The sequence below is a fragment of the Athene noctua genome, chromosome 4 (assembly GCF_965140245.1).
Source record: "Athene noctua chromosome 4, bAthNoc1.hap1.1, whole genome shotgun sequence".
Classification (NCBI taxonomy): Eukaryota; Metazoa; Chordata; class Aves; order Strigiformes; family Strigidae; genus Athene; species Athene noctua.
The window spans coordinates 43752625-44040982 of record NC_134040.1 but is presented as its reverse complement, the minus strand read 5'-3'; the positions used below and the strand labels follow the sequence as shown (position 1 = coordinate 44040982).

Genomic DNA, 288358 nt, shown 5'->3' with positions numbered 1-288358 from the left:
AGGTTTGTTTATGATAAATTATTTTAAATCCAAACTTGTTTAGTTGCTAGAACACTGAGTTATAATAACAACTATTTATTTACAAATTTTTACAGACACTTCTATTTCATCATTTCATTGATTCCTCTTTCACAAAGAAAGATATTAATATACTGTAACTGTAAAGAATTTCCTTGACTTTATCTTTTCCTTTTCTAACAAAATCAATCCAGCATTAGAGAATTTGTTATCATCAGGACAAATTTTCAAGTACCACTAAATGTAGGCGTGAAACAGAGCATTTGGGCAGAGGTCCCTGAAACAAAGTAAAGCAGCTGCTGGCCTGTCAGTATAAAACATCCTACAAATGCATAAATGTGTGACATATGTTCACTGGAACATTTCTGACATGATTTTGGCTCAACATGCTGTGTATATCTTTCCCTAAATGCTATATATAAACTCTTGTTTAATATTCACAGAATTGTGTATCTTTTCCCAAAAGCATAAATTAAAGAGACAATATTTCTCTGTCATTAAATGTTTATGTCCTAAAATAAAAATTTGAGGTTAAAACACTTTTTCTAATTGCCGCACTAAAAAGAAAACATCACAGAAAATATACATGCATGGATATTTTAAAAGTCAATTAAATGGTATATGTTGAAGTGGCAGAAGAGAATTAATCACTTTTGTAGCAACTGAGACACCTTGGTGCTCAGTTTTCAGCTGTTGTAGAAGCTGAGGGAAATCTGGCTGTTATTTCTCTTAAATGATTAATTGAGTGGCATTGCCAGCATTACATCTAGTGCATAATGCTTTCTGAAGAAGCTTTGAAATTCACTTCTTCCTGCAGCAAAACTCTATCATTGAATAATTTATCCCCTTCTCTCCAAGATCCAGTTTGCCCATTCAAAACAGAAAAATGGTCTCAACAACCAGACATTTCCACCTGGCAATATGCTTCTTCCAGACACTGACTGAGTCACAGCCATCCTCTAAGAAACCTAAAGAACTCCCCGAAGTACCAGGCAGCCTACAAGCTGCCAGTACTCCAAGGAGCAGGGTGATAGCAGTGGGGGAGTGGATGGGAATTGGGATGGGATCCCAATAACCTGGAGCAGAGCATGCTAGAAAAGCTTTTCTGAGGTGAGCACCCTGTGCCTGGCAGAAGGGGCCAGCGCTGCTCATGTCCATCACAAGGAGAGTCCCCAGATTCATATTGTCACTTCTAGCTCAGCTTTGAACAGAGTTTGGTGTTATCACCTAAACCATGAGCATCTTCTTTCTACTGGCATTTACAATAGGCTTGCTCATGGGAGGAAAATGGCTGGTGGAGGCCAAGGCGTGCTTGGCAGCAGGATGTGGGGTCCCACTGGCACCCTGCTCTACACTGGGGCATAGAGGCATAATCTTTATCTGATGGCTGCGCTTGACCGGGTCCAAAAAGCCACTGCTCCAAGGTCTGCTGGCAACATTTTCTTCTGGCTGGTACCCAGGGCTCCATCCATCCCGTGCTGTGCTCTCCCTCTGCCACCACCATGGGGTTGGGGCTCTCGGGCTGTTCACCACTTGCCCTTGACAGGGCATAAATAATGCATTATTTACATAAGGAGAAAATTGTTTTCATGCTACATTACAGACTTTATTTCTTTACCTTTCCAGACTCAAGCTGAGTGCTAGAAGTCCATTTCACTTGGCATTAGGAAGCCTTGCCAGAAAAGTAGCAAGATACATAACGTGTGTCTTCAGAGTGAAGAAATGTAAATTTTGCTTGACATTTTTTATGTTCTAAAGTTTTTAATGTTTTACAAAGTTAAAAGTTCCATACTATTAATTTTTATATGATCTGTGTACTGGTGAATAAATCTATATCCAAAAAGTATTTCTGATTCTACTGTTATTTATCTAGTATAAAGTTATTTCAGTCAGGAGCAAAGCCTTGACAGTAAAACATTGAAAATATGCTTCCAAGTCAGGTTTCAGAAACTGTACTTCCCGTTGCATTTTTTTTTGTGGGCGTTTTGGTAGAAATCCCACCTGCAGAAACAGTGGCAACAACTTGTGAGAGCCAAAAGGTGTGTCAGATCCATCCTGTAGGTTTTGTTTCTGCCCTTACTATCAAGCCACATCTGGGACACGGGAGAGTGACATTTGCCACAGTGAGAAACATCCCAGAGCATCAACACCTGCATTAAGCTGAGCAAAAATATAGCATTATCCAGGTGGAAAGAACAAAATGAAACCCTTAATTCAAACAATAAATGGCTTGTTCAATCAGGCCACACAATTACATTTGTGATTTAATTTGATACAGTTGCAAAGTTCTCCTGCCATTTATTGGTTGTGGAACATTTGAAAATGCATAGAATGAGAAAGATACTGAAAATTGCTTGCAGCTAGCAGAAATACAATTTTATTTTGTATTGGTATAGGATGTATGTGTCATTCAGTGGCAATGTAAAATTTTATATCTTTTCCTTTTACGCTTATTGTTAAGAAAAGTCAGACAAGAGACATTATTCACAAAGTCTCATCAGCTCATACTACCATGAAAAGCAAGATGACAGCAATTAAATCAGGTTGATGCTGTACGTCCCCTTCTGCTCACTGAATGAACAACCAGCCAGCCAGTCATTCCTGAACACCAAGTGTTCCTGAGGGTGAATCTGGAGAAGGACAGCTACACCAGAAATATCTTGTTTAAGGAAATGAAACAAAATAAAAAAAGCAAACAAACAAACAAAATTAAACCCTCCTAAAGCCCTCCAAAAACAAGAAAGCAAAATTACTCTGGAAGACACTTTCAACCATTTTGGAAAGAACAAGAAGGAAGGTGAAGTCCTCTGCCAACTTCATTTGGTCAGCATTTATTTACCTTGACATTTATACCTTGACATTTATTTGAGAGCAGGATATAAACTGACTAGTAGCATTTCTATATAGCAGACTCCAGACAAACTGCAGCCTTTATTGTTCTCAGTGCAGCAGGAAGAGTTGGTGGCAATCTCTGCCCATTCATAGAAAATAACATGGTTGAAGGGTGGGGGTTTTTTTAAACTTACGAATTTGAGAATTACTTTTTCCTTAACAATAAGCTTTCTTCACAGCAGGTGATATGCTATATGCTGGAAGCATCTGCGAATTAATTTCTCAGTTTCCATAATATTTAGAATTACACTTATTATGCTAAACAGTTGACTATTAATAATAAAAAGTAACTAAAATCTCTTGGTGTGAGCAGAGAGCTAAACCTAATAAGACACCAGAAATCCTACTCAGATTTAAAGGAAAAATGAGTGGCCATTTTTCTCAAGGAAAGAGCTAAAAGATGTATGATCTCTTCTTTTTTGCAAAAGGAATGAGATAAATTCTGACTTTTGAAGATTGCCTAAATACCTATGAAGGCCTCTCCGTTCTTTTCTTAAGATTTACTTTCATAGAAAAACTTCCTTTTAAGGACAAGGACTTGTTGCAGAAATTACAGGGTGCAAGCAGATAGTCCATGTTATGTAGCAGGACAAATTCTGTGATCATCATGGTTCTTTCTGCTACTAAAATAAAGCAACTAAATATTCTTAGATTTAGCTAACAGTTTATTAAGCACTTTGACAGCCTAATGTAGCAAAAGATTATCAGATATTATCTTAACAGGGACAGACAGTGATATGGCCACATCTACACTGAGAGGTGAGAGTGCGTAGCCCACAAATCAGCATTAATGAGGGTCCTCAGGCTTCCTTCACCCTTTGCCTTCTCAGTTCCCCAGCATTTCTCCTTCTCGTTCCTGAAAAACTCAAGACCAAGGGGAACCGTGTCCTAATTGAAAGCAAAGCCCCATTGAGTAAGAGGATCAGTACATTTTACTCAATTAGAGTCTATGTTTGACACTGTGAGCTGTAATTTATCCAGGAAAAATGTGCCCGTAGTTATATATCGGCCCTCAAACTGACCTACATCCTTGGGGAATTAATTTTATTCTTGCATTCCTTTGAATCTATATCTACTGAACATTGCTGATGGCATGAAGGAGAGGTTTGGGGATTGCATCTCTTAATTTGTCTCGATGTTGTCTGCCATAAATACAGTTGCCTATGTGATGGCTGTGAGGCTGCTAACCGTGAAGGAGAACAGACCATAACAGTAACTGTTAAGGAGCTGACTTCTCAGCGTCTGTGAGCAATAAGGTCAATTTAACAGGAAAAAAAGGGATCAGCAAAACGTTCCATGGTACCTAAATATAGATTTGTTATTTGAGTTCAGTTCTTTGTCAAAGCACCACTTTGTTAAGTCACCACTTAATCTTTTGACTGATGAACATCTTCAGGACCTCTTTCTGAAGTTATTGCTTTCTCTGGTCCTACTCTTTAAAGTATTTAACACCCTTAAATCTCTAAAACAACACCCTTAAATCTCTAAAACCACACTTAGGATATCTGCTGGTTTTCTATCAATATTGTGTCTCGGTGGTTGCTCGGAACCAGACACCTTTGGGCTTCTGGCCTTTATACAGTTTTATCAGTCACAGAGGGAGACCTGTGCCTGACATTGGCTTACAAATCATGCAGCAACACCTCTAGAAGATGACCTGTCAAGCTCCTTGGTGCCTGAGGGATATCATCTATACCACCTGCACAGGAGCTGAATGTATAGGTGTTCATTCTTAGCAGCTGAATTAAAGGCATTTCACCAGTTAAATGACAACAATGTGTGGACAGAAGCTTCAGGATCAGTACAAAAGAAAATTTCATCCTCAAGATCCTGGTAAATGGCAGAAGTGTACATGGTTATCGGGGAGGGAGGTATGAAGATTTACATTTTTGCTTTGTAAAGAAATTTTGAAGAGTCTTCAATGTCTTTAAAAATACAGCTGTATCTTAGAAACTACAGCTTGAATTAATTCATGAACAGTCATGCTCGTCAGCTATTTGTGAATATAAAACTCTTCACAAGAACATACATATCCAGTATGGGATAAAGATCAGAGGCGAAAGTTATGTTCAGGTGGCAGAAAGCAAAAGGTTAACCATTTCTTAACTTGTCACAGGTGTGGCACGGAGGCTTACAAAGCTCTGCCACATCACTGTTTTGGTTTTCATCTCATGTTCATTTTTTCTGTTTTTTTCTTTTTTTTCCTCTAACTGCTTTATCTAGATGGGGGTGATAGTCTGCCATTTAGTCTGCACATTGCTTCCATTGATGTCCTACTTATCAGGGACACTCTATTTAAGAGTTAAAAATCTGACCTAACTGTTATTCACATATCCTTCCTGTGTGTTGGCTACCTCCACACCCATACACAATCCCCCTGCCTGTACCTTTCCCCCCACCTCTTCCTTTCTCCCCAGTTTTCCTGTTTGATTCTCGTAATAGTCCCATTTTCCAGTTCTAGCTCACTCTCAGATTTGTTTTGTGTCAATGAACAGCAAAACCCCATTTGCTCCTCACACTATCATCTTCAGAGTCCTTCACCAGTGGAAAAAGAGACTTCTGGTGTAAGAAGCTGCCAAGCCATCGTAACCAAACCAGTACTCAGCCCACATGGCCATCTGTATCGAGACAGATTCAGGCTTATATTTTAATGAAGTACTTTACTTTAGAGGATTTGATGTTTTGCTGGGCTGGGAGTTCTGGGAGGGTGAGAAGACTTCGGTTAGCAGGGAGAGCCTCACAGAACATATTCATACAACCTCATTATGCTCCTTGGGGCTGGCTACAGTCACTGGGAATTATCTCCATGTGCCCTAACTACTATAGCAGTTATTTCTTCACTGTGTCATGGAGAATAGACAGCTCTAATTTATACACCAACAATTCTGAGGATTTAAGTCATGGAGCTTAGAACAAGGGATGAATTGTTAAGGTCAAGCATTTTTAGCAAAAAAAACCAGACAGCTGTAGCCACAGAAAAATACTACGTGACCTTGTAATTGATATATGTGTTCCTTCAAAAAGAAAGACAAAAACTCCCAAAACTTGGAATAAATGAAGTTTCACTTTAAATATAGTATCACCACACCTGTATGCCTTTCACATTTTAGTTAGTAAACATTGAAAAATTTCTTATGTTTCTTTTTAAAAGTTGTCCTTTATATGACATGTGGGGTGTGACTACTGATAGCACTGGTGGCAGGAATCACAAGTGTGGCTTACTCAGAAGAAAAGTGAAGCAGCTTTATTCATTGCAAAGGTTATGGCAACCACCAACATCCTACTGCCACTATCCATGCAATGTGTTTATCTGCCTTTTCAAGGAAGGATTTATTTTCCTGTTCTCATCCATTACCGGGTACATCAGCTGTTGCTTATTGTAATCCTCTTCTGTGAACTCATACCACAAAAAGAAGCTTGCATATCCCTTCAAGAATTTCTGCCAGACTTTACCTCCTTCACCTGGGACACTCATCCTGTTCACTCCCTTCCCTTCCTTTCTCTAGACAATGTTATTCCGTGAACTGAATGAGCTCTGAACTTTGTTTTGCACCAATAGATGTAAAACTAGCTAACATCCAGCAAAGAGAAATAAACACTAGAAAGGACCCACACTACCACAGATGCTTTTGGTGCTCCACCAGTCTGTAGGGTCACTCCTGGGATTCAGTCACAAAAAGCAAAGGTCAGTGGCTGGTGTGTGTAGATCATTAGGTCTAGACCTGGAATTCATAAACCTACCAGTAAAGAAAAATTGTCTGAAGATGCCTTGTTTTCTTTTCCTGCCTATGAGTCTGCTGTGGTCTTGTTGGAAAACCTCTGGACATGTGAATCCTCAAGGGGACTTGCTCCCCGGTGGAGTTTAGTGGGCTGATAGAGAAGTTGACTCCCCTGCTACGCTGCCTGACAAAGACTGAGGTAGAGAGTCAGGTGAAATGCTTGCCATTGGATGAACAGAAGATAAATGTGCTCTATCACTCCATTGTGTTTATTGATCACACTCAGGTTGTGCTAGCTGGAAAACAAACAGCCCAGAAATCTAAGACAAGAACAATCTTTATACATCTCTGTATATATGAAATATAGTTTTGGAAACTTCATCAATATAATGAAAACTTTACACAGGTTGGACAGTATTATTCCTACTCGTGTGGAAGGCTCTTGTACTGTAAACATCTGCATCCGTTGCTGCATCTCTGCGAATAAATCACACAACGCTCCAGATTTCGTATTTTAACAATCCTCTTTTCCTATTGTATGGCTGGGAGGGACTTCCTACATTTCATGTAATCAACATACAAATGTGAGAGCTTCCCATAAAATCCTGCAGTAAACAAGATATCTTTGCTCTAAACAGATTTCATCCAGTAACAATTCACTATAAATGCAGCTAGCATCAACAAACTGTTATTTTCACTCATGTTCCTCTAACATCTTTTTCCTCGTATAGAACAACACCAGAAGATTGCTGTTATTTGTCCCCAGATTGAGGTATTTAAGTAAAGCTAAAGACACTGTCTGCCAATAATGACAGCACTCTGGGAGTCAACTATATTCTTTTTCACAGTAAATGTAAAGAAGTAAATGGAATTACAATTGGAATCAATTGGATTCATTAAGAGTAGTTCACAAGTATTGCAGAAAACTGAAATTGGGATAGGTTATTAGAAGTTTACTACATGAGATAAAAAGAAATTTTACAGAAGCTATGTTTCCTGAAGTGTACTAACAGAGTATAGATAATACAGATTTTTAGCATGTTATTTAAACAGTTGTCCCAAAGATTGACCCAGCCACCATGTTAGAAAGGAAGAACAAATTACAGGGGAACTTCCAATTTTAAGAGTGCAGAAATTCCTACTTGCTAGTTGTCAGTGCTGAAGATAGGGATAATAACATGATAAAGAAGCTATAAAAGCAGTAAAAAAAAAATAAATCTTCACCCGACAGATTTAAGCTGTGTAAGACTGGGTTATGGCAATGAATCTCACTAGGCATTTACACAATGCAGATTAAAATATATACTGACCTGATTCATAAGATGCTGTTTTGAGAGTAATACTTTCAGAAACAGGTTTTTTAGTTTCTAAGTGTTCTTACCAAGGGATAAAAGAACAAAGTAGATGCTCAGAGACAAATGTCAATGGTAACTTGGGCTCCAAGCTGGCACAAAATTAGAATGGTTTAAGACTGGAATCAACAGTTGGCAGAGCAATAAGAGGGTGACAAAATAGGTTGATTTATTTTAAAGGGAACCTAAATGTGTTAATGCTGACAGTTGACAGTGAAAATACTGCTGAAAATTCAGTGTGAGACAGAGGTTTTCTCGATAGCCACAGGATGTCCTTGGAACAGAGTCTGCATCTCAATGAGTTGGATGCCACTTGCAGTACATTAGAAAGAAATTAGTTAGGGTTGAACATAATTATAATGTCAGGGTCGTTTCTAGTCTGAGATCCATCGTTCCAGTTAGGAACCAAGTCGTCCTGAGGAAAAATTAGCTTACTTACAAATGCACAGCAGATCATTTCCAGACCAAACATGATGCTTCTCTCCACCTTTCTTCTTCCTCCCACTGTTTCTTTTTGTTTAAAGCACAGCTATAAGGACTCACATCTCATCTCAGCTGCTTTTGTCAGGACGCTAATGAGCTGGGGTGGGATGAAAAAAAACCACAGTGGAAATGGGGTCACGGAGAGGTTAAACTTCATGAATTTATTCATTGGGATTCAGCTCACGCCCTCCTGAAATGAGATGTCATCATTAAAATTGTGGATGACACTTTTGCACAATGATGCTTCGTGACAAGCTGTTAGAACAACATGAAGGAAATAGTTTTCATTTAGACTTTAATACATCACTGTGATAGGAAAAGAAGCCCAAATTGAACACACTGTCAGAAAAGTCCTGAAAACAATCTAAGATGTTTGTAAGGGAGAAATGCTCCAATTTAATTGAAAAAAAATAATCTTGACATTATTTTATTTTCTATTATTTTGGAATTACAGTTGTGAGACATGAATAGCATGAGTATCTTGGAAATAAAAATATTGTTCATTTCATCCAAGCACTTTTGATATAGCAGAAATATTGGCCAGTTTTTTGGGTTTTTTTTTTCAACAGGAGCAAAGAACCTAATTGTTTGAAAAGGAGAAAAAGAAGAATTGCAATCAGTTGTGATGGAGTCTGAAAGGTACAGACTAATCAGAGGTGTGACCTGGAGCTGAGCTAGCCTGTGTCAGTGCAAGAGCTCACAGTGGTGGAAGGTGTCAAAGGGCCATCTTTTTCCCTGACCCAGGGCAGAAATCAGCCATATCTGGGTCAGTCATGACTGGTGCTATTCTGGCTTCTTCATAAAGGCTTGTCATCCTCTCCCAAAAGTCTGATTTAATGCATTATTATCTTCTACTATTAGGTGCTTTTCAAGAGGCTAAAAGAAATCTTTTCTGCTGTAACCTTTCTGAGACGATTACTTCATGTCTTATCCACCATAAATCCTTTCATCTTTGCCCTCTGTATATTTAAAAACTGTTGTCTTATCCCATCCTCATTTTTCTGTCCCTTTAACTAGGAACACTTATCTCAGGCACATTTTGGGGTCTCTCCTGGCTCCTGTTCCCCTCTGAATTCCCTCTTGGTTCCCATCTATCTCAAAGCAACCACTACAGGCAAAGTGGTTTCTAGCTGAGACCTCACCAGAGGAGAGGAAAGATTACCTGTACTCCTATTTATGCAACCCAGTATAGTGTTTGCACCTCGTGAAACAACATGCCATTCACCTTCTGGTTTGCCATCAGACACAAACCATTTATGCCTAGCTGATGCCTGCCAGCGTGTTCCTCTCTTGCATGTGCACAGTTGGCCACTACCTTGCTTAAGTGCATTGACTACCACTTGTCCCTGTCAAACATCCCCTTATTTGCTGCAAACCATACCTACAGTTCAGAAATAACAGTTTGAATTTTAATACCATCGCCTAAAACACCTCCAGCCTGGCTCAGTGTAGTCTGCAAATCTAACAAGCCTCCCCTCTATTTGTATATCCAGCTTATTATAACTAGATATCTCAGTTATGAATGGTATTTCTGCGACTATCCTTGAAGGCTGCCTTTTCTTTAAAGAATTTATGGAACTCCGAAGCTACCCAAGTTGCCCACAGAAAGGTTGCTGGCTCACCAGTGAGATTTACAATCTGCTAACTGTTCCATAACAGGGTAAATACAAAACTGCTGGGTCATCAGGGACTCCAGCACAGAAAAAAACTGACAGCAATTTCTGTTCCTTTCCAAAGCCCCTTTTCTCCTGATGTGAAAAAAAACTTCACCCAGAATGGTCTGTGGTTTAAAAAGAGAGTTAAGTTTTAATAAAATGAAACATTCCATTTTAAGATATAGCTTGAGCTACTAGTGCTGCACTTTATAAGTAGTTGGTGAGATTAAAGGAAGTCAGGTCTGACTAAATACTGTGGAACAGTGAAACAGGATTTCTATCAAACAATAACAAAATGCCCTACAGAAGAAAGCCCGCTCGCTGATTGTTCTCCAGTGCTTTGTAATTCCTGTCTGTTTTATCATAACTCTCCAATTTGGAACAACCTTGATTTTTACAACTGAGAAAACAACATATAGGAGAAGTCAAAGTCCCATGACATACTGATTTTATTGGCAGAGAAAGGGAGCATGCTCATTTCCAGTAGATAAACTAAACTGTAAATTAATTTTAATGGAATTGAGATTTCCTGGGGAAAAAAAAAAAAATAAAATCTAGCAGAACCTATGGCGCTTTTTCTGCTCTGCATTGACAATATCTCTGTTTCCATTTTGCATTGCTCTGGAATAGATTGACTTTCTGCATAGTACTTGTCATCACATTTCATTGTGTTCAGCATTTTTGTCCTTCTAATCTTTCCAAGACTTTGCTGTACACCTACTGCAGGATCTTTTATCTTCTAATCAGCTACCCAGGGAAAGCTATAGTCTGTAAACAAATTCTTCTTTTCTCTTCTTAGAGTCAAAACATAAATCTTAATATAATGAAAATAAATCATATTTCTCTGTGATATAAGTTACTGAGTGATAATGTATCTGAATACAAGAAACTTTTAAATCAGAGCCCGTATTAGTAGAGCTCCAACACTAAGTACCTGAAGGATCACTCCTGCCTTTGGAAAAAGCATCTCACACATAGAAAAGAAGTTATTTTCTCTCACCTCAGCACATTTACTGACTATAACTGCGTAACCTTAAGTAAGGCAGCCACAAAACTCAGATTCTTTTAGTAGTACTTTGGCTTAGGTGACTTTTTCAGAATACTGTACAAGCTAGGGTTTTTAGGCTCATGTAAACAGATCTAAAAATTGGTGCAGAGAGACAGAAGTAAAAACTGACCTAGATTATCACAGAAATGGAACTGCAAACACTGATCTTAGCAAAAACCTAGAGGAAAATGCCAGCCAGAATTACACATCACCCTGAAAAGAACAAAGCAAATATTTTTTCCTAGAGCTACTGAAGTATTTATTCTGGGTTTACAAGAATATAGTGTGTTTTATATTCCAGGTGTCCTCAGTTCACTCACTCACTCCTGAACTTAAGATATTCAATCTGCAATTTGTTCCATACAGGTGGACAAGTGCAAGCAACAGAGTTATGCTGATCATGACAAATTAGTTCATTTGCTTGCAATTGCTGTCAAGTATTACATGGAGGCTGAGGCAGTTGGAAAGTGGAAGAGCAAAGACTTTCCAAGTAAATGGCAAAAAATTGAAGATATAAACATGCAAAAACTCAACTGCAAGATGGTAGTAAGGCACAAACTGCTATCCACAATACTGAAAACAGTTAGGGCATGAAAAGGGTCATGTGTCAAAAAGAACATCTGGGGGAAAGTTAAGGCTGAGATTCTCCTGGAAGACCTAGTTCTGCCAAGGGGTCTGTTTGAAGTGGGCAGCTGGTAAGTAGTGCTTGAAGTAAGGTACAGAAATGTCACAAAATCACTTATTTATTTTGAGTAATTACGCTTTCCCCACAAAAATGATGATGGTTTTAATGTATTGGGAACTCCTACATGCCAGACCAGAGCAAGCCAAAATCAGGAAAAGCCCATACGCCATTTCTTCTGAGAAAGGTAAGATACGATTTTCATAACCTCGTTGTCATCATCTGGTCTCTCTGAAGTAATTCCTTATTTCTTTTGTTTTTGAAACCCCATTCTCATTTCAGGTACAGCCTGTAGGGACAGAATGAAGGTACTGTCCTATGTGGCCATGGTGTGATGCCAAGGTGCTGCTTTCTGTTCTGCTGCTTGATTGGGGCCCAAGAAAGCTGGTTAATATTCAAAGATCACCCCTCCAAGCTCAGAAGCAATGCATCCTGAGAAAGAGGAAGTGAAGTGAGAATGCCAGGAGGCCTGCATGTATGAACAAGAGGCTCCTGGGTAAGCTCAAACACAAAAAGGAAGCCTGCAGAGGGTGGAAGCAAGGGGAGGTAGCCTGGAAGGAATACAGAGAATGTCTGGATAGCCAGGGATCAGGTTAGGAAGGCCAAACTCCTGATAGAGTTAAATCTGGCTGGGGTATCAATGGCAATGAGAAAACCATCTATAGGTATGTCAGTGATAAAAGAAAGACTAGGAAAAATGTTGGCCCTCTCTGGAAGGAAGCAGGAGACCTAGTGACATGGGATATGGAGAAGGCTGAGCTACTTGATGACTTTTTTCCTGCAGTCTTCACCAGCAAGGGCTTCAGCCACATTGCCCAAGGAACAGAAGGCAAAGGAAGGGACTAGAAGAATGGAGAACCTCCCACTGTAGGAAAAGATCAGGTTCAAGACCATCTAAGGAACCTGAAGGTGCACAAGTCCATGAGATTTGATGAGATGCATCCATGGGTCCTGAGAAAACTGGCAGATGAAGTGTCTAATCCATCATATTTAAGAAGTTGTGGCAGTCCAGTGAAGTTCCCGCTGACTGGAAAAGGGGAAACACAACCCCCATTTTTAAAAAGGAAAAAAAGAAGACTCAGGGAACTACAGGCCAGTCAGTCCCATCTCTGTGCTGGGCAAGATCATAGAGCAGATCCTCTTGGAAAATGTGCTGGGGCACATGGAAAATAAGAAGGTGATTTGGTGACAGAGATGGCTTCACTAAGGGAAAATTATGCCTGACCAATTTGATGGCCTTCTATGATGGGATTACAGTGTTGGTCGATAAGGGAAGAACAACTGACATCATCCACCTGGGCTTGTGCAAAGCATTTGACAGTGTCCTGCATGTTATCTTTGTCTCTAAATTGAAGAGATATGGATTTAATGGTTGGACCACATGGTGGATAAGGAACTGGCTAGATGGTCACACTCACAGAATTGTGGTCAATGGCTTGATATCCAAGTGGAGAGCAGTGATGAGTGCTGTTTCTCAGGGGTTGGTATTGGGACCGGCACTGTTAAGCATCTTTGTTAGTGACACGGACAGTAGGATTGAGTGCACCCTCAGCAAGTTTGCTGATAACGCCAAGCTGTCAGGTGAGTTGACACACTAGAGGGAAGGGATGTCATCCAGAGGGACCTGGACAGGCTGGAGAGATGGGGCCGTGCAAACCTCATGAAGATCAACAAGGCCAAATGCAAGGTCCTGCACAGGGGTCTGGGCAATCCCAAGCACAAGTACAGACTGGGCCATGAGTGCACTGAGAGCAGCCCTGCAGAGAAGGACTTGGGGGTATTAGTGGATAGAAAACTGACTATGAGCCAGCAGTGTGCACTCATAGCCCAGAAAGCCAACCACATCCTGGGCTGCATCCAGAGCAGTGTGGCCAGCAGGTCGAGGGAGGTGATTCTCCCTCTCTGCTCCGCTCTTGTGAGACCCCACCTGCAGTGCTGTGCCAGCTCTGGGGCCCAACAGAAGAAGGACATGGACCTGCTCGAGCGGGTCCAGAGGAGGCCATGAGGATGATCGGTGCTGGAGCACCTCCCTTATGAGGACAGGCTGAGAGCTTTGGGGTTGTTCAGCCTGGAGAAGAGAAGGCTCTGGGGAGACCTTATAGTGGCCTCCCAGTGCTGAAAGGGGCTACAGGAAAGATGGGGAGGGACTCTTTATCTGGGGGTGTAGGAATAGGATGAGGGGTAACCGTTTTAAAATGAAAGAGGGTAGATTTATATGAGATATAAGGAAGAAATTCTTTACTGTGAGGGTGGAGAGACACAAGAGACACACCACAGGCTGTGGCTGCCCCCTCCCTGGCAGTGTTCCAGGGCAGGTTGGACGGGGCTTTGGGCAACCTGGTCTAGTGGAAGGTGTCCCTGCTGTCAGCGGGGTTGGAACTAGATGATCTTTAAGATCCCTTCCAACCCAAACCATTCTGTGATTTTGTGACTGTTCAGTCCCTTGCTTCTGTACACTGATATTAGGTACAGAACATGTATATTGATTGTTAAGTGTCTTACAACGATGTCTTTCATACATTGGTAGAAATTACATCTGTGCTAAAGCTCCTAACCCAAATCCCTAATCCTGATCTGAGTTTCTTCCAAGAGGAAAAGAATGTTTGCATAATAAAGATATGCCTGACCTCAGATATTACTTTGGAGAGACAAGAATCAGAAAGCAGGACTCTGGGATAACAAGAACTAGCTTATAGTCTCATTTCTTGCAAGAGCTCACCCTGTGATGTAATATTGTCCCTATGTATCCTGCTTTCTCCATGTAAATAGATGTAATAATGCTTAACCCTCATAAAGGTAATTTGAGGTCTATCACCAAAGGCTGCTATACACATTTATAACTGCCTGGGAAAGACTGTGTTTTGTTTCCTAGAGAATAACCAGGATATATAGCTTCTACATAGTTCTGAGATGTTTACATGTGGCTGTCCAAATCAGCCCATTGTTAATACAAATCTCACAAGATCTTTGGAAACCTCCATATATTTATTTTCCTTTGGCATGCATTGTAAATTAGCTGCAAATACAGCAAGAAGCTTCTGTTTGGAGCTCTGTTTCTCTTACAGGTGAATTTCTACACCATTTGCCCTGTTGCAGCATAACAGACAATACTGGGGAAAGAGGAGGAAGGAAAGAGATCTGAGCAAAGACACAAATTCTTAGAGCTCTGCTACTTCTCTCTGGGAACTGGGCTCCTTGGGCAGACCCTTCTCTTCACGCCCTGCTATCCTAAAGGAATCTGAGATCCTTGTGGACTGCATGGTGCCTGTTCATGGTGCCACCTGGGTACAGGCTTGCTGTCACTGCTACCCACTCCTCAGTTCAGCTTTGCTCTCTACTGAATGAATCTGACCTTTTTATCTCAAAGAAAAGCCTACATGTCTTTATCCAGGGGATTATTCACCTAGCAGGGAAGTGGGCTGATGTCTGTGGCAGCCCTTTGTGGGTTGGCTACTAGTTCCTGTCTCCGCTGTTGCAGTGTGTTAGTACAGCTAGCCCCATCTGAATCACTGACCCCAGGCTGATATACAGGATGCAAACCCTTTATTACAGGAACTTTGTCATCTAGATACATGGTCTTTCTTCTTGCTCGAACTTTGAAGTGGTTTTGTGGTCATACAAAATCTCTTTAGTCAGCACAGCTTCTCTGTCAGGCAGCAAAGTAGTTATTGGGATCAAGGATGAAGTGTCAAGAAAGACAGAAATTGCACTTTTGCATTCATTTGGAAATTATATGTTCATATGTTTGTATTCCTGCAAGGTGGGAAGCATGTCAAAATTCACTTAGAAGAGCCACCATCTTCAGCTGTTCCCATCTTGGACTTTGAGTGTTGCACTGGCCCCAGTGTCTGTGCCCACCGCTGTAAGGCAGAGTCAAGCCAGGGAGCTGCAGCTGGGGGTATGGGATGCCACCACACACAGCAGAGACTGCTCCCACATTGCTCTTCTCTGCAGTAGAAAAGACCCCACACTCCAGTTTCCCATGCCCTAAAATTGGTTCTGCCTGTGGAAATAATCTCGTCCTACGTCTCGCTAAATTATGGAACCCATTGCTTCCCATTTGGGGGCTATCTGACAACACAAGCAAATAGGACAGACTCTGTAAGAGGCTTTGCTCCATACAGACACTTCTATCAAAATCACAAAGTGTATGCAGATTAGCAAAAAGTAACAAAGCTTGCCTGGAAAAGCATTTTACTAACCCTAAACATCCATTGAGTTTAGAGCAGTCATTTCAGGGGATCCATTTCGTAGATCGCCTTACTCAGTCTTTGCCTTTTGTCTACCTCTTAAATTGAGATAGATTCCTTCCTTCTAAATTTGCAGTGCCTTTCATCAAACAGGGCACAGTCACTTCAAGTCCCTTCAAGGCATCCAGACCTTGGTTGCTTGGGAGAAAAAAAAAAAAAAGAAAAAGAAAATGAAAAGCTTTCTTGGATAGATGTGTTGAGCAATACTGGTGCATTTGAATATGTGGTCTTACAGGGTCATAACTCTTGATCTCACACTGCACTTTTGTAAATGTTTGTGAGAAGTCTAGTCCAGCGAGAAAAAAGAAAAAAAAAAGAAAAGCAATAGACCTACATAATCAACATACTCTTTGCAGAGCAAGATGGAGCTTTCAACCTCAGGAAAGTCTCCAATTTTCTGGCTCTTCATCTAAACATAAAGTACCACCTCTATCTATAAGATTATTTATTTGTATTATTACTTAAGGATTGATTCAAGGACCAAAAATGCTATGTAGTTCCTTAGCAAATACATGCAGAACTAGAGCTGGTTGTTGTTGCAAAGATCTGATTTTAAAGGCTCAGAGAAAAAGATGAAACTGCAAAAGCTTTATTCACAGTCTAAGTCTAACTCCATCATTTTTCTAGTTTTAAGCTTTCAAGAAATAGTCTAGTTTCATGTAGCTGATTAGTCAGTGTTTCTGCCACATTATAATCTGTGATTTGATATAGATTTATGCATGAGAAAGCTGTACTTCGTCTTTGTGAGGTCTGCATGTATGAAAGCTTTGAGTAGATTCATTTACCTCCAGAAAGGATCTAACAAGTACACACCGACAAGAAATGAATTCCACTTGATTTTCAGGACAGTCAGATTTTTACGCCTAATTTTTTTCTTCTTGGTTTGGCTTTCTCTGCTCTTTTTGCTTCTTTTCTCCCCTGGTTCATCAGTCTTATATCCTCAGTCTCCTTGTCCTTCCCCAGTACATGCTAATCTCTCAGGTTTTCCTATTTGATGGCTGAAATATAACAGGGAGCAGCTACTTTTACTGCTACTTCTGACAGTACAAGTATAAGCAGAAGGGTGATGAGGTGTCAAATAACAGCCACAAGTGCCTGTAAATTGGTATTTTTTTTCCCCATTTCTCCTGATTTGGAATTAAACAGCCCAATACTAAGTCCCATGCTGAGCAAGGCTCCATGGTATGCAAGGGTATGTCCCTTATTATGGAGCTGCACAAGTGTCCTGAGGGTTGGACAAGACCTGACCAGGTTCCCACTTCCTGTCCAAGCAGAGGGCTCTGCTCTCATCTCACCGGCACCCTCCCAGCTTTAGAGTTATAAATAAAACCTCTGCTGAAAAGCAGATAGGAGTCACAAACAGGTTTTCAAAGCCAGAGGCTGGGAGGTATGATAGGCTACTGTGCCGTCCGATACCTGCAGGATACTGAGCAGAGCCATGGTGGGCCAGCTGGTGAGAGAGTGCTCACTAGCTTAAAAAGTTTAAACTGTCTTCTTCATTTTGGAAGTTCTCTTATGAGACATATGTCTTCTTAGAAATATCATCTCTTCTGCTACGAAATGCAATTATTATTACTCCTCCTTCTCTGATTTGAATGGATTTACACTAAAGAATAAAATCCCTTAAAGTCTTAAAGCACTAAACATAGTAAAAGACAAAAAACTTCCTAAACAGATGAGAATGTTATCCTTTGAATATTTTTTCATGCCATACAAAAGAACATAGCAATTGTTAAAATTCAACATCCTGGAGGTTAAAGCCTTCTGCTTGCCAACTGCAAGATGTGGCAGCCTAGAAAGTCTCTCACATGGCTCCACCAGTGCTCTTGGCCTTCAGCAAGAAGGGGATACCTTCAAAGACAGCAAAGCTAGACGACAAGATGACCCAGCACAGCTAGAGCTGTCTTCAAACAGAAGCAGGCCTAAACCGGTGCTCTGGTTGAGAGCCAAGGTCCATCTGGTCAAGAGCTGAGGCCCATTTTTATAGGGCAGAGTCCAGTACCTCTGTCTTCCTATGGCAGCCAGCCGCTTGGTGCCAGCTGTCCTGGCACAGCTGTGGGGAATTATTTCATATAAAACTGCACTTTGGAAAAGCACTAGATGCATTCTTTTCAAGACAAGGAGACTACTCTCCTTCAAACAGGACTTTGAGTTGTAAATAATGTTACGTCTTTGTAGTAAAAGACGTCACTCAGTTAATACGATGGCAAAGTTCATATGCTACCTTATAATTAAAAAACAAGGGGAAAGACAGACCACTTAAAAAGGTTTCAAACTGTGATAAATTCTGTGGATAATAACATTTTCCCACTGCTGTAAAAAGCTATTACGATGGCTGTAAATTCTCCAGCAACAGTAATGAGTTGTATAGTTAGCCTCTCATTTGTTTTGTAGTCTGATGCCCAATCTTTTCTGAAAATAAAAGCACAATGCTTGAATCGCTTGATCAATTGATCCAAATATATCTTAAAGACACAGCTTTGCTTCTCCTCCAGTACGTAATTTTGGTTGTCTAACTAAAGCAATATCATTTACATTTCTGAGGTATATGACCTTTGGTCTGCACAAATAAATATCATGTTCGTGATTTCATTCTAGTCTTTTTCATCTAGTGACTTACTTTTCATATTTTTCTACACATTGGCTTAATTTTATTTTATTTTTTATATTATTTTTATTTTTGAGTCTCTCAAACACTCCCATCCCCTCTTTCCATCATAAATTTTTGTGTCAGGGACCAACTTCTTTCCTCACTTCCCAGCAGTCTCTTAGCATAAAACCCTAGGTGAATCCCACTTCATATTAGATGACATTTCAAATCTTAATGGGCTTCACCTTTAAATTTCTTTTGCACCTTTGTTAACCTCAGAATATAGCAAGTTCACAGCATTTTTTTTTTTTTGTCTAAAGTATAACGAGAGACTCCTCCTCCCATCCTCCCATTTCCTCCTGAGATTAATTGAAATGCAGCACTCTAAACCTCCACTAATTTGTTTTGAAGCTGGCAATTTCCTCAAACAGTTGCAGAAGATGAAAGCTGTTGATAGGAGCTGCAATTTTTGTTTTCTGTTCCATTGCTACATGACACTTAAATCCCTGGCTTTGCTTCCATATCTCTTGAGACGTGTATCTGTGCTAAAAAGGATAAATCCCACAATGCTCAAATACACATTCATTTGACCTGCAAGAGGCTTGGTTTGCTTTCTCTTAACAGTTCGGTGGGATGTGAATGCAGCAACAGGGGAGGTGGGAGGAAGAAGCAAGGGTTTTAGCATTTAAGGTTATCACTTCACATGCCACTTCTGGGGTCAGATTTTTCCACCCTTTCCCAGCCTGAGCTCTTGGAAAGCACACAGCTGCTGAGCCCGCTTCAATTTGCAAAAAGCACTCTACTATATAACATTTTTATTTGAGTACTGGAATTCTAGGCAGCATAGGGAATAAGTCTTCCAAGTCATTGGGACATTAAAATTTGCCTGTGCGTGGTAGTACTAGCAAAAGCTATTCTCCTCCTGAAGGCTACACATGACTGGATTGTTTGGACAAAGCTCTTGTTCCTTTTTTCTGGTCCCTGCAGTTAGCTTGATTTCATCTGAGTCATTCTTATTCTTCGCATGACATGCTCCGCGTATGCTTGCTGCCAAATTTACATCCTAAGTTGGTTGTGTCAGAACCTTCTATACAATTATTGTTTCTCCTTCTCAAATTTAGACGTTTTCTTTCTGGGATTGAATGCCAGTTTCCTTCTATTTATTGTTGCCCTTAGCTTTCGCCTTGTTTGGGATGGGGGGGTTTCCATCACCCCATTGATGCTGGGGGAAGCTGAGCTCCAATAGAACTAGTACTTGACTGGTGTGCTATGTTTCTGTTTCATCAGCTTTCCACACAACCAACCATAAAATTAAACCTTCATTTCTAAAGCCTTTCAGAGAGCTGTAAAATTTACCCATTATGCTCATTTATTTGCTGTACGGGTGGTGTGTGTGTGTTGGGTTTTTTTTTTTTGTGTGTGTGTGTTGGTCTAGTATTTTGCATCTCAATGTTCCCATTAGTAAAAGATAAAAGGGACATCTAAGGGCCACATAAGAAGGGAGACATGTAGCCACCAGGCTCTGAATCATGGGTTTTTTTTTCTGGCTTTTGTTTCCACTGGCATTGGCAGTGTTCATAGCCCGATAGAGTCTGTAAGAAAATGTCTTCAAAGCGCAATTCTGTTGCTGCTTGACTGCGCTTGTCTATGGGGTTTTTGGCTGTCATTGAAGCACTGACTTAAGAATCACTGAAAACTACCATCAATTTGTAATGTGTAAGACTTTACCAAGCAGGTATTTAAACAAAGAACAACAAAACCTACTTTTCTCTCCACCCCAGCTGCTTTCGATCTCATTGAATACTGGCAAATGGGTTAGAGTCATGTGTGAAGTTTGTCACTTCTGAGTTGCTGACAGAACCTACCTCAACGAACTACATGCTATGAATTTTAAATGATTTTATTGAAATAAAGCAGAATTTATTGAAGTATTTCCATCTGTCATGTAGTACTATTCTTCCCACTGGCAGTTGTGAAAAACAAGACCAAGTGGCTGCATCCTTCCATTAGAGTTTTTATTTCTGGGAACTACATTTCAGTTGCTGAATAAAAGTAGTCAGTATACTCTATTCAGCCTATCTATTATAGCAAATTTTAGTTTGATGCTAAAATACAACTTCCTTCTTAGGGCTGGCTGTGCTTTTACATAAATAAATATGTGAGTAAGGTTGACTTAGTGCTTAGGGATCTGGTGTAGTTGGGAACTGTCAGTGTTAGGTCAGTGGTTGGACTGGATGATCTTCAAGGTCTTTTCCAACCTAGATGATTCTGTGATTCCGTGAATAAATTTTCTGCAGCTTCATCATGATATAATAACTACATAGCAGAAAAAAATGGCTTACTTGTCTTCCAGATTTCTGAAGGACACTCTTCATTGTACACGTGCCCTCTTTGTTTCTCAGCATGTTTTCATCAATACTGAAGAAGGACCATGCACATTGACTGTTGCACATCAGACAATCCATCACTGCCCCATCCATGGGTCCACATGACAGGAGGTATAATGTCTCATTCAGGGATTACTTCAGTATCCAAAAGGCTTCTCAGGATGATATTTAGAGTTGTGCTGAAGACTTTTTCTGAGATATCTTTTCCATAGAAGAGAATAATCAAGCAAAATACTAGATCTCTTGGCAAAAATCAAGTTTGAATATCAGAAATTTCTTTACCCCTTACTGTGAAGAACACTTCTTATAAAATAACCATCCTAAACCCCACAGTATCATTATTTTATCATATGTTTTAGACTGTTTTTCCGAGAGCCATAAATAAGAAAATGTACTCATTGGGAATGTCATTACTGTGATAGTTACTTTTTGTTTTGTTTTTAACCTTCAAACCACTACAAATTAGGGCATAATATTAAGTGGTGAAATGGAGAAGATCCTTTTTAATTTAATCTCTCTGCCTGATCCACTCTAGAAAGCAGAGTTATTTTCTTAGAAGACCAGTTCTTTGATAAGATCGGTCTGTACCTAGCTATCTGATAAACTGGGAACTATAGATCCAGTGTTACCTTTTATTTTCTTTATTTATTTATCTATCAGTGGTGCAGAGATCTGGGGATACAGTCGTTCCAAAGTTTTCAAAATTTTTTCTTAGCTATAATTCATAAATCAAATCCCCAAATAACTTTTTTTTTTTTTTTAAATCACAAATGAAATACAATTTTTTTTGGGGAAAAAAAAAAGTTTTAAAATGTTTAAAAGGTTTAAAAGCTGTAAATCCTATATCCTAAGTATATCATCTCTTGATATTTTAGTCCAGATCATAACATTTTGCCATTACTATTCAGAGGCCACCTGTGTTGTACTGGCCTAGCGTTTTGACTAGATTAATATTAAATTGGTTTTATTGCTAAAACATTAACCAGGCTAACAAGCACTTCTTAATTCCATATAAATTGGTAGTTACCTTTTTTGCTTGTAACAAAACTTTTTGAGAAACACCTTGGACTAGGATTTTGAGATGCACTTGTTTCCAGGCTTTGTATTTTGATCTGTCTACCTGACTATATTTTAAAGTTTAATGCTCTGGTTTGAAATTCAGGCTTGCTACTTCAAAAGAAAATGGCCTCGAAAGATTATTTAAATAAATATTCATTTATTATTATTCAAGGGACACTCCAACATAATGTATATTTTAACACCAATGGGGTTTATATAATTAAATTATTGTAACAGTAATGTAATTATGACAAAACCACAGTTGGGGGCTATTTGTTTTTGTGACTGTGTATGTATATAACTCAAGACTTTCCACAAATCTTCTGTGTGGCTTTTTTATGCTTTGATTTGAATACATCTTGCTTTCCCTGATTAATGCACATTGATTTGCAACTTTGGCTACCATATTTAAGCTTTAACTTTAAAAAGGTTTCCTAGCGTCTCTGTGAGCATGCCCACTTCATGCCTTTTTATCACACAAAATCATCGAGAAGGAGACATTTCAGGAATCCCACCCTGGGCTCTGCTGGCCATTAAAGCTTGACCTGTGACTCTGCGGCATACCTCACATCTCCTGTGCCATCATTCCTTTGCTGCTACAGAAACTCCCAGTTATTGCTGGTAACAATGGCCAGCTGTTTGATCACCTGCCTTGCAGGGCACACGTGCTATAGAGGAAAATTATGTACACTGTGCCAGCACAGCTACAAAAGCTAAACTTAGTGTTTTCCTCAGATTCCTCCTAAACCAATAGTCCCTAAAATAAAAATACAAGAATTTTAGGCATTATTTTGTCTGTGTATGCATGGTGAGGAAGATGCTCAGCTTGTAGAATTGCTTTAGAGTCATGATGACTGTGAGCAAAATGAGGATCTGCCTCATCCCTTCTTGCTGGGGATTTCCTGACCTGTGTTACTACTACAGTTTAGTTAATCATGGGAAAGGTGGCAATTATTTCTTTTTCCTTAAACACTTAAATTAAAAATCTTTATTCCTGAACTAACACCTTCTAGTGAATATATCAGTGGCAATCCAAAGTCTTATCCCCAAGCTTGTTCCTTATCTTGTGGTAGACTTTTCATGTACTTTATTCTTTTCATATCCTTTATATAGCTGCATGGAGATCTACATAACCATAAAACAAGGGATTTTTTGTATGCATTTTGTTTTCATTAATTTTTTTAAGTTGCTCCAGTACTTCATTTCATGAACACAATCTTATAAATGCTACTGAGAAATAAACCAAAACAAATTATATAAGGAACAGAGTGCCAAGATTTTCTTTTCTGCATTGCACACAAAACGTTTTTCTAGTTAATTAAGACCAAACACACACACAGCACAGCTAGCTCCTACAACATAAATTTCATTTCCTTGAAGCTAAATAAAGACCAAACAAAACCATTCTTGTTACAATTCCAATCTTCAAAGGAGTTTATTTATTTCCTTTTATAGGTCTGGACAGCCTTGAGCTATCTGTTTAGATTAAATCAGCTCCAGAATCCTCCTGTCCCTCTTAGCTGTAAACAATGCTGAAATGGGAATGATACCTCAGGATTAAAACTGAAGTCAGTGGGATTAAGTGGAAAGAGGTTGCCAAGAAGCAAGAGTAGCCCTGGCCTAGACTCCCATGGTCTGAAGCCCCTGCAGGTCTCCAGCACTGGGCAAACAGCTGGGAACAATGCCAGAGTTCCCTGTTTATTTACTGGAAAGGGGATCTCTTCAAAACACACTAACCAGTGTATTAGAAGAAACACTTTAACAAACATGAATGTTGGTGAATCTGTATGATGCATTCAATAACCTTCTTCATTTTCTATTTTTTTGTCTTAAAACTGAAAGATATGCCTCCAAATAACAAAATTTAAACTATTGTTGTCCACCACATTCTCATGTGTAAAGGGTTTACATCCTCTGCAGATTACTAACACACAAATCGTGGCATCAAGTCTAAATTTTTGACTAGCCTCAAATATTCCTAATTTTTTCTTCACAGTATTAAAAAAAAATAATTAGTCGAAACCTGTAAACTGCCCATGGCGATAGACAATATTGTCACTTCTTTTCCCTAAAAGCTCTGTTTTGTTATGTTGATCAGGAAGCTATATATGAGAAATGAAGCCAGCCCAGGAGTGATGAATGCTGGATAGCTAGTGGAGCTGTGCTGGAGCATGCTGGTGTAAGGACACTGGAGGCAGCGCAGGAGGGGGACTACAGTCTCAGAGGTCACCTGCCATGTATTTCTTTTATGAGCATAGCAAAGATGTGTTCAGGATATTTTGCATGCAGAAATTTTTCCTCTTATAGGTCACGTGAAGACAGGCAATTTTATGACAGCTAGAATTGAAGGAGTATGGGAAAATTTATTTCATAGCATGTTTCTTCCTGTTGTCTACTGGAATTGTTTAATCATTTTTGATGCACATTTTCAAATAGCATGGTATGTGAGAAGTTCAGTTTACATTGCAATGTATAGTCTGTACAGAATGTACTTCAGTTCAGACAGAGGGTCCCTGGAACTTAACAGCCTTGGCCTTCTGTCCTACAGCTTCTGGGTAGCACCAGAGTGATCATTTCTACCACCACTAAAAGTTCAACTGTTCACCTAAAGCAGACCATCTGGCTAGACTGCTTGTAAACTCAATTTTCATGATTGGATAGAAAACATTACTCAAAATAATGCTGTTTAAAAGCCCTCTATGTTCTGGTTGTTTCTGTACTGTCACTTGAGAGACTAGCTGAGATTGATGGATGAGCAGTGGATTAAAATCCCTCTCAGGTTTGAAAATGCTGGTAGTGAAATCTCCCTGGAATCCTGTGAAGCCAACACAGATAAATATTAGAAAGGAAATTACAGCATAATACAATATTTCAATATAATACAATATTGCAATAACCTCCCATTACCACTGCTTATTCCTAGCATGCTGCCATTGCTGTTTATTCCCGTGAGGAGCAATTGTATGGATCAAGCTGCTGCCTCGTCTCAGGTATAAAACACCAACCGTGAGATCTCCCTTGCCTCATCCAAGAGTTTTCCAGCTTGCTCCCTGGCTTTTTCATTGAACAATTCCCCAGTAAAGCTGAATTGTTGAATACTTATAGAAAGCAATCACTGTAGGGGTGTGAGCAGAACTGAGAGAAAATAGCTATCTTGGAGTGAACTAATGAAAAGAGGAATTTATGCCTGTGTCCATTGTCAGGACTGTGCATAGTATTCAGACTGACATGGCATGTGTGCACCATATCTTGGCTCATCGGGAAAACCTACCCTACACATGAAAGAAATGTTGTGTTGGGGGGCAAATGAAGACCTACTGACTGCCCAGACCTGGGGCCAGCTGGGGGAAAAGGTGCCATTTTGGGGTCTTGTGTCCTTGTCCTCCTCATGACTGTGCTGCTTTGGACAAGGAGATGCAATGGCAGCCCACTTTCCCCCACCATGCAGCTATCTATGAGGGAAGTTTTTGACCTTGGACATCCCTGTCCTGCTCCCCTCCCCCCCCCCCCCCCGAGAACACAAGGAAGCCAGCTGCCACCATTTCCCACCCAAGGTGCAGGTGAGTTTGCTGGCATGAGTGCCTGTGGCATTGCTGCCATCAAGCCTTAAAAGCACGGTTACAGTTCCCAGGTGTAGGCACGGGTGAAGGCTGCATGGGAAGGGATGTCACCACAGCCTGCTGTCACACTGCATGGCCTGCTGCCAACAGCATTTCTGCTGACAAGGGTTATGCCAGCAAATAACCAGGCACCACAGAAGGTGTCAAAAATATGTTGTTGACTTGGATCTTGATTTAAGTCTGACTCTAAGAACTGGGGACTACTCCATGCTATGTGATCTCCTTTAAGGCTCTGCACATCATCAAAGATGCTTTCCATGATCCCATCCCAACCTTGTAAACCTTCTCAGAAGTCCTGAGCTCAGCATTACTCAGGAGGTCAAACACCATGATCACAGTGGTCTCTCCTGGCCCTTTAATTGACAGGTCAACGGAACTGGTCGTGGGAGCACTCAGATGGGTAAAAATAGCAATTTTGAGTATTTGAGCAACATTAATTCTTAAAATTAAACCCACTTCAGCATTCCTGCAGTGGTGCTGAACCAGCGTGTGAGCAACTGCTGCCTTCGCATGAGGTGAGGCTTAGAATTTTCTCCTTTTACAGTAACAGCAAGAAAATGATCTAGTTTAAATAATTCCCTGACAGAACACAGGTCGTGCACAATGACCTGCTGGCATATTTCCATTAAACTGATTTTTACACAATTAAAATAAATGAATAATAAATACATTGGATTACTAGCAGTAAACAGAAAGTAAAACAATTTTGATCAAGAAAATTATGATGTATTATTCTCTGAACGCTGGTTAGGAGGAAGATCCCTGTGAAGAAGTAAATTATAATTTTATTTGAAATTAAGCTTGGCTAAAAATGTATTTTAATATTTTTTGAACTGGTTCTGGTAAACACAAGATTGCCTGCATTAACTTATGTTGGATAACTTTTCAATTGTTAAAAAAACCCATTCCAAGTAAAATAATATGAATTATGGTGGAAACATGTTATACCTAAACTGTATATAGAGCTGAATAACTTTTTTTCCTCCCGTTGAACAGGGAACTATGTCTGCCATTGCTCAGTAATGAACTCTGGTCAGAAGAAACACAAAACTCGCATCAGGACGGTGCCATGCTGAGAGTGCTTCACTTAAAAGAACAGGAGGTTAATGAGATCCTTGAAGATGTTTCAGTACCTGAGAAGAGCGTGCTACTCATGAAAAGCTTTTTAAGTTATTTATAAAGTATGTTAAAAAGGGACTAATTCTCCTCAGACTACACTGATGTGCGAGGAATTCTGTTCTGTTAAAGCCAAAAGCCATTTCTTTTAATGAAAGGGATGCTTAATTTATATAGATAGAATAATTTAAAATACTTTCATTTCCATTTATCATTATTATTACCCCAAGTAGCTGATCTTCTGTAGTACTGAAAAGCTAGTTAAAGGTGAACATCTCTACCAAGCTTGTCACTAATTTATATCATCATACTGGGCATGTTTTGCAGGTTGTCTGCCTCTTAATCTCTTCTTATAATTGCAGAAATAATTGTACTTGCCCTCTTTTGCACAGTACTTTTAGATCCAGAGGTGAAAGTACTATAAAAGCATTAAATGTTATCTTACCAGTGGCAAGTATATTAAAAATTACTTCAAATCTTGCATAGAGAAAATGTTGCCAAACCTGAATGTAATTTTTATTGCATCCTTTTCATATTAAATGGGCAATAATGTATCCATAATAAAGCTGAAACACATTACATTTTTTTTTTTTAGATGTAATTTTGCAATTAGTTCCACAGTATAGCTCAGGAGACAAATGAGACTGATAAAAGTATTTAGCTGTTTAGTCTTCAGCATGCATGATGGTTCAGACATTATTAAACAGAATTTGCAACCATCCTCTAGGATTGCAGACTGTCCACAAGCTGCTGGTGTGGTGCACCTTCCCCGAAGAAGTCATTCCTGTTATGCTCTGAGCTGCCAACCCCCCTACTATCACCAGCCTGCTCCACTCTGGGGGCTGTGAAAGCCACATAGCCCACTGGTGAAACGGGCTGCTTATTTTGATACCGCTGAAAAGCAGGAAAAGTCGGATGTGGACGGGAAACATTTCCAAAAGACAAAGTTAGTCACAAGGAAGGTTTCAGCATGATAACCCCGAGGAGGAAATCCTATCAGTGTGAGCAAGAGCTTGAATAAACAAGTCACTACAAATACTTCTTTCCCCTTTAATAAATATTTGACTGAGGTCATCAGCCTTGCCCGAACTGAACCTGTAATTGATAATGCAGACCATTCCTCTGTTTTATAGCTGAAAAGTGGGTTTGCTTGTTTTGGAAGTCAGAGCTTGCAAATCTGTTTGCACCACAGGCTTTTCTGCCCTGTAAATCAGCAAGCAATCAAGAACAGTTATTACTCAAGTATATGATAAAAATCTAATGACACGGTATCTATTCTTTTTAATTAAAGCTAGTTAGTGAATACTTATTCTTTGACTGTTTGTCCCAGCCCACCACTCAGAATTATTTCTGAAAACTGATGCTAATCACAACACGCAGAGCCCATGAGATAGACAAACAAAACTTGGCAGTTTACAGCCATGCCACTAAGACATACTTGTCAATAATGATTCAAAAGACTTTAGGTGACATATCCTTCTCCTTTATTTGTCTCAAAGACACCATTTGGTCTATAGAGAAGAAAGAATTCAAGTATTCCTCTGGTCCAAATTTCTCATTTTGTGTTTAGGGACATCCAGCTTTATCATGCTTAGGTACGGAGGATGAAGAATGGGGACAAACCTGTGAAGCCCTGAAAATGCTTATTACCAGATGCAATGTATTCCCATTCATCCTTGCTTTCTGAGTTTTCTACCTAAATATTAGACCCCATCCTATGGGATTCTAATTAACTGCAAAAGCTCTCTGGCCAACAGAAAGCACTGGGATCTTTCCAACCTGCACTTGGCTTTAGACTATTTTCACAGATATAAGCTTCTTTGGCATTTGCTGAAAGATTATTTTCTTGTACCACATATCTCTAATTACACGGTCTCACCGTACAAATATACAAGTTATCAAAATATTTGAAGTCCCAGAGAGACAGCAGCCATCACCTTGAGTTTGGAGGAAGATCCGTTTCATTACAAAACCAAGCATGGCAATTCTTTCTCACATACTGCAAGCTGACATCGTAATTGCGTAGAACATGTTTCTCTTTGGTCTCTAAAACACAAAGCAGCTGACAGCTTTCAAGGAAACTGCCTGGTAACCAGAAACTACAACAGCCTCATTTTCCCTACACTGATGCTGCTGGAGCACTGACTTCTAAAAAAGGTAGTGCTCCTATCTGTAATGCAGTGCTTCACATAGCCAAATATTTTACAGAAAATGTGGCAAAGATGCTGTAACTCCATGTGATAGATTCAGTAAAATACGTTATGTCCTAAAGGCTAAAGAAAACATGCCTCAAATTGCCTAGCTGTCTGAGAGCCAAGGTGTTTAGTAATTTTCTTATCTCAAACTGTGTCCTGTAAGTTGGGCATAAAAAGGACTCAGACATCAGCAGAGTTTGCAGCTTAAAATGCCACCACCTTTTATTGTAGCTGAGAAAAGGGCGTTACAGGCTGGTGTTTCATAGGGAACCTGAGGGGGAAATTCTCAGGTCCCAAAACTTTGTGTTTGCTGTCACATCTGCTACCTCACCACATGCAGCAATTCCCAAAGTCTTTGGCTTTGCTACGGGTGTCAATATTCACAAATCCCCATCTCTCTTGAACTAGTCATGGGAGCAGAGTACGCAAAGTGGAAGAGTACCTGCAAAGACACAACTGCAACCTTACACTAAGTCATGCATACCCCAACCACTGACATATTATCCCTAAGGTCTGGCCTCCTCCAAGCCATGGCAGGATGCCCATGACTGTGCTGTTTTACTACTTGACCCACCAGTAATAAAAATACTGAAAAACAAATACTTGTATGTTCCTACAGAGACACAAAGGTATGGACCTAGCTTTCTTTTTATTAAGCTCAAAATACACATCAGGTTTGCCTTCCACATCCTGTGGCACACGTGTAGATCTGGATGTTTAAAAAGAACTCACATTCTCAAGAATTTTTCCACTGCTCTATTTCTTTTAATATTATTTTGATCTGTTTCTTAGTGTGTTCCCAGTACAACCAAAGAACAAAAACAAAGTCTTTCTGTGGTTAATCTAGTGACCATAAATTCTCAGACCATAGTGAAAGTTTGTGTGACCTCATGGATAAAGTGTTTGCTTCATATTTTGGAGGTCATAAATTCAAATCCTGTTAAGAGTCTCCTTTTATTAAATATCTCATAGCTTATTTTCAGCAGTATAATTACACATTAAGTCAGTTAATTATTACTGAATTCCTCCAGCAACAACAAAAAGGGTAAACTACCCACTAAAAACAACTTAGAATGTAATACTTACAAAATTATTAGCAATTTAAACAGTCCAATTAAATGAAACATTAAGTTTAAGTAGATTTTCGTTAGAATAATTTTCTGTACTCATAACTGTACAAAAGTCTTATAAGGCTTTTTGTGAACTGGGAAGCTTGATGTATTTCTATGAATGTAAGCATGCCATGAGTAAGGCTCATGTGTATATATCTGATGAAAGAATTTGGCTGGAGGAATTTATAAACACACGTATGGGAGCTCTTGGTTGGAGAGATCTATTTTCTTTAATAGAATCTTGTTCAACTTATGGAAAGACATACCACAGGCCTTTCATGAGTTTATTGGGAAGGATGGCCCTATTCCATACTATAAGAGCAAATGACACCTTGTTTTGAACCTGTAGTTCTTGGAGACAGGAGAATATAATACAAATAAAAACAGCCTTCTTGTGGAACATTATGGTTGTACATCAAAATTAATGTGCTGCTTCATTAAGTGGCTGTAATGTTTTGCATGGAAACACCTTGCCTTTCCTGACTTGGGAGAACATACATTTGTTTCTCAGGGCTCAGTGGCAATGCTTTTGTTTACACTGAATAACACTTGACAGAATAAATAATAAGCCAGGGAAAATGCTTGTGATATAAAGTACAGACATGTGTTAGAAAGTCAGTCTGCCTCTTTGAGTCATGTTTTAGGGTGTTAAAGAGATTTCTGATTTTCAGTTGTGTTTTATTTCCCGATACCCTCTTTCTTTATAAGCACTGGATAAATGCAGTGATGCCAGACAACATGGAAATGACAAATTATTCAAGCCACTCTTTGGGCAAGCTTGCTCGGGGAAGGCAAGCCTGACATGTCTACCGCCGGCTGTGATTTTTGGGAGACACAGATGAGACTGTAAGAGCTTTGTGTTCACTTTCAGGAGCATGCCAAGAGAGGAGCACAAAGCTGGGGAGAAAAATGTCTCATTGTTGCAGAGGACTGCAGCTCTGCTGGTAAGATGCAAGGCGGGAGGGCTAAGGCACTCCTCGCTGAAGGAAGGGAGCTTTTGATGGCTGCAAACCAGACCTAAAGGAGTTTTTATACATGTATAACAGTGTAGAGTTTTGTATTTAAAGAGTAGGTTTTGATGTGCCAATTTTATCTTAATGTGTCAGAATTCAAAAAGAAATAAAAAGTGGCATGAATAAGAAAACAAATGCATTCTTTCCAGAGGTGACTTTCAAACTAAAGCCAGGACCATTTGTCTTGAAGCTCATTTTACATTAGGACATCTTTCTTACAATATGTTAAGCCCTAAGGGGATGCTAAGATGAAAAATGTCTTTTAATTGTTTTGTATGGGTTAAACAAAGAGATTTGAAACTTTATCTCTGCTTTACACAGCCATCCATGCATGAAATGAAGAGAATTGTATAATGCACAACAAGAGAAACAGACTACCAGCAGTACAATCAGGTTCAAATCCATCACAGACCTCAGCACTGAGGGAAGAGGGCAGCCACTTTTCTGTGTAGTAATAATCCACAAAATTCCCTGGTAAGGTTAGTGTGCATAAGACATACGTGTACCTTTGCAGACAGGTTGTCTTGTAAATTAAAGATGTAATTAATTGTCAATAGCAGGTATGAATCTATGAGGGCAAGTGGAATTTATCAGTGGTAACACACAATGTTATTGATTGTTCCACAGATGAGAATGAAAATATTTAGTTATTCCCATCATGTGGAACATAATGTCTGAGAAAAAAGCTGCTATGAGGTAGCCTCATGTATGCTTTCCTTCTCTGGGGCAAAAATGAACCACTGTTTTAGTCTAAGTTTATCCTCCTACAGGAGGCTGAAGCCAAAGTAACTAAATATTTCCTTCTTCCAAACTGCTGGCCAGTTTGGCAGTCGGGATTGGCCTTATGCATACAGCAGAGAATGCAGTAATACTTGAAAAGCATTCAGTGAAGAAGAATTCATCATGCTGAGCTGTGCTATGTAGACTCTGAGGTCTTGATTTGAGATCTAGAGATAATAATAAAGAAATACCGATGAGCTGAGGATAGCAAATGACACTTCAGAGGGCCTCTTGGAAGAGAAGAGCTATTTTTGCACATGTCTACGCTGCCATACTCAAATCTGCAATCAGTAAAAGTAACCTTAATGCTATATTTTCATTGCAAATTTAAAAACACCTGTTATATCCCAGAGGTATAGGACACAACCTGTGTATTTGATGAAGATTAATTTAGCTTGTGCACTAACATGCTTTCTGATCTTTTCAACTTAATTAAAATGTAGATTTATCAATGACTAACTTATTCACAAAATCTGTCACAAATTTTAGCTTACAGCATGCTACTTAAAGAAATTTTCTTTATTGCTTACATGATTGAATGCCAAGTGATTGCTCTTTAGTTCCCAGAAGTTTTTGGTTTTTAATGGAAGAAATTAGAGATAATAGTGAAATAGCTAAATAGTGCTCATGAGCAACAAGAAATCAGAACTGTGCATTAGAATACAAGCTGGGAAAATTATTTATCTAGCTTTTTTGTTGGACATTCAAATAAGAAAACTATATGATAATTTTAATTTTTGTTCCTGTGTTTTGTTTCTCATTTATTTATTTTTGTTCCCTAAATCACAATTTGAAAAGGCTGAAGGGAATAAAGTTTAGTAAAATAGGTACACAAGCATTTTATATAGACAGAAACATTTTTAAACTCATCTAGGTTTCTTTCGTCTTGGCTTGGATGATCTTGACTGAGGTTATAGAATATATTAACCATTGTCAAAATAGAATCCTAAACGCTGTAAACTGAAAAAAAAAATGGCATTCTGCCCTTCTCCCAGCTCCAGAAAAGCCAAGTAAAATCTAGAGCAGCCATATTGTCTTGCAAAGCAAAAGTCTGAATATTAATTCTGTCAAAATCAATGACGATACTCCTCTGTCAAACTGTGGCCATGATTATGTCTCCCTGAGAATAAATTTATTTGCAGTTTTGACTACTCTGTGTTTGTTTTTTCATTCTGTTTGAATTTGACAAATGGTTTCAAAGAAAAGAAAAAATAATGAAAAGTTAATTAGCTCAAGCTGTGGAAAAAAAGCAATTAGTACTCCATGGCTCCTTGCAAAAAGACAGTGCACCTTTGGAAAATATAGAAAAATAGCAGCAAATTGGGGTTTCTAGGATATTTACCATATAAGAAAGCATACTAAAAAAAAATTAATGTTGCAATTTAAATAATCATTGCTTTAGACTTTCAAACAGTAGCTCTTCTTTATTGTAGATGGTATTTACTCTGTTTGCACTAGTGCTTTTGCCATCCATAAAAATCTCTCATCTGCCATCCCCAAAGAACAAATAGCGCAGCAAAGTAAATATGTAACATGAGAGGGAAAATATAAAACTGGGAGAGGCCACAGATGTATTTGATATGACAAAAAAGGTATCATGAGCCGAATTTCAGTTCAGCAAGAGCGCTACTTGCCTAGTAATTAGCTTTGACCTACTGCATCAGATTTTCATTCTGAAAGCTGCCACACTTCAGATAATCCAACCTTAAAATGTACCACTGAGCAGTCATGCAATGCAAAAGTGAATTATATGAGAAAAGTTAAGAGTTTGCCTCAAATAACAAATGAAAAAGTAAGACTGAAGTGTGTAAAACAAGCAAGAGGCACACAGAAATAGAAAAACTAAGTTGTTGCATGTACTGAGTCAGGGCTGCGTGCTGGACTGACAACTGCAGATGCAGGTTTTGGAAACAGCCAGAGGCTTTTGGGGGGGATTTGTACAGTGTCAGCTAAGGCTCCCCACATGGACGCCTGTTCCCCAAACCCTCCCTGTTATCAAAACTCCCAGCAGTTTCTATAGATGTTTCATCAGTAAGGAAACAACAGGCTCAGCTGCTCGGGAAATGAGAAATCTTCGTTGTCAGGAAAATGCCTCAGGATGCCAGACTGGATGATACTGAGCACATGCTTTTTGCTAGCCTCAGAGGTGAAGTGTGCCTGCTGATAAAAAAACCCACAATAAAGCAGGCAAAGCACTCACATAAATGCACCCTAGGAATAGGATAAAACCCTGTTCCCGCTGAAATCAATGGTCATGGGGCCACTGACTGCAGTTTGGACAGGACTCTGCTACTGGGACAAGGGGGTCAATCCACTTACTGACATAACAAATTATTTTAATCTTCAAGGGATTACTTATAGAAATAAGGGATTTCAGATAGTTTTAATTAATGTAATTCATAACCACTGTGTCCTAAAGCTGCCTAGAAACTCACAGTCCTGACTATTTAAATCAACAGGATTCTTTAATTGCAAGAGTTCTCCATGGCTTCCAGGTAGGGAAGATGGAAGTTTGTAGCAGAAAACAGTATTGACATTTCATAGTCACTGCTTTAAAACATTCAGTAATGGGCAAATAAAACATAAATTAGGGTAAACAGAAGAGTGTGCATTTGTAGAGGTATGTATGATATGCCTCAGGAGCACTGTGAGCACAGAAACAAATTCAAAGTGACTCAACATCCAAGACAAGCACATTTATCGTTGAGACTGTCACAATGACATATTATATTAAGAATATAGTATTAAGGTAGAAATATTTACATGATATTAATGTATGCAGCCCTTTTGTGTAATAAGTATTTGTTTTCATGTCAATGGCATACACGACTACTCTGTTCAGAGTTTCAGTGTACATCTCATACCGTGACTGCAGTCAGAAGCATAACCAGCTTCTTGATGACTCCTTCATTAGCTTTTAACCTTCAGTTTCTTATTTCCTCTGTAACTGTCACAAAGTAAATACCAACTGCATGGCCACTTGAATGCAGTCATCCTGTAACCCTTTGGTGTGCAATACTATAGGAAAAAGGAAACGGGTTTTTAACTCCTTGAGAACTGAATCATCACCAGCTTATGAAAATGTAAACAGTGGTAAGCATAAAGGAAGAGTGAAAATGAAAAACACATTTGTGGAGACAGAGGAAAAGCAACAAACCCACTCCAGAGATGACAGAGTCTAGGAAGAATCACATGTCTGGAGGTGGTGTTAAAACAACAGCATAAATGGAAAGGAAAATCAAAACAAACCAATTAAACTCAGGGATTTTTTATATTTTGACCTTCCTTTAATCCGGTAACATGCCAATTATGGGCAACATTGTTTTTAAAAGACTGCTTTACTCAGGAAAACTTTAAAACCTGATGTGCTTTGATAAGCAACGTTCTTTTAAAGTAAACCTGAACAGTTTAAAGCTAAATAGTGTAGAGGCCTTAATTAACGTTCTGGAAAGGTTGTAGGTTAGGTCAATGAGCTTACTGGCACCTAGAAAATAAATACTGCTTTCAGATATGTATTGCAACAGAATAAACATGACCATAGCTTATGATGGGATATTCTAGGAGAATGAAAAGGAGGCTTCCGGCCCCTCCTCCACAAGGTTTCAGATGTTCTATTTAGTGATGATTTCTTACAATGTGGGTGAATAATCTTTTGAAGAACAGATTTTCCTCTCTAAGGGCTGGAACCTAGACACCAACATAAAAAGTCATCTTCCTATTGGCTTCCTTTCTAGACAAAGAAGTCCTGAGGATACAGCAAGGGAAGGGGCCGTTGCTGCTACTAGGGCGTTCTTACCTTTATTATAACGGCTTTGACAAGAAGAGTAGCACTCTTCTGAAGTTTTTGAAGTCTTCAGTACTTTCTCCCATAGTCCTGGTTCTTCACATCAGCCTAAAATCTTTGAGAAAATTTAGAACCTGCTCTAAACATAGGAGGGACCTGAACCCAAGTTTCTAACAAAGAATATTCTAATCACAGCATCTGATTGCCTGCCTGCAGGTACCAGGGACTGCTTCTAGGTCCTTGATACCTTTTCCTGCAGACACATCTTGCCCCAGAGGCCAGCTGTAGCTAAAACAGAAAATGCTTATCTGTAATGAGAAAGTCAAGCAAAGCCCTCTACACCAGACTTGTTGGTTTGTTTTGTTTTGTTTTTTTTTTTTTTATTAAAGTATCCCAAATGCTATCAAATATAAACAAGAGAGAATCTTTGTCAGATACAAGACTATTAAACGCAGGGAACTAATATAGCCCCAGTACTTAGTAGATTCCTCACCAGCCACTAACAATAATCACCCACCCCAAAAAAATCCCCACACAAAATCCTAAAAATTCTTTCTGCTCTGAACTCTCTCCTTTTAGGGATTTTAACTCCCTTAGGCTCCACCCACCACCCTAGGTGAAGGGCATAAGTTCTGGAGTCACAAGGTAGGTGTTGTGAGATATAGAGAGTGCATATGGGGCAAATAGGAGAAAGCTAGTACTTCTGTCTGAAGGTGAGTTGTTGGTAGAGAAGATGAACTCTTGTGTTTGACACTGGATGAAAGGGAGTAGGTGAGTTTATTTTGCTTTAGTAAGAAAGAAGGAGAAAATAGAGAATATATAAAATTGATTATTCTAAACTATTTTTTCTTGTGAGAACAAATTCTAGTACTAGGAGGAATTTATATTTCTTGATGGAATATAGCAACAAGTATTTCATGAGACTGAAGGCTGTTTTATATACTGAGATGTTTTTGAGGAAAAAGGAAGATGAGGTAAGGAATGTCGTGGTAGAAGGGGAGGTGAATAACTTATGTAACTCTCCAAGCTTTTTTTTTTATAGATTTGTGTTAAGAATCAAGGATGGTCTGGTATAGGGTCTGAAGTCTATGTTCTGCAGATCCATTCAACATTTACTTTATCCACCATAATGATTCTTAGGCTTATGCAATAACTTTTAAGATTGCCACAAAAATATAAAAAAAACCAAACAAACCAGAATTTCACTGATACAGCAAAATATGTATTGCTTCTTCATTATCTTGCTGCTGATTCCAGTATCTCTTGACCTTATTATATTAAGTAATGAAACAGTTTATGTAAGCTATGATATAGGCTTCAAGAAATGCAACAAAGCTCTTACTGTAAATGTAAATCTCTGAGGCTTAAGTTCTGTGCATAAATGGTATTTTTCTTATGATCCAAAAGACACATAAAAGACAGTTCTGAGAAGGTACTAGGCTATTAAAGCTATATTTCTGCAATAAAATATTTGCATAAACATGCTAGAAATTCAGTGGAGTTCAAATACAGTATGATCAGTGTAATTAAATTACCATTTAAAATATGTGAACCATCTGCACTGCAATGTGAATCATAGTGTTACACTGGGAATATTGATGATGAGATTCGTATTATGTAGTAAAATAGCATCTACCAAAGCTCTGCCTATTTTCCAGTCCCTTCAATATTTGCTGTTAGTAGAGCATTCCCCTTGGCCTTGTCTAACCTGTTACTGAGTGTTACATTTTTATGGCTCCATAATTTACTCAAAGACCTTGCAAAAGCTGAATCTAATGTGTTTTATCTTGTGTATGCCTTCTGTATGTTCATAGTCAGAAGGAACAGGAACGACAGAAAGACAGCTAGGTGAACTTACGGGAGAAAACTTCAAGTGAAGAAACTAAAGCAGGCTTGAGAGCATTTAAAATAAAAATAAAAGGTTTTGATGGATTGCTGTTTTTAAGCTAGTAGCAAATATATGAAAGAGTAGTAGCTGAACTTAATTTAGAAATCTGTTGGAGACATGAGTTTGTCTCTACTTTGACTTCTGATGTGGTTTTGACTTTGAGAGAAGGCCCTAGGAAACACAGCAGTAGCTGACCTACTAAGCCAACAGGTATTGTTCAGCTCCTGAAGAACACTGGTTTGGTTTAATGTAATTCTTTATCAAAAGCAATATACAGGAATAATTCTGTTGCCTCTGGCTTCGAGACTGAAATCCCTGTGACAAATAATGAGATTGTGAGGGAATGTCTGGAGGTTATGGTGTGTGCTGCAGACAGCCCTCTTCCTAAAGGCTGCTTCCCAGGGGTGACTAGGAAAGACCACCTCCTCCCACTGTGTAGGAGCCTGAGCCCTTTGTCCCCAGCCTTCCCACACCTGCATCAAGCACTTCTGCAAGGGAGCAGGTGGTACTGAGGAACTGCTTGTCTTCAGCTTCTCTAATGGGCTGCAAAACTTCAGTATCAGATGAAAGACCTTTCTCTGATTTGCTGCTTTGTTAGCTAATAGCATGCTTCCCTTCCTGGTTTTGAGTGCTAGAATAGAGGACTGAAATGTGATGTAACGGGAGTCCAGCAGCATGTTGCCAGGCAATGCTATATTGTCAGATACTCCTGCTACCACCTGATCCTGCTGCATTTTCCACAGCTGCTGGCTTGAGTGGGATTTCAGGTTGATTTGTGTGTTGTGAAAAATGGTCTGGTTTAGTCCTGCACCAGACAAAGGTAAAGGGAAACCCATCCACAGGATTGCTTTTGCTCAAGGACCTAGGTGCACCTGGTGGGTGATGCAGGAGGATGGAGAGGTCCGATGCGTACCACAGGGGGACTTGATTCTGGGTGAGAACACACCGTGAATTATACTGTACCTTGGTTAATTGTTTTTTTGTTATTGTTAACTGCTAAATGGCAGCTGGACATGACACAGATGGTAGAGAATAAAGGGGTGGATTAAATCCTGGTTCAATTAGGATAGGGTTGTTTCCCCAGCAGTGGGGAGGGAGCTCTAGCTGGGTGATTCAATACCATGCTGATGTCAGGTCCGGGCACCCAAGCACAGGAAGAACAGCAACAGCTTTTGTTTGTCACTGCTCCCCTTCACTGCTCTATCCTTGTGGTATATCTCTGTATGCCTCTTGTCCTGCTCATTTTTATTACTGTTTGTTGTTACTGCTATTGTTGTTGTTTGGTTTGTTATTTGTTACACTGTTGTATTCAATTTTTCCTCATCTCAACCTGGGGGTTTGTATCTCACCCCCTGCCCCGTCCAGTCCGAGGGTGGGGGAGGGACAACGGCAGCGTGGTCTCCGGTCCCGGCAGGGCCTAAACCACCATAATTTGAAAAGGCTGGGGTGGAGGGAAGGCAAGCAAAAGGATTGTTAGGGGCTCTGTTAGAAATGGAGAAGAAATTAAATGGGAGCACACTCTGAAGGGAATGATCAAGAAGTGGTGGGAGACAAGTATTCTGAGAGAGTTAGAAGGCAGTAGAAGTAATTGGTTAAGCAGACTGGGCTATAAAGTTGGGCATCCTGTTAAATCAGATGTGTGAACTAAAGTGGTACTTTGTAGGGCAGTTCAATGCAATTTCTGTATCATACATTTTCCCTTTAAGAATGGCCATAGGAAGATTTTGCTTATTTACTGACCAAGGTAAAGGGAGTAAAACTATTAACTGCTTCATATCCTATATATTTTGGTGAGGTAGAGTTACTTCCTGGACTGTGACATGACCTACTTGTCTGTTTTGTCTTTCAGATTCCTCAAAATCTGAGTATTTTTAGGACTGGATTTGCCATCCCATGCTCTTGCAGACTTAAACGAGGGCAAGGATTAAAAGCTGAGAAGAGGGGGCAAGGACAGATGGTTTTCACAGAGAAAAAAGTTTTTGTAAGGAAACAAAAAGCAAGGGTGAAGAGTTGACTTTATTTGGATATTAGATGCAACATAATTTTAAAAATAAAGATAATAAAGGGTCAGGACTCCAGAGAACATTTCACAGCAAAGCACAATAGGAAAGTCAACTAGGTTTACACAGGAGTGAGAATTTTTTGTCCCATATTGTGTAGATGTGTTAGTAAACTTGTTTTTTTTCAGGCCTAAGTTACCTTATAGATGCAAGGGAAATTTGAACCATGCTGTATGAACATACAAACTTTCCCAGTCACTCCCATCCAAAAGACACCAAAATTATCCTGGAGACATCCCTACTGCCATGTCCAACAGGACTCCCCTTCCTGATTCTTCTCAAAAGGGAGAAAGGAAAGAGTTTTTACAGACAAGCTCCACTCATAAAACTGTATAAGTGAGGTAATGAAAATGGTGCATAATTGATGCTGCATCAGATATCTGTATATGTTATGCAATAATGTTAGAGAAGTTTTGGTGAATTAAGAAATTTATCACCAAAGCTGTGACAGCAGTCCTAGATGACTGATTCTCACAGCTGTGGAGACTGCATCTGGTTCAAAAATCTATTTCAATTCAAAATCTGTGCCAAAGTTAAATGATAGACTAGCCAACATTCTTCCAGTAAGTTTTGAGTATAGTGAGTAAAATTAGTCATCAGTAGAATCTTGCTAAAGCAAGAAAATTGCGTTAAAATGCTGCAGGTCTATAAAATCGATTTAACAGTGATACATTTCTAGTCTAGTTCCTGCAGCACATTACTTATAATTGGCAGCTCCAGTATTGCTCACTCTGAGGGGATTCCTGTTATCTATATTAGCTGGGGACTGTGATCCTCTGTGGCCAGATAGCTGTGGTGCTTCTTAAGCTAAGGATGTTCATGAAGAGTACTTTGGACTGGATCTGTAAAACACTCACATGCTTTACAAAGGAAGTCTAAAATATAGTTGTCTTGAAAATTCCAGGTAGATAACTTCCTTTTTATGTCTACTTATGTAATCTATTTTGATTAAAAGTTGTTAAAAGGAATATAATAGCTATTGCTTCCTACTTCCTGTAGAGTTGTATACTGGCATGAGAGTGTGGTTTTGGTAGATTATTTTTATTCAGTTAATTCCACCTGATGTTTCATCCTTTCGTATGTATGTAGAAATATTTAAGTGACAATTTCCTTACACTTAAGTGATCCTATTTTGGATAAATAAATACTATTTCCTAGGATTAGGGATGTAAATACCATTTAATGTAATTTCTTTTGCTAAAACAAACCTAAATCTGTTTTATCAATTCTTAAATTTAAGTCACAGGCTATTTATTGTTCTTAACTTGAGAACATTTAAAAAAAAAAACCAAAACACCCCCAAACATTGAACTGGTTGCTCTAAATACTACTTCCTATTTTACATGAAGAATAAGAAAACTTAATGTATTCAATGTGAAATATGGAGATGTTAGACTAATTTTTAGTCAAATGTATTGTTTGTCTGGAACAATTACACTTTCCATAGCTCACTGAGATTATCATGCATGATTTGCATGTCTAATAAATAATGCATATTCCAGCTAGTGTCTGTTGAAACCCACAGAACAAAGGTATGAACTCCCAAAGGACTGCTGGCAGATAGAAATTTAACATAAAATATATATAAATATCTTACCCAATTAAAGCCTAAAGGAGTTATGTGAACAAGGTCCCTACATGTTGTACTACCTATTGTTCAGGTCTTGACTTTAAATAGTTCTCTGCGCTGAAGTAGCAATGCAGTATAATGTGGCATACTGAAAGGGCTCCACTTGATACAAGCCATCTTTCAAAATGAGGAATCTGGTTTTGCTACATCTAATATTCAGCATTATATTAAATCATGTAATAAAGTAATTACTAGTCTGGTAAAAATAAAAATGGAGGGGAAGAGAGCTGGCATGGGACAGTCCTATGAACTGTATTCCACCTACAACCTCTTGTTTTTCAGCTCTGGGATATGAACCTCCAAAAACCACAAAAGTAGGCAATTGTAAATACCTGGCCTCCTGGGTAGGTCTAAAAGTATTCTCCATATCCTGGCTAGGTTTTCATATGCACATTCATGTCATGTCTTCCTGCAGAGCCCAATCAGAGCTGGACCATTCTGCTACAATGCAGTGCTCCTATATAATTTTTTTTGACCAAGGCTGTTTTTGCACCTGCATAGGGAGGTTGTGACATCAAAGGAAGCACATGAAAGGGAGAAAGAAAACCCCAGTAAATTTAAGGATTTGATTATTTCTGTAAATCATTACAGATACAGCATCTTTCTTTGATGTAGCCAGCACAGCCAAAGGTTGGAAGGTCATACTTAACCCTAAACTGCTTTCTAGCTTCTGCATTGGTCCTTCTCCAGAGCAAGATTTTGGTGCAAATATAGTTTTGCCCTTTCATTCTCACCCCTTCATGGTTTCAATAGAGAGTGATTGCTCATTCATTACATATGCAACTGCTGGAGAGAGCAGTACCAAAAGATGTTGATGTATAGCCCAGTCTCCCTTCTGGTGTACTGAGTTCTTCAAACTAGCCTCAATGAAGCTGAAATCAGCCTGCTGAAATCTCCTGGAAAGTGCGTTAGCAGCACCACAATAAAGTGATGGTTCTTGCAAAACCAGGCTCCTGCTGGAGACATCAAGTCAGGAAGGTGTTTGTAACCTGGGAGATGCAAACTGGGCTCTTCTCTGCTGAGAAGTAGCTGAATTCTGAATGTCATTGGGGTTCCTCTGATCCCCAATCTTGCCCGTATCACAGTGGGAATACTGGTTTTGCATCAGTAAAGGGCGAATTTAAAAGCTTACTAATGTTCAGAATCTTATAGAAAAAGCATTTGCTGTTTTAATCATACTTGATCAAGATAACTAGCTCATTTGCTTAAATTAATCATCTGGGAGACTGTTATCAGTATCTGTCAAATAGCATGGAGTTTTATACAGACAAAGGTCTCCATTAAAGGAACTGAGTAAAATCTCACATCATTGGTCCATGCCAAAATAGCATTGCCTGACTTAGTAAGTTTGGTACAACTATGTTTACACTAGTTGCAATACTTCTCTCTGATGTCATGCATGGCATGCAATCCACAAGGCAGGTTTACTATGGGAACCCTAGCAAGCAGTGATTTAAATTACAACTTGAGCATACTTTGGACTCACTCCTGCAAAATCCCACTCATGAAAGAAATCTCAGTAAAGTTAGGAGGATTGCTTTAGTGAAACACAGACTTTTAACATTAGTATTTTTAAGGTCTGATCCTGTTCTTGCATCAGAGTAATTTCTTATACCACAAGACAACAGTTTTCCTGTGCTTTTAACTAAAAAGAGTCTTTCAAATACAGAATTTCAAAGCCATTTCTCTCCTTGGTATAATGAGGAAAGGATTTTAGCACTGTGAACCTGAAGGAATAAAGATGTTCTTAAAATGGAACATTTTAGCCGCTTTGGTGTCATTATTCTATAGGTATTGGTGAAGTACCAATAATCACTTCGGGGAGGCAGTATGTGCAAGCTCAAGTCAAAGTTTCTGTGAATTGGGCAGACAATTGGAAAAATGCATAGATGTACTGGAAAATTAACCCACAGGATATCAGTGATCTTTCCCATGGGGCTGTTGAGTGGATTAATTAGTAATGCTTGGTGAAATAGTCACAATCAATGTATTTTATTAGCTTGATTTTTTTTTTCCTTTTACTTTTCCCCATGAAATTTCCTACAAGAAGCCTATGGATTTTTAAAAATGCATGTAATTGGGATAACAGTCCATCTGGATTTCAAATGCTTATACAGCAGAACAACCTTCCTGTCTGCTCTGTCATAGAGATCGTGCAGAGTGCAGTCCCAAAACAATGCTGAAAAATATATCCCTCCTGTTTCTGCATCTGTCTTCTGAATCAGAGGGCCAATGGGGGGGTGGGGGCTAGCTCTTGCCTATCTGAGGCTATAACATCTCCAGTTCTGCCTAGCTCTAGGACTTACAGTGAGTATGAGTCTTGCTATGACAGAGGATGGTTGTTCACTCACCCTGCAGAGTTTCTTGTATAGTACCCCTCTCCAAAATTTTTTGCCATCAAGCAACAGTGATGTCCTTCAATAGCTTGTGCATCAGAGACTGAATTTCCCCTTTAACATATCAGTGATAAGCTGCTGCAGGCAGCATCTACCCACTTAATGAAGATGACTTGAAGAAAAAGATACCACTGGTGATTACTTCATTTAAAAAAAATCCCTCACATTGTTGGGGTAGTTCTTAAGTCTATACTATTGAGGGAAACAGGTATCTTTCAGATCAGACTAGTAGCAACTTAAAGATACTCTAGTGTTTCAGTCCAGAATTCCAGACAGCTCAGAGAGGAAACTGCCATTTCCTATCCCATAGTAATACATTATCACCTTAAAAATACTTCAAATGCATCCTGAAGCACAGAAAATTATCCTACATTTTGAATACAGATTATGCACAGAGTGCATAGGATAAAACAGGAAAAATGTTCTTTGGAAAACATGCTTCATATACATTTGTTTCACTGAAAAAAAAATATTTTCTGCTCTTCTATATCAATTTTAATTGTGTTGATCAAAACAAACTGGAAGGCAATGGAAGTGACTAGTGAGGTAGAGAAATACATTATATTTTCTTTATATGCATGTGACATTCTAAAGCACAATAATAAGAAAGCAAGCAATTATATCTACATCACAGATTTCGTATTTCCTAGCAGCAAATTGCACTTTAAGTCTCAGGTGGTGGAGCAATGGATTAAATAATATGCATGAAAGCAGAACCGTCACTATCATTTCAAAGAAAACATCCCTTGATGATTTCAGAAGGAAACAGGCTCCTTAACACCTATGGGCAGGCGGTGTGTTGGGGAGGGGGATTAAAGTTCTCATGAGTCAGTTGTTCAGGATTGACTTTTAAATTCCCTGAAAATTACATCTAGGTAAAATATGATACGGCATGTTTGGTTTTCATTTCTGGCAAAGCCATTTATTCTGATGTGAACATCTCATTAAAGGTAAGATCCAGGTATAATTCCCAGAGGACTGAAATTGGAATCCAGCAGCAAGTAAACTGCCTCTCACTCACACTCCTCCCCGACCATGGGAAACAGCAACAGGGTGTTGAGCATACACGTTTGAAATCCTTCTTGTTTCATCAAAAAACATCTGATTAGATTAATCATGGGATTAAGAGAACACGTTAAGAAACCCTATCATAATATTATATGAAAGTGATGAAGTCTTTCTCTGAACATCTGTATGTATAGTGAGAGCATCATTTTTCAGTGGCAGTCATGTAGAAGGGAAGGGGAGCTAACCTCTCTGATCACAGCTGTGGCATTTATTTTAGCATAGACTTTGCACTTCTGTACAGGGATCTCAGCATGGTTTAATTTAGCAGTGCTAATTGCAACAAGGTCCCCAAACCTTGGAGGGGGAGGGGGGATGCTGCTCCAGTGGATGGGGCTCCAAGCACTCCTGGAGAAAGCACTGGCTTTGAGATTGCTGGTCTGCTGCTGTTCTACAGCACCCTGTTTGCACTGATTGGTTTTGATGGATGAATTGCTTTGGAAATAGTATTATACATGCGCTCAAAGTGAGTCTTTCATTCCCTTACGGATGTGATTATCCTCCTCTTCCTTTTGACAGCGTTTTGTTGGAGAGGAGAAAGGCAGCTTCCATGGAAGGGCAGGAGGGGGGAAGTTGGATGCTCAGCCCTCATGAGCCGGCATGGTTGGAGCTGCTGCTGTTCCCCATATTGTGCAAATCCGAGGGGGCTGACAACATCAAATAGAAGTATTGCAAATTGCATTAACAGTACTCCAGGTAGCAGCTTTTGAAATATCTGGTGACTGATGCATATGAATGACTAAAACCATTAGCTTTGCCTACTAATATTTCCACTAATGGTTTCCAATTGGTTTCTCTAACAAGAAAAGTCACACAAGGGAAGTGACAGCAAAACCATTTGTCCTGTACTAGGTAAAGCTCTTAAATTGGAGAAAATGGTACATTTTTAATAATTGGATCCTTTTTCTTTCCTTTGTACCCCAAAAGCATACAGGAAAATTGACAAAAGAACCCAACTAATAATTGGCTTTATGTCAGTGTTCCGTATGTAGCACTGAAGAGACAAAGTCCTTGAAAGCCCTAAGGCAAGCTGCAGGGATGGAGCATGGCCACTTTGTGTCTGCTCCTTCAGCCCCTGGGCTGGCACAGCAGCTGTTACCTTCTGCATCTCTGAAGAAGCCTTTCCCAGCTAATTGTTTTGCATAAACACAAAGGGTCTTTTCCCTCAAATCTCCCCTCAAAGGCAGCCTTTTAAAAGCTGGCAAGAAGCCTACCTCTCCACTGAGCTTGGCTTTTTGTGGGACCCCTTTCAGCTCTGCTGCAGACTTGCTTTTACAGCCCTACCACCTTGTGTCGGTTCTCTGTGTGGGGTAAATTCAGTTGGGTAGCTCAGATGTGACATCTTTGTGTGTGTGTGTGTGTGTGTACGTGCGCAACTCTGCCGGCTTCAGCAAAATGGCTTGTTTTTAGATAGGTCTGTATGTGATAGCTATCATCCAGATTTTTAGCTGTCTGACAGCCCTTCTCAAGCGTCTGCCCACCTTTGGGTGAACCCCTGCAGTCTGCTCCGCTGTGGCAGCTTCTAGGTACACAAACAGTTTCAGCAATATCTGTGGACATACTTATGTCCAAAATGCTGTTCTTCTAGGGACTGTTTTATATTTGTGCTTAACAGTATCAACCAAGCCTTCTATTTATGCCTTGTGTATATTTATATACAATAAAGCTGTATCCAATTCCTTTCTTCTTACATATAACAGAAAACTCAATTAGGATTTAATCTGCCTGGTGCAATGCCTGCTTTTTGAGATAGCAGGCATCAAGTTATTTTTAAGTGACTGCAACGCTCTCTTGAACCTGCATTTTCCCTGGAGAAGCCTCTGGCTTGTCTGAGGTACACCATGGGTTACACTGTGGCCTGTGCTGCTGCCTCAAACATCTGTGCCATCATGTTAACTGGGTGCTCTTTCCAAGAGATGCTATTTTTCCACAGCTCTCCTCCCAGTTTGCTAGTTCCCCCAGCTTTGCTAGGGGTCCTTGGGGGACAGCTCTGTGATGGTCTCCTGCAGACCCTCTTCTGGGCAGGGCCTCTGTCATCACAAATGCAAAAAGGAAATGTATTGATTACAATTTTTATTTTTTTTTTTTTAGCTCTTCATTGCAAAGAAGCCCAATCCCCGTTAGTGCATATCTTGAAATGCTGTTGTTTTCAACAGAGCTGCAGTTTAGATTTTTCTACCAGCTGTACAGCATTGACTGTATTGCCACCTCTTTCTAATCAATACACTGAATTCTAAACTCTGTGTCTCCTTGATCAGACCCTGTATCATTCTGAGCTTTATGGATTTGCTTCCCTGTGGTTCCTGCACAGATGTTGTAGCCAGATCTGTTAGCCACACACAGCAAAAATGAAGGTCCTCCCATTTATGCCATAAAGCAAGGATGTTCAGCAATTGGAAAAAGGTGTCCAAATGGTGAAAGATTAAAATGGGTGGGCTAGAACCAGTGTCCTGTTGGGGTGGTGGTGGTCTGTGTGTATGACAGGCATGCAGGTCAGCAGGGTGGGAACATGGGTTTTCCATCTCACTGATGGCTTCTGGCTTTGCCCTTGAACAAGGCTGTGATCAGGAGAGGGGAGGAGTGCTGCACCTTCTTCACTCTGCCATACACAGGTAACAACCAATCTCCAGTGGTTTCACTGCTCCTGTAGGCCCCTTCTTCTCTCAGCCTATTTAGCAGGTCGTTTAGTTTTGCCTCACAAGCCGAAATCTGGCCTCTGTGCTCTCACTTGAACCCTATAATAAAGGAGTTTGTGGTATTTCTCTTAGGACCAGGAGATGGTTAGCCAAAATTTGCCAAATGTACTCTAGCTTGAGAAGTCACATCCACCTATATGTATGTGAAACTGTCTCCAGCCCTGGAAATGGGTGACTATATGTTTCTGGTGTTCCTAAAGGTGCTATGCAGTGCTCCTGGCTCAGGTCAGCTGCCTCATCAAGACTGAGGAGGTTGAACATAACCATTGCTCCGGTACTTTACAGCTGGTAATGCACTCTAATAACTACAAAATTATTTGCAAATCTGTGTAACGGGTTTAATTATCAGACTTTATCACTGAGCCCAGTAGAGGGAGGTTGTTTTAAAGTTACAACTTATCAGATTTGAAAGGAAACTTGGGAAAGACATTGATTCAGCCAAGAAACAAGTGTGGAAATGCTGAAAGCCAGACCCAGGGAGCACATGGCCCTCCAAGTTGTGTCAGTGCCATGTGGTGCCCTGAGGCTGGGAAGGTGAGGGAGAGGCAGCACTGACCCAGGCTGCATCGACTGTTACTGCTCTGTTGCCCAGATCTGGCCCCAAACGTACCCAGAGTCTGCACTCAGGAGCTCCAGCCAAAAGGACCACTGGCACCCCTGGCCCCGCTCGAGAGACTAGGTCCTGGCTCCCAGGGGCAGCCACTTCACCCTGGAACGAGCCACTGGCTTCTCAAGTTATGTTATTTATGATTACGTCTCAGAGCCGTAATTTAAAAAAAACCTCAAGTAGACATATCCAATTAATCTGATAAAATGTCAAAATACTTCTGTGTACAAGATAATCATCTGTAGGCTTCCTACAAGTGCTCTCTGAGAATAATGGCAGCCTTGTTAGGAGAAAATACCTGGATAAAACAGCACTTTTTGAGGCAGGTAATCATCAGGAAGATATTCTGATAAGACAACCTATGTACTAGAAATGAGCTGTAGCTCTTGCTGCAGAAGAACTCCCCACCAGCAAATACTTGCATACCAAAACCACCAAAATTAAATGAACATCCCTCTGTTGTATGTAAAACCTGTAGATCCCCTTGCCTACAGTGCAGCTACGTCTCCTTTCACCAGATGAGGTTGTGAACTGATGTAATTAGAAACTATGTCTTGAGAAGCAGTTTCAGGCGGGGAAAAAAAAGATGATGGATGGCTGGGACCACCTCTTCTTATATTTGCCAAGTGCCTCTATGCTTATGGTTTTCATTTCTTATAAGAATCTCAAACTTAAATACTGAGCTGAAATTTTCCCTGCTGGAGGTCAGCTTTCTGGTGGTTTTTTTTTACTATTTATTCCAGTAGAAATAGTTTGGTAATTCTGAGCAGGAGAAAATAGAGTATTTTACCTTATTAGATAATGCCGGCCATCCTCTTAAAAATAAACAAATGGAAGGACTAACTGTTCTCAGCTCCCAGGCAGAGCATTTATATTTAAGAAAGGAGTGATCTCTGTATCATAAGAGTTTCCTGACATGGTAAACTTTTCTTTTGACATGACAGCATCAATATTATTATACTATTTTTCACATAACAGTGCAATAAATAGTATCACTTCATTTCCATTCAGACTGTTTCTCTTCTCTTGTTTCAGAATCTTAGGGACAAAGAGATACAAGGCAACAAGGCATGTAAAAATTTTAAGTTAGAAGTGAGTCCTTGCTGTAAGGCATAGCTTCAAATGTGACTTCCTCCATTTCAACCTTAGACTAGGTTTTCATCCCACTTCTTCCCTATGCAAATTGTTACAGTGCAACAATAGTAAGGATTTAAAAACAAACAAACAAACCAAAACAAAACAAAAAAAACACACCAAAAGCAAGAATTTCAAAAAAGACATGAGTATTTTGCTCCAGGAACTCTCTCTAAACCAGAGACTGCCTTGCAGGTAGTTGCTGTTTTAAGCTTTCCTGCATCTCTGTCTCCCATCAGAGACAGGGTATGACTGATCAGAACCAGGAGGATGTCCAAGTTAACTTCATTTGGAAGTTCCTTTTGAGTTGAAAGGGGAAACTTGAGGCAATCTTTGTGTTACTGAGAAACTAGGAAGAGTCGCTTTATAAAACTCTGAATTGAATTTAAACTCTGGTCTCTTTTTTTTTTTTTTTTTTTTAAATTGTGGTTTTTCTCCACCACCTCCTCTTTTTTTTTTTTTTTTTTTTTTTTTTATGAACAAAAGCTTGTAAGGTGATCACTTTTAGTATACCGTAATGATTCGGGAAGGAAGATATTTTAGTGTCAAATGTACCACTCAGAAGCAAAAAGCATACTCCAGTGAACAAGCTCATTTTCAAATTAAAACAACCTTTTCCCTAGGTGCTTGGGGAGTAATGGTTCAATTCCTCACACAGAAGAATAGCATCTATTTAGTGTTTTAGCAGTAATTATTAACAATAGATTATAAGCCTAAATCCTGTATGATTCTCTCATCTGTGTCATTAAAGATGAAATGTCTCAGACCAGAGGCAGCAAATGAAATGTCTCAGACCAGAGGCAGCAAATTAAGACTATTTTATATTTCTTGTGCACTGGAACTTTTGGACAGTCTGGCTCAGATGCAGTTTATTCTTTTTCTTTGCAAAAACAGGTTTCAGCTTATGGCGGGCGGGGTGGGGTGGGGGGGCTGGTGGTGGTGAAGTTTTACATCTTTCCCATGTTGGTTTGAATTTTCTGTTTCCTTTTCATTGCAACGGTCACCTAATGACTCCCTGTCCATGTGTGTTTCCTCTTCGCACACACCCCCCCCCCCCCCCCAATATCTCTGCTGCATCCTTTCTGGTTTTCCCCTTCCATTTGTTTTCTGCTTTAGCCCCACTTCTGGGCCTACTGATCTCTATGTCCTTGTCCTAATTTCTTTTCCAGACTGAACTCATTTCCTTTCTTGGCCATATTTCTCCCAACCCAGTCCAAGCTTCCTTTACACCTGCCCAGAGCTATTTTCTTGCCAAACCCAAATACAGTAATTGTGCTATGAAAGCCTCTTAAAAAGGCCAAACACTGGAAGATGCAGAAAATAGTTATGTTTTATGCTATGTTTCTCTGCACATGTAGAGCTTCTGGAGATGCAAGCCAGTGATGGTGCCAGATATGGGGTAGCATGCATCCCAAAAACATTTCTGAATGTTTTCAGTAAACATTTCAGTAAATTCCTGTCTCTCAGTTGTGATAATAAAATGATACTTTATACCAGATGTGGATATGATCCCTGAAGGAGAAAGATATTGGAGATTATGAAATAAAGCACACTGGGCTTGCTGGTTTGTTTGTTTTCAGTGCAATAAACTTCTAGCGTTTTGTTTTGCATTACAATGACATTTCTGGCACATCTGTACTTTATCCTGCAGAAAAAAATTTATCCCAGACTGTTCTGTTTTGTTCTGAGCAAGAACTTCTCATTTGCACTGACCTTTTCTGTTTCCTGTCTCGCACTTGGAACATTGGTTTCTTTACTCTGATTTAAAAGTCCCCTAAAGGCTAGTCAAGTACTGAGCATTAACCTTGTTAAGATCTAGGTTTGACCAAAACTTGTAAAGTTGCATTCCTCATAGCCTCCCTTGCTTTAAAATTAGCTAGTGCAGTGTTTCCAATATTAGCTCTACAAAAAAAGCATCATAGGAAGCAAGTTACTATCGGAAGTTACTTCATAGTATTCAAATCGTGAAAGGAGTCTGTAGTCAAAGATCACCTTTTGTTTTAAGTTTGGCTGAACTAACAGGAAAGACATACAGAAAATGGCCCCCTACACCCCCACATACTATACTGTGTAAGTAATCTAAGTAGTGGCCATGGCTACAGATGGTAATGTATGTTGCAGCCATAGTGTCTCAGGCTATGATCTTGACACATCTTAATGTAGCTTTCAGAGCTGGTTTGTCATTGGGAAACTTCCAAAGAAAACTTAAGTGTTGTAATAAGTGACACTAGTGATTTAAAAGGTGGCACTTTCAATTCTGTATTAATCTTAGGCCAATGTCCCAGCATGATGCTAAAAAGAATTATGTTTCTAGAGGTGTTATGCTTTGGAAGAGATGCAAAATGGTGATGCATTGCTCATGTCTTTATTTTCTGTAGTTCCATGATACCCTATGTGGAAGTTTTGCATAATAAAAGGCAGCTTCAAGACAATTGTATTTCTGCAGTCATTTGTTTCACACTTGTGTTAGGTCCTTGAAGTGCATTAGTGCAATGTTATTTTCTTATATGTCATATGTAATAAACATGGACTGTGGCCACTGCTTCTTGGTGTCCTTCAATGAAATAGGGAGAAAAATGCATAAGACTAACTTACAGAATGCAGCCAAGTGCTCTTGCTAAACCTACATTTTATATAACAAGCTGAAGTTTCAAACCTTAATTCTTCTATCATTTTCTCAAGTTATTCCTATACACAAACCATGCTTCTGAATGCAGATAGGTACTTCCTTGTGCAAGGAGGATGCACTTAAATGGTCTTTTTTGCTCAGCTGTTTCAAGATGCATTTGATGGCTCTGGGAATGTATCCTAGCACACAGTTGAAAAAAACACAGTCACTTGCATAAGGGTCTAATAACTTCTCCCTGTTGGTGATATCCATAAGATACAGACATGGGAAACAGCAAGAGGTCCTAATTGGTTGTGGTAGAGGAATATGGACAATGAGAGAAAAAAAGGTCGTTACAAGACAAATATTTTTTCCTTATCTGAAAGAATGGCTGTACTACTGGAAAATACTAAATGGCAAAGTCAGGTAAACACTGATTTCACATTTATTTCCTGCTGTTACGTAAAATCTAACAGGGTCATGTTTTCAGTATTCCCTCTCTCCCCCAAATGAATGCTGAATTTGATAGAGTATCTCCTGTTGGACTACACGTTGTCCTGTATATTCCCTCTACTATGTCAGCACCTCTCTGTGATGAAGATCAGCTGTACCATATCCCAGAAGGTTATAGAGTAGTCAACATCTCGGTCAAAACTCATGTTTCTTCTTGGCACTTGAAGGTCAGGGATGTTTTTTAAATTGCTTTCTCTCCCTCCAATTATAAATGACCAATTCTCTTGAAGTCCTTGGAAATCATCAGTTCCTCTGGGCTGCGAGTCCAAAAAGCTCTAGTGAAGAAAACCTTAAGGTATAAAACCACTGTGGAAAGGGGGATTTGTTTGCTTCATATTGCAGAGACTTCACCCAGCTTCAGGGTTTCTCGGGGTTATGGGCATTTGGGGAGGTCCTATACAAGGACAGAGCAAGTCAGGTCAGGATGACAAGCACTTGCAGAGACAGCTGCAAGATTTTTTTTTTTTTAATTTTTTTTTTTTTAAAAAAAGAAAAAAAAAGTAGTGCTTGAGCAAAGATTAATCAATCAGCAGGCAGCAATCACAACTGTTACATATAAATGCAGTCTGTGTAAAATGGAGCCATGGCAATTAAGCTTGCAACTTCTTTTTTTTTTTATGTGGCTGAAGGAGAGGTTTTAAATCATGGTGTTCCAAAAAAAACCCACCCTCCTTCTGTTTTTAACACATTTTCTTTCTGAAACTTTTACTTCTTCTTCCAAAAATTGAATTTGCTTCCATATGTCATAGTCATTCCTCAGGAAAGATGTCTGATAGTATTAAAACATGTACATGAAGCATTTAGGCTGCTATACACATTTTAATATCATAGGGTTTAACGTCCTCAGTCACCATGCCAAACTGTGATGATATTTTGAGATGTATGTATGGCATCAGATGTGGCTTTGCCAGAAATCCAAGGTGCAAACATCACTTTAGTACACTGCCCCAGGAGCAGATGACATATCCTGATGTAATTTCTTGGTAAACTCAGTTGACTCTGCAGCTAGGATGTGCTATGGTATGCTGTTACGGGTCCACTTTCTGGTGCACTTGCTGGAGGGGAGTAAAGGTCCTACCTTAGCCTGTTGTACTCACCCATCTCCTCACCATCCTTATTTCTCTCACAATACAAGAAGGAAATACAGGGTAAAAAATTCAGTCTGTGAGACTACTATGATAGCAGATGGACAGGCCGCTGTTAGACACTAAAATAGACATAGAACATGTTATACTTAATAACTAAAAATGTTATGACACCTTTTTGCCTTGCCACTTCAATCTTCTAGTTCACAAAAGCCTTTATGCAATGAACATGCTGAGTTCCAACCAGCTAAAAAAGCAACATTAAGAGTTAATATAAACCAAAATGTGATATAAAGCATTTTATTGCTTCCAGGATAACATAATAGCTGTATTTGTAATGAAAGAAAAAAAAATAACATAACAAAAGGAAAAGAATCCTACTTATAAACTCATGGCTAAACCCAAGAAAATTCTTGATCACTGTTAAGGCAATTCCAGATATTCATATGTCAACCTCCATTATCCTGTTTCTTAGGCTGTAGGAATTTCCACTTACATCACTGACTTCCTGCTGCTGTGGAAAATAGGTTTTGGTAATGGTTTAGAGTTAGAATTAGCCCTCATCTGCCTTCTTCTCCAGTTCTCAGCCATGCCAGCTTAATTACCCAGAAATTATTAGTGCAGTCTTCTTCTTTTTCCTCCTTTCATTCCACAGCATTTCCCCTCTATTAAACTAAATCAAGATTTTGCAAGCCAGAGCAAAAGTAGGATTTAAAGCAGTTAATGCTGCTTAAAGCAAAAATCTCCCTCAGTCTAAAAGCTATACTGGACACAGGGCATCCCAAAACTGGAGGGAAAATGGCTGGTTCCTACCATCAAGAAGAACTGTGATGCTCATTTGCAGAGCTTTAAGGGACAGTAATGATGCTTGAATTACTTGAGCAGTGGGAAAGCTGCTATTTCTCACAACTTAATCCAAAATGCAGCCATTAATGTTAGATTAGGATTGCTGCTGCTGCATGTCAGAGGTGCCTGATAGGAGCTGCCCTTTTCGCTGGCTGCTTTTTGACAGTTTCCAGAGGTATCAAGTAGCTGATACACCAGTGGGAAGTTCCTGCTTGTTAAGGATGTGGCAATGACCTTCACTGAACTAGTTGAGGAAGGTTTTTTACTTACTGGAGGACACATGTGACTGAGGCATTGGGGTGACTGAAGTATAATGAATCAATACAAGTCGGTTTAGGTCTTGTGCTTCATCCCCTTTTCTCAGTTTCAATGTGCATGACAACATATATTTGTTGCTCATATCTGGCAAGCACAAGAAACAGAGAAAAGAAGATTATCCTGATGGTACCAGCAGCAATTTGTGGTTTTTGCTGTAGTTCATATATTTATAACCTTAAGGCAACACAATGGCAAGGGCAGCTTACCTTCTTATCCCCTTGACTGCTGAGAAGAGATTTGGAACCTAAAATGGCAAACATTGTCTTTCCTTGACTGGTTTTACATTCATACCCCTGATGATGTATTTCAGGAAGTTAATGTCTCCTTAACTTAGCTCTGGAATAAATATTTGTGGGGTTTTTTTAAATGAGCATTTTACAACTCCCTCCCCATTCCCAAGTGAGGGCACTTCCACACGAGGAGCAGAAGGAGGTCTCACACTGATCCATTCCCAACCCTCCTTTTGGGTTTATTTTTCATCTGACATGCTTGCCAGAAGCTCATTCCAAGGGGAGAGATTTCCAGCCCAGGGTAGATTCTTGTTTACGCAGATTATTTTGCTGAGAGAAATGCCTTGCTGTGATATCAAATGAGAAGAAAACAAAGTGGGAGATTCGATTAATGAGCTGCCTGTTGACGTGGGGTTGCGTGGGCAGATTAAGCACAAGGGCAAAATTACCCAGTTAAACCTGGGTGCTGAGAGGGCTTCTCAAAGCGTTAAGATATTTACATGTGTTTCATTCTCTAGACTGGCATCTTAATTCAAGCTCTTGGATGCAGCTTATTAATAGTGAAACTGGGAGGCTTCACCATTTGTCAGTTTACATGGGTAGTAATTAGCCATTAGAGCGCAGTCCTATTTTTTGTAATTAACTCCGTGCCAAAATTTCTCTGTTCATTATCTGTGGAAAACACTCACAAAACAATCAACATCCATTTTACTAGAAGTAGTGTTGAATGCCCTTGTTTTCTTCAAGCTATTCCCTTCTGATAATACCACAAATTCCTCTACTTCTTGCTATCTCCTCCACCTTAACATGCTTTGGAGGGACTGAATGAGGATGGTATAAGTTTGAGGGCTTTCTTTTTTTATCACCTCTATGAACATGCCTGAATACTTAGCAAATCTCATTCAGCACAAGTAAAAAATACATAAGTTTAATATTTGTGTTTATAGTCATACCTAGAGGCTTAGCATATATCTGTCGATAATTCAGTAGTATTATTTACTGCAAAGCAAGGGAAATGCTTTAAACTAGCTATCTGGTATAGCCCTACCTAGATGCAAAGTTTGTTAGTGGTCATGTATAATTCTTTGGAGCCTGATATAACATGCCCCGTTGATGCTACCCTAGCAAATGTTCAACAGTTGCCACCTTCAGAATGTGAACTGAGAAGATGGTCTGTTCATCATGTGTTGATCCAGACCACTCACCTTGTTTAATTACAGGGGAAGTAGCTTTGGTTGCAAGTCAGTGCTGAGGCTGATGCACTGAATGTATTTTTTTTTTTTTTCCATACCCTTTGACTCTCATGGGAAAAGAACACACTAAATTCAGCTTTTCAGACTGTTCTCTAAAAACAAAGGAGGAAGCATGGTATGTTAGATAGGATAATCACAGGCAAATGTTCATGGGAGACGTCTCCTTCCAGTGAAGCCTTTTCTCACCCTCAGGCATCATGTAGGTATTACATGCATTCAGGAATTCAAAAGACAACAAAACCTATGCCTCTCCCAAACATTATTCTTTTCACTCCACTCTCACCAGCTGGAAATAGGCAGATTGCTAGCTTTGATGTCTAGGTGGTAGAAAAATATCCATCTCTGCAAATATAGACAGGGATGTATTGTCATAGCAATAGACAGACATTCCCTCCCCCACCAGACAAGCCTGTCCTCTGAATGACCACTTTATTTCTAGAAAGCAGGAATTTTACCAGAAAAGGGACTTAGTGATGAACAAGGCAGAAATGCACTAAGGGAAGGTCTGACTGATCTAAAGTACATTCTTTTCCCCCAACCTGCTTCTGTGCGGAAAGATGGGTGCTGGCAGCCAGGAGAAGGACACGCGCCCCAAGGATTCACAGTGGTTATAAAACCTTCCCCCACGTATTCAGGATCATGTGCCACTGCTAAGCAGTGCTTGGAGAAAAAGTGTATATAGAGAGAATTTTTGTATTTTTAACAGACCCATCTCCAAGGCTTAAGGCATACTTCAGGGTTTCTTAAGAAACCTGAGGTGTACAGACTCTTAAGCCACCTACAGAGAGGAACAGAGAGTCCCTCCATTACCTTGCCCTGCCTCTTGTTCTTTCTGTCCCCACCCTTGCAAGTCACCTGCTGAGCCCAGAGATGGTCCCCAAATGCCATATAAGAAAGCTACCAACAAACTTGAAGCTGCTGCTGTGCAAGTCCTCGTGAACTGTGACTTAGCCTAGTGTTCTGGTTTTTCAGCTTTCCTCATAGCCTCCTATTTTCCCTTTTCATCCTAAGAGCAATTGAAAAAGGCAGAATATAGGGTGTTTTTTTTCTTGCAGGCAAATACATCACCTCTTTATGAAATCAAACCAGATTTTTAATAGGTCTCATCCTCCTTCATTTAAATTACAGGCAGCTACCAGGTACGGCATTACTACTGTCCATAATTGTAAAAAAGCTTGCACAGTATAATATAAATTGACTCCTAGGAGTCATAGGGACTAAACATAATGGTCCATCAACTCTAATTTTCTTAAAAGTGGTTGGTATGAACTACATTAGAGGAGTTAAAAAACCTGCATCTTTGTTTGGTACTTGTTTGAACTGCTGTCCCAAAGAACAACTTTTTCCTTGGTTTACACTCTAAAATGCAACAGTTCCCTTCAATATCTGTTTTTTTTTTTTGATAGGGGGATGCCTTTTTAAAAAAAGTTCTGGCCTTTTTTTCAATAAAAACAAATGGTATTTTTAAAATCATTCTAGACCTCAAAATGTCTTGAGACAAGTTCTACCAGTCACTGGGTGAACGTGTATCTCCTTTAAAACACGGCAAACTTAAACCCCCCATCCACTGAATACCCCATGTCATTGTTTTTGTGCATGTAAGAATGGGCTAGTCCAGCTTGTCTCCTTTATTTCCTTCTTTATTCTGCTGAGTTGCATGTTTTCTTTTATTCATCTCCTCCCTTAAGTGAGGGGGGGACAACCTCTTCTGTCACTCAGTGCAGCTGTCCCTAACCCGCTGTGCCCACGAAAGGGCCATTTGTGGGCTGACCTGAAGGCACTTGTCCTGCTGCAAGATACGTTCCCATCTCCTTCTGCCCCAAACATGCAACTGCTTTAAAATAAGAGTATCGCATTTGCTCCCTTCAAAGCAGCAGCTTCTTGGCTTTCTCCTTTCTAACACTGCTCTCCCAGCCAGCCTGGCGTTTGAAAAGAGAAGAATCACTTCACTTTAATTGTGGCTTTCTGAGGTGAGTAACATATATGGTATTTTGTAAAATAGCACAGAAGACCATAAAGCTTTAGAAAAGGTTTCCTATTTATTGCAGAACACCTTGTTTTCCTGTTAGTGCAAAGACTGAAAGACACAAAGACCCTCTTTCCCTCTAATCAGGTTACAGCATCACAATATGGCTCTCTTTATAGGGGTCATTAGACCTTTTCTTTGGGGAAGAGAGTTCTTTCCATAGATTTGGTGAATTAACTCTTTTGTCTGTAACAGAAGGTACTTCCCTCAAGCAAGCTTTTCTAGGCTCTACAAAGCAATCTCAACTGCAGGGAAGCTGCATGTTTATTTTACTCCCTTTGTTTGCAGAAATACTTACTTTCGGGGGAAAACACTACACAAACTTCAGGCTAGCTACCTCGAGTGCCTTTCTTTACATACTGGCTTGTTGTTTATATGCCATTAGGTCTCTGAAGAAACTTGGAATAACTGTCAAACTACATAAAACTTTCCAGTAAGGCTGTCAATGAAAATTCTCTGGTGATCATTACCTAACTTGAATTCTGGACAGAAAATGCAATGTGTTTGAATTTCTATCTGCTAAACCATCAATTTTAAAAAGGAACACTTTTCAAAGTAAAAATTTGTCTTCATTCAGTTGAGTGGTGTATGTATTGGTTAGTATCACATGGGTTTGTTTCTGATTTGCAACTTCTCACATCAAACTAGTTGCCCCCAACCTTAGCTTCCACCTGAGACCTCAGCACCCTGCTGGCAGCACTCCACAAACGAGGTTAAGCTCTAAAGCAGATAAATATAGAGATATATAGAGATAGATATAGGGATAGATACATACAGGTTAGAAAAGCCCTTTACTACAGCTTTCCATTACTGAAATCCATGACAGAAAGTTACTATTACCAGACTCTTATTTGCTAGTTTTTCATGTCTGAAGAACTTCTCTACAAAAAACATTGTTGCATTGAATAAAGCTAAATGTTCTACTGAGTTTATGTTTACATATCTGCTACAATTAACAGTAGAAAAATAAAATCTCTCCATGCTTTTTATCTTGGGGCTCATTCATTACTGAAACGATGTTTCCCTGTGAACCAGTCTCACAATGAAGCAGCTCCTTTCAGAAAAGAGGGGAAAAAATGATATGATTAAGCAAGCAGAGGAGGCGTTTTGAGAAAACTGCAGTGACCTTAGATTAGGCATCAGTCTCCAGGAGGGAAGCAACCGAATCACCTTGCTAGCACATGACTCTATGACAATTTACAGGTTTTACCATAGCTTCAGATGTTATCTACAAGGGGAATAATATGTCATTGTATTATACCTAGAGAGTATAAAACTAGCTCATGCCATCCATGTATATTCACTAGAACAAATAAAGAGAGATCCAAGCTGTTAAATTCTTTGTGCTCTGCTGCTGCAGAACTGGTGGGCAAACCTGGATGACTGCAGATGCTGCAGAAAGTGGATGGCTGGTGGGATGCGGGTGAGGGAGATAGTTCCTCGGTCACTCTGCCAGCCCCCCTCACTGACTGTACAAGGGTCTGAAGAGGAAGCCAAGCAGTGCTGAGCAGGGCCAGTGACGGGGGAATGGTCCCAGTGTAAATGCAGTAAGCCAGTTCCCATCCTGGAAATGTGGGGTAGGAGGGAGCAGGCCAGCTCTGCCCCCCAGGGTGCCCGAGACGGCTCCCTATCGCACATCCCCTCCCTCTGCAGTGATAGCCCCAGCCATGCTTTGGTCGAGGAAATCGAAGGATCATTGCTCAGAAACACTACTCTCCTCATTCCCTTCCTTCTTCCCCTCTGTCTGAAGGAAACCCTACAGCTGTCAGTCCCTGACTGTAACATTTTACCTGCTGGCCTTTGCTGGTTCCAAAAGTACCAAATGGTCTCCTTGCTGTGAAAGACCAGATCTGGATTGCAGATGTCAGTCAAAAATCGACCAGCTCCTATTAGATACATTACACTGTGCAGTGGACATTAAAAATGTCCAAAAGCAGATGGGAAAGAAAATTGAAGAAACTACCTATTTATGTTTTATTTTATAGGGAAAAAAAAAAAAAAAAGGTATTAAATGTGCCCTTCTAAGTATTTTCCACAAAGCCAGAGTAAGATTATGGCATATAAGTCTGAAACATCCAGTCAAAAAAATACGTCACAAAATCTTAGATGACCATGGTACGTTACCATGCACGGGGCTCCCATTGACCACAGTCCACACACGATCTGGGAGAGCAGCCTGGAGGGGGAAGACCTTCAACCTCCAGGCTCGGTAGGTTAAGATTTTGTGACACCCCCCCACTACTTTTTCAGATAACTTTGGGTTTATCTGCCTCTGCTATTTTATTTGTGTTAGACTTTTTTTTTTTTTTTTTTTTTAATGTGGCTTTAGAAGTCAGTCACCGTTTTCTGTCCAAATCAAACTTATTTTGGAAATTAGAAGAACAAGGATAATTAGAATCTACAGAATCCTCTATTTTTGCTAGCAGTACTTAGCACAATGAAATCTGTCCTTTCCCTCTCTGTCACTCTTTTTTGCCTATAAAATATCTAACATATTACCCCCCCAAAATCATAATTTTAATAATACTTTGAAAAATCAAATAATAGTACAAATGTTACTTGAAAATTACTTCTGAGACACCATGAAATTCCAAACATGTTTTAACTTTATGAAAATTATCAGCTGCTACTCAATATTCTGCTCAACTTTGTTATCACAAGCAGAAATGCATGATTTCTCTTCCTTGAAGTTACTCTAATTCTCCTTACATGTTGTAGGGCCTTCTTCCTCCAGGAAATTAATCTTTGTTCCACTTGTGAAGGAAATTTTCTCCTTCTTGGATCATATTGAAACATTTTAGTAGAGTTTTTAAGTCTCCTGTTTATGCACTTTAACTAAAATTCCAGCAATTCTATTGGCTTTTCTTCTTTTTTTGTCAAAAAGCTTCAATGGCTTTCCTCATTTTTTCCTTTAAACTTGCTTAATTGAAATCTTGAAAACATTCTTTTAAGGATCATCAGGAAACCATTTTTGTTACTTTACCTTCAATTGCACGTACCTTCAGTACACATCTTACTATTTCCTCTATTCTTCCAGATTGGTGAGCTGCTTCAACCTTAATCATCTTGTTCCACTTAATCTATTTCCCACATACATGAATTTGCTAAATAGTCTACACAGCTTTGTCTTAATTATCAGTTTCTGGGCCAAGCAGTCATATAATTTAATTTATTATTCCATATACTTCAGGATTTTTATTCCTGCCTTTGTGTGACATCTGAGCTCTGACTCTGCTGTCCACCTTTAAAATAGGGACAGGAATGCTGTCAGGATCACATTAAGAGAAGTAACAATGGTAACACCCAGAAACTCCAGCTGAAACTGGGACTCAATGTAGGTGTTGCTCACCATCTCCGAGATGTCTTCTGTGAAAAGTTTAGTAGACAAATCAGATGAGGGAACCACTGTAAAAAGAGGTGATGTGATCAGGCTTTATTATTATCTCTGCAATGAAGAAGATGCTGTTCTCCAGACTCCTAATCTGGTACCAACCTTTTGATCGTGCTTCCTCTTGATAATGTGTTTTGCTAGCAAACAATATTAATTATTATGTCATAAAATGACCCAAAGCAAACAGATCAAATCCAGACTGGCGGCAGAAAATAAACAAGGAAGCCATGGCAACACAACTAAAAAAGTAGTGGACTGCTCTTCAGAAGTCTTTTCAAAACTGATATTGCCATGTTGTGTTCATTCAGTAACATTTTAAAGAACATTCTTTTGCCAAATATTACTTTGGCAGGAAAACTTAGGGAATAAGTTAATATATCTAGCAACATCTAAGAGCCTTTTGAAGATTATTTGCTTCCACTCACATCTCTCCTCCTCACCCCACTCTCTCAGTTTACACTCCTGGCTTTTGTTTGTTTCACATAATAAATAACAGGGTTAGATGGTAGCATGCTAGAAGTCAGAATCTGATGCAGCACCAGGCTCATGTGAGATGCCAACTCCCAACGTCTGTTGGATGGAGATTGACCTGCTTGATTGGTGGAAGCCCATCAAAGCCTGTATGGTGTGTCCCCTCTGCAGTGTGGGTGTGGTGGTTGATGGAGGATCCTGCAGCACACGCAGTGCAAAAATAAGACTGTACATTGATCTCTTTTCCCCCCTTCAGCATGATTACCACTGTAGTGGTTTTTCGTCCATGAAGATATACCTGTATCATTTATTTATGGTACACTTACATATTGAAATATGTCAAACACGAGATGCTGCATTTGGAGTCATCCAAGGACTTGTACTTGAGTGTGTAACTGAGAATGCAACAAATCAGCCAACACAGAGAAATTGCACAAGCACCAGCACAGAGAGAGTAAGGGTCCATTCTAGGTTCTGAATTAAGTCAAAACCCATGTGTTTTCCATTCATAAACCCGTTGATCTTCACAATGGTTAAAAATACAGCTGCAGACACGACGATGTACTGCTAACCTTTGTAAAATACACGAGGATAACTGAATACCTTTCCTGTAAATGTAACAACTACAACAAAAATCTACTTTAAATCTGTTTTTGCACTTACAGATATTTGGCCTATGTTTGCACTGATGTCAATGACAATATCCATGAGTGAGGCCTGTTAGCGATAGACTGTGACAAAGCATGTGTTTATTGGGGCAATAGCCAGTTATAAAAGCAGGAATGCAGGTGGATATTTCTAGACCTGAGCCTGATGGTGAAGGGAAGTCGAGGAGGATACGTCCGCCTGGCTCATCCTGGGTGTCATTTTAACGTGAGAATTATTGAACAGCACCAAGCTGAACAGATCTGCTCCCACCTTGGTTCTGGTTGATAGTCATTGTTTTTTTATGTTCTGCAATTTCATACCATAGTTATTTGAAGACAGAAATTATTATCTCAAGATTAATAGGTCTTCTTTCCACAGTCCTAATTCTGCTTGACTCTTGGTAAGAAAATGGAGTATATTCTACTTCTTAACCAGAAAAAAAATCAATTCAAACCAAAGGGAAATGAACACTTTTTCCTTTACAGCTGCTGCCCTCTTTCTTGGTGAGACAGCTTTACTGTTCCAGTCTGTTGGGTTTATTATATTTGCTTTTTTCCTCAGATTCATTCATTATCACAGGTAACCTCAGATTTACCTCTTGATGGTCTAAAAACAAGCTATCAGAATACCTGGGGAAAATGAATGCTCTGAGATACCTTCGGGTAAAATAGTTTCTGGTGCTGTCTTTACTGTTTGGGTTGGTTTTGTTTTTGGTTTTGGTTTTGTTTTTTTTGGGGGGGGCATAGATAAAGCAAACCACTCATACAAATCTTTATCCATCATTTGAGTTGCAGTAATAAAAATGAAATTATGATAGTGTTTAATGGTGGTGAACCAATCTTTTAGCTGATGTGAATAGTCATAGATTTTGACTTCTCTATAGCTCTCCCCTTCTAAACTAACAAATTCATGTGTCGAAGTCAAAGGGTGGGGTAGACTACTTGGGAACTCACATTTTTGTCCTGACTTAATGTTGTCTGTCATACCCTTGAACTCAGTTAAAACACCTAGGAAGAAGGAAATTCATCACTACCACATCAAAACTTCGGATTCTGTAATGTACCCTATCAGTATTTATTTTTCTACGCTACTCATCTTCATACATCAGGCTTGCTCTTTTTTTTTTTTCCTTCTTCTGTATGCAAGCCTAGAAGCAAACATTTCTTTCTCAGGCCCAGGACAGTTGATTTTCCTTTTCTGGGGGAACTACCAAAGTTGGTGACCTGAATTATGACAGAATAGCTGTACGTACAAAAATGACAATTTCTGGTAATGGATCCTTTATTATCTCGTGTTCTGCAGCATGAATACAAGATCCATGGCTTCTGTTACAATAAGAGGTATGAACGCTGATAGGCAAACAAAAGAATATCCTTAGCCTGGAAATAATATAATCTACTAGCAATTCAACAAAATGTTACACTGAGGACAGACAAATAATCAATGCTTTGTCTATGATTTGAAAAACAAAGCAGTTGTTTTAAAATAAGAACTATATTTATTCGGCTACTTTTGTTTTTCACATGTTCCTTCAATATTTGGAGCCATGTACTTTAAAAAAGAAAAAGAAAAAAAAAAAAAAGTAAACTGGAAATCTGTAAGCTTGCCAACAACTTCCCAGACCTCAACTTTAAAATCAGCTCTCTGCAACCAGGTGACAAATAATTTATTGTCTTCCTGGATTATGCAGATGTTGAAAATATCATGAGGTTTTTTGGTTCCACTGAGGTCTGCTAGGCTGCTTGGGCTCAACTCCACAGTACTGGGATTTGGCCAGCCTGGCTTTCTTGAACTCTTTGATGTTCATATGCTCTGTTGGGCTTCCTGGGATTTGCTCCTTCCTGATTAGAAAAAAAGTAAGTACTTTCCCAAGCCCATCAATTCCTGGCACTTCTCTGAGCCATAAGTCACGGGAGGCTAATTGAATCAGTGGTGCTCAATTCCCTCCATCCTGAGACCTGCCCCCAGCTCCCAGCAGCCCGCACCGATGTCAGGGAATTGCAGCTGGGAGCTGCTGATATGCCAGATACATATAGAACAAAACAAAAAAACAAAAAAAAACAAAACAAACAAACAAAAAAAACCAACAAACAAACAAACAAACAAAAAAAACCCAAAAAGGATTCTGTGTAAGGAGGAGTGAAACAGTGATGTTTAAGTGGTACCCGAGTAAATGCTGACTGCAGAGAAGGGAATAATGCTCATTTATGAGGGCTACTCTTTGGAATTTTTTTCAGACTAAGACAGATGTCACACTTCCCTGTGTATATTTTCTTTGCCATCTATGCCTGAGCTTGCTATGCCTCCTGTACCTTGCCCTGTCATCCCTTGTTTCGAACTAGAGAGGCAGGTTCAGCCATGCCCCACAACAGTGAGTCCAGCCAGAGCAGCCTCAGATGGGCCACTGGGAAGAGTGACCAGAGGACTAAGCTCCAGAGATGCTCAGGGCTGTAAAAAGCAGGTGAGGTAATACTCCCAAAAAGAGAGTTGTCAGCATCTGTCCATGCAGGTCACTTTTTACAGCTCCTGTGGTAGCTGGTACACTTCTCAAAAGAGGCTAGAAAACGCCTCGGTCTGGAGATGGAGCCGTGCAGAGCCTGTGAGCCAGAGCTCGGGCCACAAGTCTCCACCTGCCAGGCAGCGCTGCAACCACGAGGGCAGGCCGTCATGTTCCTTCTTGCAAGCTCCCACTGAAGAGGGGAAGTGCAGGCAGATTTTGCAACACCTTTGATTACAGTTTCTAAAGTTTACAGAGGAGCCAAAGCACACAAATGATACAAAACAATGAGAGAAGCTGGATCTTCATGTTTAGCCTGAGGTTTGGACTGGAGTCCTGTGTCTGGAAGGCAAATGAGACCTTCTGCAGGGGTTTGCTGGGACGGGTCCTTTTAGCACGTGTCCTGTTTCTCCTAGAAGGCCAGATTGCAGACACTCACTACTTCTCAGGTAGTGCCACAATTTCTTTATACTGAAAAGCCGAGAGGAGAAAAATATGCCAGCTGTGACTATCTGAAGAAAAGCCCTATTGATTTACATTTAAATGCAGCTGTCACTCGCCAGTTATAGCCAGTAAAGCAAAGGCAATAGGACAGGGTACTAAAACACTGCAGGGCGCTGTACTTTTATGTGCTCGCAAAGCACCTCGCTCTGCTGCTGCTATCTGAATAGCACAAGGTGGCAGGGAAAGAACGGGTGGCAATGAATGCCAACGAATGTCAACGTACGGGAGTGAACACGCAGCCCTGCCCTTCCAGCTTCATGTGCTGTTGGTGAGGGGCATGAGCAAAACCCACACGGCTCTGGGGGTGGATTTGGGGGCTCCATTTGCTTGCAGGGAATGGACAGAATCGGCAGCGGAGAAGAGAGGGAGGAATCGGGCTGCACAGCAGGAGCGGCAGCTGCTCTCCTCTCTGGCTCCCTTCTCCCCATGTTGTACGCCAGCGCTCACATGCATAAAGCGCTATTGTTTGCAGCTGAAAACCTGCCAGGGGAGCACCGGCCACTATCACCACCTTACGGCATCGGGAATCACACGTGTTCCCTCTCCCACCCACACAAGCACACACGCAAGCGGTGACCCCGAGCGCCCTGCCGGCAGGCATGGAGAGGGGTATCCAGACGCACCGCTGGCGTCAGGGCTGCCCCTTAGCAAGCTCCCAGGGACTGTTCAGGAGCTCGAAGGGGTGAGAAGAAATGGATGTCCCCACCGGGTGTGCATTTAGGTACTCCAGCTGGCACAGCCGAGCTCAGCGGTGGCCGTGAAGAAATCCTGTGCTATAGCTCAATGAATAACTGGTATTAAACCGAAAAGCTAATTTGCTACTTTTTTGTATCTCACTTGGGATGGAATATTTGATTTTTACATGTGATTCTGGGGTTTTTCAAGCCCTCTGAAACACTTTTGAGTGTAGAGTGACATGTACCAACGATAAAAGGGAATACTTCCCCAGTGCTAGTTTTTAATTCTGTATATAACAGACACTTCTTTCTTTAGTATTTCTTTCAACTCTATTTTTGAATTGATTTATATCTGCCTCCTGTTTTGCTCCAGTTTCAATCTTCTGGCAGCATTCCTTGCCAAGCCACCCTAATGCCCACATGAGCCCCATTAAGCCACATGCTTCTGTATAGGCAGAAGTACATGTTTTTTTCTGGGCTGAGCTTTGTTTGCCAAATCTGGCCCTGTTTTCACAGATAATGACGTCCTTTTTGTCTCTTTCTCCTTCTGTGTGCTTTTTTTTCCACACACAGTCTTTTCAAAATGTAATGTGACCCTCATACATCATTTTTATCAGCCTTATAAACCCAGCATAGTACAGTGTATGATGCATGTAAATTCATGCACATAAATGCAGTGAGGAAAAAAATCTTTTAGTTCTCTGTCAGGAACAGAGGATACTCCGTGTCATTCAGAGCCAAGTTTTTTTTCTGCCTGAAATTATTAGTTACCACAGTCCTATATTTAGGATAAAAAATAGGAGTACCTTCTTTTCAAGATGTCATCAGTCATTTCTGCATTTTTTTAAATGCTAAAATTCTGAAATTCTCTAAGTCACTTTTCATTTTAAACTGTATTTTTATGCAGTACTATAAACCCCTTTAAATCAAAATTTGTAAAAAGTGACTGACCAAATAAAATTTCACAATTTTATTTCACAAAATACTTGGAATCTTTAGCCTGTTTTTCTCACTGGCAATGACAAAATATTCTGGAGAAATGAAAAAATATACTGTTGGAGTAGTATTCGTCATGGTCATATTTGTAGAGTTGCATCTGTGTGCTAGACACAGAATCATTACCAACAAGGTCTTGGTGAATGGACCTTGGCCACTGAATCATAGAATAGTCTGGGCTGCAAGAGACCTTAATGATCATCTAGTTCCAACCCCAAAGCACTCAGTTTTGCTGTGTTAGCCAACTGCAGCTTAAAGTTGAAAAATAATTGTGCAAGAAGAGAGTTAGTTTAGTTAGGGGCATCCTGAGAACACTGGGGAAGTTTTACCAAGTGTAAAAAAACTTCCTCAGTGTGCTCTGAGAAATCCCACACCAGCCACCAACACTGCTGAAGAGCAATCTGTAGGACACTGCATGCCAGCAAAGGATCTCCCATTGCTGGTGGGTCCTACAGTGCTGCACAGAGAAAAATTCAGCTCTCGGTGTTACAAAAGCTCATGGGGCTATGAAGTTTCAGTTTGTTATGTTATACCCCTGTCTATTGATACTGTCTGATAGCATCTGGGATTTCTGAGCACTACAGGGACTTCTGTATATGAAGTCGGTTCAATGATGTTTGTCCTAGACTGAATATGCTGAGGCAGACAACTGATAAGGGACCTACAAGCTTGACATCAATACACAGTTGCGCTGTCATAACAATGCAACCTCAGCCTCTAGGTTACAGCTCCTCAGAAATAAGGAATGCTCATTAAGATAATTGGGAGCGGTTTCCTCGAAAGGAAAGCCACTCCAGGCAGCGGCAGTGTTGAGGGCAGGCCTTCACAACAGTGGCATTGTTTAGAAGCCATTGGCGTCTGCAAACAAAAATGTATTTAACTCGGTTTTACAGTCTAAGAAAAAAAATATCACAAATCTGTTATCCTTCCTCTCCAAACAGAGTCAACGGAGATTCAACAAAGCTACCTACATCTGTATAAAAACCAGGGTTATAGTTCTGAAAGTGCTAATATGAATGCTGCAAATTTCCTATGAGGTATTTTCTCCTCATGACTAGGCTATCTTGGCAAATATTAGAAGTCATGTAGGGCCAGAGCAGTAGAAATATTTTCCAGCAATGACTGTAATGAAGAATAGCATGATGCTTTTCACTTCAAAATATTTAGATATAGATTTAAATGAAAACATTTCTTTGAAATCTCCTAATCATTGTGTCTCTCAAATTCTTCAAATTTTACAGGCACAAGATGAAGACATTTTTTTAAAGAAGATCTACCTACGACTGAATAAAAAGTGTTTAACGTACAGACAAGTACCTCTAATAAACAGACACAGAGTGGGGTAATCTTTACCCTAGAGCTCTTTATTTTAAATCTAAAAAGCAGAGTCTGGAAGACCTGCAAATCAAGCAAAAATATCTCAGATCCATCAGTTTTATCAAAAATTATTCTTTCCAGTGTTACAGTGGAAACTGCAGCCATGTTCTTTGGGCCATATCCCGCACTTGCTTAATGTCTAGTTAATTCCTCTTTGTTGACTTTTACACCAGCCAGTATTTTAGATCCTTCATTATGTGGAAGGTAGACAACAATTTATATTTGATGATTAGAAATTTTATTGACGGAATGTGTGACAGACAGAACCTGTCTACAGCATGTCCTGCATTCTTATAGACTGGATGAATCAAGGCATTTGTGGTGATATACTAAATCTGTGCCCTTTTGTGTCACAGCCTGGGTCAATACCTCTGAGGGAAGGTTCCACCAAGAGAGCAATTACAGGGACAACCCTCCCTCACTGAAGGCCCTCTCAAGAACCTGGATAAAACCTATTTGTGAGACCATGCGTTAACTTTTTCAACGGCATTACTTACAGTGTATGCCATCTGTGACCACACAGACTGTCCAGTGCAAGGCAGCCTTCATACCAATGAATTAATTTCCTCCACCATCCCTGCTGTTTTGGAAGAGGATCTTGCCTTTATTTCTCACCCCATGTCTGTGGAATTCCCATTGAAATCAAAATTTGATCACGATTTTGTATGTATGCTAAACAAAATTCCTTGTGAAGAAATACCAAGACAAACAAAAGCTCTTCACATGCAGAGGAGAGACTACAACTTGAGTTATGACAGCAGTACATCTAACTACGTACACAGAGCATCCATCTATGTAGGTCTACTTCATCCTTTTTAAGTTAAGGTGAAGTTGAATTTTCTTATTAAATGAAAAAAAAAAAAAAGGTGGGGGTGGGGGTGGTGTTAAATAGACCCAGTTATGTCCATATTTGTTCTAAATCCTTTTTCCCCTCTTTCTTTCCCCTAACTGCAAAAGTCCCCACCCTTACTCCCTCCCTCTCCCTCTCTCTTTGTAACATGCACCTATGCACATACATTATGGCTAAAAATTAGAAGTGAAAGAAACATTAGGAAACTTCTGCGTGTTTCAAATTGCAAAGTGAAGACAATTTAGTACCTTTTTGGTACCAACACCTTTTTCAGTTTTAAAATTATGAGATTTGCAGGTATGTACGTTTCCTTGTCAGAAAAAAAATAAAACCTGTAGCTGGAAAAGAATCCTTGATAGCCACCAGCTGCACACCAGTAGCTCCACTATGCTTAACACCTGATGAACAGAGGTAGAAGTGAGGTATATGTTGTTTTGTTTTTATGACAAATGACCATAATTATGAGAAGAAAAGGCATAATGATATTCAGACAGTTCTTTCCTTTTCTGTCCCTGGGGCATTTTTCAATGGCTGCTTCTGAAGTGAGAAACAAACACAAAAAAGAGAAAACAAAAAGGAAATCCTTTAATCCCATCTTTTACTTTTAATCCAATCTCTGTGATGTAGGATAAATTATTTAGAGAAGAAGTTCTTATCTGAGATGGCACTTTTCAGTTCTTGCTTGAATAGGTGCTGCCTGTGCTGACTAGGGGAGACATTTTCCTCTGCAGTTACTGGGCATATGCCGTGTCACTGCCTTGCAAAGCCAGCCAGAACAGTCAAACTGTATTCAGGGATAGGTAGGTCTGTGCCTGGAAAAAGCATATTTTTTGCATTCCTTCATCTTCCTTTCTATTAATTATTTATGGACTGCCATAGACAAATTATGCTCCCTTTTATGAAAATTTAGATTTTATCTTATTTTTTTCCTTCTTGGGGAGTGTTAATGGGTACAAAATGGATGGATTGCTGTGATGGTAACACCACACTGGGAAACCCTCACAGCATAGTTTCTGAGCCAATCTGGATATTAAAGCAGCCCCTATCTCCTGCTATTTCAACCTTGCCAGATTTATAACACGCTCCTCGGCCGACTATACATTATTGAAGAGTTCTCTGGGTAAACACAGGCTACTGTAGTCTCCAGCTGTACAAGAGGAATTACCAAACTGAAACTGTTGTGACAGAATCCCACTCCTTTCATTTCCATTTCCGACTCCTGCCTGAATCCAAAGGAAGTGCCTTTACCATCACTGCCACAGTTATGGAGAATGTACCCTGAAACTCCAAGTCTTTTGGCAGGTCCAGGGTTTCCCATCTTTAATGATGGCTTTTATCTATCTTCACTAGCCATAAATAAGTCTAAGCTTGACATTACAATACTCTCACATTCTTAAATGAGAGCAGAGAATTTCTTAAATCACCTTTTAGCCAGAGAAAACGAGGTAAGGATGTGGAGCCCAGGACCTTCTAGAGTACCTGTGACTGATAGATAGAGGTGATAAGAGAAGCTCTTTAAGCATTAGGTAGCCTGCTCTTTAGCCTCAAAGCATGGCTTAGTGATAGAACAAAATCACTGCATTTTGTTTGGCTTTTGAACAAGCAGTCAATGTTTGGGCACTGGAGAAATCAATGTACCTGACTGACAGGCACAGAACAAAACCACCACATCTGAACCTGTGAAGGAAAAAGGGCACGTAGATATGTCTGGCTAACCAGTTGGAACCAGGAGAGGAAACGAAGAGTACAAATACAAATAAGCATGGATTTGTCTTTGCAAGACTGATAAAAATGGCTTAATTTTATCATTATCTATTGCTATCTTGTCACAGACAGTGGGAAAATCATCACGGAACGTATGTGGTTGAAGGTGTCAGATGATATGAACAGCTCAAAAGATCAGGGCAACTCTAATTACAAGTGCTTGATCCCATCTAAAGATAATTCTTTCTTTCAGTCCCCCCACTCAGGAGGCAGAGCAATACACACTCATCTCTCTTCTACATATCTCACTACATCTCTCTTCTACATATGGCACACAAGCTAAGATACCACCAGTTTTGTCTAGTATTTGCATGAAACAAAGAGTAAAGCATGCTGCCTCCTTATTAATTGGCACAGAAATTTAATACTGACTGGTTTATTGGCTTACAAATATATTCTGACAATTACAAGAACCTACTGGATACACCCACAGGATGAAATCCTGGGAATTTTTCCATTAATTTAAATAAAGCCAAGATTGACCTTGATTCAGTAGAAGAAAGATGAATATTTTACTTTCTTAGGTATCTTTCAGTATTTTGAAACCTTTCCTCTTATGTGCAGTATTTCACATATGAATCTATACATCCTCTTATGGTTTAAAATGTTGTATAGATTCATATGTGAAATACTTGTCTTGTTTAATCTACATTTTTTAAAAATTTACAATAACTGTACTTATAGAAATGCTTGGAAATAGATAAATTTGTATAAGGTCAGTGTTTATTCAAATTTTCTTCACTTAGAAATAATAGTAAGTATGCCAGTGAAGCTCATGCTCAAATGATGACTGGTATTCTACTACATTTGAAAAATCCAGTACTCCTGTTCTTCTCTGTTCACAGTGCAGACATTGATTTCATGTTATCCTTACAGCCTTTATTACCAAATATAATTTGTGTTCCAGATTCTGATGCCAGACCCTATTATCTTGGACATCATTTGATATACGTAACAGCCGATTCTATAAAACATTTCATGGCTTCCCATGTTCCCATGCAGCACTGACAACATTTTGTTAATTAGGGAAATGAGGTTTGCGCAAGGAGGGGGAAAAGGTCATCAGTATTACTAATGCCAAGATCTTTCTCATCATCTGAATCACAGATTTCATAATAAGAATCACAAAATTATGTTCTTTGGAGGATAAAAAGATAATCAGTTTTGCCAGGCATCCATTGAACAAGGATGAAGAGGTGCTCTGCAGACTGTGATGAGCAAAGTATTTGGTGTCTGAAGAGGACATATGGCAGCACAAGCTTTCAGACACAATTTCAGGCTCTAAGAGGAATGATGAGAAAGCTCTGCTCTAAAATACTGGTTAACATGGACCTAGCAGTGAATATAACGGGGCCTTTCATTTCTGTGATGCAGCATTCCCAAGAATATCAGAATCCAAGATGAAATTTGGATCATCAGGATTAACTTTACATGTGAAATGAAGATGTGGATGTCCAATTAGCAGACATGCAGAGGAGAGAGCTCTGTAAAAGAATTGAAGCACGGCTGCCCCACTGGCACCAAAGTGATGCCAGGAAGAATGGGGCATACGAGCAGGGTGCTCCGCTGCAGCTCTAACATGTGCCATGCAGAGTCCATGGGGCATGTGATGATCATTGATGTCTTTTTTTTAAAGACAAGGGTTATCAGATGATATTGGCAAGTCTCTAAGGAAATGCGCTGACTTGGAAAACAGAAGGGAAACAAGATGTATTGAGAGTACTCAGCACTGCCTTTACAAACGTAGGAAATGAGTGAATAGCGCAAGCGTATGATAAACAGGAGGAACCTTAGTGGACCTTAGCAATTCATACAGTATTTGCTCAGTAGCACAGGTTTTCACAGAATCAGAATCATCTAGGTTGGAAAGGACCTTGAAGATCATCTAGTCCAACCGTTCACCTAGCACTGACAGTTCCCAATTACAGCATATCCCTAAGTGCTAAGCTGACCCTACTCCTAAACCCCTCCAGGGATGGGGACTCCACCACCTCCCTGGGCAGCCCATTCCAACGCCCAGCAACCCCTTCTGGAAAGAAATACTTCCTAATATCCAGTCTAAACCTTCCCTGGCACAACTTGAGGCCATTACCTCTTGTCCTGTCACTTACTACTTGGTTGAAGAGACTCATCCCCAGCTCTCTGCACCCTCCTTTCAGGGAGCTGTAGGGGGCGATGAGGTCTCCCCTCAGCCTCCTCTTCTCCAGACTAAACACCCCCAGTTCCCTCAGCTGCTCCTCGTGGGACCTGTGCTCCAGACCCTGCACCAGCTTAAATTTTGAAACCGATGTTGATAACAGAGAAAGGATCTGTGTTTTTTTTTCCTTTCAGACTTCTTTGTTGGGGAACAAAGGGATGCGGACCAGCCAGGCAGCATGAGGTCTCAGTGGTACCTCCTGGAGCTGCAGAGGGGGTAAGCCTTGGCAGCCTTCCCCAAACTACAGGCACCTGCTTCAGTGCAGGAGGTGACAAGTCCACCCAGTACATGCAAATCCACCTGCAGCAACTGTTGCTGAGCAAAACACCCTTTCAGTTTGCAGCATGTCACATTTATGCCACAGATTTACTTCGTGCATGTGGACTAAAGCACCACTTCCTAGTAAAACAGCGGTCAGTTTGCTCTACAGGAAACTACTGTAATCCAGAGATAATGGGAAAATCTTAATCAAGGATTGTAAACTATTGTTCTAGTAATCAGTTATGAATTATTACTTTTCTATATTTAGTTGTTCTGCATCTATTACATATCCTCCAGAATATCCCATTTGACAGTGGTGAGAAAGCTGGTGTACGTGATTTTTCCTTGCTGCACAATTAAATTGTGCCTTATGGGGTTTCCCTTCTGCCAATGATTAGTAGGATATTGATCCACATAATAGGAGGGCCTTTTTATTTTTTATTTTTTTAAAAATAATTGATCTATAAGCAGCCATTTGAAGGAAAACACACTAGGCAATGAGAGCTTTCATCTTTCAAAATTCTGCCAGCAAAAAGCCTAATAAAAATCTGTAGGTATTTTGAACCATGTCCTTTGTTGATGGAGAAAATTGAATATTATTTCAGGGAATGAACTGGAGTCAGAGAGGTTGTTTGGGATTTTTTATTATTTTATAAGGCATCCCATTATTTTTGTGGTGCACAACAGGTGCAGGGAAGATTATTCAGCCGAGGGCAGAAAGACCTAATCATAGGACTGCTGTTTAGACAGTACCACCTTGATTATCCAAATGTCATGGGGACACCGAATGTGTTTAATAATTAAGGTCTTGGCTAATGGTAGTGCTTTTAAATGTAATTAATAGCTTTCTGGGGATATGATTATTTTGAAAAACAAGGAGTCTGTGGTAATTGAGGTTCAGATAACTGTGGTAGAGCTAACAAGAGCTAGCATGAAATGAGTGAAGAATTACGTGAAAGATTAATTAACGAAGAAATATGAAGTTATCATTAATTTTTGAGGATACTATCAAAACGTATTAGCAGATAACTTCCAGTCACAACATGTATTAAATTTAAAAGAAAGAATGAAAGTGAAATTACATTTACAAAATTAAAAAAAAAAAAAAAAAGCTATATTAGATTTAGAAAGGCAACTGAGAAATTAATTTTATCATTTAATTAACAGTTTTCTTTCATTCTTATTTGAGAGGCAGTCATTCTCACTGGTCGTTTCCTTCCTGTAATTGTAACAGAAATAAGATATTTTCTTTCAGCACAATTTGCATTTTAAAAAATGATGGATGCAATTCAAGCAAGCTTTTATTGCCTATTTAAAAAGAAAAAAAAAAAAAAAAGTCTAGTAAATTGAAGAATGATCCGCAAACATCATGCAAATACGCAAAATGCAGCCCCACGCTCAGAAAAACAAGACTACACCGGCAGCAAAGGCAAAATCTTTGCACTGGGTGGACAGGGGCAGCCCCCAGTGCGGCAGCCTGGAGCCCCCGGAGCCTCCAGGGCTGGGATCGGGCTAGGGCTGGGGAGGGCTGGGGACAGGGAGCATGGGGCACCCCCATGCAGAAAGATGGCTTTGTGTCAGCACCATTTGGAGATATAGTCCATCTTTTCATATGCTCAGAGCCAGGCAGAGACAGCGAAAAGGGGTTTGCATAGATGATCCAAGAAAATACTAAGGGTATTAGTTTTCACAAAATCTTTAACTTTTTTTCCCCCCTTTTAAAAAATAACAGAGAGCTACTGTACCCTGCTGAGACCAACATCTGTGCAGACAATTAAACCCTTTTAGACTCCAAGAGAGGCGGGGGGGGGGGGGGGGGGGGGGGAGGGGGGGGGGGAACTCAGAGGAACTGGCCCTTTTCTACTACATCCTCTGAAGGATTACAGATAAAGAAAAGATTTTGCAAACAGCTAGGCACATACATAATTACAAAGAGGTCCCGCTGATTTGTTTTTAAATAAATTTGGTTAACAATGAAGTTTTATGTTCTGAAAAATACTTACTGATATTGGCACTGGGATCCAAAATGCAGCACTAACATCTTTGTTGTGTATCCTCCTTTGGTAGGAAGCCAGATCTAAGATGACAGAATACACACCTGAACAAGTCCTTGGGTTTTATTCTTCAAATTTCACAGGGAATTATTTATCAAAACTTGATTCATGATGATACGACACCAAAAGCTCATTATACAGCATTCTGGTTTTCTTCTTTAAGGGTCTTTTATTTTCCTTAACATTTTCTGACATTTAGCGAGGGTTGGGCAAGAGATGCAGAATATTTCTGCAAGGTATTTTCTCTAATTAAAGTTTATACCTGGGTTTATAATTAAGAAAGGGACTCCAAACAAGGAGGGATACCACTGTGGTGTGGCTGGTTTAAACGCCGAGCGAGTTCAGTCCCTGTTCTGAAGGGCTTAAAATCTAAATGAACAAGGTGAGTGGTGAGAGAGGAAACTGAAATGAAGAGTTGTGTTAAAGGAGGATGAATGAAAAAGACACAATTGCAGATACCATTTTAATGGCACTTTCTGCTGCAAAACGCTTCCACTGAAATTATTCTTCCCCAGGGCTGTGCATTAACAGCTCTCAGCACTAATCATTGTACATGCTTCCTAGTGCACATACTGTTCTGTAGAAAGAGAAGTCCATATATATATCAAATTACATTTCGTTCTGGGAAACACCCACCAACAATTTCTGATTTCCAGGCAAACAGGCAGATTAGGTGTGGTTGTCCTTCCCTGCACCCACCCTGTGCCCTGCCTTGTGCCGCAGGGGGCAAATCCACAGAACAGGTGGGGTTTTAAAATGGCTTTTCACACAGTGATTTTGGAAGCGCTTTGGGTCACTTTTATATGTAGAGGTAACACCAAGAAAAACTATGCTGTGAGAAATATATACTGCCTTCAGCTTGAGATGACAATGTGTGACACTTCCTATCATAGAGATGATGCCTTAGCAAAATCTGACCTGTCAAGGTTTAACCCCTTGGCATATATACAGTGCAAGATGAAGAACGTTGCCTCTTATGACACCATGGGTTTTTTTTTTTAAAAAATCTACTATAATGGCACAATATCATAAAATGAGTTTTACGCTGTTTCTAAGTTGTCAAACCCAGTGCAATTCCTTACATACATCTTCAGGTTTGTAACAGCTCAAGAAACTCCGACTGCACAGATTGCATGCAGGAACGATTTGCCTCCTGCGCTCCAAGCAGAGACTTTACATAAACATAGCAGTTGGCTCTAACACCAACAAAGCAAAATTACTCCTGCAGACTTCCAACAGAAAATGGAAAATGACAGACATTAGGACAAGTCAGGCTCTTTTTTCTGAATTTTAAGAAAACATGACCTACAGCAGGAACAGTTCAACAGAGAGAAACTCCAGGGCAAGGAAAGGAGCTATCTCATTGCTACAGCACTGCGTCTGGCTCTCTGCCCCAGCAGCCTTTCATCCCTCTTCCCAGCACCCACATTTCCATGCTACAGAAATCTGGAGGCAGAAGCCAGGCAAGGGCCATGCTGCTCCTTGGCCAGGGGCTGGGTGACTGCCGCAGCAAGGCCACCAGGCCCACAGCACACCAGTCTCCTCCTCCAGGCACATCTGGCAAGAGCAAGGAACGTGCATCTATCCACAGGCTTCTCTGGCTTCACGTGTCTTCTGCATCCCTTCGAGGCTTTGCCTTCTATTTTGTCATTGCTCCATCAGGGAAGTTATAAAGTACATTTGAAGGCAGAAGATAAGATGTTTGGGTACATCCACCATATAGCCTGCACTGTCACCTGCACAGCATATATGCTGGGGTACAGCTGGCTACAAACCTGGTTGTCTGCAAACCTGAGCTGGCTAGCAGGAGCAACCCCAGACAGAATAAAAGCCCGCATAGGAGGAAAGGTTTGCTTATAAACATAGAGACAAACCTTCCTTTCTGTAAGCATGATTATGCTTCATATTTAAACATACATGTCAAATGCAGCCTGGTGCACAGTAACCCTATGACATAAACAGTGATGGTTTCAAGAGGCACCAAAACTGCAGCAATGAAAATGTTTATTTCGGTGTGAAAATATGAGCTTTCCTAATATTTAGTGTGTATTTAAATATTTGCTTTCAAATGCGACTCAGATTATAAAGACAAATATTTTAAGAACAAATAATTGTTTAATTAAGTTTGCATACCAGGTTAACTTCATAACAAGATTTATAGAACATCTAATTATGAGTGTTCATCTAATAAATGATCACAAGATGAAAGCACACTCCTGCCAAAGCAGAAATAGTCAAAACTTAAATACCTGCAGTGCCTCCCCATGGTTAAGCATATGCTGTCCCTGCTCTGGGAGCAAACTCTGCTGGCCAAGGGACCTTCTGCTTTCAGGTGCACTGTGTACGAAGGAATAAGTTATGGTCGTTTTCATGACAGGACTGAAACTTGTTGTCCCTCTTTCCTACTGCGCCTTGAAATAGTGACTCTTAAATCAAGCACAAGCTTTCGGGTGATGGGCACATTAGAAAGGGGGTTCTGGTAGGTTTGGTTTGTAAGGAAGCCAATCCTTTTGGTTCCTCCACTGAAGTCCAAGCTTTGAGAGGCCAAATGAAAATGAAAACATGCCTGTATGGCTTCAAGTGCCACACACAGGCCATCCATTGCTGTTGAAGTGCCAGCTTTTATTATCTTTTGCCAGCACTTCACGGGAATGGAGGTAATTTTAATCTTTTTTTTCTCTTCAGTGTGAGTTTTGCATTACAATTCCTACCGATTCCTGAGCCTGACATGTTCAGGAAGCATAATGAGGTGTAATGGAAAAAAATTACAATAACTGAAAAGTCAACAGAAATATTTTAAGTGGGGATTTTCATTCTCATTACCTCAAAATTAAATGGAAGCCATCAAGTGTAAAACAAAGGATGAGTCAAATGTAACTAACGGTCAGTGGCTCTTCCATATGGATAGTGATTCTTCAAGAAAGTGAAGTAATTTAGCCTCAAATACAGCTTGTATACAAATAAATTTTAAAAACCACCCTTGCTAATATAGGTGATCCTGTACTACAGTAGAAACTTCAAGACAGCACTTATTCTGAAATAATGCAAAAAGTGTATACTGCACTCTGTCAATAAAGTATTCCCTAAGGAAAATCAAGGCAGAAATTTTAGTTATTACCACTCCAAGAGCATTTCAAATAATGAAGAGGTGTAAAAGAAATACTTGCTGAGCTCATTCTCCCTCTTCTGGTTTTCTGTTTCTGTTGCTATTTCATTCCTTGAGAGAGACACATATATACATATACATACGTCTGTGTGAAGTTGTGCATACCAGAGAGGTTTCTAACAACCTAAAACCTGGGATGTCAAAGAGCATTGGATGGACTTTGCCCTCTGTTCAGGGGGGTTCAAGGGGAGGGTTCAACTTGCTGCATTTGACAGCTATGCAAGAACATGTGCTCTCTCTGTGTGGATGTGTAACGAGAAGCAGGCACTAGGGAAGGCATTAAGACAGAGGTACCTGAATGCATGAAATCAGTTTGGGTATAATTTGGTTATTCTTGACTGTATCTGTGGTGTAAGAGACGCAGAATAAAAGATTCTTTTATATTTTATAAGAATGAAAGTATCTTAATTTGTAATTTAGAAGACTCATCATAACTTCCATGTAATCTATTTTTTATCTTCCCTTGATTTTTTTTTTTTAGTAATGATGCACATTTCCACATTAAAATAGTTAGCAGTTTTACAGAACTTCGTAGAAAAAAAAAGATAAATACTTTATAACCAGTGTTGTAGTTACCAACAACCCCTAGATACGTTTTCTCTGATAAGTACCATCTGCTGATTTTACATAAGGCATTTGATAAAGCTTTCTCTTTTAGTGAACATCATTAACCTTCCTATGAAATATATTTCTGTCTCATACTGAATTTTATAACATTGCACATTGAAATGATTTGTTACAGATCTTATGTGAAGGTTAGTTAGTCAGGTCCAAGTCAATAAGTAAACAATTTTGTAAATGTTATTGGATAGGCTTTACATGTCCCATAGACCAGTCACTGAGAAGGAGAGGTAAGCAGTTTCTGATTAATCATTTGCCTAATTGTGTCTCTATAGCCGAAGAGGTATGATTTAATGAAAAGCTACTTCTCTATTTGAGGTCCTGTAAGTTAAAGCAAGACTAACCCAAGTACATGAAGTAATGGTAAGACTCACTTTCCATTGAATTTCATGTTATATTGTGTTTACTGGAGTGCTCATATGTGTCTCCAGACATGCATATGAGCATCTTGAACAAATTTCAAGAGAAAGTTCTTATTTTGCCCAACTCCAGGTTAACCATCATCTTGGTACTATAAAATTCCTCTTATGCTTCAAGGGGCAGTTCTGTACAGAGAAGTTAGTGCAATATTCTGTTAATCAGTTTACTTATTTCTTCTCGGACAACTGCTCGCAGGAGTGACTGTTGGCATTTACCATGTAGTAATGTGTCTGCTGTGACCAGGGTGGGACTTGTAGGAGAAAGCAGCTCTCCACCACCCTTTGCTCTGGACTTGGCCACCCTTTTAAGGAAATATTTCTTACCTTTTGCTTTTTGGTGAAGCTAACCCTGAGAATGTGAGTGAAAAGGCTGTTGTGTGGCTCTTCCTCAGGAAGCCCACTATTGTTTCAGGGATGTGAGCTGCCCTGGTATCCCCAGCAGACATCATCTCCCTGTAACAGTGCTATTACAAAGTTCAAAGCATTGCTCCTGAAATCCTGCGCTGTTTTTCCTTGGGAGAGAAGTTTGCAGCCCTGCATGGATACAAGGCAGCTGGCACAGCAGGGGCGGTGGGGCGGCGGTGCTGCCAGCAGCATCACCAGGGCTTCCTTCTCAGGTCTGCATCGCTGCCTTGTCCATGGGGACATGAAATCATGGGGTGCCACAGAGGCATTACAGCTGCTCCTCCAGCGATAAGAAACCATTCCTCAGTTATTGCCACCTGATGGAATTTCTGGCTTCCATTTACAATTTCCTTTCAGCACTTCTTTTGTTATATTTTACCTGAGAGTAATGAAGGTAGTTTTTAGGATGACATTAAGTAGCAATATAAAGTGACTATGCCTTACCCTTAGGGTCCTTTTGTAATATGTTAGCATTTTAATATTATTGGCATTCTTTGTAAAAATAAAATTCTACCTTAGTTAATCAGTGAAAGATGAAATGTTTAATTAACGTAAAACATGATGTATATTGCCTCTGTACAGCCTAAAGGCTCCAAGGTTTTTCCTTTTAGTATAAAAAAGCCTTCATAGTAAAACACCCTGTAGTACTAGAAATGAAGACATAAAAGTCTTTTTCTGTCTTATTCCAAGCCTGATTTAATTCCAAGATTTTTATTTTTTTTTTAATCAAGTGTGAAACATAGTAATCTGCTTTAAAGCAACATAGGATAAGGCCTATGCATCACTTACATCTCACACAACTCAGTACAGAGCCTGCATGCTGTTTGCACTTGAATGCTCTACAGTTTCTCGAATATATTTTTTTTTATAAAATTGAGGGAGGTGTTTTTACCCCTATAAAGAATGCACATTTCTGAATGTTATGCAGATACTGTCTCTTACTTAAATTTAGTTCCTGCTGTTTCTTCACAGATTATTACCTATTAGCAATTTGGATTGAGCAACAAAGTATCCCAGTGATGGGTTTGAGGAGATAATCAGCAGGGGCTGAGCCTTGTTAGCTGTCACTGCATCAACAGCTGAATATGAGCTCATTTAATATTTGGGTTTATAAGCAGCTGGAAGTAAAGTTCTCTAGAAAGGACTGAGGTAGAGGTTTAGGTTGCTTTAGTGACAGTATCTGACTGGGTGTTGTAGGATGCTGTTGTTTTATTCTCTAGTTACAAGTGGCATTGTGACAAGAGAGTTAGTAAAGCACAACTGAGAATCAGGAAGACTATCAGTAAAGCTGTTGGACTCCAAAGAACAGATTTAACTTTCAGATTTGTAGCTTTGCAGAGCTGTTTTGCTGGGTAATAGACTGTATTTCTGACTTAGAGACAGGGGTTTTTTAAATGAAGGCTGAGTAAAATCCCAGCAGCTCCACGGTAACTGGTGTACTAAGCTGTATTACAGATTTACTGGATTCAAGACAAATAGTCTGTTTTCTCAGTGTCTCACTGTCAGTAGTTGCATCCTATTCCTAAACACATCAGATGAGAGAATGCCATCCAAAGAGTATGGTGTACTGATGCTTGAAGGAGTAATGAGATGCATGCATTTACTTTCCTTCAAATAGATAACAAAGGCTACCCAAGCAAGGAAAAGCTCTTGGAATGTTTATATGTGTTATATATAAAAAAAAAAAAGGTTGAAATTGAGCTTCTGGAGCATTAGCAAAGTAAATTAGCAATTAGTTAACAGTGTTATATGTTCATGGTCCAGGCAATAGCAGCTCGGTGTAGATTATGCTATATGCTACTACTCAGCTGAACTATACCATCTTGTGGGTTCCCAGGAAATTACAGTTTCAGTATCGAAATCATCTTTAATAAGCTTGACAGTCTAAAATTGTTGAAAGCGTTGCTTTTATTATGACTAAGTGGCATAGTATGAACAGAACAGTATTAAAGCTTTACTGTAATTTGCACTTTCCATTTGTGACTTTCCAAGCCATAATGCTGTTTATACATCCCACTTATTCCAGTATTTTCCAGTTATTTTACAAGCTTCTAACTTGATCTGTGGAAGTTTTAAAGTGCAAATAGAAAAAGAGAATGTTGCAAACCTTCTGTTGCTATTTAGGCTTTTAAATCTTGTGACAAGGGAATCAGAACAACAAAAGTTGAAAGAAAGAAGTGAACAAAAAAGAAGCATTATCAATAACTTTAAGAATCCCTTTCTTTCTCCTGTGCAGCTAAGGTGTCCTAAATATGTGTCAGGCAGAGATCCAGTACAGTTTTGTCTGGGAACTGTAGGATTTCTACTTGGGCGGGGGGGGGGTGGTGGTGGTGATGGTGGTGCTGGGGTTGTCTGGTGTTTTCTGTTGTTGCTTTTGCTTTTCTGTTTCAGAAGCAATGTAATCTTCTGTTCATTTGATGAGAATCTGACTTTGAGTGGGATAATGCTGAATTTAGCACCTGACTTGTAGAGGATGTCTTTAAAAATGGGTCAACAACAGCCAGGCCACAAGCTATTAAAAAAACCCCAACCCCACTTAATTTAAAACCAAAAATGCCACAGCCACAATACACAGTTAAGAGCACTGCTGAGTACTCTGTTAAAGGAAAAAGAAAACATACTGTTGCAGACAGGTCTTGAAAAATAAAGCTAGCATGTTCAGACCAGTATATTTCTAGGCTATAAAACATGGCTGGAAAAATATTTTAATGTTTTTTTTCCAAGCACAGCGAGTCTATTAAGTGCTAAATATCAAAAGACCAATTCAGCTTTCATTAGTGTGACTGGGAAGGCAACAAAGAATTGAATCAGACTTGAAAGAGCTGACGCTTCTGTCCCTACCTGTGATGACATGATCCTCAGTAACACATTGCAACTATCTCAATTTAAATTCTTTCGTGTCAAAGCAAGTAAAACTTTAATGTTATGAGGACTAAACATGGCATATCAATAACAGGGCTCCATGATGTGTTACCTGTTTTGCTTTTTTTATTGACACGCTCTGCTTAGAGTGACACGTGAGCCCTAGCGAGCTCCTGTGCAGCCTTGGTAGACGACAAGTGCACAGCTGCATCAAGGGAAAGAAAAAATAACTGACTTCTGTGCCAGCTCTTTCTGTAACCAATTAAAAGTGGGTGTGCATGTTGAAAACAATAACGCTGCTCATGTCTGCAGATAGTATTTCCCATATCCTATCAATTTCCAGAAAGGTTTCCTGCACTGAGATCATAGCTCTGAGCCACGTGACAGTGTTTATCAGAAGGTCCTGAGCAGGGCTGATTATGATGATGTGAGTCCCAGGTAGCCAACTCGCCCTCTCTTTTCCAGGAATAGTAACAATCACATATCTTCACATTTACAGACTTAAAAATATGTCCTTCAACTGATGACACATGACCCTTCAGAGATACATGAGTGATTCCTGAAAGTCTCCATGAAAGCCAATTGTGGAAAAGCAACCCTCTTGTCAGGAGATTGAAATTATTTGTGGTTATACTGCTGCCTTGCTTGCTCTTGGCTACAGGCTGACTTTTGCTATTTCTAACTCACCTGTCACCCTACAGTTGGTGACCTGTACTCAGACCTCTGGTTTTATGCAGAATAATAATGAAAAGGTTAGGTTCAGTACCTACTGAATTAAATCAACTTTTTTCTGCCTTGGTGACTGCATGCTGAGAAAAATGTATTCTTATTTAATTCCTATAACATCAAAAGAGGAAACAATGGAGCAAATGTGGTTTCCACTGTATCTGTCCCTAACTGAAACACAGTGTTACAAACTTGAATGCAGTTAGTAAAAGGAGTCAGTGGAGAAAAAGCTTAGTAAAAAAACTAAGGAGGATTAGATTTACTCATTTATCAAGCAGATGCTGCACTCTCAAGAAAGAAATGTCTTGGATGAGGCAGAGGAATAAGACAAATAAATCAATTTTCAGATAAAAAGCTAGGAAAATATTTGAGGAAATCAAGAAACTGAATGAGAAGCTGTTAAGTAAATGTGGGAAATTCTTTTCATTTACCACTGTATATTCAACAGAATACAATTAATAAAACCCACATTCGCCATCAAGTTTTGTAGTGGGAAATTCAGAATTTTATTAAAAGACTTAAAATTTCCAATTACTGTGCTAGCCTAGGGCCTGAAATAACATTTCGGGGGGGGGGGGGGGGGGGGAAGCAGGTTCCAAAATGTGCCTGTGATAAACCAGTCTGAAGCTTGCTCTCTTGGGCTGCTTTGAGGATGTTCACAATTCTCAAGCAATTTGGTCGTCATAGCACCTCCAATAAAGTCCTGCCAGAACATAGAAATATCACCTTGGAGGGGTTTTATAGGCCAATAAAACAAGCTGGCTTGGTCTGGCATTGAGACATGGAATATAGGATTTAACAACAAATACAGAATTATCAAATGTTGCTTTATGCGAGTAATGACAGGACTGGTCCCATGGTAAAAGCTCCTGGAAAAAATCACACTAGACCACTGATGAGGAAAACATTTGTTTTCTTCGAACACCAAAAAGAGAGAAATATAACAAAAAGCAATATTTAATATACAAGTCAAGAATTGTAGCTCTCATCTTGGCTGCTGTAAAATGATACAGCTATACGAAACACATGAAACTCTAGTGAGCTACATAACTGGAAATTTATTCTGTCCTGCCTGAAATCATTCCCTCCCCAAAACTGATGAATAAAGTGAAGTTAATGCCCCCAAACAAAAGGAGTATAGACAATCGACCCCAAATGTGGACACCTATAAATGCAACTTGAAGCCTAACCTCAGTATCGTGCTAGTTTAGATGCCTATATTCTATTTTGAGATCATAAAATTAGGTTTATTGACTTTCTACTTAACACTAAGCCTATAAGGCAGTATATCTTGAAGAAATGACTGATACGTGCTGATATAAGCATTTGCTTTAAATTTTGACTGAAGTATAATTCTGCCAGGAAAACAAACACTGCTTTCAATGATCTGAAAGATCTCCTCAATTCTTGGCAGCTGCTGTGGACTCACTGTATAATTTGTCTCTCTTCCTGGCATCTGATAGCTGGGTACAATAATGTCAGCAAAGCAGCAATTCTGGATTCTGTGCATTTAAAAAAAAAAAAAAAAAAAAAAAAAAAAAGGAAAGAACAATATTAGAATAATTCTTGGCTTCTAGGAACTGGAAAGCTCATTTTAAACAAATCATTGAATACATCAATAAAATACTAAAAGTCAGTCAAATATTAATACTCTACACTTACAGAGGCTGGAGAGAACAAACTGATTAGTCTGTTGTCCATCATACAATCTCAGAAGGCTTCTGTGGTGTGCAAACACAGAATTAAAGCAATGAATGCCGAGCTGGTTTGTAACATACTTAAAAATAGGATTTATCTAAGAAATCTAATAAAACAAATGTAATAAAAATTGAGTTTGATGTTGGTTTTGTGAGCAGTGATACTAGTGTTCTTTACAGTATTTAACTTAATCCCATCTGAATCCTGATAAAATATCACCGCTCGGAGAGCAGTCTGTATTCAATACAAACAAGTGGGCTGATAGACCTAAAAAAATGAGTTAATTAGTTACGCTCATTCTGCTGAGGTGTTTTTAGTGGCTCTGCCAGGAACCATGTAGTCTTGGTCAAATACCAATCCAGATCTTTATCAACGGTCTAGAAGAGAATAAAATTAATTCTGATAAAAACATCAGCTGACAGCAAAATGTGTGGTGTAACAAAACAATAAGTCAGTTTTTCAGAGCAACTTGGAATGCTTTTTGCCTGAGATACAGCACACACCATATGAAAACATAAAAATGAGTGGTAATGTCCCCAGACAAGCTGCATTATTGGTTATCTTTACCTACTGGGAAGCTGAACTCAGACCAAAATGCATTTTAATATAGCATAAAGTTGTGTATATAGGAACAAGGAGCATATCTCACATGGAGAGGGTAGCTGTTGGTATATCTCTGGGACACACTAAGATTTTTAAAAGATATCTGCCTCATTTCCTGACTACAAAGTTCCCCAGTGCAGTGCTGATGAGAAGTAAATGGATTCGATTGCTGCACGTAGGAGTACAGGAATATCTTCCTGGAGCCGTGTGGTGACATTTCCTTTATATATCATCTTAGTGAAACTAGAAACTAGAACAGCTTCCAGCTCCACCACATGCCCTTGCAGGAAAGATATTAGGCAGGTGAGAAGATCAAGTCCATCCTAAAAGGATTCTGACATCTCTTACCATAAATGAAGCTGGGGTCTGTAGATGAGCATAGAATCGTTTAGGTTAGAAAGACCGTTAAGATCAAATCCAACTGTAATGATGTAAGTGTGGGCAGGATTCCAGCTGCCTGCAAGGAATAATGAAAATGCCCAGTGCCAAGTCCCACCATTACTCAGGACTGTGGTGCATCGAACAGGGCTTTTGTCGTCTCACCTTCAGCTCATCAAATACAAAACACGGAAACTTACTCACCAGATCTACAGAGTTCGTAACCAGTTCCTGTTCTGGCTGCAGAAAAAACTCCCTGCCTGTCATAATACCTGATTACAAGCCTCAGACTTCTTAGGACTGTGTGAGGTAACAGGTACAAATCCAATTTTTGTTTAGCTTATACAGGAAAAAAATGCGCTCAATTTTTTTTTTTTTTCTTCTCTGTAAGGCTTTTAATTTCATTTCATTCCTCAGCCCTCCACTTCTCTACTTTCTGTGCCTTCCAGCACAACATTTCAGCAGCATCATTGGCCACTTTAGACAAAGCAGAGTTGGAAGCACATTAAACATGACAGCCAGATGTGTTGATCTGTTGACACTGGACACTATGAGCTCACTACTAAGACTCTGCAGTGGAGTGAGAGCTGGATCATGCTGGGATTAGATTGCTTTTTTTTTGTATCTGGAGGTGAAAGCCTGGTGAAGTGTTGGGCTGTGTTATCAACACAGCTGTAGGCAAGATGAAAAGTGCAAAATGACTTTTTCTTCACTTTATTTCTGTTCTTACAAGTTATGAGTGGTGGAACACTTCTTAACATAGCCTTAACTGTGTCTAAATTTATTTGTGATAAACTAAAAGGGGTCAAAACTCTACCCACATTTACCCTGATGTACCACCAGAGTAATTCAACTGACATGAGCAGAGCTTACTCTGGACTGAAGCTAATGCAATGTGAAGTCGAAACTGGCTTAGGATGTCTGTCACAGTTTACTCATAGGCTCTAAGAACTGCAAAGAGGAAAGAGATCTACATGTAAAGTTTCCAGTGGGCTTCAGGGAAGAATTTGGAGAGTTTCCCTGAGTTTTAAGACCACTCTTCTTTTTCTTCTCTCTCTTTATTACCCTCACGCTAAGAAAAAAACAAAAAAAAACCCCAAAAACCCCACAACAAACAAAAAACCCCAAACACTTTATTAAAGTGCCCAGAATTTTAGTTTTTTGAAGCAACTCAGGCAGCACTTCCACTGGAGATGGTCACGGTTTCCACAAGCTTTAGTTCTCTAGCACCTTTCCTATGCCAGCAAAATCACAGGGTGGTTTTAGTTTCAGTCAGAATAACAGGGGCAAACTCTGCTGGGGGTGATGAATGATTTCTCTCCTGCTTCCTACCCCAGCAAGTTCCTCATAACTACTCTTTCTCAAGGCAAGACAGGGAGTCCTCACTGCAGCCACCACTATTGTCATTCAAGCTGCTCAGCGAGACCCGGCCCCAGGGGAAACACTGACCGTGACCCTGTGGCTGGCAAACAAGCTTTCCTTATTGCATTTTTTTTTCTTCTGTCCTGGCCTTTTTTATCACTGATACGTAGAAATAGCGCAGTGCCTGTGAGAGTCACATCCAAATCTTTATATTAACAAATTGCTCATCTTTCAGGAAGCAAAATTAGGGGCAGTGACAGAATAGAATGGATCCAAAGGATTTATCACACTGTTCCACCAACTTGTTTGAAACATATCTTGATGACAGTACCAGTGACAGCACAGGGAGGTTTGTGTTGCTTTATATCTACCATAGCTGCTTCAATTTTAATGGATTTTTTTTTCTTAGCCATTAAAATAACTTTTTTCAAAAATAAAAGAGAATGAAGTAGAATTTTTTATCTTAAAACATCCCCTAACTTTGGCTAAGTTTCAAATAGAAGCTCACATTAAAAATATAACACAGCTGCAATAAGAATGTGGGGGCTTTTTTACCCAAAATTCTTTTGGTAACTGAAAATTTGCTGTAAAATTTTATATCATTTTCTGTAAAAGTTTTTATTAAAAAAACCCTTTCTGAATCCTATGAAATGGAATTTTGATATACTGAAACACTTCAGGAGTTTAAGAGTTGTTTTTTTCTTTTGTGCGTGTCCTGTGTCTAGGAATACATCTAGGATAGCTTTCCATTTTTGGATACAAAAGGCTTAAGCAAATTCTGTCCCTGAAACAACTTGCTGATATTTACAGTCATCATATTAGATCAGAGATATAATTCAAAATATTAAATTACAAGGCCTGTAAACCGACACATAGGTATTACTTGATATATTATCACATGTGAGTTGCAAAATTTTGCAATGTATCATTTGTGTTAATATAATGCAAGGGGAACATCATAATTCTGGCATCTGATATTGAGAGGCATTATTTGTGAGTGTCTAGAATAGCATAAACCTGGTGCTTTAAAACCTATTGTCTAGATATTCTTCTGTTTTCGAGATATTATCTTTTCCAGAATTTTATGCAATTTGCTTACCTGAGATGTACAGCGCTTAAAAGGCTGGTGTTGAGTTTTCGTATACCTGAATTTGCATATTTTTGTAGTGACGTTTTAAATTTTGACATCTGAGGAAGAGAGAAGAGCCCAGAGGAAAGTGCAAACTGTGGGCACAGAATATCTGGAACAACGCTAAAACAAGATTATGTTGGTTCCACACATAAAACACTTCGTTAATGATTCATTCTGACCTATTCCTTAGTAAATGGACCCAAGTCCTTTCAGGGGGTGTTAGAATGTTCACCATGTTTCTCAGTGCTGTGTTTGCAACTTGGAGTTCAAATTTAGGTGGCAGATGTGAAAAATCCCATGTAGTGAGAAAAACATCTATTGGTTCAGCCATGGCAAATGCTTGAAGAGTTTTTCTAGCTGAGGCTGATCTTAATTTACGTCGGTAATCCTCCACCTCCACCCCATATCTTTTTTCTTTGTGAATACAGTATTACTGTTGTTTTCTGCTGATTCTAAACCCCTCATCTAAATGGGGGGCATTTTTGTGATACAGATAAAGCAGACACCTAGATACGCAGCGCTCCTTTCCCGACCAGCAAATTGCTCACTGCAGGCAAGGGTCGATACACGCCTGTAGATGGAGTTAAATATCAAAGAACTGGTGCAGACCTTAACAGCTTTATGTGATCCAGGCAGTCAGACAGGACCGATGATCCCGTCTTAGTTGTTGCATCCGTTTACTGTCCAGCTCCTTGCAAGGGGGAAGGAGGTGTTGCCACTAAAAATAGTGTGTAGATAAATTTGCTGTCTCCTACTGAACCAGCTAGTGCAGGCCCTTTCTGGCACAAGTGTCCTACTCCAGGTCGGTAGCAGATACTGAAAAGCGCAGAACTAAACCCAGGCTGAGGGCAGGTGTGTCAGAGAGGACAGGTGCCCTGTGACAGCCGCGCTGGCGCGGGGTGGCCGTGCAGGGAGGCGTGCTGGGCACCAGGCTCCCCAACCGCGCCGGCCCCCCCAGCCGGCTGCGGTGCCCACGGGGCTGGGGCCGGGGCTGGCCGTGGGTGTGAGGTTCCATCGCCTGAAGGCAACGGGGGTTTGCCGGAGTTAATGGCCTGAAACACCTCTTTGAGTTAGATGACAATACCAGGGACAGGAACCCCCGCTTCTTCCTTACTAATCGCTTCCCGTCCAGACTCCATCTAATGTTTAGTTGATATCCCTTTTTTCATCTTGTCCGGGAGAACAGGGGGAACAAACTGCCTTTTAACACCTTATCGTCACAGTTCTCCCAACTCCACGTTACTCATATGCTCTCATTTCTTTTCGCCTACCTTCTCTCTTTTCTTACTTTTCCATGTTGGAAAATCCACTGCCAGGTTCATTAAGCCCCTCACAGGGGTAAATAAACTCTGTATTTGCCGATTTGTTACGTGGCTACACTGGATTTACCTTGTCAGCTTAATGGCTGCCTGCCGGTTGGTCGACCGCCGTGTTTATATCCGTGCTTTCATCGAAACAAACTCAAAATTAGACTTTTGCTTCCCCCGGCCCCGCCGGCCCGGGGGCCGTCCCTGCCCTCACGCCTGCCGGTGACGGCAGGCAGGCTTTCGGGGCCACCTGACCGCTCTGCCTTTTCGGGACGAAGGAAGGGGGGGCTTTGGGGCGGGCGGACATCTCGCCCGGACCCAGGCCCAGAGCCCGTGCGACGCTCCTGCGCCCGTGCGGTGCTTCCCCTTGGCCGCCCCGCCCGGGGCACCGGGGAGCCCCCAGACCCGGGGGCCGGCACGGGCGGCGGCGGGACAGCAGGGGGCGCTGCCGGCCCGCGCGTGGAGCGGCGGCGGGGCCGGGGGGGTTCGGGGAGGGGGGGCGGCGGGGACGGGGTCCCGTCCAGCAGCACCGCGCTGCCGCCGGCGCTGCCCGCACTTGGGAAGTTTATCGCCGCAGAGCGCAGCATCTTCCTTCCCGGGGAATAACCTGTGTCGTCCGCCGCGCAGCCCTGGAGTACCGTACAGAGCTGCTTTAAAAATACGGCGCAGAGCAGCGCAGCGCCCGCCGCCACGTCCCTCGGTGCGCGGGGCAGGAGGCGCCGCCGCTCCGCTCCAGCCCGACCGGGGGTGTCCCCGCCGCGCTCCGGGCAAGAGCCGGGGCTTTTCGGCGGGGAGCTAAGCCTGCCCTCCCAGGGCGGCCCGACGGGCACCCCCCCTCCCCCGGTGGCCGGGGGAGCCCCCCCAGGTGCGCGGGCGGCGGGGCCCCGCCGGGGCGGGGCGGTGGGCGGGGCGGCGGTGGGCGGGGCGGCCAATGGGAGGCCGTGGGGGGAGCCGGCCCCGGGCGTCAAGAGGGAAGGGATCAATGAGCGCCGGGCAAAGTTGGGGCCGGGCGGTGGCGAGCGCCGCGGCCCTGGATTACAAACCCGTCGGCGCCCCGCATCGCCGGTGAGCGCCCGCGCCCGGGCATGGTGGCGGGGCGGCGGCCGCCGAGGAGCGGCGGAGCGCGGGGCCCCCGGCGGTAGCGGCTGCTGAGCGGCGATGCGGCGCGGCGCCCCCGGCCGCCCCCCAGCCCCGGAGCGGCGGCGGGAGGAGCGGCGGCGGCGGCAGGAGCGGAGCGCCCCGTGAGCGCGGCGCGCCGGCGGGCCTGCCCTCCTCCGCGGCGGGACAGGGCGAGCGGAGCCTCCGCGGGTGAGGAGAGAGAGCGGGAGGGAGGGAAGGAAGCGGGAGCGGTCGGGGCGGCTGCGGGGGGAGGTGGAGCCCCGGGGGGCGCCGCCGAGAGCAGCGGCGCCGGGCCCCCGCCTCGGGGCGCTGCCCCCCCGGGGCGCCATGGGCCGCCCCCCCGCCGTCCGCGGGGACCTGCCGCTGCTGCTGCTGTTGCTGCTGCTGCCGCCGCCGCTGGGCGCCGCCGCGGAGCCCCGCCAGGTCTTCCAGGTGCTGGAGGAGCAGCCGCCCGGCACCTGGGTGGGCACCATCGCCACCCGCCCCGGCTTCACCTACCGCCTGAGCGAGCAGCACGCCCTCTTCTCCATCAACGCCACCTCGGGCGCCCTGCACACCCGCGCCACCATCGACCGCGAGAGCCTGGCCAGCGACGTGGTGGACCTGGTGGTGCTCTCCAGCCAGCCCACCTACCCCAGCGAGGTGCGGGTCCTGGTGCTTGACCTCAACGACAATGCGCCCGTCTTCCCCGACCCCTCCATCGTGGTGACTTTCAAGGAGGACACGGGTAGCGGGCGCCAGCTCATCCTGGACACGGCCACCGACGCCGACAGTGGCACTAACGGTGTGGACCACAGCTCATATCGCATTGTGGCCGGCAACGAGGAGGGGCGTTTCCGTCTCAACATCACCCTCAACCCCAGCGGTGAAGGAGCTTTCTTGCACCTGGTTTCTCGGGGCGGGCTGGACCGGGAGGCCACCCCCACCTACCAGCTCTTGGTGCAAGTGGAGGACAAGGGCGAGCCCCGTCGGCGGGGGTACCTTCAGGTCAATGTCACCGTCCAGGACATCAATGACAACCCACCCATCTTCAGCCAGACTCTTTACCAGGCACGAGTGCCTGAGGATGCGCCTGTTGGGGCCAGCGTTCTCCAGGTGGCCGCAGCTGATGCTGATGAAGGCACCAATGCTGACATCCGCTACCGCCTAGAAGGAGGTGATGGTGGCGGTGGTGGGGAGGGGGCTGGCAGCCTCCCGTTTGAGGTGGACCCTGAGAGCGGGGTGATCCGCATCCGGGAGCACTTGGACTACGAGATGCGGCAGCAGTACTCGCTGACGGTGCAGGCCATGGACCGAGGGGTGCCGGCGCTGAGCGGCCGGGCTGAGGCCCTCATCCGCCTGCTCGATGTCAATGACAATGAGCCCCGTGTGAAGTTTCGCTATTTCCCGGCCACCTCCCGCTTTGCCTCAGTGGATGAGAATGCAGCTCCTGGCACGGTGGTGGCCCTGCTGACGGTGAGCGATGCAGACTCCCCCGCGGCCAACGGGAACATCTCTGTGTCGATCCTGGCGGGAAACGAGCAGCGGCACTTTGAGGTGCACAGCAGTAAGGTACCCAATCTCAGCCTTATAAAAGTAGCAGCCGCGTTGGACCGGGAGCGCATCCCAGCCTATAACCTTACGGTGGCAGTGGCGGATAACTATGGGGCCCCACCACTGCCCCCAGGCTCCCCTCCACCTGCCCTTTCCCCCGATGGGACGGTGGTGGCTCCCGTGAGCCGCTCGTCAGTAGCTAGCCTGGTGATCTTTGTGAATGACATTAACGACCACCCCCCGGTCTTTGGGCAGTCGGTCTACAGGGTGAACATCAGTGAGGAGGTGCCCCTGGGCAGCTATGTGCGGGGCCTGAGTGCCACGGACCGTGACTCGGGCCTCAATGCCAACCTCAAATACAGCATCGTCTCGGGCAACGAGCTTGGCTGGTTTCGCATCAGCGAGCACAGCGGGCTGGTCACTACGGCTGGCCCCGAGGGTGGCACCGCCGGGCGTGCTGCGGGCACGTCCATCTCCAGCGGGCTGGACCGTGAGACTGCTTCTCAGGTGGTGCTCAACATCAGTGCCCGTGACCAGGGGGTGCAGCCCAAGTTCTCCTATGCACAGCTGGTGGTGACCATCCTGGATGTCAACGACAATAAACCTCGCTTCACTCAACCTGAGGGCTACCAGGTGTCCCTGGCTGAAAACTCCCCGTCAGGAACTGAGCTGCTGGTCCTGAGTGCCACAGATGGGGACCTGGGGGACAATGGGACTGTCCGCTTCTCCTTGCAGGAAGCTGATCCGGCGCTGGCAGTGGCTGGTCCTTCCTCGGTGACCCCTCGCCAGCTCTTTCGCTTGGATCCCGTGTCAGGCAAGCTCAGCACCATCTTGCAGCTGGACCGGGAGGAGCAGGCTCACTTCTCCTTGCAGGTCCTGGCCACTGATTTAGGCTCTCCTCCCCTTTCTTCAATAGCCCGAGTTAACGTGAGTCTCCTTGATGTGAATGACAATAGTCCTGTGTTTTACCCCATTCAGTATTTTGCCCATATCCAAGAGAATGAGCCAGCCGGAACCTATGTGACCACAGTGTCTGCCACGGACCCTGATCTGGGACCCAATGGGACAGTCAAGTACAGTATCTCAGCTGGAGACACCTCCAGGTTTCAGGTCCATGGCCAGACAGGGGTCATTACAACAAAAATAGCCCTTGACAGGGAGGAGAAAACTGCTTACCAGTTGCAGATTGTGGCCACTGATGGTGGCCATCTTCAGTCACAGAACCAAGCCATTGTCACCATCACTGTCCTGGATACCCAGGACAATCCACCTGTTTTCAGCCAGGGCATGTACAGTTTTGTTGTCTTTGAAAATGTTGCTTTAGGTTACCACGTAGGTACTGTTTTTGCTTCCACCATGGACCTCAACACCAACATCAGTTACCTTATCACAACAGGTGACCAAAGGGGCATGTTTGCCATCAACAGAGTGACGGGGCAGATCACCACAGCCAGTATTATTGACAGGGAGGAGCAAGCATTTTACCAGCTGAAGGTGGTTGCTAGTGGTGGGGCGATAACTGGAGACGCTATGGTCAATATAACTGTCAAAGATTTAAATGACAATTCTCCACACTTTATTCATGCAGTGGAAAGTGTAAATGTGGTTGAAAACTGGAAAGCTGGGCATACCATATTCCAGGCCAAAGCTCTTGATCCTGATGAAGGTGTTAATGGTGTGGTCCTTTACAGCCTTAAGCAAAACCCAAAGGGCTTGTTTTCAATCAATGAACAAACAGGTGCCATAAGTTTAATAGGGCCCCTTGACATAAATGCTGGGTCGTACCAGGTTGAAATCCTGGCCTCGGATATGGGAGTGCCGCAGCTGTCCTCTAACTTCATACTGACTGTCTCTGTCCATGATGTAAATGATAACCCGCCTGTATTTGACCAGCTTTCCTATGAAATTACTATCTTGGAGTCAGAGCCTGTGAATTCTAGGTTCTTTAAGGTGCAGGCTTCTGACAAAGACTCAGGAGTGAACGGTGAAATAGCTTATAGCATAATTGAAGGGAATACTGGGGATGCCTTTGGCATATTCCCAGATGGTCAGCTGTATATAAAGAGTGAACTGGACCGTGAACTTCAGGAAAGATATATTTTACTGGTTGTTGCCTCTGATAGAGCAGTAGAACCGCTGAATGCTACTGTGAATGTTACCGTAATTCTGGAGGATGTAAATGATAATAGGCCCCTGTTCAACAGTACCAACTATGTATTTTATTTTGAAGAAGAGCAGAGAGGTGGATCGTTTGTAGGTAAAATAAATGCTGTAGATAAAGACTTCGGGCCAAACGGTGATGTCAGGTATTCATTTGAGCATATGCAGCCAGATTTTGAGCTGAACACGTTAACTGGGGAAATAAGAAGCACTCATCAGTTTGACAGAGAAGCTCTTATGAGACAAAGGGGAGCTGCAGTATTTAGTCTCACAGTAATAGCAACAGATCAAGGGTTGCCAAAGCCTCTAAAGGATCAGGCAACTGTACAAATCTACATGAAAGACATCAATGATAATGCCCCCAAATTTCTGAAAGATCTTTACCAAGCTACTATATCAGAATTGGCAGCAAATCTGACACAGGTTCTGAGAGTTTCTGCCTCAGATGTTGATGAAGGGGCTAATGGATTGATTCACTACTCTGTCATCAAAGGAAATGAAGAAAACCAGTTTGCAATAGATAGTAGCACAGGACAAGTGACTTTAGTGGGCAAACTAGATCACGAAGCTACTGCGTCATATTCGCTTGTCATCCAAGCAGTAGACTCTGGAGCAGTTGCCCTAAGTTCATCTTGCATGTTGAGCATTGATGTATTGGATGAAAATGACAACAGTCCTTCCTTCCCTAAATCAACATTGTTAGTGGATGTCTTGGAAAATATGAGAGTTGGTGAACTTGTGTCCTCTGTCACTGCCACTGATTCTGATTCAGGTGACAATGCTGACCTCCACTATAGCATTACAGGGACAAACAATCACGGGACCTTTAGCATCAGTCCCAACACTGGTAGTATTTTTCTTGCAAAGAAACTGGATTTTGAAACACAATCTCTGTATAAGCTAAATATAACAGCAAAAGACCAAGGAAGGCCACCACGGTCATCTACAATGTCAGTGGTAATACATGTTAGGGATTTTAATGACAACCCTCCTCATTTTCCTCCAGGGGACATCTTTAAATCTATTGTTGAGAACGTTCCTGTTGGTAGCTCTGTTGTTTCTGTGACTGCTCAGGATCCAGATGCAGATATTAATGGGCAGCTAACATATGCAATAATTCAACAGATGCCAAGGGGTAATCATTTCCGTATAGATGAAGTGAGAGGTACAATATTTACCAATGCTGAAATAGATCGTGAGTTTGCTAATCTCTTTGAGTTAACAGTCAAAGCCACTGATCAGGCTGTTCCTGTGGAGTCCAGACGATTTGCTTTGAAAAATGTGACCATTTTGGTGACGGATCAAAATGACAATGTTCCCGTGTTCGTATCGCAAAATGCTCTCGCAGCTGACCCCTCGGTTGTGATCGGCTCGATCCTAACAACAATTATTGCTGCAGATCCTGACGAGGGTGCCAACGGAGAAGTGGAATATGAAATAGTTAATGGAGATACCGAAACCTTCATTGTGGATCGCTATAGTGGAGATTTAAGAGTAGCATCAGCTTTGGTGCCTTCTCAGCTTGTATACAATCTCATAGTTTCTGCCACAGATCTTGGCCCTGAAAGGAGAAAATCCACCACCGAGATGACTATAATTCTGCAAGGGATTGACGGGCCTGTTTTCACTCAGCCGAAATACATAACCATCTTAAAAGAAGGTGAACCTATCGGGACAAATGTGATATCTATCGAAGCAGCGAGTCCGCGGGGCTCTGAAGCTCAGGTGGAATATTACATCGTGTCTGTCCGATGTGAAGATAAGAGTCTCGGGCGCCTCTTCACCATCGGGCGCCATACTGGTGTCATCCAGACTGCTGCCATTTTGGACAGGGAGCAAGGAGCACGTCTCTACTTGGTGGATGTTTATGCCATTGAAAAGTCATCTGTTTTGCCCCGCACACAACGAGCAGAGGTAAAGCTTTTATTCAGTAATTATTTACCTGTTTGCTTTCTATACGAGGCATTTTGTGTATTTGTTGTTAGCTGTTTTACAGGTAATAGTGCACGGCAGAAGACCTGAAAGCTAATTCAGATCTTCTGCTGGACAGAATTCTGCTGATTCATTAGTTGAACATAACCTTTCAGTTAGTATAGCTCAAACTGTTTTCCTCAAAGCCACCTCGAGAAATTTGAGAGAAATTTGTGCTTAAATTTGTCTATTGTAGGCACAATGTTGGTCAGATAAATTTCAGGTACTACATACTTCAGGTGCTAAAAGCTTTAATCATCAGCGTTTTTGAGTTTTGCATGTCTTCTCATTTTAGTACTCATTAATTATTTTAAGTCTTTTTATTCCCGTGTGAAATATAACTGAACTTCTTTCACTACAGTCATCATGTCAGTATTTGTCTGAGAACAGGCCAGAAAGGGATTGTTCTCTGAACAGCTCATCTTGTGTCTCAAGTCTTGGATGTGCTTGGTGTCCCTGCATGGTTAAGTCCCTCAGACAGGTCTCCTCATGCATCTCTAATTTAGGTTACTTCTTTACTCTCACTGATAAGTATGAAAATGGTCTTGCTTCTGTTCTTGAATGTGACAGACAATACAAGTGTAACATTTTAGCTGGCAACCTTCCATATCACAGAAGCATTTGGCTTGACTGAAGGTCTGTAAATGTTCTCTGCATGACTAGCCTGACTACGTGGAAAACAGCTTTGAAACATCCAGATTTGCTCTGTCTGGTAACTGAGCCTCAGAGCTGATTGTTCACACCATTCTTGCTGTCTTCTTCAGGAATACTGAGAAGCCTGGTGTGAAAGGGAGCCTTGTGTTTGTTTTAAGTTTCACCATCTTCTGGAGCTGCCTTCTGCACTTCACTGTGAGCCATTTAACTTGCTGTTCCTGGAAGTTTGGGGCTGGCACTTCTAACTGGGTCAACCAGCAAGGGATGCTGGTAGTGTGTAGTGGTTCAACCATTTCCCTTGCCCGCTGAACTTATTACCTCAATACTGCATAACCTTATGCATCCCATGCATTACCCCCAGCTATAATTCTTCTTGGGAATTATGTCTTAGTGGATACTGTAGTGGTTTGGGTTTTTTCTTTTTGATTTTAGCAGATGTGGTATTTCTAATTCTTACTTGACAGATGTAATTTTTTTTTCTTCATAGCCACTTTTGTTGTTGTTCTACTGTAGTTTAAGTATGATGTGTTAGGTATATAACCTCATTCTACTGGCAGTGACTGATGCTCCACGAAATAATTCAGGCAGGGAGTTTGAGCACTGTTCAGACTCAAAGATTCTTAACATGTATGAGAGAGCTCATCTTGGTGTATATGCGAAGTGCTGTTGATTATCCTGTTGTGAAGAGCAGTAGGGTATTGGAAAATGACCAGTTCTAGTAGTGTTGCTGGTTGAAATAATGCATACTATTTTTATGGGAAGATTCCTGTTATATTGGTCTTTGTACCCCTGCTAGTAATTTGTAAAAGATAGAGGCTTAATCTTTTTTAAAAATTATTATTACATCATATTTTTTTTCTAGATGGACAGTTGTTTTGAGGGTTAAGCCTTTGTCAGTGGGTATTTGGATCTCAATCCTTTAACTTTGAGTCCGCCCGCATGACCGAAGTTTCCTGACTGGAGAAGAACTCATAGGAGACCCTATGGTTGCAGTAGTCTCACATGTTGTGAAAGTATTTAATACAAATATTTGGTGAGCAGGGAAGAGAACAACCATTGAAATTTTAAACAAATTTTACATTGTTGAATACAAACCAATCTTGAAATCAAAAGCAAATGTTTTGTTCTGTAATGAACATTGAAAGTAATAGTTGGGAGCTAGGATTTCATATTATTGGTTGTATCTTTATAGCTTCTAAAATGCTTCTTGTCCTAAATATAATTAGCTTACTGTGCTTCTTTAGAAATATATTACAAATTATAATCAGCTATCAACTTTAAAAACCATAACCATATGCAGTCTTTCTCTTGACTGATTAAATTTCTCTGGAATGGCTTTTGTTGTCCCACACTTGAACAAGAATTACTGCAGTGACATTCTTTTTGCAAGCTGACTGTCAGTGAGTGCTTTTTTTCATGTTTCTTTTGGATGGCAATTCTTTTTGGTTTCAGTTTGATGTATGCAGTGCACACATTTTGGTCTTAGAGTTTGCTGCCAATCTTCTTTCATAAAAAAAACCCAGCCAGTACCTGAGTAAGTGAACGCTATCTCTTATCTTTGGAAACCCACATCAAAGCACACTCATGCTAAAGTCTTTGTGTATTAAGTTAGGAAGGTTTAATGTTTTATTCTAGTCCTGTCTTTTAAGGTGATGGTTTGAGTGGTGGTATAACTGGAACACTGATGAGGGACAGTGAATGTCCACGAACCTGCAGAATATCTAAAGCCACAAAACTTGAGTGTTCTTTTGCCCATAATGTCTTCAACTTTTTTTGGTGTATGCATGGCAAGATGAAGACTGACTGATTTTAGATTCCCTCTTGAGAAGTAAGTTCTAAAGCATTGATACAGGTGTGCAGACAAAGCCAAATAGGTCTGGTACCAATATACATGATAGTTTTCTGATTGGAGAAGCTGGATATATTTTGTTTGGTTTTAGATTGGTTTGGGTTGGTTTTTGTGAGGAAAAAGCTTGAGCGTTGTGTGTTTTCTTACTTCTCTTATGAAGAGTATGTTGGGTTTTGTTTCTGAATATGGTTAAAGAAAAGGGAAAAACTGCAATAGGATATGCTTAACAACTTCTACATTCTTCTTCACTGCTTGCTATGCCTTCTGCCCTGCTGCCAGACATCGTCTTAATTGTTCCATGGCATGCGAGTGAACCACTGAGCACTCAGAGCCACCCAGTGTTAAAACTGCTGGCTGAGATTGATGAAGAGAGCAGCAGCAGCAAGAAAGTTAACAGATCTTTTGTCTAAGGTAGACTTTAGTCATAGTTTGGGGTGGCAGTTACCTGATGTGAAATAGAGGTATTTACAGCTTCAGAACAGTGACTAGGCTTTGTCTAGCCACCAGGCAGTATAAAAGAAGAGCAGGCTTGTATGAAACCACTAACTTCAGAAGTGAATCAATCCTTGTCCTTGGGAAATGGTGTGATATTTTTTTTTTTTCTTCCTAACTTTTGTCACTAAGATCTACTTTTTACTTTTTCTTTTCTTTTCTTTTTCTTTTTTAAGAGCAACTGTATTGAAAAGATCCACTCAGTGCTCCAGCTGAAAAAGTCTCTTTCCAGTCTTTCTCAGCCAACTTTGGTGTTTGCCCTGTAGGATCAGACTACAGATCCACTGATTGTGTAGCTACCCAGGTTGTATGCTAGCCCTGAGTCCAAAGCAGCTGACATGCCTTGAAACTGGAGGGTTACGTTATGTTTTCAGTAAAGCAACAGTGTTTAAAAAACAAAGAACAGTTTATTTACAGTTTGTGGATTTTTTTTTTTTAGCACCAGGTTTCATATTTGTGTATATTTCTGGGCTTGTTATTAGTATATGGAGAGAAAAGGGGGGGGGGGGGAGTCTGAAAAGTACAAGTTGTGAGGTTTATGATTAAAGTACCAAATTCTTTGAAATCTGCAAAGAAAACCCAAGTGCTTCTTCCATTGTATTTTATAACTAAGTGGTGTGATTTGGAAGTCATTACTGAATTTGAAAGCTTTTTTTTTTTACTTTGGACTTTTAGCCTGTTTCTGTGTAATCTGCAGTGACAAGCCAGATGATTTGACATTGTGTGAACGTGTTCTGTGATCAGTCTTTGTTTTTTCCCTCTTGTATTAGTCATTAGGTGTTGCACTGTTCTCAGATAAGAAAAAAATAATGTAGGTGTCCTTGAAGGCAGCAGCCTTCTGTTTGCCATTTTGCACCTCTTTATGTATTTCTTCTGAGAGAAAAATCTCAGCAATTGCTTAGCTCCTTTCTCTTGTCTCTTTTAATCTCTTAAGGCAGGGCTGAGGGTTTCACCGTCATGATTTTATATTTAATACAGAATGACTAATGCATGTTGGCATCACTTGAAAACCATGTGACTTTTATTCAGTCCTCCCTCTCCAAACAATGATCGTATGCTGTGGTATATTTTGGGTGGTCGTATGTTGTACCCTGATTCTCGGCTGGCAATAATAATAGGAACCCAGGGACAATACCTCATCTTCTGTGCTGTTACTAGGGATTAAATGGAATTAGAAGGGATCTCTAGTTTGCATGTTTAACCCTTCAGTGGATGGCTTCCTTGAAAGGAGCAGTGGATTTGCTAGATATCAGTAGTGCTAACATATATATTATGTTTGACAAATGAGGTTTGTTTGGGAGGTGAACTGCTCGTTCAGTTAATCATCTTTTACATACTTTAAGTAGATTCATAGTTTCCAAGGAAGGGAGAGAAGGGTATAAATGAGGAAAGATTTAGTGATGGTATTGATTTGAAAATGGAAATAGGCAGGTCAGTTATCCTACTAGCACTTTTTACCTGTGGATGTTAAAATGCTCTCAGAAGAGGAGTTATTGTCTTCATTTTCAGACAGGGAAACATGAGGCACTGAGTTTTCTTTTGCATTTGTACGTTCATAGCTGCTTCTTGTGCTACATTTCATGACTGCCACTACTGGGAGGGAAGCTTGGACTTCCAAGTTGGGGGGACTTTTATCTCCCAAATCCATAGTCTAGGGAAAAAAGTGTTCTTTCCTTAATCAGGCAAGATACAGGTATTTTAGACAATGCTTACTGCTCGCATAGTAAAGATCTGGAAATTAATAAAGACGGGCAGAATGAATGGTCCTCTCTTCCTGGAAAGAAAATCATAGGACACTTCACCTTGGCTCAGTGGGAACTGCAGCCATGGCCATAAAACCATGATCACAAGATGTAACTAGTTAATGTGGAGCTTTTGACTCAGCCTAGCCTAGGTCTGGTAGCTTAGCTAGCTCTGTGTCACTCCTGCACTCCACAGGTCCTCTCTGGACCTAGGAGTGAGATGGAGGTACTCAAAGACCGCCTCCTCCATTGCACATATCTGGTGCAGAGCTCCAGAAACCCGGACTAAGGAAGGGAAGATGCTGCTAAGCAGGAATGACAGAATACATTGCAGGAGAGGCTGCCTGAGCCATAGGAGCACGATGCATCCCTTGTGCTTTTTCGGCTGGATACCGCTTCAGGGATGTGGGGACAGACCTAACATCCCTTTGAGAGAAGGAGAGGGGTGGATTGGTGGGACAAAGCATTGAAAGTGTTACTTTCCTAACGAAGCTGGCTAACGGTGAAAGGCTTTAAATTTAGTAAGAGAATTTGAAACCCGCTTCAGAGAAGTCTTATCTGCATGTCTTGTATTTACCAGTACAAATAAGAACAATGGGGTACTCCTTGTATTCATACTATTTATAAATTGGTTTATTCTTTAATGATACATGGTGCATTAATTGTTGCTTGACAAAGGAAACTACTTACGAAACAGTTGAATAAACAATGAAAATCTGCTGTCTTGTCTCAGCTCCAAAGCCAGTTTTTTTCTTCCTAGTGCTGATATTGCTGATTCTGAGAAACGTGTAATTATTTAAGTTATTGCTGTCATATGCACTGATCTGAAAAGAGATCTCAAAGTTCTCCTTGAGCTAGAGTGGGAGATGAATGTGCCTTACGTCAACAACTGTTCCAAACCTTTTTGTGGGTTTAGGTTCAAAGTTGTCCTTTTTTTCATCCTCTCCAATTTCTTTAATGATTCTGCCTTGCTACATTTTCTTAATATCTAGAATTTCTCATTTCTTTGCTATTTTAGCAGCCTCTGGGCATTTTTGCATGTGAGGTCATTTCATAATTTTTATGTTAAAAATCACTAGACTTTAAAAACAACATTCTTTATTATGGAAAATATTATTTTTCATGTGTCTCTAATGCAAACACTAGAAATAATAGCCAAAAACCAGAGCAAAATTTTCATGTGCTTGTTTTTGCTAAGTGTTAAATTCTTCATACAAATCTCTAAATGATTCTTGGGTTCTATTGATGTTAATAAGCAAGTCCTTTTCCATGTAAAATGATACCCCCCAGAGCTGCTGGAGTACAGGTTTCTTTCCACGTGTTAGTGTTAGGTAAAGCAGTTGGTGGCTGTTCATTTAGGAGAACTGCAGAAGTTGGTCACCAAAGCCTGCCTGCCCTCTTGGTGTCTCCAGCTGTCACCACTGGCTTTACTGGGGTAGGACTACGTTGTCATTGCCTCCTAAATCTTTGCTGTTGTCTTTTCCCATCTCCTGTGCATATCTTGAACCTCAAGACTACATCTCATCGGAGTATGTTTGTACCCTTTTGACTGATGAAGGAGACTCCAGACATTTCCATGGTCTCTTCTGAGTCTTTTTAGAGGTTGGATTTTGTTGAACCACCACTCCAAGAGCCACTTCCCACCCCTCCAATAATAAGGTGCCCATTTAATTTATATCAAAGCAACCCCTTAGCATGACAGTTCTACTGGTATAGTTTGTTTTAACTGTGTCTAGACTAGGGAGTAGCATTGCTGTTAAGTCAGTTTGGTTTCTTACCCATATAATTGTGTCTGTGCAAAACCTGTGTGTAGACAAGCCCTAATACTCTTGGGGTTTAATTAGAAAGTAAATTTATGGTGACTAAAATTGAAGTGAAACAAAGAGTTTTCCTAACATATTTTTGTAGTCAAGAAATGTGATGCCAGATCAGTGTGGTACATCAGTACCATACTGATTTGTTTCAGTAAATTTATAGCCTTACTTCACTTTGCCAAGAATAATACCAGATATGTTAGAGAACTCTGTCTTTGTTTTACTACGATGTTTCTTTCTATTCTCATAAATCTTATTTTTAATTGGACACTTAGTCTAGACTGTCACCCAGGTTTGTGTTTGTAGTGATCTATTTTTGTTTACTTCCTGAGAGCAGTAACATACCAAAAAGACAGTAGAACAGATGGAAACTGATAGCTATGATTGCACTCTAAAAATACATATAGTCGCATTAGTTAATGCAAGAGAATTTCAAAGAGCCTATTATGAAGTGGTAATTTATGTGCCAACAGCTATGCAAAAAGTAATGAAAACAAGCGTTTGCCTCAGCATTTCATATTCCGCACATACGCACTGTTGATAGGCTGTTGCTTGTATTGATATAATGATCTTCAATTAGCGTATAAGGGTTCTACTATATTTAACGCAGCCATCCAGACATCCAGCTCTACAGACAGAAAGGTGTGCTCGTGGTGAAAACATTCAGCAGCCTCTGAGGCTTAGATGGAAGGAGCTTTGGGGACTCCTTTTGACAAGAGCATCTTTTCATAGTGTATCATCTTCCCCCTCTACCTTGCGGCCTGGAGGTGGCATCCCCTGGCCAAGTTTGTGTTCCTTGCAGTGGCCAGGTGAGGGAAGGTAACTCCTAAGGGCCCCATGACATTGATGTGGATCCTCTAATAGAGCTGAAACACAAAGAAAGGATTTTTCTCATAGATTTTCAAGTGAAACAAATGGGAATAGCTTTGAGATGTGCCACGTGGCCAGTATGTGAAGTATTGTTAGCGTTAACACAAAATTGTAGCTTTCTTGATTTCATGTATCTGCATTTTCCAGCCTCGTGGCTCTTCTAAATACGCATGTACATGCACTTGTCAAAATAATTATCTCTCCAGCCCCTCACTTGGATGTGCTTGGAAAACAACCAACTGGATCAAGCAACTCTAGTTTATCTGTAGGATCAGCCTGTACTGTTTTAATTTCTTACCCGGTACCTATCTGGACTGCTTCTAAGCAGGAGTCAAGCCCCAACTTGCCATTACAAGCAAAGAAGTGTGTAAAAGGCAAGGAAGCATGGCACTGTGACTGTTTGTGTTAGTTTTTAGGAGATTCAGAAGGTAAATAAGGAGGACACACTTGTATCACAGGTACCATGGAAGAAACAAGGTAGGTGATGGAAGGTTCAGAGCAAAGTCATCACGTTTTGTGTTTGGTGTGGCACACATGTGCCTGTGCTGCGTTGCAGTTGGCTGTTTCAATAAACAATAAGGGCATAAGAGAACACTAAAGCTGTTATTTCAAGGGTTGATATTGGTAGGTGTCTTCTGGGCCTCTGCTGCAGCATGGTAAGAGGTCGGGTGCTCCTGCCTCCCCTGAGAGATGGCATTTTGTACTGGAGCTGTACTGGGGCGCCCAGCCTGCCATGCCCTGAGTCTGCTTGCATGTCATATACTTGTTTTTTAATTCTGCACTGATAAACCTGTTATGATGGAGACTTTGTGCCTTACAAGTAACTTTTGATTGATTTCCAGGCCCTTAGTTGGATATATCTTCTTATGGGGCAGCTTATTAGTACAGAGCATAATGGTCACTGTCGCTGATGGGAACGCAGAGTGGATTTACGAGCTGTGCTATGAGAGTGACTGCTTTTGGAGGTCTCCATCATAGCTTCGTGATCCATGCCTGTCCCCTCTCCTGGAGAACGGAGCTCAACCAGCACTGCAACACCCATGGGAACGTCCTGCCTTTGGGAGCAGGGTCTGCAGTCCTGCCAGCAGCTTGCTGCCACATCTCCGATGTGAAGCCTCTCAGAGCTGATTCATAGCTCTGCTCTGGTATTGCCGCTGATTTGAGCTTAACATCTACTATGAAGCGAACAATGAAGAAAAGATAACTTTTCACCCAGTGAGTTATGCTAGTGTGTGTTAGTTTTAGTTATAATTGATTTTTTTTCCTTAAGGATTCCTTTGGAGGTATATTCAATTTTAATGTTTTTGAAACCTTTTTAAGATGTGTTTTTGTCTAGAATATGAGTAAAATACTAACTTACAATTTTAAGCAAGCACTTCATATCTTAGTCCTCTTTGGGGTTTGGGGCAAAAATTTTATTTTTGGTAGCTGCAACATTTCCTGAAAATATAATCCAGAAGACTATTAATTCTAAGAATGTGTATGTGATATTTCACCTACCCAAGTTGGTAGTCGTCTTTTTAAGCTATGTTCAGATTTTATATCCTGCTTGGACCAAATTAATTTAAATAGCATCCAACAACATTTTTACTGAAATAAAATCAACAGTAGCAATTGGCTATCAAAACAAGAATTTTATGTGTAGCATCCTGAAGCAGCTAAGGAGAGAAGAAACCAAGTTCACATCATGGAGCATATATGTATGTTAATATAGAAAAAGCACTACTTAAAGCTTTAAGCTAGAGGTGTGGGTTTGCTACAGGCACTGTGTATGGGGAGATATGTGATTATGTTTCCCTTGCAGTATACTAAGAGATAAATTGTTCCTTGGAGAGCTAGAGAGAGAACTGAGTTGAGGGCTTTTCATGTCAACTCCTTTTTGCATCATTTTTTGATAAATTAAGAGAACTCTACTGAAAATAGTTCAGAGGAATAAATAAGATGCCTGAGCTATGGTACACATCTGTAGTATATCTGCTTAAAGCTTGTATTTTCCATAGGGGTTTCCTTCTATCATGTTGCACTTCAGGTTTCCTGGTGCTTTTTCCCATTCTACATTCTTTATTCTTTTCAATACAACAAATCTTTTTAATCCATCAAAATATCATGCTGTCTGAAATACGAAGACATGCTGCAATTACAAAGCTGTTTAGAAACAGAAGGTGAACTCAGTAGTTTATTGCACTCCTATTCTTTGGAGACTTGCATTTTTGTTTGTGTGTATTTGAATGACTTTTTTTTTGAGCATGATTCTATTCCCTTTGAAAGTTGCTTAATAAAGTTTTTATGCCTGTCTGCTTTGAGAAAAGAATTTGAACCTTTATGATTTCAGTGAACAAATCAATGAAAATCCAGATTTTAACCCCAGTAGGGTCATGTCAGATTGTCTGGAAACTGATTTATGGCAGTGCTGATCTTATATGAAGTAGAGTTTTTCTTTCCACTGTTTTCTCTCTCCAACAGCACTCTTAACTCCTGTGTTTCTAGCTTAAGAGAAGTCAGCTTGTTTTATTTTATTTTTACGTATAAATTTCTTAACTCCAAATAATTCCTATGGTCAGCACTGAAAGTTGCATGGGGTTTTATCATCTGTTTATTTCTTCATGCCGTGTTATCAAGTGGGGTTGCAGTTACTCAGAATAAGGTTAAGTGATCGGGTTGAGATTGTAATTAATTAAACCTAAGCACTGATACTTTATTATTTCAAGTCCTGCAACGGACAGACTGAGAACGCCGCTTGACCCGCATGCTGGTGGAGAGGGGAGGAAGTGGGAGTGGACTTTTTCTTGCAGAGCAGGATGATATTGGGTAGGAGCAAGCTGTGCACATGCCTGCCAAAATACTTGGATCAGACTAAAGGAACACAGATGGCTGAGGCTGATAAAGGTGTCTCTTATTGTTGTTGGGTTTTTTTCTGCTCGGTACTGTTTTGAGTTTGTGTGTGAGAGGGGTAAGGGGAGAGGAAGATGACTACATGAATATGTTTATTTTAATACATTTTACAGTGTAGGAAAGGAGTTGTATAAATTCAATACTCCTGCTCAGTAGGACGCCAAAGGCTGGAGTTAAGCCCTCCTTTTAGGTTTCTGTAGCAAATGAACAATAATGTGTCCTCAGGGATTTTTGTCATGCTGTCCGACCTTCAGTTCTTATCTCCTAATAGAAAAATTCTGATGCATTGCTGAAAGTAATTGTAAAAATTGGACTAAGAAGCCTTAAAAGCATGTGGCTGCCCCTGCACATAACCAGCCTCAGTGCTAGCTCTCCTCCTGTGTTGCCACTTTGTGTCTCTGTGTTCCTCAGGTGGTTTCTTACCATGATTATTTGTTTATTACCATGCTTTGTGACGTGTGTGTGTGTATATAAGCATGTGTATATGATACATATTAATAATATCTTGTCCTCCGTAGAGGTAGTGCCTAAGTCTGTCTGGAGTTTGACAGAAGAGGACGCCAAGCCATCACAGGACAGGGACATATAAGGGAGCTCGTAAGGGAAGAGTGAGTCCCACAGACTCTTAATCTGAGAAAAGTCCAGTTCTTCTTAGCATTTGTTATTTATTGTTGTAGAAATTAAGTGGTTGCTGCTATCTAAAAATGGTATGTCTGAACTTTAAAATTGCTTGCAGAAATAAATCATTGTCACCAGACATAGTGGTTGTTCCAAGTCTGTCGGATCTGTTACACCCATGAGGAACACCATCTATCAGGGCAGGGCTGAGGAGAAGGGAGTAGAAGCAAGACTTTTTTTCCTCCATCTATTTAAAGCAAAGTCTTAAACAGGCATTTTCATTAGAAGGCCTTAAGAAAGATTCATGTTTTGTAAATGATGGCAGTAATGTTCTCCTGCTCATGACAGCTGGAAATTCGCAGGATGTTCTTGCTGCTGAGCAGGGATATCTTTTTCAATTCCCGGTCATTAAGTTGAGATATTGTAGTTGTTTTTCATAAAAACGAATATATTAAAAATAATTGCAAAGCCATACTCCTAATGGTATAGTGTAAATAACTAAGACCAAACTTCAGCCAAAACAGTGCTGTTGTGGTCTTCTAAATACTCTTTCTCTTGTTCCTTGATCACCCTATATGTATATGTTTTTGAAACAGACATTGAAATACTTTTTTTTGAGGCGGCAAAGCTGCCCGAAACTGATGGAGAAAGACAATGTTTCATTCTGAGATTCAGTGCTAAAAAAACGCATGTGCTTTTTTGATGCCTTGAGGTCTCTCATGTGCAAACAGTCTCGTCTATAAATATACCATAATATGATTATTAATTGTGGCTACTACTATACAAATAAAAAAATAAATGCAACCCAGCTACATTCCCTCTGAAAAAAAGCGCCCTTTGTGTAAGCAGGAAAATGCTACTTTTTTTCCATGAAAATGTATCATTGTTATTACAGCTTTGGCTCTGCAAAGGACATATGAGCAAGAGAATCTGGAATTTATAAAAGAAATTATTACTAACAGTGGACTGGCTTTTCTTTGAGTTATGCTGATTTTCCATCACTGTAACTATATTTTATTTAATTAAATTACAATTTACATTGGTATAACCAAGCAGAAAATGAGGCCCCGAGTAAATAAGAAAGACCTTCTATTTGTGTAAATTAAAATCTATATTGAAAGTGACACAGGGTAAACACTAAACATCTAACAAAAAACTTGCCTTTGCCAAGGAAATAAGGAAATCAAGACATTCTGCAATCTATAATTAGGTACTTTACATGGATGTAGCTCCGTAAAAAGGAATATAAGACAATGGCATTAGCACAGTAAGCCAAGGAAAAGAACTAGCGATAAGTTATAGCGCCAAGTGAGCTACAGGACAACTTAACAGAGAGCAGTTTTGTAGGAGCCTATGTTGAAGAAGTCAGTTAAACTCTAGAAATTAATTTGTGAATATATGCATTGCTCATTGTTCTTATAATTTATAAATGAAGGTGAGCTTTATCTAGGATTAATTTTGACTGCTTTCTGTTGGGGCGTAGTTTCCAAAAGACAAAAATAAGCTGCTTTATCTAACTTAAGTCAAGGGGTAGGTACTTGATCTTTACTAGGCTGGTAAAAAGAATGCAGAAGCCATCTAATTACTTTGATGGGGGCATGTAAACAGCTTAAAAATTGTACACATTGATAGCTGCTTGCACTTAGGAGAATAAAAGAACAGGAATTGCGTTGATATGCCCACCTACATAATCTTATGGGGTTTTTCTTAATGAAAATATTAAAGTAATATTTCCTGGGAAGAAGAATGGCTCTTTATGGGGGATGATGTAGGCTTCGAAAATGTAGTTGGTGAGAAACTTGAGTGTGTGCATGCATAAAGACCTAGCTACCCAATCCTATTGTCTTCACTCCTCTGGTTAGTTCTTTGGAGACCAGAAGGACTGCTAGTGTAAGACTAACAGAATTTGACTTTCTGATGGCACCTCCTGATTTACTGGAAAACAGTATTTCCTATGTAAGATAAAATGGGCTGCTCACTAAAATGGGAAAACCCTGAGAAATGTTTAAGTGTACACTGTGGGGAGGGACTTCACCTAAAGCAGTGTGAATTGAGCTATTCTCCTTTACTGCTGCCAGGACCAGCAGTCCTTTTAGTTGAAATGGTGATGAGTTTTGGAGTCACCTGCAAGCTCTTCTCCCCTGCAAGTTTTCTCTCTCAGTATTTGATTAATGAAGGGACTGTAACGTTGTGATTGAGGTATTTCTTCATTTGGCTATCTAGATGCACCTGGCACTTATGGTTGAATTCAGAGCACCTAACTTTAGCTTTGTAAGACTAAGGCACTTGTTGAGGCTTCCATTATCTCTCAGGGAAGGACAATAGGTTCCCCCAGAGGCTGTCTTTCAGAAGGAATCCAGGAGGGGAATGTGCCCATCTATCATGGGGTGGGAGACTTGCCTTCCCCAAGTGTCCACACTGGGACCTGTGTGTGCCTTGCTTAAAGTAAGCCACTGTGTTTGAGATTTGGCTAGATTTGGGTAGTGAATCCCACAGTAGATGCAGGTTTCTGTCTATAACAGGAATTGTGACCAGCAAAGGCTTATAGCATGCTTGAGAGGGGGTTGGTGCTAAGAGGTCTGCCTTCATATGGTCCCTAAGTTCACCTGCAGATGGAAGGGTAGGAAATAGACTGTGTAGTCAGTGGTTCATAAATGTTTAACCAAGTTTACATGGCAATCTTCTCTTTAGAAGAAATTCACTTTAATGGTATTTTAATTTTAATTCAAGAAACTTGTGTTCAAAAAGAAGAATTACTTTTAGTAGGCTGAAATATACTGTGTTTCACCATCACTTCAAAATGTATTTTAATATAACAGATGCCTAAGAAATGTTATTTCTTCATTTAAAAATCAGAAGTTCGATATTTAGAATACAGGATACTGAAACAGAAACGGTGCATTAGATTTCCTTTGCAATTCCCACAGACGTTGATTAATTGGGACAGTCAGCATGGGAAGGAAAAAGCTTAATGATTAACTAAGTTCTTTTCTGTCCCCCCCACCGAGCATATAAAATGCCTATAAAAGAATGAAGAAATGAGGCAGTTGGAGTTGTTGTTGTTGTGCACAATTGAAACACAGCCGTATGTTTCAGAATATACTATATATAGCCAGAAACATTAATTTCCATGTGATAGCTGTCAAGATCTGAATATAATAATGTATGCTTCGAGTCATTCGGTGGCTTTTTGGAGAGAAAAGCTGCCATTCTCCCTGGGTTGTAGGTAAAGTAACACCTATAGTGAATGATTTAGCAACACTTGTTTTCATGTGTGTTGCAACACCAGAATTGAAAACCAGGGGCTTGATAAGTTATTACCAGTTCTAAGCCAAATAACGTTCTGGCTTGATGTTTCTAAATGTATAGTGAAAAGTAATGAGACTAGAGATGTGCCCTCTGTGAATGTGTGAATTTTTTCATTGGTGTCATCTGGGGAAATGATAAATTTGTCCTATAAATAAGGGAATAGTAAGGCACCCTGTCTAATGTAGTTGGCAATGACTGTCATGTTCCACTTGTAATTCCATGTTTTTGGTGACTGCCAGCAATGATTGCAGCATGCTGAAATGTGTAGTTAAGCATCTCTTGAATGAAGCCTACGTAATATGCAGTATTTCTTTTACCTGGATCAAATTCAACTCTGTTAAGATTACATTTTCAAACTAGAGTAATGTATAAAATTTGGGCATATGCTTTTGCCAATCATGTTCTTGAGATCTGTTATACTGACATATTTATCTTGTTTCTCTAAACTGGGATTTGATTTTTATCTAACGAGATAGTGGGACAACAGCTGATCTTCTGTTGTTCTTTAGGAAATTATTTGCTTTTACATCAAACAAATCTTCCAAATCATTTAAGAATGCCTCCTTTGCATAGGGGAGCCTGTAGAGGAGAGGTGCACTCAGGGGGGAGCAGGACAGTAAGGGGGTTGATGGATCTTGTATGAATTAGATTCAGCAGGAACAGCCCAACGTGTGTAATAGATGCAAAGCTTTTGGAGATACCAAGACTTGTGGGTCATCATGTTTTTTGCTTCTCTTCAGTAACATTAGTTGTATTTCTCTGTTCTTAACCTCTATCAAGACTCCTGTTTTATTCTTCTGGAAACTGCTCTTTTGGGGAACAGTTTTTCTTGTAGTAGCTTTCTAAACTGTTGTGTGGTTTGTTGTTTTTGTTTGTTTTTTTTTTTTTTCCTCCCCCCACCCCCCTATCATGTCAAGAAGAATAGTAGGATATAGCTATATGATTCACCACAACTTTTAAAATACAGAAGTTTATGTAATGTTGTGGTACTCTTGAATCCTTTTAACAGATGTTATGTATAGACTTATGTGACAGTTACAGCAGGATAATTTCAATGTGGTGACTTTAATTTATGTATTTTGAAAGATACACCCTTTGTAAAACTACTTTATAAATACGGGTTTACAGACTCAATGCCTGTCAGTAGCTTCCAGCTCCATGTTCTTATCTGAGTCCCCTAAAAGTCATTTTCCCTCTAAGTTATTAAACTCAAACCAAGTTTCCTAAATGCCAGCTTGCACGCACTGAAGCATTTGAAATTTAGTTTTATTTTGATGTATGCCGGAATTAGGTATCTTACAGAATGTTAGTAATGTCATCAGAAAAATTTACAACTTCAAGTCTAAGCCTAACTTACAGTGTTTGTGTTACAGGCTGATAGGTTTTTGTCTGGCTTCCCAGACTTTATAAAACATTGGTGGGATGATGGCATGGTGGTGTGATGGTCTGGTGGTCTCTCATCTCCAGGATTTACTTTCTTTTGAGGAACGTAAATTCTACGCTAGGCTGGTTTGTGTTAATTTTTATCATGACAGTGGCTTTATTTTCTGAAAGTGGCCTGCATTGGACATTAATATCAAAGCTTTCAATGGGTTTGGAGCATCCAGGCATTTCCTAGGATTTGGTTCCTTTCTGGTATGCCAGTTTGGGGTGGGAAGGTGTACCTCTGTAAGGCTGGACTTTACTTTGCATGGGAAGGTCCACCTTACTGTATCCTTGACATAGCTGGAGCCACAGAATAACCCCACTTTCTAAAGAAACTTCTCTGTACTGAGCATCTATTTTTTTAGCTTTCTATAAAACTCTGTTATCTGTCCTTACATCTTTTTTTAATAGATACTTATGTTTTTCTTTATCAAACTGATAACCATGTTCTTAATTTTTAAAAATGTAAGTTTTGTGTTTAATAGCTATTGTTTTGAAGCCAGAAATGTTGTAGTCAGGTTTTAACTGTGTCTTGCAACAAATCTGCCAAAAAATAAGAAAGTTATCTAAGGATTTAATTAGTAGTGCAACTGTTCCCTCGTTTCAAATGCAGAGCAGCCTGGGTGGATAATGGGATACAAGAATGAGTGGAATAAAGAAATGCGGCTGGATTCCACAGCTCTGGGGGAAGTCAGGGTTATCCACAGCCAGGGCTCAGTGGTCACTGCAGATGAGCACTTGGCCGATTGCAAAGTGGTCTTCCCCAGTCACAGAGAGCTCCTGGTTATTGAATGCCCTGGTAGGGGAGGTGGGACACCCACGTCCCGCTTGCAGAGTGTAGAGAAGCTTCGCTACATCATGTAGGAGAGCTGGAGAGGGGTGGTCAGGGCAAGGTGTGAGAAAGTGGGATGATATGTCACCTTCCCTAGGGCGAGAGGTGAAGTGGAGTCTCTCATCCAACTAACCATCATCACTCTATTTTTTTTGTTTTTATTTTTTTCCACCGCCTTTGCCCTGGCTTCAAATCCTGTAGTCCACATCTCCAAAGCATCATCCTGGGAGGAAGGTCAGGCAGGCCATGTACTTACTCACTGCATGTCTGTGCAGTGATGCTTTCCCCAAGGGCTCCCACTATTGCTTGAGTCTTGCTCTGAGTTTTGTGAACTGCTTACTAGAGGCTTGCCCAAAGTGAAGTCACTGCAAGGTAGTTCCTTGCCTAAGAACTCAGGCCTTGACTCAAGAGGATCACTTAAAAATAAAGTAACATACCTTTACTTTAGAAGACAGATGCTGTGTTTTTCTTGCTATTGTATTCTAGTTTTCTCTGTCACTGATGGCACCCATGAGTACTTTTCTGTTAATTTCCAAATGCTAATTACGTGTGTGTGTTTATTTTACTGTGTAGTCATTTGTATTTATTGTTTTTATTTAACATGTCTTCCTGCTCTGTTACTAGCAGCAGTTTTTGATTTATTTCTGTGATTAATTCTTATCCCTTTGAAATCCATGGAGCCTTTAAAAAAAAGAAAGAAATCCTAACAATAATAGTAGCATTCAAGCCCCTTTATCTTCATTTTGTTCCAGTGCAGTGGTGGATATTCCAAATTCTCCATGGTAATAGAGAAGTATTTCAGAAGCAAATATCTTGCCAGATCTTTGCATTTTCATTACAATTATTGCTAAGCAGAGAGTACTTTATCAGCCATAGGCTTTGTAGCACCAGAACATGGATGTTTAAAGCTGATGCAAATGAGCGTTTTCTTTTCATTGTGAGTTTACTGCTGAAGTAGTGCAATTTTTTAAGAACCAAAGATCTTTTCTTAGAAAAACTACACTGGCATCTCCTTGGTGAGCAAGCAGCGCAAGGCATCCCTGTGGTTTCTTACAGGCAGAACAGAAAGATCTCCTTTACTCGGCCTGTTTTGTTACTCATGGATTATGTGCATTAGCTGTTATCCCATTATATGGTACATTCATAACTGTTCTGTTCAAGGTCTTAAGTAACCAGGTTGGGACTGTGTATAGTCCCGCTGACATGAAAAGAGCACAGACAAAAAAGACCTGAGTGTTTGGCTACTGCAAGGACAAGTAATTAACCAAAGATTTTTAGTTATTTTAATAAGTTCAACGTTTCTTTCTTTGTATCTGCTTACCTGCCCGACTGCAAGTCTCAGACAGGCATCTCCCATGTTTGGTGTCATGTATCACGTCTGGCCTCAGCTGAAAATGGGGAAATCATTTGTTGCTTCTGAAGGTTCCGCCTGATCTTACAGTGGCGCAAATAAGGTTTTCTTCCTATGCTGTAAATCATATGGAAAAAAAAAAAGGTGGGAAGCTGCAGAGCTTCTCTGCCTTACTACAACTTGACTGCATCTTTGATTAACAGGAGCATTCCTTTTCCTAGAATAATGTATTTTTGTTTTGTTCTCTTATTTTAATACCATAACTGAGGTCCTACTTTGAATTTAGAATTAGCACTTGTAGCACTAAACCATTTTAATATCCATTTATTCTGCTTTGAGAATTTATGGGACAAACACACTACCTGTTGAAAAAAAAAAAAAGTTGTTTTAATCTAAGTTTTCTTAGAGCAAAAATAGTTCTTGATGACTAAAGGGTAGGAATGAATGCAGCACTGTCCTTGACCAGAATAATTACTGAATACTTCAAATTAAGGATATTCATCAAGTAAACTCACAAAATAAATGAGCTAATAAAAAATAGTATTTAAAGAGCTTTCATCTCCAGTGCGACTGCTTGTATGAGTCAGCTGAAAAACATTCACCTTTGTTCACTGACATTTAGGAAATTAAGTAGCTTGGAGCTACTCGTTATGTTGTAGTTACTTAATACTTAACTACCAGAGGATTAATTCAGGAGAAACTATATATGATAGCTAATTTGATATTTAAGACTTCCTTAATTGTTAAGCTAAATGATTATTAACAGAAACTTAAAAAAATTAATAGTAATGATTAGTGTAGTAAACCTCATCTTCCTTCCCTTTATGAATATGGTATATCATCTTACTAAAAATTTGTACACCCACCAGGTTTTGCCTGCAAGGCAATGGAGGTTTCTGAGATTTGGGCAGAAACTGAATCCAGACACTCAGTTATGACTGGGAAAAGTATAATAATGCAAGGCAGAGTGCATGGAATTATCTGCATTTGGATTAATTTAAGTACTTTTTTTTTTTGACTGCTTTCTTCTCCAGGGTTTGATGCGCATTCCTAGCGGCATAGGCATATGAATAATAGTGGGAAGAAGAAAATAATAAACTATCTAATGCAATTGTGAGAGTTGAGCCTAGATGAGAACATTGCAGTCAGGTCTGTCGTGTTGATGTGTCCCTGTATCTGTGAACTATATGCAATAATATATAAGGAAAAGGAATTGTTTCTCTCCTTGGGGGCTTCATACGCTCTCAAATTTTCATGTTGATGGATTATTTTTTAAGACATCCTTTTTATGTAGATAAACATTTCAATCCAAATGGTAGTATCAGCTGCGGAAGATCTTGGACATAGCAGCACACATGTATTTTGTAGAGGACAGCCAAGAAATGGATGTGATTGTCCTATCATCGCCTTTGAGAGGATTTGTATGGCTCTGCTGCTGGAGCTTATGTCGCTACTATGCTTCTGAAGAGGATGATGTGTTCCTGTGGATAACATACTGGTAACTCTTGAAGGTGGTATTGCTGTCTATTCCTTATAATATTATACTGATAGCTTTCTGTCATAGCTCAGGAAAATTAACAAAGAAGCAGAAAAAGTCTACTACAGGAAAGGATAAACTTCTGGTTAAGGTCTGCAATACTGGGCATCGATCCCAACACAGACACTAAGGAGATTACTCAGTCTGTGCCTTGACAGTTTACCCAGAATGTGTTGGAAATATTAATCACTTGTTATTTTAGTTTAATGAACTTTACAAATTTGTATTTGGCAGGTTTGGATAGATGTTGCTAATTTTTTTCCCGTATTTTGAGGTAAGACACACAGAAGTACACCCCATGGGGTGATTATCTATACCAGTACTTGAAACCTCTGCATCTGCCATGTTAGCTGGGGCCTGGTCACTAAAGGTCAGAGAGCCCCAGTGTTGCCCATGGTCTAAAGGCAGTTTTTTCCTCTCTGACTTTTAAACTGCTTTTCCCTGGTCCTTGTTAATGCTGGAGCACCTCCCTTTCATTTTCACAAATTCTGCCTTGCAGGTTCTCCACTTGTCTTTGTTCACAGGCTCTCTTGGCAGTAGGAAAACTAACAGTTCTTACTAATTTCAATTCTTAATTTTGATTGATTCTGATTGTTATGAATTTTAACTGAGGGAAATATTAGTACTAAAGGATCCCTAAAGATTAGAGCTCTATCAGTTATATAATGTTGTGCTACTTTGCTGCTTGGTATAGTTAAAGAGCTCACATCACTAGAATATAATCTCTTTACTGAAAAGGAAAGTATTGGTGTGGTTAATCTGTGCCATGCTACTTTTGAAGCATAATGAAGGCTTTTGAATAAACAAACTAAATTGTGGATACCTTTTACATCATTTTACTCAGTATTAAAAGCTACCTGCTTGTTACTGATACATATTGTTAACTTTTAAAAGTGTTAAATCCATATTACAGGATACTGTGCTATTACTAGACATCATTTATGACACATCGTTCCTACACCCAACAGGCTATAAACAGGTATGAAATACAGCAAACAAAAGCAAAAGTCAGTAACATGAATCAATGCTAACATGGTAAGTGTCATCAGCTGTAATGCCAGGGCTCTGTAACACCTGGAGCTTAGAGACCTTTTGAGAAGAAATCTTTGAGAAAGATGTAGTCCTATAGTAGTGTTCACAGATTTTTATGTAGGTTTTTCCAGCAGCAGCAAGGTTTTATTTGCCAAAAGCAAAATGGTATTTGTCAGATGATTTTTGTGAAGGGGGAAGTTCAGTTAGAGCAGGTATTTGTGGGTGCACAGCAGATAGAGTTAGGTTCTGAGTTACGTCCAAAATAGTGTGGAGTAATAGATGAAAGTATTAAAGTATATATAGGTATATTCCTGTAATGCTGAATGCAGCTAGATAGGTAACAGTGAAGTTAGTTCTTGCAGTGAAGACATGTAACTGCATCAGCTTCTGCATATCACAAGCATCAGTCTAGTGGGATCTTAGCATGTGCTTATCAAAAGGAGATGCCCATCTTCTCTTGTTTTCTGCACTGCCGGAGTTCAAGTGTTCAAACAGGTATGTTCTCTAGTGATACAGCTTTATTTTGGTATGCAGAGTTTTTTTCTAAGGTAGAAAAGTTTACTTCAGTAAAAAAAAAAAAAAAAACAACAAAAAAAAAACCCAAACCAAAAATCCAACTGAGAAACAGTAGCAAAAATATTTCACTAGAAGCATTTAGAAGGACTTGAATAAACAAACTGGAAGGAAGGTACAGTAGCTAAGATTCAAAAGGATTGTGTTCTTGAGAAGAATCCTTGCTATATGAACTGAGAGAACTGACCAGAGGTGCCGGGAGTTGTATTGAGAGGAGAAGCAAGTTTTAAGCATGGAGCATCTGGTATAACTGGAGATAAAACTGAATCAAAGATGATGCCTGCCTGATAGGAGTGGTGCTGCCCCAGGTGAATGACTGTATTCAATGAGCTGTGATTCAGATAACTTTCTGATTAATGGCAAGAGATGTCATGTGGATGTAACTTATGTTTAGTGATTTGTCAATGGCTACCTGTGCCCTGGAACTGCTGATATGGATAAACAGTATACCTTAATGAAACTTCTTAGATATTTGTTTCATTAAATGTGGAGGTTAACTTCAAATTAATAGTTCATATATTTCATTTAAAGTTCATCTTAAACTGTCAGAAATAAAAGCAAGTGCTTGGTTGTCCTTGTAGTATAATACATTAAAGTTTTGGAGTTTTTTGTCTTACATGAGCCGTATCTTCCTGTTTCCAGAGACGTAGTTCAGCTGTGTTCTTGTGAGCTGCATGGGAAATTACTCATTTCTTAGAGGCAATCAAGTTTTTCTTATTTAACTTGCTGTCGACAAGTGTTTTTTTTTAAAAAGTAATGCTCTTAGAAGGTCATTTGACTTCTGAGGGTTATTCACTTTGTTAGCCCAAACACTAAAACCTTGTGTCCTTGGGTTCTGATTAGTGACACTTTAATAAAGTCATCTGAAGTTCAGTAGACTGAATTTTCCACCTTTTCTAATGTTTCTATGGTCACAGGGAAGCGACCTGTATTCAATCTTTTAAATGCAAATCTCTTAAAAGTTACTGTGCCATACTGTGTACCAGACTTCTTCGTGGGTTACAAAAAGTGCCTCTTTTTTAAAAAAACAGAAAAAAAAAAGCTACAGCAGTGTCTTTTTCTTTTCTGTTTTCCTCCTCTCTTTTTCTTTCTGGTGATGTGACAGCAATTGACTAAACTCTTGGGTCTTTTGGGATAACAAAGGATTGAGAAAAATCTTAAAGGTTTTTACTGCTGCACTTTTTTTTTTTTTTTTGGCTGGGCCAGGACAGACAAAGGCCTTTCCACTTGATTAGATAATAAGGCTAACGTGGGCTCTGAGTGAAAAATATCTTCGCATTCTGCTCTTCTTTTTCCTCCAACCAAAAAAAAAAAAAAAGAGGGGGGTGGGGAAAGAAAAAACTATGCCTAATCAGCCACAATTAAATCTTTCATGGTGAACTCACTTTGGAGGAATTAATGCATTTTGTATTGCCTAACAACTCGAGTGAACATTAACAACACGTGAGAACTGAGGGGAAGAAAAATTATGGCTGTCTCTTTGGTTCTCAAGGAACAGGGAAGGGCAGGTCATTGACTTGATTTTCATGGGAAGATTGACTCTGGGGCGCTCGCATATCCAGGAGCCGAGCGAGGGGGTATTGACAGCTGGGGTTTAGGGAGGGAAGTGTGTGGGATCTGTGATTGCGCCATGGCTTGTTGGGGAAAAACAAGGGAAGATGGAAAACAAAGCCTAGAGAGGAACAGTAGCTGCAGTGTCCCAGGGCTGAGGGGCTGCTTCTCCTTGGTGGTTGGATAAGTGATGTGCTTAAACTCAAGTGGTTGTGGTAGAGAAATATTAGTATAATGAAAAGGGCTGCCCTTAAGTGAGAAATAGTTTGCTCTTAATGAAGCTGAAGAAGTTGTACCATACTCCTTCATGCATACTATGAAAGGGTACAGAAGATGCTCATTCAGCCCTTTCATCCTTCTCACTGCTGAAGAATGGGTCATGCAAAAGAAATTTGGGAATCCAGATGTGTTTTCCTAAGTAGTACTACAGTCTAAGAACAATAAGTGGTTTTAATTATTATTTTAAAGATTTATTTATTTATTCTTTCTTCTGACGCCTTTTTCTTCTTATTCTGTGATCAAAAATAATCTGAACACTGAGGTGTGCTCACATGGATCATCAGTTCACTTATGTCCCTTTTAGTCCTGGACTTTGTCTGATGTAGTCATCCAGACAGACCTTATGCATGTCTGCGAATATGGATATTCATACGGTCTTCTCACCTCTTCCCCTCTAGGAAACATGCATGCCCCATCCTCTTCTCATTGTGCAACCCTACTGCCTCTGCCATGCACGTCCCAGACCTTTTCCTCCTCCCCTCTCCACTCATGCATGCTCATTCCCAAAATGGTCACAGCCCTATTCACTTGCCTGCAAGACCTCAAATCGTCATTTGTCTCCTTTTACCCGATTAATCTCTTGTCTTTCTCATTCCTCTCTCAACTATCATTTCCCACTCTCACTGGATGCCAGCAGCTCTACCCCCAGCCAAGTTTCCTTCTATTGCAGTGGTATTTCCCACTTCTTCCCCAGGAAGATTTTGAGCATCACGTGCAGGATACGAGACTTATTCAAAGTAAAGAATTTTTTCCTTTAAGGAGCTGACACTTGAAGTTGCAATATGTTCGGGCCTAATCTTGTGAGCTCTTAAAATAAACCAAAAATGCATATTGTATGTGGTTTTACAGGTAAAGGAAACATGACAAGAGCCAAAACAAATGAGTTTGGCCCTTAAATGCTACCTGAGAGAAGGCTCTTGCCAGTCCTTAAGACTTTAACCTTGGTGTCCAGGCTCTCATCTGTTCTCCAAGAGGTGGATACCCCCCATAGCAGCCAAGTTAACACCTCTCCTTGCTCAAGGTCTCACACCTGGTTGTGCAGCCCAATCCTGAAGGTTTCACCACTGCATGAGGAAAAATCACCACCCAGAAGCTCAATAACTTTTTTTTTTTTAGTACTCAACCAGGTTTTGGCAGCAAAAGCCTTTTCTGCTATGTCAAAAGTTTCTTCAGTTCCTTCAACTAATTCAGGTCCTTTAGAACTGTGAAACTGATTGGAAGCTGGAAAAAATTGGGAAAGCTCACTTTCCTTATCCAAAAATAATGATGAGACTGTAAGAGAATGAGATCTGCTAATTACGGGTTTCTGGAGAGCAGGATGACAAGAGATGGTGGCTGAGTTTCTTTCTAGTCTCTGAGGCCAGAGGAAGGGTGAGGAGGTAGCTAGTTCACACAGTCTGTGTTATAAGCTTTTGTCTGACTAGCAAATGGGGAATGTTTTTTTTTTTTTTTATTTCTCTGTATTTATCAGACCCTTTCTTAATGTGCATTGTGAGATTGCCACAGTGTCAGCAGCTGTGGCTTCACAGGTGACAACACAGGTAAGTATATCTTGATAGTCTTATTTTATAGCCAAATTTTTATTAATTCTTTTGAATTGCCCACAGTGGGCTTGTTGGATATATATCAAGATATGCAAACATAAGAAAGCTATTTGTTTTATTTAGGTGTATATATGATGTTCCTCTGGGATGTGCTACCTTATTTTTCTCTCATTGCAATACTTATTACTGTTTCATTTTTTTAAACTGTTTTTTCATGAATTGCTTAGCTGGCCTTGTGCAAGTACTTTCTAAAATTTGTTTTAAAATTTTCTGAAATTAATCAGCTGAATTTTCCTTTTTAGAAAGCTAGAGTTACTATTCACGGGTGTAGCTCTTAAAACGATTTACACAGTTGCTCTGAATTGGAACTGTTCTCTGCAGTGGCATATAACAGCTATCCAGAGCAAAGTCCACAGTTTTTGATGCCGACTGAAAGCAAACCAACCCACGCTCCCCAGCATCCAAAAAACCCTGGGGTTAGTGCTGCACAAAGATCACTATAGGAAGTGGCTGAGGGTTTTTTTACCACTGGCTTTTATCTGAATCCCTGCTTTGCTTGAGCTTTAGAAGTCAAATGAGCAGAAGAAATGCAATAGATGATTTGAGATGTGTGTGGGAAGAATGGAAGCTGAAAGATTGGCTTTCTGAAGGCTTCGCTCAGTTCCTGCCTTCCCAAAGAGACGGCGGGGAGGTTATTCTTCCTGACTGCATCTACAGCAAAATAATTGCCTTGAGGATGGCGCTGTGGAAAAACACTTATTTCAGATGATCTTTGTTTTAATGGAGGTTAAAAAAAAAGAAAAAAATTAGAGGTAGGGAATTGTTTTGGATAAATTTAAATGTTTTCTGGATTATTTAATAATCATGAATGGCATCATTAAAATCAAACAGAAATGCAGATTCCGAGATATGATGGCTTTAACTAACACGCTGTGTTTCACACAGTGGCAGTTTTGAGTGCTAGAACATAGCTGTGCTTTGCGAACTCCTCAGACCAGATGGAAATGGGGGTCTCTTTATGCATTTATGTGGTGGGGGGTGAAATGATGCAAATAGTGGAGGAAGATTGGGTATCAGGAAGTCTCGGTGTGCTGGAAGCTCAAGGCAACCTTGTGGGCACCACAAAAATGGGGACTGGAACGCAGACTATGGCAGCAGGTGACTTCTGCTTGCCTGAGATAGCTCTGACTGGGTATCTGCCGGGGTCTGCTTGAACAACCTGGGGGCACATTGTGCTCTCCCTAGCACCTGCCAGATCAAATGCTGTCCTCAGTTTAGCCCGACAGTGTCTTAATCAATTAGTCCTGGGAATCACTTCCAGCTGTAATTCATCTGATCTGTAATCTTATTACCTCACCCGGCAGATTATCCATTTTTAGCTGATTTGTGGGCCAGCAACCTGCACATCCCAGCAAGCTGATGCTTTCAGGTCACTCCTGCTTGCAGTATTTCTATAGCTGCCTCTTTCCTTTCTGGCAGCTCCGTGCCCCTCTAAACCAGGGAAAAGAATTGACTGAAAAAGGAACATCAGGTCAGGAAAAGATGGCATTTGAATGTTCAGAGAAAGTTACGTGTTATTGCTACTCACTCAAGTGAAAAAAAAAAAAAAAAAAAATCTGCTTTCACTGAATTCAGAGCTAGTGTATTAAGATGTCAAATCATGGTGCTATATATGTTGTAGATGAATAAATGTAATGTAGTGACATTGCATTAAATACAGCAATAGCTATAAAGAAGTGAAGGCACAGAAAATTAAAAATCCATTCTTACTAATTAGTGTTTCTGCAGGCAACTGCCATTTTAATTCCAAAGCTGTTTCAGAGCATTTGGGCTGTTACCCAGTGTATTTCCTAAGTTGTAGCCCCTGTGAAGGTAAATGAAAAATTTCAGGTCTGACCCATTGTGCATATTTTAATGAAATTATTCCAGCAGGAGAACAGTGTGAAAAGTCATTTCCAGACATCTGTCTTTACTTGTCAAGATGTCAATATGACTTCCAGTTATTTGCCAAAACCTTCATTTCTGTCCCAATACAAAAAGCAAGAGTGAATGCATTTTCATTGCCAGCCCCCAGGCTCTAGACCGTACTGCTGGCCTTTCTGCACCCCATGCTTTCTGACTGTTTGGAAAGCCTGGGGTTTTTGTATTTCTACCCCTTTCTAACCTCTCAGGCCCTGAAAGGGTGGAATCTCTGATTTATTGCTTCCATTGTTTGAATTAATCTAAGCCTTGAGTAGATCTATTCTCTATCTTCAGCTTTTATTACTGATAATTTTCCCAAGTTGCTTGGAACTTTTTTTTTTTAGTGGCTGTGTGGTTGGATATTGTAGAAATGTGGTGTATTTTTAATTTTTTTGAGGTTAGTAAAAATCCCATTGCCATTGGTTGCAGTATGACTTCATGATCTTGAAAAGCAAGCTGATTCTCTGTGTAGTTTCTCAATTTTTTTCTCTGTGCATTATTAGAATAAAGGCACATATTTCTACTTGCAATTTGGGATAGACACATTAGATGATGTAGTTGTAAGTTAGCTTTTATTTAAAATGCTCAAAACTGATTAAGTGGCTTGGCAACCAGTCAGAATGATTGCTTAAGTACTGCAACTTCACAGTAACTTTAAAATGGAAAACGAGCCAGTAATTTAGTGATATCATTGAGAAACATAACATTCTTTCAAAGCAAGCAAAGACGTTATACACAAAGGATGGACATCATCCCTGCTTTGGGACATTGCTGGCTCATACATTCCTGTACACTGCTTTGCTCCATGTTAAGCAAAAATGAATGTTGAGTGTTTTTAATCCAGCTCAACCTTTCCTTTTGCTAATGCCATACAAGACATTAGAGTACATCCACCCTAGAATTGCAAACTCTTGCTTTGTGCTGTGTTAATTGGATTAAATTGTTACTGTTACCTCTTCAAGAAGAAGAGACAAGCTCTCTCTGGTAGTGTTAGTCTGGGACAGCTTGTTTATACGGAGTGGCTGTGCTTTGTTGTAATCATAAGGAAGCTAACAAGCAGTGCTGGCTTTCCAGTGAGGATGTATCTTTCCACCTGTAGAAAACAGTACAGATTATGATCCATAAATCCCTACCGTTCACAAGATGAACAGTAGTATGGGAAGATACAGGCACAGAGAAGTGAGTCACAAGTCTCACACCGATGATGTCCACTATGTTTGTATCATTTTTAATTTCTACTAACTTTTTTACTAAAGGCACTGTTGCAGTCTGGTGGAGTTGGGTCCACTATGAATTGGACAATTTCTGTTACAGTTGCAAAAGCCACCTCATAGTTCTGCAGTGTTGCTCTAATTGCCTACTGTTCATATTCAAGACTAAAATGAATCAGTCAGGCTTGCACATAATTCCATGTTTGGTCCTAATGCAGTGGTTGCAGAGCTTGCCTATAAACCACACACACATTTATATCATGGGAAATGTATTTGCTTAGAATGGGAAGCTAGAACAATAGCTTGCTCCAATTTTCTTTGCAGAAAGGCTTGGTTACGTAAATTGTCTCTTAGAAGCTGCTGTCTGGAGGCACACATCAGTGTATACCTGAAGTGGCTTTTGGGTCTTGCCCAGCATAATTCTCAGGTCTCCTTATTCCCGTGAAGGTAAACTTGTATAAAATTGGCACGAGCAACCAGACAAGAGTCAGGCTGCTTTGTCAAAAAGCTGCCTGTGTTGCAGCTGCATCCTGTGATTGACGCTGTTGCATCCGGAGAGGATCAGTCCTACTGCTGGGATCATCTTCTGTTTTCTGTCCACGGCATGTCTCACACGCTCTCCTCAGTGGGTGCCGTAGACCCTGAGTTGATGAAAGGTCTTCTTGTCACCATGTCTGTCTTTAAATTATTTGGGAGATGAGTCTCCCACCAGCGTGCATGGTGGTCTTGTTTCCTTGCCCTCTCCTCCCCCCTACAGTGGTGCACATCTCTAACTCACATCTCCACTGGCCACTTTATCCAACAATGACTGGAAATACCAATTACTGGATAATTTGACTTCACTTAAGGGAATAACAGATGAGACTTGTGTGTGTTAGGTTTAGCAATGCCACAGCTTTAGGGGAAGGAACGCTGATAGTTAGATGATCCATTTTAATGTGATTTCAGGTCATGCTTGTTTTCGGATCAGGGCTTGCTTTCTCTGCATGACTTACAACTCCATCCTTGCATGGGGCAAGTGTTTTCAGAGTCAGGGCGTGTCCTTGCCCTCCCTGCCCAGTGGCCATGGAGGTGGCCACTGGTGGGGAGGCTTGCTGAATCCCCGGGAGTGGTATCCACCCTGGGAGCACTGTGCCTGCGGCTGAGGGCAGAGAGGAGCAACTGACCCCAAGAGGTTTGAAAAATCCCACCCAGGAGTTCCTGTAAGTCAAGCAGCTCTTCATGGTCCCAAGAGCAGGAGTCAGCCTGAATTCAGGAGCAAGCCTGGTGTTTAACATACTGGTATAATCCAACCCTCAAGCATTACTAAATGCCACTCACTGTGGTTTTGGTCTGTGTGATGTGATGTGCGCTTCCTTAAGTTACATGTAGCAAGGGCATTAAGATAACTTTTTTTTTTTGTCCCTGTAAACGAAGGTGTTTCCTGAGAGAGTGCCAAAAAAAATCCCATTTGTTTGATAGGAAGTGTTTGTGATGTTAGAGAAATTACAGCTTTAAGCATTCAATGCTTGTCAAGAACAGTTTGCTCTTGACATTTCTTAATAGTATAAACTGTTAAGACACACAAATGCCCTCAGTAATTACAAATTAAGAAAAAATGCCCAAATCCTGTAACTAGAAGACAATTTAGGCAGGAATCTGTTTCTTAAGACCAGTTCTTGCAGCTAATGATTTGCCTGTAGTCAGAGATATCAGGCAACCGCTACCAGGTGACAACATCCTGAGAGCTAAAACTCTGTGGAAAGTTTTTTTCCATAGAATGGCAGATTCTGTCTGCACACTGCACTGCTAATGTATCAGTGTTGAACTGAGCCATGATGTAATTTGTTCTGAAGAAAGATCTACCATGTCACTGAGACAGAAATGGGGAAAAAAGCTAGTTTAACAAACGACTTTTCATTGTCTCACAGGTCAAAAGCACTAACAGAATAATTGATTAAATATGGAGGTAAAAGATATTTTATAGTCACTTATATTGCAGAAAAAAATGTGATCATACAATCTTTTTATTAATTTGCATTTAAAAAAACCCAAAACAACAAACAACAACTTGCTTTCAGTCCTGAGCAGCACTGCAGCACTAACTGTCATTCTTCTTTCCATTAGCAAAATTAAATCTTTTGACCCTTCCCCCAGCTAATGTTATTCCTCACATGGCGACATTCAAAAACCCATTGACAAGCTGCAAATGATGTGTGAAGCAAACTCCAGGATTAAGTTTATAATCTTTCCCCTTGGGGGAAGAATTTGGAGTCAGGAATGAATTTGGGATAGTAAAACAAAAGGGCACAATTGAGATGGATCAGGAAAACTCATATTCATATTTAGCTAAATGAAAAATACCAGCCAGTCCTCGTTTATGTGGTATCCCAGGGGTTTTCCACGCAGGTATGTAGAACGTTATTTTATAGCTCTTTCTCACAGGTTTTACTGCTCTCGCTAATGAGAAACTGCATCTCTCTCTCTCTCTTCAGCTTTGCAGCTGGGATTTGAAAGCGTGATAAATAAAATATAAATGGTAGAAGGTGGAGGGCTTATGTCCTGTGGATATGTTTGCATCTTGGGTTTCAAAAGGCATGTACCTTCCTCCTGGGGGGTTGTCATTTACTACTGAGTTTGTTGTCCGATGGGTGTGAATAGGCTTTGGGGGCCTTTAGACACTGTTAAATTGCAGATGTTAATGAAGTGATGGAGCTAGGGACCTCCTTCCCCACAGTAATCAAAGAAACTGCTAGTTCCTTCACATATCTATAAGATTATTTCCTTTCATCTGCCAGTATTAGCTTCTTTTGAAGTCGTTTAATCTTTGCTCCATATAAATTGAGAAAAGTTATTTTAAGCAGCTCAGTGGGCAAAAGGGAGTCTTGTGACCAAGCATTCACAAAAAGAAGTCCGACTACAGGAGTTAACCCCTGTCACCCTAGCATCTGGTGCTCACTGAGGACGCTTCTAGCTGGTTGGCCCCTGCTGTCAGCTGGATGCCAGGGTGAGCTGTGCCCAGATAGAAATGTGGCTTTACTGGAAGTAGATAGAAAAAACCTACCAGAGAACCACAATATAAAGTGGTTTAGGACTTGCCAATTCTGCCACTTTAAAAAAAGAAGCAAAAACCAAACCAAAAAAACCCTCCAAAACCCCAACTTGAGTTATAAATTCCATAACAGGTATAAACTGGGCCTTGGGTAATTCCTAGGAAAGGTGACAGATACTCTGAAGTAAAGTAAGCTTTACTTTAAGTAAAGCTTTAACTAAAGCTGGTGGCGTTAAAATGAAGTTCAGCCATGCCCATAGTGAGCAGTGCACTTCAGTCATAGAATCATAGAATGGTTTGGGTTGGAAGGGATGTTTGAAAGTCATCTAGTCCAACCTTCTTGTAATGAGCAGGGACATCTTCAACGAGATCAGGTTGCTCAGAGCCTCATCAGCGTGACCTTGACTGTTTCCAGGGATAGGGCATCTACAGCCTCTCTGGGCAACCTGCTCCAGTTGTCACCACCCTCATTGTAAATAATGTCTTCCTAGACTAGATATAATCTGAATTTACCCTTCTTTAGTTTAGAACGATTACCCCTTGTCCTATCACAACAGGCCCTACTAAGTCTGTCCCCATCTTTCTTATAAGCCCCCTTTTAAGTACTGAAAGGCCACAATAAGGTGCAGTGGTCTGACCAGAGCTGGTTTTCCAGTGCTGTTCTATACACATACATTACTCAACAAAGGTTGACGCTTGGGCTTTTGTCTTGTTTTTGTTTCCTGACAGCATACTTATGAGAACACAGAATCATGATGACTTGTTAACAGTTGCCAAAAATGCAGAGAATTTCTGTATAAAGCTGAGCTTCATCAGCAGGGCAATATAATAGGACAAATTCCTCTTGCCAAATTAAGATATATGCTTGGAACGAGAGGTCAGGGTCATTACTCCGTCTGATGCTGAATGATCACCAATACAATAAATAACTGTCCTCTTTATGCTTAGCTATGGAGCAGCAGTGCTCTCCCTTCTAGATTTCAGAGTCATGGATAGTGTTTTGTGTGTCTTAATTTTTAAGGAAAATATTTATTTTTTTTCTCTTTGGGTCGGTCACTGCATGCTTTTGGCGTTTCTGCTCCTTCTGTGTGGGTCACTTTTTTTAAAGAGAAACCATAGTTTGGAAAGACCAGAAATATGCTCTTTCAGGAATTCAAGAACAGAAAATATTTGGCAAGGATTTTTGCTAGTTATCCTTTGGAAATATGATAGTTCAAAAGTAAATATTGAGAAATAAACTCAGGATGAGGGAAAAACTTTTTGGTAATAACCAGTCTTTTGCATATAAGAATGAAGTTGTTGGTATCATCTATCTTTTTAATTATAAAGCATGAGTTTGTCTTTGTGCTTCCACCCCTTATCGCAACTCTCAGCACTCACAGCCTAGATCACAGGCATTCCTTCTGTGTCCACATCAGGGATGATGGAAGGAGGCAAGAGATCTACAGAAACTAGTCAACTGAATTATGGAAAATATGCAATCACACATTGTCTTCTGCCTTTCCCCCAAGAACAGTAGAGTTCCTTGTAGCTGTCATGCCCCTCAGAAGATAAGGACTGGTCTCCATCCCTGTGAAGCCCAGCTGGCACCTTTGGAGCTGTTTGCTGCAGGCTGTGCGAAGAGGGTCTTTCCTCCCCCTTGTCTCCAGAGGGTCCAGCCCTCTCTTCTTGCCTGCCCTCTTGTAGAAATGTGGGGCTGAGTGTTTCTGTGACCAACAGAGGCTTTTACAGTGTGAGGTCTTAGGATGATGTCTTACAATCTTTCCCTTAACTTGTCATGTGTAAACAGTTTTACTTGCTGCCTTTCAGAGAAAGGAGCTTATATTTGAGTATCTGCTTTCATGAATGCTACATCCTGAAACAAAACTGAATTATTGCAGAGCCTGGGTTTTTCCTCCCAAAAGAATTGAAGTATCCTCAGTTTTGGTTCCTGAAGTGCTCCTTAAAAAAGTCAAGATATGCATGTGGAATCTTTCAACACTATTATATTTGAAAATATGCTTTTCATAGAATCCTAGAATGGTTTGGGTTGGAAGGAACCTTAAAGATCACCTCATTCCAACCCCTTCATGGGCAGGGACACCTTCCACTAGATCAGGTTGCTTGAAGCCTCATTCAGCCTGGCCTTGAACACTTTGGGGGGGGGGGGGGGGGGGGGCACATCTATAACTTCTGGAGTTTTTTTGTTCCTTTTTTTATCATTGTGGTTTGTAAGCACTCTTCATGGCTGAGATTTATTTTGTTAAATATTAAAATGTCTTCAGCAGTTGCAGGTAGTTCAGCATCTGTCTTTCTCAGTCCTTGACCCCTGGTGTGTTGTGGCTGACTCCTGTCCTCAGGTGTCAGAGCGTGGTGGTTTCCAGTGACCTGATACCTGCCTGGTATCTCCAGGTCGTAATCTGAAGGTGAAAGGCTGTGGGCTCCTCCCCGGCTGCCTGCTCTGTCTTGTCTTCTGTCAGGGATTCTCTTCTGTAGGGAGAAAGTGGTGACAACAGGTGATACTTTAAAGAACTGAAACAAAACTGGACAGGAGACAAACTACCCCAAAGTGGAATAACCTGAAGTGGGAAACCAGCTGAAAACTGTGGTTTTTATGTAGTAGTCTGGAGCAGCCTGGTGCTACAACCCAAATATTTTTCCTGTAGTTAGTATCAAGCCCTGAATATGTTTTGGCCATGTTTACCAAACACCATGGTCAAAAAGTCTTGCTCCTGTAGAATAATGTAGTTTTTGTTTGTATGTACTGCTGTGTTGGAAGTTGCGTGTTATCCTGTGGCTTTGAGCTGCGATATCCATCAAGAACTTCCCTATTATTACTTAACTCTTACACCAGAAAACATGCACATTCCTAGGCTCTTTCATTCGCGTTTTGGTGATGTTGCACCTGCTGCTATTGTCTAAGCCAGAAGATGGAGATGATGGTAAAAGCAGATGGAAGCTGTGGTCATCCGGAGACATGGCAGCGGCCAGCTGTGAGATTCCCTCAAGCCTGTCCAAGAAACTCACACTGGATGTCTGGCCTTCTTGTTTTCAAAGAGCCTTTGTTTTTCCTTGTTGGTCCTTTTTTATAGTAGAAATAAAAGAGCAGATTACTGTTCTCTGTTGGGAGAAAGGAAAGGAAGAGGAGACCTTTGTGCTGATCTTCTTCGGAGGTTATCTCAGATGGTTTTCAGATGATCATAGAAGGGGAGTGTGCCAAAAAGTTGAATCATTGCTACAGTGTCATACCAGAGGCTTGAGTTTTCCAGAATACTTTTGTGTTGCACATAATGCCCACATCTTGGATGCTGAGTTCTGAAATGTTTCCTCGGTGATCCTGTGGTGCTTTGATGAGAAAAAGTCTCTTTGAATTACAGGGATTGGTTAGCTGTCTTTTAGAAAAATAAATTCCAAGTGGTCTTTGTTAACCACTGAATGATAGGTTATTGTGGCATAAAATAGAAGTTCACTTAGACTGCACATTTTTGTTCTGTAATCGGCAGGAGGAGGAAATGCTGATATGGGTGTATACATGGGAGAAAGATTTATCAAAGAAGCATACGTTCACACACCCTCTCTTTTTTAAAGTTATGGTCAGTAAATGATAGGCTTCCTTCCCTTGTTTTTCAATGCCAAATAGATTTCTAACGAAATTATTTATATACACATCCCTTTTAAAAATATAAAGCATCAGCAGGTCAGTGCAAGGCCTCAGCATACAGTTTAAAGTGAGAGATTAGGAAACTTCAGAAAAAAACCTCCAGCCTTTCTTGTCATAACGTTTTCTCTCCAGAAGGGAAGATGGATAACGTGAATTTAACATTTTATTATCAGTAGTCTGCATATCACTTTCTTAGTGATTATTTTAATGCGTACTGATTGCAACAGACACTCCTTGTGGTTGGCTGGCTTAAATCTTACTGCTGCAACTTTGAGCATCCTTATGGCTTTTTTTGCTGCTTCTGTGTTGAGTAAGGCTCATGGTGTCAATAGCAGCAGAGTCAGGTGTGTACAAGTGCGGCAGCGAGGCCGGTGCCCCAGCAGCTCAGTGCTGGTGGGGGGAGCGGGTGCTGTGGCACTGGCTGGTACCCACTCCCTTGCAGCACAAACAGGACTTCTCCTGCCTCCTCCATCATCATGGCACCTTGTGAGTTATAAGGTACCTTAGAGTTACTTTTTAAAATAATGCAAGCAAACACAGAAAAAGGAAAATTTCAATCTGCAGTCTTACATATAGAAAGTTTGTGCTTCATTGCTAGACCTACTAGATGGATTCTATTTATATTGCTGAACTTGCTGAAACAGTCAGGATGTAGGTTTCAAAGCAAATGAATGTGTATGTGTGCTTGCATAGCCTTCCTTCTTCAGGGACATTCTTCCTGTTTCCTTTTCAGTGTTTCTCCTAAAATTAGTTTCTTTCTGACAGTAAACACAATTGGGTATTTTAATATAAAATATTATGAGTAAAGGGGAAAAATATTACTGGTTTTAATAGTCTTGCTGTGGGTCTGAGTGATGCTGGTAGCAATTAATTAGTACCACTCGTTGTTTTACTTGGTGTTGTTTAAGCTGTAGAAACCAAGGGCATGCTTAACCATAAATGACCAAGCCATCTCCTGAAAGGCTTTGTTTGTAACTGAGTTGAGTGATCCGTAATTCTGCAAAAATGTTTCTTTCTTTAGACTTTGTCACCAATCTTTGCATTTTAATGGACAACTGTAATTAGTTTTATGGTTACCATTTGTCTAAAGATTTAAAACTTCTCTCTTCTGCCCCTACCATGTGGTGGCCCTGCAGGGAAGGCATCCTTGCCAAAGGCAGAAAGCCAGGCTCCCTGTGCCTGTTGCAGTGTGGCAGCAGCCTGCAGAGGATGAGCAGTGGGTGTTTGTTTGCGAGTGCAGGTCCCTCGGACCTCCTTCAACCGGCTCTGCATCACCCCTGGGGAGGGGACACCTCAAGCCCCCATGCTTGTCACTCACACAGCTGGAACAGAAGGACTTTGGGGTCCTGAGCATCTTAGACTCCCACTTGGATCCATTGTCTTAGAAATCACTTCATTTAGTATCTTTTCATGGTTGCATACTTCACTACTCTGTTTTAAAATCTCCTTCTCTTTAAAAAAGAAAAGGGCAGAAAAATGCGTGAAATAGAACAAAGCGATTGGCAGAAAACCCAGCGTGATGTTTGGCTTCGATCAAGCTGTGTTTTGCTGTACTGCAGAGGGAGCAGCAGAGGGAGCACAAGTTAACACATAATACCTTTACCAAGAGCTGTACTGCCATCAGTGATGACGTTTTGCTCGATGGATGAAGATCAAGAATGAAAAAAAAACCAACCCAGCCTAGTGAGTTTTCCATATAGGACAGGAGGATAATGTCCTGTATCTTAAATATGGAGGGGTAGCAAATGAAAATGTATCCTAGTACGGCTCCTGTTTTAAATTTTAGGTTGTGCTCTCCAGGCAGCTGCAGGTTGCATGATGTCAGTACGATTTTGTGCCAGGGTGCAACCGAAAGAAGATTGATGCTGTGCAGTTTGGGAGGGCTGCGGTGCTGTCCTGCCTCATGGTATTCTCCTAATAGATCCGAAGCATCAGATTAATAATTGTAGGTATCGAAAGGGAAAATGATGACGGCAAACGACTGGCCAAGTTATCTTTGGTGGGTGAGATCAGAGCCTTGAGCTGGTCAGGCTCTCGCAGCACACAGCAGCCTGACCTGGCCTCCAAGCAGTATTTAAAGCAGAGCTTCATTTGCCTTGAGTTTACAGTCATGTACAAAAAGAATATTTTCCTTGAAGTCCATTGAGTCCTTTCAGACCTGGGCCGTGTGGGCTTTTGTCATCCACGCAGCCCTTGCCATCTGGACAGGGCAGGCACGTGGGCTTTTGGAGCAGATTGCCATGACCAGAGTCACCAAAATGTATTTGTCACTGTTGTCTTAACCATTAGGCCTGTAATTTTGTCAGCTGTTTTTCCCATAATTAAAACTTTGGACAGGACTGAATTTCTTCCTGCCAGTCCCCAAAGCACAGTCCCAAATAGGGTCAAAGAGGAGATTTTTTTTTTTCTTTTTTCACCTCTGTGAGTTTTAATAAACTCATTGCAAGCTCTAAATTTTTCCCTCAGATTAGAGATCACCAATAGCAAATCTTTGTTTTGTTAAATTATTACAACAGAAGTAAAAGTTACTGAAATGTGCACAGATAGATGACTGGAGACCCAAAGCAATAACTTGAAAAAGTTCTGGCAGTACTAGGGACAGGAACCATTTTTGGTCTCAGAAAGAGTAGAAATTTATTTGTGCAGAAAAAATAGGCTGATGGTGTACTTTCACGAAATCACCCTTTCCACCTTGCTATTTTATTCAATGTCCTATTTTGTTTCCAAGGCCACCACTGACTGTACACTGGAGATAGTCATGGACCGCTAAGAAACAAGAGGTTATCTGAGCAGGTCAGGCAGCAAGTTCATTGTTTTCCAGGAACACTTGTTCAACACGCAATTGCATAATGCTCAGAACTATGATGCAGAAGTTAGATGCACAGATGGTGGCCTTTATTATTCATTACCTATGAAATTATTTACCAGCTGCATAGATTTTTAATGTAATTTGTTTGATAGTTGTTTTTAAATACTTTCTTGAAGTGGTTGGTTATTCTTCTAAGTATTGATTTTCATGTTTCAGAGAAGCTTTCCTGGTGTATTTTATTCATAGTTCTCCCTTGAATCTGTATAGAATAGCATCATCTAGTTTGGAAAGGACCCTGGAGATCATCTAGTCCAACTGTTCGCCTAGCACAGTTTCCACCTACAGCATATCCTTAAGCTCCAAATCAACCCTGCTCTTGAATGCCTGCAGGGATGGGGACTCCACCACCTCCCTGGGCAGCCCATTCCAATGCCCAACAACCCCTTCTGGAAAGAAATGCTTCCTAATATCTAGGACTTTCTAATATCTGAACTTTCCCTGGTGCAACTTGAGGCCATTCCCTCTTGTCCTGTCACTTTCTACTAGGCTAAAGAGGCTCATCCGCAGCTCTCTGCACCCTCCTTTCAGGGAGCTGTAGAGGGCGATGAGGTCTCCCCTCAGCCTTCTCTTCTCCAGACTAAACACTCCCAGTTCCTTCAGCCGCTCCTCATAGGACATGTGTTTCAGACCCTTGACCAACTTCGTTACCCTTCTCTGGACACGCTCGAGTCATTCAATGTCCTTTTTGTACTGAGGGGCCGAAAACTGAACACAGGAATCGAGGTGCGGCCTCACCAGTGCCGAGTACAGGGGTGAGATCCCTTCCCTGTCCCTGCTGGTCACGCTGTTGCTGACACAAGCCAGGATGCCATTGGCCTTCTTGGCCACCTGAGCAACTGCTGGCTCCTGTTCAGTTGGCTGTCAATCAACACCCCCAGGTCCCTCTCTGACCCTACGCAAGGATCAGCTAGACTCTGAGATGTAAGCTGCTCTTCCCAAACCTCTGTAGGGTTTTCGGTGTGTCAGAGCACCAGTCTGCTGCCACCCAAGAGCCCGTCTCCCATGGTCATAAAGAGGAGATTAGTAGATTAATAGCTTCAGGCTTCAAGACCAGAGAGACCACTGTGATGCCCAGCCTGATCCCCAGCTTTCACAGGCCACAGAGCTCCTCTGATTATTAAAATGCGTCTCAGAGATATCTTTTCTAAAAGGTTATGTAACTCCAGAACAAGTAGAAAAACCTTGCCTGTTTTTACTGATCTCAGTGGTGATTTTTTTTCTTAGGGCAGTCTCATAATAGATTAGAACAAGGTGAGATGCAGTTACTGACTCATTTGCATGAAGAATCTGCTTATAAAAACATTTAAGGTCTAATACAAGATTTCTGGGGTTATGTATCTGGTACAAAACATGGTCACCTGTTGTAGTCTATCTTTTTAAAGGACTCTCTTTCATTTACCAGATGCAGGGAACTAGAGATCAGAATCCACAGGTAGGTGTCACCATGGCCATCCCTGTTACCAGTGATGGATAGAAAGGTGACTTTATCCAGTGTTGGTACTTTACCCATCTAATACTCTTAAATGCAGTAGTTTTAAGAGAAACCTCCAGCTGCTGATATTGGAGAGGTGGAATTTTTTTTTTCTCCTTTATACTGGTGTTGGCTATATTTCTGCTGTGAATATGAATATCATATATCGCATGCCTTGATTTAGCTTCAGCCAGCTGTTTTCTATTGAAGAGCTGATCTTGTTTCACCAGCAGGAGAGCTCAGAAGTGATAGAAGTAGCACCCAAAGTGCAAAATACAGAGTCTAGTATCATCTGTAAACTTCCAGCGCTAGCTGGTTTTGGTTCTAACCATTCCTGTTTGCTTAATATAAAAGTTGGACTTGTGGCATTTTTGTGTGAGCGAGCTGTGAAGGTAGTTGTCTTTGTGTGTGCCTCTGTCTTACCAATATCCTGTGTGGGGAGAGAAAAATGTACATTTGCAATGGAAAACCAAAATCATTGTAATTTGTGACTAAGTTATTTTTTGAGGTAGAGACAGCGCAAAAAGCAATATATGAGCACATCCGCCTGTGCAGATGTAAAAAAATTCAGAGCTTTGGGACTGGATTTACACAGACGTTTTCGCAATTGAAAGACCCTCTGCAAATAATGAGGCAAAGACAATCGGGTTTGGCACTTCTCATTTCTTTCCATTCTTTTTCTCCCCTAAGGAGCAGGGTTTGGCCTCCAGAGCTCTGCTTATAGTCAATATTTAGCCATGTTTCTCCTGGTGCTGCTTCACTGGTGTTGTGTTGGTAGGCTTGTCTCTCTGTCAAGTCCCTGGATGCAGGTAGTTAGCTGTCGCAAGAAACGGCGAAGAAGTGAACAGCTGTACACATGGTAGATCCATTTTTTCATTTTCTTAGATCCAGAGAGTACTTTGCTTTGTCCTAATCCAGTATGCGGTCAGTAAATTCTGTCAAGGCATTGGTCCTGTTTCTGAAATAATTCTCCTTGGTCTTGAGGGACAGGCCATTAAGATGAGTGTAGGCCTACTTGATCTATCAGAGCGGTACTTGAAACAGCATGTATCGTGTGGGTTTAAAGAAAAGCGATATAAGGAGCTAGCAACTTTTTTCATCTCCAGAAGAGATAGAATGAGATGGTTCTCTACACAAATGATGAATCTGCACAGTAGAGCTCCCTGCTAGACAGCACTGTGTGTGCTAAAAGTCAACGTGGATTCAGGGGGATGTTGGACAGTGTATAGAGAACACACCTGGCTTGAGGAGTCCTTGAACTGAAAATGTCTGGAAGCTGGGGAAGTGTGGGGGGAATTATTCTTACATGCATCCTGTGCTGCTTTTTTTATTTCCATGGTTTTAGACTTGCCTTTTCAGCCCCAAATTATGGGGGGAGAAAAACCCAACAAACCCAAAACCCAGCAATAAAATACATTTTACTTAAGAAAATTTTCTAGGCATGCTTTTCATAAATCACATTGTTCATGAATAATAACCGTATGAAATTGAAGTTGGACTTTCACCTACAGTGGCATTGAAGGCCTGAGCAGGTGAGCCTTTGATCTGATCCAACATGATTGTTCTCATGCTGTTACACAGCAGTACAGGCAATTAAGAGGTAAGAGGGCGCCAGAAGAGGTACAACCTGACAAGATGTTTAAATCAACTGCATTACTTTGTGAACATCTAGAGAGTAAACAAAAGGCCAAAGAGCTTTCAATCATCATAGCTATTTAAGATAAGAACCATGTCAGTGCTCTGTGAAGAGGATGTTCATATATTTGTTGTTGGACTGTGTGTTGAAACAGAAATTATTTTCACACCTGTTAGTGGAGGAAGACCATTTCTGTGCCCATCACTTAAATGACAGCAGACAAGAGAAGGGGAGACTGAGAGAGGAGATGTGCCAGCCCTCAGAAACATGGGTGATTCCTGCAGCTCCATCTCTTTAGTGGACAACAGAAAAGGCTATTTTTGCTTGCTACATCAAGGGAGGGATTGCTTAGTCACTTGGACAGATTTTTAATAGCTGAGTTAGTATTGCTTTGTAAGGGCACGTCCAGGGAGTTTGTAAAGTAGTTCTTAGTATATATTTCTTAGAGTGGTTGCAGAAGTCCCTGTCTGGGATACCACAGGTACAGTTGATCCTCCTTTTGGGCACAGGGATGAACCAACTAGTTGATTTCCAGACTTTTCCAGCCTTAGTTTTTTGTGTTTGTAATGCAGGACAGAACTTGGAATTGTTTTCAGGACTGCTAATCCTAGCAGGGTTGAATAACTCAGACGTACCCAAAGTTTGGGCCAACCTGAAATACAGTACAATTAATAAATAGCAATTCAAGCTACGGTACCCCAAAATAGGAACAAATGTATTCTGAGCTGGAAAATTAAGGCATTTACGAATGAATTGCTGTCAATGGTAGGAATTTTTTGGATGGCAACTTACCTTTCTACCTACTGATAACTGTAAGTCCTATAAATTTTCTAGGTAGCTTTAAATAAAAAAACATTACAACATGGGGTTTTTTGCCCCTTTTACTCTTTTCCAGTAGATTTGACAAGAAGCAATGACTCACTTCCAACCATTTATCTTTCTCTAGCAAATACCTACCTGAGGTGTTCTGGTGGTCTGTTAAGGTACATGCTTGCTCTTCAGCCCAGGGCGTTGCATTGTTCTGGCGAGAACAAGGACTGCCAAAACCAATAGTGAGCTGAGATTTCAGGTTCATTTCTTATCAACTGTGACCTTCTTGATGTGCATCCCTTTTTCAGTTAAGAGGCCGTGTTTCACAGTGTTAGGAAAGGCAGTGTTTTTCTGGCCCCTGTGTTCATTTCTGAATCTTTTTTTTGGCATAATTTCTTCTAATAATGAAAGCTTCATGCAAATATATATTTTGGTTTTAGTTTACAATTCTTCAGCTGCTGCATAGTGTGTATGGAAAAAGGGTTTTGCCATTTGCGGCATTGTGTAGGGGTGCAACAAAAATACATTATTTCAGAAACACGGGCAGAAGCTGGTTAACTGGCTGCCTTTCTCAGAGCATCTTCTTGAATGTAAAAGACACCAAGGATTGCTAAAATATTAATGTACTGCCCTAACTCAGGGGAGGAGGATATATCACCTGAAGAGGTCAAATTGAGGATAAATAAATAAACAATGCACATTCAGAAGCCATTGCCATTAAGTAAATGTTGAGTGAGCCACAGGTTTTATTCAGCTAATGTGAAGTTTCTTATAAAATCTGTGAAGTCTGAGGTAGGTGATCTTTCATCTTTTGCTGTCAGGGTGTGGTCAGTATTGTTTAAGGACATTATGCCAATGTGTAGAATACAACTTTAACTCCATTGTGTCAGCATTTGCTTTTAAAGCACATGAGTTTTGAAAATACATGCAGGTATGTATACATAAATTAGGTAAAGACAGCAAATAGATGTAAACCCCACCAAAAAAAATCCAAACCTGAGATAGTATTTAGTTATTCTTTTTAAATTGTATTTTAGTCTCTGTTTCTTTGATTAGAAGTGGAAGAGGCTATCTTCCATCGTGTACTCTGTCACCTAAAATAGTGTTAATAGTTTCAATCTTGATTAAACTAATAATTTGGAAGATTTGTATTTTTTTGAATGTTTTGTTATGGATGTAACTGAAGTTGGAAATCCTAATGTCCTTTACAGGTAGTATGCCAAAATAGCTGAATACTGTTCTCTGACTTTTACAGATGATAATCTGTCTACCAGGGACAGATTTCATTAGGAAAGTGATGGGGGTAATTAGAATGAAGAACAGACTTACAGAAATGGGAGACATTTGCTACTAAGAGCCCTATAAAAATATTTCCTTCTGTAAACACAGCTGCTGTATGAAATGTTATTTTAAAATATACTGTAAGTGTCATATAAATGTCTAATTGACAGCTGAGATATTGCAGAATGTAATCTGTGTGTATAGGTCAGGAAAAGAACGTGATAATTCAGTGACAAGATTGTTTTTGACACAGTAGTCACAAATTCAAACTTTATGTGTGCTCTTGTTTACAGATTTAGTTAATATGTACCTTTTCTTATGGGACTTAAATCTTCCAGGACATTCCTCCTTCCCATAACACTGGTTTCAGCTTCATTAAAAGCCTGTTTAAAACACTAGGTTAGTTGCTTATGGAGGGGAGCGGAGCAGTGTATTTCCTTGCATTTTTATAGCCAGGGCTGGCATAAAAGTCTTCAGTTAGCCATGTGTAGATGGCAGCATTTACCTTCTGAAATGTGTTCTTAAATGACTTCAGGTGATGGGGATGATTAGTTGTCAGTGCTGGAATAAATAATATTGAAAAAACCCCAATGAAGATAAAAACTGATTTTGTCCAAACGATCAAAATAAATGGGGTAGGTGAACAGGTGAAAGACACATGTGCCCTGCTGATGGCCTCTTTATGCTTGCTAGAAAGACAGCAACCCTGCTAATGGGGATGGTGTTTTCTCTACAGGGAAAAAGTGAAGAGCACTGTCTTTGAAGATTCGGCTATCTGGGCTTAAAAAGGGCAGCACTGGGTGTTGGTAGGTCCTGATGAGAAGCACTGCCTTGGGACTTTGCCTCTTGCCCATCATGCCTGCAGCAGTGGCTTGCCTTTCCAAGAAACAGTGCTACTGTTGGCTTGGATCTCATCTGTCTCTCTGTTGCTTTTCACTGTGAAAAATCTATACGAGTGCTCTCCAGCTCTCCAAACTGCTTTCACCTATTTGAGGTTTGACTTTTTTATTAAATGTCTTATTTCTTGTTTTTGAAGTTTAATTTGAATAATAAATGCGAGTAATACAGAAATTCTTAGTGATCTCTCTGTAGGATTTCTCTTATTTATTTAAAAGCATTTTAAGTAATGGTGTGCAGAAGGATAAGACACCCCCCACCCGCCAAAAAAATGTTTTCATGAAGTCCCACTTTCGGGCAAGTAAAATACGGTTTTTGAAATTTAAACATCATATGGCACAGAATTTGAATGGCTGGAAAGCACCACACAAGGCAGTCCTCTTCATTTTGCAGCACTACGAAGACTTTTAAAGGGAAAATGTTCAAATAGTGTTGTTGTTTGCTTTTGACATAATTTATCCCTCAAATCTGTAACATGGTTATAATCTGTTAAACTACTAGTAGTATTATTCCCATCACCTTGCACCAATCAATCCATTACAGGCAGCTCACGAGCAGGAGCTAGTGTGCTTCTGAACAGACGACTAGCTGGTGTGTGTGTGTGATGCTGTGAGGAATCCTCTGAGGTGGTTGTAGGGACACCCTTTACTCCAGTAAGCTGTAGCCTCAACCTTAGCCTAGGACACTGCTTAGGTCAAATGTTGAAGCAATGTTCAGTGTGTGCTAGAGAGGATCACAGTTCAGTGTTCTACATTCTGTAAACTCAGATTAAGATACATGCAGTACAGACTGCTTCTGCCCCAAGGAGTTTGCAGTATAAATAAAATCATCAGAGTGCACTGGGGAAAGCAGAAAGGAAATACCTAAGACTGAAAAAAAAAAATCTTCAAATTATTATTGTTGACTCATATTTCTGGCTATTATATTAAATATAAAATGAGATGAGAACAAAAACAATACCTGGAAACCTCACAGTGTCCAAAAGTAGGAGGAATCTCACTGTACAGGGTTTTAGTATTATAAGATTTTTATAAGAGTCCATGACTTTGCAAGTTCTGTTGCCATAAGGATTGGCAGTGAAGCATAGTAAAGTAATAAAAGGCCAAGGCGTGGAGCCAAATACTTCTGTTTGTAATTGTGGTGGTGATGTGCAGAGCAGCAGGAAGAGCAAATTGAATGCAGATGTTTTTTGTATGAAATCTTGACTTTTATTGGTGATAGTGCTGAAGGTGGTGTTGACACTGAAATATGCCTGGAGAAAGGCTTGTGTACAGTATTTAAAAGGGATGCAGATGAGTATCCTGCACATCACGGATGGTGCCACGCTGCAGTCTGAAGTTTCATTTTGGTTGCCGTCTGAGTTTTCTCACTGAGGTCTCTACGGGGTTAGTCTGGCCGACTTCTGGTAGTAACTGTTCAACTAAACTGTTACCTGAACTGGTATTGTATCACAGGAGGGAGAGTTGAGAGAAACCTGCATGTTTTCCAGCACAGAGGCAGGACCTGGTGTGCCTTTGCTGTTCCTCGTAGTGGCTTCTCCTGCAGGATCCTTCCTAGACTCTTCCTCCCTTCTAATGCTGCAGCATTTCCTACTGTTGCTAACCTAAGTTGCTTTTATTACTGTTTAAGACCTCTGGGTTTTAGACATGCAGAACTATTTATTCTCTTTCTCTTCATGCTTTAAAGCTATTTCCATACAATTTCTCCCAGTCTTTGTCTAGACCGAATCTCGGTTCTTTCAATATCGTTCAGTTGGTGGGTCACATTTAATGGCTATGGTCATCATTGCTCTTCCTTTCCAAGCACTTTCCTTTGGATTCACACTGTTACTGCATTTCTGTACTGCAATTTGATCCGAGTGCTGAACGGAAGAATTATTTCTCATGCCATACACATGGCACTCCTGGTTTTATGCCCTAGCATGTTGTTTCCCTTTCCTACAGCTGGGGCACATTATTGGCTTGTGTTTGGATGGAAAGACCACCTCTAATAGAAAGATGTGACATCTGTGGCTTTTCCCTATATTCACGTTCTTTCTCCACTGCTGCATGAGATTAGGTCTGTTTTACACAGTTGGCTTTCTGTTGTTTATCTCCTTGTTGTCTTTTAGGTGCTTATGAACCTTTTCTTTGGTTGTCCAGGTGACATCTCTCTCCTTTTGCATTCCTCTAGAAAAAAGTCTACTTAAAATCTCATGGCAATGGCTTGGGTAATCTTTCCTCCTTCCCGCCCTTGCTTCTCCTTCAGGAGTGATCCATCATGACATGGAAACAATGCCAGGACATAACTGCTCTCCAGAAGGGACATATTAAACAGCTCATACCTCTCATGTCAGAGGCATGTGTTGGAAGGTCACTTGTAAAACACCAGAATACATTGACTGCACATAGCTCTCATGCTGCGTTGCCTGCAGTGTTGCCTGCTTACTCAGGAAGGATATTGAAGCATGCATGGAAAATTATGAGAAGATAGCAGTAAGAGAATAAGGCCGGTGAAGAAAGCCTAAGGGACGTAGTTAATTTTTCAATGGTTAGAAGACAGACACCTTAGCCTGTATTTAATCTGTCTAGTTACATACAGAGAGAGACATATGTATTAACAGAAGTGGAAAAAGAATATCAAGGTTAGGAAGGGACAGTGACCTGAGCCAACAGAAGGAAATATGTGGATTTTTGGAAAACTGTACCTTCTGTGGCACCACCACTGCCACTAGCAGCTAGAAGAGGAGGAGATGAATTGTGGGTGAAGTTGGGAGTGATAACTCAGGTGATCTTCTTTTGCTAAGGAAGTGGCAGACCCTGCAATTCCCCCATTTCAGTGTGCAAGTGAATACTCTGCCAAGGAAAGCAGTATTAGACTCTTCCCAAAGAAGTCAGATTTAATTAGTATGGTTACATTAATACACCCATAGTCATGTTAACCCATTTGTAGCTGTGCAGTTGCATTTTGAGCAAGCTACAAACAGTGGAAGAGATCTCACAGCATTTTTGAAAAAATGGGATATATTAGCAAGTAGCAGTTGCACCGTGGAGGCGTGTACCACCGCTGCTTCAGTAGGACAAGAACATAGTACAAATTGTATGTCTAGCTAAATATTTGGACCTACTCCACTTGGTTTGCATGTACTTGGCAGAGCTGAGACTGAAACTGAGCTAAAAGATCTCATTTGCCAGCCCTGAAATGATCTCAGTAGTGGGCACCCAGAGGGGAAGCAACCATTCCCACAGGGTACCACTCTGTGTGGAGCTGGCTACAGGGAATAAACAGGTCGTTTCTGTTAGGTACTGCATATATTTTAGCTTCTGTTTGAAATAATCTGTCTGAGACTTTATGTAGGTTTTGAGGTTATTCAGTAGCTTTCAGGTTTGAGGTATGTCACATTTCAAACTCCCACTCCAGTTACTGAGTTATCCATCCCTCCTACTGAGATTCCCCTGCAGCTGGTCAGGGTTTGCTCTGAACTAAATGTTAATTTGATACCTTCAGAAAACTTCTTAAAATATCAGGGAGGGTCAATGCTGAGCTGACAGCTTTTTTGGTTTAAAATGTGATGCTTTGCTTTTCCTGACCATAAACTTTTTGTTTTGAGGAGACTTTTCACTAAAGTAGATTTAACAGAACATTTTGATTCAATTCTTCATTTGTAAAACACCATTGCTAGCCAATGAATGCTTATGAGGAAGGCCTCAAATGGAGATTTTTCTCTTGCTAATACATTCCTATTTGAAAACATCTAAAGCCCAGTCCTACTACACATACCTTTTTTAAACTGAACTTTTGCGTGGTGGATCATTAGCTTAGTTCCATCAGTAGGTTCACACCCACTACGTGTACTTAATATATTTTTTTCACTTGGCTTGAAGTTGTGAGATGATCTCTGTCCTTGTTTTTAAGGTTACTGTTGACAGTGCTGAGAGGTGTATGCAAACACACGCCAAGACTTAGGAGCAGGTGCTGTAATTACAGAGTTATGGATATACTAATTCTTGTTTTTAAGATGTGCATTAATAAATTGTTAGGAATTAAATTTGCCTCTTTTTATTCTTTATTTTTAAACTGTACCCTCTAAGCGCAGGTGTATTTTCCAGTAGGGTCTGCTGAAATTATGGCTCACTCTGAAGCGCTGCCCTGAATCCATTAGACTCTAAGGCTGTATCTGGTAGCAAATGCACTAACAGACTGCATTTTTCTTTTGTGCATCAGCTCTGTAAAAGTTATCTAGGTTAGTGGAGCATTTGGCACTTGGCACATGTTACCTGGCCCTGTGCCAAACGAGACACGCAACTTTTGTTGCTGCGGTGCCTAAGTTGTACAAATAAGAAGATTTTTATGCCTACGGGAAAAAACATGTCAATTGAAATTCTTAGTCACCTTTACTTAGTTATATTTTAGAGAAACAAGATGATATCATAGGTATTGTACAGTTAAACAATTCAAAGGGGCATGTGGTAAGGGTGAAATAAATCTCTTTAGTTGGCTTTATTTTGTTACATGGTTGCTGTTTTCTGTTTTGTGGGAGATGACTACCATAATGGACCACTTTATGGCATAGTTATTGAAGTCAATAGGATTTACATCAGCGGGAATTTTGATGTAATTTAATTATGATTTTAATACCAGGAAATAAGCTCAAGTTTGGAAGAAAAAATTAAAGTGCTGCTCTGTTTCTGTGTAGTCTGATGGTATTATTTGTCAAACTGATTATCGAATCTATGGTGTTAATAGACTCAGTCTTAACATGATGTACACATGAATGTACCAGAAAAATCAGAGGAGCTGATTTGTCTTTGTACATAAATTAGCAAATTTGATGAGCTATTATGATAGAAAGTAAGTGTGGTACAGAAAGCTCAATTAGGAAGTACCAGTGAGGTCAGTGACTGTCCAGTATAAAAATTAGTGCAGACTTTGATATGCTTTCCGTGATGATTTTATTAAATCAGCAATGTATTTGTAATGTTGTAACTGTGTGTTAAGTTAAAGAGCAGGAAATACTGGAAATCATGGTTTGCTGCAGCACACTTTCTAAATTTGCAAAGTACGAAGGCATTAAAACAACACTATATACTAAGCCCAAGAACTAAAAGTTTAAAGTTTATCAAGCTCTTACTGATATACAGTGGATAAATATAATTTTGTAGCTACTTGCATACTCTTAATGATCTTTCATGCGAAGTAAGTTATGATAATATGTTTCATAAGCTGCTTTCTAATGCTGTTCTGACATCCAGGGTGTTTTACCAGGGACTGCTAGAAATGTAGGAAAAGACTTTTGTCTAACATTAATGGAAGAAGGATGTCTTCACATGTGTTAAACTACTTTAGGTAATTATCTGTCAGTAGAAAATTGATTTAGGATTCCTGTTTGCATTTCTACTGTTCTTTAACGACGTGTTCATCAACCTGAAAAATAAGGAGTGAGAAGGAGTTGTGGCAGCAGGTAATGGTGCCAACAGGACTTTCACACCCTGGGTGTATAGCTCGTATGTCCTGTGTGTGAGGGCATTCAGGGTGCCCAAGACCATGAAACGGTGCCCAAAGGGATGTCGGAGCAGTTGTACTCCTCCGGAGAGCTCGGTGGTCACCTCTGCTTGGTTCCGTCCCATCGTATGCCCTGGCATGCCATGCTGCGGCTGTGGGCTTGCAAAGTCCCGCTGGGAAGCTTATTCTTCTTTATAAGGTTTTTCGTTGTAAGTTTTTCATTTGCTTGTTTTTCTCTAAGGGCTAAGATGGGAAAAGTTTTAAAACTGACATAGGGTATAATTATCATAGGCCTCAGTTGTGGCTTTGCCACTACACTACATGAAAGGTCTTGCTGTCTGAAGTCTGCAGATCGTGAGGGAAATGAAAGGAGTTTGCTTTGCCTGGATCCCTGCAGCTCTGGGTCAGACCTATTTTGCAGCTGTGCCTCTGTGGGCAGGATGGAGTCAGGAGGGGAGAAGCAGCCCTGCGGCACGGGGAGACAGTTTGGAGCTGCTCTCCCATCCAAGCGTAATGTCAATATCAAGCCCAGAGAAATAGAATGATTCCATACGCGTTTGTGGCCCCTTACACCAGGATGACAGAGCAGGATCTGAAATGCAGTGTCTTCTGCCATATGCTGGCCAGAGTACTCACAGAGGTGTGGTGGCATCACTTCAGTACATACAGGAAAGCTTTTTGGAACCCTCCTGCCTGCTGTGATCTGAAATTACTGCACAAGATCAGCAAGACTAATGCTGCTGTTAGTTACAAAAAAGGGCAGGAGGAATAACATTGGCCGACAGTAACTGGAAAAATAGTGAAAAAATCTTAAACCTGCTTCTCACCCATCTTTAATGATGTTCAAAGAAACCATTTTAGACAGGAAGAAAGTTAATTTCACTGGGTATTCAACTACTAAACATAAATACAGACATTGTTTATTCTAAATTCATACAAGCTGTTGTAATCATTAGTAATTTCAATGCTTGGCAAAGCACATACTCCCCCTTATTTTATAGTACCTACTGAAACAAGTGGGTAGACACTAAATTGCTTAAAGTAAATTGCAAGTTTTTGATTCACCTTGTGAAGGTGAACTGTTGGTAAACAAGAAAAAATGTTTATATTTATATAATGTCAACTTCCATATAGCTCTAGTAGTTCTGTATACTCTTTGCTGTCTGTAAGTGTGACCGTATTGGTGATGACTAGCTATCAAGATAGATTTTCTCCTCCTATTTTCCACATTTATCCAGCAGTACTTCAACAGACTTTGAGATTTACTGTTAATTGGTAAATTGGATTTACTTCTTGTTTAGTTGCATTTATATATTATTTGCACAAAATCAGGTGCTTTGGGTATTTGTTTTCATTTCTAGTTGTACCACTGTGCATCCGTTTTTCTCCAGTTTTTGGTCTTCATTAGAGAGATGCAAGGCAAATTTTTCTTGAAATGGAGAGAGTGGAAGAGCAGTGTTTAGCCATACACTGCACAGTGTTTATTACCTCATCTAACTGACTATGACCAGACGTGTTTCTACATGACTTCATTTCCAGATCCTGCATTTATTCTTCTTTCGAAGTTAGCTACAGCAGTTAAATTCTTCTCATAATAACATTAAGTGCAAGTATGCCAGTTAGAGGGGTATTATGCAGCTTTTCATTTGCAAGAATATTTTGTTCTCAGGGACTTGTCTTCACAAGTGGGAGGAGAAAGTTAGTTTCCTTCTCTGTGGGAAAAAAATGCAGGGATATCTCTATTTCTCAACTTGTGAAGCATGCAAGATTATTTACAAATATCTCTCAAGGATGAAGGTGTTCCATAAGATTCTGGTCTGGATTTAACTTCTTGCAGTCTAAAGCCTATTTTCTTCTGAAGGTCATCCTTTTTAATAGGCAGAAAAGTGGTCCTCCAAGGCTAAAAGCAATTTTCTCAGATGAAAGACCTTGATTAAACATACAACATCTTCCCTGGTGTTTGGTGTTTCACTGTTCTGATTAGAGCCCAGAATCTACCCCAGCTGAGGAGCATGGACTCAAACTAGAAAGCTTGGCTACACCTCCCACAGGGTGCAGGAAGCTGGCACATCCTATTGAATGTCAGTTTACCCTGCATGTTGAATATAAGGAAATAGGTGTCACTGGAGATGGGAGAGGTGGTAAGACATTTCCTTTTTGCTGGTAATGTAAAAAGAAGGATAATTAGAATCATAGAAGGATTTAGGTCAGAAGGGACCTTAATGATCATCTAGTTCCAACCCCTCTACCACGGGCAGGGACACCTTCCACTAGACCAGGTTGCTCAAAGCCCTGTCCAACCTGGCCTGGAACACTGCCAGGGAGGGGGCAACCAAACCTCCTTGGGCAACAAATTAATGTATTAATTAATTAATAGGCCAGATTTAATTCCCAGGGAATTCAAACTGCCACTAACTGGAGGAGAGGCCACATTTTGTCAGCGCTCGAAGTGTAAAGTAGATAAAGTAGCCAGTTCTTCTCAGTTCCATTCACTTTGTCATTGTCACTATATAAAATGGGTTAGAAAATGTACTGCCCTGACCATTTGAGCAAGTGCAGCTGGATTGTCACTCCAGAATATTAGCAAGTTGCACCTGGTTTTTAGTAGTGGAGGAGACTGGCAGAGCAGTAGCTTCACATGAAAACCTTCCATTCACATGGAAGCCTGTTTGTCAGCCTTGCTTTCAACAGTAAAAACCAGAGAAGAGTATAAAATTGTTTCAATAGAGTGTAAACAAGTAAGTTCAAATATGGTATAGCTGGTGTTCTGAAATTTCTAGATCATCAATATATGTAGCAGCACAGAAAATTAAGATAAAGCAACATCAAAGTCGAGCCTTCATTTTTGACCAATGCATTGTGAGACGTGCCATTGTCTACACAAGAGTTTTATCTGAGGATGCTTGCCGATGCTTCAGTAGACAAAAGATGCAGAGATTCAGGAGGGTATATTGCTGTGAATTGTTAATGTCCCAGCTGCCTCCTGCCTGCTTCATATACCTCCTCAGTTTCACATCAGCCTTTCCCAGCGGGAGAGAAACGCCAAGGGGGAAGGGGATCGTTCTAGTTGCAGTCAACTCAGGTGAACTCAACTCAGGTAAACTTGTGAGTTGTGTATGCTAATGGGTATTTTCTGTTTGCTCGGAGGTTCAAAGGTAAATCAACCTCCAGAGGCATTCCCAATTTTTTCAAGCCACATGGTGAAGACCTTGGAACTGATGGACAAAAGGGCTGTAACAGAACTGAGCTTTACAGGAAACAAGACTGTGTGACTTAACTGTAACTTCAAATTAGCACATTTTTTCCTTACTATGAGAACTTTTTTTCCATGGATTCATTGTTTTGAAATAAATATCCGTGACTGTTTTCTAGCAAATAGAAAGTTTTGGCTGAATAAAGTTTACCCAGCTTCTCAGGCCCATCTTGACTCTCTTCTGAACATGAGCATCAAGTTGTATGCTTGTGTGCCTGGTAGCAGCCTGAACCCGGATTTGGATGCTCATTACTTTTCTGTGCGTGTTTCTGTAGGCTGTTACTAACAAGTTTGGAGTTTTACTGTGATCCTAAGAACATGGCTTAGCAAAGATGATTAAAACAGTGGCTGATTCCATTGTTCAGTGAAGTCCTCTCCGTTGCATCAAAGGGATAACAGACTGTAAAATATAAATAACACAGCTAGAAGAAAGGAATAGGTTTTCTATAGCATTTATTAACATGAGGCAGACTGTAGGTTCTGGTGGTCTAGGTGGGTGAATTGTAATGTTTCTTCTGGCCTTTCTCATTAATTTTGACAGATTTGAGGGGTTTGCTTTTCTGCACAAAGAGGTTTCAATTAACCCTTTTAACTTTCCTGCAATATAGGCTCATTTTAATTTATTCAGCAGTGTTTACCATGTACATTAGTCTGTGCAACACATGCAAAGAAAGGCATTAACTTTGCTGGAATCTCTCGGGATTTGTTTTGGGGTAACTGAAAACAGAATGTGAATCCAGTCATCAGTTAGCATTGCTACAAATATTTCCCCCTCATTTCTTTTTACTGTTGTTATTTTAACCTGAATTACTGTAATCATAACCTGTAACTTTCTCCCTGAAGCATAGTGCAAATACTTACAGCATTTTGCATACCAGCTAATGTTGGGGAATTACCAGGGCCTAGTTGGAGAGCATGTGTGAATTACTGGGCTTCAAGAAGTAAGAAAACTCTTGTGTGTTGTTTGGTGGTGCCTGTGTAAGAAATATAGGTTTGAAAAAATGCATAGATAATAGTTATCAGGAAGATGTTTTGAATATGGCGGCAATCTGTAATTCATGATTTTAAGAAATGTCTTTTGAGACAAAATATGTCAGCAAATGGCACACAGCGGTGTGTGGGTAAAGCATAAAGGAAAAGTAAAGATGCCTTTAAAAGGCGTTTAAATACTGTATTGAAAACTCCATGAATAAGCACATAGAAAACACAAAACATGCTAATGTGTCTGAAGTTATGAGAAATTCCTATTATCCTTAATATTAGTCAGGATGGTAACATAAATCCCTTTTTAATGTTAAATGTGTCACACTCAGCAGATACTTGAAAACAACCTTAAGTATTTCTGTTGCAGAAAATAATTTGCTGGCTGCACCATTAAGTCTCATTTCAATGAATTTCTGGTCATTTGCACAGTTAGCCCATCCCATAGGTAATGATGAGAGGGCTGAGGACCAGGCTATGTATGACAAATTTACCGTACTTATTCCAATTTCAAAGCTTTCCATTCTCTGCCTGTTTCATGATCAACTCGCCTTTATTGCTTGCTACCAAGTGTAACAGATGAGTATGCCTCTACAGTACTGTAGAAAGAGAGCAGCACTTTTAACTTCATTATCTAGAGCTATCAAAAATCCCCCGGGGAAAGTTATTTTAAATTAAGATGAGCTGGAAGGCAAAGACATTAAGAGTTATGAATATAACTGTAATGTAAGGTACAGTCTGGATGAGGGACAGGTTTTTACCAGCTTGGCAGGTGCTTAACTTTTGTCACACTGTACCTTCAGAGGAATTTACAATTTAGGACTTTCATTGTGTCCATTAGGTTTGAGCAAATTAACATACCTCTCCTAAGCATAAGAGCTGTCCCTGTCTCCGATAGAAATGTTGGTAACTCGATCAAAAATAAGAATGTCCAGAGTCTGAGATACAGAAAAATTCCTTTAAAAGCTTGGTGAGTGTCGGTGACTTAACGAGAGTGGTGGTACTTGTCAAAACTCTCCTTGAGTTTCTAAAGTGAGATGCAGCTTGGTTTTAAAAAGACAAACTGAAAGAAACTGCTGTTAAGTCTAATTTGCTTTGTTCTGTACTAACTTCAACAAAATACTACCAGACATCCATCTAAAATTGCTCCCAAGACTTGTGCCGGACTATTCTGTGCAGTCTTAATATGCACAGGTACTTGAAAAAGTGTAGTTCATTAGAAGTTGATGCCAATTTTCCCTGATCATCAGTTTTGTTCTTTATCACACTTACACATGTAAGTCTTCTCACAATTTTCTATCCATTTATTCAGCTATTAAACGAAAATGATACTTTTATAGTATGTGGTATTAGCACATTATGAAATAATTGCTAGATACATCTGAAGTTATTATACCATCATTTGTCATTTTTATGTCAAATGATGGTATAATAAATTCAGATGTACATTTTAATTCAATATCATGTTGAACATGGTATTGTCCTTTAGATGTTGAATTTGATTGAAATTTGTCTGTGAAGGAGGCAAATCCAACATTGGTTATATAAGAATATGGCATCTTGCTAGACAGGAGTCGTCCTTTTGCTTCTACTGTTTTCAAGGCTCTCGGTATTACTGATGTGTCTATAATTCAGCATTTATGGTTTTAAATGCCAGTTAAATATCCAAGATTAAAGACAACAGGTGCGCTACTTGTTCTTTACTCTTTCAGGGGTTTAGTAATTTCATTCAAATGTTTCAGGTTTTAATTCATCTGGTTCTTATGGCTAGGCTTGCCATATAGATCATGTTATAGAACAGTGGTTGTAAGTCACTAAGTGCTGAATTCACCTGGAATTTTCAGAAATGCTCATGATCTCCCCCACTTCTTTTTTTTTTTTTTTTTTGTTCCATAACACAGTGGTGACAGGTAGCAGTGACATTACTTATGTTTAATCGTTGCTACAAAGCAGAATGATTCAGATGCAAATGGAGGTTTAAGCTATTACTTGATTCCTGGTGTTAGTTCAGATGCTGGAATTTTGTTGAGGAAAGCACAAGTGAGTTAGTTCTCAGTGAGTTTTTGCTTTGACCTGCTTCTTCAAAAGGGCATTTTTCCACATTATAACTGAGAAAATTGTGGAAAAATGCTGTGGAACATTTAATGTATTCTGAACTTGTGTATGCCTGTATGGTTCATATTTACTTAATAAATAGCATAAAAGTATAACAGTGTACACAAACTGGGTTTTTTTGTTGTTGTTCTATAAATAGAAAAGCTTGACAAACTTCCGTCTGCTCAGTTTCTTATATATTTGGGGAATGGGGGGAACTGTGGCTAGATTATTTCACTGTTACCATCATCACTGTATCAATAGGCAAGGACTAAACTTTGAGCCTGTGGTAGTATATTTCCATGGTAGTTTTACAAATCTCAAGTAACTATATGATTAATTTCTCATCTCTCTGCTGCTTGCAAACTGTGGATTTTCAAATTGCTGTATGTCCTTTTCAGATGATGTACTGTAGGATTCCAAAATGAGGATACTCTTTATCTTACCCTTCCTTGAAGTGTTTTCTGTATTAATAGCAGCTTCTGCTTCTCTGCTCTACAGTTTGGTCACAGAAATTAATGAAGGAATGACTTCATGATACACGTGCTTTGAGGGGCTTTTGTGGGGCTGAGAGCAAGACGGAGATTTCTTGCGAGAGGTTTTCTTCCTCCCTTTGTTGTTACTGTCCATGCAGTTTTTGGATAATGTCACATTCTGACTGTGAAACTGAGGAATGATGAGGGCTTAGACCAGCAGCCAGATCTGCCATAAACAGCACTGTACCAGTCATATCACCTTATTTCTCTGTCCCTTATTTTTTTCCCCTGGAAGACAAAAACAGTAATCGTTTTACTACTACAAAGACGCCTTTAATCGTGTTTATATGGAATGGAAGTTTGTAGAAGGCAGCTATTGATAAATGCATAAATTGATGTTATTAATTTGTCACAAATGCTAATAGTGCTTTTCAAGGAGTATGTTTCTAGATAGGTATTTATATTTTCAGTTATACAATATTTTTAAACAGAGCATCTGCATCTCTACTTTGATGCCGTTACTTGTAATAGGAGAAACAAATCCCTGTAAAGCACACTATAATGTCTTTGAGGCATAACGCTTCCCCAGTTGCCCTATCACCAACTGTTCATTATGAAGTTATATTTGTAATTATGTTGTCACAATTAGCACCATGAGCTAGCAGATGCTTCTGAGTTGCTGCCATTGTTTTAATTATTCAGAACTCTCTGACTGCCCTGTTTTCCTTCTTTTCACTGCTTGATGACTTTCTCAGAAAGCTTTCAGGATTATTACACTAGTACCTAGAAAATAATTTTTTATGTAAAAGTTTTCCTCTGACATTGTTCTACATTATGCTGAGGAAACAAACAAACAAAAAAGCTGTGTCATATTCTGTGGAAGTATCAAGTCAGGCAGAGATTTTGGAATTGGTGGTGGTGAAACAGTACATAAAGGGGGGGGGAAATGCAACATTATTTTCTAGACCTTTCCATGATGCCCAGGTTTATTGCTGTAATTTTCTTACTAAGAGTCAATATATGGCTTTCTTTGGTTTAATATATTAATTTTTGCCTACCCTCTGTTTCTGTACTCCTATCATTTAATAGAATACAATAATTTTACTGTAAACCATTCCATTTTTGTTCTCAAAATACTTTTTTCTTGATTGTTTGTAAAACTATTGAAATGCTTCAATTGTGAATATACAATGAATGATCATCCTCTAATCTGTTCCGTATGGATAGTGGGCAAGTTTGTACGTCCAGTACATAGAACTTCTTGATTCAGTTAAAACTAGCAAGACTGATGCTGTTGCAGTTTAACCTAGAAGACCACTTAGAAAAACTGCACGTTTCTTAAAAATTGCATGCCACAGCATAAGCATCCTGTTGAAGACATGACATTTATTATCACCTATGAGGAATGGAGAGCAAAACAAAGAATAAATGCAAAGAAATTGAGCTTAGGTTCAGTCTCCCAAAGAATTGTGTCTTTCAGTTGTGTATTTAAGGGCACTTAAACTGTGAAGAATTTCTGAATCTTTTATGGTTACATTTGAACATTCATTCTGATTTTTTTTTCCTGAGTATGTCCCTCAGAAGGGTGATTCTCAGCACTGCTAAAATTCTTCCCATACGTTTTTAAAATTTCAGAGACTTGTAGTAATGACCAGTGGTGGTGAACTTTCAAAGGATCAAAGATTTGGCATGATCAGGATAATAGCTGAAAAACCCAAGTGCTATAATGCAAGGGATGGCTGAGTTGCTTTAGTCAGGACATCAAACAGTGACCTGAGCAAGAAAAGTCTCGTTGGTTTCACTTGTGCTGGAAATACCATGAGAACTGTTCTCTTGTGGTATTTCTGCTTCCTGCCACACTAAAATTAAGATATGCAGAAATGGCAGTATATTTATTTCTTTTTTTTTTTTCCTTCCCTTTAAAGCTTACTAAGATTATCAGAACTCAATGTTAGTTTTGACTTGATTGAAGGGAGGCTTTGGTTTGGTCATTCTTTGTCTGAAGTAGTCCAACTGGCCTTCCTAACAGCTGAGTTTGTACTATAATTGTAAACTGCTGGTGATATTTCTGACTCAGTAATCAGGGCTTGCTTAGCACCATCCACAATAAAACCACATTCTTCTAATGTCCTTTGGGAGCAGGTGGCTGTGAAGTGTCCCCAGGTCAGTCATGGACTGTCCCATAGGAGTGCTGCAGGACAGCGTGTACCAACAGGCAATAGCCTCTGTTCTCCCAAGTAGCCTAGAATTGTACTACACTAAAGCTAGGAAAAAAGAAAAGCATATCGGTCAACACCTTAAGGAAAAAAATAACTATAGAAACTTAAATAAGTTCACTCTGCTCATGTGTTTTATATACATATGTCTATAGTCTCTCTTTGCTCTTCCTTTAAGGTGTCATCTTTGAACACGTTGAATTGGATGAGAAATTGGGTGTGGTGCAAAGTCATAGTTATTGGGGAAGAGAGCTGTAATATAGTACTTGGATATAGATATAGGATTTGAACTATTAAAAGTTCTCCTTATTGACTGTAGTGGCCAGAGAGTGTAACTTCATAAGTCGATGTAAGTTCTACATATAATGAAAGATGTAGCGCAGATCTTTAGGAACCAATAAATGTAAAATCTCTGAATATATGCTCAAATAAAACACTTCATATTCTTTATTAAGGAGGATGACTCTAAGAATCCCACATAAGCACACTGTTCCAGCTATTCCAGCTATTTCTGTGAATGCCTGCTTTCTTTTACTTTATTTTCTTCAGTGTGCAAGGTCATATATATTTACAGAAGTGATGAAATGGTAAGTTTGAAAGGTACCTCTTGGTTAGTCTGTGCTTGATTTTCTAAATTCTTCTATGTCAAATCCAAAATCCAACAGTTGAGTAAGAAAATTCAAAAATAATTGTGGGAAGCTAAAATTGTTTTTGGCTGACATGAAGAAATTTATAAACTGAGTTTCAGCTACCTTTCACATTCCCAGGACAAAAAAAATGTGTTATTCAGCTATCAGAGTATTTCTGGAGATCAAAGTTTGTAGTTATACAGAAATCTGAATCTTCCCAGTTTCATAAAGATCCAATATAGTTGTCCTTATTCAGCTTCAAGAAGGGTCTTACTACAAAACCTTGTAGCTAGAAACAGCAAATTTTCAAGGCGAGATAATGTAGACCAGTTGAATGTTGTTGAGCAGAAAAGTGAAGTTTGGAGGCACGTGGGACTTTCTTTTTTCTCCAAGTGTATGAGTTGGTCTAATACACACTGCAGCAGTCTACTGTTCGCAAAAGGACTTTCCTGATAGTTGTAGTAGAGGGGATTTAGTCATGATTGACCAAAAGGATAATGGGTAAGATTTGCATGAAGATACAGCTGCCTAAATAAAGATTCTATATATGGGAGAAGTGGATAAAGGAGGGCTGGTGTGCACAGCAAATTGAAGTTCTTGGCTGTTTTGCTCAATTTTGATGAGGTCAATGGGGAAAGCAGCATAACCATCTATTTTGAAGATGCAGATTTGGGAAGAAAAGGGAAACAGAAGGATCTGCTTCTCCAAAGATGGGTTCCCCAAACTGCAGCCTTAGAGGGTTAACCTTTTTCATAATTTCCAAGACCCTCAAAGAGCCTGGAAGGCCTTTAGGGTGGGGGCCAAGGAGTGGCAGTGGAGTCCAAGGGCTTAAGCTCACGAGCACTCATCTCACCAATGTGCATTTTGATGTCCTTTTCCCAGGCTGACAGTACTTATGGGGCTGTTGTATCCTCCAGGAGGAGGAGACGGTCCTCTCCAGCCAGTTCTCAGCTGCCTGACCCCATGGTGGAGCAATGCCCCTGCTGCCTTTGGTGACTCAGGGGACATAGCTCAGTCATGCTGTGCTATGGCTGAAGGCATGTGTTCCCATTTCAGAAGAGCAGAACAACTCTGGTCTATTTTCTGTCATAGCCATTGTAAAGCTGCCCATCATGGATATTGGGGGCTGTTGCCTGGGTCCCACAAATAAAAAATGCCACATTTCTAAATGTCCCTTGATCTGATTTGGCTGAAGCCTTGTCTTATTCTTTGGCAAATTTTCTTGAGACCAAAGATGAAGCTGGATGAATCTAAGTTGAGTCTGTTTTAGCCTCCCTGGGACTCGTGTTTGCCCCCAAGATGTTCTAGAGAATGTGCAATAGTTTCTAAGTCCCATGTGGCTTATGTGTGTTTGACCAGACCTGCAGTGGCTTTTGCAGCCATGCAGAAGAGAGGAAAGGCAGGGGAGTATGAATCTGCAGCGTTATAGCCAGGCAGTGAAGATTTGCTGGCATTAAGCAAACTCATCTTAACAAACGTCTTTCTGACCCTCTGAGTACCCAGAAACTTGCCCTGCTGGCAGTGGAGGCCCCACCACCATAGCCTTGGCGGTCATCTGGATCTGTTGAAGGCAGCCACAATGAGAAGGTCCATCTGTGGCCACATAAAAAACCATTTCTGGCCACAAGTGGCCTGTAGCCGCAGGGAGGGAACCCCCTGCAACACTGCAGGAGCAGATGTGAAGTGCTGCAGAAGACTGCAGTCTGCAAACGAGGAATAAGGTGAGGAGGATGTTTCCCTGAAATTTGTGGGAGGATATGAAAACATTTGGAGTTTCTAGCCCCACAGTTGCCTGCTAACAACATGTTGATGCACTGGGGGAAAAGCTTTTTAGGCATTTCTTGAAAATGTCCCTGTTCTTCTAAATGTGAAACTAGAATGTTAACAGTTTGGCCTTGTGTGTTTTATTTACTAAAATCTATTTAGACTCATATAGGGTTTCTTCTCCGGTGCCACTATAAAACACTCGTAACACTGCAAAACATCAGTCCTATATCTTTAATTCCCTTCCACTCACAGAAAAAAACCCCTGTAATTTCTTAAGTGTTTATAGCAGGTTTTTTTCTACCATGGCTCTGGGTAGAGAGCTTTTCTTCTGCTGTTTGGGCAGCCATCAGTGATGGAGTGGATTTATCCTATTGTCCTGATGATTGAATGTGTCTTAAATGTCACACCTGTAAGTTTAATTAGGTGATTCATTTAATTTAGAGGTGGGACGTTCCCATCTTTGAACTGCTGATGCTTACTTTTTCTGGTTTTATTCTACTTTTTTTTTTCTGGCATGGACAGAAATGTTCTTACCAATTCAATCCATTTCTTATTACATGGCTGTAGACCACATTTAATTAAATGCAAAGTTATAAACTAAATGGTTCCCAAATGTATAATGTTTTCAGTATTTAACCAAAAAAAAAAAAAAACAACAAACCCCAACAAAAAAAACCCAAAACAAAATAACCCAAACCAAAAAGAAAAACCTCACTAGAAAGTGTTTGCCAAGTGTTTGTATTGGTTTGGCAGGTATTTGGAAGAGGTTTTGTAACTAGAGGTACTGTTAGATACAGGACAATTAATGTTCTTATAAGAAAATCTTTCATTTGGGGAAGTGACATAGGACCACATGTGTGCACATGTCCCAGCATCTGTGGGTAGGCAGTGAAAGGATGGGTGGAGGAGTTTTTCTGGTCCCTGCAGTGGCCAAGCAGTGCTGCTGACTCAGCACTCAAGGGACAGATGGAGCTCCTCTGCTCTCCCTGCCCTCCTCACCATGCACAGCACCCCGACGGCAGTGCAAGAAGAAATTGCACCCCTTAATATGTGCTGTAGTAAAGTGGTCTTTCTAGTACATGTAGCGGTCACTTAGTGCTAGCCCAAACATGTGTTGGTCCCACTGGGTTGCCATTTCTGGGCAGACCTGGGAGAGGTCCTAGTATGTTAGTTGGTCCTATTGAAATGGAGTTCAAAATAACATAGTTGAAGATTCAATCTCTTATTTAAACTGCATGAATATTGTCTGAGCTACACATGTTACTCATTTACCAGTACTGACAAAGTAACCTGTATTTCATTATGGTTTTGGTGGTGAAGAGGGGGGGAAAAACATGACTGCTTGTGGCAGTTCTTACCATTTTTATTCCTTGTACCACTTTGATGTTTATCTCTCATTTATTGTGAAGTTGTATTATTTCGGGTTTCCATGTATTCAGTTATATATGTTTTGATGTGTGTTTTAAAATCGGCATGCTGTTGCTTTCTTAAATTAGCCAAGGTTTGAGTAGTGCATTCCTTAACCCAGTCTTAATTCCCTCTGTTGCATGTGAGACCGTGCTTCTTTGTAGAGAGCAATAAATGATGTAGCACTTAAACAATTATGTAAAAATACTGATTTCAGGAAGTGTAGGAATGGCAACGTGGTTTGCTTTGCCTTTAGAAAAACATATTTTTCTGTTCTGGGTTTTCAAACAATGGAGTCAGCCCCCAAAGCCACACTTGTTGTTATTGCACCCCATCCTCAGTGAGCCTTTGCAGGTGTTTTGGGACTGGTAGCAGAGGTACCAATGTGCTGTCCTGGCTAGTTACCTTCTGCTGGGTTGGCAGACGTAGTCACCTTTGCCATAGAAATGCTGTCAGTCATGGCTGTGTGCCTGTAACGCTCCTGAACAATAAATAATTGGTAATTAAAACACGGCTGAATTGTTATCTTTACTTGCATTTGAATATCTGACCCTTCCTTTCCCCGTGTCCTGGGGTGCGCAACACAATATTGTGACAAATCTTTGCATGGAGTGACCTGACAGAACATCTAAACACGTGAATGGGAGTGGAGGGAGTCGGTCTGGGGAGCCCAGTGGTTTTCATTGATGGCTGCGTCAGGATACTGCTTGTATCCCTTTCTGTGACGTATGGTATGCAGGCGAGGAGTATGTGCTGCAAATAGTTTCTGAAGTTAATTTCTGTGTGCTGCTCAGTTGTTTATTCATCTGCTCCCCTGAGCATGTAGAGGGACACAACTTATCAGCCACATGTGTTTACCCATGGGCTCATAATGCCATTTCCTATGTCACTGGTTTTAATGAATATTCTGCCCAGGTACTGATGGACCTCTAGCATGAAAGGATATCATACTGCAAGTCTTCTAAAAGTGGCATTTGCAGTTCTCTCACAAGAGCAAGCCATTTCTTTTCAGTGACAGTATCATCTGGACTTTGCTGTAAAGTTAGATGTAACCACAGTAGGTAACGTGTTTCCAGACAAAGCCTTATTGTCTGCACAGGCGAGCACCAGCTGGACTCAGAGACCTTGAATACCCACTTAGAATCAAGATTAAATTACCAACCTTTTTGGCATTTTTATGTAAAAAGTTCTTTATTATGGTCTTCTCATAGCTAAAGCATGAGTCACTTGCAAGCCATAATAGATTTTGGCTATACTGCATGATGAAGTGTTCTGGATGCAGTGAAACATTTAATCAAGACTCCAGGCAGTGCAACTCCCAGTGGTCACCTTAACAAACAACAAAAAAAGAAAGCCCACAAACCCAAAACACAAAAAAAAAAAAAAAGGAAAGAAGAAACAAATCGTGGCACCTTTCCTCTGCAGCCTTAAGATGAGTATTTGTTAGAGAAAACACAAGAAAGTGACATCTTTTTAAATAACTATGAAAGCAGATTTACACCTGATTTAGGCTAGATATAAAGAAGAAATTTTTTGCAATGAGGGTGGTGAAACACTGGAACAGGTTGCCCAGAGGGGTTGTAGATGCCCCCTCCCTGGAAGCATTCAAGGCCAGGTTGGATGGGGCTCTGAGCAACCTGCTCTAGTTGAAGATGTCCTAACTCATTGCAGAAGGGGTTGGACTAGATGACCTTTAAAGGTCCCTTCCAACCCAAACCATTCTATGATTTTTCTGATAGTGTCAGTTAAATCACTGAGTTTTTGGAAGCACTCTGATCTCACAGCATTTTTTAGAAAATTTCAATGCTTTATAAAAGTGAGTTGGTTGTGAAACATCAAATTGCCTTACTACACTGTGCAATATGATTTTAACTCCATGAAATTACATGGTGTTAAAATACTGGAATTGGAGCCCACAGATTAAAATTACCTGGGAAATTCTAGCATTGCATATAAATCTTATTAATCATGCTTCCATGCATATTTGTTTAATGAAGAAAATTAAGCATGTTAACAAAATGCATTGAGCCACAAGTTTCCAAACAATTTCAAGGTTGGTAATCATTAGTAATTCCTGATTTTGTAAGAGAAAAGGAAGTATTGCCATAATCCCTATTCTAGATGGGCTCAAACCGTTTTCTTTTGCTGGATCACTATTTGATCTGCATTGAGGTGGTTGGAGTGGGCAGTCATGAAGCCTGGAACAGCTTTCACATCAACTCTTTCATTAAGGTGCTCTTGAGCTAGACACTGAAGTCTTGTGCCTTGGTCTTCTTCAGTGGAGAGATCCTAAATGTCTAAGGTCTAAGTGTATGGCTGACACATCCTTTTATGCCTAAGTGCTTGTCACTGTCACCTAAAATTAGGGACTTTTCATGAAATGTACTAGAAGGAGCTTGAATTACATTCTCTGCAGTTATTTTTTTTTCAAAAGTGTTACACCAAAACTCAAAGGTCAAGTGACTGCTGCTGCCCCTGGACTTTTAAACTTGTCTCTTCTTTTTTTTCCTAAACAGTGCCTTTTTAGAGGTGGGGTTCTTTTTTCACATTTTCTCCCCAACTGCAATTTTCCCACTGTTAATAGTGAGATTCTTAACAACTTTGTATTTCTATTTAACAGGTTTTCTGGCCTGCAGCACAATAGACTAATGTGATTTTTTATTGTACTAGCATGCCCTGGGATTGTTTGCCTTCTGGAAAATGGGATATTCATATGCCTTATTCAGCCTCTGTCTAAGCAAAAGCTATTGCCTCATCCCAAGACATTTTCTTTATAAATGGGCTTTCCATCTTGTTGTGGAAATTGTAAATATTCATAGCTTGTAGTTCAGGTTTTCCACCTTCCTGAGTTCTGCTATTAATGGTTATTGAAGTAATTTTAGAACATAAGTGTTTATTTTTTGCCTCCATATTTAAAGCTTCCCAGTATTTTAGTGGGAAACTGGTTCAGGATAGCCTATGGGGTTTTATCATTATTAGAAACATTATTTTAGAGATTTTCTAGAAATATCAAGATTTTTTTTTTTTTAAAAAAAAGATTTTTCTTTTTTTTCTTTCTTGAAATGCATTTTACTTGACTGTACTCTGATACTTAATCTTTCTGTTCCCTTACCTTCACAGTTCGAAGGAAACACACACACACTGGTCCTGCAAACACTTAGTATAACTATAACTTCACTGATGTGAGTAGCCAATATGATTACTCACCTCAATAAAAAAAGGAATCTAAACATACATGTGTGTTTTTTGGGGATTAGTGGAGCACAGTTTGCTGGATGAACAAAAAGGTCAAAATGATGGAGGCAGGAAAAAAATGACTAGTGTTGGCCAGGCTTTTCAGTTAGTTACATGGATGTGGTAAGTTAACAGTTGAATTTTTCTCTTTTATCATCATGAATACTCTTATTTAGAATATTTACCAAGGGATGGGTAATAGAATCCTTTCACTTTTATTCTGTTAAAATTGATAACGCACTGCCATGGTCTCCAGCAAAGAGGAATAAACTTAATTTTTTTAATATGATGGATTGTATAATGGCTTAAGCATAAACAAAAGTCTTCAGGGTGATGTGTGCCAGTGCTGCCTGTAGATTATTAGATAGTATCTCTTGAGAGAGGCAGTGAACATCATGGCAGCAAGCAAGGGGAAGAAGAATGACTCAACAATGTATAAATTGAAATAAAAGCTGCTGCCTTTCCACTCTGTTTGATCTTTAATCAAATAGCTGTAGTGTTTGTAGAAGTATCAAACATGTGAGACATCTGGCAGTTCCTTTCTTCTTAGACTGTGTTCTATCTATAGATCTCTGATCGAGCGTGTGTAACGTAGATAGGGTGCCTGCAAGCAAGAATTACTGCATACATTTCACTGAGACTCCCAGTGAAACTTGCTGCTGCCACATGAGCTCATTCAAGTTTCCTGTGGCATCTTTTTTTCCTCTCATTTTCACTCGATAGATGGAAGAACTTTAGAAAAGCATTTTGTCTATAAACCCTGCTCACCTTGAAATAAAAGAAAAATAAATGTTAATAAGTGTAATAAAACAGGGATAGGTTTTGGCCAAATGAGCCCACTGGTTTATAGAAGGTGTTACAATCAGATAGAATTTGGCACATGGCCTTCCAGTGCAATGTTTTATTTCACATACCTTTGTAGCTCATAAACCCAGTAAGTTTGGTCACTAAAATAATTTCTCATTCCAGTATAAAACTGATGTTAAGCTTCTTATGTTGAGATGGAATTTGTCTAGCCTGTACAGTAATAATTGTCCTGGGTACTAGTATTTTTGAAGTGGATTGGTTCTTTTGCTCTAAGAAATGAAACCATCTTTCAGCAAATTTTCTTAATTCAACATTTTTTAATAAGCATAAGAATAGATTATTCAAATGCAAACTCTTATTAATTTTGGTTAACCAAAAAACCTTTTTTTTCTTTATTTCCATCATAATTGAGTTTCTCTTTGTCCCCCCAGACTAAACTGTTTTCAAAACCATGTACAAAGTGTGAACCTATTGAAGACTTTACACTGCAGCATCACTCTTTGTAAAGAGACTGTTTCACATAGACGCCTCATAAATGCTATCAGTTAATTCAAAGAGGGTATTTTCTACTTTCTTCAAAGTCAAGTCAACATTTTCAAACAGCTGAGAATTTCCCAGTGACTTCCTGTGTTCAGGTTCATGCCCTAAATGCTTAAAGATACACTGTATTCTTTATGAGGTGAGGTCCTGGTATGATTCTTTATATCTGCTAAGACTTGAGATTTGTCTGAATAGGGAAAAGAACTCTTATTTCCTTACATCTACATTTACAGTAAATTCAGGCAAAACTGTTTGAGATGAGTGCTGCCTTGCCTAAATCTGTTCTGAATTTGGTTTGGGAGAATAACCACAAGAGACTAATTTGAACAGCAAATAAGCATCTTAACAAGATCAAGGTAATTAATACTCCCTCTGCTTTGAAAATGTCAACAACAGCAGGCTGCAGCAATCAAATTGCCGTAGATGAGGATGGGTTGACCATCTGTAATAGTGGCAGGGGCATGGCATTATTGTGGGAATGTTATTAAGACTGCAGAATGAGAAACTTGATTCAGACATGAGGAAATTTGTGGTATTGTTTGACTCGCTACTTTTGCTAATCTCTGTGATTAGTTGCATGTCTGTATTTTTGCATTTTAGTTTAATATAGGTTGAATCAAACATAAAACAAACACACAACCAAACAGAATAAATAAACCTACCCAAAGATAGTTTGCATAGAAATTGATATGTAAAATTATGTGTTTATTTTATAAGGCATGGTAAATAAGCAACACATTTTTCTGCAGAATAAACTGTGAGGGAAAGCATTAATTTTTAGTCTTTTTTTCTGGACACATTAAATGTGTGAGGGAAAAGCATTATACTAGAATTTGTACAAAAGTAGAGTAATTTTGTGGAGATTTACACACACATGCATGTGAATAGAACAAAGCTTTCTGATTTTTTCATCTCCTCTTGAACAAATAAGGCAAGGTGATATTTTGAATCTATTCATCGTTTTTCCATCACAGTCTTAGCAGATTTAGAAGTGTCTTTGACTATTTAAGTTCCCATGGCTTCTGTAGAAATTCAAGGCTGTTCAGAGGAGCAATGCCCACATAAGCTCCTGGACCACCAAAGAGAGCAGATTGAAGGGTTAAAAGGTACAAACGTGTGGGCAAACGTGCTTCACTACCTGTGCTGCTGCTGTATTTTTTTATGTTTGAGTCCTCTGAGAGACAGTAAGAAGTTCTAAGTCCTATAATAAAGGTACTGTTGATACAAGTGGGAACTGAGGATTTGTCAGATGGAAAGTTGTGAAACTGTTTGGTCAGAGACTGGCCATAGTGCAGTAGTTCAGGCAGAGTAAGGAAAGCTCTCACGTGACTGGTTTGTGTTCCTGGCTTGCTTTCCAGAGTCACTCTGACTGATGGGTTTGAGGTCAGGCAAGAATACTGCCCATGTTGGACAGATTTGGAGACGGGGGTGGTGGTTATCTCTTTCCATGTAGCCTGGGCACATTGCTTCCTGCAGTCATACAAGCATCAACTAATGGTTCCTTCCTGTTCCAGGAACCAAGGTTTGCACAAATCCCTTAAGCTGCATTTTTTTCTTCCTGTGGCAGACTCAGGAGGAAACATGGCAGTGAGCGATGAGGAAAAGGCTGAGGTGCTTAATGCCTTTTCCTCAGCCTTTAATAGCAAGACTAGTTGTACTGAGGGAATCCAGCCTCCTCGGCCAGAAGACAGAGACTGGGAGAATGACCCCCCACAATCCAGGAGACAGTCAGTGACCTGCTGCATCACACAGACACACACAAGTCTATGGGACCGGATGGGATGCACCCGAGGGTGCTGAAGGAGCTGGCTGGGGTGCTCATCAAACCGCTTTCCATCATTTACCAGCAGTCCTGGCTGACCGGGAGGTTCTGAATGTAAGAAGGGTTGGAAGGATGATCCAGGAAATTACAGGCCTGTCAGCTTGACTTCGGTGCCCAGGCAGCTGATGGAGCAGCTCATCCTGAGTACCATCACACAACACATGAGGGACAACCAGATGTTGAGGCCCAGTCAGCATGGGTTTATGAAAGGCAGGTCCTGCCTGACAAACCTGATCTCCTTCTATGACAGGGTGACCTGCTTATTGGATGAGGGAAAGGCTGTGGATGTTGTCCACCTTGACTTTACACCTTTGTGTAAATGGTGCCTTTGACACTGTTTCCCACAGCATTCTCCCGGCGAAACTACCTGCTCATGGCTTGGATGGGCATATGGTTCGCTGGGCAAAAAACTGGCAGGATGGCCGGGCCCAAAGAGTTGTGGTGAACGGAGTTAAATCCAGTTGGGGGCCGGTCACGAGTGGTGTCCCCCAGGGCTCGGTTTTGGGGCCACTCCTGTTTAACATCTTTATTGATGATCTAGACGAGGGGATCGAGTGCACCCTCAGTCAGTTTGCAGATGACACCCAGTTGGGCGGGAGTGTTGATCTGCTCGAGGGTAGGGAGGCTCTGCAGAGAGACCTGGACAGGCTGGAGCCATGGGCTGAGGCCAACTGGAGGAGTTTCAATGAGGCCAAATGCCGGGGGCTGCCCTTGGGCCACAACAACCCCCAGCAGCGCTACAGGCTTGGGGAGGACTGGCTGGAGAGCTGTCAGTTAGAGAGGGACCTGAGGGTGTTGATTGACAGCTGGCTGAACAGGAGCCAGCAGTGTGCCCAGGTGGTCAAGAAGGCCAATGGCATCCTGGCTTGTGTCAGCAATAGCGTGGCCAGCAGGGACAGGGAAGGGATCTTACCCTGTACTCAGCACTGGTGAGGCCGCCCCTCGATTCCTGTGTTCAGTTTTGGGCCCCTCACTACAAAAAGGACATTGAATGACTCGAGCGTGTCCAGAGAAGGGCAACGGAGCTGGTGCAGGGTCTGGAGCACAGGTCGTACGGGGAGCGGCTGAGGGAACTGGGGGGGTTTAGTCTGGAGAAGAGGAGGCTGAGGGGAGACCTCATCGCCCTCTACAGCTACCTGAAAGGAGGGTGCAGACAGCTGGGGATGAGCCTCTTTAACCAAGTAATAAGCAATAGGACAAGAGGTAATGGCCTCAAATTGCACCAGGGCAGGTTTAGACTGGATATTAGGAAGCATTTCTTTCCAGAAGGGGTTGTTGGGCGTTGGAATGGGCTGCCCAGGGAGGTGGTGGAGTCCCCATCCCTGGAGGGGTTTAAGAGTTGGGTCAACATAGCGCTGAGGGTTATGGTGTAGTTGAGAATGGTCAGTGTTAGGCTAATAATTGGGCTAGATGATCTTCAAGGTCTTTTCCAACCTACATGATTCTGTGATATTTTAGGGTTTGAGGCCTTTGGTTTCCTAGATATTTATTCTTGTATTCGCTGTAGTTGCTGGTGAGTGTTTTGCCATCGGTGCAAGCTGAGAGCACAGCACATGTTCTGTAGACTCTTCTGAACATGATACCCACAGTACAGATGGTTGGTAATACTGTCATGAACATCTCATCTTGTCTTCATTCAGTCTGAGGAAGAATTGCAAATAATTATTAATTGGTAGCATATGATATTAATCAAACTGTGTATTTCAGGAGTCTAAGTGACACACACTGATATCTTTATGCGAATGTAATGTGGGATTAGAAAGACAGAGGCAGTTGGTTGGGGAGACAGTTTAGATGTTTGATTAAAGCTTTATGAATTTTCTTTTTTTCCTCACCAGTAAAGATGTGATAAGACATGCTGAAATCTTCCAGTGCCTTGTGGCAATGAAAGACCTTGTGGTTGTGGTTGTCCTGTGAGCTTCTGCTTGGGGTCAGAACTTCTGAAATTAATTTATGAACTTCTGAATAGAAGACTGAACATTCAATTTATACATGAACTCATTCAGTTTATTTATTTTCTTAAATGAGGCATTGGCATAAAACTTAACAGACTGTTTTGTTTTGGGAAAAATATGAAGGTTTTTCCCAAGTCTTTCTCAGACATGTATTACTTGAGTGAAATTTCTGCAAACGGGCACATCCCAGGATCTTATTCCTTAGGTTTGCACTACGGTGTATAAGCTGAAGTAATAAGTTATAGCAGAAGTAAAAAGGTAGCTTTACATAGGGATGCTCATTAGACTTGGCCAACAGTGAATTATGAAGCAATATGCATTATTTAAACCTGTGGATAAATACTAAATCATGGTGTAAATGTTCTTTAAAAACACTGTGGTTTCTTTCCAAAAATTTCCTTATTTGAGAATTTCTTATTTTTCCACCATCTAAAACATCTCTTTGGTATAAAATACAGTGTCTTTGTTTACTTGTGAGCTGTTTTTTCAGGATAAAATTACTTCTGCTATTATTCTCCTTTTTTTCAGTTGTCCAGAATCTGACTTTATAATTATTTTTTGTTCCACAAAACTTAGCCATCTGTATTCTTGATCTCTGACTATTTTACATTATGCAAGCTGTAGGCAATGCACAGCTCTTAACCCAAAACCCCAGAAGTTGTCATATATTTTTCATATGATTTTTTACAAAGGGCAATCTCTCATCATGAAAATGGGTTCTGGTGGTGAAATGTCGCCTGCAGCTGAAACATTAGCTGTACATGACATAAATGGTATGAATAAATAAATTGCTGAGCCGCGCAGCTGCTTTACCTTGAAACCATATCTGGGGAAATGCTATACTTTGAGCAGAAGAGCATACACAGTTTGCTGTGCCAGTTCAGAAAGTAGGACCTGCTTGAAGGGATAGCTGGCAAAGTCCTTCAACTGTCATTTCTACTGAGTCTCTCCCATTTCTGTGATTAATTGTCACCCAGATGCAGCACTCACCGTGAAAACCAACATAGGCTGTTTTATTCTTTGAAAGTTTGTGTCTGGTTAGTTGTCAGATCATTACTTGTGATGCCCCGGTCAGCGCTGCTTGTGTTTCTCTTGTTGGGGATTTAAATTTGACGATAAAACCTCCTGGGTTAATCTGTCTCAGGCAATTAAGTGTTTTATGTACCATTTGTGAATGGTCAAAGGAATTAAATATGATATAAATAATGGCCTTCTATAAAAGGCCACGTAGGGCCTATAGGACCAGTACTTTGTCTGCAGTTTCAGCATATATATCTACAATATTAATGTAATATTTCCTCTGCTTTTTAAGACACTTAATTTCTCTTTAATGCTGTGGAAAAGTTCTGCCATGCTGACACTGACAGTAGCCTACTGTGGGCATAAATATTCAACACAAACTGAAAAAAATAATTAAAAGAAAAAAGCTAACTTACTTGAAGTGACTGAGGATGGCTTAGAACCCCACAGGTGGAAGGTGTCTCCCTGTGTTGCAAATATACTGACCAGAGACTAATGTAGCCATAATGTTCACAATGGTCTAGATCTCTCCACTCTCTGAAGAAATCCTGTTGGAGGAAAAATGTTTATCAGGGAAACAGCCGAGCTCCTTACAGCCTGCTCTGCATCAGAAGCATCCTCTGAGATGGAAGAGACATATGTGTTAGGATCAAATATAATCTCAGAATATTTACATGTCTACAGCAATTTATGTTTTTGGGGACCTTTGATGAAGGACAGTAGCACGACACACCAAATCCATTCCATCATGAAGTCTAGCACTGGTGGAAATGTTAGGGTTTCTGAAGCAGTTGCCTTTGGGAGGACAGAAGAATGGAACATTCTTCAGGATGTGGTCTCAGGAGGCCCACAAAGGACTGATGACCCTAGGGTACAGCCACTGAGAGCTTGGGGAAAGATGCAGTGAGTGAGCCTGGGGAATTCAGTTGTTCTGTGAGCACAGTCATGACTCTGTCATTAAAGTGCTTCTCTTTGAGACCGTCCTGGTGATCAAGTCAGAATGTCTTGACAATTGGTGGCCTGTGTGAAAGCAGAATGAAAAAAGAAAGTATTATGGCAGTTGAAATAGTAGAAAACGTAGACTTTAGATCACCAGAAATGTCTGTGTTGATTACATCCAGAGCAGCCTAACCCATATATTTTCAATTAAGTGCAGGGAGATCCCTTGTGGATAATGGCATGACAGGTACTACAGTGTAAATAGTATTTTGTCTGTCAATCTAGGTATCTTCTTAAAGTCATCCATACCTTTGCCTCCCTTCTTGTGGCACAGCCCTATCTACCTTTCTCTGTTCCTTGGTGAGCAATAAAGACAGACTTCCTTCAGCTGCTCAGTTTTCTCATTAGTGGGTCTTCAGAGTTCGGCCATTTAGTATTTTGGGTCCAAAACAAGCCCTTTTTTTCATGATAAATGGCAAACAGCTGTGTCCTCTCTTTCTTTTTTGGAATGTTTCATACTGTACATGGCAACAAGGGAAAACTGCATCTTTTTGAATTAGCATCAGCACGGCAGAAATCTTGCTTTTGAAAAACTAGATGTAAATAACACACAACAACTATTCAGAAATTATTGAGGTGCCGGGTCGGATGGGGCTTTGAACAACCTGGTCTAGCGGAAGGTGCCCATGGCAGGGGGGTATGAACTAGATGATCTTTAAGGTCCCTTCCAACTCAAACCATTCTATGACTCTGTGATCATTACTACTTGGAAAAACATACAAATATTACATGTGAAAAGAACATTTGTTTAGGTGTGCATAGGCAAGAAAAGTAGATGCTAGTGGGTGCTTCTAAAGTAACGTTTATGTTTGCAGTTAGTGGAGAGCTTTGAGAGAGAGAAAAACATTTTAAAAAATAAAAATACAGTGCATGGATGGTTTTTCCTCCCTCGGAACGGAGAGTTGCCAATATATAAACATTTCAGAGAGAATTTTGCACCACCTCATCTTTATGTCAGGCAGCATTTAATGGTTGAATGATCTCCTGCCCCAGGACTTGGCAGCTATCCTCCAGGGGCTGACTTTGAGGATTACAATGACAATCTATCGGTGGATCTTTTCCAATATAAACTAGACTAGGACCATTTAAAATCAGTTGCTATCAACAAGTCAAATTAACTTTATTTATGTTAGAGGCTTTCCTATGAGTATTTTATAACAATGTGGAATTTTAATATCCGGAGGGGCTTTTCCTGTTGTTGGTGTGATTTGGGAATGTTCTGATTCATGTGATTAAGAACAATTTACCTGATATTTTTTTTTCAGAATTGTGTGATTTGTAACATTTAGATCCAGTCAGCATCTAACTCACAGTGCTCACACAGCTTTTTCTGATGCCTGCTTTTTACAGGTGGAAATAACACTTCAGGATATCAACGACAACCCACCAGTATTCCCCACAGATATGCTTGATCTGACTGTAGAAGAGAATATAGGAGACGGATCTAAAATATTGCAGCTGACAGCCATGGATGCTGATGAGGTAGGAGCATGGGTTTGTATTGGAATATCTGTACTAAAAAATGCTATTCTGGAAATATTTGTTTTTACCTGTTCCCTATGTGAGAGCTTGGCCTTGAGAGTCATTGTGGTCATGCTTTAAATTGCGTTTGGCCCATTCACAAAACTGTGTTCAGTATCATGGAGTCACATAGAGGCAAACACACGAGGAAGCGGGACAAATACTCCGTTACTTGAAGGTTGCTCATCGGTTTGGATATAATGAGTTAATGCTTTTCTAACATCTCTTAATGAACAGTTCCACTCATGGCAAAAAATGGCACACAATTTGATTTTAGATGGTCTTGTTGTTATCAGTCTCATCATATACCATACCTGATGACATGGTGAAGGTGCTGGACTGCTCAGCTTGTGATAAAGATTTACTGACATTCAGTTTAAGACTATAGCTTGAGATCTAAACTAACTTTGAAGCAGAGATGTTCTAGTTGAACCCAATTTCAAAGTGTACAGTAAAATGAATGTGAAGCAAGCCTTGGAGAACAAGAAAACTTTTGATAATGCCTGCTTGAGCTTTGACGAGAACTACTTAATATCAATATTATCCTTTCCTAAAGCAGGTTTTATTTCACCAAAAACAGGGGAAAGAAATAATGCTAAAATATGTGCTCTGTACGTGAACCTGTTTGCTAGTAGTTATGCCCACTTAGATTCATGACTGTGAGGATGCTGTAACTAAGGAACTATTAAAAAATTACCAAAAGCCTGTGAGCAACTGATGTTAAATAGTTGACCAGTTAGCCTAGTGAGGGATACTGCAATCTTGTTATATGCATCAGGCAAATATATCCACGTATAATTTGATGTATTCATTTCTCTTGGAAAGTAAGTTATGAGAATGTTAATCATATTGTTTCATTCACGTGAACTGATACTTTCCACTGGGAAAAAGGCCTAAAAAGTGAATATGAGCATGTATATGTTGTCATTAAAATATAGAGTTACACTTGACAACAATGAGCAATTCTTTCATTCGAATAATATGGTAATTCAACCTCCTCAAGAGAATTGTATTGCCGGCCTTTTTTATGTTAGCGTGGTTAGTTGTCCTGTGATTGTTAATTGATATATTTAATCTTACTGCTACAGAGGGAACCACTGGAACACCCCCAAGAATGGTACAAATGTGATGACAAACTTTTTGTTCTTCCTTTTATTTTCTGGTAGCAGCCTGACATACAGACAAAAATTAGGATTTTGGAAAGGTGCATATCTGTAACAAAAACTCTTAACTATTTGTCTTCAGATTAGGAAGAAGTAAATATTGAACTACCACTCTCTACTGTGATACGGCAGATATCTAAGATTATAGCAATATATTATGCTCCAGCCTCTTTTTGATCATTCTTAAACTGCTTCTAATATGTTATCCATTCTGAAGCACTGAATCCAGTGGGAACTGATTTGTTACCTTAAACAGAAATCAATCAATCTTTTTATAAAAAGGGATTATTTCAGTTTCCCTACCAGAACATTTGTAACTCAAGCCCTTACAAAGACTCTAAGGTGTTTTAGCAACGTGCAGTTTAGGGCTGAGATGCTTACCTTTTATTTTTCTTTCCCCCTGCACCCACCTCCCACTTTGAAATTGAGGCCACAGTGAATATTCCTTGGTTTTTCATATAATATTCCTTCCTGTGACATTATAGTTTTCTGGCTTCTTTGTTTGCATGTGCAACCTATATATGCAGCTTAGTAAAACAGCATGCTGCCTTTTCTACATGCAGAGATGCTTCCAGAATCAAAAGTTTTAACTTCAGAAGAGTGAAAGAACTCTTAAAACTCATGGCTGCGGTGTACAAGAACCCCTCTTACAAATATTTTTAAATGGTAGTATGAAGGCTGCAAATTTGAAACCCTTGTCTGTTTTAATAAGGACATTGTAGAGATCTGAGAAAAGATGTAAAGACATTTTCTAGGTGCGGTGGTATACCAAAGGCTTTAAAAATTACAACAGCTTCTATCACTTTGCAACTTTTAAAAGTCAGTTGTCAATGGGAAATTTCCATGCAGCTTTTTGATAGGTTTTTCTATCTGTATTTTGTTTTGCTTCTCACCTAACTTGTGTAAAGTTACTACTTTGATTAAAGCAGTGTCACATGTGGATGCAGTTTTAGCTGCGCTCTATTAGGAGAACACTGGCTAGTCAAACAAGCAGTGAAGAGTGAGGTCACCTCTGAAATCTTAAATTCTCATCAGATGTTTTTGCTAAGCCACACAATTGGAGGAAGGCATGTGATGTCTCCCAGGTACACCTGAGCACACAGATGCTGTGTACACTGAAGCACTGCATGCAGCTCTTCAGGGCTGGGCACCTATACAAGCTTGTTTTCTTTCTAAATTTCATGTTATCGGTTAGCTCAGTCTGACTCTTTGAAATAACGTTCCAGAGAAAATGTTTGGCACGAGGTGCTCTCATAAGGTCATGCTTGTCTCTCATCTCGCATACACGAGCGGGTGCTTATCTCTGTTAATCTGCTTTTTTAGGCAAGAGTGTTTGAAACATCTATAGAATTTCTTTCTCCCTGATCTCTTTAATCTGTTGTTCACCACAGAAATGCCACTCGTGTGCCAGTGGCAGGTTTCAGCTGTGCAAGCTGCCTTCTAGTACTTAAAGGAAAGCTCGGGAGAGACTCTTTATCAGGGGGTGTAGTGAAAGGTCAAGGGGTAACAGTTTAAAACTGACAGAGGGTAAATTCAGATTAGATAGATATAAGGAAGAATTTCTTTCCTGCGAGGGTAATGAGGCACTGGACCATGTTGCCCAGAGCAGCTGTGGCAGTGTTCCAGGCTGGGTTGGATAGGGCTTTGAGCAACCTGGTCTGGTGGAAGGTGTCCCTGCCCATGGCAAGGGGGGGTTGGACTAGATGACCTTTAAAGTCCATTTCAACCCAACGCATTCTATGATTCGGTGAAAGCTGAACTCTGGCCTGGCACCGAGGAAGGGCATGGTAAACATCTGTTTGCCCACCAAAAGGCATTGCCAGGTGTGGTCAGCACACAGGTTATAGATACTTGTGTCTGATGTTGGATGTTACCAAACCTTCAGTGCCCTTAAGCCTGTCTTGGGAAAAGAAGGACATGACCACAGGATCTTAGGTCTCTCTGTTTTCCCTTAAAGACCAATGGCAGTCACCAAGCTGGTGCTGCACGCTATAGCCAGCCACTTGTAGACCCTGGGCCACCCTCTGGCTGCAGAATCACACTGCACAATCCATTCCCACGAGGTGGATGAAAACAGAGCTCAGGTAGCATCCCTTTTTCTAGGAAACCTTAGAGCTAAGACCTATATGGCAGATCAGTTTTCTTGTCAATAATCAATGATACAGACTGGATGCAGGTGGCTTTTCTCAGTGTTTGTGACAGGGTAGAGCTGAGGCAAAACATACTGTATCAATATTTTTTTAATGGAATTTTCCATATTTTTTTCCTAAGCTTTAATTTCAACCTTTAAGGGGGGGTGAAAGGTGATCATTTTTCTATGTAACATTGCTTTTCCTTAATTTTCTTTTTAACCAAAATGCTCAAAGTCCGTATGAATTCTTTTTATTTCTAAAGATGAATGAGATACTTTGTTTGACCCAAAAGAAAATGCTTTTGCCTTCCAGCACAACCCAAGAGATCAGAACTGTGATTTTAATGAGACATGATTTGTCACTTTGGGGCTGTTTATTTACAGCAGTAAACGTATTTCCATGCAGAAACTGGCCTTTGAGGGGCTGCTGCACGTACAGCTCCCATGAGTTTCTCCTGAGCAGGGGCTGCAGCTCTTGCCCTGCGTGCTGGCTGGTGGAGCTGCCAGGTGGCCACCCCTGCTCCTCCTTCCTTGCCTCCCTCCCTCTCCTCTTTCCTCCATCCCACCTCCAGAGAGTGAGGAAGGCAGAGCTGATCTCACTGTCAGGGATTTAATTTAACCTTTAAATTTAAAGCAAGAAGAATAAACAGTGATCCCTGTTAAGAGGAAAGACGTTACACTGCTCAGTGATGCTGTCTTGAAATTAAAAAAAGTATCAGAGCTTTAAGGTATTGACTGGATGCAATCCTTTTATGAAAATTGGATCAAAACTCTGGGTAATCCTGTCATTTCACGTCTCATAAAATGTGTGCGTATGCATCTTTACTGGGGGACTGAAGCAGGGATTGGGAAGGAAGGCTGTTTATTAAAGGAAACTTCTGAAAAATATTTGCCAAGTGCAGTTACTGGAACGATTCTTGTCTTACTGAAAATTATGATGTGGTTTTCCTGGCAAATAACTTGATTTGACCACTTCTGGTTTTACTTAGGGAGCCAATGCCCTCGTCACATACACTATTATTAGTGGTGCGGATGATAGCTTCCACATTGACCCCGAGTCAGGAGACCTGATAGCCACCAAGCGCCTGGACCGGGAGCGCCGCTCCAAGTACTCCTTGCTGGTTCGTGCTGATGACGGCCTGCAGTCCTCAGACATGAGAATAAACATCACTGTTAGTGATGTTAATGACCATATCCCCAAATTCTCCAAGCCAGTGTATTCCTTCGACATCCCAGAAGATGCCACTCCAGGTAAAAGGGAAATGGCCCTGAAATAGACTGAATTTTTTTTTTTTCTCGATCAATAGGGATTTGAGGGGGAGGGGGAAGTAGACCTGTCTGTCTTGGATAGGGCTGAAGGTGTCTATCGAATAGGGTGGAGAAATGGAAGGTATGACATCATGCCGAAAGTGTGCTTGCTAGGAAATATGTACCACTAGTGAGGTCAAATTTCTTTTCAATGGGAAATGGTGAAATGATTGCCACTTAAATAAATCCTAGATATGGAATAGGAATGATGCCTGTATCTCAATTGAAGCCTCTGAGAGTGACTACTTAAAAAATAGCAAATGGAAAAGGAGCTGGAACAACAATTTACAGGATACAAACAGTATAACCTATCATGAAGGTGTAATGGTGATGCTAGTACTGATTTACTGAGCTGTCTTCAGTGAATATGACTTACAGTACTTAATTCATCATGTGGAGGATCACAGAATGGGTGATCATTGAGCAGCCAATAATACACCGATTCCTTAATAATATTCCTTACATGCACTTAATTACTAACCCTAACATCATATTTCCTTGATCTTATCTTTGACTTCTGTTTTTGACAAGGTTTTTGTAGAAAATCTAACCTCTTGATAATTATTTCTGGTTCCTAAATATGATTGCCAATGTCTTAAATTGTTGTTTTCTCCTTTGAAAGCTAGTTTCATATGCAAGAGTGGTTTGATGTTTAAAAGTTAGGTCGTAAGCTAGAAAATATTTTGACCAAAGCATTCAAAAACTGTGCTATATTATATGTCTGCAGAGGAGAAATTAATATTACAATAGAGTTTCCAGTATTTTATAAAAGCAGTATCAGCTGGTGGTAGTAGTAGTAGTATTAGTAACTGAAGCATCTTAGAAGCTTGTTCTAAGACATGAATAAACAATGGAGATGCAAATGACATGGTGATAGCTTTCAAGCTTTTATTAGGGCTTTGACTTGTAAGTGTGTGAGGCTCAGACAGGGACAACCAAGATTACACCCATGCCTCCAACTTTTGCACTCTGTCCCACACAGTCCCAAAATTCAGTGGTGTTTTGCCTTAAGGGATTACAGTGCAATCAGCTGCACCTCAGGAATCTGATCTGGAAGTAACTGAGACATCTGCATATGACAGGGTGGTTTGGTTGCTGATCCCCAGCTATGCTTTTCTCTCTTGTTACTCAGAGTCTTGAGGCTCAGTCTGTTTTAGCAGGAACAACCCAGGAAATGGTGAGCATAATTCCCTCCACATTAAGACGAGGCTTCTCTCTTTACTTATTGGTGGAGTATACATTTGTGCCTTACACTTGGCTGAGCAGTGATGGATGCTGAAGGAAGGAACAGGCTGATTTTGTACTTCAGGTGCTGCAGCTTCTCCTGTTTCATTCTCCAGTGGTCCCAGAGCAGCTGGCAGTCTCATCCGGAGGGGAAGTGCTGCTAGGTTTCCCTTTTGGAGCTCCTCACTCTATCCCAGAGAATAATTCCCATTCTCCTTGCAGTCTGGCAGCTGGGATTGGGAATTTAGCTTCCCTGGGCCTCAGTGAGGTTCTCTACTGAGCTTCCCTGACCCCGCCATGCTGCAGACTCATGGGAGGGCTGATAATGTCCATCCAGCTTCGGGACAGCCCTCTTCACCAGTTAACATGCAATCAGAAATGTCAAAGTGTGAGGTAATCAAATGGATGTAAAAGATACCAGCCTGTTCAGCTGGAGGGTGGTGGAACACTGGCACAGGTTTCCCAGAGCAGCTGTGGCTGCCCCCTCCCTGGCAGTGCTCCAGGCCGGGTTGGACGGGGCTTGGAGCAACCTGGGCTGGTGGAAGGTGACTCTGCCCATGGCAGGGGGTTGGAACTAGATGATCTTTAAGGTCCCTTCCAACCCAAACCATTCTATGATTCTATAATTAAAGGAAGTTGTAGCACTATTCTTCATTCTGATGATAAGCAGTTTTCATTGTCACATTGCTCGAAAATAGTTAACTCTGCTGCAATGCATGTAATTCATCTGGTTCCATGGAAAAGAAATTAAATGATTTATTTTCTTGGAAATGAGTTGATCCTAATTATAATTAGTGTTCCAAATACTAAAAAGTGACACTTAATTTCCAAACTTTAATAAGATAGGTCAGTCTTGCAAACGCAGCTATGCAGAAATGAAAACAATGGCACAAATTCACAAGGAGTTGAGTTTCAGAAAACAGTGAAGAACAGACCCCTATAAGGTTTCCAGTTTCCTAACCGCAGTTACCCTGTGAAGGCACTTTTTCAAAAAGCAGAGCTGGGATATTTGGTATGTACTGACATTTAGGTTTCTGCATTTAGAAAGAAATATCTAGGTTTCAGAACTCTCATTTGTCTGGGGGTGGAGAGGGTCCTTTGAGGCGTAGACAGAAAATACCTATCAGGAGGAAAGGTATTTTTTCCTCAGCTGATACCTACTCTGGACATCTTCCCAGTTAAAGATAAAACCATATATTCCTGGCCATTTCTTGGGGTTTTTAGTAGCCCTTTAAAGTAAACATCATACTGAGTACTGTTCCTTTCAGCTTTGAAAAGCCTTTCATAGTAGTTAGTCATGCGATATTGAGGCCTGAATTTCTACCAGAGGATACCCCTTATCCTACAGAGCTGCCTGATGGGGAGCTGGCTCTGACCACACCAGTGATCTGCCTTTTGCAAGTGACTGATTTTGCGGTCCTGTTGTGCTGTGCAGGTTCTTTAGTGGCAGCCATTCTAGCCACTGATGATGACTCCGGTATCAACGGGGAAATCACGTACACCGTAAGTGAAGATGATGAAGAGGGTATCTTCTTCCTGAACCCCGTTACTGGAGTCTTCAACCTGACTCGCTCGCTGGACTATGAAGTACAGCAGTATTACATTCTTACCATCCGGGCGGAAGATGGGGGAGGTCAATTCACTACCATCAGAGTGTACTTCAATATACTGGACATCAACGACAACCCACCAGTGTTCAGCACGACCTCATACAGCACATCTTTGATGGAGAATCTGTCTCCAGGATCTGCTATTCTCAACTTCAGTGTCACTGATATGGATGATGGTAGGTGTTTCCCCATGTCCTGTATCTCTGATGATAAATATGTATTTCACCTTAGCCACATATTAGAAGATGTAATAGAAAGGGCAAATTAGGGCTATCTTTAGGATACCATCGTATGCTTAAATTCACTGCATGCTGTGTAAATAGAAGTAATTTTTCTCATATTTCACATTAGGTTTAAGCAGGTGGTTTCTTCCTTATTTGTGATAAATTAAAAATGCAGTCAAATACTGCTTTTTAACTGCTGCTGTGGAAATGAGTTGCAGAGCTGTATTTTACCTAGAGCATGTTACAGCCGTTGAACACCATGATTTCCCCCCCTGGTGCTTATGTTGCACATTTAAATTAGACCTAAATGTTCCTTCAGATTGTTTTTTTTTCTTAAAGTTTATTACATATTCTAAATGAGGTTCTGGCAATGAGAGACATCATCTGCTCTTGTCTTATATGTACTCTAACTTTTAAGTGTATTGTGAAAAAAATTGTCATCTACAGGGTATTGATAGTGGAGGATAAAAAACTGATTAAATGATATCATGAGAAAATTTCCCATTAAAATAAGCTTTAATATTGGGATTATTTATGGCATCTAGAAGGTGTTAATGTATCGGAGTGTAAAAGATAGAATCTTTATAGCTTGCTTAGTCATTTTGCCATACATTTTATGTCCAAGAACGAATTAATTATAGAACATGGCCATAAAATACATAAAAATCATTCCATAGCGTACTGCATTTTCTTAAGTGTCCACAGGCATTAGTCAGTGTGACTTAATACAAAATTATTCATAACACTCACAGTGACTTTACAGGTGAAGGATATTTTTGTGACATGTTAAGCAATCTTGTCTCCTCTCAACTTGACACTGGATCAGCAAAGCCCATAGAAATGTCTTACGCTGAAATGTGGGCTTCAAGCGCAATGCACCTATATGCTTCAAGGAATCCCAGTCTGTGCACCTAAAATGACTGAGCTGATCAAGATTATTCAGTAAAGCAGTTCTTCCTCCTGAAATGTTGAGTTGTTGAACTCAAACATTTTTGTGGGAACATAAATTTTATGCTGATGGATAGAACTTTCCATGGTAAAAATGGTGCAGCTGTTTTTGAAATCAAACTGAGAAAACGAGCAAGAAGAGATTCCAGAAAATAAGCCAACAAGTCACAAATTTTAACTTGGTGACATTGACTATTCTTGCATGGATCTTTTTTTCACCACTCTTGTTGAAACTTTTATTTTATGTAAACTAACTATAAATTGAAGGAGGAACTTGTCCTTGCATCATGAGTATCCAGGGAGGGGATTGTTCCTTCAGACCTGTAGAAAAATGGGTTGGGTCTAATCTATCTTCTCTTTTATTTCTTATTTTCCTGTTAGGAGTACAATGCTTGATTTCAAATCTTTTTGGAAGCTCATTTCACTTAACCATTATAGGTCTATTTTCCTTTTCTCTTGCACCTCATATATTAATTTCCATCTGTGTGCAGTGGACGTGAACTATATCATAGCATTGACGTATCGTTTTACATTCATCATGCACTCAATTATCAAGAAATCAAATGAGTATTTGAGGAACAATGCAATGAAAAGTCAGATATCTTGCCTTTTATATTTTCTGGCACACTTACTTTTCTAACAGGCTGGATTTAAAATTAATAGGGCAGAAATTTCATTCCAAGATCATGCCAGGTTGAGTTCCCCCATAGGACTGTAACTTCAGCAAATGTTATGATCTATTGGTGTTTCTGTTTCAAGACCAAACTTGTTATCCTGTGTTGTGTTATATAGAGTACAAAAATAGCTAGTACTATACTCCTCTGCATGTGGCTCACAGATAATGCTCTCAATGCACACTAATATAATTTTGTTGATTATTTATCTTATATGATCCCATAGTTTGAAGGAGATCTGGAAAGACATTGTTTTATAATGAGGTATGCCTGTTGGTTTAGGATAAACACTGATAAAAGACAAAAACATCATGATAGTTAAACTGCTCCTATTTTCATTTTGTTGTTCAGCACACCCTTTGGGAAAGAGTACCTGTTTATCTCAGCTTGGACAGTTTCATATAAAGATGCACAGTAAATATCAGCTACAGTTCTTGGTTATTTGCAGAGCCTTAAAGACATTAATTTTATGTTTCGGATTGTAATTTTTTTCACATCAAATTAACAGTAAAAAAATCTTGGGGCAAAGCACACACTTGTCTATTTGTTAAAAAGTATAGGAAGATATTCCTCCAGGCAAAAACTAGTAGGATTTCTGGGATAGGCTCTACTGGTATTTACAGAAGGGAAGGGGGGGGTGGGGTGTGTGTGGTGGTAGTCAGTTGGGGGTTTTTTTAAGTAAATAAATAAAAATAGTAACAAGATGCTTAAAAAATCATCATCATGAAGTTGGTGGTCCCATGTCTGAGCTCTCACTCAGAGTATTATCAGATTAACCCTCAGATTAACTAAATACAAACCTCAACAAAGAGGATGCCCCTACATTTTCCTTAAGAAAACTCCAGCTCCAAACCTGGGGAGGGGGGAGTGAATGTTGGCACAATGCCATCTTAGCATGCTGTGTTTTAAAAAGAATAGTTCATTAAGTGGCAGTCCTGGTTCCACTGATATTTGGGCGACTCTTCTTCTGCTTCACAGTTTAATCTATATAAGCATTAGCAGCATCGGAACCTATGAGAATACAGGACAAGGAATAAAAAGGTACATGGAGGTGAGGTAAAAAAGCAGTAAGTTTTATAGGAACAACCACCACCATAGAAAACACTGGGGGGGCGGGGGGGGAGTATTTTTAAAGTAATCTTCTTCTGTAAAATCTAATTCCTGCCCATCTCCAAAGTCAATTGACAAAAATATTGAATTGCCAGAAAGTACTTTACTGAAATCAGAAGACTTTCTTCCATATAATTAGTCATTTGAAAATACAGCTGAACAAAATATAGACTTGCATTAAACTTTCACAGTGCTTCACTTGATCAAAGAAATGTAGAAACACAAGTATTTGGCATATAAATGTATTACTTTCTTTAATTGCATTAAAATATTTTGTCTTTCATGATTGGTTCTATTTATTGTATAATTAAGTTCCTACAAGAGAATGAGAGGGAAAGATGCCAATTAGAGTAGCTGCTGGGAGAAAGACAAGTAAGACTGAAGTTCCTAAGTCTGAGCATAAAAAACAGCAGAGATTAATAAATCTAATGCAGAAATAATTTTATTATCAGAGCAATTCAGTCGGAGGGAAAAGAGCTTCTGAATAAAAATGACAAAACGCACAGCAAAGTAATCAGCTACTTAGGCAGACAGTTTTGTTTCTTTGCATGAAAAAGCAAGTTTGAGGGGTAAATTAGTAGTGATCAGTCTGCTGATCTACTAATCCTAAATCACAGTCTTTATGACCCAAAATAAGAAAACACAATTTTGAAAATGAATTAAAATAGGGGTAAGATACACACACATCCCCACACACATATATATGAGAGAAGACTCATTTCAATTAGGTGTTCCCAAAAATTAGTTGTTCAGAGTGAACTCTCAGGTTGAAGCAGTCACATGCATTTGTTTCCTGTGTGGCATATTTAAGGTCATTCCACAGCCTTGTCAAGATTCAGAATGTATTTCCTTTACCAGAATTATAAATCTCTCCCTTGACCATAATTGCTAGTTATGTTTTGATCATAAGATGAGGCTGTTCATCTGATATTTTGGAATAGCATGCCGTATATGGGAAGGATACCTCTCCCTAGTATTCACTCTTGGCTTGCTCCAGCTAGGCTTGGGAGTTTCTGGTTGTGGGGTTTTTTTTTAATTGGATAGAAGAATTCATGAAATAATTACATTAATAATAATGTTGCTTAGTTGAACTGGGGAAAATGGAGGAAAACAGCTATTCAGTGAGCAGCAGAGCTATTGAGTCTTGGTTTCTGAAGGAAAACCCTTCAAAACCTTTATGCATGTTGCCAGTATGCAGCTCCTGCTGAATGAAATGCAGAGATAAACTCTGCTGGCTGCTCCCTTGGCGGCTGCTCCAATTAACATCCTTCCTTCTCTCTCTCTTCAACTCTTGTCGGAAAATAATTATTTCAGAGGCTTCTGCTCCACTGTGAAACTTGGCTGAAATTAGCTGATGGATTCAAAAATGGTGAACAGGCAGCATGATCATAGAGTCCTCCTTTCGATAGGAAATAAGGCCAGAAACATTTATATCTAGGTCAGTGGGCTGAAGTCATGTTCTCTACCTTCATTCTTCCTTCCCTCCCAGGCTCCAACTCACAGCTGTCCTTCAGCATCGCATCCGGGGACAGTGCGGGGCAGTTTGGCATCGACAACAGTGGGGTGCTGAGCATCAGGCAGCCTTTGGACCGGGAAAGCCAGTCTTTCTACAGCCTCGTCGTGCAAGTCCACGACATGGCCCTTCTCCCGGCCTCCAGGTACACAAGCACAGCCCAAGTTTCAATTATTCTGCTGGATGTGAACGACAGCCCTCCAAGCTTTATCTCCCCAAAGCTGACCTACGTCCCTGAAAACACGCCAATAGATACGATTGTGTTCAAAGCGCAAGCAACCGATCCTGACAGCGGTCCAAACAGCTACATTGAATACAGTCTGCTCCGGCCTCTGGGAAACAAATTCAGCATTGGCACTATTGATGGCGAAGTGAGGCTTACTGGGGAGCTTGACAGAGAAGCTGTGTCCAACTACACCTTGACTGTGATAGCCACAGACAAGGGCCAGCCATCCCTTTCTTCATCTACAGATGTGGTGGTTATAGTCCTGGACATTAATGACAATAACCCGCTTTTTGCCCAAAAGCTTTATAAAGTAGAGGTGGGGGAAAATACTCTGACAGGGACGGATTTAATCCAGGTGTTTGCTACAGATGCAGATGAAGGTACAAATGGCCAGGTCCGCTATGCCATCGTGAGCGGAGATGCCAATAATGAGTTTCGGATTGATTCTGTGACAGGGGTGATAACAGTTGCCAAGCCTTTGGACAGAGAGAAAAAGCCCTTCTATACATTGACTGTTCAGTCAGCTGACCGTGGGAGCAGCCCAAGGACCGATACCACGACAGTCAGTATTATTCTGAAGGATGTAAATGATTATATTCCCACATTTGAACTTTCTCCCTACTCCGTGAATGTCCCTGAGAATTTAGAGACACTTCCGAAAGTTATTCTTCAGGTGAGTACATTCAGCAATTAAATATTTATCTCCTACCATTATTAGCGTGCCTTAATATATGGTATTAATGTATAGTGTCTTTCCTCCAAAATTAAAAAGGAGCAAGACAACTGAGAAGTTGCCTCTTGGCTGTAGTCTAGGATGCAGTGGTTGTTGACTTGCTTTCCTTTTCGTTTGTTTGGGTGGTTTGGTTTTTTTTTTCCTTTTTTTTCCAAAAGTTTATATTATGCTTTGTAGTTTTGTTTGTGTTTTTCTAATTTATCTTCCTGCCTAGACTGGGACTTTTAAGAGTTTGCTCTATCTCTCATCTCAATCTCAGCTTCCATGCAACAGATCTCTCAGTCTGATCATTGCCTACATGGGATGAGGCTCTGTGCCAAACATTGAAAGAGCACTAAATGGATTCAGCTGGCAGGACATGCAATGATTGCTTTGATACGGAGCTCAGCCTATACCAGATCATCTGTGGTTTTCACTGAGCCCAAATGCAGTCTTTATTGTATTTATGCTTGAGAAAAATAAGTAATCAATTATTTAATATTTTCATACTATGCTTTTAAGTCCATCACCACTGTGTTAAGTCATTTTTACAATTACAGCTAATTTATACTAGACCTTAAAGCATTTGGATTAATTCAATACATTCATTTGGATTATTGTCATAGAGAATATTTCCTCTATCCCAATAAAATTTTACAGACCTTGCACTCATCAGTTCTTGATATTTCTTCCCAAGTGTTTGCATTGCTTTTGTAGGTTGTAGCAAGGGATGATGATCAAGGCCTAAACAGCAAGCTTACTTATGTGCTGGTAGCTGGAAATGAAGAAGGGGCCTTTACTCTCTCAGCCAGCGGAGAGCTGCGCTTGGTGCAGAGCCTGGACCGGGAGACAAAGGAGCAGTACGAACTACTGATCACAGCTGCTGATGCAGGTAAAGGAAATGGGCAGTCTCTTCTGGTGAAATCTTGTTGTCACTGGAAAAATCTGCATTCTGGATAGAAAATATTTTCATGATGGTCTGAAACTTCAGTGGATGGAGATTGGTACCCAAGCTTCTGTTCAGATCTCTGTTGGGAGAGCTAGGCTTACTTGATGTTGAAGGGGCTTTAGTTTAGGGAAATCGGGATTTTATCCTATGTCTAGTTGTCTGATATTAGTAGGACTCACTAAAGATTTAGGTAGGTTGATTTTTGCCCTGCAGTAGTAAGTGGTCCTATTTAGGTCATAAGAGCCTCATGCATGGCAATTAAAAAACCAATATAAATGGCAATAAAACCCAATATAATGTTTTCATCAGAAATGTACAAACAGGCCAAGACAATGGCTAGAAAATAGATATGGACTACTCATTTAATCTTTCTGAAATCTTACCTCTGAAAAGTAATGACAATTTACATTTCAACATTTTAATTTTCTGCTTTGCTCAGCATCCAGTCATACGTTTGCTCCAGAATCCCAAATGCTTTCCAGTTCTGTCACTTTATAACAGGACATGAATTCTTGTTATGAAGATTAATTACACTTTCACTTGAGGTGTCTGAGTACAAAATTTTGGTTTCAGGTTTTGGTAGGAATATTATTGGTAGGAATATTAGTTACATTAGAACATTCTGCACCATATTCTGGGCTGATTTCTGGTCACCCACAGCCCAATTGATTTAATTTACTGCAGAATTTGTTCTTACCTTCTAATAATAAAAATAGAAGCAAACCCAACTTGTTGACAAGTGGTTACGAGTTTGTTTTCTGACATACTGCATGCAGTATCTTGTGTCAGTGACAATATCTATTGCTTATATTTTCCTATTGCAGCAGTGCTCAGGTATTTCACAGTCTGAGCACAGCTGAATCTGTGAAACACAATTTTAGGACTTGATGTATCATTTGTCTTGAACTTTGGCTAGAGGTACTGTATGCTTTGTATTTTTTATGCTGTCTTTCCATTAGTCTGTTGCCTGTAAACTGCTCACTTGTGAGCTGAACTTGCTTGGCCTCAAACATCCTTGTGTTCCTTCAGAAGCTGAGGCTGGGTATGTAAAGGAAAGCAGATCCTTGTCTGTTAACTCTACCAGTCCAGGTTGGCAGGAGTCAGTTAGAACTGTACAGAACTTATTAGTTCTACATACAAAATACCTGAAGGCTGAACTGATAAGGGGTGTCACAGCCAACAATTACTGTCCTTCTTGGAAAAAGGAGGGGAGCAATAAGTCGGTTGTACCCCATGCCTCGCACCATGTGTTAGCCAAAAGTTTGACAAGAACACAATCTTTTCCTTGACTTGGGTTCCTAAAAAATACTAAATCCAGGAGATTTACCTAACCATACCAAATGAAAATATTTACTTGTGTTGGGAGAAGTCTGAGTTTCAGATAATCCAGGGGAGACTTTAATACATGATGTGTGCATGGGGCCTTTGCTGACAAGAACAGCAGCATGTTTTATTACCTCCTGTGTTTAAACATGTAGATATTATGCTGATTAAACACTGTTTGAAGCTGTTTGGTTTTTTGAATTTGCTATGTTCTTATAAAGCTAACTCACAAGTTATTATTCCCTTCTATCAGCATTTAAAGGTACTAGCCAAAGTGCTCAGAAGCAGATGTTGAGTAATAACTTTAAACTAAATTTAACTGTTCTACTGTAATAAAATTTATAATCTGACTAATCCACAATTAGTGTAATTTGGTATAGTTTTCAACCAGTCAGGTGAATAATGTTAGATAACATCTTCTGATTAGACTGAAGACTTGCTCTAAGTTTATGCCGTCAAAGAATACATTTAAAACTATGTTAGTCATTATTTTTCTAAACTAAAACATCACAGGAAAGTGTCCAGCTTCAGTAGAAGTCAATGCCAGAACTTCCCTTGATTTCATGGAAACAAGATGTGGACCATAGTCGTAATAGATACTTAAGTACTTTAAATATATTATGTACTTAAGAAATTCTAGGGAATCCCTGTTTTGTTTGAGTTAGTCATACCGAGTTCAAGCAGTCTAGATGGTACAGAACATTCTAACATACAATTCATTGGAGACCTCTTAAAAAGCCACGTTTATCACAGTAATGTGGAAAAAATGGACCAAGTTACGGACTCTGAGATTTCTGTCGAGCTACATCTCGAATTTTATATTACTATGAATTGCATTATCATACAGAGAATGCACGTGTACTTCTATAGACATTTGGCAGCTGAGTTAGAAAAGTATTATGTGGGAGGAAGCACTTCTTAAGAGAGTTGCAACTTGTCAGAAGAATGTATTTTTTAAAAAATAAAATATTTTTTAAAATACATAAAACATTACAAAAGCTACCAGTATGGGTATGTGATGGATAGCCAAGTGGTTACACACTGACCTTTACTAGTCGGTCGTTTCGGCTGTACTAGCAGAAAGATGGCAATGACACAATCTTGAAATGGCTAAGGGAAGTGTTTTGAGTATTATGTTCCTGAGCAACTGCTAAACGTTTATAAAAGAAACTCTCACAGGCATGTCCAGGTCTTCGCCTAAAGTTAACTATTTCTTCAGAGTGTCTTAGTTTGTATTTGTTTGGTAATACTTAGAAAGAAGGTTTTTGCATAGAGACAATTCAACCAGAAACACATGCAAAACAGGTAGTGCTCCTCTGTAGGCAAGCAGTGCCTGCCAAAATGTTGAGGAAAGCAGACTTGTCCAAAACCATCCACATCCATGTTATCTTTGAAAATAAGTCAAGGGAAAGGTATTATACTTTGCACTTTGCATTTGGCTTTTATTAGCTGTAATAAACAGTCTTTTGGATTGTCTTTAGCAGCCTAAGGCACTGTCTTGCCATATATGGTGCATCTTATTCAGTTTTTTTTTTTTTTTGGGGGGGGGGTCCCAGATAAAAATCATGGTAGACATCCAGATGCAGTTAACTCTGAAAATGTCTGGGTAGCACATAAAGGGCAAAATTCTGTCTGTCCAATCCACTTCCCATTTTTCTTAGGATCTGCATCTCAGTTTTTATAGGCTACACTGACTGGTTTAAAATATGCAAAGACAATATCCTGATCCTACTGAAGTCGATGCCAACTCTTTCTTTCAAGGAAGCAGACACAATACGTACTTAGAAGCACCTTTAGACATAAGAACTGATGGATTCCCAATTTGGTTTTGGCTGTCTTCCTGATCTCTCTATACATAATCAAGGATTTCTTAGTTTTCTTATGTTTATCACTTTGTCAGCTTGTGCCTGTGGTTCTTATAGTGTTTGTTACTCTAGCCTGTGTATGGGGAAGTTGATAGAAGAAGAAGGATTTTTAATTTTTCATTATTTTTAACTAGAGGGGTCAGTCCAGTGTGCTGAAAACAATCCACAGCCTCAGAAATGGCAGCTGCTTTGGTAATGGCTGTTATTTCATCCTCAGTACCTTATGGGTTTTATAGCACATACTGGCAGCATGTACAGTGAGTCCATTTGTAGCAAGCGAAGGATTAGGACATGGAGAAGCAGCAGTCTGCATAGCATTGAGCTGCCAGGGCTGCATGGGATTCTGGCTTAGAAATCTCTGTGCTTTGTCACACTGTGCGTATGTGCTCTTCCAGAGCCCAGATCTCAGTCCTGGGCACATGGGAAAAGTTGTTAAGAGTTTAGCTGCTCATAAGCGTGCTGGGTGGGTCAGATGGGGACCACTGGTGGAACCACATGTACCAGCAATGGAAGTTTGGGCAGTTGTTGAAAAAATGCCTTCCCAAGCAAGAGCTCTCTTCAGGCCTAGAGAAGTCAGTCATGATATATGCATTGTCCTGGCTCTGGCCCAACTATTCCTTGGCCTTGCCTGCTAATCCTCCACCCCGTCCTCAGCGTAGATCTTGGACCAGCAGAGAGTCTTCCCTCTGCTCTGGGGAATGGAAAAGACTGATAAAATGTTTTCTGGTGCTTGGCTCAGCGATTTGTGGCCATGTAGCTTGCTTCATGCCCAGTTTCCACAAGACAGTCTGCACAAAGGTTCTTGATTTCAACCTTGTTTTATCATCACCCCTCCCTCACTTCTGCACTTCCACCCTGCTCTAACTACTGCTGGGTCTCAAATACTACTCTGCCACTCTAGGCAGTGAGGATTTACAAAGATACACACAGCATCCATCGCTAGGATCATTCAGCATCTTCCAGATATGTACACCTGTAGCTTTGGTCAAGAATTAAAACATAATTCAACCCCAAAGTTCAGCCATTCCGATTTAGAACCCTTCTTGCAGCACAAACTGTAAGGCCAGAGTGCATGAATTATAAATATAATGACAGGCAAAATGACGGACTGTGGAATAACATGGTAGTGTTTAGATTGCAGATGCTCCCCTAAAATGTCTGCTAACATAAATGCCAAGAAACCTACATACAGCTATTTGAATGTGTCTTTATGGGTCTGTTTCTACCACATAAATCACTTGGTTTGCTTCGCTGTACCCTTCTTCATGGCAAAATGGTTGAGAAAAGAGACTTTCTAAATTTTTTTTTTTTCACCCCATCTGGTGGGATGCAGCGCTGAGTAAACATTCAGCTCTGGCAGCATGACAAGAACTAGTGCAGCTGCTTTTATCATCCCTGTCTTTAACTCTTTGAGCAATTTTCTGGAGCAAATGTTAGCATTCCAACAGTCCTCCTCCTTTCATTTATTGGTTGCAGGGATGTCAAGTAGCACATCTGCAAACCTGCTAGCTCCTCAGGACTACTGTTTAAATAAACTGCAACAACCATCTCTTGATTTGGTTGGTCAGAATGGTACATAGCCACAATAAAACCAAAATCAAAATGTGATGTTTCTAGGTAGAAGCTGTGTTCCTGTGGGTTTTTTTAATATTTTTTTTAATAACTTATTTACTGATTTAGATAAATAGTTCTGAAAGAAATCAGTGGACTGATTATTATATTTATTTAGCTGTTCTATTGTGTACATCCCTGCCCTGTATGAAAAACAACCACGTGTTTTTTCTTTAGAAAATGTTGGCCCCTGACTTATGCATTCTTTCCTTCAAGAATGCAGGAGGGCAACCTAGCAGAGAGGTTGCATCCTCCTCAGGAGTTCTCTTTTGAGATTTTGCTTCCTTTCAATCCTAAATTTAAATTAAGTCTGACAGACAATGTAGTTGTATTGCTTTTTAACACATTTGAAGATATTTCCCAGTTTAGAGTGACAAGTAAAGGACAATTGTATTTTCTAGTAATGCTGAGAAAGAGTCTTGGGGGTTAACATTGTGTGAGATTTATGTGACTGGGCTAAAACACATTTATACTCATGCTGTTTTCTTAGCATAGACTGTATTTCTACTTAACAGGCAGTCTGCAGCATGAAATGATGTTGCCTGAAAAGAATGAGTTATATTTTTAAAATAAATGCAGCTTTTTTTTAAATCTTGTTGCTGTCAAAACAAACAAGCAACTCACAAGTTTCACTTAGAAATGTCTTGTTTTCCATGCTTTCTGTGCTATGTCTAAATATATACACATCACTTCAGGCTTCAGTGAGCTAAATGAAGCTGACGTATGCTTACCTTGGTGCTTAGCAGTTTACATAATGATTGTTCTCTTCTATGGGTTTTTGTTATGCCACAGCTGTTTCAAAATGAATATTGTTTTCTGTCCCAGCTTCATTTATTTCCTTGCCCTTACGGAAGCTCTTCCTCTTGTCAGTGCTGTCTCCTTAAGTCTAGTTTTACTGCTTTAGTATTTACTAGTTTTATTTTTTTTCTTGTTTAACACTGGTTCTAAACCTATCATTTTAGTAGTATTGCATAATTTTTAACGTATTTGTAAATCACATAGACAGAGAACTGAAATGGTGTCAGACTTATCAGTGAGTTCATAATGTTCATTTTGTCTTACCATCATCTAAACTCAGGAGAGAAGGGAATTGAGAGTGGCTTTTTTGTAGTTGTGGGAAGTTAATAGCAGGATCTTACCCTTTCACAGAGCCTAGAAACTGTTAGCACTTTTTAATTTTTCTCTGGAAGACAAAAGCTTAAAAAGCTATTTAGGAAGCGGGTTTATGGCAAAGTCAATCCAATGTCCCCTAGAGAGTAATTGTCAAGGAAGAGAGCATATCAATGTCTATATGATGTGATACATTTACTTCCCAAATGAGATGAGGGCTTTAGCCCATCCTTTCAGAGGACTGTCCCACGAGATATGCTGTCCAGCCTCAGAATACCATTTGAGGGATTTAGCCTTCTATTTGGAGTTAAACCTTCATTATTAGATCACTATTTTCAAAATTGTTCAGCGAGAGCCTCTGGCCTAAATCCAAGTGTCTGTGTTCTCTGGGGTGCGGTGTGGGCAAGACATATATTCAGGTTGGCAAGGGTTCAGGCTGGCCAGTAAAGATGAAATATCTGTGAAAACAAAGTTTCAGTTTAAAATCATGGACAGAACTTCAGTTTTGAAACCAGCTCAGACTGATGGTGGATTTTATCTGGACAAGACAAGCAGAGTTAGAAATATATGTAAAAGATGTTTATTCTCTATAGTTCAGACATACTTGTGAACTTTTGGAGAAGTCCTCAATTTAAGTGCATTCCTGTCCATTCAAATATTCGTGTGTAATTCCCTTTCTGCTCTCTGTTGGGATCATGGGGATTCCAGCGATTAATTGATGGGCTTATTTAGGGTGGGGCAAACTGCTTCTAGCTGAGGTTTGTAGGTGAGCTGTTCTCTTTTTCACTGCATTCAACAAAAGAAGGGAAATTATTTTAAATAATCTTAAAATCTTCTCATTGGCTGTTTTTAATGTATATATATAAATCGACCAATTACTAAACCAGAGCCTTAAGATGTATTATTCTTTAGAAACAGGTCTTCAGAGATTTTGCATTGACGGAGACAGAGGCAAGGATGTTCAGAAATTGGGGTGTTGGAAGAGAGACAGCTATGGCAGAACTGACATGGGAGGGGGGCATAAAATACAGTGTGTGCATGTTTGTGCTTTGCAATATAATAACCTGCAGTCTAGCTGCACAAAAATACAGTAATGTTACTCAGGTCCAAGTGGTGTTGAGGAGCACTTCATAGGTTCTACCTCACTATGTGTGCAAATCCCATAATTTTTTTGTTGGTTTTTTAGTTTCTAACAGACAAGGAGAATCCTAATGAGGTTAATGTATTTCTAGTCTAGAGTCTTGGAAAGTGTAAGATAAGATATAGTAACACAGCCAAAAGTTTTAATCTCTCCATGGACATTCTTGGAATTACAGTTGAAAATATCAAGTTTTATTAGGTAACTAAATCTTTTGCCTCTTTGCATCTCTCATAAGTAAAAGAAATCCAGACTACTGGTAGAAAGTTCAGTGTTTATTGAGACTTGTCTTTCAAGGAACATAATTTTATGCCACCTAAAAAGATTGAGTGTAGGTGATGGTCTTTTTTATTCTATCGTTACCTCTTTAGTAATGAAGTAAAGAGAAATATAGGAATATCCAGAAATTCAATGTTGTTTCTCATCATCCAGAGTTTCTACCAAGAACCTTCTAAGAATATCAAAGGAAAAAAATAGAAATAAAGGACTAAAAATACCAACTTTGCCAGGGTTGCGTGTGCCATGAACTGTCAAAGCTGATTTCTGCTTCTTTTTAAAGGATTAATCTAATAAAAAGCGATTAGCCTCATCTTTAATGCAGGATTACAGATTTATCTGATTAAAGTTTGAAATATTTTCAGTCATAAATTACAGAAGGATCTATGGTAAACTGAGATCAACTGTACTGTATGGAAAACATAGTTCAAAGAAGCTCTTACTGCTCTTTTCAAGTAGCTTATCTGCTTGGTAGGGATCTTTTTTCTCCTTTATTTCCATCCACTTTGGAATGGAGATTTCCATTGCATGGCTGGGAAAACGTCCTTTCTTGTTTTGGTTGAAATACCATTGTTTTCTCAAGTTGTGTGGTTATATCTTGTGTTAATTTCTTAAATGTCACCCCCATATTCACAAAAGACTTGTGGGCACTTACCGTAATATGTAGCAAATATGAATGGGATGCAGTCTCTTTAGGGGCCTGCTTAAATCAGTGTGAAGTTCATTAAATGAGCCAGTTATTTTCCTGATCCTCAGTCTCATCTCAATTGCATGATCTTAACACCTACTTCTCCTCTCAGCCCCACCACTGTTGCAGTACTTCATTGAATGTATATTGGACTGTCAGTTAGGCACTGTTACCGCAGTGTAAACGGTTTAGTGTGAATATATGTGATGAAAATGATGAAAAAATGAAAATTGAATAGATGAAATATGCCAGGCAGTTCAATTTTCATTGAGTTTTGCCACAGTACAGGAAAACATTGTGCAGTGTTGATCTAAATGAATGAAAATGTGACTTGGATCTTTAAGCTGTCTTCACTGTTGTCCTGCCTTTTTTTTTTTTTTTGCTTTACTATTATTTCTTAACTTCTTGGTACTAGTTTGAGGGGAAAAAAAGCAGGTGTATCTCTTTGAAAAAAGTTTCAGGTAGATGTATTTAAACTGGGAAAAAGCTAGAATATAATGTTTAATGTTTAAGATTTAGTAGATGATTGAAAATTTCAAAGAATTGTCAGTTTGTATATTTTCAGGCTGTTACACTTCCTCTCTTATACCTTCATTCATCTTGTGATTATTAGTTTGAAGTTTTAAATAAAAAATAATTTTAAATTACTGTCCTTCTGCTTACGTCACTTTTATATGAAATTCTACTTCAAATGTGCTAATGAGTTCGCTGAAGGTAATCTGTTTTTCAGAAGAACAAGATGAATAGAGTAGTCATTATGCTATGTAATTTCTCAGCCTTTGAGAAACAATGTTTTTCCAGTCTTGGTGATCTTAAACCATTTTTTAAATTAAACGTTACACCTTATAAATTGAAAGTCTGATAGCTCATTCTTCCAATACAAAGCTACAATTTCTGGAAGCTTTAGTTGTGAGGATAAAACAAGTAAAACATGCACATATGGCCTGAACACTTATCCTGCTGGTTAATCTTCACTATTTATACAGAGTGTTTTTAAAGCATAATTCGAAATCATGCGTTACAGGAATTTCACTGTGGGATATTCAGAAGTCACAAGCAGTCAAAAATTGCCTTAGTCAGCAGTCCCTGCAGGAGCCAGCTTCCTTATTTTTTCTGTTTACAGCAATAACTTATAACAAGGAGAAATAATTTGGTGCTTTTAAGAAAATATTTTTTTAAATGTCTCTGCCTTTCTTTTAAGTTGCAGTTCCACTTTCTTTTAATTTTACTTTGATCACCAGAGGTCTTGGCAGTGCATGTGGTCATGCCTGCCCTCCTAGAATCACCTGCAGTTGTGGGCACCCTTATGACCAGGTTTTCTTATGACCATTATATTCAGCTGTGAGAAGTTTTTCGTAAAAATTTCTAAAACCTATTTGGAAGAAGGCAACTTCTTGCTCTGGAAATAAATGCAGTCCTGGCTAAGAAACCTGTGACACCTGCACAGGTCTTTGTCTGAGCAGTGTCTCCAATGACTTGTACCTTTGTTGTTAATAGACTACAAGTATATGTCAAGGGGGTTATGACACATGGGACTAATGCTTCTGCCCTTTGTGGAAGGAGACAAAATCTGACAGTCACGAGTTGCTATGTTGCCATCTCCTTATGTCAGCAACCCTGTATCCAGCTTATGCTGTAGGCAGCGGATAAGGACTCTTTCAGCCTTTCATTCATATATTTTGAAATTTGCTAAACAAAGGCAACAATGAGGAAAAATGCTAAACTGAGGGAATATATGCCATTTTTCAGTTTATAATAATGCATGTGTGTATGTGTAGAAAGAGTTTGTTACATGGAACAGCTTAAAGTTATGCTAAATATATACTATACTTTTGCTTTATTGCATGTGTTTTGTTCTTGATCTCTATCTGTGTTCCAGTAGGTCCAGCTCTGTAATAGTGCAACATCTTTTTTTTTTCCTGAGTAAGCATCTACGGGTAACTTGTTCTGATGAGCAGATCAGAGGAAAAAAACAGGGATAGGGAAATTTGTATACACCAGAGGACTTGTATGCATGTACAGAGACAGTTTTAAGTCCCATCGTTTCAACTGCATATTAAATGTAATATTGCCGCTATTGTGAAACTGCAAAGCTTAGTGAATTCATAGGATACGGTCAGTCAGGAATTTTGATAGAAAACTATTCAAATTTTAAAATCGTTTGTAAAATCAGAGGAGAGATTACCATCTTGCATCACTATTAGGAACAAGGATTCCTTTTGCACTGTCAAAACATGTTATGAGTATGTGTGTTTGTGCATGTTCATCAGCCTAAGCGTGGCTGGACATGTCATTGCTTGAACAAGGTTGGACTCTGTCTAGTGATTATATTTTTTGGACTTTTGATGGCTTATGTTCCCAAATTTATATCTGTTAGCTTCTTTAGGCTGGTAGATTAGGGAGGATATTGAGGCTTCTAATATCTGATGCAATACAGAAAAATTGTTTTTTCAAGTACAAGTTCTCTTAAGCCAGCTTTGGGAACAACTACTATTTTGTACCTAACTATGAGAAAAACTCAGGTTTAACACACTCAGAAATTTTGAATATCTGGGTTCCTGCACAGTCTCATTCACCAGTCGTCTGTTGAACTGAATGAGAGTAGGGCTAGATTCTAAGCTTTTTATTATGTTTGTTTATTAACTGCTTATTTCAGCTTTTATCTCAAAATATACTAGGTTCACTATTTTTTTAAGACTAAGTATGGAAGCCTGTAGTGAAAAACAGAGTAAGAGGAAAATAAAACACAACATATCCAGCCAGGACAAATATTTGTGGTGCAATCTTGTGTATATAACTACTTATTTTTCTTATTTCACATACGCACTTTCTTTTGTGTTCCTGGTAAAGAAGTTAATTTAAGGTCATCCACATTTCAAATCAAGCTTTGTGTGCACTAGAAATCAAAAGCATAATACAAGTTAGTTGCATTTTAACTTTCTCTAGCTCCATATCTATTTTAAAACTCTCCAATTATGTGAGGCTCAGCACACTCTGTCTGCATTTAAATGCATTTAGAAAGATTGGCTGCTTTAATGTGAGAAAGGCCCTGTTTACTTGAGTGAAAAAGTTAATGCTCTGTAATAACACATACAACTTCTTGTCCTGGGACTCATTCACTGGGTGTTTGACTGGAGAAGTGAAATCCGCTTTGTTGCAAAGCAACACATTTCAGTGAAGCAAAAATTCCATTTCTGTTAAATCGCTTTCCAATTTTCAGCATAATGATGTGTTTAATTTACCACAAAACATGGTAAACTGCCTGCAGTATGAGTTTTGATTAGTCATTTAGATTCATTTTATTTAATTTTAATCCTTTTTTTCATTTTACTGAAATGTATCTGTAGGTTTTTTTGCTTAAGTTTATTGTCAGTTTTCTAGCAGTTAATTTTGATATTTGAATGCTGGCAAAAACTTTGAGTTCCTGGTTTCTGAAAGGAATGATAGTTTTACTATCTGCTGTGTTAACCATGGCACAGACAGGACCCAAAAGCCATTAAAGCTTCAAACAATATGTGGATAATGTGTTGAACACATTCTCCTGTTTCTAATTTATACTGTGAGCCATACAGTGCCACACAGCCGAGATAATTTCGAATAGCATCATCTTTTCCTGAGCTTTCTTGAAGAACTTAAATGGCTTTGCAAGTTTCCTTCAGTTGTTTTCTTTTACCGCTCCAGTCCACTAAGTACTCTGATCATTCCTCACTTGTGCTGGTGTCCAGCTGTGGTGTGGAGAGTTGAACGTATACTGGAGCAGATGGTGCCATGTGGTTGGGGATTATTACATGGAGCCAAGACAGTTTACCTTCTCCATTCCACAGGGCATGGGTAAATAAAGATAGGAGGTGGTGCTCCCTTCTTCTAAGGGTGCATGAGTAGACCAAGGCTGAAAGTGAAAGCAGTCTTTAGGTGCATCCCTTGCGGATCATAAGCATTAACACAAACTAGGGGGAATGAGTGATTTATGACGAGTTCACGCAGAAATGCATATTGTCTTCTCTTTGCTGGTTATCCTGCATTTGAGAAGTAGAAATTGTCAGTTAAATGATTATTTCTCCCCAGTGTCACCTTCCTGCATTTAGTTTCCTTTTTTTCACATGTGTTGCTGCACATATCCAATTTTTTTTGTCCCCCTTCTCTTGGATGGCAGTAGGAAGAAGTTGAGAGGACTTGTTACAACTTCTAAGCTGACACATTTTCAGTCTTGTATTTTTGTGAAGATCAGCCTCAACAAGCACTGGTGAATGGGGTGGAAAAGCAGCCAGTCCCACTTTGCTGGGAGAAGAGATGTCCTGCCCACCCCACAGTCTCCCGTGGCTGTTTCTTCATGTCACTTCTTCAAAGGTCCCATGCAGAAAAGGGAGCCACAGCCCAGTGCTGGTCAAGCCCGAGGTGGCCTCTTGTAACCTCCCCCTGTAACTCACTCTCCACTGTGGGCCTCCAAGGAGCAGGCTCCCAAGGTCTGCTCCTTCTCTTCATCCCCAGACACATGTTTACTTGCAGATGTAAGCAAAAAGCTTAAAGTTTTGGAAGAACATCCGTGGGAAGCAATTTTCTTCCTGAACTCAGCGTTACTATTTTGACATTATCCCAGGTTAATCTTTATTTCAGCAGTCATGTGTGGATGTTAGTGCGACTGTCTGCTTAATGTATATGTACAGCTGTCACCTAGAAAATAAACTCTTCGCTTCATAGAAACAGACCACAGCACACAGAAATGGCAAATCTAAAATAATAATAATAATAATAATAATAATAATAATAATATATTCAACATGGATATCCTAAGTGTCTGTGAGACATGGTCTTTTGGGATTTGAAAAAAACTAGTAGTGGTAGAGCACAAGAGGAATGCTCTAAATAAGAGGTGTCTGACAAAGAAACAGTTGTTGTTTCTGCTCAAAAATAGTTCAGACGACTATGAAAAATTGGTAGACATTTTAGTGCAAGTTCACTAAGGGAAAAGTGTATGTTTGTGGCTTTAGCCCTCAGGGCTGTTTGTAGGAGTACTCAGAGGCTTGTGTGGCTGTGTGCAGCAATTTTATATAGGTTGTAACATGTCTGGTTTATTGAAAACAGTTTGGGGGCATCTTGAGTGTTTGGCTAATACTGCAGAATTTACACAAAATTTACTTCACTTATTAATGTAAAACGTTTAGTGCAGAAGAAAAAAGAGATGATGCTCTAGCATAATAAGAATAACTGACTTGGGGAAGATTTGCTATCGAAGCAAAACTAAAAAATCTGGGAACTCAGCCTGACCATGGAAACTACTTCTCTAACCACAAATATGACATGTACATTTTATGAAACCTACTTATTACCAGGGGCCGAATTCTGTGGTCCTTATGCAAGCACAACTTTCACTGAAAGTTCACTAAGGACGGTAGAATTTGGCCCCAAGCTATTTCTTTTCCATAGAAAATTACTTCATTTGTAATTTCCTCTTCTTATATTTCTCAGTAACTGCAGAAATGTGATCTAGTCATTTAATTTCAAGTGAATAAAAGATTTGAGGACTCTCTGTGAAATTGCAACTTTATCTTTCAGTGTAATAGAATAAAGGAGTAAATTTGTGGACGTGAAGTTTTACTTAGAGGAAAAACACATATTTGGATAATTACAGAGACAGGAAACCAATGTAAATACGTGAGTTTTTCCATCTAAGTAAAATGAGAAAGATTTGGGGTTTTGAACTGAAGAGCAGTGACTTGGGATGTTACAAACAGCTGAATTAATACTGGACTTCTGGGATGTTCCTGCAAGCACAATGCAACCACAAGCTAGCGCTGAATGAGATCTGGGTTACTTCCATTACCCTAGCTAATCTTATTAGTATGGTGCTCAACCTTGGCTGGTATATTCACTTCTATGAGGCTAATATAAATATGTCCATCCATCTACACAGTGCATTGTAGACAGATCCGATGGGGAAATGGAGTTGGAGAATAATGGCATGGAATATATAGGGGGCTGAGGCGAGGGCTGGGATTTGACCCTTAGAGCATTTGTTTGGTACTCTGCAAATTCAGATTCCTCAGAGAGGAAAGGGGCCTGGGGCTGATTGGAGTCAAATGGCTGAGTCACAAGCTGCTGCTGTCAGTGTAATCCTGAGCAGGAAAGTATCCATAGCCCATGAGCAGCTATTACATCTGACGTCCCTTTTCCATTATGTGACCAAAGATTTAATAGCCATGCAGGAGAAAGGACAAACCCATTGCAGCGTTTTGCTGTTAGGATATGGCCACGCAGTACTTAGTCAGCCGATGTGAACGCATTCTCCTCTTTCCCCCATTCTGTGGGTGTAGGTGGCACAACACTGAGCTCGAGCTCAGTGCTCCCATCTGGGACAGGGCCAGCCTGCATCGCCCCACCACTGGGTTACCTCTAAAGGTGCTGCCTCTGCAGTTCATTTTTGTGAATAAACCAACAGCATCAGCTCTTTGTGTTAGCAAATACATTTAAAACAATGAATTTCAGGTTTTAGCTGCAAGTTAGCTTTCTTTTCCAGGCTGAATTATGTTACTGATGCTCTTTGAATGTGACTTACCCAAGATTAATTTCTAAATTATGTATAAATTGTTTAATCACCTGTGAAACTTAACAACTTTCAACTTTTCATTTCATTAGCTGCGAGATGAATGTCAATTAAATGTGTTTGGAAGACCAGAGCGTGATGACACATGCAGCAAACACTGCTGAGGACTCTGTTTCGTTTAATTCAGTAATAATAAACACTCCACAGGCAATATTTCAGCAATCAAGAGCGCTTTTGCAGTCTTGTCTATCTATATGTGTTTGGCTAAATGACAAAATTGGTGGTGTGTGGGGGGGTGTGTGTGGAAAAAGGGTAAAAAATGAGTCAGACATTGCCTTAATGTAACCTTCCTGGCTGAAAGTATATTAATTGGCAAAATGAATTACCTCAGACTAGAGCAGAGAAAGGCCTTCATTGTGCATGACCGTGGCATGAAACCTATACTCTAGCTCAAACGTTCTTTTCTTGTCATCGTGAACCATCCCGTTCGATCAGCAGGCTTCAAAGTCGGCCTTGCGAGATTTATGGCCCCTTTCAGTTGGAAGCTCTTTTGTTCAGTCCGTTTGTGCATTAAGCCAAGTTACTCTGAAATATTTTGCAGTGAAAAACCTCCTTCCTGTGCAGAAGCTGCTCCCAGCTTCTTCCTGCGATGCAGCGTGGTACTTCTTCAACCTGAAAGGGTTAACATGTGGGAAAATGGGTCATTATTTCTTCTTTTATACAAGAGCTTGGTGTCTGGAGCCCTTGACAGCACCACATGAGACCCAAGAGCAGAGCCTGTCTCCTTTCCAGCCCAGGTTGAGGTCCAGCAATAACCTCGGGTAGCAGCGACCTGATCATCTGCCAGGTTGGAAGGACTAGGGCGGTCACATGTGCTGCCTGTGTTTCATCAAATGACAGTTCCGTGTAATATGCTTGCCTTGCAGCAAGCACTCAAACCAGTCTCTGGCCCAAAGTATTTCACTATCATCTTTTTTCTCAGTCCAGCAAATATTGAATTGCTGTATCTGTTTGAGATTGAATGGGAAAGCGATGCAACCTTGGGTAAAATGGGCATGGTCATCATCTGTCTTTTGAGTAAAAGGGGCCATAACTCGTGTTTTAAGCTCCACTATCACTCTTCCCTTTTCTGTTTTGTTAAAAAAAAAAAAGGAACGATCCCATTTTTTTCAGGAACCCTCAGCAAAGAATTTGGGGTAGCAGAAGATGTCATGCTGATTCTTGGATTAAAATAAGTGTAATAGACTGGCAAAACTCACATGAACTTGTAAAACTCTTCATTGCCTTTTTTTGGATTTGACAAAGGAAAAGCTAAAGAGAATAAATACTGAGGGATTGCACATGAATAAACATGCTATTTCTCACTTGTTTCCGGCTCATCAGTTAAGTGTTAGGATCACAAGGAGGATGAAAGCTGTAGGTTAAATAAGCTGAGTTCCATTTCCTATAAGCCAATATCTCATCTGAGCGAGCATTATTTGCTGCTATAGATGGTTGCTTCTACAGTGAAATTGAGTCTGAATGGGGCTGGAGACTGTGCAACCTTTTCACCCCCTCAGAGAAGGTCTCCCCAGGTCAGGGGCGTGACCGGCAGTGGAAAAGCCACACGGAAAGCTGGGGTTTGCCACTGTTTCCCCTCTATTTGTTCTGCGGATAAATAAATTGAGGGCTGGAGTCTTAACGGCTGTCAGTGCACCACCTTTGAATGTCTTCTTATAGAGAAATAATAAGTCAACCACATGTTCAAATTGGTCCTAATTGTTACAGGAAGGCTTCTGAGCAGTTCCAAGACCATCTTTTTCCACTGAGCATGTATTACAAAATATTTCTGGAATTAGGTGGAGCAAGAAAAATAACGACTTTTTTTTTTTTTTTTCCAAAACTTGTACTTTATGTTGAGATGCCTTTGAAACAAATCTGACCCTGTCCTGTATGTTGAATTGGCTTTCTTGCTCTGTGAACTGTGACATGCTCAAGCGCTAGGTTTTAAATTGGGGATGGCAGACCTTGGATTAGCACGGTGTTATTTGTAACCTCTAGCATTTTGTATCCCATTTTCCTGTAGGATCTCCTGCCCTCACTGGCACTGGAACCATTGCTGTCACAGTGGATGATGTCAATGACAATGTCCCCACATTTGCCTTTAACATGTATTCTGCCACTGTTCCGGAGGATGCTCCTACGGGGACAGATATTTTGCTCGTAAACTCCTCAGATGCTGATGCTTCTACAAATGCTGTTATTAGGTAGGTCATTTACTGTTGCTGTACATAATATCACCTCATACCTTGCCTGAAGATTTTTTTTACCTCAGTGTCCATCATGAACATGTCATAAAGCTGCAAGACACGAAAGGACAGCTGTATATGTGTCGCTAAATTGTTTCAGCAAATCCAGCTTTTTTGTTTCTTATAGGCTTTTAGAATTATATTAAGGACAAGGAGAGTCACAGTATTATTTTTATTTTTTACTAAGTGAAAAGCAAATGAGTTTAACTTGCACCTGAGTGTAATTGTTAACAGGCTGAACTTACACTCCTCAATAAGCATAGAGGTAGATGAATTAAAAAAATAAAAAGAAATCTTGAAACTCAAAATAATATCATAAATGGATTAAGCACTTCAGCGTGCACTCTTTATATATACATTCTGTGCGTCAAGAAATACGATATAGGCTGTGAATGATCATCATTACTGACTGCCCTCAGCTTGTGTAGGCTTTGGAAAGGCTTTCTCCTTCTATTTAGCATAGCTTTCAGAGTTGAGGCCTTGTAATGAAGAGTACAGTTAATAGATACAATACAAATCTTTTAAAATGTATTCTTTAAGAAGCTAGAAACCATTGTTCTTGGAGGCTGACAAACTTCTTAAATATTAATTGAAGGAGTTTTCAGGAAGGGATTGGTGGGGAAGAGGAAGATGTACTTTTCAAACGTCATTAATGAATTTGCTACAAAAGCTGAATGTGGCAGGGTTAAATAATATATTTTTTTTTTCACTTATGTTCAAATGAAGCCACTCACCCTAAAAAAAAGTACAGAATGTATTTTGCAGCTGTAGTCATCTTTAAACTTTAATTTTTAAGCTAGGCAAATCTAGAAATCAGTATCAGTTTTTTGCATTAAAATGTCCAAACTAGCGGATAGTGTTAATTTTATGATAGTGTATATATATATATTTGGGGAAGGCTTCGGTATCTTATTTTGAACCTGAAGTGGCTTTTCAAATTTAACTGTAGTTTAGATGACTGCTTATGCCGACTTGGATGCATTTATAATAATAATTTCTATTAGTTACTAATCAGAAGGACATGTAGGTAATTTCATGACATTTAACTGTTGTGACTGCAAACACCTGTATCTCTGTTTACAAACATAGAAAATTGGATATAATATAGCTTCTTTATTCAGTTTTGTTAGTTCACCTCAGTTCATTCTTCAAAGTGCGTAAGAATATCACTGTGGCTGTCACTTTTAAAAAAAATGAAGTAAAATAGAACTGTCATGGCAAAGCAGTAGTTTATAAAATACTGTAATATTTTCTTTCCAAGTAGCTAGAAGCCAAAAATAGAAACTTGATGTTTTGGCATCTTTAAATGTTTGAAAAACATCCACAATTACCATTTATTAAATTGTGAAACAATGAAGCTTTTAATTCTATTCACTCTTACTCTAAGAAACTATTTCTGGCGAGCTCCTTTAGGAAAAAGAATTCCATACAAAGCATAAATGATTGTAATTATTGCAGCCCATAATCAGAAATTGTCAGGGTGCTCTCACATTTCTTTAGCATGATTGAATTGCTTTAGTATCTCTGCCATTAGTCTTTGTCATTCACTTGGTACCTCACAGTAAAATAATTGATAACATTTTTTTTTTCCTTCATAAGTAGCTATTTTAAATTGTTTCCAAGTTTTGTTTTACACTTTTAGTCTTAGGAACATACTTTGTTTTTCTTGGACAGAATTAGCCTAGATTCAGCATTTAGGATAATGCAAATCTTAAAATATGACTGGTATTACAAAACTGGCAAAAGCCAGAAGGATCAGAACACATAAGTTCTTCTTGTCAGAGGTGCTGAGCACTCAGAACTCCTCAAAAAATGGTATGTAAAATCCTCTGCTAAATGTTCATGTAAAGTAAACAATGGACTGTGTTATGCAAGCAGTAGATAATCTTCTGCAAAACTGTTACAGGTCTATAAATGCCAACTTGTTTTCTCTTATTTGTGGTGATAACCTTTGAAGTTATTAAAGGAGGCTGATGAGGTTGTTAATGGTAATGCACACTTGAGCAGTCTTGTTAAAGATGATATTAAATAAGACTGGCCAGCACAGAGTAGTCAAAAGGCCAGATTTCAAGCACTTCAGTCAAACTCCTTTTATGCCAGTTGTCACCGTTAAAGTTTTGGGGGATTTTGGGTTGGGGTTTCTTTTTGGCTTGGGTTTTGAATTTTATTGTAACTATGCTGAGACACTTACATCGTCCAGATGGTTTGCATGCAGTTGTACTCAGATATAACTCAGAATATCCTATGGCAAATGTAATTTGTCTTTATTCTGTTGTTTTGTGTTTTTTTGTTTGTTTTTTTTTTTTTAAAAAAAAAAAAAAAGGTTTTCATAGCATCTTTCCAATGCTAAAGCTTAAGCTGTTCTATATATATGGAAATATAGAAGAGAAGGTCTTTCTCTTCTGCAGCACCTCACACAGCATTAAAACATTGCAAATCAAAGATGAAATTCGTCCATGCTGCTAGTATTTAGTGAGATTTAAGTGGTGCTTTAGGCTTTGTGCACATTCTTTCCACCCTAGATGCACATTGCTACGGCTGGAGAATAATTACATATGGCCATCATATTATATCATAGTTAAGCAATTAAAGTATGCTCATGGCATTCTGTAGAGATTAATGACTGAACAGGAGAAGTTGTCACAGCTTATTACCCAGGCTGGCTATCAATCCTCTAGGTAAAGCTTCTGGCCTGTGTTATTATTTCTGTCATAACCTGTTCTAATTTTAAAAAGGTGAAGATATGATTACTCTCTTCCATAAAAGCCATTTTTCTTCTGAATCTTTAATAGAATTGTATCCTTCAAAAAAGCTGCTACTGTGCTGTATAAGGCTTCTCTGAAGAAGCAATGCTAATCACAGCTGTTTTGGGTTTTGTCAGGGTTATAATATTTAATATGGGATTTGTTCATTTTAGCCAGTTTTTGTTTCCTTTCTGTGTAGAAAACCCATTAACTGAATTAATAAAAAATGTAATATTAATAAATTACCTTTAAAAATACAGCCTTTAAATTACTTTTTAAAAGTACAGAACTTAAAACTTCTGTACAAACACAAGCTGCATGAGCATTCAAGGAGAAAGGACACATTCACTGTGCTACTAAGCCAGAAGTAGCCTGTACAACGCACTGCAGTAAGCACACTGTCAATTCTTATTCAATGACATTTTTGCACACACACACGGATATGTACACGTACATACACATCAATCAAGAGTCGAATTGTGGTCCCAGTTAGTCTTTATTAATGCAGCTCTGTGGTTACTAATTTGCTATGAACTACTATGAATTAACATTGAAATCTTGAATATCAACACTTGGCTCAGTATCAGATAATAATATGAATTATAAATCTTCATAATATTTTGTAAAATTGTCATACTTTTATTTCAGAAAATAGTATTTTTCTAATTATATTCTGTAGATTCAGTTTAAGAAGTATAACAATGCATTAGCCCAGGGAAATCAGTACTAGAGGATGCCTCCAGTAGCCAATTTTGAGACTATGTCCAACTGTATCTTCAAATGTACAAAGGCTCAATCTTTTCCTCATTTATTAGAAATATATCTATGTTAAGCAACTATGCTTGGAAATCCCCAGAAATGTCATTTATGACAGGTCTTGAAATATGGAAGAGAAAAAAAGTGAAGACAGATGGACAGTCAGAAGAAAATCTGCATGTTGATACCCATCAGCATGGTGGCCTGAAGACTACAGAAGATTGTTATTATCTTAAGGCAGCAGTCTGCTTTTATGGAATACTAACTGAATTTTTCTTACTTGTTTTTTCTTTTCAACAGCTATAGGCTTACTGGTGGCAATTCGCAGTTCACAATCAACCCCTCAACAGGACAAATCATTACCAGTGCTCTCCTCGATCGAGAGGCAAGGGAGAACTACACTTTGGTGGTGGTGGCAAGTGATGGGGGCTTCCCCGGAGCACTCTCCAGTTCCACTAGCGTGCTTGTCTCTGTCGCTGATGTGAATGACAACCCACCCAAATTTCAACACCATCCCTATGTCACCCACGTCCCATCACCTACCACTTCAGGTAACCCAATCAGTGGCAGTGCTTGGGATACTTCAGACTGCATAAGCGTCTTAATAAAATGGAAAGCTGAGACACAAGAAAAGTTTCTAAGATGTTCCTCTGCAGCTGTTTTTCAGGTTTTGTTATCTTTGTGTTGCACAGAAATTAATAACAGCAAGGCTCAGTATATCACCCTAATTTAGCAACTTTTTTTTAGTTTGTTCCTTCCATCCAAATTCTATTATTGTCCTGCAGTTATGTAAAGAAGACATAGTATAAATGAGCACCCACTCAAAGAAGGGATTAAATTATTTTGCCAGGGTGAGGAAAGCAATGGTCTCTTCTTTTTCCTCTGAAAGTCTCCTCCTACATGTAGATGTTCTTTTTCCACCTTGAGCAATTCTTAAAGAGGATTTTGTCAACTGCTTCCAAAAAGGCTGTGTCTATATCAGATATTAATTATGTTGCCTTTCCTTGAGTGGTAAAGTAAAATAAAAAAAAAGCCAAGCAACAGCCTTCCTTTTGTGGTTGCTGCACCCAAATTAAAGTGACTTCACTTAGTGCAGGAATTAATTTCTGACTCAATTTATGTTTAAAAAGGCCTGATAAATATATTAGAAATGTGTAAGTCCAAACTACTAATACTTGCAGAAGTGCTGTTGCAAGGGGAAAGAAAGAGGAATATGTGTATTTGCATGAGGATGGAGAGAATTTACTGAAAAATTTTGCTATTTTGAGATTTTTTTCCCACGATTTCAAATGGACTAGTACCAGGACCTCTACTATCTCAAAACGGTAAAAGGATTTTATAATATGATCACTATATTACCATGAATTCACCAAACTGCAATTGGAGTGGTTGTCTGTGGAGCTCAGCAACGCTGTGTGTTTTCACATGCATACACATACATGGATATGTGATGCCTACAAAGAGGATTCCAAGACAAATGGTTTACAAAACAAATCTTCCTTTAAAAGAACAAAAATAATGGCTTATTTCCATGTCTTGGGTTTTCTCTCTAAATTTTAAACAATTGCAAATACTTCTCCTTTTTATGGAAGAATGAATTTGTTTACATTTCTTCCCTGTTTCCAGAACAGCATTATGAAATTATTTTATTATTGCATTGGTGAATCTTTGTGTATTCTGACTAGGGTACAGTGCCTATGCATGGCTCTTTTTGAGGTGTTTCTTTAAACATGTTTCTGAGGAGTACACATAGATTTAACTGATGTTTTCTGGCAATATCTTTTTGGATGCTTTTTGTATGAAACCTGCTAGAACTGGAAACACACAGAAAGCCTAAACTACGTTTACTCTGGTTTTAACTTAGCAAAAACCTAGGGATGCATGCACTTTTTTATCTGCAACTTCCTCAGTTGATAGTTCACTTTCATTTAAAAGGAAATGTTAGTAGCTTTCCACATTATTTTGAAAGGCTGCTGACAGTGATTGTTACTAGCAGGCATGGTGTCCATTAATAAAAAAAACCCAATAACTTTATTGCAGTCCAATGTAGAATCTGAATTAGCTTTCACAAAAGAAAAAACAAACCCTTGTAACTTGATCAGGGGTTTTGCTTTTATTCCAACAGAATATCTAGTGTACATTTTGAAAGAAAAAGCTTAATTTCCGTATTATTTCTAAATCAAGTTTAAAAGAGTGAACTAGTAATAATAATTAGTAATATAATTTGCTTAACTGAAGTAAAAAATCTTCATTTTTTCCTGTCCCATTTCTCACAAGGATTTGAATACTTTCCTTGTCTAAATATTCCTCTCCCTGGATATGACTCATTGCACATGACAAATAATGACATGAAATGTAGTTTTAAGGGGACACTGTCAAAGTCATTCCTGCCTATAAATGATTTTGCCTTAAGAGGTTGAAAACGACATGATTTTTACACAGGAGTGGGTATTTTCTAAATTTCATTACCAGTAAAACATCAACAGGGTGTTCTGCAGATTGATTGGACAGTGTCAAATCTGAAAGATGTGCCGTGCATTAGATCTGTAAACTCCAGTGCGAAAGAACACTCTGGATTCTCTGTGCAGATAGGCAAATATATAGGTTAGTGCAAATGCTGCCTGTATAGTCAAGCTCATCGAGAAACATAAATTCAGAAGACCTGAAACATAATATATTCATGTTATTGCACTACTGTGCAATAGTTTTGTATTCTATGTGATTTTAGCCCTGTCTCAGAGGACCAACATGCTTTTAAAAATGCAGCCCCATTAATTTCTGTCCTCAGAATACTCATACAAAATCAGAAACAAGAGGCTATTGGGGACAAAGGGGCAGCATCAGAATAGGAAGAAAAGGAGCTGAAAGGGAAAGTGGGTGTGTAGGGTAAATGTCCATGGGTGCTGCCTGTTCTCTTAGGTAATCTTAATAGTCATTGAATTTCAGAGGGTTTTTTTACATGGATAAATAAACTATGAGTAATTAAAAAAAAAATAAAATCAAAGGAACATTCAATCTTATTAGACTCATGGCTTTCATAATGTGAATGTCCTAGAAATGGGACACTAGACTTCCAAAAAGTTTCAAGTCCATCTTCCAGTGCAGATGTATGAGAGCCTCTGACATCTGGACGTGCATTTCTCTGAATGCAGTGACCTACTGTTCAGACCCACATTTTGGGGGCTGCATGACCATCTTGTGGGCTCACAAACTCACCTACCCCTTGTTGAACTTATCATCTCGTGAAAAAAGCAGTTCATTTTAAGAGCAGTGTGAGGAAGAACATACTGCTCCAGGACATGCTTCGGAGTGAAAAGCTGGCATCACATTTCCACACAATTGGTGCATTCATTAAAGAACTAACTTTGTTCTCCATTTCAGGCTCGTTTGTGTTTGCTGTGACTGTCACTGATGCGGATGCCGGCTCCAACGCTGAGCTCCATTATTCCCTCATGGGGAAAAACTCTGAGAAATTCCACATCGATCCAACAAGGGGGGCAATCCTGGCTGCAAACCCACTAGCAGGAGAGTCTGAAGTCACCATTTCTGTTCATGTGAGGGATGGCGGCCGGTATCCCAAGACAGACTCTACAACTGTCACTGTGAGATTTGTGAACAGAGCAGAATTTCCTCGTGTTCAGGCAGATCAGGAGACTTTCACATTTCCTGAAAACCAAGCAGTTGGTACGATTGTCACCACCGTCTCTGGATCTTCAGCCAGAGGAGGCTCCTTGTCTTACTACATTGCCAGTGGTAACTTGAGAAGCACCTTCCTAGTCGACCAGGTGACAGGACAGATTTCTGTCGGGCGGGCTTTAGATTTTGAAGCCATACAGAAATATGTGGTTTGGATTGAGGCCAGAGATACAGGATTTCCTCCCTTTTCCTCATATAAGAAACTGGAAGTAACAGTGATAGATGTCAATGATAATGCGCCAGAGTTTGAGCAAGATCCCTTCATTGCAGCAATAGTGGAGAACCTGTCCCCTCGGAAGATACTGACAGTGGCTGCTGTTGACAGGGATAGTGGCCTAAACGGACAGCTAAATTATGAAATAATTGAGGGCAATACAGAAAATAGTTTCAGTATCAATCGAGCCACTGGTGAGATCAGAAGTGTCAGGCCCTTGGACAGAGAGAAATTGTCTCGATACATACTAACCATAAAAGCTTCAGATAAAGGCACCCCACTCCAGAGCACGACCGTCAAAGTTATCGTTAATATTTTAGATGAAAATGACAATGCTCCGAGGTTTTCTCAGATATTCAGTGCTTCCGTGCCTGAAAATGCACCTCTGGGTTTTACAGTAACCCGAGTCACAACGTCAGATGAAGACATTGGGGTGAACGCAGTCAGCAGGTACTCCATAAGGGATACAAGTCTCCCATTTACCATAAATCCCAGCACTGGGGACATCACCATCAGCAGGCCACTAAACAGGGAGGACACAGACCGCTACAGAATCAGGGTCTCTGCTCATGACTCCGGGTGGACAGTGAGCACAGATGTCACCGTATTTGTCATGGATGTCAACGACAATGCCCCACGATTTACAAAGCCATCCTATTATCTGGAGTGTCCTGAGCTTCCTGGGATTGGTTTGAAGGTCACCCAGGTTTCAGCCACCGATCCTGATGAAGGATCAAACGGCCAAGTCTTCTACTTCATAAAATCCCAGTCTGAGTTCTTCCGAATTAATGCAACCACAGGGGAAATTTTCAACAAGCAGTATTTAAGGTACCAAAACTCCAGCGGTTCAAGCAATGTCAACATTAATAGGCACAGCTTCATTGTTACTTCTTCAGACCGAGGCAGTCCTCCATTAATGAGCGAGACAACTGTCACCATTAACATAGTAGACAGCAACGACAACGCACCACTATTCCTCGCTCATAAATATTTTACTCCTGTTACTAAGAACGTGAGGGTTGGCACAAACTTAATTAAAGTTACTGCAGTGGACAACAAAGACTTTGGCTTGAATTCTGAAGTGGAGTACTTTATCTCTGATGAAAGCAAAACTAATAAATTCAGACTGGACAGGAGTACAGGCTGGATTTCTGTGTCGTCTTCTCTAATGGCTGATCTGAATAAAAACTTTCTGTTTAACGTGAAAGCAAAGGATAAAGGCAATCCTCCACTCTCATCTGAGGTAGCTGTGGAAATAGTAGTAACAGAGGAAAATTACCATACACCTGAGTTTTCTCAAAGCCGTATGAGTGTTACTATCCCAGAGAGTCACTCTGTTGGAACAGTGATCAGGACGGTTTCAGCCCGAGACAGAGACGCCGCTATGAATGGATTAATCAGATACAATATTTCCTCTGGAAATGAGGCTGGCATTTTTGCTATTAATACAACTACCGGTACACTAACACTATCAAAACCACTTGATTTTGAGTTACACCAAAAGCATGAGCTAGTTGTTACTGCCACGGATGGAGGATGGGTGTCCAGAACAGGCTACTGCAGTGTCACTGTTAATGTCGTTGATGTGAATGATAATTCTCCAACATTCAGTCCTGAGGACTACTTTCCCAAGGTGTTAGAAAATGCCCCCAGTGGGACAACTGTTATTCGTTTAAATGCCACTGATGCTGACTCTGGACCTAATGCTGTGATTGCATATGCTATTCAGTCCTCAGATAGTGACCTCTTTGTCATTGACCCCAATACAGGAACTATCACCACCCAGGGATTTTTAGATTATGAAACAAAACAAAGTTACCATTTAACGGTAAAGGCTTTTAATGTTCCAGATGAAGAGAGGTGCAGCTTTGCTAGTGTCAACATCCAGTTAGAAGGGACAAATGAATATGTACCCCGTTTTGTGTCCAAGCTTTATTATTTTGAGGTTTCTGAGGCAGCCTCCAAAGGTACCATTGTAGGTGAAGTTTTTGCAAGTGATCGTGATATGGGAACTGACGGAGAAGTCCACTACCTTATCTTTGGCAACAGCAGAAAGAAAGGCTTCCAGATAGATGAGAAAAGTGGACAGATCTATGTTTCAGGACCTCTTGACAGAGAAAAAGAAGAGCGAATCTCTTTGAAAGTGCTTGCAAAAAATTTTGGGAGCATTCGTGGTGCAGATATAGATGAAGTAACTGTTAATATCACTGTACTGGATGCCAATGATCCTCCCGTTTTCACCTTAGGAACCTACAACATACGAATCAGTGAGGGTGTTCCTCCAGGCACCCATGTCACGTTCGTGAGTGCCTTTGATTCAGATTCTGTCCCTAGCTGGAGCAGATTTTCCTATTTCATTGGGTCTGGCAACAACAACAGCGCCTTTTCCATCAACCCACAGACAGGACAGGTGACAGTCACTGCAGAGCTGGATCGAGAAACGTTGCCTGTGTACAACCTATCTGTGCTGGCCATCGATTCAGGAACACCGTCTGCTACCGGAAGTGCCTCTTTGTTGGTAACTTTGGAAGATATCAATGACAATGGCCCCACCTTATCCACCAGTCAAGGAGAAGTAATGGAGAATAATCGGGCGGGAACTCTTGTGATGATGCTTCAATCATCAGATCCTGATCTCCCTCCGAACCAAGGTCCCTTTACGTATTACTTGCTCAGCACTGGCCCTGCAACCAGCTACTTCAGCCTTAGTACCGCTGGTGTGCTGACAACGACGAGAGAGATCGACAGGGAGCAAATCAGTGATTTCTACCTGTCAGTGATTACGAGAGACTCTGGCATTCCTCAGATGTCTTCCACAGGAACTGTGCAGATCAAGGTAATAGACCAAAATGACAACCCATCTCAGCCCAGAACGGTAGAAATCTTTGTTCACTATTATGGCAACCTCTTCCCAGGTGGAATTTTGGGCAACGTAAAGCCACAGGATCCAGATGTGCTAGACAGCTTCCAGTGCTCCCTTACCTCAGGAGTCACCAGCCTCTTCAGCATTCCTGGGGGTACCTGCGAGCTGCACTCACAGGCGAGGTCCACAGATGGCACGTTTGACCTGGCCGTCCTCAGCAATGATGGGTTACACAGTGCCGTCACCAGCAGCGTCCGGATTTTCTTCGCGGGCTTCAGCAATGCCACCATTGACAACAGCATCCTCCTCCGCCTGAGCACCCACAGTGTGCGAGATTTCCTGACAAATCACTACCTCCACTTCTTACGCATTGCCAGCTCCCAGCTGACAGGGCTGGGCACCGCTGTCCAGCTGTATGGCCTGTACGAGGAGAGCAACAACACCTTCCTGATGGCGGCCATCAAACGCGGCAACAACCAGTACGTGAATCCCAGCGGTGTGGCCACGTTCTTTGAGAGCATCAAAGATGTCCTCTTTCGCCAGAGCGGGGTGCGGATTGAGGCTGTGGACCATGACTGGTGCCTGCAGAGCCCCTGCCAGAATGGAGGGAGCTGCCTGAGGAGGTTGGCAGTGAGCCCCGCTCTGAAGAGCCATGAGAGCATCCCCGTCATCATCATGGCCAATGAGCCCCTCCGGCCCTTCGTGTGCAGGTGCATGCCAGGGTACGACGGGAGTCTGTGTGAGACAGACATTGATGAATGCCTCCCTTCCCCCTGCCACAATGATGGGACTTGCCACAACTTAGTGGGCGGCTTCTCGTGCAGTTGCCCAGAGGGCTTCACTGGCATGGCCTGCGAGAGGGACGTCAACGAGTGCCTTTCCAACCCATGCAAAAACGGTGCCGCCTGCCAGAACTTCCCGGGAAGCTTCAACTGTGTTTGTAAAACCGGGTATACAGGTACGCTTTTACTTCTCTATATCTTACAGTCCAGAAGAGATGGAAAGAGGGCAGAAACGTACCTTAGTAGCACAAGGTTGTCTGAATATGAGCATCCCCAATAGGTGAAGAGGTCATACAAAATGAGGTATTTGTAGTTACAAAAACTCAGAAGACCAGGTGCCCACAGTATTCTTTTATTTTAGCTCTGTCCTCAGGCAAGTCTCACTTACCTGATTTGCATTAAAACAGAAAGATTTTTATAAGAGCTATTTTAATTTATTAAACATGTAGAAACTATTTCCAATGCTCAAGTATGATTTTTCTGCTCTTGATACTGTTATGCATATTGTGGTAGCATTTCAAGTCGGCTAAGAGTGTGCCAAGCAAGAAAATCGGCCTCTGCCCCAAATTGCTTACAGTCATACAAGACAGAAAACAGATGAAGGATATGGGAAAAAGCAGAATTCGGGCTAAATGATCAAGCATGTTTGTTCTGTATTTTGTCCCTTTGTCATTTATTTTTTTTTAACAACAGAAATGTCTGCAGTATTCCTACCTCTTCTGAGTATTTTTTTCTCTAATATTTATTACAATTCAAAAATAACAGCACTTCATCCCTGGAAAAGTAGGATAACGTTTGCTTCTGTCATGAGTATGATATTTAAGGAAGGTCCGAACAATTTTGATGGTTGCTTATGGTGACTTTTTACAGACCTTGTAAAAGATTCTAACCAGAGAAAGTTAGGTAAAGCTTTCATTACCTTTTCTAAGAAGTATTTCTGTATCGCATATGCCCTAGGGCAGCCCAGGCCAACACAACCATGCTCATTATGGTGTGGGTATTTGGGCTTGCCACCGCTGCTACCAAAACTTATTGGTAACCAGGGGAGTGATCAGGGGGTTGATTGTTCTTTTGTTTTTTCTTAAACCACATTAATATAGGAGTTGTGATACACTTATTGCAAATGAGAAGGTTAATCAATTTTGAAATAGAGGTTTGACTACTTCATTTAAAGCACAGCTACAGCAGTGGATACGTATTCAGTGCGAAGGGTCTGTTGATGTGAGGGACACTGGTGTGATCTTTTGTGTGAACCTCACAAATGTACTACTGAGCTTCAGATCAGGAGCAATTATTGTTAACTGACAAGCAGTTCTAATTAAGTTACCAATCCAGAGTTTTATTTCACATTGTATTACTACATCAAATTATTTTGCCAGGAGCACGGCAAAATAATTCTAGGGCAGCTATCCCCTGTAACTCTTTAGGTCATTAGCACCAGAGATTACATGGGCATATGTTTGCTGTTGCAACGAAGCAAAACACATTAACTCTATCAGCATACTAGTGTATATGCCTCTAGCCTGTAATTTGAATCATCGAAGCTAATTTTTTTCTGGTTTTAAAGCTCATATCTTAATGTTCAGCCCTTATGTCAGCTAAAAATAGACCTCTGCATGTGACAAGCTCGACAAAAGAAGAACATTTTAACTAAGAAAACGTGATGAGAGACTCTTAGAGTTTGAAGTGTTGGATTTCTTTCACACCATGAATTAAATGTGGCATCTGATACACGCTTTCTTAAACTCCTTGTCAACGCAAATAATTTTAAAATAGACTACTACTGAGGCAGACATTTCTATTTCAGAGTCAGATCTTTTAAAATCAGTTGGCCATTGCAGAATCAAGAATTATTTAAGTGTCTGGAGATTGATCGATCAAGACAGAAAACAAATGGCACCAAAGAAAGTAATTAAAAACCAAAACATCTTTGGAGTTGAATATCAGCAGACCTTATTAGATAAGATCACAATTAATATTCAGTATATTTAGACATTTTATGTCTGCAAAAGCATACTTGAAATTCTGAAAATGTAATATTCAATAGGTTCTGCAAACAAATGTCAGAATACAGATTGTTTGAGAATGCTTGACATAGAGACTATTATGTTATTATTACACTGCCAACAGAAAGAGAACACAGCTGCTTGGGTGTTTAATCCTGATTCATATATGATTAAAGATTGCCATAGTGAATGTAAAAATAAAGCCTGAAACTTGTGATTGTAAACCTTGAGTGCCTCAGCAAAAAAAGAGTCATCCAAAATAGTGGATTTCTAATTCAGTTTACCATATACATAGCTTTGCTCCCTTTTTTTGGAATGAAAATACAGTCTCATAATTGAATTTGCATGCTTGGTAAAAAAATAATATTTACATGGTACCGCATACATCTAAAAGTTAGTATTTTCTGAGATTAATTCTCTTTTCACTGTAAATTAGAGTACACAAGCTGTAGACCTTTGTAATGGCCTACCTGAAAACTGAGAGTTTTACTTTGCCTTGATTTATTATGTTTTGTCAGCTGCATTTCACATCATCATACTGCAAAGGTAATGTAGTTCTTTTCACTGAATGGGATTATAAAGACTGATTACCTCAGAGCAACATCATTATGGTTTAAACAATCTTTTATAATTACATCTCTTAATGATGATCAGATTTTGTTTTTAAAATAATCACTTTCTGGAGAGAATATACTTTGTGATTTACAGTAGTTGTCTGCCCTTCCTTTGAACCCTTCATTTCCTGTTTTCCAGGACTCATTAAGATGAAGGAATGTAGGTTTGTGAAATTGTTTCAAATGCAAGATTAAAACATTAGAACAACCACTTTAAAAGATGGACAGAGAGAACCACAAAAAATAAAAACTCTCAGATCAGCTGAAATCTAACCCGAGAGCATTCAGCCAGTATCTGTTCCTGTTACATTTTTCAATTAAAAAAAAAAATTCTCAGGAAGTTAGATTTTTGCATAAGCCCCTGCATGTGATATCATCAGTTTGAGGCGATGAATGATAAACGCTGAATACTGTCTATTGTCAATTGTTCAGCATTTTCCTCATTTTCATGGTCTTCAGAAAAAAGACCTTTCTGACACAGAAATGAATACCCCAGATCTTTCAATATTTCAGCTGAGAAGAGATTGATAAATTCAACTGATTACAATGTTCACCTGAGCTGGAGTGTTACTGGGGTAGCTCTGGTTTGAACTGTCCCTGGTTCCCAAAACACTGGCTGAGATATTTCCTTCCCCTCACTGGATTTGATACCCTGAAACACTAATCAAACATATATGATTAGCCTAATTCTTTATGCTGTCCAAATAAAATTATTCCCCAGCTGAGAAGTGCAGAGTAGTCCGAATGTGTGAAAATGATTGTTGAAAATTGTCTTGTGTAAGCCACGGTAACACATATATCTCATCATTCTTCAAGGCACGTTTCTTACATGGGATAAAGGTCTTTCAGAACACTACTTTTAAATTCATGTTGTAAAAATTAAATCAGCAGACTGTTGTGGAAAACGACCTCTGAAAACGAAACTACTCTAGTTTTTTGAAGTTAAGATCAGTGGCATTTTCTGGAAAGCAATAAAAGTGAGCACTTACGTTTAGATACAAGCATACTGTCTTAGGCAGAATGGCAAAAAGAATGGGTTTGCAAGCTATATTTTTTTCTTCCAAATCTAAACCTTTAGTACACACTTTATCGTGTCTGTAACTCATGAAACTGGCAGACCATCAGGTTGGACTTGAACAAATACACTGTTTTACTAAGGTACTTGAAATCTGGCATTAGCATGGTGCGAGGGAGATAACTGAAAGTGGTAGGACAACCTGCTGCCATCTTGTATGGCTCTACTTGCTAGAAGAATAAGGTGTTAAAAAAATCTAAGTTTAGTAGAAGTTGCAGAACCATGTACAATGTAACTGGTATCACAGCAATATATCTGGAGGAATCCTCACAGTGAAGAAAAGACAAGAGAGAGACCGTGCTGGGTAAAGCCCTGAGCAACCTGATCTAACTTTGAAGGTTGCCATGCTTTCAATGGAGTTTAGACATCATGATGTCCAAGGTCCCTCTAGCCTAATTTTTTCCAATATTTCTGCAGTATATGTCCTTGTTCAGAGATCTAGAAAGATCAGTTTCTGTCAATCAACTCTGAGCAATAACAATAGAGAGAAAAAATAGGAGCATGGGAGGAACATGGTTTAGATGAAGAGTAAGAAGGTGCAGTATGAACACTGGCGGACCATCCAAAAAACAGGAGTTGATAGAAACTCTCTGGATCTTGCCAGAGTAACCAATCCAAGCTGCCAATAATAGCTTGGAATATGGAGACCTTTCCTTAGAGGATGGACGAGGAATGCATAAGAGTTTCTGCCTCAGAGGAGTCTAAGGAGGGACTGACCAAAGATCTGAAGGTAGAAGGAAACTGATGAATTGATGAAGTTCAGGATTCTGCAGAAAAGACAGCATGAGGCCTTGTAGAAGCAACTGTTTTCAGAAGAAACTGATGTGAGGTACTTGGTTGGTAAGATTGCCTGGAGGGATACACCCTGGAGAAGAAATTCAGGAAAGTTGGGATCTTTTAGAGGAAAGAAAAAGTTTAACTAAAAATTATCTTAAAGCAGGAAAAAAAGATGGATGCTTTTGAGTTTTAGGTTGTCATATCACAATTTTTTTTTAACTGAAAATGAGTTATATACTAAATAAAAATAAGTTGCTATTCTTTTAGTAGTTACTCAGCATTATATTACAGTGTTTACTTATTTATCAGTTTGTAGTTTATAAATCTCATCTGTTTACTGGTTTTTTTCTAATGAAGAAATTACTTTGCTCTATCAAAGTAATATTTTTTAAATCCCTATACAGAACAACCATAGTGATAAACTAGAATAGTATTCCCAAGTTATAATTTTGTTCCGTTGATATCTGGGTGAAGGACTCTTGCTTTCTAGGATAAGCATGCTTAACATGATGTGGTGGGTTGACCCTGGCTGGACACCAGGTGCCCACCAAAGCTGCTCTATCACTCCCCTCCTCAGCTGGATGGGGGAGAAAAAATACAACAAAAGCATTGTGGGTTGGGATAAGGACAGGGAGAGATCATTGACCAATTATCATCACACGCAAAACAGACTCCACTTGGGAAAATTAGTTTAATTTATTACTAAACAAAATCAGAGTAGGATAATGAGAAAATAAAAACTAAATCTTAGAACACCTTCCCCTCACCCCTCTGTTCTTCCAGGGCTTAACTTTGCTCCTGATTTCTCTAGCCCCTCCTCTCCAGCCTTGCAGGAGAACCAGGAATAGAGGTTGCAGTCAGTTCATCACCCGTAGTCTCTGCCCATGGGAGACAGTCCTCTACAAACTTCTCCATGAGTCCTTCTCATGGGCTGCAGTTCTTCACAAACTGCTCCAGCGTGGGTCCCCCACGGGGTGCCATCCTTCAGGAACATACGGCTCCAATGTGGGTCCCCCGTGGGGTCACAAGTCCCGCCAGCAAACCTGCTCCAGCGTGGGCTCCTCTCCACGGGGCCACAGGTCCTGCCCGGAGCCTGCTCCAGCGTGGGCTTCCCACGGGGTCACAGCCCCCTTCGGGCACATCCCCCTGCTCTGGCGTGGGGTTCTCCACAGGCTGCAGGGGGGTCTCTGCCCCACCACTGACCTCTGTGGGTGCAGGGCACAGCTGCCTCACCCCAGGCTGCATCAGGTGCTGCAGCATAATCTCTGCTCTGACACTTGGAGCACCTCCTCTCCCATCTTTGTCACTGACCTTGGTGTCTGCAGAGTGGTTTCTCTCACATATTCTCACTACTGTCTCCAGCTGCAATTGCTACTGTATAGTTTTTTTTCTCCCACTTCTTAACTATGTTATCCCAGAGGCGCTACCACCGTTGCTGATGAGCTCGGCCTTGGCCAGCAATAGGTTCATCTTGTAGCCGGCTGGTGTTGGCTCTGTTGGACGTGGGGAAGCTTCTAGCGGCTTCTCACAGGAGCTGCCCCTGTAGACCCCTTGCTACCAAAACCTTGCCATGCAAACCCAATGCACATGCATTTAAAGAAGAAAAATAAGCTTCGTAGATGTCTTTTGTTGGATCGTTATTCCAAATGTAAATAGACACATTTTTCCTAGGTCTTTAGCATGTCACTGAATGGAAAAGAATAGCTGAAATTTCTTCTTCATTTTAAATAAATACTAGTTTAATAGCTTTGATGAATTGTTAAATCAGAGTATTCATCTTCTCCTGTGTCAAAACAGTCGGAATAAATGCAAACACACTTTTATTAGTTTCATGAATTATTCAAACCATTGTTAAATATGAAGAAGATGTTGTTATTCGCTAGTTAAAATATGTGCAGCTAAAATAAACATCCATACTCTGTTGCTGACTCAGCAAATATGCCAGCTGTAATGTTAGCTGGGAAAAAGAAGAGTATTTAGTTAGACTGAATTACAGAAAACTGGGTAAGCTTGGGTTTTGTGAAAACTAAGAAACGTCATTGAGCTGCGTTAAGCACCTCTGTCTCACTCTTGCTACGTGTTCTTGGTAAGTCGAAGATCTGTACTATATAATATAATTTTAAAATAAAGAAAACAGCAAAATCTAACATAAAAAGTTAGCTCATCCTCCAGTCATGCCCATTAGAGAATAAAATATAAATAAATACCCCCAAAGCATAATTAGATTCAGACACTGGAAATGTTTCCTAGATTTATGGTGGATCTACAAGTTACGTATCAACCACAGGAATTCTCCAGCTCTCCATTTCCATCCTGCTTGCAGTCACACATGGAGGGCTGCTGCTCACATGGAAGAACTGCCTTCAAACTTCTTTAGGTTAAACAGAAAACTAGAGGGGAAAAAAAGATGTTTTCTTAATTTGGCAACTCAAGTTCTGAAATTCTGAAAAAGCTAGCAGCATTAATATAGCACAGTCCCAATTTTCTACAGTTTTAGGAACCAGCATAAGGTCTAAGGACTGTATATTGTGAGTTGCTGTCGTGTGAGATGTAAGAATTATAACATGTATGTGACATATAAGAATGGACACACTTTATGCAAGTTCATGTTGTACTTTTAACTTAAGTGTATATATTTATATGGTGTGAGGAATAAAATGATTCATTATCAGTGCAATAAGAAGCATTATGGCAGTATTAACCTTCATTATGTACATATCCTGACCTAGATGAGGTTCAAGAAGAGGTTTGAAAGAGCATGGCTGATTTTGCCAGTTTTTCTAGATAAACATGAGGGACAAAAATGATGATACTTTCAAGTTTTTGCTCAGCAGGCAGTAAAGGCTGGCACTGGTGGCAGAAGGAAGGCAGGTACCAAGGGTATAGTGGAAGTGTTGCTGAACTGATAAAAGCTAAGTAATGAAAAACTTAGCAGTGAAGACAATACTTTTGTAATGTTTCCATACAAAATAAAATTCCACTAAGAATCCCCTTGTCAGTATTTGGCATCTGTTAAAATCTTCACTTTTTCTCTTCGTTCCCTTCCTTGTTGAAATGAATTATGTGATTTCAGTTTATTCTCTGGTGAGTAATATTTACCACAGGTGACAGTGTCTGCTTAGAAAAGGACTGTATCCAGGGTTTTTAGCTCCAGAGGACTGTGATCCCTCTGAGTCAGGAAGGAGGTTGTAATTGATGAGAAAAAATAAGAAAAATCATATAATGTACAATAGCAGTCTGTGTTCACCATGCCATGTTCATACAGGCTCCAGGAAGGGCTGTCTCTGTCTCCTTCACATGAATGAGTACATTGCATTCGGGGGGGGGGGGGGGGGAATAATTTTTTTTTTTTTCAGCATCTCCTTTCATGATCTCTCTTTTATGGACACCAGTTAATAAAAAGTGTATCTTAAAAAAAATCAAACCACTAATACCTAGATGAGATAATTACGAGACACTTGAAAAGTAAAGTTAATTTCTCTGGGCTTGTGTCAGGGCTGGGAGCAGCCCAGCATCGTGTCTGTGTTTCCTCTTTCCATTCCACAGCTTCAGCTGGTCCCTGGCACCCTCTCTCCTGGCTATGCTGTCAGCATTGGTTCATAAGCTCGTGACTAAATACCAGCCTGACTTTCCTATTGACTTGAATACTCTGACCTGAAAATTGCTTTTATTCCCTAATTGCAGGGAAAACATGTGACACCACTGTCAATTACTGTGAGTGCAACCCCTGTTTCAATGGTGGATCCTGCCAAAGTGGAGTGGAGGGATATTACTGCCACTGCCCCTTCGGTGAGTACTTCCCTTTCCCTATTAATATTTCTCCAGTCTCTATTTATTTTTACCTGCATAATACCAAGGATATGTATATGGATTCCAGTCCGTGGGCAGGTCTTGGTCATCTCCTGTCCCCATTGTCTGCTTTTTCCCCAGCTACAAGATATTTCTGCCAGTAAGGCAGGAGATGGAAGCATGTGGCATAATGTGGGGGGGGTCACTGTGGCTGCTGGAGGGGGGGGGGGGGGGGGGGGAGGGCATGCCAAGGGTGCAGAGCAGTGCTTGCTCTCCTGCCTAATAACAGACACTTTTAGGAGAGCTGAAGAGTAAGACCACTGTAAACAACATCAGTATTCTTACATCCAACGCACTTGCAAAGTTAAATTGCAAAAAGGGGCTTTGGGATGATGTTGAGCAGAAAGGGCTTGGTTTTCTTTTGAGAAATTTGCATAATTTGTCAAAATATCTGTAAAGCAAGAATTAGGGAGCACATACATTTTTCTGCAAGTGAGGAGCACCTCATTTAATAGGACAGGCTGAGAGAGTTGGGGGTGTTCAGCCTGGAGAAGAGAAGGCTCTGGGTCACCTTATAGCGGCCTCCAAGTACTGAAAGGGGCTACAGGAAAGCTGGGGAGGGACTCTGCATCAGGGGGTGTAGGGATAGGACGAGGGGTAACAGATTTAAACCAACAGAGGGTAGATTTAGATGAGATACAAGGAAGAAATTCTTTCCTGTGAGGGTGGTGAGACACTGGCACAGGTTTCCCAGAGCAGCTGTGGCTGCCCCCTCCCTGGCAGTGTTCGAGGCCGGGTTGGACGGGGCTTGGAGCAACCTGGGCTGGGGGAAGGTGTCCCTGCCCGTGGCAGGGGGACTGGAAATAGATGGTCTTTCAGGTCCCTTCCAACCCAAAGTATTCAATGATGGTGATGATGATGATGATTAGATATTGGCACTATTATGTTTAATAGATTTGATTAAGAGAACCTGACTGAATCAAAACAGCTTTGTTAGCCCACACCAGTACTTGTCCACTGTACAATTTATTGTATGTTAATAAAGTTTTGAGTTCCAAAACCAGAGTACTATTCCAGAATCAGAGAAGCATATAGTAGTGCCAAAATAGTTTAATAATTATTAGAATTTAATTATCCCAAATTTAGCTTGTGGAATGAACCTAATAAAGACATAAAACAACAGTATTGGTTTTAAGTATCATGATATAATTACATCAAGATTGGTTCTGAATGCAGATCAATCCAGAATTGTCATTGTTCATATAGAAAAGCATGAGAGTAAATGCAACAGATTAATCAAAAAACAGATAAACCTGAGAAATCATTAACAGTGTTTTAAACCTCAAATGTTTGAAAACCCTCACACAAAAGTGTGGTTCTCAATACGTATTTGTAACTACTTCTGAATATAGTTTCTACTAACATGGAATAACTTCTTTATTCTGTTTTATTTCCTTTGTTTTACAGTTCCTCAGGGTTTATTCATTTCCTGTACACTCATAGTCCATTGTAAATGTAACTAATATTCATAAATTAAGTTTTTTCTCATTGTCACTGCGGTAAAAACTATCAAGGGAAATTATGTGACAGACATCTGAAAAGAAGTATGTAGAATGCACCAAAATATTCAGATCAACAGAAACATAAGAAAACATAATATTTTAATCACACATATGCTTATATATAAGTATAAAAAATGAACCACCAATTGATTAACAGTTCAGATAACAGCTATAAGGAGAAAAATAAATTGAAGTTGCAAATTTATTTTCATAACTAGATTAACAAATGCCTGATGATAATTAACAACTGTATCTGACATAGCTGTTAAGCATGCTTTTTTTTTGTTTTCTAAAGAACCCATAGAGCTCAATAAAGTGTACTTTGTTTTTCAGTATATGTAACTGTCACTTGTAACTGAATGTTTAAGTTTATATATACTTCAACACCCGCCAGTGAGTAGTAGGATTCTTCTGTTTAAGTTGCATATTTTTAATCATACATTAGAGGGTTTTTAAAGAGCCTGTGTGCCATAGCCATGTCTAGAATACATCAATACTTCATTTCTGCAAGAGTGCACGGTGAGGAAAAAAGTATTTACTTTTCATTTTACAGGTGTTTTTGGGAACCATTGTGAACTGAACAGTTATGGATTTGAAGAGCTGTCTTATATGGAGTTTCCCAGTATGGATCCAAACAATAATTACATCTATATAAAGTTCGCCACTATAAAAAGAAATGCCTTAATGTTGTATAACTACGATAACCAAACTGGAGAGCGAGCAGAATTTCTGGCACTGGAAATAGCAGAAGAGAGGCTGAGATTCTCCTACAATCTTGGCAGTGGCACATACAAGCTTACCACAACTAAGAAGGTGTCTGATGGGCAATTTCACACAGTTATTGCCCGGAGGGCTGGAATGGTAAGAAATGCTAAAATGAGAATTTAAGACAGGTTCAGCCAAGTCACTTTGGCTTACACGTGAACTCAGAGGAACATAAAATTAGTAACATTGTGTTTGCTAGCAGAACCTCCAACTTTGGAAAAAACCTTCCTCCAAATGACTCAAAGATCTGTAATGGTTTGTTTAGTATGATGATGATAAAGAATAATTTAAAAAACATGTGTAATGCCCTGTGCTCTAAATGTGAAAAACAAGAGCCAGGAATAATTAATGAAATAAATTACTACACATGAGGCTAATTAACTGATGCAGATTACAGGATTGATTATCAGGGAAGGCTAATTAACCATAGCAACTACAAAACCCCTCAGAATAATTTTTCTCAATATTTGGAAAATAGAAGCAGACAAACTTAAAATTCCAGATGTCCCTGACGTCCTTGAGCTAGTTCAGAGATTTTACCAATCTCATTAGACTGAAAGCATTTTTTTTTTCTGTAGTATATACATTAAAAGTTCAAAGGTGCTACACTGAGAGGTTTTCTTGGGGGAAGGAGGGAGGTTACCTTTTTTTTGTTCCCCAGAAAGCATCTGAGGGGAGGAATTCTGCCAAAAACAGGACTGAGACAACTGATTGCCATATGCCTGGTACTCTGACCCCTCACCTGCCTTCGTTTTTTTTTCCAGTAAATGTTTTCTATTCCTCTTCTCTCATTTTTTAAGAATATTTCCAAAGCAGAACAAAAACCAAATGCTCTTTGAGTTCAGGCCAAGCTTTTTGACTCCACAGTGAGTTAGAAATGAAACCAAATCTATTTGCCATCCATAATCAGTAACTATTGCCCAACAGCTCCCTTTTCAGGCAGAATGGCCAGCATACATGGAATCCCTTATTCTTCCCATGTTTGAAATTAAAGTCATATAAGAATAATATATAGCTAGGGCTCCACATTTTGTTTTATATATTTCAAGCCAGAAGTAGTGTAGGGAATAAAAGAATAAACTGTTCTACCCAGTGTGGCTCCCAGAGTCCTTGTAGAGATTTCCCATCATGAACTGCTGCAGAAGGCAGTGCTGCTGAGATATTTTTAAGCTGTTCTGTTCAGAGTGCCCTGCTGAAGAGCTTCAGGTCCAGGGTGAGATGTCCGTAGGCACAAATGTCCTGAGAGCAGCAGAGGGATGTGTTACCTTACAGTCTGGGGTTCTTTATAGGACCAGGGTTGTCTTCTGACCTTCCTAAACGGTGCTTTTTTCTTCTCTCTTAGAAAGTGTTGAGCCTGAATATGCATTTCAGTTGCATAGTGCAAGACCTGATTTCTCCGTTTACTGAAGGGGGGATGATTTAGTCTTCAGCTAGCTTTGCAAATCCAGTTTGTGTGTGTTCGTAGAAGTTATACATCCAAATAAGATGAAGGATAATTGTGATGTTGATGACTTTGTTTTAACGTGCCTTAATATCAACTACTTAATAATTTGCATCACAGCTTCCAAACAGTAAAGACCAAAAATGCACGTAAATCTTGAAAGGCACCAGGTTCCCATTTTAGCAACCAAATTAATATGGTATTTCTAATGATAAGATTTAAATGGCTGAGTATAGGAGCACACGTTAAAAATTTCAACAAATAAACAAAATACAATGAAGAAAAAAATAGAGCAGGAAAATGTTTTACTTGTAGATATGCCAGAGGGCTAGGCTATAGAAGAAGAGATAACATTAAAAGGACTATTTACAGAAAAATTCAGTTATAAATGCTTCAGGCCAAAAGCAAACATTTAAGACAACCTATACCTTTGAGTGATTTTTTTTATGTTTAAACCTTCTCGGTAATGTCAGCTGTTTACAAACACAGTATGTGGAAAGAATCGCCTTTGTCTTAGGTATTTCTGCTCTAGGAAAAATGTCTCCCAGGTGTCCCAAACTGTATAAAATAGCCCCCCTTCAGGATTTCAAATCTGTCATTTCCTACAGCACAGTGGGATTTTATCGGAAACTGGTAAAATCATTAAGTTGTCAGTCCTGAGCTATTGCAGAGTGACAGGATAGAAAGTCTCATAATGCGGCAAGGTAACTGTAGAGTAATGCTTAAGTAACAAGCAGGAACATTTGACTAACATTAGAAAATAAATTGTATGAACTCTGGTCCAAGTAAAATATATTCTCAAATATCTAGCCCTTCAGATGGGGTTGTAGCTTGGCTTTCACAGCGCATAGCGATGTAAGTTAGGGAGATTACTCTGATTGAGCTAAGAACAAAAAACTCATTTCATTTTTTGTTGTTTGTATTCTGAAGGAAAATATGTATGCGTATGATGGCATACAGACCAGCCAGCTTATTATTCTTTCTATGAATTGTTTCATTTATACAGGGCTATAATCTACTTTGAAACTGCAGACTGGTGTTTCTCAGGAGAAGCAGTTTGCTCATTATGTATGGAAAGAAATTCAAGATAAGCTTTAATGAAAATCAAAAAATTAAACAATTTAGATGTATTCTAGGGCATGGTTTAGGGCTAAGAGCTATGAATTCATTTGGTCAGTACAATGCATCAACTCACAGTATGTATTTGGAAATAGCATGGACAATCTGGGGGTGTTTCAACAAGATGTGGTTAGTGAATTTAGTTGCATGCAGGGGAAAAAGCCATTGCAGAGTAATGACATACTGATAGCTATTGCTGTTTGCTCAGCTCCTGTAGAGTAATCTAAATCAAAGTATAGACCAAGGCATTTTTAAAAGTGACGTTTGATTTAAATTTGCTATAAAACTGTACCACACATCTAGTTGGAACATGAGAAGCTGATACATACAGTTTGGAGATTATGTTTATTTTTCTAAAAATTTGTTTTAAGGAATAACTAACCTTCAGGGTTGTTGGGTTGTTTTGGTTTTTTTTGGTTTTGGGTTTTTTTTTTTTTTTTTGTCAGCGCATCTGTTATTAATAAATCGCTGTGGGGAAAATTCTTTGCTAAATAAGGAATAAAATAAAAACTCCCTTTTAAATCAGCAGGAATTATTTCATTATTTTAGTGAAAGCTTTGGTTAGAGTTTTAGAGATTACAGATAAAAGTGGCATGATTCGCTTTAGTGTAAATTACTGAGATGGGTAATGAGGCAACCCCGTTGGCTGGGGCTTGGGGATAATAATAAAGAGGAAGACTGCTCTGAGTGCTGGTGACACCTGGTACTTCTCAGCTTGTTCCCACTATAGGTATCCATATGTTCACCATTATCAACATGGAGCAAACCTCCCTTATGCCATATCAGCCTAAGTGTTGCCTTAATCAGGTCTACTTTGTTACTCTGAGTATTATTGAGTGGCTGGTTATTATTTTTAACTAGTGATCTCAGTGTTTGTACTCCCAGCTTTTGTAACATGCTTTTTATCAAGTTCAAGCAATACGTTTAATGTCATGGTCAAGCCCCTGAAGAAATGCCCTTTCTGTTTGGAGGGAGCAGCGCTCTGTTCAGATCAAGAGTAGGAGATGATATGAGCCAAAATAGCTGCAGTTTCAAGAAGTAAAGCAAACAAACACAAAACAAACCCTACCCAAATCTGAAAATGTTGTGTTTAACTGATTCTCTGTATGAAGCGGTCAATTAGCTCACTCTCTGTTCATATCCACATCTTGGTATTCACTATGTTGATGCAGTATGTAGTTGATCGGTGGCTCTGGGGCACCCTGCAATCCCAAGTGACACAGTAATATACAAATACTCCATTCTAGCCAAGTCATTGATATAATATGTTTAATCTTAAATATTTAATGTGCTTGGGGACTACAAGCTTGTAATACTTGGCATATTTGTGTGTGTGGCTTTTGCAGGCAGCATCACTGACAGTGGATTCCTGCTCTGAGGATCAGGAGCCAGGCTATTGCACTGTTAGCAATGTTGCTGTTTCTACTGACTGGTAAATAATTCTTCATTTTGGAGTTTTTTGGGGGGAGTAAAATAAAAAGTAAAATGAAAATCACCCTCTAAAACCAGAGAAATTTGGAGTACATGCCCTTAGCCCAGCCTCAGGCAAGGGATAGATACCTCAACTGCACTCCTTCAAGGCTCCCAAGTGTCATTTTCTCCCATCTTTGCAGAAGAAAATTAAATTTTTTATGTGTACTGCTACTTTCTAGCTCAGGCTACATTTCTGCGTGGAGTTTATTCAGAAATCCCCAGTTCTCAGCTCTGTCCCTGGGCTCTTGTTGGCACACAAGAAATGTATGGCCATGAGTAGCCTGCACTGTGGTGCAAACAGGGATAAGACTTACTGCCTAATGCAATGAGATTTCACATCATAATCCAGAAAGAGTTAACAAATCAGAATATCAGATGCTCATAATTACTGACAATTTGTAAATCTTAGACAGTAAAACACAAAAAGTATTTGTTATAATCAACTGGCTCTTAAATATACAGCACTGCTCTTTGACAGTTAAAAGTTCTACAATTTTTAGTGCTACAGATCTTTAGCAACTCCTTTTACATTTTGAATCATATCTATCTTGCCAAAACCAGGCTCAGACTCAAAATTCTACTACTCTAGTAGCACCTATATTTCACTCTAGTGTTCAGTCTTGGGCTTTGATCTGGGGTCTTGTATTTATTTATTTATTTATTTATTTATGTAAACTGCACCTCCCGTTTCCTATAAAGGTGTAATAAATAGCATCACCTGATCACTGCTTTCTTTAAAAAAAAAAAAAAAATTGAGTAATTACTTTGACATTATTTTCAGTAATTTCCAGATGTCATCATTCACAGTTTTAATTTCTTAAACATTGACCAGTATAGAGAACAAACCTTATTTATCATGTTTACTGTAACTAAATTAGAAGCCTTTCTGTCACATCATTAGATCCTCTTTGGAGATAAAACAATTTTAATCACAACCACTTTGGCTAATTTCTTACAATAATCACAATCATATTTCCTGTCACACGTGATTTCTCCACTAGCGAAGGTGTTATGTCTTTGTAAAATAATGAATCCATCTTCCAGCTATTTAAATATCATCTAAAATTTAAATGATAATTGAGTAAAAAACCTTACTCATTATGATATCAAGCATGCTGCTCAGTCAAGTCAATAGAAAATTTAACATGCAATAACTAAGTGTGAATTTAGAGTCATACCTGTTATAACGGTTAGTTCAAGTGCTACTGATCTCCCCTTCTAAATATAAAATGTGAAGTTTGGAAGAGGAATTTTAGCCATAAACTGTAGCTGGTGGCTACAGTTCCTGTGTTGTCATCGCTATGTTAATGTCTGATAGTGATCAATTACTTTTCTGACTCTCTTATAGGACTCTCGATGTACAACCAAATCGAGTTACTGTTGGTGGCATCAGGTCTGTAGAGCCCATCCTTCAAAGGAGAGGACAGGTGGAAAGCCATGATTTTGTGGGCTGTATAATGGAGTTTGCAGTCAACGGACGTCCCCTGGAGCCAAGCCAGGCTTTGGCAGCTCAAGGAATCTTAGATCAGTATGTCTGCTATATATGGTATCAAATGAACAGCGTTTACAGCAAAGGAAGCTGTCGTGAAAGTCAGACACTATTCCATTCAAACACTATCAGATATTTCTTGTAAAAAAAAGACTGTAGAATTTATTGTAAAGTGTGAAAAATGTATGAAGAAAGTGAATTTGGGTGAAAAGTTCACAAAATATTACAAAGGCTTCAAAAAAGCAACATCATTACATTTCTATTGCCAATTATTATTAACTTGCTTTGCAGGCTGAAATAGAGTAGCCCTGTTATTGGGTTTCTTCATAAATTCCACCTGGGTTTGACTGTACTCATACTGTTTGCTAACCCTGTACTCCCTCTTATTTCTTTTTAATCCACAATGTCTGTTCTATCACTTTGCCTCTCAAGTATCACTGAATTTCCCTCATATTCTCCGAGCGGTCTTTCAGAAATGATGAACTAGCTGATTCTATTGTTTTTTCCATCTCAGTATTTGAAGTCACACTTGTAGCAATAATGTCAGTCTTTCGTCCAAAATTGCTATCTCACCCTTCCTCCTTCAGCCCCCAAGTTTGTGCTGTTCGTTGTGATATGAAGTCTCTGGAGGTCTGTAGCATAAAAAGCACCTAGAAGAGTTTTCTTGCATAACAGATAATAGGAGTTTCACTGTCTCTGTATTCCTTTCTCTTTCGTAAGAGTGTTATAACTTGACGCTGAAAATTGGAATCTGTTTAGAAACATGAGCTGTTTATGGGGAAGAGCCTCTCAATTTTTGCATCCCTGGAGGGAAGAAAGGGAGTATCGTTCAAATGCAAGATGCTTCCCAGCACATTTACTCCGCTTATTTGTGTGCACATTCTTCTGCATCTACTTTTCTGATTTGTTCCTGATTTGTTTCAGGTGTCCCAGACTGGAAGGCGCTTGCATGACCAGCCCCTGCCAACATGGTGGCACCTGTGTTGATCACTGGTCATGGCAGCAGTGTCACTGCAAAGATGGACTGACGGGAAAGCACTGTGAAAAATGTATGGAGGGGGATTTACTGTATTTCTCTTTAATGTACACCCAAGTATGGTTTAACCAAATGCCATTAAAAGTTTATTTTCAGGCACATGGGATAATGAATTTTATAGAATAATGAAAACAAGCAGCATGCTTGCCCCTTAAATAATTTTGAAGGAAAGTGTCCACAATAGACTATTGCCCTTTCATGACTAAAAATAGCAACAAGTTACATACATTTTGTTTTCTAGTTTGTATATCACATTTCAGGTGACTTGCACTCATTTAAAACTACTGCTTCTCAACATTGTATAATCAGTAACTAAAGTAAAGCTATCCTCTAGGAGAGGTTTGTCTGCTATGGAGAGGTAAGAGGCTAAGGGAAAACCCTTCCTTTCACATAAACATTGTGTGCATATGCTTATGGCTCCTCCGAACTGTAGGCCTTTTTATCAAATGACCATCAGATTATATGCAAGAAAATATGGTAAATAAATGAAAGCAAGCCATTTACACTCTGGGGTTATTAACTCATATATGGATAGCTCTGTAAATCAGTACAGAATTGTCTAGGAGAGCAAAGTGATTTATTTTCATATAGTTGTAGTATAATGACTGAGCTTTGTTTTCTTACATGTCCCATTACTGTTTAGCTGATTTATATGCTTTTATTGCGCTGGTTTACAAAAGAATTTAGCCATAATTTTAACAGCATTTGGTAGTCAATGTTCTGCCATTTTTTATTCTTTTTTTAATGTCATAACAAATAGAAAGTCATTATCTCTGCCCTGAAGAGCTTAGAGTTCAATATATCATGAAACCCTGTTTGCAGTAATGGAAACAGTAACATCCCTGGGAAGGAATTACAGTTCTGAGAGCCAAATTTTTTTCCCTACTCCCTCACTTGTTCCCTAGCGAGTTTTAATTTACTATTGACTGATAGCAGCAGTAAATTACTAGCACACTCCCACTCGCAAACACATATTCTGGTTCAAACCAAAGAATAGAGGGGCTGAAACTGCCATTTGCTCCTGCTCTCCCCCCTGCCCTGCTCTAAACTTGATCTGTGCTCTGAAAGAAAATGGTCGTTATTAGACAGATGATCGCTATAGCTGTAACGAGCTGTATACTCAGTACTTGCCCGTCCTCTCCCAGATATTACTGCCGACACTGCCTTATCGCTAGAAGGCAAAGGACGACTTGACTACCACATGAGCCCAAACAAGAAGCGAGAATACGTGATGAGACACAGCACTCAAGGTGCTGGCCCAGGACCCCCGAAAGCAGACCGCTTGGAAGTGAAGTTCAGGACAAGAAGCGAGAACGGCATTTTAGTTCACGTCCAGGAAAGCAGCAACTTCACTACTGTGAAGGTAAGATTATAGCTAATACTGAGTTTGATTTGATTGGACTGCCTCATGCATAGTGATCAAAATCACATTTTTCCATTACTCTTGCTGTTTCCTTTATAAAATATTAGGTCTTTAACTGAGGCTAGGCACTGCTCCAGTATCATTCATCTTCTCAACAATTCCCTTGCTATTTGCCAAGGTATCGGAATATCTTGATGGTTTTGTATCTAATCAGTTTTGTCTAGACTCCAAATAATGACTGTTTTAAGGCAGCAAGAACAGTACTCATTGCCATTTTTGTTGTCATCATTAAGTTACACTCTACAGAACAAACCATTTCATTATTGGCCTTTTATCTTCTGCTTTTTCGGGCCTTGAACCCAGGTCCTCCTTAAGCTTGCCAAAAAGTTTTCATTAAATCCTACTAGCATGGCTCATGCTTATCAAACTAGGAAGTGAGTGATAACTTGAATTCATGAGGTTACCCGTAGACCAATGTCAATATCAACTTATTTTGGGATACGTAGCTGAATTAATGCTTCAAATGCCACACAGTTTTGTTTCTTTCCCAAAGAGTTTATTGCTACAGAAGTTACCTTTCTCAAGAGAAAGCAATGGTTCAGTTCCTGGCTATGACTCAGTCCATTTACTCATAACTCTAAATGAGTACAGCAGTGATGTTGGCAAGCCCCTTTATTGGGTTGGTGTAAGCTCCAAGTTTCCTTGACTGCTGTAAGGCTTTCCAAGTTTTTTCCCTGACTTTTAAAGAAACTCATACAGAAATTCACACTTTCTAAGCTTCAGCCCCATGGATATTCTCCACCTGCCTGATCAGAGGTACAGAGCTTTCCTAACACACCGGCTGTGTTTAAGAAGCAAGTCTGCATTTCTTCCTTGGTGTATGCTTTTACCACATCATTTGATAGGAAGTTTCTGCCTCAGTCATATTAGCAGATAACATCTCATTATTTTGGGTTCCGGAGAGAAAAAAACAAGTACTACCTTTTTCTCTCTAGTAGAATTTGCTAAGTCAGCTCTACAAGCATTATTTTGTTTAAAAAAAAAAAAACAAAAACAACCCAAAACGAGAGTTGCCTTTCCTGGCTGAAAGCACTAGTGGTCTGTTTATGCAAACACTCTTATTATTGTTAATATTGGTGAAGTTATACAAGCAAACAGTGGGTGTCAAGTCCCAGACCCAGCTGTGCAAGGGCAAAGTGTGGAGGTTTGCCTAGTAACAAATGCAGCAGTTTAAGGAAGGAGAGGTAGCATCACGGTACCAATTATTACCAAAAAGTTCCCAGATGATGCTACTTAATAAAACTTTAGTAATTTAACTGTAATTAGTACAGTATGGCTTCTACACCACTGCCCATACCTGGAGTAGGTATCACAATGAGCAGTTCCATCAGCAGTAGCCCAAGATGTTGGTGAAGCCTACCCACACGTAGGTTTCTCTGGCACCTCAGTCTACTCCTGGTGCCAGAGATAAGCTGTAGGGACTTCTGTTTACAACTCTCTTGTCAATCTTCAAAATAGACAATTTTGTAACTTGATTTTTTGTTCTTTTAATAAGCTTGTCATCCAAAGTGTAAGCATTCAGAGAAAACCTGCCATTTGTTTTTTAATATTAAACTGTGCTAGGGAAAATCTACAAGTTCTGTGGCTACTTTCATGCCTCCACATTTTTCCTCTTTTAGTTAACTGGGTTTGCTGTAGCTGGAATTGGAGTTAAATTAGAGAAATTATAATAATTAAGACCCACTGAGACTGCGAGCAGCTGATTTGCTAAATGATAGATGTAGACTCCCTCAAAAAACCCCAGAGAGGTCTTTATAATGTAAAGGGATCCTTAATCCAGGAAGGATACAAAACCTAGCAGATGAAACTAAACAATGGCCAAATTCAGACGGAAAATGTCTGCCCCCCAACCCCACAAAAAGGAAGAGGGTAGGGGATTCCTTATTGTTAAAGCTCTTTGTCACAGCTTATTTTCCTAGAAATAATATACATTGCAACAAATTCAATTAGAAGTAATGGGACAAATACAGCAGGTTAAAGGTGACATTGCCTGCCCTGTTTTATCTGATAATCTCATCTGAAATCAGATTTAATTAGCATAACTGTAGCTCTAAAATCTATGACTTGTATGGGTAGAGAATGTGGATTACATGTTACCTATATGCGCTAATGTATGCACATGTGAGGGTGGTGAGACACTGGCACAGGTTTCCCAGAGCAGCTGTGGCTGCCCCCTCCCTGGCAGTGCTCCAGGCCGGGTTGGACGGGGCTTGGAGCAACCTGGGCTGGGGGAAGGTGTCCCTGCCCGTGGCAGGGGGGTTGGGACTAGATGGTCTTTAAGGTCCCTTCCAACCCAAACCATTCTAGGATTCTATGCACACATCAAGTTGCAGAAATAAATCAGACCATAACTCTTTTAAGTGATATCTCATCCAGTGGGCTATAAATCTGTAAAGTCTAGTGCTCAAATTTAAAACAAATAAGAAGCAAATTGTTCAGTAAAGAGACTCAGAATGTTAGTAAAGTTGAATCATCCTTGTAGGAATATGTTTGCTTTAGTGGTTCGTTCTTTTCATTATATTCTACTTGTCAGTTGCTCTGCCATTTAAATAAAATCCAGAAATGGGTGTTACTCAATATTGTCAGCATCAGCATTTGTTTCAGATTTAGAAATATGTTGTGCTTCAAGAAACTGAGAAGGATATTTCTTACTTTTTCCTGGTTGAAGAAGTCAGGGACCGGTCTTGTCTCTGGAAATTTTGTTAATGCTGCTAGTGTATTATTTATGAGTCTGTTAGCATTAGTTGCATGTAATTTTAAAGAAACAGAAATAGAGCTAAAGAGTCATGAATCTATGGAAAATATCAGTTGCTTACAGGTAAATAATTCTACAATTCTTCTCTAATGTGGAATTAAAAGTTACAATTGTGAGTTTAGTCTTCCCATAAGCTTAGAGGTCTGATATTGTCTGATATTTCTTTTCATTTACATAAAGACCAAAATACAAGGCAGTATTTTCATGGAGCATAAAAGACAAAATAAGACTAACAAACCAATTACAGTTTACAAGCATAAATATATGTATATATTCCACCCAGCTGATCTTTTTCTAAATACTTTTGATTGTGGCAAATGGTGTTTAATATGCTATAATACTCTGTGTGACTGCATTTCCAAATGTGGGGTATTTTTGGGCCTATGTGATAGTTCAGCTGTATGCCACCTGTGCTTGCCAGTAACAAAAGCATCCTATGTCTGAGGGACAGCTTTATCAGAGTCCCTCAAACAATAAATTTTCAAATAGCCCAAATTACTGCATTTATAAATGAAGTGCATGCACATATTAACCATTGTATTTCTTGATCCAAATGGAATACGTGCTAGATACATTTAGTTCAGGCTGCTGCCAAGACATGAGCATGGTCTTACAGCCATATTAAAGCTGATCTCTGTGAACAAAGTCCTCAGCTTGCATCACTAAAGAAGTAAATCCAGAGCATTTAACAGTTTCTGGAAACGAGAGCAACATTCTTTCAGCCGGTGTGTCACCTCACAGTTCTTCCCAGGTGAACGTTATTTTTCCTGGAACAAAGCATGCGAGGCTTAGAGAGCTTTCAACAAACCTGGGACTTCGACCTTTCCTGGACTATGCATGTGCACGTTCTGCATGCACGCTCGTGTTACACATCATGGACCAACCAAGCTGTGGAGAGGAACACGGGAGGGAAATTAGTCATCTTATTCCACATGTATGACCAAACGTGCAGAGTATGGAAGGAAACTTGCAACAAGGTGCAGAGCCACCCTATATGAGCAGTACACAAGTCTGTATACCCTTACAAAGTCAGCTGACATACTAAACTTCTATGCAGTATTTGAGAAGCTGGCATGTTTGGATGTTGGGGGTTTTTTAAAACTCTTCTATCTTAAATGCAGAATTTGCACTGATCTCATTCTGGGATCATTTAATATTGAGCTATTATAATAAGAGGTTCGAAATCCTGCATCTCATGATTCAGTAAAATTGCAAGGCGTCATTCCTAGAGGAAAAGCCAAAAAATTTTTCACGGAATTTAATAGAACCTTTTTTTCCTAATAGCTCACAAGTTTAAAAGCAGTTTGCTCAAGTATGCACCACTTGAAAATTCATGCAAAATAATACACTTTGCAACTCTTCAGAAAGCTTTCTAAAATACAGCTATTTTGTTGTCTCTGCAAAATGGAAAATTAGCATAAAAAATGGGTATGAAATGGGAATCTTGATCAAATCCTGCTATGCCATATGTATTTCTACTGTGTCATAATGAAAACGAGATGCAAGTTTTGGGGTCAAGGACAACATCTGTTTACTCTGAAAAGCATTTTCCACACTTGCATTGAAGAAGGAGGAAGAATTATTCTTTTTTTTGGTTAAAATGTTTTGTCATGTGCATGCCCTGTTGCTGGCCTCTCAATAAGTTTTTCTCTTATGAGATTAGCCAGGGAATGCGTGGATGGCAGCTCTCAGTTTTCTTCAGATTCAATCAAGTATTTAATTACAGCCAAGTTTTTTGTGCTAAATAATTAATGCATTTTTAGTACAAAACAATTATTTGGGAAAAAATAACCCAGGCTTCCTATTGGTACTGAAGCCACGTGTTACTGTAGCTGTACTGAATAGGCATCCCATTAGTTATGTGTGTGTAGGAGTGGTTATGTGTATATCATTTTAAAATTATGCATTTTATATTCTTCTGATCAGATAAAAGGTGGGAAAGTGCATTACATATCTGATGCTGGAATTGCTGGGAAAGTGGAAAGAAATATCCCAGAAGTATACACTGCGGATGGTCAGTGGCATTCGGTGCTCATTGAGAAGAACGGGTCTGCTACTATCCTGTCGGTCGACAAGAGTCATAGCCGAGACATTCTCCATGCCACACAAGACTTTGGTGGACTAAATGTTCTTACAATTTCTTTGGGAGGAATCCCATCAAGCCAACCTTTCAAGAGCACAGTTGCAGGTGAGTTTTCTTAATTTTTTTAAGTAGTGCACATAAGCACAATTGTTTGGACAAAGGGTCTCTGTTTGCTTAAAGGTTGCAGAAGGTACTGTAATTCTTTATCAGTAATTAGTATACTTCCATCCTTTGCCAGAAAAACTGCAATTTGAATGAGTAAGGATTGCAGACTTTGTTCCTTCAATGCACATTGCAGCCCTGCTGTTTTCAAAAGCAGGCACTCCATCTGCAGGGCTTTTTGGAGGTGGGGGGCGGGTTTGCTTGCTTGTCTGTAAAGTAGTGGTTATAATTTTTGTTATGCTAACAGAGAATAAAGGATCTATTCTTTACCTGGGTCAGAATCTGGAAAACCAAGGCAAATCTTTTACTTGGGAAAAAATGCTAAATGAGAACTTTGTAGGGGGTTGGTAAGCACTGCAGGATTTAGCCTGTTATTAATATGATTAAAATATTTTCTGAAACTCCAACTTCCTTCTGCTTTATCCTGCTGTCAGATGAAGAATAGGATTTATTTCTGAGCAACAGAAACCAAGGACAATAAGGAACCACCCTCTGACCAACATCTAGCTGTTAAGAAGTAAATCAGTCTCCCTCAAAGAGTTGAAGCGACTGTCTTAGACCCTGGCAAAAGAAGCAGATAACATGTATTTAATGTCATTCCCCTAGTGATAAGTAAAGATGGAAGTGATTTTTAGCTACAAACTGTGAGATACTCCAGACAATGAAGGCATAGGTTTCACAGAGTTTTTATATTGAAAAATCTTCCTGACTTCCAAGAATTGTGACCAGAAAAAGTATCTTCGAGTGGAGCAAATTCACACTTAACATTTGTGTATTGTGAATTTGTATGAAATGTGGTACAAAATCATATGGATGCTGTGCTAACCTTTACCCTTTTTACATATATGTTTTATGAGCAGCATATGCATGGAAAAGTCAGAGGCTTTTAGGAAAGCTGGAACAAAGAATATTGAGGACGCTAACTTCTCACCACTGCCTGATGCTGTGTCAGTCAAATTAGGAATGTCTGGCTTCCATTAGGAATACACAATCCAAAGTCTCTTATTCATATGACTTGATTTTATTTTATTTTAATATTGGATTACATTGTGTACAACATACCAAGGATTTACAAAGGGGAGGTATAAAACTCTGCGTGAACTCAGAGTCAAAAATATCTGCAGTGCTGTTAAAGGCAGACAAATGCGGGTGACGGTTTCAGGGCTGTGAAGCTGGTATATCCAGTAACATTTTCAAACCTGGGTAAACCTGACAAAATCCCAATTGCTGTTTATCTCATCACTGCTGCAGGGGACCACCAAGCATGCGGCAAGGTAATTATCCATTTTGCTTGGGCTCCAGCCTGAACCTAAATCCTCAATTTCCTCTTGATTTGGTAATGTAAAAACAGCAGAAAATGAAAATAGAAGTGCTGAAAGAAAACACATCTCTGTCAGAATGGAAATAATACAGAAATAGCATGCTTGCAAAATTTAGAAGGTTCTTTCATGTACTTTTACACCACAACTTGCATCACTCAGTGAAGGGTATTTGATGTTCGTACGCACTCGTATTTCATTTCTGACATCAGAGGGTGTTCAAATTTTAAAACAACATACTTTGAAGATTATAAATCTGTAATATCACCTCATACAACTTGAGTATGTTTGCTATTTCATGACAGAGTAAATATTCATAACATTTATCTCTGTGCTACCTGTTTTTACAGAGATTTCCACAATTATTCACAAAGTTACCATTCATAGTGGCTGTTCTTCCATTCCAGAAATATGTTTGCAGAACTGAACCTTTCTCTGACACTACTAATACATGGAAAATTTGCTCCTGTTTATTGTTTCACCCAAGTGTGACACTTCAGAACTGAGTAGTGGCACTTTCCTTCTCCTTACTGAGTATTTTTATTGATAATAGCCAATAAATTTAGTCTAGAATAATATCCTCCTGTAATTCTGGCACCATGCACAGCATCCCAAGGAGAACCCATCAGAAGATAAGGAGAAACGAACACATTTACTATATCAACTGTGTATGTGGACACTGAGAACATAACTTAGAAACACTACTCTGCGTACCATTTTGTCACAGCTCCAAGCAGAGGTCAGCATAAGGTTGCACTATCCTAAGACACTTGCAGAAAGGATTAAGTCTGGGGAGCACAGAGAATTATTGGGCTGGCAAAAGGCTGGATTTTCCTGTCACCTCACACACAACCACTGCACAAAGGCCGAAGATAATCCCATCTCCCTGGGCTCTCTCAGCACTGAAACTCAGCATCACCACTGACACGGTAGCCCTACAACCAAGCTATGAGAAGTGTGGGAAAAGGCTGCTCGAGATTCAGAGGCATGAAAGTATTGCCATGATTTTAGAAGACAGTAAGACAGGAGGCTTAGCTGAAGCATGATAGACAACTTCAGCTCAGAACAGGGGAAACTGGAAAGCACACAAGCAAAAGGGAATGGAAGTTAATATTTTCTGCTAGCACAGCCAAGCCAGCTATGCAGAGGTTTCTCTCTGTGGATGATAAGATGTTTTGGAAATATGGGAAAATTAAGAAACAAAAACATTTAAGTATATTGAATGAAGTCGTTAGAAGGAATATTTGTTCAAATCCATTTTAAAGACATCAAATACTACTAGAATAGATGTTTCCCTATGGTAACCCTTGGAATTCTTGGCTTATTTCTTGACGATGGAGCCTTTCATTCATCTTCAGTGAAATGGGTCTATAAATTGAAAATTGAGTCAATTTAACAATATATTTTTAAAAATTAGAATGTTTCTGCAAAATCCAACCATTTGCTCATTGCTTTGTATTTTGGTGAAATAATTTTGCTTCAGGGGGAAACTACATTATAATAAAGACCTGAGAATGTATCCTTCAGACTTTTTTAGACGAGTCTGTCTGGAAGATAAACACACTACAATCACAGAAGTATCCATTTGCATTGCAAACCTTGGATCTAATCTGTTCAGTGAGTGGCAGAATTGAGTCTATGTGTGAGCAACCTGTTTTTACCCAAAATGAGGTTTTTTGTTTAATTTTATATTATATTTCTTCCTCTATTTGAACTTTATTCCCAGTATCTAAGCTTGAGATAGATTCTTCCTAATCAGACAGTTCCTTCTCCTGCACAGCCTATAGAATTCTTTAAAGCCAGATCAACATTACAAATTCTATTTAGGCTTCTGCTTACAATTGCCTGATTTTTTCAGATTTAATGAAAGCAATGGGAGTGCAAAATGTCTTACAGGCCTTCTAGAAAACATGATGTGTTTAATTTCAGCATCTTAATTGCAGGTTTTGGTACATTTTATTTACTCACCTATGAATATTTTCATTGCTTTCAAATTTCAGCATTGAAGTTAAAAGCTGGTGTGTTTCTGAATTCTTACTTGGCAGACTTAAAAGAACCAAGATATCTTGGTATCATTTATATAAGTACCATGCATATATCTTCAGAGAAATTACTTAATTACTTTCTTATCTTTAATCTCCATTTCTCTGCACAGCTTAGATGTGAAAATCATCAGTTTTAAAAGGTGCATGTATAGAAGATATGTCAGAAACTCCAGGCATGACCAGCCTTACTTAATATTGTTCTGCTTAAAAGTAGATTTCATTTCCTATCTAATATAAACCCCCCCAAATTATCAAAAGTTTATGAACAAAATAGTCATTGCAATGTAAAAGGAAATGTTTAACAGAAGCACCTGAGCCTAAATGATTCAATGCAGATTGTCAGATACTGAAACAGCTGTGAATGGGCCATCCTTCTAGTGAAATAAGTGAAGTTACTCAGATATGGTATCGTTATGTAGTTAATATTACAGATATTTTTACATTAATCATAGCACAAGGTAAAAATGTGGGGAAGCAACCATAAGCTCAGTACACGTAAGATTCAGTAATGAAAATATGGAGGCTTCACGTGCATAACTAACAGTGTGATTGACCTCGCAGACTGCTTAAAACCACATCACAAACTAAGGGCATCTCCTCCATCGTAGAATTGGGTTTTCCATTTTGTTGCTTCTGTGTTTGTTTCCCCTTTCATTTCAGGGGGCAAGAGGCATATCACAAATCTTGTCATTTGCTGCTCCAAAAGTTTTCCCCTTTAGCCTGACATTGATGCTCAGAGTGTCTTTAGCCTCACTTGACAGTGCATACTCAGCCTTCGGGTCCTGACGTGACTGTTGCTTTTCTTCCTAGGCTTCGATGGCTGCATTTCCTACATCAAGTATGGGGGGGAGAGCCTTCCCTTCGCTGGCAAGCACAGCCTTGCCACTCTCTTCAAAACGGACCCCTCGGTGAAGATCGGCTGCCGTGGCCCCAACGTCTGCGCCAGCAGTCCCTGCTGGGGTGAGCTGATGTGCATCAACCAGTGGTATGCCTACCAGTGCGTCCCACCAGGCGCCTGTGCCTCCAGTCCCTGCCAAAACGGGGGCAGCTGCGAGCCTGGGGTGCACAACGGCTTCACCTGCAGCTGCCCCGAGGCATACGCGGGACGGACATGCGAGGCGGTGGTGGCCTGCCTGGGGGTCTCGTGCGCCCCAGGCCACGACTGTAGAGCAGGGATCAATGGTGGCCACATCTGCCTCCCATCCCCGCACCCCGCCGAGCTGTCTCTGCCCCTCTGGGCTGTGCCAGCTATCGTGGGCAGCTGTGCGACAGTCCTGGCGCTGCTGGTCCTCAGCCTCATCCTCTGCAACCAGTGTCGAGGAAAGAAGTCGAAAGCCCCAAAAGAGGAGAAGAAAACAAAAGAGAAAAAGAAAAAAGGGAGCGAGAACGTGGCGTTTGATGACCCTGACAACATCCCACCCTATGGTGATGACATGACTGTCAGGAAGCAGCCTGAAGGGAACCCAAAACCCGATATCATCGAAAGAGAAAATCCATATCTCATCTATGACGAAACTGACATCCCACATACCACAGAGACAATCCCCAGCGCCCCGCTGGCTTCTCCTGAGCCCGAGATCGAGCACTACGACATTGACAATGCCAGCAGCATTGCCCCCTCAGACGCCGACATCGTCCAGCACTACAAGCAGTTTCGGAGCCACACACCCAAGTTCTCCATCCAGAGGCACAGCCCTCTGGGCTTTGCACGTCAGTCCCCCATGCCCCTGGGAGCCAGCAGCTTGACCTACCAGCCTGCCTACGGGCAGGGCTTGAGGACAACCTCTTTAAGCCATTCGGCATGTCCTACTCCCAACCCCCTGTCTCGGCACAGCCCCGCACCCTTCTCCAAATCATCAACTTTCTACAGGCACAGCCCGGCAAGGGAGCTGCACCTCGCCATAAGGGAAGGGAGCCCGCTGGAGATGCACAATGATGTCTGCCAGCCTGGCATTTTTAACTACGCCACTCGGCTGGGGAGGAGAAGCAAGAGTCCACAGACCATGGCGAGCCATGGTTCCCGACCGGGAAGTCGCCTGAAGCAGCCCATCGGGCAGATCCCTCTGGAGACTGCTCCTCCTGTGGGGCTGTCCATCGAAGAGGTGGAGAGACTGAACACCCCTCGCCCCAGAAACCCCAGCATCTGCAGTGCAGACCACGGCCGGTCCTCTTCTGAGGAGGACTGCAGAAGGCCTCTGTCCCGGACAAGGAACCCAGCCGATGGTATTCCTGCGCCCGAGTCCTCCTCCGACAGTGACTCCCATGAGTCCTTCACCTGCTCGGAGATGGAGTATGACAGGGATAAGCCCATAGCGTACACCTCCAGGATGCCCAAGTTATCCCAGGTCAATGAGTCGGACGCAGATGATGAGGACAACTATGGCACCAGGCTGAAGCCCCGGCGGTACCCTGGCCGCCGAGGTGAGGGGGGGCCAGTGGGGGCACAGGCGACCACCACAAGCGCCGGGGAGAGCTCCCTTCCCGTGAAGCTGGGGCAGCAAGCGGGAAGCTTCAACTGGGACAACCTCTTGAACTGGGGCCCAGGCTTTGGGCATTATGTGGAAGTTTTTAAAGATTTGGCATCACTTCCTGAAAAAGCAGCAGCAGCAGCAGCAGCAGCAGCAGCAGTGAGTGAAGACAGCAAAGGTGGTACAACAAAACCTGTTTCCAAGGATGGGGAAGCAGAACAGTATGTATAGGCTTTATCTTCTGGTATTGCCACTGCAAAGCCACGGGGACCGGTCAAGCCATTATATGGTTGTAGAAAAGCAAAGGTCAGCATTTGAACCCCAGGCCAGTTTGGATGGAGGAGACTTTAAAAATAATAACCATTATGCTGCTGAAAGAGACTTAAAACATTTTTAATTTAATTATGCTTGGATGAATTTATTTCTCCTGCATGCATTGTATTTGAAAACAAGATATTCGGCGTGCAGCCTTTGAAAAGGGTTTCCTATTTACCATTGTTTGGTTTGTGATTCTTAAATTAATAATGCTTTGTTCTGAAAATGATCTAATTTTTTTTTTTAATTGTGAAGGATGTGCATATTGTCTCCAGCTACTAACATGTTTTATGATGCAAGAGTATTGAGGGTTTAATTTTCCTTAAGAAGTGCATGGAAGAAGGATGGTGAATGAAGGAATTACAGTAGTAAGGTGTCTCAGAAAACGTAGTTACCGTGTCCTGCAATTGCTCACATGTAACTTTATGGATTAAATCTGCTTGAATAATTGCTGGCAACAGTGCTGTAAGTCTTATTCCATACAAGAGGTGCTAGAAGCAGCTCAAGCCAGTCAGCACTTTAGGAGGTTTTTTTTTTATTTTCAACTTATTTGTTTGGGGGGGGGGGGGGTCCCTTTTTTTTTTTTTTTTTTTAAATGTCTTGTTCTGTTTTTTGACAAAGTTGTGTGAGAGCTTCTGAATCTCTAGGAAATATTTGGGGATGCTTAATCCTGGTCCCTGCCTGACCCCTTCAGTGCTTTGAGTGGGAGGGGAGCAATTGGCATTTGTCAGCCCAGCCCAGCCAAGTAGCCTGTCACCTGGCAGTGCCACAATCAAGGGGAGTGAGGGAAAAACCCCTCAGTTTCCACATCTCTTGGCCTCTCATCTCGGCTGTGCTGCTGCTGCAGTCTGTGCTTCTCCCTAGATTTAATTTTCCCATCTGTACTACAGGAAAGGTAGGAAAAACACTTACCTACCTCACAGGGGTGTTGTGAGGACTAATTAGTTAACTCGTCTGAAGTGCTTAGACATTATAAAGCACTATAATAAGTATTATCATTATTATTATTAAAGCACTGCCTAGCCTTTGTGACCTTGGAGTGGCATTTTCTGCATTATATGATTTTCTATGATGGAAACTTTGAAGAATTATTTATTGTATAGAAAATTACTGCACTCTAGCATTTTTGAGCGGATATGAGGGGAAACTACTTGTAGATTCATTAATGTAGCTTACTGTTTGTCCAAAATTCCCTAAAGTTTTAGGTAAAGTAGAACCTCACAAATTCCTTACATCTTCATGCAGATCTGATGAACCTATTGTACTGTGTAAAAACTTCAATTTTTTTTTTTTTTTTTACCTAAGCTGTGTTTTTATATCAATATTTTCCTATGCTGAATAGTTTTCTTACTTTCAGGGAAGGTAAGAAAAATACTTTTTTTACATTTGTTACTTATGTAACATCCATATTTTTCACATTTTGATAAAATTGTAACATACTGTATGCTTTCTACCTGTAAATGCCAATAATAGAATTAAAATATTTATTTAAAATCTTTAGTGTGTGTTATTGGAAACCTTTTGTCTTTTCTCTCTCTCTAATTTCCACTCCTTGGTCTTTACTTGTCCTAGCTTTTTATTCAGAAAATGGGCTTTAAGAAGCAAGGTAATGATGTAAAATTACACATTTGGAGTTCATTCACAGTGAAGGCAGCACTACTATCACTGTGGAAATTAATCTCTCTGCAGAGGGGCAGCACAAGCCCAGTACATGTCTTGAATTCCCACTGAGCCCAGTGTGGTTGTCCCTTACAAAGGGATGAATTTCACCAAGGGTGCAAGAAGCATTCAGCATATGCCCCGGGTATTTTATGAGTGACCGTGATATGATCACTGAACAGCAGGCTTCACCTATCTCAGGAAGATGGAGAAGAGATGACATTGTGACATTGTTGAGCCTAATATAATGTCCAAAATTACCAAGCCTACTGTCAGATTTCGAGTAACACAATAAAACCCTATTTTAGTCCATAGGGCTTTATTAGTAGCAACTGGTATTACATTTGTTAACCAAGACTTCTACCTCTGCTCAAAGCTGAACCTTTCCATTACATAGATAGTCAGGAGTGTGAGAACAAGAACTTTCTTTAATAAAGCATCAGTTGAACAATAAATAACTGCATTCTTGTATATTTATAAAAGAGTAAGTCAAACTGAGACAGCTTGTTGGAGAATGCAAAGAGTGAAAAAGTTAAGACTGCAGGCAAGAGGTGAGTTCTGAGGTTAAACTTTGAATTAGTGGTATTTTGTTTAAAGAACTTAGAAAAATAATAACTATTTGGATTTTTTTTTTTCTGTTACTCGTTTGTTTTAGAGTTATTTTGGTCAGCTTTTCTAGAAACCAGCAATGAGGAACTGACTCTTTTTGTCGAAAAATGCTGCCAACTTCATCTTGCCCCACAATAGTGAAAAGATAATGGGCCAAAGTAGCCCACATTTGTATCTAAGTAGTTTCATCTGAAATAACAAAGAGATCCACAAATGATTTTGGAGTTTGAGAAGCTGCTGTAATTAAACATCTGTTAAAAAGCTGTATGTTTAGTTTAAATATTATCCCTTAATACAAACTGTACCACATCCAAGCAGTGATTTTAGTAACACATGAAAACTTTAACAAATGAAATCTTTTAAATGTAACACCAAACATATTGAGAATTGTATATGCCAGTTAAGCATTCTGAGATTATCAAAAAGTTTTGTGAAAGGAAAATAATATGCAATGTGGACTTACACAAAATTTATGTCATAACTTTAATGCAGTTTACACTTTAGTTATAGTGCATTTCTCTAAATTTTGACAGTTTCTATGATAGACAAAAGCATATTTTACTGATTTCCTTGTTTCCCTGTTTCTGAAAAACACAGAGATGTTTTTGACACTTAAACATAATGATCCATTTCTGCTTTCTTTTTTAATTCTTTCATGATGAGGATCAGAAAAGTCCAAGTGAATCATGTGAAATAATCATCCAAAATTAATATTAGAATCGTGAGGAGTGAGCTGCATAATTCCCCTGGTTCATCATGGAAACTTCACGGTCCTGTTTCAAGATCTGGGACATGTTATAAGTCACAAATATGTGGAAAGGAAAACAGTTTGCACTGCTCACTTCAGTGCACAGGAGCCTCCAAACACAGCTCATGTCAGCAATTTGACTTTGTGACCTATCTTTCTGCTAGAGGCTTGCAGAGAGACACTAGTGCTTCTTCCCTGGGGGACAGGGGAGGGAACTATGCTACCCTCCACCTTCTTCTAAAGGGCTACTGCTGAACTGTCATTCCTATCTCAGGTGGGGTTGTTTTCTTCTTATGACTAATCAGATGAAAATGGACAGGGATATGGCAGATTTACCCAGCATTCTCTCGTATACCTATGATATGGAAAATATACAAGTTTTGAAATACTGTCATTTCTGTTAGGGGGATAAATTATTAAAAGAAGTGAAATCTAGATTTTTTTAAGACCTTCCACTATTTTACACTAAAGTTATATTTTTTAAAACCTACAAAATTAATAGAAAGACACACTACATTAAAATGTAACATAAAGTCCCACATTCTAGTGAAAACATCCCAATCAACAAGCAGACTATGAGTCTATGCTGCAGACCACAACCTGTGTCGGTTAGCAGTGCTAAATCCAGCTGGAACCAGTTTACTCCAGTCTGGAAATGAGATAGCTTGGGGTGGGAAGGGGGTGCGGGATCTTACTGATGCCTTCAAAAACAGAAGATGGAGCCAGACACTCCTCAGAGGTTCACAGCAAAAGGATTACAGCCACCAGTGGCCATAAGGTAAATTCCCATTGAATAGGAGGGAAACTATTCTGGCAATGGGAGCCGTTAGGTGCTGGAAGAGATTGCCCAGCAGTCTTGTGGCATCCATGTCCCTGGAAATACTCAAAACTTGCTTGGGCAATGTACCCTTGAACCCCATATAACTTCACAGATGGCCTTTGAGTGGGGCAGTGGACCACATGACCTCCAGCGGTCTCTCCCAGCCTGAATGATGTGATTCCAGGTATGTCCAGCACCCTCCATTTCTCCTACTTGTTGTTACAGAACGAAATGGTAAGACGTGCAGGCCTAGGGCACCGTTCAGAGTCACAAATGAGGAGTGCAAAGAGCACCTTAAGCCAGTATCAGCAAATTAATGTAGCTTTTCTACAGCAATTTACTCTAGTTAATTTATTTCTTCTGTGTAATGTTGATTGCATTTAATTTCTGCTAGCCAGCTCCTATAGGAGGTAATCTGAAGTTCCTGTGAGATGATGCATTGTGTGCTTTTACTGACCACCTCCTGTGCCACTTTGAGAGTACTTTTTTTTAAATTGTATTGTAGGTTGTGTTTCTGATGCATAAAATTCCAATGATAATATAATCCTTCAGTGTACGTATTTAATTTTTAAAAGTTGCCATGTAAAGGGCACTTTCTTAACTGAAATCTGTGAGAGTCCTAATTAACATGTTCTGTCATGGATCTTCTTTTGACATTTGGGAAGGAGAGCAAGGAGAAAAGGATGATTAAGAAAAAAGGTTGCTATTTTTTGAAGTAGGACTGAGGAAAGAAAAAAGTTTAAAGGTTGATCTCTCTGCTTTCTCATGCTAGTATTTTACTGTTCAACCTTTTTCATGCCCATCTATATATTTATTCAACAATCTCCTGCTCTATGAAGTCAGTGCTTTTTTCATCCCAATGTGCTCAGTTTGGTTTTCTGTAAATAGTGCTTAATGACTGACAGCATACGTTCAACTTGTTAGCGAGCATCACAGCCTCTCTTATTTTGAAAATTTCGGTATTTGCACTCAGTCAGTCTTTCCCATATTTTGTATGAACCTCACATTTCATTCAGTCAAGACTTACAAGAGTTTTTTCCAGGAAACAAATCCAGTTTGCTTCTTAGTCGTTTTTACAGCCTTTTCTTTTTTCCACTGACTTCCAGGTTTCATCATCCCTCTCTACTGAGATGATCAGCAACAGATAGAGTGTTTCTAAGTTGGATTTTGTGGTCAAAAGTACCTTTATCTCTGGCCTTCACAAAGTAAATTCTCAACAGGATTGCTCTTCCATTTTATGGCCACATGTATTTCATTTAGGAGCGTGTACAAAAAATAAATTAAAAATTGCGTTGTAATAGTAGCAGGCGAATTTCTCAACAACTTCTAAACATAAGGGGAAGAGTCTACAAAAGCAGTGCCAGAAAGTTTGGCAACCTGCTAAAACAAAACCGCAGGGCATTTCAGTTGATTGCATTCTCCTTTGGGAAGAAAACACCGCCAAGCATGTCTACTGCTAATGATGAAAACTGCTTGAGGTCTAACCAGATAATGATGAGACGCCCTCAGTAGAGACTGCGTCGAAGCCATCTTCTGTGCGGTACCTGTCAGACCTGGCCACCTTGCAGGCCTCAGCTGGGATCTGCTTCTGACAGCACCCAAGGCCCAAAGCTCTTACAGCGTGCTTTGAGTTTTTCAAGAGCCTAAGCTGAGAGTAAGTTCAAAAGTATTCAAAAGTAATACTATCTTTTGTCTCAGCCCAAAGTGAAGGGCTTGTTTCCCGGGGCTGCTCTGAAGTAATTCTAGATGGATGACCAAAATCTGTTCCTCTAATTTGCCATTTACTGGTGGGGAAGGAAAAGGCTCTCAAGTCTGTGATTCCAAGGAAATATTTTGTTTTGGGGGATGGATGCAATTTTCAGAAGTTCCCACCAACTTGGCTCGAGATTCTCAAGCTCTTTTTCAGCTGACAACTCGTGAAAGGCTGGTTATGGGAAGACCCTGCACAGTACCTTACACCAGTCAAACAATGGCATGCTCTGCCTGTTCTTTGTGGTTGTTATGGATCATACTGTGGCTGCTTGCAGCTCTACATCATCCCGTATTTTGCACAATCTTCCTACTTCTCTGCTTTCAGCACAGGACAAAACAAGGATCCAGCAAGGTGTTGCTTTCCCCCCTCCCTTACAACTAGCAATAGATGGAGAATATGTAGAAATGGCTCCTCCTACCCACCAGTAAACAGGAATGCTAAAGTAAATGCATTTAACTTTGATTTAAATCTTTTGAGAGGGAGCCTTTTCAGGGAGTCATCAGTGTCAGCTAGAAGAAAATGAAGATGAAAGCCCCATCTCTGAAAATTTGTTTCAGTTGGCACAAATCAACAGCATACTGATTAAAAACCAAAATCATTACAGTTTCTCTAGACTTCTTCCTGAGTCCCAATAATGATGTGTGATATTTCAGATAACTTACATCATGTCTCAAGAGAAGAAAGTGAGATAGCTTGGGGTGGAAATCATAAAGCACTAGCCACTGAAGATCAGAAACTTCAGTGGGAAAAGATGTGCAGACTGAAAGGTCAGGAGTAAAAGAAAAGATTGAGGGAGCAGCAGCAGAACACAGAAAGCTGTGATGGAATGAAAATTTTATATATTTTTCCAAAGGGCCTCCACCCTCATCAAAAACCCTCATTGCCACAACCAGCATATGCAAGGAAACAGTTCAGGTGTGTGTGATCATGATCAGCAACTATTGTGTAGCCCCCCCCCCCCCCCAAAAAAAAAATAAAAGTCAACAGAAACTCTGTTCACAAAGGAGGACAGGTTTATGCACACGTTAAATTGATGCATACACATAGCAACATATGCATGTGGACATTCATGAACATGCTTCAATTGTCAATTGATACCTTGCAAATTCCTTGGCAAGACTTCATGATTAGAAAACAGATTAGCAACCTCTCTCCCCCAGTAACAAAAACCCAAGCCACTGTTCTGTATGATTCTGTACATTCTCTTAAAATACTGTAACTCTTTGTGCAGCCTGTCAGACAAGGAGTAGGGAAAATAAACAGGTCCCTGTCTTCCCGTTTGTTGGTTATTTCCCCTGTGTCTCTTAAAAGCCAGAGTCTGATTTAGTAATTAGTGTCTGCTCTTGCATATCTTGTGCAATTAGCTAAACTAGCAAATTAGGGAATAAGAAATAAACGTTAATATAAAAGCCAAACATTAATATAAAAGAACATATACCAGATGAGAAATGGGTATTGTTGAGTCATTCAAAAAGCATACTTTTGTGTAATGGTCTAGAATACTTTCAAATATGCATTGTAATTTCCTTTAAAATACAACTCCTTCTTAATAATGTAAGTCTTTATTAAAACAGTTTGTTAAACCTTGGCAAAGACACTGACAGCATCATTTTATAAGAATTCCTTGCAGTTTATAGAAAGCTAAGTGAGAACTGGAATGGTTTGTCTCTTAAAACAATTGCTAGTAAGCATTAAAAAGCAAAAGGAACAATTTTTAACAACTTTTTTACACCTTTAGAATTCATTGCAGTGATCAAACCAGACTGGACTTTGTAGAGCTGCATAACACCATGTGGCAGAGAATACCATTTTTGTAATGATGTGAAAAATAAGGTCACTGACACCTGCCTGCTTTGTAGAAGGGGGTTACAGTTGACAAGACACGTTGTTAGAAGAAGGCTACCACACTGTAGCGCCAGAGGCAGGATGCCAGTTTTGAGAAAGAGTGGTGAGCTCTGATACAGAAACCTGCCCTCAGCCTCAGGACGCTTGGACCAGGCTCAGATCCCAAATGCAGCCATTGCTTGCGATATTGCCAGGACAGCATTTGTAACTGCCTGTGAACTTCTGCCTAAATATTTATCTACAAGGGAGAAAATGCTTCTGCAATGGGACATTGATTGGCATTTCAGTCTGAATGCATTACTGTCACCAAGAAAAAGGATAGGCAAAACTTGTCATCTTCTCAGTGTTCCTGTCACTTTTCTTGGTTTCAGTATTCTCCTTCAAAAGCTTTTTGGCTGAACAGGTGATACTACTTTGGGAGGGCAGGAAAGAAGCATGCTTTCTAATACACATCAAGGGCAAGTATTCTTTTTCTTTAGGGAACTTAACTTGACTGTCTTCTGAAGGAAGTGAAGGAGTCTATGAGGACAGCCAAAGATGGTTCTTGGCTGTTGTATGCCTCTGTGCCACAACTGCGCGACCTGGGAACACGTTCCCCTTCCTAGAGCCAAGACCATGTCAGGACACAAAACTATCTCTCCAGTTGTACACTAATTTTCCAGTGTGTGGGCTGGAAAGGGATCATTGTGCCTGCTGGTTAGATACTCACCCATCTGACCCATCACAGGAGCAGAGGAGTGCCCTGACAGCCTGATGCTGCTACACTAACAGGTACCACCTCAGAGATACCACTGTATGGTTTCATCTGACTGACGTTCTGGTTTTCAATGAGAATGTATATAGGCAACATTGACTGGAAACTAGATTTTGTTTCAGATTTAATCAAAGCTGAAAGCCCTTACAAGTAACAGCATGTAAGAATGCAGTCCTTTAAAAGCCAAAAATTAATGTGTCTAATCTATGGGTGTACACCAGTGTTTCAGCAAATGTATTATGAAATTGCATAAAACTCTGGCTTCCCAGAAATGCCACAGGAAAGCTAAATAACCAGATTATTTTATCCATATCAAATATACTTCTATTAAAATTACCCACAGAGTCTACAGTGCACTGGCTGCACTAACAGCACCACCTGATCACTCAAAGCACAGCAAGTAGAAAACAGATACTGATGGAAAAAATAGGTCCCAGAGGACGACAGTTGTTCCCTACTTCTCCTGAAGGAGATAATTCTTGATAAGTGCTAGCGATGCTCAAAACTTGTAGCCTCAGTTTTATTAGGAAATTACTTTTTATCTAGGGCAAATCATGTGCTATGGGTGTCATCTGCGGCTTTTCTAAACCTGTTATTTTTATGGGTTTGATCCATTTTTTTTTTTCTCAAAGAAGTGTGCAACTCGAGTCATGTGAAAATTTCTCATTACTTCAACTTAACTGATTTTTGTGACTGAAGTTTTTAATTGCAGTAAGTAGTAGTTTATGATGAGGGATAATTATATTAATTTCTATGCACTTTGACTTCTTTTCCTAGTGTTAGCAAAGAGTCTGTTGTTGCTTGCTGTTTTGTACCCCATTTGGTTTTCTCAGTATTAGTTTTGTTGACCTGTTCTTAGCATTAAAATCTACAGGAGTTTTTTTATTAAGCTAACACTGTGGATGGCAATGCATACAAAACCTTTCGATACTGCTCAGCAGTTTGCAGTGAATTTGAGTGATTTGAGCACACTTACTGAATAATTGCATCTGACAAGGTTCTCAAGCTTTGTCAAAGTTTCCTTTGCCTTCTGATTTTGGTTTGCTTCTGTTTTAAGACGTCCCTGGATGTTTGTCATGGGAAATGAACTTGGCTGTTTGTTTTGTTTTCAGTGACATTCAATACTCTGAAGAAAGAAGTTGAGTATGACAAGTCTGTAATTGTGTCAGTTTTTCTTTTTCCATAGCTAGACATTTACATATCTAACTGTTCTGCTCCTGCACTACACAATGTCCTGGATTTTTAATACAACTCCTCTGTGGCTAGTTTAAGGATTGGGGGTTTTGTTACATTTATAAATGAACTTCATGACTTTTTTAGAGCACTGAGAGGTTTTAATCTGGCAAATGTCAGTGACAAGAAAAAAACTGTGGTATAAGTAAAGGAACCTTTCCCAGTTTGACTCATCAGCATTTCTCTGCCCTTTGGCAGGAGGCACTGTCACTTTGTGAAAAACAAAGCCGCAGTCTACAGTGCCTGAAAAACAAAGGTAATAAAGAAAATCATTGAGTTCATACACAACAAGCACCAGGTTATGAAGCTAAAATCTGCCCTTAATAAATGTTTTTAATAAGATTAAGGAGTGCAGTTCCTGGTTTTAACTGCCTCTTGCTGGTTTTTGCTCTGACAGTTGGATAATCCTGGTGCAAAACTGGCCCTTCTTTGCTGAAAGCAAGGGCACTTTACTGATTTATGGCAGTTGAAGAGCTGACTCTTCATGGTTAGTTAAGAGCAGCAGCACAGGTCCCCAAACATCTGTGAGTAGATCTCCGTGCCCTTGGCGACATGTGTGTACAATTCTGAATTGGCCAGTCTGGGTAAGGTACATTAGCCAAATTAGATACTACTCCTTTAGATATATGGGCTGGCTTCCTACCAATGCACTGAGATGCCAGCTGCCCAAAGTGTTAAATCAAATGTGTAAACACTCCATGCTAGCAATTACCATGGCACAGTTCTCACACCGCAGGCGTTTCCCTGCTAATTAATCAGCACCATTATCAACGCGGGCCTGTTCACCGTTGGCCACAGTGATGAGAGCATCCCTGTGTTAACCGGTAGTTGTGCCCTTGCAGACACTGACAGCATGTGCAGATCTCCGTGGTTACAGGCTGCTGTATTTCAGAATTAACACAGTAAAGTTGCAGTGGTACTTTTGAAGGACTGAGTCAGAAAAGGCTTCACTCGGCAACAGGTGGGCTCATGAGTAAGAAGAGAAACAGCACGCCAAGCTGTTTGAAATTTGCATTTCAAACCCGTGCACTGACACACGTGATAATTGCTGGTTTGGACAAGATGCTCCATCTCCTTAAAAAGGTAGATAACTGACAAACATTAGTCATCTGTAAATGATATCATTTTTCACTGAGTGGCAAGGGGGATCTATGGATGAAGAACTTGTTTGTCCTACATTGCTGTGTGTCTGTTGACTACTGTGGCGTGACAGTATCACTGAGGGGATGAAAAAACAGATTTGAAGCAAAGAAGGCTGCCACCTATGAACCTCTTTTGCTACCTAAAAAAGCTTTTGCTTCTCTAATGATAATTATTCATGAGACTTCTTCTACATCTTTGACTTAAAAATATGAAAGACATCAAGGGATGAGGCAGACAGAGCCTCAGCTTTGGGTCTGATGTCTGGCTCGTGTGATATTTGCTGTCTGATAACACTTCCATAGCTCCACTGAATTGCCCCCTTAGTTGCATAAGTATAAGGAAAAGATTAATCCTTCCCCCCCACCCCCGCCCCCAGTCCTGCTCTGTATTTTATACACCTACAGCTGTAGGCCATCTGCTGGGACAGAAGATTCTACATAAATAAGATGTTAATGTGAAAAATGTTATTTACATTACCTAAAATGAGAACTGTTAGGGAAACATCCAAGAAGCTGTGTATCTTTCCTGTGATGGCTGGATGGAGGTTCCTAAACAAAAAGCAGCAGGCAACCTAATGTTTTCAAGGGGTCCTTTACATTTTTGTAAACTCTTAAAGTTCTGTGGAAAAAAACTTTTGGGGTTCCTTTTCCACAGCCCTTTATGGTCTTAATTGCTCCATTGTATTTACCTTTCTTCTTGTTCTAGTGGGTTCTTTCCCCTGTTTATTGAGGCTTAAAAAATGATTGGGAGGGTCACACACATCTTCCAGATGACCTTCCATACCGGACAAAACCCACATGGAAAAGAGAAATCCTTGTCCACCTTCAAAAGGCACCAGAGTTCAGCTTCCAGTGTGAGCTTTTTCTTTTGCTTTTCTTTCTTCTAGACCCAATTTGATGCCAAAATAGTCAACCATCACATGATCTGTTTTTTGTTTAATCTTTTTACTTGGTCCCAGGTAAAGCCTTGTTATGATCAGCACCGTGCTGTACATCCAGGGATTTGGGCCATACGACCCCATTTTCAGAAGAAGCAGGTTACCTGAACGTCAATTTTAACAAGGTTATGCAGATCCCACTGCCAGCCAAAGGATCTCAGCCAACTCCCCAGCTATGGGATCATTAAAGGCAACAGCTTCTGAGTTTTCACAGCCAGCACTGAGTTGTGAGGGTGTGAAAGTCAAGCAGCTCTCTATTGCCACAGCTGCAGCTGCACCAAAGAGGCTGCACCGCTCTTTTGCTGCAGAAACCCATATCACAGTGACCTCAGTATTCGGGGTCCCCTTTTCTTGATTACACTGATCTAGACATGGGTGACCTGCAAGGAGTCCCCTATTGATTATAATCACTCCTATAATCACAGAGAAAGCAGTTTCTAAGTTTGCCAGACTTCAGTGCTGATACGGCAAGAGCAGTCAGCAGGGAAAAACATGCCATGTCAGCAGCATAATATGAACAAATAAAACCATCATATTATTTGTGGTTGGATGTTTGTTTCATGACTCTTTTGTCACTCAGCCACCCTTCTCTTCATCATGTTTTTTTCTTTCCTGCTAAACCGCTTTGACACATTTTCCACTCTATACGTCACCAAAGATTGCTGCCGTGAGAGCAGCTGTGGTAGGACACATTCCTTCCCCTTTATCCTTGATTTCTGACATTCATAGTGAGTGAACAGCCCTTCAGGGTGTCACTGGGCACTCCTGGGGCTCAGGGATCACCTCACTGCTCCCTGGCATCTTTTCTGCTGAGGATGTAAACTAGGACTCCTTATCTGCTTGCTCACTACAGAATTAAAGCAAATAAAAAGATAAGCACAGTCAAAGCTGTGAGGTCTCCTGCTGGTGGGGTAAGCTGTGAGGGTCTGGCGAGAACATGATATGTCACCGCGATGATTTTTGTTGCTCATATGAGGTCTGATCATTTCCAAATTATGGTGATCCCAAATGTTTAGTTCTTTAAACTTCCATGAAGTATGTGGGCGTTACAGGTTGTTCTTGACAGTTTGAGTCCAGCCACCAGTTATCTAGAGCCTCTGTGATGCTTTTGAGCCATTGCAAGACTTTTTATGGTTGCAGCATCTCTGTTTCCCAGCTGGCTTCCCAGAAACTAATCAGGCAGAAGAGAAACAAACCTGGCTTCTTGTATGACCCTAGGTGTTCACTGCAGCTTGCAGAATAGAATCAGCAGGGCTCCTCGTGACCATCAGTGCCCACACCAAGAGTGCCCAGAGCCATATCCAATCTCAAAGCCGTGTAAGGGACACCAGTTTGGCAAAAAGAGGCAGGCTTTATTAGCGTGAGAGCCACAGCACAGCAGGGACTTTGCTGCTGGATGTAACCCAAGTGACCAGAGTAGAACAATAAGAAAAATAAAGGAGAAGAGAAGCTGCTACACTTCACTTAAGGCAGTAAAACTACCTGATGGCCAGAGGTGCACACACAGAGACTCCACAGGGACCTTGCTCAGTACAAGATCCTGACACGATGTTCTTGCTCTGAATGTTTCCTGCTGTTGGTTCGGCTCCCAGGCTAAGAGCTGCTGCAGGCTACTTCCCTCCTGCCTTGGCAATGGGCTAAGGGCATTGCTTTCATAGGCTCATTCAGTCCTACAATAAAGAGTGAGCCTTCAAGGTAAATGGCAGAAAGCTTATGAGCTCTAAAAGCAGTCTCTCAGCAGCTTTGGGTTTGATAGCAGATGACCCATACTCTGGACAGGTTTGTCTTTAAAATGCTATAAACGTCAAATTAATTCCTCAGCCGTGTTTTAGAGTCATTAAGTATTTTATTGTTTGTTATTTACTCACTGTGTGCAGTTATGAGGTATCTACTATCCTAAAATCCAAGCACAGAGCATCAAATTGTGTCACTTTGGAAGGACCTCCAGCATTGGCCTCCTTTCCTTGCAATGAGTGACAGCAAACAAACTGCTTGTCTTCAGATGCTTTAAAGAACTTGTGTTAATGGTAGTTGCTGATCCTAGTTTTAATGTTTCCACCAGGCCTGTGCTGAAAGACACACCATGTTTAGCAAATGTCTCTTTTGGACTCTCAGTCTTGCAGAACAGGCTAATGAATTTCTTTGTGTACTGCTTTTCATTTGTTGCTATTTCTCCAGCAGCTGTTACAAGAACAACGCTGTCAAATGCTGCACTCCAAGTCTGCATGCATAAGAAAGCATGCATGTGCAAAACGGATGGAGAACTTTTATTTAGTTTTTAAAAAAATCAGATGCCATTGCTTTTTACCTTAATGAAATTCTGATTATTCAACAAACCAGTCATGGCAGCATGTGGCTCTTTGCAGTGTGCTGCATCGAACCCACATCACACACCCAGGCTCCTGTGCACAGAAATCAGAGATGCATGCACAGGGCAGGGTTTGATACCTGAATTTAGGTGCGGAGAGACCCTCCTTAGGATAAGAGTATCCACAAAGATTCATAGGCTGAAATGGAAACACACAAGAACTGATACTGGGTTAAGTGGTAGGATGCAGCTTAAAACATGGAACTTTCCTTTCTTCAAGTTATGCACAGAAGTACTGCAGTAGCCTTCATTAATATACCTAATGAGTTAGCTTTTCCCTGGGCCAGTGGGATTTGGGGTCAAGAGTCAAGAACAAAGAGAAAAATATACATAAGCCATGTTTTACATGATAATGCTCTGGTCACCCACTAACCAAAAATGCTGAAATAGCTAAGTAAATGAATTCGTCTGATGCAGAACCGCATGAAAGACTGTCTTAAGGAGCTCCCCACTGCAGACTTGCCACTCTCTGTTTTTTCCCTAAGGACACCAGCTGTGGTTTATCCTCTCCTCCCCTCCTTTCCCCACTTAAAAAGTGCTACATCTCCATTCCCAAAGCAAAGAGAATCTTTAGTTACCAACACTTAAAAACTACCAAATCTTCCTAGGCTGAACCTCATCTCAGTAATACACAGGGAGGATGCACCACCCTTTGCAGAGCCAGTCTCACATAAAAGAACTCAGGCTATAGGGCCCTATCAAGACACCCTTCTGGTTCGTCCTCAAATAAAGGATTACCCTCCAAACTCTGTGCTCCAAATCCTGGATATAAGCAGTGATATGTGGGCAGCATTTACATCCATTTCCTGGTTCCACATTCTGCAAAGAAATGGGGTAACTGGTCTACATTTTGTTGTTCTATCTTCCTGGCTTTGGATGACTTTTTCCACTTGTTTATACTGCACTTTTAGCAGTTTATGTGATCTGTATATGGCTGATCAATTATAGCTAGAAGCTTTAAATCTGGGAAAAACTGCAGAGAAAATGTAGCACTTAGCAAAGTGCTGATGGAGGCACACCCAAACAGAAATTTAACCCTCTCTTATCCATAGAAGATCCTCATGGTGCTCAGCGTTGCAACTGGGCAGTGAGAAAAAGTTGTGTTGGGAAGACTGTGTTTCTCTTTATGACCATTCCCCACTCCCCTGCCTTGCTAATTAAATGCAGATTTATTTGGCTTCATTGATGCTAACAGGGTTTATTGCTGCATGGGGGTATGTGAATTTTGTGAGAGCTTTGTCACTTCTAAAGGACTGATAGCACAAGTGTTGCTTTGCACACTTGTGTCAAGGCATGTAAGGCTTTGGGAAGATTTCTCCTATGTCTTTTGCGAACAATACTATTCATAACAACATCCATTCAGCATTTCATGCCATGGAGTACAATTATATGGTTCTCTGGTGTGCAGGTTCAATGCTATTAATCACAAAATGTTCCACACTGTCTCTGGTTTTGATGGTTTTAGCTGGGAGAGCTGTTGTATTTGGCTCATGACACCTCTGCCTTGCTTGGAGGGATCGTTCTTTAAATAGCAGATAGAAAGGGACTATCAAAAAAGCAGGTTTGATTGCACACTCTGTGGTGCAGAAAGAAAAAGGGCCTGTGCTGGCCTCTTCTGTTGCAACCCGGTGTAAGCAGCCATGATGGACCTTGGCTCTTGAGCAAACCCAGCACCTACCAGCTCTCAAAACACTGATTTCAGCCTATTAATTTTACACTTGTTAAAACCAAGCTCAGCTCTCCAATTTACTCAGATGACATATCAGAGTGCACAACTACAAGGAGGCAAATGATTGCTGTCTTTCAGGCTATCAAAGCAGCCCCACATTAGCCCTGTGCTCTGCCTACATGGCCCCTATACAGTGTTACATAAAGCAGGGCCCTTTTGTGTCTTACCAGTTATATAGTTCCTTGGGTAAACTTTGTTTATAAAATCAAAAAATGAACCCAGCATTTAAGGATTCCAAAATATGGTGTTATCAAGACCTAATTACTTTTCATTTGCTTTCCTAATAATGGGAAGCATAGCAGAGCGTTGTCATAGTGGCTCATTTCTATAATCACTGTTGGAAGAGTCTGCTGGCATTTATATTGTGAATGAGTCCATTTAAAAAAAGATAGACTTATTATGGATTAATGGGAAGCAAACATTCAACCTTACAATAGCAAAAAAATAGCAATATTATCCTTGCTATCTGCACATTGTCTTTACAAGAGCACATTTCTTTGTGTTGCTGGGTGGTTCTTTTTTTGGCAGTGAAGAGTTGTTTTTAATACTCAATGATAAGAAGACCCTGAAAAAATAAATAGGCTTGCTGGGATTGGGGGTGGGTGGGTGGGTGTGGGACTGCCCTCAGTAAACCATTATGTTTCCATAGCTTTACTCTTTCAACAGCCTGGCTCTGGAGTCATGACTCTATATGTTTATTATTATATTATCATTGTATACATTGACAGTCTGACCAGTAAAACTCCACTAGCATCATTCCACAAAATGCTGGTGAGAGAAAACAGTAATTAACCATCCCAAACAGTACTTGCTGAAACTATTTTCATCTGTCAAGGAACTAACAAACTGCAGTGAGTTTGTACATATGGCCCTTTCTTTCTCTTTTTTTTTTTTTTTTCCTTCTGTTTTGTGGCTTTCTCCTCTCCTGCCCCCTTATTTTTTTTACCCGTGTGGCATCTGTTGGCATTACACTAGGCCACAGAATATTTGGTTTCATTTTTCATGGAAGGAGATAATGAAGCTAAAACCTCATCCCCAATTCACCAACAGACTTGATAATGGTCTGAGCTGGTGGCAGGATGGGAACAGAAGCTTGAGAGCAATTGCTTTCAAATTCCCAGTACTAAATTATAGTCAGGCCACCACTGAAACTGCATAAATTAGCTGTCCCAGTTTAATCATCTATAATAGCTTCAACACAATTTCTGTATGGCCTTCAGAAAGGTGAGGCAAAACGTACATTTGGTTCTGGGTTGATGCTGCATCACCCAGCTTTTCCTCTACCTCCCTGCCACTCCTTCCTTATGGCTTTCCAGACTAGCAGACCCCAACCCTTTTTTTTTTGTTTGTTTTTTTTTCCCCCCTTTTGTTTCCCTTCTTGACTAATTACAATCAGATTCTGGGCTAGTCCGATTACCAAGTCAAAGTTCCTTGCATTTATAATGTCTTGGAATACAAACAAGGGTGAAGACATGATTTTCAGAGAGGCAAACTGGTATTGGCACTGAGTGAAGGGAACAATCTAGCACTTATGCAGCCATCAGCGCTTTGGAAAATGTGTGCATGTTTTCTTCTAAGGTTGAGTTACCTGAATGCCATGAATGATGCGAGGTGGGATTGACTCTAGCTGTCTTCCAGCTGATAGCATGGCTTGCTAGATGTCCCCTAGCTGAGCAGCATCTGGATGTTGTGGGCAGGGGTGATGGGGCTGGGGTTGCAGAGTCATGCTGGTACTCTTGGCCATGAAGAGAGAAAGAACAGCAGTGCTGGTTTGTGAAATGCACCTCGGGCTTGTAGCCTCATATGGAAAAATACACTTTGATAGAAGGGAGTAACTGGCAGAAAATAAGGGAGAGGGACAACTCAACTTGATTCTTCGTTCTCATTAAATTAGTGGAACTCCATTGGCTTCACAGGAGTTATTTCTAATTTGCACTGAGATAACTGAGGTCAGAATCAGACACAAAACGTATTGAAACCTTTCATTTTTACAGTTGTGTGATGGTTCTGTGAAAATAGCCCAGATACTGCTGTATTGTGCTGGACTACCAATAGGCCAGAGCCCAGCAGTGCATCATCCAGCACCCTGGTACCCTGCCCACAAAAGAGAAGCAAAGCACGGCAACGGTTTGTAACCAGGGTCTCGTCATGCAAAACTCTGCTGGGCACCAGCATCAAGCATATAATGCCTTTTTCATAGAGGTATGGAAAATCCATTAGCAGAATTAATCTCTGCTTTGAGAGGTGACCTCTCCACAAGAAAAAATGCTCATTCAGTTAAATACTGTTTGCTGATAAGTAGTTTATGATGGTGCTGAAGGCCGGCATTGCCATGATTATTTATACTGTGTTACATGTATCTGCTACAGAGAAACTGCAGTGAGGGTGCTCCAAGCCTTATTTTTCAAAATGAAACGTTCACTCAGCCGCCAAGCTTGTTTTTGTAATTAATAACATTTAAAGTGACAGAGGCTTAGTTTCTCCCTACAACTTTTCTTTCAATACTATTAACACTGAAGAGATTCATTGACTTCTTTCAGTCTGTACCAGTTAAACATAATTTAACATTACTGAGATTTGCTGTTCCTTGATTTTTTTTTTCTAATACTTCAGCTACACGGATTGCGCTTTAATCAGATAGGAAATCAGCAGAGTCTGGAGGAGGCAGGAGAACTGAAACCTGAGAAAGTCAGTGTGTTACAGCAAGCCAGGCAGAGTCAGTGTGCTCCGTGGTGGCTCCGAAATCTATCTGCTCTCTGTTGACAGCTGAATTTTCATAGTGTGGACTTTGCTCAGGTTTATATGTGTACTTCTGTAGTTTTGAGTGGCTCAGACTGCACTATCTAGACATGTACTGAGGTAACCAGGAGCGGAATCTGATTTGCAAATTAAACTTAACCGTGAAACCAAAATAATGACTCCACAGTGAAGTCATTAACATCATTCAAAAGCCTTTAATACGTTATGAGTAAAATTTGGGCTGTACTGCTTCTGTGCTCATTCAGAACCATCAGAAAAAATGAGCCGCTTTATAAGAAATAAGTGATATATTATTTAAAAACAGAATACCAAATGTTATTCTTATAATTCAAAAACCTGTTTTTGCTAAATAGGTGAATATATTATCGAAACAAATAGCTGTACGTTCACCTATCTGTATATACATTCTGTACAGGCATGGGCTTTCTTCTTGACCATTTGCAGTGATTTAAGGTTCTGGAGAGACAGCATTGCTGAATGCAGCAAGAAAATCTGTGTTTCAGTAACGCCCAAAGCTGTTGGGCCTTTCTAAGAAGAATAAGGTCTTAAAAGTAGCAGAAATCCTTCATGAAAGCATGCTCCCAAACTTACCTTTTAAGGAAGTTTATGATTCAGATAAGACTGGAAAGAATTTCCTAACTTTCAAGCACTTACTATTTCTATAAACAAACTGAACACCGGAACTTTTGATAAATTGCTCAAGAGTTTACCCACTGCACACTGCAATATATTCAGATGCAGTGCCTATGTCTTCTGCAGCTAGGGTCTGGTAAAGGCAGCGGGTAGAAAGATGTGCTGCAGTAATTTCATGACCTGAACCATAGTTATTCATTTTGGTGTATCCTGTTGTATTTCTACCACAGCCTCTAACCACACAGCTATGATTCAGCTGGGAAAGTAGAGGGTTTGTTTGCAGTGACATTTTGGGTAGTCCAAAAGCTGTCTTTCCCGGCCTCAGCTGCATGAGCTCATTCGCAGCCTGCCTCGGAATTTGCGATACAGCTGTTCACCGTATGCGTCTTGACCCTCAAGCAGCTCCGCTATTTCACTGAGTTCAGCTTCTCTTTCTAGGCTTGTCTTTGTCGATCAAAATTAGAGACATGAAACATAATATAATCACATTATACCTAATAAGAAGGAAAAAAAGCAGGAAGTCAGAGCTAGGATTTGGTCTGGTTGTTCATGGTGGAGAGGCTCTGGTTTTGGGGCGTTACGGATGGACTGGGACACTAGTGCCTTATGTCTTCAATATTGGTACCTTTCCAGGCAGAAATCTCAGACTTAAGGGTTTTAGTGAGTTAATGAGCATGACATTGATGATAATGTTAAAACTGATGCTTAATTTTAGTTCAGACTGAGTCCTTACTGACTAATTTGAGAAGGAAGGGAAGATTGTAATTAATCAGTCTGAAGGCAGTGAAACATTTCATGAGGGCCACACTTATACAGTGTGATCATGAACCAAGCCTTAGCTTTGCAGTGCCATTCCTGCACTCTGAGGAGGTGCATGGGTACTTGGCTGGCTTCAGCGCCAAAGGCAAAGCACTGAGTGACACCTTTACCTGGCTTTTGGGTTCAAGTGGTCGTATTCTGCAATGCCTCCAGGATTGTGTCCTCTTGCACAGGGTGGCTTAGGCATTTTCCCAAGCTTGTGTGGCAAGCTTGAGATCATACTCAAACTACATATCAAAGGACGGTGTGTATGTATGAGGAATAAAGCTTTTAACCATGTGGAAAGTCCCTGCTTTGGAGTACCTGTTCTGTAGTAGGATCAGAATGATTGTGTAACAGAGTGTTTGTTGGCCATTTCACAAATATTAAAGTGGGTTTGCTAGAAAAGTGATTTGCTAGGAAGGCAGATGTAATTCCTGCTTAAGGTGTCACATACTTTCAGCTGGGCACACTTCTGAGGGGAAAAAAAGTCCTGAGTGAAGATTTCAAGGGATTTTTCAAAGGATGGCCCAACCTATTAGCATCAATTGAGCTGCTGATGCTTTGATCTTCTGCAGAGGGGATCAGGCAAAGCAAGCAGGCAAAGAGGGAGAAAGGAGGAGAGGAGACAAAACCTGTCAATGGTCCAAATGCTCTTAATGCTTATGCAATGTGTATGGTGGTAATTGTCTTTCTTGTTTCCAAGCCAACTCATCATCTTCTTCATTTGAGGTTTTTCACAGGTCAGTGTAAAACATTTTTCTGTAAATCCCAAACCTGACAAAAATAATCCTTTATTGTTTAGCACTTAGTTAGTGCTAAAGTGGGTCACCAATTCTAAACAGAAAAAATTTACTGTAACCTTTAGGGGAAAACAAAAGCACATCCTATATCAAATCTAGGAAGAGTCACCGAAGTATGTAGGTAGATCTGGCAACATATTTTTCTGGTAATTAAAAGTCAGTTTGGCAGTCGGATGAAAGTTTCTGTGCTTGTCAACTTCAAAATGGTCTGAGATCACACTGAAGGTTACTTACTGTTAAGCAAACTCAGATAAGCTGTGTCCTGCCCTGGAAGACAAGGCACTGTGGCAGTACAGACAAAAAAAAAAGATGCTTCCCTCATGGGAGATATTCAGTAAGTAATTAGTTCATAATATCAAAAATCTTAATCAAATTTAGATATTTGATGCCTGATTCCAGAAAGTGAGTTGCTGCTGGATGTTTTGAGCAGCTGACAATTAGAAAAAGTATGTGGCAAATTCTTTCCTTCTGTGACTCTAGCAAGCGTATTAATTTCAGCAAAGCCAGGCTGGCTTATGCTACATGTATGTATGGCTACATGGGACGTCCTCAAGCTGTGAGATGGGCTGATGAGTATATCATAAGGATGAATTATGATATTATGATTATACTACTATGATTTATGAGTATATCATAAGGCTGATATATTCTTAAAATTTTTTATCATGTCCAGCTCCATTTTAAAAGCAGTTTGGTTTTTTTACTACTGTTGTTTCTTTATGGCGAGCAAATGTAATGTGAAAATTGCTGGAAGGCATTAAATGTGGACCTCCAGACTATCACTCTGACAGACACTTTGGTAACAGCACAGCCACATTCTGATATTTCTTAAATGTTATTTGTTCTTTTAGTATTCTGTTCTAATTCTTGTTTCCCCCTTAATGGTCAAATAACATTGGTCTAATTAAAATCAGGCAAATATTTTGTATCATGTGTAATAGGTAATATAAAACACATATGTAATGATTTAACTGAACATCTAAGCCTTGGATAAAGAAAAGTTTTCATCTGGCATTAACTTCCCAGTAGATGGAGTAGACGGAGACCAACGACTGTTGCCAGTCCTGTCAGAGCTCGCTGATAGATGCTGCATGGGTAGTGCTGGCCTTTCTATAGGAATTATTCAAGCACAGTAAACTCATGATTTTTTTTCTTTTTCTTTGATAGCTTTCATTTGCATGGGAAAATTATCCTCATTGATAACAGAAGAAGATAGAACAACAGTAAATTTTTGTGGTACTTCTATAAGAGTGTCCCAATCTAATCTCCCATTTGGTTATGGTAGTTGGATTAGTATGAAACATTAGCAAATTGGGTCTCTGGCCTCACAAAACCAAACACAAATATTTAACCTGGCAAAGGATTTTTCAGCAACAATCCCTCAAAAGTCTACGAGAAAATAAACCTTGAAATACTTTTAAACTGATAAAATACTCATGTGCCAGGCTTTAGCCACTGTTCAAGAATAGCAGAGAGGAATTCTCTCCAGCCAGGGATATCTATTTAGAAACAGAGATAAAAGTGTTTTATTCTGTTACAAATGCTGAGAAAGAGACCATGTAAATTCCTACTTTTTGTCTGCAGAATTTGAGAGGTTAAAAGTAAATGCAGGTAGTTTTCCATAGCTCTGGCTGTGTCCAGTGTACCCAAGTTTTAAAACAGTGCAGTGAGAGGAGATGGCTAAATCAGTCAGTGGCCATCAACTGGAGGAACAGGTAAAGGGAGAGCTATTTTACTGCTGAAAGAACAGTACTAGTACTTCTTTTCCCTCCAAGGTTTATGACTGTAAACCACAGCACAAAAATATAAATCCCTTCCCCTTGTTTTCCAAATTTATGTATCAATGGTGCTTTTTTGTTTCTAAACATGTTTGCTACTATTTCTGTATTTCTTGGTTTATTAAACAGAATCATTTACAAAACACAATGGCAGCACTTAAAAAAATTAGAAAATACACACACAAAAACTCACTCTTATATGCATTGGCAGGTTATAACAAATATGTGAAATTCATTCTCAGAAGTTATTACTGATATAAAGGATCTGACAGGAATTGAGAAAGTATTTATGTAAATTCACATCTGCATTATGCAAGATTAAAAAATAATGTAGGATTAAAAAGATAAAAAGAATAGAAATCTTCATGCTCTCTGGTGTAAACCAACTGTTAACTAACAGTGCTTTCACTTAGGGACCTTTTTTTCTGCTTGTATTCTCTTTTTGAGACTCCTCCCACTGGCTAGTATCTGAGAGAAAGGATAAAGTGGATCACTACTCTGAATCAGTATGGAAATTTCTGTGCTTATACTTAAGATGTTTCTCCCACTCTCCACTCTCCTGACTTGGATGAGAGTGGGAGAGCCTACATCAGGAATCAGCACTAGCAAGAGTTTCCCAGAGTCTGGTCCCATTCATTGCACTTCCTAAGGCATTGGTTTTTTATATTAGGAATTGAAAACACTAGTTTGATGTTAGAGGGAGGAATGATTTCCTTAGATTCTTTTTTTTTTTTTTTTTTGGAGTGTCTTTTAAAAATTTAGACACATTAGACAGAATCACATCACAGAATCATCTAGGTTGGAAAAGACCTTGTTAGATCATCCAGTCCAAATATGCACCTAGCACTGACAGTTCCCAACTACACCAGATCCCTCAGCGCTATGTCAACCCAACTCTTAAACCCTTCCAGGGATGGGGACTCCACCACCTCCCTGGGCAGCCCATTCCAACGCCCAACAACCCCTTCTGGAAAGAAATGCTTCCTAATATCCAGTCTAAACCTTCCCTGGTGCAACTTGAGGCCATTACCTCTTGTCCTATCGCTTGTTACTTGGTTCAAGAGGCTCATCCCCAGATCTCTGCACCCTCCTTTCAGGTAGCTGTAGAGGGCGATGAGGTCTCCCCTCAGCCTCCTCTTCTACAGACTAAACCCCCCCAGTTCCCTCAGCCGCTCCCCGTACGACCTGTGCTCCAGACCCTGCACCAGCTCCGTTGCCCTTCTCTGGACACGCTCGAGTCATTCAATGTCCTTTTTGTAGTGAGGGGCCCAAAACTGAACACAGGAATCGAGGGGCGGCCTCACCAGTGCCCAGTACAGGGGTGAGATCCCTTCCCTGTCCCTGCTGGCCACGCTATTGCTGATGTACATAAGCTGTTAAAAAAAATCACTACTGTGAAATAAAACCTTTAACTTTTCTTAATTGTAATAATTTGCATAGACAATATTTGGCAGCTCCAAATATAATTAATTGTGATTTTCTTTGATTGCATGTTTTCTTCTCCTCTAAAACTGCGTTCTGCACATGGACTCAACTCTCAGTCATCTCCCCTTCCTGCTTTTCTGTCTGGGGAGGGATGCGAGTCAGGCAGCACAGCACCAGCACCTCAGCAAAAAGCCCTCCAACACCTCTGGTAGAGGGAGGACAGCCTCTCTGCAGCCTGAAGCAGACACCTCAAGGCAATATAGATTTTCATGAATGAGTCTTCTCCTCTCAAATTCATCATCCACTTGCCCTAGAGCACTTGTACCAGCACAGTGAAGGGGACAGTCTGGTGTTAACAAGTGGTGGGGACTTTCCTGTGAACTGCATGAGCCCTCCAATAGCTTCAGGCTAAAAACATACCAAAGCAGCAGAAAAATATAGTTACCAAGAGCCCAGTTCTGTAAAGGCAAACATCTATTTTTATTAAAAACTATGGACTTTTAACCCAGGCTGAACAGAGTTTTAGAAGTTTAATTTGACATGCAGGGACTGTAAATTGCATGGTCTTGTATTTAACCAAGGCTTCACTCCTTAATTCTCAGTCTACCTGAAATTATGCTCACAAGAATGACCAGTCATTCTGGTCCTAAGACACATTGATTTTTAATTATGACCACTTGGGAATTGCCATTTCAAATCACTTCTCCCTATCTCCTCAGCCTGTGCCTCCCACACATCCACCCCCACATGATTGCTAATTGTACCTCCATTGAATTTTTGTTACTTTTTACCCAGACTAATTCATAGAATCATGGAACCACAGAATGATTTGGATTGGAAGAGGTCTTAAAGATCATCCAGTTCCAACTACCCTGCCACGGGCAGGGACACCTTCCCCCAGACCAGGTTGCTCCAAGCCCCGTCCAACCCGGCCTGGAACACTGCCAGGGAGGGGGCAGCCACAGCTGCTCTGGGAAACCTGTGCCAGTGTCTCACCACACTCACAGGGAAGAATTTCTCACTTGTAGCTAATCTAAATCTAACCTCTTTCAGTTTAAAACCATTACATCTCATCCTATCCCTACACCCCCTGATACAGAGTCCCTCCCCACCTTTCCTGTAGCCCCTTTCAGTACTGGAAGGCCACTATAAGGTCTCGCCAGAGTCTTCTCTTCCCCAGGCTGAACAACCCCAACACTCAGCCTGTCCTCATAAGGGAGATGCTCCAGCCCCCTGATCATCTTCATGGCCTCCTCTGGACCTGCTCAAGCAGGTCCATGTCCCTCTTATATTGAGGGCCCCAGAGATGGACACATTACACTAGGTGGGGGTCTCACGAGAGCAGAGTAGAGGGGGAGAATCCCCTCCCTTGACTGGATGCAGCCCAGAATGTGGTTGGCTTTCTGGACTGTGAGCACCCATTGCTAGCTCACAGTCAGTTTTCCATCCATAATACCCCCTATCCTTCTCCAGAGGGCTGCTCTCAATCCACTCATCACCCAGCCTGTATTTGTGCTTGGGATTGCCCCGACCCCTGTGCAGGACCTTGCACTTGGTCTTGTTGAACTTCACGAGGTTTGCATTGGCCCACCTCTGCAGCCTGTCCAGGTCCCTCTGGATGAAATCCCTTCCCTTCAGAGTGTCAACTGCACTGCACAGCTTGGTGTTGTTGGCAAACTTGCTGAGGGTACACTCAGTCCCACTGTCCATGTGGCCAACAAAGATATTAAACAACATTGGTTCCAGTATCGATCCCTGAGGAATGCCACTCGTCGCTGCTCTCCACTTGGATATCAAGCCATTGACCGCAACTCTTTGAGTGTGACCATCCAGCCAATTCCTTATCTACTGGGTGGTCTGTCCATCAAATCCATGTGTCTCCAATTTAGAGACAGGGATGTCATGTGGGACAGTGTTAAAAGCTTTGCACAATTCCAGGCAGATGATGTCAGTTGTTCTTCCCTTATCCACCAACACTATAACCCTGTTGTAGAAAGCCACCAAATTGGTCAGGCACAACTTGTTCTTAGTGAAGCCCTGTTGGCTGTCACCAATCACCTCCTTATTTTCCATGTGCCCTAGCACAGTTTCCAGGAGGATCCACTCCATGATCCTGCCAGGCACAGAGGTGAGACTGACTGGCCTGTAGTTCCCTGGGTCTTCTTTTTTTCCTTTTTAAAAATGGGGGTTATGTTTCCCCTTTTACAGTCAGCAGGCACTTCACCAGACTGCCATGACTTCTCAAATATGATGAATAGTGGCTTAGGCATTTCATCCACTAGTTCCTTAGGGACCTTCAGATCCATCTCATCAGGTCCCATGGACTTGTGCAGCTTCAGGTTCCTTAGATGGTCTCGAACCTGACCTTCTCCTACAGTGGGCGGTTCTTCATTCTCCCAGTCCCTGCCTTTGCCTTCTGTGTCTTGAGCGATGTGGATGGAGCCCTTGCTGGTGAAGACTGAGGCAACAAAGTCATCAAGTACCTCAGCCTTCTCCACATCCCAGGTAACTAAGCCTCCTGTTTTCTTCTGGAGAGGGTCCACATTTTCCCTAGTCTTCCTTTTATTACCGACACCCACAGAAGCTTTTCTCGTTGCTCTTGATGCCCCTGGCCAGATTTAATTCTATCAGGGCTTTGGCCTTCCTAACCTGGTCCCTGGCTAATTAGACAGTTACTCTGTGTTCCTCCAAGTCTACCTCCCCTTGCTTCCACCCTCTTTAGGCTTCCTTTTTGTGTTTGAGCTTATCCAGAAACTCCTCGTTCATCCATGCAGGCTTCCTGGCATTCTTACCTGATTTGCTCTTTGTCAGAATGCATAACTCCTGAGCTTTGAGGAGGTGATCTTTGAATATTAACCTGCTTTCTTGGGCCCCTCTTTCCTCCAGGGCTTTAATTTATCCCATGCTACTCTGCCAAGCAGATTCCTAAAGAGGCCAAAGTCTGCCTTTTATAGTTCCAGGTAGTGAGCTTGCTGTGCTCCCTCCTTGATGCCCTAAGGGTCTTGAACTCCACCATTTCATGGTCACTGCAGCCAAGGCTGCCCTTGAGCTTCACACTCCCCACCACTCCCTATTTGTTGGTGAGAGCAAGGTCCAGCATAGCACCTCTTCTCTTTGGCTCCTCTGACACTTGGAGAAGGAAGTTATCAGCAATGCATTCCAGGAACCTCCTGGATTGTTTGTGCCCTGCTGTGTTGTCCCTCCAACAGATATCGGGGTGGTTGAAGTCCCTCATGAGGAGCAGGACTTGGGAACATCTGTCTGTAGAGGGCCTTATCCACTCAATCTTCCTGGCCAGGTGGCCTGTAGCAGACACCCAATATAACATCTCCTGTCTCTGCCCTCCCTTTAAACCTGACTCATAATTTCTCAGTTGACTCATTACCCATCCCCAGGCAGAGCAACATGCGTTTCAGCTGGTCACTGACATAGAGGGCAACAACCCCTCCTTATCTCCCCTGCCTGTTCTTCCTTAAGGAGTCTGTATTGTTCCATACCAACACTCCAGTCATAGGAGCCATCCCACCATGATGCCAATAGCATTGTAGCCCTGCAGGCATGCGCATGCCTGTAGATCCTCTTGTTTATTCCCCGTGCTATGTGCATTTGCATAGAGGCATAATTGCACCTTCAGTGAATCAGAGCAACTAGCTGAGTGGCCAAGCTGCTCAATAGCAAATGCATTTTCCCAGGAGGAGGGAATCGGTGGATCCAATGAATTTGAATACTAAAAAAAATACTCACTGGAGTAAGGGATCAAAACCTAAATTTGCCCTCCAGGCGTGACACCTGCTTTATAGAGCTGCACTCCATCCTCTGGTTGCATAAATAATTTCACGTAAAGTGGAAGGTCTTTTTTCTGTCCCAAATTCCAGTGGCTCAGTGTGAAAGCACTGCTGTCAGATAAACTCTTGGTGCTAAGCTTAGAAAGCTTTGGGAAGAGTATTTCAACACACGGTTTGTGATAGCTGGTGATGTACATGTTCAGCTGACTCCTGAAAATCTGTCATTGATTGCACCATTGCTGTGGACTGTGAAGGACCAGATTTGACGGGTTGGTTGGAGACTTTGAGTTCCATGTTGCTAAAATCAGGGGGTCTAGGAAAGAAGAAGGGTAAATTTATCTAGATGTTTCATATGCTAGATGGGAACTTCTTGGTTAATGGGGGAAAGGGGAAGTGGGCACAGCTACCTTATTTTTACCCACCTTGACTTTATTCATCCCTCTAAGGCAGCCCAAGCCTATGACTGTAACAGGATGGAAATATCTTTGCACCTTAATGAATAAAGGATTTTGAGTCCTGGGCAGATGTCAGGATGCACAAGTGTTGGTATGTGGCATTGCCAAATTTAAAACAAGATTTTGCAGTTAGGTGTAGACAGAAATGAATCCTTCTGCTGACACTTGCAGCCAGCTGGACCCCTGCTACCTCCTGCCCAGACATTGCAGGTTGTGCCAGTGCCGTGGTGTGCCTGGACTGATGTCAGAGAAGGGGACATGTTATCCCAGGCACTGCTCTCATGTCTGGCTCTTAACATCAGAACTGGCCACATGGAGCCAGTTTTGAGCTCAGGCAGAACAAGTCTCGGTTTGTGTGCATGAAGGCAGTGCCTCTTGAGGTGGGGGCTCTCCCTATACCCTGTTCGAGCCGGGGCTCCTGGGGGTCCCGAGGGAGATGCAACCTGAACTAGTTAGTTGATCGCCATTTGCAAGTCTTTGCAGGGTCTGCACAGGGTGAGGAAATGTTGCCCTGCCAAAGGAATACAGTTGTGAAAGTACCAGGCAGGGAGTTTCTGAGAACAGAGTTCTGGGGTTGGCAGCAATGAAGTACCTCACTTCTTGTGCAGGACTTTTTCAAAACATCTGTAATAGAGATAATAGAGGAAGGTAGATGCTACAAACAACTGAAGGCAGTTTTATCATTTTGAGGACTTGCTGCTAAGGAAAGCGATATAAACCCTGAATGGTATCTTACTTCCAGTTTCTGTCTTCCCTTTTAGTGCTTTCCAAGTACGCATGGCTTATCTAAAGAAGTGGTGCGTCAAATTCCTTTACAAGCAGCATCTGGCAGAAACAGGGTTAAAAAATGGTCTCTTCCCAGGGAAACTCCCTTTGCAAACCTCCCTTTGTGGCAGGGAGAGGAGTCACCTGAAGCACATCCACTGGGGAGGTGGTGATGAAGACCAGTGGCTCTTCTGAGCAGTGTGAGGAAGGCACACCCCCACGGAAGGTACACAGCTGAGCCGGGAGGACCTCGGAAGGGGAATGCTCATGCTTAGGCTTCTGTAAGGAATGAAGCATTCATTATCATTATTACTGCTACTATAATATCTTTTGCTTTTCTCTGCATTAGGAGTTTTCTGAACTCTGGCATTTTTTTCTCCTGATTTCTTCCCTTTCTTTTAGAATTCTTTTTGTTCCTTGTAACAGATTAATAAGAAAGGCTTTTTACCTCTTGTAATTTGGACAAGGGGAATATTTGAAAGGGAGCATAACTCTGTAGGCTTGCTTGGTGGTTGACTTAAACTCAACTTGTTTTTAATCTTAGTTACTAAGATTGGTGTGTTTGTATCAGTCCAAACAAAAGAGCTGATAAGGCACTGCACTAAAATCACTAGGATAGTAGTTTACAAGCACATACCTTGCTCTGTGTTTCCTTCTGACAGCTGTAAATAACAGATAACCTACTTCTTCAAATTCAGCTAAGCTTTTAAAAATCATGCAGATTTTGTCTGACTGCATATTGCAGTTTATCTCTGTATCTTTAGACTAAATCTAATGACTGTCTTGGACTTGAACAAAGCATTTCAATTCTCTGGAAATGTAGCTGTCATTCAGAGTTGTAGGTGGGGGGCATACCTATCTAACCCTCCTATAGCAACAAATTGTAACAGCCGAAATATTCCTGTTTGATCCCAGCCCCATTTCTCCATGTGGGGGGGCAGGGAAGGGCTGCGTAGATGTGACCTGTGGGCAGTTTATCTTATGTTTCTGCCAATCTCATGGAGTGAGTTAGATGCATCAGACACTTGCTTCAAAGTCAGCACCTTGAAGGATATCTGAGGAATAACACTGTGAGGACAGCAGTGTGCAAGCCTGGCTTTGACTACTGTTGTAGCAGTAATACTGGCTGTACCTATTCTGCTGTTAAGGGCTATTGTAGTTGTAGTTGCCAGCACTGTTATTCCCTACTTTGGAGAGAGCTAAACCGTCCACATGCTGTTTGGGTAGACAAGTAGTAAAAAACTAAACCCAAGGAAATGTTTGTCTGCCTTTCCTATTGCAAATACCATTGCCAGTCTAAGACAAAGGACTGTTCTAGAAGAAGGAAACTAAACGTTTACTGATGTTGATTAGTTTCTGAGAAGATTTTAAGAAATCTGTTTGTACGTGGGCTGGTTGTGATATCATTTTGTCTGATGTCTGGGAAGAATTAAGACTTCTTTAATGTGCTTATTCAGACGTTAAGGTCTGAGAGGTGAACAGCAAAGGCACCACATTGCTTCATCACATCAGTCAGAAAATTCACCAAAAAAAAGGACCAGGCCACATAGTCTAGATTCAAGAAGAACAGCAGACTTTGAAAGAGGGCAAAACTTTATTTGTGGCTTTCTTTCCAGGCAGGGGCCTTTCAGCAAACTTGTGTAACATGCCTGCTGGGCAGAGCAAGGGAGCAGAAAGCTGTGCTCTGCCGTGCCTGGTGTGCTGCTGTCTGGCTGCCTCCATTCCACTCCTAATCCACCAGGCTGCTGGGGAAAGGGTTTTAAAACCAGTCCTTTACGACGGGACAGCTCTTCTTCCCCAGGAGGCAGTCGCTGAGCTGGCAGAGGAGCTTGTTCAGGAGGAGGGTCCCTGGGGGAGCAAGGTGTGTGCCCCCCACCCAGGCCTCCCCCGACTCCTGCCGGGGAGAGTGACAGCCAAGGTCAGCTGCCACAGCCATGGCCACAGAGCAGGCAACTTGCAGAAATAATAATGCTGTTTCTTAGAGTAGGCATAAAAGTCTGGGAGAGTCTCAAAGTTCATATTTGTAAAGAGTATGAACTGAAGTATGTGTTTTACCCAGGAGAGTGAAGGCAGACATAAGAAGGGCTGCAGGAGGTAAGGCTTAGCTCAAGGTGAGATTTTGATTAGCTCAGGATCAGGTCAGATCATGGGATCACTTGCTTTCCTGAGTTGAGAGGCAGATATACCGCTCAATGCAATAGGGCACAGGACCACACTGAAAGAAGGCAATGGTCACAGCATGGGTGAGAGAAGAAACAGGAGATCCACGGAGGAATGAGAATATAAGGATATGGTAGACTACAACATGGAGTCTGATGGTGAGATTTAAAAATTGACTTGCTAGAGTAATTTGCTATTTACAGATGCTGGGGGCAATTAGATGGCTCTGGTTTGCTCAGAAGGTAATGTTTCAACACTAGAAGTATCAAACCAATATGAAACCCAAGCCAATACTGATGCAATAAATCAAGACCAGTAGAAACGGATGAAGTTCAAGAAAGTGTTTAAGAGCACCAAGTACCATCTCCTATGAATGCTAATGGATGTTGTCCCAAACAATCAGCAGAAGGTCACGCTAGGTTGGGATTAAAACTGAAGATGCTCCTCCTACAAACCTAAGAATATCGTTTCTTCTGTGTTATACGAGAGTAAACATTTTTCCCACATGGTTGGCATCAGAAGCTGATTGTTATTTTGTAAAGTAGAATCTACTTGGTTTTCTAAGTCTTACTTCAGGTTTGCTTGGTGTCTGTTTGTATTACACGGGTTACCTTTCAAAACTGTAGCATGAAAGCTAGGATGAAAATGCAAATCATTGTTGTGGGGACCCCTAACACGCTAAACCACACTCTACCCTCAATGCCTGTCTGTAATGTCTCCTTTATTACATGATCATGTAACCCTCTTTCATGTAGCATCCTGTTCAGCATCTCTCCCTTATGAATTTCAGGTAAGCAATAGCGTGAAGAAAGCATAATAACCTATTAGATATGGAAAATGCAGTGTCAGTATTTGGGAAATTTGAGACATAAGGATTAGATTTGGAGGGGAAAAAAGGTGATTGAAGGAAGCTTGGGGCCTGAATGCTTATAAAATGCTGGCTCAATGTCTACTGTGCTCTTAATTAAATCCTGATCCCTTCTAGCCTTATGCATATGGTAAGTGTCACTGAAGCCAAAAGATTTTAAGACGACTGTTCAGCACATGACTTCTAGCGTTGCTCAAATTGCTGCCTGAGTTGCATAAATTACATGTTATTAGTAAGGCTTTGAACAATTACATATTTTGATAGTTTCATTGTTTAAAGGGTTCTTCAGTGTCATGATGAAATTTATATCCTGTGGGGGGAAAAACACCCTAATCAAATTGACGCCTTACATCTCCAGTGGAGTGTAGATATGGGAGGGACAAAACGAAGAATGAGAAAGTTTGGTGGGTTTTATTTTAATTTTGTGGTTACAGAATCCAGAACATACTGAATACTTAAATCAAAAGTCCAATGCTAGTTTGCAGATAGTAAACAACCAACAAATAGAAATTAGTGATACCACAACATCACTGATATTTGAAGTCTGCAATAATACTTGTAAGACTTTGAAACTGCTAAATGTATAGTAATGACCTTTAAGACTATAATTACTGTAGAGTTTAGTTCAGCCTTTATTTTGCTTCTCCCCCATTTACTGCTTTTACATCCATTATTTAGCCTGTTTGTTGGAAATGATTTGTGTGTTTTTAAGTCTGATACATGTGTTTTTAATGTATTGGGAAGATAAAACCACTATCTTTTGTCAATCAAGTTAGAGGCTGTGGCCAAGTTTTTGCAGAACAGAAATTAGTCCCCTATTCTTCTGGGTGTATAGAATCCTTTTCTTATTTTTACTTCATGTCCAGATTAGAGTTAGTATAAGGACACGTACCTTTTCTTCTTTCCAACCTCCTCTTTCTGATGGAAAGGATTATTGTTGGTATTTTTCTTCTTCCTGGGGCCTTAGGCTTGAAAGAATGTAGAGAGAGATTCAGGGATCAAACCAAAAAAGGTCATTTTATGAAGAAGACTTCTGCTCTTCTTGAGCAGTGGGAGGACTTTAATGACAATACCGTTGTTCCTGAATTATAGCTGGTAATTTACTGAGCACGTTTACATTCTACATGCTCCTACTAAAACACTGTTGCAAATATTTAAGCTGTATGTGCAATAAATGCACAACACAATCATTGATAATTTGAAGGAAATATGCTTGACTGACTCGAATTGCAGTAACATCTTTTAGCGGTTCCCATACAGACTAGATTTCTTTATTTTTTTACTTTGATTCTGCATATGGTTTTGCTTTGTATATGTTTGCTTATTTGGATGAAACACTCCTATGTATTGATCTAAAAACCACTAAAGGCTCGGCATCAGTGATATGGAGGGCAAATACCCTGCTCCGAGATTTGGATGTTATCAGTTCTCAATGACAAGTTAGGCAAGCATGGACAATTCCCATAAATTTGTTCAGCCTCCTTCAGTACTGCCCATTTTTTCTTTCTTCTATGCTATTTATTCAGACCACGGCTACTCTTGCTGTTAGTATGAGCTGATCAGCACTTCCAAGTCTCTGTAATATAAATTATATTCATGCCTGTCCCAAAGCATTGTAGACTTCACTGGATACTTATACAATTGCAAAGTTCATTGCTCTAATAACAAGGTAGTGGTTCCTTACCTCATGAAAGTACATATTCATCGTGATCTTTACATTCAAAGTATTTTACCAGACAAGTCTTTCAAGACTGGTTTTTATTATTTTTTTTTCTTAAAATGGTATATTGGGAAAACAATGTTTTATAACCCTAGCACATAATTTCCAAAACAGTATGTTCATAGGACAAATGCCAATAAGCTAGAACGTTACACAAACAAGAATGCTATAAATTACGTGTGGACTATTTACATAAAAACTTCAGTTTGAGAATTTACACAATAATTCATTTTTAAGTATTTTACAACATATTCAGTAGAAAAGAGGAAGGTAACAAAATTAAACCATTTCTTTTGTAACTCGGAGGTTTAGAAAGGAAGATTTATCAGATGGGCAGTCAAATTTTGCATAGTCATGAACAATAAACCCTAAAGTTACTACAGCTGTAGTTATTTGACAGAAAAGATCCTTCAGCTACCATAAGCCAGTAACACTAATTGTCTAGCTGTTGCTGTAAATAGATGCTTATGCATTAAACACCAGTGACTAGAGGAAGTAATTTTGTAGGGTATTGGGTATTTCTTGCTTAATACTGGTGGATTTATATATGTACAGTAGAAGGAAAGAAATCTTATTCCCCTTTCTGATAATAATACTTGCACAACTAAAGTCAGATCTCTGCTGATAAATGTTTCTCAAGACCGGAAAAGTTGAAGAGCAAGGAACTGGGACATGAAGACTGTCCTCCTTGCTGCCTGCCTTGCTCCTGTCAGACTGAACTCCACCAGTCCTGTAACGTCTCTGACAGAGCCTCTTTCATCACACTGGGCATTTTAACAGGATACTCAGTTTTAACTGATTCTTTCCTTTGCATCAGCTGAAGTGGAAAATTTAACATGATTTACAATCATTCTCTTAGTTTTAAACAAAAATCTGAAGGGGTTAGAACCACATGGACAGAAGACCACAGGCTGAACTTTAGGATCTGAGTTTTCCTAATGAATGAAGAATGCTTCTTGGTTTCAGTTCTGTTAGTGCTTAATGTCTTTCAACAGAAAATATAATAATGTATATTACAGCTGAAATATAAAACCACCCTTGTATACAAAATAGAGATGCTATTTGTTTATCCTCTGTTGTTTTCTCTGCCCTGACATAGTAAGTTTTAAGCAGGTTACAATAAAACAAGCAGAATTGATCTACTTAATCCTGCTATGTCAGGTGAGAGAAAAGAACAAAGTTTCTTATTGCAATGCTTTCATTTAGGATTAAAATTTCAAAACTTGTGATGATCTGACAAGTTAAAAACCTCATTTTTCTTCAAGTAAGTAGCCACAACAACCCAACAAAATGTGAATCTAAATGCTTCAATCAGATATGGTGCTTGAATATTTTCAGAGGAAAACGCCATCTTCTTTCTCTCTTTTACAATACAGCCTTTCTCTATTCCCTCTTTCTTTGTTTAACCTGCAAAACCACTGAAACTTCAGAGACTTAATATCCTGGTATTACCCAGCACTCATGGTGTTAAGTGGTCTGAAATGCTGCATCCATCTTAATACCCACAAGAACTATCTTTAGCACCTGGCACTCCTAAAGGAGTGATACATTCTTGGACACTGCTCTTATTCAACACAGTTTTCACAGATTCAACAAGAAATGTAGAAATGCATTTTTAAGAGAACTCTTTGTATTGAGGCCAAATTTAGGCTATATTTTAACAAAAACCTTTCTGGAATCTCCCTTCTTATACAGGAATGGGTGGCTCGTGAATTTGCCAGCTCTATAGTTTCTAGCCTGATTTTAGGCTTCCTTTTTTTTTTTTTTTTTTCATGGTGACCAGCTTACATATTCAATTATTTTTGGTTTTGTAACTTGAAAACAATATGCTCGAGAGCAACATCTCAATTCAGTTTGTTTCTTTGGAGATAACACTGATGTTTGTGAACAGCACTTCAAACAAATTAGGGGTAAGTCAATTCTGATATTCAGAAGCATTTCTTTCATTTGGCTCTTTAAAAGGAGAATTTTGTTTGGTTTGTTTCTTCTGTCACCTTTGTCAGAATTAAATGCACAAACATAGTAGCATCAGTGAATCTGCAGCTGTATAAAGCTAACATTTTGTGCTACAGGATAGGTTTTTTTGTGTCTATATATCAAAATTTATATATGTAATGAAAGTGAAATTAACAAATTGTTTTGAACGTGGGACTGACTGAAAATTATTGTTTGTCCGTTTACACACAACCAGTTTGATCCTGCAGGTGTTTAGGTTTATGTATATCAAGCTGACAGGGAAACTCATGTGAGCTGACTCCTCGTGAAGGCATGTGTAAGAAGAAAAGGCCAATTGAACTCAGTGATACACTTTCTGTAATGTTAGACAGAATTGATAGTCTAGTGATCCCTCATCACATTTTTCTTCCAAAATGAAACCTGATTTTGGCCACTCTTTTGTAGCATGCCATTTTGATTTACTGTAAAAAGTGCTTGGGCTGTTGGATATGACCATAAAGCTTTTTACCTTAGTTTCAGGTTTTAAATTTTATCTCAGTAATAAGCACCTACATTTCTTTACAAGTGAATGAGGCTGTCTGACTATTAATCATGGCAATTGTTTTTGCTTCCTTAGTAGATGAATGGACTTTAGTTTCTTGCACACAGATCAAGTGCAGGGATAGGACAAGAGAGAAAACAGTTTACTTGAGTATCAGATATAAATGCAAAGTCATCCTCTTCAGGATAAACTTTAGTCAGGGTTAATCCAAATTTAAATTTAAGTCTGGCTTTGGCCAGCAGTTCAGTGAAGTTTTAAGTATAGTAATCATAAATAAAATTTCAAAATAACAAATCAGATTGAGCGACATCTCTCTTAGTTTGTTCCCCGGTGTTCATTGTCCTGGCTCTGATGAAGTAACACCTCTTCGAACATACCTATATGTTTCTTTTAAAGAGGTAAGCATACATAGGTACAGCTGTATTTAATTAAATCCCTGTTGGCACACCTTTGTGTGCAATGTGAACCCTGGCTGGGGTGAAATCTTATGGTATTGGAAGCCTCAATGGAGCTCTGTCTGAAGAGGTCTGCAGTGAGAACATCTATGTTTGATTTACCATATTTCTGGATTTTCTTTTTCTTCTGAGCTATGTGTTCTTTGTCCAAGATTTTTCGGTGGTTTATGGCTGTGTCAGTCAGTCTAATAAAAAGATAGTGTATCTTCTTATTAATGATTCTTCTCCTATGCCCTGAGATCATTACAGCTGCAATAATACTGCTGCTATTAAAATCTCTGCATTAATCTCTTTTGTTGTTGTTATTGGTTTTTCTGTGAAAGGAATTAGAGTTTATTCTAGTAAGTATCTTTTTCTTCAGGAAAGTGGTAATTCTGTGGATACATAGTAACTTAATTGTTATCATTTTATGCAGATTTGACACTATTTTTTTTTACCCTTTTGTGAAAGGCTAATGAATTTCATACTAATGTATGCAAGCAAAAGTAGTTCTTCTTTTAGAAATGTTAATGAAAAAACTCTAGTATGGATGCAGTTTAAATGATTTCCTGATCTTTGCATTTTAAGATCCTATACACCTGATAAATGCAGCACTATACTACCTTATCATCTTATATATATATATAAAAAGCATTCACCCTTGATTTTGAAAGAGGAAGTCTTTTGTCTGCAATAAAAAAATACCAGTTCAGTGGGTATTAATGTACTTGCAATTTGGTTTTCCTAGATGAGTATTTGTTGCAGTTGAGATGGCCCTCACAATGAAATCCTACCAAAAATTTACCATGTTTTAATAATGTTCAGAGTGTTTGTGCTAAGCACACCAAGATTGACAGATAAATCTCTCTGCTCGGCTACTTAGAAGTTGAACTAAGAAGGCCAGATAGATAAAAGTGCCAGACTTTTGGCTGTGTCTTCTCTAGATGCTGAATCTTTTAGAGTCACCTGGAGTGAAGGTCCTGTTATATCCCAGAATACCCAACACTGGTAGTTTATCCTCATTCCCTCCATGTCACTATTAATATTTTAGCTCTTTGTTGGCATGTAGGTTTTATTTGAAGAACTTTTTCTCCTTTTAAGTTAGCTTTTGTTGTTGTTGTTGTTGTTGTTGTTCTACTCTTGTTTGCATTTTTTAATTTAAAAACTTTAAATCCAAATGTTGTTTTAAATGCTGGGATGTCTAAAGGGAAAAGTGAAAGTGCATGTGTATATTCTTCTTTCTCCTTCTCCATCAAATATCTACATAATCATAACTTAGCAAACTGTTAATGTCTTAATATTGCTGTCAGACAGTTCAAGTGAACTTGACTGGCTACTCAGTGAACTAAACCTACTCAGTGTTTATATGTTTGGAGGTTTCTGATTCCAAAGCAAAACTTCACCTTAAATAAATAGCTTCAAAGCCGAAGGTCTTACATGGATATTGATCAAAGACAGTGTTTCTTTGGCTTGACCATTCTTGTTTTTTTCAGCAGTGCACAGACAGGAGGGAAGGATGCATAAATTTAAGGAAAAAAAACCCAAAACCTGTCTAATTGAAATTTAGCACCATCCTAAGATTCTTAATATCTGATAGATGAGCTATAACTGTGGAGTGCTTTTTCAAACAGCTTCAAACCAAAATATGTTGAGTTAAACAGCAGTATTAGCAAATCAACTGGATATTTGCATATGCTTTCATTACCGTGGTTAGACATTCCTGCATGAAGCTCAACAATTTGACTTATGCTTTCAGCTTCCTCCTCCTGTTTTGCCTTTTGAGCCTTACTAATAGCATCTGTCTCCTTCAGAAAGAAACTCCATTTGTTTTATCCCTTCCTATTGGCTAGATACTGTGAAATACAAGTCTATTGAGTTAAAGTCATAGATCCAGGCAAAAAAAATGAGATGGTCAGAAACCCTCTAAAACAAATTATAAATTTTAAACTCTACAAAGTTAAAGCATGTAAGAGCATTTACTACAATATTAAACAAGTGTAACTGTTCCAACTATCCTAAAGCTCATCCTAAAAGGATCTGAAGCAGTAATTTTGACATTGAAAGTCAGAGCTCAGGTTTTCCAAAGGCGTGCTGTTGAGCTCAGGGTTCACTAGCAGAGCTCCAGATGTTGGTGTGTTTTGGGGCAAGAGGGGGCAGTTTAAAGTTAATCTTTGCTTTTGTCAGCAGATCTGCTCCCTCTCTCCTCTGTGTGGCTATAATCTGAGTTTTGTTTGCCCTGACCTCATGGTGGGATGGTTCAGCATGCTGAAATGATTTTCTGCTGCTACAATGACATGAAAAAAATGGAGGAATCCAAGCACAAGAGCTGACACCTAGTATACTGAGTGTGTGACACCACTATGACAAACAAACTTTGGGTAACACAAGGTTTCAAAGTACTTTCAAATACATCAGAGATTTGCCTGAATTCTCTTATGTAACACAGAAGATACCATAAACAGACTTTCTGTTTGGCTATAATTTCAGAGTAGCCAGATTTCCACTTTGATGTATTCACTGTTGGAGACCATAGCTCTCCTGCTAGAAAGATGTCTATTACACTCTTGGATTACCAGCAAAGAGCAGATTAGATGGTAGGCTTTCTTCTTGCACAAAAAAGAGAAACAGCAAGAAACTGCAAGATGGTCCTTTCTTATCACAGTTTGCAGTGAGGAAAGAATAGATCAGTGTGTCAGGCTATTACTTAGCTGTGGTGTGACTGATGATAGAGGGCTGTTGCTTCTTGTAAGGCTGTGAAGGCTTCCATGTCTGCATAAATAACACACAGCAAAAAAACCCAACAACTCAGTTGGCTGGAGTGGCAGGTATTAAAAAGAATCTTGAATGGTTAGCTTGTTTAGTAGAAAAAAATGTTAAATACAATTATTATTTTTCCTTTAGGTTCTCAAGTCCATGCTAATGGAGTCTATCAGCCACTAGTGTCATACAAACTGTAGTCACAGAGCAATCATATACAGAAGTGATATTTAGCCAGCCAGGCTGAACTATAATTCAGTAGAGAGGCAAGCTTTTAACTTTTGGTATGAACTGCCTGTAATACATGCTTTTTAGTGGCTTGCTCTTGTTTCATGCTTTCTCTTTTTTAGTTTCCTCTCTCTCCCTTCCTGGTCCTATCAAAACCATTTAGATGCTACGTTTTTACCTGCATTATTTGGACCTGTGGAAAAATATGACTAAACACAACTTAGGTCTCATTTTTAAAAATACACTGAGTTCAACATAACATTTTATTTTCTCCTCGTACTTGATCAGGCTTTAGTTGTACTTTAGACACCTAACTTATTTATGCCTTAATGATGTAACTCAGTTTTGGTGAGAAACACCCTGTGACCACTGCAGTCTTGTCACTGCTCAATTGGGCCACCGCTAGTGAATCCTTTCCAGCAAGTTCCTTGTCCGTTTCCCTCAGAGAGAGAGCATGCCTTCCTACCCACCTAGCATGACCAGCGGCAGCAGTTGGACGTGCAGTGCTTTGAGCACATGAGAGTCACAGCAATGGGGACCTGGACATCTCATCGCTGCTTCAGTTCACAGCTTGTAGTTACAGACACTCACTGTAATCTCCTCTGGTGATAAACAGGATTATCTTCACTGATGGCATTCAGCAAAACACTGCTTTCCTTCCTATTGCTCCTGACAGCTCAAAGAAGGAAAGAGGTATTCTCTGAGAATAAGAAGGTCAAAGAAGGAAAGAGGAGAAGCAGCACTGTAGGATGCCCATAGAGACAGGCAGAGGAAAGTATCATACAAGAACCATATGTTTCCACTCTTACTTGCTTCTCCCTAACTAGTCAACAATAAATATTGTGAGGAGTATGCTGCTTTGTGGGAATTAAGGCTGTGTCTACACTTAACTGGAAGACTGTGCCTGTTTCCTCGGACATTCGAGCAGGGGATGTATGTGTTCCCACTCACATTTTGTGTGGGGTTGGTTCACTGCAAAGGACTGCATCAGATCCTTTTGGACATAGTCCTGTGTTTCCTGGCATTGCACACAGTCTCGGAGACAATTTCATCCCCGCAGATCCCGAAATGCTCTGGCTTTTGTCCTTGCCCTTCAGTAAGATGAAGTGCTGGATTAAATTCCCATGTTGCTCATGCAACATGTTGCTTTCTCCTCTACCATTCTTTCTCATGTGGGCTCCTTTACACATTTTATGTGGATGCTGAAAGTAATGGCCCCTGTTGGTGAAGACTTGTACCTGTATCACTTAGGCTATTAGTGCTGGGATGATTACGTGAACAGCACTTGGCTGATCATATTATTTTAACTGGTCTCCCAGCCACCCAAGACTCTCCCCTAGTGTAATTGAATTATTAAAAGGAAGATACATTGCTTTATGATTTGAAGATCCTGAACAAGCTTCTAAACATGGCATCATGGCAAATATATATACATCTTGTAAGACTAAGAGTATTCAGCTGCAACCTTTTATGAATCTGTTTATTTAGCATCATTGGAAAAAAATGCTATAAATTCACTGTGGAGGGGTGCGTCTGTACATATGTTATCACAAATATTTTCTTTTTCGTAGGGAAATTAGTAAGCTCAGACTGTTATGGACGACTTAATTTGTCTGGGCATGTGATATTCATGAGGAACAGATAAAAGATTTAATAGTTTCAGTCCTTAGCAGTATATTTTGTTCCAGTAACCGCACAGAATTTAAGCTGTTTGTGTTAAACTTGAACAAAGCTAAATAGAAGAAAAGAGAGATCATGCTGATTTTCACAGCCAGTCAGAAAAATCTTTCTGGAAACTTACAAAAGGATGACATATTCCCTGCCCCAAAAAACTTTCTTTAGGACGAGTAGGCTCCCATTTGTGGGGTTCCTCTGAGGTTGTTCAGAGCGAGAGGGTATCTTTCTTCTTGATCAGTCAAGTGATTGCCAGATACCGAATGCCAGATACTCCAAAGCAAACAGGATTGTTTTTGTTATTGTTGTTAGAGTTATTTAGAAGACATAGTGCAGTGTCGGACATGATTCCAACTGTGAACACACAAACGGGCACTCTGGTACCTCCTGCAACCTGGGTTTTCTGCAAGTTGCTTTATAAAAATTTTTCTACCATCTTTTGTGCAAGTATTAGATGAATTCTCAAAGTCAATCTTTCTGATGCATCAATCATGCTGCATCTTTTGACAAGTATTTTAATCAGAATGAGCACAAGTTATCTGCTAGTGAAGCAGAGAGAATAATAACTTGTGAAGGTATTGGAACCACTAGACTGTAATTTAGAGGGTGCATTAGGACTTAAGGACGTACCGGAGTATAGAGGAAGAAAATGTGAGAGCAATATTCTGGACAATCAGAATAGAAATAATAGTTGAGCAATAAGTTCATGCTGTTTTGAAACACCTTTACTTTGATAGCTGGATGTGGCCAACCACACAGGAAGGAATAGTCTGAGCAGCTCTTTTTCTCACTTGCCTTGTCTAACTTCCTTGGCTCTGTTAGATGTGTGACAAAGTCAACATTTTGTGCTGAAAGAAATGGAGGAGAGATTTTACAGTAACCCTATGATCGACCTAGTATGTAAAGGGGGGATAAAGACCTGAGTCGGTCTTGATCTGACTATCCTTCCTGTTGGCAACCTACCTATTCCACCTTGTCAGAGATGAAAAAGCCATGAACCATGGCAGAGATCCAGGTGAAGGATTTCCAGCAAACAAGAAGAGATTAGTGGACAAGTGTAATATTCAGTCAAGTGTTGGTAAAGAAATATGTTGAGAGCTTACTAAACTTCTCTTCAGCTCCCATGCACTATTAAAGTCACGTGAAATTAATAACTTTTCAGTACTGGCTGGCAGCTGAAGAACTTCTATAAAGATGAATTAACTAAGAAATGAGGGAATAGCTCGCATCAGAACATAATGGCATTATAATTTGCACAAGAACATTAGTCAGAGAGGAAATTATTACTAAATGCTACAAAAGAGTCCTATAACAAAGGAATCTTATGGGAGGAAATGTTCAGAGTTTTTTATGGTCTGTTCTCTATTTCAGTGCCTGATGTAACAACTAGCTCTAATATGCACAGTCAAGGTCATTCAGTGGAACTTGAGCCAGCAGCCATTTGTTCCAGCAGTCCCTCTATTTCTTCTCAGGTCTTACTGAATTCCTGAAAGATTTTCTTCCCATTGTTTAACAGAGGCTGTGTGAGGTCTAGGAGTTGCCTCCCATTCTTTTCTTTTTATTGCCTTCTTTATAATTTCTCATTCTCTGTTTTCATTACCCCTACACTATTCATTTTCTCCCACAGATGCTGTATGTGAATTTTCCACGTCCCGAGAGGATAAAAGCTGTAGCTATAGGTGCAAAAATGTTGTCTTTATTTTCAGTTTTATGCATCTTCCAGATAGTATTGCTCCTGTTTGAATTTCTCTAGTGTGCTCCAAAATCAGAGTAACTTTCTTTAGCTGGGAAATTTTCTCAAGCCAAGAAGGCTGGCTTAGAAGTCGTGATATATTTTGCCTCCTGCTTGTGTGTCTCCACACTTGTGAGGTCTTACAGTGTTTTGTGAGTTGTAATATTTGGAGTGTAGTTTAGGATGATTCAGCATTATCATCTTGGTTAGAAAAGCTGAACCTTCAGGCTGCATCGCCTCATGTAAAACATGAATCCTTGAGGTTTATATACGTGAATTTTATAAAAATTCCTCTTAGATGTGTCACTGCCACTTATTGGAGGCATCTGAATATACCAGTATGTCATCCTGGAAAGCTGCCACAGATCCTAAAACCAGACCAGCAGTTGTAAATTTAGTCTAGAGTTGGGCTCTTCCTTTAGCAGGATGCAGGAGGTGAGAAGAGACTTGAGTGCTGCAGCCAGTCCTGTCCTAGAGAAAATGGGAACACGGCCCTTAGCTACACGGCCAGTGAGGTGACAGCAGTGAGCACTTCCTAGCTGTGGCTGTCAGGATCTGCAAAGGGTTACAGCAGGCAGTTAGTCTGAATTCAGACACCCTGTGTCTGCCTATGTAGGTGTACACTAATTTAAAGAAGCAATATTTTTAAGTGGTTCAAGTTATTTGGATCAAATTAATTAATCCAAATTCTTTGCACTCAAATAAATCTGTTTGCTCAGCAAAATATCTATTTTAATTACTAGTTGCTATGATTATATATTGCCATTGTTTTCCTGGTTACTTCCTGATTATAACAGAGTTCCGTTTGAGCTAAATTAAAGTGTGACATTTTCAATGTGGAGTTTGGAGTCTTAGCTAGAAAAGTGATTAAAACTTTTAAGATTTAATCAGATCAACCCGATCCTTAATCCAGAATTTAAAAGCAGATAATCCTTTGTTTCATTTTCACTTTCCCTCAGAAATGGCTTTGTAACAAAGGGATCTTTCAAGCCCCTGACATTGCAAGCAACTACATATGGAAAATAGGTAGATTATAAAGTCTCTCTCCCATCTCCAAAAATTAACTACACCTGTTCTTATTCAGCAAGGTAAGTGCCATTAAATCAGGAAATTGTTTATGATAAAACCAAAGAAAGTGTGAGTGAAAATGTAAACACAATGAAGACTTGGTGGTGCCAAAATTAAAGCTTATATTACACCAGCTGATAGCTAGCTGGAAGTCAGAAATATGATACATTAAAATAAACAGTTTGAGATTAATCTTCAGCTATCTGGCAGAGCATGAATTAAAGCAAATTTCAAATAATGTCAACATCAGTTTAATTCTCCTTCCCTTACACCCTCTTCCATTCCCCAGCCTTATACACATGTTTTCAGTTGAATCATAAGATAGGGGATGGACTTTCAGCTGCTAGCTGGTGGACCCACTTTCACATGCTGAGATGTGTGGGAGCACAATATTTTAACAGGAAATTCCCCAGGTCATCTGGAAAAGAATCGGGACTCTCCATCATTTGCCAACCGTGCTGCTTTCAGAATAGATCACTGCGAGACCTTGGAGTTGTTCATATTTGTTATTTATATAAATTTTCTAGAAAAAAGCCATCTGATGTTTGAAAATCAGGTTTATCTTAAGGCTCTCATTACTGTACGTCACCTATAAGAAAACTTTTCGGTTTTGTTGCAAAGAGCTGCATGCCAAGCAAAATTGGGTAGTGTTTGCATTTAATATTGGAGCAAGGGCAGATCATACAGAAAATAAAAAACACTCCCCTGTTGTGCAAGATATACTTATATGGCTCTGTTCACTTGAAAATCTATTCTCGTTGATCTTAGTCTGACTCTCTGCAGGGTTTCCTTGGTCAAGGAGGCTAAAATTGATTCAAGACCCAAAGCTCTTCAGCTCAGTGTTGACAAAACCTAGAATCCAACGTCCTTGTGTCAACACGCTCTGACTTTCTTGGATCTTCAAACCACATTTTGCTGTATGACCAAAAATGGAAGGTGGATCACAATGAGAAACATATGGCTGGGAATGGAATTTTAAACTGGAGAAGAAAGGAGGAGGAGGAGGAGGACGGAGATTGAGAGGAAAAGAGCAGAGGAAAGTAGAAAATGAAAAGAGAAATTAAATTTAGGCTCCTCTATTAGGAAGAAGAAAAACAACACTCTAAACTTTTATGGTGACCTTACATGGGAACCTCACAGAGCTTTGTTTTTATGACTTCTCCCTCTTGCATTTATTTCCTTTCACTGTTATTTCTATAATGTGCTAGACATTAGATTTGGGGATAGGCTGGAGAGCTACAAATTTTGAATTATTTACCTGCTTTCCAGCGTGTTCCAAAAGGGTGGCCTTGAGTATAAAGGCAGGAGCAGCTTTTTAAATTAAGAAGTTTGACTATGACTCCATAGTTCAAGGCTATTCGCAGAAGTGTCTGAAACAAAACCTCATCCAATTACTTCATAATTAGAGCTGACTGAAGGGCAACAACAGTTCTGCTATGTGGCAACTTGTGAGGTCCTAAAATTTGGTTTTGCTCAAACATGGCTTTACCTATTGGGAATTTAAAAATGTCCACTTTTCATTCTGACATGGAACAAAGTTTGGGGCTTTTTGTTTGTTTTTGCAGAATACCAACGTATTTTTACAGGGAAGGGAAACAGACTTTCAGCGAGCTGTGCTTCATAAGGCTTAGTTACAAGAAAGGACAAGGCATGGGCAGTATCCCTTACAGCGCCTGCCTGTACACACAAGGTGCCCCCAGCTGTTCCTGAAGACAGTGTTGACCCTTGCTGGTGGCTGCAGAGGGGTTCCTCAGATGGGTCCCACCAAACCCACTGCCCTTTGGCCTTGGTGGATCTGACGCAGCGTGACCAAGAAGTCCTGCCAAAGAGATGTGACATGCCAAACGCAACCAAGCATAAATCGGGTTGGAGAAGGAGAAAACACATGGGCTGCAAGCCATCCACCCTGTAAGGACCATAAGGTCTGCTGGTCACCTTCAGGAGCTGGGAAACCAGGCAGCAGTGAAATGTCTGTGGCTGGGGGCAAAAGGAGGGTGGCTGTAAGGAACCGAGTGATGCCCTCTGTGGTCACACCGCTGAATTCCCACACAGCCCTGGTGTCTGTAGACTGACTGGTGCCTGCTCCCGGGAGGCTGACAGCAGGCTGGCGTCACAGTGACGTTTGGGACACAGTGGGGTGAGAGGCGCTCTCGGAGGAGCTGACTGTCTTCTGTAGGTACAGGTTTCAGCTGGGGCTGCTGCTGCTGTATGGGGACACCTCTTGGGCAGGGGCATTGATTTCAAAAATTACATTTTTGGTCAGGGTGCAGTAAAGTCCTGTCTTACAGCATCTAAAACTGCACAAGGTGTCCTGTGATTAGACAAATAAATTTATCCGCTGTCTTTAAAGTCATAGATGCTGGCTATTCAGAGCTGAGAAAGAT

The 288358-nt window shown here is 40.2% G+C and overlaps 1 protein-coding gene across 1 annotated transcript; it reads left to right on the top strand.

The window, feature by feature from the left end:
- The first annotated feature begins 96236 nt into the window (after positions 1 to 96236).
- Positions 96237 to 242553, top strand: FAT4 (FAT atypical cadherin 4). The gene is made up of 16 exons (XM_074904367.1): positions 96237 to 97202; positions 170463 to 170594; positions 174917 to 175178; positions 177895 to 178245; positions 182515 to 183437; positions 184194 to 184368; positions 201043 to 201223; positions 205072 to 205316; positions 208147 to 212496; positions 222697 to 223004; positions 226815 to 226900; positions 228290 to 228469; positions 229355 to 229479; positions 230612 to 230829; positions 235571 to 235832; positions 240064 to 242553. The coding sequence occupies exons 1-16, from the start codon at positions 96237 to 96239 to the stop codon at positions 241950 to 241952; spliced, it is 10653 nt and encodes a 3550-aa protein (XP_074760468.1). The 3' UTR covers positions 241953 to 242553.
- The last annotated feature ends 45805 nt before the right edge of the window (positions 242554 to 288358 follow it).

Coding starts and splice junctions, on each gene's coding strand:
- FAT4 (XM_074904367.1), top strand. CDS start 96,237: ATGTCAGTGGTAATACATGTTAGGGATTTTAATGACAACCCTCCTCAT. Junction 183,438..184,193: donor TTCCGAAAGTTATTCTTCAG/GTGAGTACATTC, acceptor TTGCTTTTGTAG/GTTGTAGCAAGGGATGATGA. Junction 205,317..208,146: donor CCCATCACCTACCACTTCAG/GTAACCCAATCA, acceptor TCTCCATTTCAG/GCTCGTTTGTGTTTGCTGTG.